Source organism: Delphinapterus leucas, chromosome 6 (genome assembly GCF_059928025.1).
Source record: "Delphinapterus leucas isolate spDelLeu-1000000601 "Yukka" chromosome 6, BTC_Dleu_Yukka2, whole genome shotgun sequence".
Lineage (NCBI taxonomy): Eukaryota > Metazoa > Chordata > Mammalia > Artiodactyla > Monodontidae > Delphinapterus > Delphinapterus leucas.
Window position 1 is genome coordinate 108,069,316 of NC_143134.1, and position 288,358 is coordinate 108,357,673.

Consider the following 288,358-nt stretch of genomic DNA (forward strand, 5'->3'; position numbering starts at 1 on the left):
ACATGAGTGTGTATCAGCTGCAAGTCAGCCCGATCAGTACAGTGCTCTTGGGGTCTGGGAACCCAAGCTGTTGTCTCTTGGTAATGAAACTTTCTCCCTCTGCCTCCAGATGGTCCCTCTATTATTTGCAGGTTCAAGCTGCAAAGCAGGCTGACGGTGCTCAAGTGTGATGAAGCAGTTTGAACCTACGGGCAAATTCTAAGTGTGAGAGGGGCAGGTGGGACTAGCCCTTGGCAATGTAATTTCAAAGGCCTTTGGGATTACTTTTATAGGGATCGCCTAGCCTCTGATGCCTGCCCACTCTGGACAAAATGCATAGCTGTCCCCAGGTTCCCCCATAAAAGAAAGAGTCTCGGGCTTCCCTGGTGGCACAGTGGTTGAGAGTCTGCCTGCCGATGCAGGGGACACGGGTTCGTGCCCCAGTCCGGGAAGATCCCACATGCCGCGGAGCGGCTGGGCCCGTGAGCCATGGCCGCTGAGCCTGCGCGTCCGGAGCCTGTGCTCCACAACGGGAGAGGCCACAACAGTGAGAGGCCCGCATACCGCAAAAAAAAAAAAAAAGAAAGAGTCTCATGGTTCTCTCCAAGAGCCACCTGAGGCAACAGAAAGCACGTGTGGTCTGAGCTGCTGCTGTTATAACTTCCACAATCTGCCGGCAGAATCATCCCTCTTCTGTCCAGGAAAGGGGGAACAGGAGCTCAGGGACCACAACGCTGCAAGCACAGTCCCCAGCCACCACCTCCCCACGGTTAGGGTGTCCAGTATCCTGTCTGGACTCAGGAAAAGCGTGTCTTCTACTTTCTTCTCACCCAGGTTTCCTCCTTTCCTACCCTTATCGGATCTAAGGGCAGCTGGGATACAGAATTAAATGAAGTGCTTGGTTTTATTCCAAATCGTACTTTGTTTTAAAACCAGCTCAGAGGAATGTGAAAAAAAATAACGTGGTCAGGTGAAAACAGGTGAGACAAAGGCATGGATTTGCCGGTGGCTAAGAGGTTCGCCAGGGCCACGCAGCCAGTGCACTCAAGAGCGGGGTGCCAAGCCCATCTGTTCACCCCCACTCCACCAGGCTGCCTTGCAAGGACTGGGTCTTGTTTCTCACGCATTCATACTCATCCTCTTTAGATTTCTCTTGTATGCTTCTCATCTAAAGTTGAGATTTCAGAAAATAAGAGTCTGCTTTTGTTATTGTTTAGATAGAGTTCTGTTTGAAAGAAAACGCAAGGGACAGGGGCATATTTAAGCCACGACGCAGTGGTAAGCCTGAGAGTGTGCAGACTCTAGAGGACTCCGTGGGGAGAGGAGGCCAGAGCCCCTCCCCCTCTCTCAGGAGTTAGTCCTCAGTATCCTCTGGATCCAGCACCATTCTGTCCCCCTGTGCTGTCTCTGTCATTCAAGAGTCAGGTCTATGCTTTGTGCGTAATAACTGGAATGTCCAGCAGCTAGAATGGCAAGCCTGAGGGTTCTCTTTAAGGAACACAAGACCTGGCAGGCCCCAATGAAATGGGCCGTCATCATGATGCCATGTAGGCCATTCTGAGCACGACAGCTATCTATACAGTAAGGGTGCTCTCTGGCCAGGAGGCTGGAGCTCTTACCTCGACTCTGCCACCCCCTTGCTGTGTGGCACAGAGAGACCCAGGACTATTCGAGCTTCAGCTTCGGTTTCCAAGGAGGTTTACCGCCATGCTCTTTAAGGGCAAAGGTTCTCCTTTCCTCACCTCTATTACAGAGTCTATCATGGCCTCTGGCACAGTGGGCCAACTCTGAGGACTGATGGTATGAATAACAATGACAGAGATGTGTACTGAATGTTTACTGTACCAGAGCCTCTACCTGTGTTACCTCATTTACGTTTCCCAATCACCCTGGAGGTAGAATACTAGTATCATGCCCCTTTGACGGGAGAGGAGTAGGTGACTTAGCCAAGGTCACAGAGCTAGTAAGCTGAGTGGTAAACTTAATTTCTGTACTGTTCCGCCTCCTGAGGGCAGAGTGTTTATCTCCATACTGTATCACCTTCCAGGTTGTGGGGGGAAGGAGGGAGAGGGAGCGGAGGGCGGAGGGAGTGGGGCGAGAAGGAAGAAAGGAAGGAAAAGAAGTCAGACAGGATTATGGGCAGTGACCTGCTTCCCCATTTTGAAGATGCTTTCCGTTCTCCATACAGAGCTTGGTGGAGGCAGCGGGCGTGGGGATGGGGGCTGGGGGGAAAGAATTTGCCTCTTTTGGCGGCTTCTTGGCTTTGCTCCTTGGTTACTCACCTGTCATCAGTGACTCTTCCTGGGTTTTCACCCCCAACCAGTGGCTACTCTTTTCTGGGTTCTGGTCATCACTACTGATGGCCTCTGCCAACACTTTGGTTTCCAGGGTTCCCAGATCTGAGGTCAATGAGATAATTTGAGGTCTGGAACTGAGAATTCTGGAGTCTAACCAATGTCTGGATTTATCCGATTGACCAAATGATTGAGGGGTTGTGTTACTCATCCAGTCAACCAGTATTTTCAGACCATCTATTAAGTGTTACCCACTGCACCGGACGCTAGTGAAACAAAGATAAGGAACACTGCCCTTGCTCTCAAAAATCTCCAAGTCTTATGAGTAAATCATGGGGATGGAATGTACATCATGGTGACTAGAGTTAATAATACCCTATTGTATATCTGGAAGTTGCCAAGAGCATAAAGTTCTCATCACAAGAAAAAAATCGTCATGATGTAAGGCCACGGATGTTAACTAGACATTGTGGGGATCATTTCTCAATATACACAAATACTGAATCATTACACTGTATACCTGAAACTAACACAACGTTATATGTTAATTACATCTCAATAAAAATAAATAAATAAATAAAAACCTCCAAGTCTAGTTAGTGTCGAAAACAGAAAGAGAAATGGATTATTATTGAACAGTGATAAATAATAAGCTCAAAGTAATCACAACCTGCTCCAGGAACTGAAGGAGACACGAAGCATTCCTCTTGGCTAGGCTGGGGAAGATTCTGGTGTGGAAAACAAATCCCACAACTTTCCTAGAAGTTTTCTGGGGAAACTTCTTCGGCGCTTGCCGTGCACTGAAGATAATGATCAAACGATCATTATCGTTGGATCCCCACAGGAAAGCTATAAGGTGGGCGGACTGGCTGCTAATCCACCCGTTTTCCACATAAACACAGTGAGGCTTAGTAAATTAGGCTTTAGAAGTCCAAATCTAAGCAAACGGGAAGATGCTTGTGTCTTACCCAAGCGGCTTTCTACACTAGACAAGAGAGGCATGATGCTCTGGCCTGACAGCATTGCTCCCAAACCACCTCACTCTCTACGGTCATCTTTCTTGCCCAACACTCACTGGACATTCTTGACACGTGAGGCACTGTGCTAGGCAGGTACCACAAGATGTGGAGATATGAAATAAATGCAGACTGTTCTTGTGCCAAGATGAGAAGTCACATGAAAAAAGATAAATAATGCTTGAGAAAGCAAAGACTGAGGAAACTGTCAGTAAACCAACAGTTCAAAGACAGAAGAGATGGTGGCGGAGAAGGGAAATGACGCAGACATTCCAGAGCTGAGCAGAGCATGGTGGCTGGCACTTAGAGCGAGACTGGCGAAGCATAGGGAGCTGGATTAGGGAGCATCTTAGGGGCCCAGGAAAGACCAAGGGCCTGAGGCCTACAAATACAGCTCTCAGGGATTCAACACATACCAGATATTAGGCCCTGCATTAGGTACTTTACACACATTTTATTTTTATATTTAATCCTTCCAAAAATCCTTCAGTGAGGAAGCTGAGACTTGGAGGATTGAATTCCCATTTTTCCAAGGTCACCCAGCAAACAAAGGAGACGAGATTTGAACCCAGGTCCAGACAACTCCAAAACCTGTACTCTCGCTTGTTTACCACTCTTTTCCCTCCCTGGGTTTCTAAATTTAACAGAAATGCCTCCTTTTTAAGAAGCCCCCAGTGTTCCTATTTGCCCGCTGAGTATCACGGAAACATGGATCTGAGAGGAAAGATCTTAGATGCGGAAGAAAAGAATGTGGAGTTCACAGCTCCAGGACTGGGCCAAGCAGTGATGATGGTTCCTCATGGCTCACAAAGAAGAGTAGTTCTAACACTGGGGCCTCAAGGCCAAACCTTTAACCCACCACCAGCATCACAAAGACAATGCGGGAAAAAAGCAGAACAGTACTTTTGTAGTATTTATCTAAAGGAAAAAAATAGCCAAATCCCTTCTATAAACCAGCTGGAGCCATAACACTTAATAAAGACAAATATAAACACATCCTGCACTTATGTCCAAATAATCAATTGTCCTCCAACAGAACAAAGGGAATGGGTCTTTGCAACAGCATACATGAAAAAGAGTGAGAGGTTTTAGTCATCAAAAAGCCAACTATGGGCCAGTAATAACTGCAAAAAAAAAACCCAAAGGTGATCTTCAAACTGCATCAACAGAAGCATAACAGCTAGCAAGAGGGAGGTGAAAATTGCTTTTTTCTCAGCACAGGAGCATTCCCACCTTGAGGAAGTGGAGCGTCTGTCAGTTCTGGTGTTACACTCCAGGACATGACAAATTACAATCTTCATCTAGAGGACAGTGATCAAAAGGGTGAAATGTCTCAAAATATGTCACATCAGAGTAGCTGAAGAAACTGGGATTGTTTATTGAGGTTGATCTCTAAAAGTTACAGGGTGCCTTTTATTTTTTTCTTTTCCTTTTGTTACATTTCCCAAGAGCTGCCTTGGAGAAGAAAAATTCAGATTCACTTTCTGACATAGAGGGCCAGGGAAACAGACTGCAACTCAGTTTAAGGAAAAACCTTCCAATAGTAGTGTCTGGAAATGATATGAGAGCTTTCCTGAGTAGTGAGAAGCCCATCAAGGGAGGTAATCAAGAGACACTGGAGAGATGTTGGACTACATAACTTCTGATGCTCCTCAAAACTCCAATTCCAAGCACACTGACACTCTCTTTTTTTCCTCCCATCAACACTGAAGAATCTGAGAAAATAAACTCTGAAAACCCAACGGAAGTTGGCCATAAATCAAAAATGACTTAGCCCAGAAGACAGTTCCTGTGTCCCCAACCGCCCAGCTCCTGCGCCTCTTCCCAGCTCCCCAAAATGCCCCCTGGAAGGTGGGATGCAAAAAGGAACACTCACCTTTCTTCTCAAAGTCCCCTTTCTCTTCCCCTGGTCGGCCCAGGCTGTCCAGGGTGTGGGTCACCTGACCGCCAAACTCATCCTCACGGGAGTCGTGGTTGGCCCGCCGGGGTGGGTCCTCATCCTCCTCGTAGTCATAGTCATCCAGGATGGGGGTCTCCCGGATGGGCACGCCGATGACGGAATTGTGGGCCTGCAGCCGGGAGGAGCGGAAGCTTTCCCGGGCCTGGGGACCCAGCAGCACGGAGGGGATGTAGTGGATCTCGTGAGTGGCTTCTGTGCTGGCGCTCTTCTGGGGGATGCGGCGACGCTTCTGCCAGCGCCGCTGGGCATACAGTGCCACAGTGAACACCAGCAGCAGCAGCAGCAGTGCAATGAGGCCACCCTGGAGCGGGAGGGAAGAAGGACAAGCAAATGGGCCACTGTTCTTTGGGCCGGAATGCCAGAGGGGGTCTTCCGTCCACCACACTCAGCCCAGATGCCTGGGTTTGGCTCTCAGAGCCTCAGAGCGATACCGTTTCCAAACCTGGCTTTCTCACCAACAAGCTGTGTGACCTTGGACAAACTGCTTCACCTCTCTGAACCTTGTTTCTCACTTGTATAAGGGTGAGTAAGAACCCCTGCCCTTCCTTCTTCAGAAGGTCGCCACGAGGAGCAAATGAGATGGATAACGGTCACGCCAGAGTGATGCAGACTGCTAAACACTGGGATGAGTCAGGGCTGTGGCTTCACACACAGAGTGTCTGAGTCCTGAATCTGCCTTCCACCAGCTGAGTGACCCCAGGACATTTGCTCACACCCTGTCAGCCTTGCTTCCTCATGTCTAGAATGAGTCCACTGAGGGCTCAAGAGACAGCAGCCTTTGTTCCATCCTGCTGGGAAGATACAATAGCGTTGTCAAGTCAAACAATTTCTGCATAATGTATATTTTTATTATCATAAACACTGATTCCCAGCAGGGGGCCTCAGACAAACGAGGCGCTTCATAAATATTTGTTGAATGAATGAATGAACAAATGCACTGTTCTAGGGCTCCCTTGATCAGAAATTTAAGGCATACTGAAGTTTATTTTTCTTTAACACACCCAACCAGTAAATATTTGGTTGAGTCTGCACACCATACATTAAATTGAAACAGGCTAAAGTGTTTACGAATGGATCTTGCATGATTCATGAGACTCATGAACTATCCTGCTCTGTGAACTCCTCAAGGGCAGGGGTATTTCCAAAGCACGTCCGTGCTCCCCACAGAACCGGTCAAGGGCTGGAGGTGGAAGGTTTGTATTCTCCTCGCCTCCCTTCTTTCACTCCGTGCCAGAAGCATCTCCAATGAACAGGTGTAGCCCCTTCAGTTATCTTGCTTCACTTCATTATACATTGTGCTTTCTGCCTGGGAGATTCGGGGCCACTTTGTTGAGTCCCTGATGTGTAATCCCTACACTTGGGGAGGATCACGCTTGTGGTTTAGGGGGAGAGAGGCGAATGAATCAAGAGACTCTAGAACTCGGATGATGCATAGCAGAGCAAGCTCTGAGCCTCACTGTGTGTGTGTGTGTTTGGTTTGGTGTTTTAGCTCTAAAGCCTGTATTCTTTCAACCACACCCATGTGGCTGATTGTTCTTCCTTAATTATAATCGCACTGAAGGCAAGGGCAATTTCTGAAAACCACTTGTATAACATCTAGCAAAGATGACAGATGTTAACTAACCCTGAATAGATTATCTTGGGTGGGGGTGGGACGGCTGTAAAGGATACCTGTTTAGGCCAAGAAGAACATTATTTACTAAAATGATTCCGCTGTCCTGCTGACTACATTAAAAAATAATGATTTTCTTTTGCAAGTCCTTCAACTCACTAAGCTAGAATTCATCACCTCCATGGGGGATGGGTAGTTGGTGGTTAAGTAGGCTAAGAGGTGACCAGGGTTGCAGGTATGGCTGACAGCCCCGTCTTGACTCTGGCTGTGAGTTACTGTGGGATCCCCAGGTTTCTCTGGATGTCAGAACTCAAAAATAAATATACTTAAAAAAAAAAAAAAGCTATAAGTATGCGTATTTATGTATATGTGTGTGTGGGGGGGGTACGATCTGTCAAGTGTATGTAAAATGTGTGTGTGTGATTGGGCTTGACATATATACATTAATATGTATAAAATGGATAACTAATAAGAACCTGCTGCATAAAAAAATAAATAAAATTCTAAAATTCAAAAAAATAATGTGTGTGTGTGTGTGTGTGTGTGTGTGTGTGTGTGTGTGCATAGTTTAGTACCTCTGGAGCACTAGAAAAACAAGCACAAACCCTTTTTTCCCTCCACAGAACATACAATAGAGATTGCTCTACGTCTAGAAATCACGTGTGATGTGGTATTACTTGTCAGTTTTTTACACCAGAGATAAGAAAGGAAAGAGACAGAGGGGGGAGTGTGGACAGAAGAGATAATAAGATAAGTGAAGAGAAAAAGGAGGCAGGAAGAACACTGTCACTCAATATAACAGTAGCAGGCCCTCTCCTTACTACTTTTACTTAATGTTATTTTATTTAATCTTTAAGGCAATCCTCTGTAATAGTTTCTGTTCCATAAATGAAATGAGGGAAAGGTGGTTCAGAGAGGTTAAGTAACTTGCTTAAAGTCACAGAGGTTTTGATCCTAGGTCCAACTGGGAATAAAAGGCCAGGAGGTGGTAAGGCAGGGATTTGAACCCAGTTCTTCACTGCATAGCCAGTGGCTATTTGACAGCGTAGTGATTCTACAGAGCAAAGGAAGGGAAAGGAAAAGTGGGAAAGATGGTGAGAGTGTACAAAGTAAAAGGGAATCCTGAGAAGGAAAAGGAAAACATTGTTTTCACATACAGGATTCAGGGGGCACATCTCGAGGCAAACTCTTCAGAGAAGCTTTTAATTTTGGTCCATGGATACCCTTCGGGAAATTGCTATCCCTGACTCAGCCCTCTATCTTCTCCCCTTTGGGTGTTTCATTCGCTGTGAGGGGCAGACCTTGCCTGGTTCCAGAGTCCTTCATCCCCGGCCCCTTCTGCCCACCCTGATTATGGGTGTTTGACCCTGTGGTCAGACCCAGGACCAAAACTGACCTGGGAAAGATGAGGCTTAACCAATCTGTCCACAGGTAACCACCACCACTCCTCTCTCCCCCCACTGTATCCTGACAAGCCTCCCTGGATTCCCATGCAGTCCTGGATCAGCTCATAAAGCACCCCCAGGGAGCTCCTGGAAGGCAGGAAGTCCCGTCCTTTGCTTCCAGAGCCCTCTAGCTATATCTGGCATAGAGGCTAAGAGCTGACCTCAGACTGACACAGTTTTAGTCCAGGTTCTACTGCTTAAGAGGCTGTGTGACCTTGACTAGGTCACTACTTTTCAGAGCCTTGGTTTCTTCATTGGTTAAATAAGGGCAGTATTCAAGGTCTTCTCAATGGATCATTGTGAGGCTAAGTGAGATGCCTGCAGAATATTTAGTGCCGTGTGGGACACATGTAACTGCTCACAGACTGTTAGCTATTGCTATTGCCAACGGCATTCAGCAAGTGGATATTTAATGCTGAATGAATAAATGAATGAATGAATGACCTTCTGCCCCTGAATGCTCATTCTGCAAAACCTGTCTTGGGTCCCTAAATCCTTCTCAGTCTGGACCAAACACTTACATGCGCTCTGTCATTTACCTTTACACCTGTGCACATAAGGCATCGTTATCCCATGTTACGTGAGGAAAGAGGCCCAGAGACAGGAGGCTGTTTACCCAGGTAGTGCTGCTGAGACTCAGACTCACTGCATCATGGCTTCACAATTTTGCTTGTGGTGGGAAGGGACAGGCGCACCCAAGGTGCAATCAGCCCCTGCCCAGCCTCACCTCTGCCTCCTCAAATTACCTCGGCAACTTCAGGCACAGATTTCCCAGCCTAGGGAGCTTCCAGAAGGAGGTGGCAGAGGAAGACCATCCACTTTGATGGAAGCTGAGCTTGGGAGTCCCTTTAGCTCAATGATCTGCTGATTCATTTGACAGGACACCAGGCCGGTGGCTCCAGCCCTCCTCTTGGGGCCCAGGCTCCCTTCCCTCACTCCTCAGCCTGCTCTGACCTCTGCTCTCACCATCTCAGCTAAGCCAATGACCACACAGCTTCCATTACAGATCAGGGTTTCACTGTGAAAACTGGGCCAAAAGAGAATTCCAGTAATCAAGGTCTCACAGTGCCACTGACCAATGGAAACAGACATCCCCAGGCTGGGCTCCTAAAGGGCTCAGGGGGCTTTACCCAAGACATAGTAGCAGCTCGGGTGATGTTTCAAGCACCATTGACCAGCCCTACCTTCAGAGGTAGGCTCAGAGCATGCAGGAAAAGGTTCTGAATTCAAGTTTACTCACTATGTGATCTCGAATTTCCCAGATGCCCTAGAGACCCTCAGTTCACTCATCTGTAAAATCAACTTGGTAATACTTGGAATAGTATAGCACATAGGGGCAAAGGCTGGGGGTCAGAAAGACGTCTTTAAAAATCTCATGCTGTCACGTAAAAATGGGGCAATCACGGACAAAGGGCTGAACCTCTCTGAATCACAATTTTTTCATTCACAAAACCGTGTAAAAAGCGTCCTCATAGAGGGAGGTTAGATGTGAGTTCCTGGACACGGAGTGTTGTGCTCAGTGCCTGGCACATGGTAAACCCGTGATGCACATGATACTCATTCACGGTATCCGCAAGGTTGTTGTGCAAATGAAATCTGAACACCGTTGTGACGGTCCTCGCAAACTGAAGGGTGCTGTGCACGAGCAAAGGAGCTCAAGAGAACCACAGAGCCGCCTCTGTCCTAGTGGAACATTTCACCCAAAGAAAGCAGACGAGTAACTCGAAATCAAGAAGAAACTATGATCTGCATCCACCTGGATCGGTCCAGGCTGCTGTGCCGCTCCACTCCTGCAGAGCTGAGCCCCCTCTTCTCTGCAGTCTTCCTTCACCAGGGCAAGCAAACAGAAAAGCAGGAACTGTCTCTGGAAAGGTGAGCAGGGCAGAGTGTCCAGCCACTGAGGCTACCCGCCAGGGGCAAACACAGACCCCAGCGGTGGAGAAAATGCTGCAGGGCAAGCAGGGAGCCCAGGAGGGAAAAGAGGATGTAAGAAGGCTGTGAATGTTTTTAGAAAGCAAGTTAAGAAGAGGCCAAGGCTCAAGGGGTGGCAAGCTGAGGCCCTGCTGGCCTCAGGGACAACCCGAAGCCCAAGCTGATGTGGACTATGTTTCCTCTAGGCAGCCCAGGACAAACAAGGCTGGAGATGTGGCCAGGAGTCGCAGAAATAAAAATCTCAGTCTGTTGGTTAGGGGTGGGTTTCTGTGAGACTGCAAGCAGCACAAGCCTCGGGTGATTAGTTTTACCTTCTTATGGGTCTGAGGATTTCACTGAGCTGTCAGGCAGGAAGCGGGAAAGAGACAGGAGATGGAATATGTGTTCCCATCCGTCCTGTAGGAACGTCTAGTAGGAACCTTCCCTACTAGAAGCCTCTCTAATAACAGAAGCTCACTCCTTCTATTACTGGTCTCAGATCCCTCAGCGGAGCCAGGCAAGGGTGAGCGTGGGCGACGTCAAGGGCAGAGTGACGTGATGGGGTAAGCAGGTATCCTGGGGGCACACAGGCCAGCATGGGAGCCCCTGTCCCTGCTTGCTGTTGGCCATGACAAGTTGGCTGCGACATTCTACCTCCTTGTGCTACAACAGACTCACCTATAAAATGTGCTGATTGGTCCCAATGTGAAGGGTTAAGCTAAGGATTAAACAAGACAATGAAAGATCTAGATAAAAGTCTGGCTCCACAAATGTCAACACCACCAGCCTCAGTCCTTCAGCCTCTCTATTCGTCCATCCCAAATCAAATCCTTTCATACCCTTCCCCCACCCTCAGAATAATGTCCAGATCCCTAGCCTGGCACCTAAGCCCCTTCATGCCTAGGTCTCTGCTTCCTTCTCATGCCTCCCCTCCCTGCAAGTCCTACCTCATACCCTGCCCTGGAGTCGCACTGTGTGATTAGCATCTTCCCAAAGTGTGATGCTCTGAGCACTTCCCCAGTGGCTTCTTCCTCAGCCCAGAGCACTCAACCATTCCCTCCCCGTAGTGGTTCGAATAATACCCACCCCCAAAATCATGTCCAACCAGAACCTCAGAAGGCGATCTTATTTGGAAATAGGGTCTTTGCAGTTGTAATCGATTAAGATGAGGTCATACTGGATTGGGTGGGCCCCAAATCCAAGGACTGGTGTCCTTAAAAGAAGAATAGAGGGGACTTCCCTGGCGGTCCAGTGGTTAAGACTCTGCGCTTCCAACGCAAGGGGCGCAGGTTCTATCCCTGGTCAGGGAACTAAGATTCCACATGTCCCACAGCGCGGCCAAGAAAATATACTAAAAACAAAACAAAACAAAAACTTAAAAAAAAAGGAATAGAGGACACACACACACACACACACACACACACACACACACACAAATTATGTGAAGACAGAGACTAGATTGATGCATTTACAAACTAAGGAAAACCAAGGATTGCCGGCAACCGTCAAAAGCTATTGGGAGGCATGCGACAGATTCTCCCTCAGAGCCTCCAAATGAGCAAACCCTGCTGACATCTTGATCTGGGGCTTCTGGCCTCGTGAACTGTGAGAGAATAAACTCCTGTTGTTTTAAGCCCCCCAGTTTGTGATAATTTGCTATGACAGCCCTAGGAAGCTAACAGCCTCCTCTTCGTCTGCTCATCTCAAGTCACCCAGCCTCTCAGCTTGGACATGGCTTCCTCAGGGGGCACCTTTGCCTCTGCACGTTGGGAGGAGGCTGTGCTCTCTTCCCTCACAAACCCCATGGTTGTCAGTTATCCGGCTACACTGCTACCACCTGATCATCTGGTTGACCATTTTCCCACTCTGGTTTCTGAGCTCTCATTTATCCAGCCTAAAACATGGTGCTTGGCCCAGGAAGGCGCTTAGTAAACATCCAGAAACCTAAAACCTTGCCCGGACTTGGCCAGAGGAATGTAAATCTGACCCCAGCATCCCAAGGGCACCTGATCAGACCCTGCAGGGCCCCTCTTTGCCGCTCTGCCTTTATCGCAATGCTCGCGCCTCCAGCTGGCTTGCTTACACACACAATATCGAACGCTGAAAAACACACAAGAGGTGGAAAACAGAAAGCACCTCCAAAACCACCACACCGAGAGAGCCTTCTGAAAAGTCAAGGTTAGAACTCCATTCAGCCTGGCTCCATTTTAATCTATTTCTCCGGTTAAAATATCCAGGCACAGGAGAAGGAGCCAGAGAAAGGAAAGAAAGGGATAATGCGAGAAATGCTTTTATGTGACAACGTGTCATTCGGAAACTGATTATTTCTGTCTTTGGCCTTTTTAATATTCCCTCACAACGGCCAAGCCACAAAAGGATTTGGGATTCTAAGAATGGATTTATAATACTCTGTTAGGCAGTGATAAGAACATGGGCCTTTAATCCTCAGAGCTGTGAACGTGCATATTCTCCCAAGTAATGTCCTTCCCTTCTCGTCACTTGTGTCTGGTCCCGACAGCCAGCCCCAGGACAGCTGAGGCCTGATGATCCACTGGGTGTTCTCCTGGCCGTTTGCTGAGTGACAGCTAGCAGGGAAAGGGGCTGGGTCTCCAAGTTCTCTGGGACATCTTCTTTCAGGCCTCAGACTATGTGTAAGCTGGAGGGATGATTAGAAAATAGTCCAAACCCTTGGTGCTACAGGTAAGGAAACAGGCACAGAGAGTGGAAGTGACTTGACCAAGATCACAGAGTATCCTGAAATGGTTTTGGAGGCAGACTATGTAGCCCACACTCCCCAAAGTTGCTGAGAAACCATGAATCCTGACACTTTGATCTACAAAATAGTTTCTTTCCCCAACCTTTCTTTCTCTCCATCCTATGTCCCAGTCACAATTACCTTTCACCATGATAATTTGAATACACTCTGAACCATCTCCCAGGCTTTATTCCATCTCCTTCACTGTTCTCAACCCATCTTCTATCATAAATAATGCACAGCAGGAAACAAAGCCCCTCCCCACTGAGTAAGTTGGAAAGTTCTGCAGTTTGACAGTTCATGTTCATCAATTGCTTAACTTATGTCTCAAAATGTATGCCTCTGAGATAATCTTCTCAAAATGTATGCTTCCACCATCCATGCCACCAACCCTACTGTGTGCCTGCGATAGGTATTCAACCACATGGGAACTCACTGTTCCTATTTAATGTCCTGAGATCTCCTCTGCCTGGAATGCTGCCCTCCTTGTTATTCCTCACCCCCCCCATCTGTAAGCTGAAATATCAGGCAAACTTCATGGCTACCTTCACTGCTATCTCCTTGGTGAACTCCTCTGGGCTCTCCCCGTCTGCAGCCTCAGCCAGAAGGATATCGCTTTATCCTCTGAATTCCCAGAATACTTCATCTCAACCCTTACTTCAGGAGCTTTAGCATTTTCTACCTTGTATTAGAGCTAGTGATGCTCAAGCTCCCCAAGTGGTTAGATGATTATACCCATTGCTCAGATGAAAAAGCGGAGGCTCGGAAGATAAACTTGCTTGAGAATACACAACACAGTGGCAAATATAGGGGATAAGACCTCCCACCTGGGGGCTATTTCCAGTAAAACTGCAGGCCCACTCTCTCACAGACTGGGAATGGCCACTGGAGCTGCACTCCTGCACTCCGTAAGATGATAGCATAGGTCAGAAACATAGTGCAAATGGCATGACTTTAGGCATTAAGGATCCGAGGCTTTTTTTTTTTAAGCAATAGAGTGGTGAGATCACATTGGATGTATGTGGTGAGGAGACTGGAAACTGGAAGGCCAGTGAGGTAGCTGTTCACAATCGTCTAGGACAGCACTTCTCGACTTGGGGGCAATTTTGCCGCGCAGGAGACATTTGGTAATGGAGACATTTTCGTTGTCACAACTAGGGAAGAGGTGTTACTGGCATTTAATGGGTAGAGGCCAGGAAATCTGTAAGCATCTTACATGTACAGGATAGCCAGGAGCAACAAACAATTATTTCTTTCAATAGTACAGAGGTTGAGGAAGCCCTGGTCTAAGAGAGAGAAGATGAGACCTGAGATTAGGGCAGTTAAAGTGGGTAGTTAGCTAGTGGGGTAGAAATAAGACACACCACGGGGTGGAAAGAACTGGTGTTTGACTGGCAAGAAGGGGAGAGAAAGAAAGTGCCAACATGACAGTGAGGTGTGGATTCTGTCACTGGATTAGAGATGAATCTATCTATGTGTTAATTTTTTTCCTAGGTAAGCTCCCAGAAGGTTATGAAAGATCCCAGCACAGAATCAAATGAAGAGATAAGTTTACACGTATGAACAATTAGGAACGGATAAATGCACAAAAAAGATGTGCATGTATATAATATATATTATATACATGTATGTATGTATTCATGTGTATAAAAATATATTCACAACTATTTATATATATATATATATATATATGGCTGACTATATTTATCTATAGTTATCTCTTTGTCACTAGACAGATGTAGGGTGACCTATTTAAGGAGGTCCCATTATAGAAAATGAAACCCTTTTTTCTTTTAAAGTAATCATCTACTTATAATGTATCTTTTAGCGACCCTCTTTTATTTCCCAAGATGATGTCAAGGGAATAAAGTAAAAATGCAGAAATTCTTTGAGACATACTCACTCCCCATCCAGCTCAAACTTTCTTTTTTTTTTTTTTTTCAAACTTTCTTAGTCATCTTTAGATCAGATGAGAATGGGCGCCACATCCCGGGCGATCATTCTGAATGCTACAGCAGTTCATCAGGAGGAAAGCTAATGCACACTGAGTCCGGCAGACGTGGATTTGAGTCATGGCTGTACTATCTTTCCTTTGGGTGTCACTGATATATATCACTTGTGCTTCTTCAGTTTTCTCATCTATAAATTCGGTCACTAACACGTAACCGAGAGGGTTTGGGGAAGATTAAATGAGATTGCATTAGAACACTGAGCATAATGGCTTGCAAGCAGTAGATCTCAGGAAATGTTAGCATCCTTGTTATTGATGCAAGGCCTTGTTTCCTGAAAAGTTAGATACAAGGTAATGGTGAAGCCACCAAACTCCCTCCATTAAAGTATGAGATATTCTCTGTACCGTCTCCCAAAACATTCCCCTGATCACCCTGCTCTCCTCCTACAGATTCCAAGCTGTGTGACCTTGACCATGGCCCTTCCCCTCTTCAGGGCGAGTAGATAAAACTGGCTGGTTTCTAACAGTCCTTCCAGCTCCAATATTCCAGATCAGAAAAGCAAAGGCAAACGTGAAAGCATTTTTGAACAGATGAAATATATATATTTTCATGACATCCCGCCTCGCATTTCAGTTGTATAAGCATGAACTAACACCACCAGCGAAACATCCTGTATCCCTCGCACCATCTCACGCAGCTGTGCTTTCGCTCATGCCACTCACTCTGCCTGAAATGTCCTTCCCCCACTTCTTTGTCTAGTCCTTTAAACCTCAGCTCTTGGGTCATGAGTTCTCAGCAAGCCTTTGTGAAACCTGCTGTCTCTGGCTGGTTAAGTTCACCTGTTAGGACCCTCAGCGACTCATGCTTCTGTCTTCCAACTACCCTCTCATCACCCTGAGTGGCCCTGGAGGGCATCCTTAATCAACTCCATGTACCCAAGACCAAGCCCAGGGTCCAATAATGAGTAGATCTCATTATGCATTGACTGTATTTCTACAGTGAGAGGCAGTGAAGGGAAGGGCAGGGTTTTATTTATTTCTGAATAAATTTGAATGGTACATGGTACATAGTAGATCCTCAATTACTTCTTGGAAGAATTAACGAATGAATCCATTATAAATGCCTCTTTGAGGGTAGGTGACTGACATATACCTACATCTGTTTGGCAATTCTCCATCTGTGTGGGAGAGAGAGCTGAAAACAATTCACAGGAGGCACTTAGCACAAATCAGTATCCTCTCCACATTCTCAGGTGGCCTCTCAAGTTCTGTCAGAAATCCCACTCTGAAGATGGATGGGGGGGGAGCATCTTTGAGAGGACTGATTTTTTTCCTATTCTTTGAGTCAAGAAGATAAACAGATGAACCCAAGTGACTATGGAGGAGCCTTGCACTCATTCACTGATTCACTCATTCACCAGATTAAGGGCATGCCTGGAACCAGGCAGGCCCAAGTTCAAGTTCTTGTTCTTTCCAGTGGTGTGACCTTCTCTCTGTGAAGCTCAGCTTTTGCAGTCCCAACATGGAATAAAACCATTCACCAAAATGGGCTGTTGTGAGGATTAGATAAGATGATGTATGTAAAATATGTCATACAGCCCTTGACCTATAAAAAAACATTCAATACATGGCCGTTACTGGCTTGACTGTTACTGCTATTACTGTCATGCCCCGTCCCTGTGCCAAACCTTCTGCCTAGATTTAGGAATACCCAGATAAGGCCTCAAGAACTTGCAGTCAGTCTGGAGAAATAGATAAGTAAGCAGATAATGACTGCAATGCCCAGTTCGATAAGCTCTATGCCAGAACGAAACATAGTAAGAAGCAAAGGTTCTGATAGCTTCTAAGTGCAAAACATAGAAGAAGTGGGAATAAAAAGGACTTCCCTGTCATTCCAATTACAGTTAAGTTCAAAGGTAGTGGAGTAGGCTGGCCCATCTTACCAAGTATACTCATACCCAAAATGTGACAGAAAGGCTGGATAACCAACTAAACAGCCTGGCTAACCATGCAGGAGGTGATGGCCCCGAGTTCCGGTACCTGAGCTATCATGTACCAGCTGTGCAGCTTTGGGTGGGTCGCTGCCCTTCTCTAAGCCTCAGTTTTCTCACTGGGAAGTTGAAGAGAGCAGTCTTCACAGAATGGGGCTATTGTGAGAATTAAACAAGTAAATGCACAAAGCATTCAAGATGATGTTTAGAACAAAGCCAGTGGTCAGTAAATGGCAGTTTAAAAAATTCTGACAGAGGAAAACTGCCTTGAGAAAGAAATCAGAAAACTTACGTCCTAGCCCTGGCCCTGCCCCCTTATAAACTGAAGAAGTTTGCAGAAAGTTCACTGGTCCTCATGCGTAATTTTTTAACGAGGTGGCCGTAGCAGCCCTGTGAGTGAAGTGTTCTTCATTTAACAGACAAGGAAAGACAGCCTCCTAGAAGTCACTTTGCCCAAGGTTGCAGAGTCAGTTAGAGGCAGGGCACACATTTGGTTCCAGAATCCAAAGTCCATGATAATCCTGAAGCTCTCAGTTTGTCCCTAGAGTCGGTGGTATCCGGACTCCGTGGCCTTTGCTCAGGGCATCATTCTCACGGAATGTGTTGCAGACACACACGGTCCATGGAGAGATCCCTAATACTGTGCCAACAACCCAGCCTTCTGAGACAGAAAAGAGAGCTCAGACTCTCAAGGAAGCTGGAGGCTACGGAGAAGCTGGTCAACACTTAATACACTCAAAATAACTTTCATACAGGCAGGGAGCTTCGCACGTGACCTGGCTTCTTGAGAAATCTTGGGTGGGGAAAGGAGGTTTGGTGGAGGTGCTGGTCTGCAAACAAGACACAGCCTCGTCAGTGAAGACCTCCTTTTGCATCCCTGGTGAATGGTGCCCCCCACTCTTGTGTCCATCACAGCATCTCTATCTCTTTTCCTTGATTTAACTGTTTTCAAAGGGAACTTACCTCTCCCTGCTGTTATATTATACATTCATGTGTTAACTTTGTTTATGGCTCTAATGGAATAGAACTTCCATGAGATAGGACCTCCATTTTGTTCATTACTTTATTGTCAGTGCTGAGAATAGCACTAGGTGCTTTGCTGGTGCTTACTAAATACCTTTTGGATGGATGGATGGATGGATAAGTGGATAAATGAGTGGGCAGATAGATGTCTCTACAAATGGCCTGGAAGTCCCAAAAGGGAAAGGGCTGAGTCTGAAGCATCCTTGAGTCCTGTCCTAGGGCTAGAAGACTGGAAGATACTTAGTAAATTCACACACACCACACACACACACACACACACACACACACACACACACACACACACACACACACACACACACACACACACACACACTGCTGTTAGTTCCCTCCTAGGGCCAGGGAAGGGGCACTGTGGGTAATTAAAAGGCAAACAGGACAACAGTCAGGCTACTTCTCCTTGCTTTGGGGGCAAAGAGGAGAAGCTGGTCTGCATTCCAAGCCTGTTTAATCATTTACTTACTTGTAAATGCTCAGGAGACAATGAACCAGAAAGCAAAGAGGTGAGGTGATGTCCGACCCAATTATTCATGCACAATCACCTTCCACAGAAAGCAAATTGATAGCTATATCTATTTGCTATTCCTAGTCCTAGACCTGGATGGAAATAATAGGACTTTAACTGAAAGGGGGCATCCATGATGCAGCATCAAGTCCTGGCTGTCACTGATCGGCCGTACAGCCCTGGGCCAGCCACTTCACCTTTCTGAGCCTCAGTTTCCCCATCTTTAAAAAGACCATGATAACAGGTACCTTTTCGTCTTTATGTAAGGACCCATCTTGAGACTCATGTTTGTAAGAGAACTTTCTCTGTTGCAAAGTGATTTACACAGAGCAATGTTTAGTAAAATAAGTGTTGAAAAAGAAAGAAGAAACCCAATACCAGCAGCAACTCGGGCAGAGAGTCACTGCAGTCACAGAAAGCAAAGATGCAAACCCAGAGGCTTTCCAGTATTTCCAATTTCCTTCATTCTACCCATCAAGTTTCTGCAAAACGTATCACAAGTCACACACTAGGGGTCTTTTGGAGGCACTGCTTTGCTGCCATTTCCCAGCACCGGTGATGGAGCTGTCAATTGTCTGGAAGGCGTGTTGTGACAGCCTGGGGGGGTCTCCCCTACTGGGTCTGATCAGGAAAACCCCGGGAAAGGTAGTTACTAAGGGCGACAAGCAATGAGAACGGAGAAGGGAGGGGACTCAAGGGGAGGCATATTTGAGCAATGACAGAGGCGGGAAGCAAAAGTCGCTCAGTGCCCTCCTTGCAACCATCACGGCTGACCTGGTATGATTCACCCTTTCCTCTTTACCTTCCTGCTCCTTGTCTCCTGAGTTTTCAAAAACACAGAATTCAGCATTTCCTGAGTCCCCCAAGTTAGCGGAGAGAACTGCCAGCCACCTACTGCCTTATCCTTAGTAACTCTTCTTACCTCGGTGATGCCCTCCACCCTGGGGAACACCTCTGGCAACCCAGGGCACAGGCTGCAGGGGGCGCTGGTATGTGATGCTTTCCTTCCTTGTTCAGGGAACATCCCAACTGAAACACGGTTAAGCCCCTACCCTCGCCATGAGTGCTAAGCACCTCAGAACGTGTTCCCTGAGGCCTTGCTGTCACAAGCTGGGCTGCTCCAAGGCAGCTCTCCAAGTTCTGCTTCCCCAATCTCTCCCTAAGATTCTGCGTCTATATCCTTCCACGGACCTCCCTCAGATCCAGCCCCAGCTGGGCTTCCAAGACTGTACATTGTCCTTAGCTCAAGTCCAGGGTGAAGTACAGGAACCCCAAACCTCAGCACTTCAAAGCCTAAAGGGGTCAGTGATAGCTCCCCCAAACCAGCCACCCAAGAAGACATATCATTCAGGGGCCACTAGAGCCTGAGGCTGGAAGGATGAGGTGTGGGAGAGCCCAGGAACTGTGTCAATTAAAGAGGAATTAGATGAGCTCAACTAAATGACCACGTCATAGAGTCACCTCCTTCCCACGTTGGTGACGGGTTGAGCTCAATCAAGGACAACTAGCTTGGGTTCCTGGCCCCTCCAGAGCCCTGTGGATTTTGAACCAACCAGAACACCCTGGAGGAACAGGTGGAGGTGGGATAGGACTGCCCCAGAGAAAGTCCCTGTTTCTGAATCTCATCTTTTTTTTTTTTTTTTTTTTTACATCTTTATTGGAGTATAATTGCTTTACAATGGTGTGCTAGTTTCTGCTTTATAACAAAGTGAATCAGTTATACATATACATATGTCCCCATATCTCTTCCCTCTTGCGTCTCCCTCCCTCCCACCCTCCCTATCCCACCCCTGTAGGTGGTCACAAAGCACCAAGCTGATCTCCCTGTGCTATGCGGCTGCTTCCCACTAGCTATCTATTTTACATTTGGTAGTGGATATATGTCCATGCCACTCTCTCGCTTTGTCACAGTCTACCCTTCCCCCTCCCCATAACCTCATCTTAATCCTGAGCCCCCAAGGAAGCTGGGGATATTCATTTCCAAGGCTGCCATAAAAGTCACCACAAACTGGGTGGCTCAATACCCACTACTTGGTCCATAGATGTTCTCAGCAAATTGTTCTGTAACTACTATCATATTCACCAACAACTGCATTGTCTCTCTTTCCTTTATAGGGAACGTTTTTTGTTTTTTTTTTTTGCATTTCTCTCTCTCTCTCTGAAAGCTTTTACATCCCCCTGCCTTTTATCCATACTGTTCTGAAATTGCACCACAATGCAACTAGGTGCGGGTTTTTCCTCCCCTTTTTGTTCTCAGTGGACACTTTCAATTTGAATATTTGTTTCTTTTTTCTGCACAGGGAGGAATTTTGACATGACTCCCTCCCTCCCATTGTCTGTGACTGGTTTCTGGGGTTCCTCCCCCTTTGCTGTCAACAAGCGAGTTTTCGAGAGGCTTAGCCAGGGTCTCCCGTTCATGAAGCCTCCCTGGATGCAGGGCTGCATGCCCTTCCAGGAGGCAGAGAGCAGGCTGGCAGTGGAACTCCTGAGGAAATCAGGGAGGGGCCGGATTCTGGAAGGATGCCCTGTCTGCAATTTCCCTCAAGCAATCGGTCCTCACTCAAAAGGAGGATATCATGGAAAATTGCTGGACCTAAATCAGTATCAGGCTCAGTGGAAGTCAGGAGTTCAGAACTTAATTCTCTTAATGAGATTTTTAGGCAAGTCACTCAAGCTTCCTTCCTCACCAGTTAAGTGGCAATGATGATTTACCTTCCCTGACTCCCAGGGTGGTTGGGAGAAGCAAATGAGAGGATGCAGGCGAAGAGGCTTTGAAATTCACTAAGTGCTATTTACACACACGTGTATGTATGTAAGCAATACACATGCATGAAATTAAAATATGCTCTCAAAACTCTCACTGCATTATAAATACTGAAACCTACATTTCTGCTCATCCTTCAAGATCCAGTTGAAATGTCTCTGTTACTATTTATTTGACTCAGCACCTGAAATAATTGGCTTGAATTTAGAACCACACTTAAAAAAAAAAGCAAGAAAGAAAAGGATATATTTAAACAAGAGAACTGCACACAGGGCACAGCAGCACCAACTGTGAGTAGTGGACACTCAGACTGACCAAGGAAGGCAGTAGTTTCGTGTTTCCCATCCCATTTTCCCTCTGGATTATAAATGCTCACTGAGTGTAGCAGAGAGAAAATGACCCAACTTCTTAAATTTCTGTCTCTGTATCTCTTGTCATAAAAAACATATATAGGTTAATTCACGCAAATTAAATGTGCATAAGATAGGACTCCACTGTTATAAAACGCTTCTTGTATCTGTCTTATGAACTGGAGATCCCTCCCTGCAAGATTCCATTTGGACCAATGACTCCCCACTAAAATGTTGATGGACTCTCGCTGTAACAGAAGGGGATCTTTGCAATGCTGTGTACAAGGGCTGGGCAGCAGGAAGGGGAGTTACAGGAGAAGTAACTGGCAGAGGGCTAGAGGCAGAGCCAGACTTCTCTCCCCAGATCAGAGAAGGCAGCAGTGGTACCCAGCTGCCCGCAACCAGGCTGCAAAGGAAGCTGTGGGCAGGGATAGATGGTGTCTGGGATGCAGAGTGGGACTAGTTAAACTCAGCAGAGACCAAACCGACGTGCCTGGGGTCCAGACCACTGCCCCATGACCCCGCTTCCTCTTTCTCTTCCCGGCCCTCCAGTGCCAGCTAAGCTCTCCTGATCAGTCCACGTGCCTCATACCATGCTCATGCCATGCTTGGCAGGGGCTGGAGAGAAACCTGGTGGGAGCAGACAGACACATTCATCTTTCTAAACTAAAAGCTCCCTTTCCGGCTGTCAGAAGAGAAAGGAACTCAGAGCTCTTCAGGCTAGCCAACACTGTTAATGATTATCAGTTTGTGAACGCTTTCCTTTTTAAAAAATCTTAATTGGGTACCAATTTCTGGAATTAAAAAAACAACATAAAAAATTTCCAGTTCAAGTGAAGACTGGGAGTCTGAAATTTCTAGGGTTCCATGGAACAGAACTAGAAAAAAAGTACTCTTTCATTTTGCCAAGGGGAATACCAAGACATTCATCGGCACTGACCAACTAATTGCGCTATAACTGAATCAATCTTCACAGGGAATCTGAGGTTGGTGCTAATATACCCATTTTGCAGGTAAGAAAACTCAAAGAAGTTATGTCATTTGCTCCAGGTCCCAAAATGAATCTGTATCGGATCCCATGATCAGAACCCAGACCTGTAAGACTCAGTAGAAAATCTGGGAGGGTTTCTTCTCCCCTCCGGAAAAATCTCCTCCCATCTAAAAGCGTATTACTGTAACTACAAGCAAACAATATAAACAACCACCACTGCAACAGAACAGCATCCTTTGCACAGCACCTAGGTTTAAAAGCCTTTCCCTGCAGCACTCCCTCATTTGAGCAGCTAGCTCTGCATTACACGGCTGGGACCAGGGAGAGGCGAGGGAGGTGCTCATCTTGCATGCAAAACGTAAAGGGATGCCAAAAACTTAGTAATCAAGATAAATAATATTTTAAAACACTACTTTAAAAAATCAAAATGAATGCATTCCTGAGTGTTCTGACAACCCTTTCAATTCCGTGCCCAAGATGAGTGAAGCATTCATTCCCCTACTCCAGCCCCAGCCCTACAGTCTGAAGATCCCTGAAATGAGGAGGAAATGTATTATTGTACTATTTTACTATGAGGAAGGTGATTAAATAACATTTCCAGGGAACTAAAGGCAGGTCCTTCTGACTCCAGGCCTTAAGCTCCTCTTAGGCCAGCTGTGGGCCTCTCAGCCCTGGGAATCTGGTGATGTCGGTGTGATGGGGCTAGGGTAGAGCTGAGTCCCATTACACATACACCGAAACCAAGGCACACAGTAGCCGAATGAGTTGTGCAAAAACCCAGGGTTACGGTGTGGCAGAGCTCAGCAATAAACTCAGTTCTGATAGGATCCCACAGTCCACACAGCCTTCCATCATTACCAAAACATGAGGATTATTCTGAATAAGATGCAGAAACGTGAAGGCTCTGAAAGAGCCTGCAGATGGCCACCATTCTGAAGCAGTGGTAACTGGGCTCTGTGCTTCCTACCATCCTGGGGAAGTGCCAAGGAGGCTGTCCTGGGCTGCAGGCAGTGAGCTGGAGACAATGGGGCAGTGGGCAAGCAGTGGAAGAAACACCAGCCTGTTGGTTGGTTGGAGACTTGTCCAAAGAACGTCATGAGCAAAGGAGAGAGTACTCAGGGCAGCATGTGGGATCCCGGGGGCTGGCTCTGACATTTGAGTCTCCCTCTGTATTGAGCTGTACGCTCTGTGAGAGCAGGGGTGTTATCTGTTCAATGCTTGGTATCTTCGGTGCCTGAAACAATGCCTAACACATAGCAGGGGCTTGATAATAGACAAGATAATGGACGAATCTCAGACTTTGAGATTCAGTTGGGTACAATGAGCCCTAGACTCTGAGTTCTTCCACTGCTCCCACGCAAGGGGCAACCTCTCTCTGCCTCAATGTCCTCACCTGTAAAATAAATACAACATACCTCATGGGTATGTTGGAAGAGAAAGGTGAGTTAATATAGGTCAAGCTCTAGGTACAGTGTCTGGCACCTCATAAGTGCTACATAAATTAGGCAAAAGAATAATAAGAGGGCTTCCCTGGTGGCGCAGTGGTTGAGAGTTCGCCTGCCGATGCAGGGAACATGGGTTCGTGCCCCGGTCCGGGAAGATCCCACATGCCCCGGAGCAGCTAGGTCCGTAAGCCATGGCCGCTGACCCTGCGTCCGCAACGGGAGAGGTCACAACAGTGAGAGGCCCGCGTACCGCAAAAAAAAAAAAGATAATAAGAAAAGTTAGCCCCCAAAAGCAAACAGAATAGAGGTAGCTGATATTTTCTTTTTGTGTCTGACACTGGTTCAGGCTCCACTGCTGGCCTCAGAGGAGAGAATGCAGAGCAAGGCCTGAACCATGGAGGGAGGGAGACAACCACTGTCTGGCACCTTCTACCCACCAGTCCCGGCCCTCCCCATTTTACCAACATTATTCTACTTAATCCTTACAAGTTTGTGAAGTAGGCTCTATTATTATCCCCTTTTCCCAGATTGAGCCTGAGAGAGAGGAGGTAATTTGTTCAAGGTTGTTAGCAGGGCTGGTCAATGAGGCCAAGCAGCTCTGAAGGTCAAGTTCCAATGGCCGCTGTGCCACACTCTGGCACACCTCACTCTTCCTCTCTGTGCACCCATCTGCAAGCAGGGAGTCAGAGAGGAGATACTGGTGCGAGGCCTCCTGCCTCCAGCACTTGGCGGATACAGGCTAGCCAGTCTCCTTGGAGACATGCAGTTGTGTTTCCCAAGGAGCCCAGGGTGAGGGCTGCCACTGGCCATGGTTTTGGGAAGGTGGCAAAGTGAAACCCCACCACCTTACAGAGCTGCAATTACCACCCCACTCCCTGGAGGGAGGAAAGAGGTGTTTAATAAAGACACTTCCACCCCCATCCAGTGCAGGAAGGAAGGGCAGAGGTGCATCCCTGGAGGCTCTGGGCAAGAGGACCCACTGGTTTGCAGGTATTCCCTCAGGTCCCTTGGCCCAGCCCTGTGTATCCATGGCCGGGGAACAGAGGCTGGGCTCCCTTTGTAGGCTCTCACTGAGGGACAGTGGGATGTCAGGGATGTAGGTGACAGAGTTCAAACCCAGACCGGCCTGACTCTGGGAGGCTGGTGAGTGATGCTGGTCAAGTCCTTGCTCCTCTCAGAGCCTCATTTATGAAAGGAGATTGTACCAGGTGGTCTGCAAGGGTCCTCCCAGCGCAGAACATCTTATAAGCGTATGCATCGATAAGGTCACAACCAGCATCTCTGGCTCTGGCCCAGCCCGTAACTGAATCTCTTCCACAACACTCTTCAGTGATGAGAGACTCGTTACTCCTTTTTTGTGTGTGTGTGGTACGCGAGCCTCTCACCGTTGTGGCCTCTCCCGTTGCGGAGCACAGGCTCCAGACGCGCAGGTTCAGCAGCCATGGCTCACGGACCCAGCCGCTCCGCGGCATGTGGGATTTCCCAGACCGGGGCGCGAACCCGTGTCCCCTGCGTCGGCAGGCGGACTCTCAACCACTGCGCCACCAGGGAAGCCCGAGACTCATTACTTCTTGGAAAGCATAGCACCCTGGAAGAAATTTTGAATGACTCTCTGATGAACTGTGTGACATAAGAGAATGAATTCTCTTCTCTGAGTCTCAGTTTAATCAGTAGAGAAACAAGGATGCGGGTGCCCACCTGGAAGGATTGCTGTAAGGATTAAATGAGCTAATGTGAGTGAAGTTCCTGGTACCCAGTAGCACTGGCTATTATTCTCCAAGTTGCCAAGCTGCCACTCTCCCAAGTAGAAACAAACAAAAAGGGGAAAAAATGGTCTATTCACATGCAGATACTAAACTTCCAGTCTTTCCCTGCTGGAAGATATTCCACAATACTCAAGGATCCATCAGGCAGGGAATGCTTCTTCCTAGAACCTGAGGTGCATCACTTTATCAATGTGAAAACTGAGGCCCAGAGGGTGTATCTGCCCTGCCCAAGGTCACACAGCAAGGCAGCAGCAGACCCAGGATTCCTGAATCCCAAAGTCATCATATACTCTACTGGGGTAACCAAGAGGCCCTGTCATCCTTGGCTAACAGCATCCCCCCAGAGACAAAAGGCAGCACTGAGTCCCCACAATCAAGTAGCCAGTGTTTCCTAAGCCAGACACTGGGCAGGACACTTGGAGTCCAGAGAGGAATGAGAAGTGGCCCCTCCTCCCAGGCGGCTACAAGTCAGGGAGGGATGGCAGAGGAGTTAGGGAAACCTGTCCACACAGTTTCCGGAATATAATCCTCCCTCACTCCTTTTTTCCTCCTCTCTCTGTAAAAGGCCCAGCGGAGCAGACAGATGTTGACAACATCTGGGCCACTGTTGTCAGGCAGCAAGTGGCTCTCAGCTCCCACTGGAGAAAAGACGCCGCTGGTGTGAGGAATGATAATCAAGAGCTCACGTTTGTGGAGTGTCCTCTCCGGTTTCAAGAGACATCCCCAATCCTTCTCACTCCCGTTCATTAGCCCCAGTGAGTGCTGCCGACAGCAGCTGTCTCAAGGCCAGGCAGGGCCATTTCCACTGCTTAGAAAGCAAAACCGAGGCTCACAGAAGTTAAGCTTCCTGCCCCAAATCACAGAGCTAATAAGGCAGCTAGGGCCCGAACACAAAGCCCCATGACTCCCGGAATAGTACTCCTTCTCTGCGCTAGGCTCAGGCATGGGCTGCAAGTGAGCACAAAAGGGAATGCAGCCCTCTCTCTATATTTAAAGAAAGTGAGCGCGTACTAGGTGCCCAGCACAGGATCATGTGGGTAGTATGCTTACTCGTTAATTCTCTCAACGTTATGAGATAAATGTTATTTTTATCCTTCCTTTTGGGATGCAGAAGTTGAGACGCAGAGAGGTCAAGTGACCTACCTGTGGTCACAGTGGCGACTAGAAGGTCTAGGGACTTGGTGGGAAGGACTGGGGACACTGGGTTCCCGGCCCTGCCATCCTGGCAAACTGTGTGACACTCTTGGCAAGAGGCAGAGCCGGACTTTGAATCCCAAAGCCAGTCGACTTTGGGTGTGACTGTGTGTGTGATAGTGGAAGGGGACTGGGAAGGTTTCAAGGAGGAGGGACTGAGTCTTGAAAAGTAGGATTCTGCCAGAATAAAGAAAAGGGCGTTACAGGCTGAAGCAACGTCTTGTGCTTGGCATGCTCCCAGAACATGAGGTTGCTACAGCTGGAGCGGAGTGAGGAGGGGGAGAGGAGATGAGGTGGGGACATACCATGAAGCCAGAGAGCAGAGGACCAAGAGACCAGTCAGTGACAATAATCCAGGGCAGTCGTCGTAAATTCGGAGCAGACGCTCGAGCTGCCCTCAGATGGTCCTTCTTACAGACTGGCCCTTCTGTAATGTTTTTCAGGTCTTTCTCCAGGATAACAATCTTTGAGAGGGTTTCTAGAACTTATCTAGTCCAATCCCAGTTTTGCAAATGGGGGCCCAAAGTCCAGAGATGGAAGGGTTTTGTACAGACTCACTTAGCACATCAGGGATGTAACTCAGGATGGAACCCAGGCTTTCTGCTTCCCGGGTAGACGCTCTCCGGCCCTCGACACCATACTCTCAGTCACATTTTCTGCATATCATGAGGCTGTAGCAGAAGGGCTCACATTCACTCCCCGACTGCCTGAGTCCTGGTTAAATTTGTCCTTACGATGCTTTTCAGAGTTGACACTGCGGCTCCTCAGAGCCTGCATGACTCACGAGTTCTCTCTAATGGATTCGTTTGGGTACATTTTCAGCTAGAAGGAACTTTGACAGCTGCACTCCTACAAGCCAGGAGTACCTTCTAAAGGATCCATCTGGTTTCATTCACACTAGAGGTCATTTTGACTTTTGTATCACTTCAAGCAGTGAGTATCTTGTGAGGAAGGGGCCTAAACACAAATACCTATACAGAACGTACATAGGGAAGGGAAGACGATACAATAAAAGAGACAACAGGGAGTGGTGGGGACAATGGCAAACTACAGCACATGTGATCTTTCCAAAGGGGTATCTGCTACTGAAATCCAGCCAATCGTTGCCATCAAGAATGTGGATCCACTGTACATAGAGCATGCAGTTTTGCACACGCACACACACATATTCTATAATTTCGTTTGAAATCTGATTTTCAAATTTTGGACAACCGATTTTGTTTTTTTTAACTGTGGACAAAATGAGACTCATCTGTGGCTTAGAGGTGCTCTTGGGCTCCCAGTTTACAAACTGTTCTACAGGGTCCAATTAGTTTCATTGAACTTGGAGCTAACTTTGACATTCGCATTACTGTAGATCCTCTTAGAGAGTGCTTCCTATGTGGACTGGTTCCCCTGGACTCAGCTGACGTCCTCCTGAGCATTCCTATAGACTGCTGGACTGAAAACGGGCAAGTTTCCACCTAGAGGCTGCAACCTATAAATATATCTCAAACCTCCATTTCTTTTACACTCTGCTGGTGGATATAATTGAGTTTCTCTCTGTACCAAATGAGCTCCGCGTTCTTAGTACTTGATGTACTTAATGGAGGAAAGTCAGGAGGAGTCTGAAAAAGCAAGAATAACGTGGAAGTGTAACAGGGATATGTGGGCTGGAGGTATCATAAAGGTTTTATCGCCTCTTGTTAGAAGAGAAAAGCATAAGTAATGTTATCATTTCACTCTCTGCGAAATCAAGGCTTTATGCTACCCTGCCCAGCTACATATACACAGGTGGCCTGGAGACACGGATGAGGGCTCGGCCGCTGCCAGGAGTTGATTCTCAGTAGGAGGCAGGTGGGCCCAAGGATGACTGGAGGTGATGTCTGGCTAGGAAACCTTCTCTCCCTGGAACATGATAAGAAGACGTCCCTAGGGGGGTTCCTCAACACATGTCATGTGGGCCCTGTTGGCGTGTGGAACCCGCCATGCAAGGCTGAGGCTGCCCAGAGCAAAACCTGGTGCCCGAATGCCACAGGGATTTTTGTGTGTCCCCTCTGTGTGGCCCTGCAGATGGAGGACACCAACTCCAAGCTTCTGGTTTGCCTGCTGACTCATTCATTCTTTCACTTATTCGTTCATTCTATAAATATTGAGTGATTCATCACCATCACTGTCACCATGATCACCAGAAACATCAATGTCATCTATTTAGAGTCTTCTATTTTTCAAGCACTTTGCATCTGCATAGATAATTCTCTTCAATTCTATAAGAAATCTGCAAGGAAATTATTGCTATTCCATTTTACTAGTAAGGAAACCAAGGGCCAGCCAGGTCATGTGATATGCCAAAGTCACATATCTATGAAGTGACAGAGATGGGTTGTGCAACTAAGTTGTCTGACCCCCCCACCCCGCTAAAATTGTGGTTTTCTCATTGCAAAACACTACCTTTGTTAATAGTATAACATTTTATAGTGTGTTGGAAAGAAATTCTTTGATTCTCATAACTGGGAGTGGATCGAATTATATTCATTTTCCAGAAATGAGAATGAGTCTCAGACAGTTTAAATGACTTGGCAGAGCCACACAGCCATTGTGTGGGTCTGAAACATACGTCTTCTCCCTCCAAGCCCAGAATTCTTTAAAACAGGATATAATACCCACCTGTATGGTGGTAATGACAATCAATTCATAACCCTGGAAGCTACCAATTATTGATGCTTCACTGTGTGCCAGAAGTCCTACTAAGCACCTGAATAGAATAGACTCATTTAATCCTCATAACCACCCTATAAAGTCAGTGTGACTATTACCATAATAAAGAAACTGGGCTCAGAAAAGTAAACAATGCTTGCCTACGCTACACAGCTAGCAAAGAGCAGAGCCAGCACGGATACCAAGGTTTTTCTGACCTGAATTCTTAACCACACCCATGATGTACAAGAAAGGCCTTGTGAGGGATATCAAAGCTGAATCAGACCCAGACACTTTGTCAAAGACTTCAAGGTGCCTGTCCAATATGTATTCTCCCTTTCTTCCTTAGTGACAGACCCTGGTTTTATTTAAATGGGTACACTTCCAGCTAACAACTGCATCTGTCAGGTGAATAAGTTCTGGTCAATGAGATATTAAATATAAGTGTTGTGAGGGATTTCCAAAAGCTCCTTAAAGGGAGCTGCTTCAGCTAGGAGGTGTGCCTCATTTTCCCTTTCTTTTTTCCCCTTCCTGCTGCTTGAGGCTCAAATATGATGGCTGACTTTCCTGCAGCCATCTTGGACCATGAGGATGTAGCTATACCTTAGGATGATGGGAAAATAAGGAAGGAAAGAGGGAAGGATGAAGGAAGAAAGGGGAGGGAGGGAGGGAGAGAGGGAGGGAGGGAGGGAGGGAGGGAGGAAAGAAGGAAAGAAGGAAGGAAGGAAGGAAGGAAGGAAGGAAGGAAGGAAGGAAGGAAGGAAGGAAGGAAGGGAGGGAGGAAGGGCCAAGTCCTTGAAGACACCACAGAGCTGCTCTGTCAGCCCTGACTATCCTGTCATCAGACTTGTTCTATATGAGAAAAAAAATAAATTTCACCTAGTTAAGGCACTATTATTATGGCTTTCTTGTTATATGTAGTCAGACCCGATGCTAATTGATACAGATCTGCCCTCAAGTAGCTCCCAGTCCTGTAGGGAAGATGGATATGCAGCAAACTGATCACCAAGATACAAGAAGGGGGCTCCAGCCCCAAACAAAGGTGAGAAAACGGTTCCATTCATCTCCCGTGGGCTCTGCTGTCATGGCCCTGATAGCAAAACCCATGGGCTAGGGCGTGCTCTGTGTAATGGCAATGGATAAGCTGTCCGTTCTGAAAGGCAAACGCATCCATTTCAATTAGACGTGCCCAGTGCTAGGACTGTAACCAATTAATCCTGCCCATCTGAAGGCTGATTAGTGGGAATATTTGGGTGAATGGATGCTAACAGGCTAATGAGCCTGCTATATGAATGCTGCCTCACGCCTTTTTCTGACATAATATTGTGGATGTGTTTGCAGCGTCTGTGACTAATCTTTGAGTGGCGGGAGGCCCAGTCTGCAGGGCAGCAGAGGGCCGGGGCTCAGGGCACCACGGTCTCAGCAGCTGGCGTTGGCTCCGGCTAGTCCTCGGCATCTGTGTTTGAACCCATGTGGCCCAGGCTCTCCCCCTAACTGCCCTTCTGCCTCCTGAAAAGCAGAGGCCGGCAAAGGCGTCCGAGGAGTCTGGACACAGGCCGGGAGGCGGGCGGTCTCTGCCATGGCTTCCAATCCTCCCTGAATCCACTGGGCCACTCAAGCAAGCCCCTTCCTCTCTATGGCTTTCAATTTACTCATCTGAATGACTCACAATCATTTTTTTAAATCAAGGTAATAACACTTAACCTGACATCTACCCTCTTAACAAACGTTTAAGTGTACAATGCAGTACTGTTAATGAGATCCGTGCAGCTGATTTCTAGAACTTATTCATCTTGCACGACTAAACATATGTACCTGTTGAATAGTAATGCCTCACTTCCCCTCCCCGCCAGCCACTGGCAACCGCCATTCTACTCTCTGCGTCTATGTGTTTGACAATTTTAGAGACTGCATATAAGTGGAATCATGCAATATTTGTCCTTCTGTGTCTGGCTTATTTCACTTATAGCATAAGGTTCTCAAGGTTCATCCATGTTGTTGCCTATGGTAGGATGTCCTTCTTTTTCAAGGCTGAATAATATTCCATCACACACACACGTATATTCCATTCTATATCTATATATCACATTTGCTTTATCCATTCATCTGTCAATGGAAATTTAGGTTGTTTTTGCATCTCGGCGACCACGATTATGAACAGGGCTGCAATAATCTTGAACCAGACTTACTTTGCCTCCTGGAATTTGCACATACTCTCCCTGCCTGGTACATCCTTTCCCACCACTGTCTGCCTAGTTAATTTCTTCCTATCCTTTAGATCACTGCTTCCTTCTGGAAAACCTTCTCCAGCCACCACTTACCTAGGGCTCTCTATATTACACAGCACCCTGTGTTCCTGGCATCCTCACAACTGCGTGTTTACTAGCTCCCTGAGGGCAGAGGCAACGTCTGATGGCCCACAATTATGTCCCTGGTGCCTGGCATAGTGCATGGCACAGAGATAAGACAAAAATGTCTGTGTTAAAGCTGTGTTCTGCCCATGTCACTAAACAGAGTAAGAGGCAAGCAAATGGAATGTAGGATTGAGGGGGAAAAAAAAACCAAAAAACACTTTGCAAACCTCCAAATTGATATACAAATGTTAAGGAATTAGGAGTAATGAAAAAGTCCTTGAAGGTACAGAAAGAAAGCATTTCAATTCTTTAAGAGCTTCACACTCGCTCAATGTGTCACCAATAATTACCCTGGCTTTTCCTTCCCTCATTCGTTGTAATTAAGACAGAGTGTCTTTGTTAGTGGAGAAACCAAGGTCCACGGCAGCAAGCGATCATGCAGGATGTAAATCCTGGCACGTGGCACAACGACTGCGTGGCCCTGGACAAGTCCTGCAGCCGCTTTGGGTCTTGCTGTCCTCTCCTGTGCGACGGAATGAAAATCTCCACCCTGGAGCTCATGGGTGGTTGTGAAAATCAAACAGTTAATCTGTGTAAAATGGCTTGTAGTCTGCAAAATGCTATGGAAGTGTCACTTTAATAGCTTCCTGCTGGTGTCTCTAGCAGGCAGTGGATATTGGAATTTGGATTTCTGATCTCTAAATCCTGGGGAAGAGGACAGAGGTAAAGGAGAGTGTGGGGTGTCTGACGCACTTCTTTACTAAGTTCTCTATGTACTGAGCATCTACTATGTGCTGAGCAAAGTGCTATTCTAGAAACTGGTGTATAAGAGGTGAGCAAAGCATGCCCTTCCCTCAAAGACCTTCCACCCTGGTGGGTGGGGGTGAGGTGTGCAGCTGGGTGAAGAAATGGTTACTATATGGCAGGTGTCTCTGCAGAGCTGTGAGCTGCAGGAACAGAGGGATGGTAGGCATTGACACTGACACAACTGTTCGGACCTGATCCTGAAGGAACTTCTGGAATAGGTGAAGGATTCTATCTTGTGAGGGATTTTGAACATGAAAATGACCAGGTCAGACTTAGCAGTCGAAAGAACATTCTGGAAATAGGCAAAGAGACAAAAGCACCAATAAAGGAAACCATGACAGGAGTCTTCTCAGAACTTCGGAGAGAAAAATGGAGAAAGAAAAACTGTAGCAGAACGGGAGGGAAAAATAAGAGAGAATCAGAAAGGAATGTTAATTGAAAATGTGAGGAGAGAATGTCTAATAAGAAACTTGTAAAGACAAAGACAGAAAAAGCAAGGGTTAATGGCTTGCCTCCTTATCTTAAGGCTTTCCGAGGCCATCCACTGCCTATGCTGTTCATCACTCAGGCTGCACTCCTGGCTATAGGACAGAAACCTACCCAAACGGACTCTCTACCACTGAAGGAGATGCAAGAGAGGGAAAAGAGAGGCACGGATTCTGATCCCAGTTCCGGCCCACCTGCGCTGACGAGTGAGGCAGGGAAGTTACTTAACCTCTCTGATCTGCAGCCCCCACATCACAAGTGATGAGAGCGTCAAAGGAAAGGATACACGAAAGACACCTAATACAGCTCCTAGAACAAAGGAGTGCTTTCATGTCCTTCCCCGTCATGCAACCTTTGCCTCGCTCCAGACCCAAGATCACCAAACAACACTGAGCACCCACTATGTACCAGGCGTGGAGGAAGACGATGCCTTGCCTGGGGTCTGCTCAAGGAATGTACCATGTCTCACTGGGCACTCAGAATTGCTGTGAAGTAGCTAGGTAAGCATCATCCTTATTGTGCAGACATAGGACCTGAAGCCAAACGAAGGGAAGAGACCATCCCTGCCCAGAGCCTGGATCTTTGAACTAACCCAAACCTTTTTTTACCCCAGTTACAGCTAGGTCCGCGCACAGTGATCAGAGGTGGATCCTACGTCTCAGAAGAGCCTCTTCCCAGTGCGAGCAGATGTAAGCAGAGCCCTACTGTGTGGCCCACTACAAGGTTCCTCTCTCTTGCCCTGTCATCTACACCTGGACAAAAACCCCAGCAATTTATGTTTATGCCTCTTTTGCAAAGAACCGTCTGTGGGAACCTAAGGAAAATGACTTCATCCTTTAAACCTTGGTTTCCTCATCTGCAAAGTGGGAAAATCCTCCCTAATCCTGCTGAATTCACAAGGGGCCACGACTAAAATCATATATGAGAATATAAGTGAAAGCATCATGTACAAACATGATACTTTTGGCGAGACTACTTTTAACCAGAAACACAAAAAAATTTTGTTCTCTTAAACAGACTTGTGGTTGCTAAGGGGGAGAGGGGGGTGAGGGAGGGAATGCACCGGGAGCTCAGGGTCAGTAGATGCAAACTATTACATACAGAATGAATAAACAACAAGGGCCTACTATATAGCACAGGGAAGTATATCCAATATCCTGGGATAAACAGTAATGGAAAAGAATATAAAAAAGAATGCATATATGTGTATAACTGAATCACTTTGCTGTACAGCAAAAATTAATACAACATTGTAAATCAACTACACTTCAATTAAAATAAAATAAATATTGTTCTCTTGACTGTCAAGGTTTTTAAGAGCATCTTAATTTTCTTTGGATCTAAAATGCCTGCTGGAGGCTGCCAGAGCTTAAGCCTCATGACAGCAGAGACTCCAACTTGAATAAGGTGCCTAATACTTAGTAGATAATCAATAAGATGTGAATGAATGAATTGAATTAAGTATGGATAGATTAACGGATGGATGGATGGATGAATGAAAAGGGACATATTTTAACTTCAAAACACTATTATATCATGAAATGAAGTGTATACAGTATATGTGTGTGGAGTCATCCCTCCATAACTGCAGGTCCCACATCTACAGATACAGAGGACCAACTATATTATACCATTTTATATAAAGAACTCAAGCATCTGGGGATTTCTGGTATTCACAGTGGTCCTGTAACCAGTCCCCCTGTGGATACCAAGGGACGACTATATACACACACCTCCCGGCTGGAAAGAATCTCAAAGAGAAGGTAAATAGACTCTATAGTTTGTAGAAAGGGCAAATGAGGTAAAGGGATGGGAAGGGACACTGGTCCGAGGGTAACAGTGAATAAGTGGCCAAGCAGTAAAACCCTTGTGGCTCAGGGAAATGCACCCTGGGCTGGAGGGTCCCAGGCACTGGTCCTTCCTCTGATCCTACATTCATGCATGCTTTTGGGAAAAACCCTTATACTCTGCCCCTCAAGTTTTTGTTTTGTTTTGTTTTCATTTATGAAAGTCTACTGGCCAAAGAGTGAGAGGATGTCTCTAATGAAACAACTTTCCCTCTCTGTAGTGCATGTTCTCCTTCCTTGAGGAGTTTTGAGTGTAGGTGAAATGGTGAGCTAGCTTCTTCTCCCTTAAACTCCCTGAATTCTTATTTCCTTTTTTAATTTAATCTTATTTTTCATTGAAGTATAGTTGATTTACAATGCTTTCCTTTTTTTAAAGCCTGTTTGGATGAAAAGGTAAATAGACAAGTTTCAAGGCATGAAAAGCAATGTGTGAGGGTCTCGGGTATGGAACAGTTTGTCCTGTCACGGTCCTGGAGCTAGTCTGGGTTTCTGATGTATGCAGAGGAAGGAAGTCAGTGGGCATACCCAGGGCAGAAGCTCCATCCTCACAGCAGAGGCAGGGCTGCAGTTACAGGCCAGCAGCTGCCCACACCTCTAAAGGACTGGCCTCAAGACCTAGCTGAGCTGCCCTTCTAGAAATAAAGTCTCATTTCTGAAGGACGAGGAGAGGTAGAAGGCTGTGTCATTCTCTTTTCCTAGATCTCTCAGCGGCCTGGCACAAGGCTCTGGGTGCAGCCGGAGATCCTGAGACACAATCCAGGTGTGTGACTGTTAAAGCGACAACTCGCTTATCCATATGAGGCATGGCTTACGAAGCCCTTTATATATATATATATATATATATATATATACACACACACACACACACAGCCTAATTATTCCTCTCACAGACCACTGTCCAATAGCCTTAGTCTCTGAATCACTCAGACAAAGAAAGTGAAATTCAAAGGGGCTCAGGTCTATTCAGGTAAACAGACACATGCAGATCTATTTACCTAACACTTAACCGGAGAACTGGATGGAGGCTCTGATCTCACACTGTCCCCTGTCCTGCAGGACTTCAGAAAGGAGGAGGGGCCCTTGACCATACTCAATAAAGTGTTACGGTCGAAGTGAGCTTAAGATGACTTGCCCACCCTTAGGACAGTTTTACAATTCAGACAGTGAGGATGAAAGCCAGGCTGGTCTCGTGGAGAAGCTGACACTTGAACTGACTTATAAACGAGGAATACTGACTCTGACTTAAGTAGAATGAAATAAAAAGAGGAGTCAGTGTCCCAGGTGGAGGGAATCGTAGGAGCAAAGGCCTTCTGGTTAAAACATCATGGAGTATTTTAGATGCTATAAGAACTTCACAATGTCTAGTCCAGACATAAATATGAGGTTGGGAGTGGCAGGGGATGCCCTAGTTGCCCTAGATACAAGGCCAGGGAGCTAGGACTTAATCCTGAAGGGAATGAGAAAAATGGAACATTGCAAGCAGGGGGGAAGATGTGTGTCCAGTGACAAGGTTGGGCCCTCGGCTATTGTCCCACGATCTCGAACATAAACGAAATAAGATCTATGTTGACTGTACCTTTCTAGAGATGGGAGCAGAGTATGTGTAGTTCCTGCATTATTACACAATCGTGTGTTTGATGAAAAAGCAGAAAGGTAGCATGTAGTAAAGAGCCCAAACCGACCCCAAAGATATAATGTCAATAATCTGCATTTAAATTCAAGGTCAGGGACTTCCCTGGTGGCACAATGGTTAAGAATCCACCTGCCAATGCAGGAGACAAGGGTTCGATCCCTGATCCAGGAAGATCCCACATGTCGCGGAGCAGCTAAGCCTGTGCGCCACAACTACTGAGCCTGTGCTCTACAGCCCGTGAGCCACAGCTACTGGGCCTACGCGCCACAACTACTGAAGCCTGCAAGCCCTAGAGCCCGTGCTCCGAAACAAGAGAAGACACCACAAGGAGAAGCCTGCGCACCACAACGAAGAGTAGCCCCCGCTCACCGCAACTGGAGAAAGCCCATGTGCAGCAAAGAAGACCCAACGAAGCCAAAAAAATAAAATTCAAATAAATAAATAAATTCAAGCTCAGCAACTCCCACAGTGCCTTTGAACAACTCTGTGTGTTGTGTCCCCGCATCAGCGACTGCACCCCTTACAGCTAGACTATCGGCTGCCCCGCTGCTGATGCTGTGACTTTGGGCAAGGTTCTTCCCTCCTCAGGTCTCCATTTCCCATCTGTGCAAGGAGCAACGGAACCAGAAGCTCACTATGGTTGCATCTACCCCAGGTATGTAATGAGTTTTACTTTCTGAGAAAATATTCTTTATTTTTTTAATTGAAATATAGTTGATTTACAATGTTGTGTTAGCTTCTGACGTATAGCAAAGTGATTCATATATATATATATATATATATGCATACATACATATATATTTTTTACATATTCTTTTCCCATTATGGTTTATTACAGGGTATTGAATATGTTTCCCTGTGCGATACAGTAGGACCTTGTTTATTTTATACAGAGTAGTTTGTTTTTGCTAATCTCAAACTCATAATTTATCCCTTCCCTAGCCCCTTTCTCCTTTCATTACCGTAAGTTTCTTTTCTATATCTGTGAGTCTCTTTCTGGTTTGTAAATTAGTTCATTTGTATCCTACTTTAGATTCCACACATAACTGATATCATATGGTATTTGTCTTTCTCTGTCTGGCTTATTTCACTTAGCATGATAATCTATATGTCCATCCATGTTGCTGCATATGGCATTACTTCAGTACTTTTTTTTGTTTTATGTAAGCACCATATATTTGTTATTTTTTAACATCTTTATTGGAGTATAATTGCTTTACCTTGCTGTGTTAGTTGCTGCTGTATAATAAAGTGAATCAGCTATACATATACACATATCCCCATATCCCTTCCCTCTTGTGTCTCCCTCCACCCTCCCTATCCCACCCCACTAGGTGGACACAAAGCACTGAGCTGATCACCCTGTGCTATGCGGCTGCTTCCCACTAGCTATCTATTTTATACTTGGTAGTGTATATATGTCCATGCCACTCTCTCACTTCATCTCAGCTTACCCTTCCCCCTCCCCATGCTCTCAAGTCCATTCTCTTAGATCTGCATCTTTATTCCTGTCCAGCCCCTAGGTTCTTCAAAACATTTTTTCTTTAAGATTCCATATATATGTGTTAGCATACAGTATTTGTTTTTCTCTTTCTGACTTACTTCTTTCTGTATGACAGACTCTAGGTAAATCCACCTCACTAAAAATACCTCAATTTTGTTTCTTTTTATGGCTGAGTAATATTCCATTGTATATATGTGCCACATCTTCTTTAGCCATTCATCTGTCAGTGGACACTTAGGTTGCTTCCGTGCCCTGGCTGTTGTAAACAGTGCTGCAATGAACATTGTGGTACATGACTCTTTTTGAATTATGGTTTTCTCAGGGTATATGTCCAGTAGTGGGATTCCTGGGTCATACGGGAGCTCTATTTTTAGTTTTTTAGGGAGCCTCCATACTGTTCTCCATAGTGCCTGTATCAATTTACATTCCCACCAAAAGTGCAAGAGGGTTCCCTTTTCTCCACACCCTGTCCAGCATTTATTGTTTGTAGATTTTTGATGATGACCATTCTGACTGGTGTGAGGTGATTATTCATTGTGGTTTTGATTTGCATTTCTCTAATGATTAGTGATGTTGAGCATCCTTTCATGTGTTTGTTGGCAGTCTGTATATCTTCCTTGGAGAAATGTCTATTTAGGTCTTCTGCCCATTTTCGGATTGGGTTGTTTGTTTTTTTGTTATTGAGCTGCATGAGCTGCTTGTATATTTTGGAGATTAATCCTTTGTCAGTTGTTTTGTTTGCAAATATTTTCTCCCATTCTGAGGGTTGTCTTTTCATCTTGTTTATGGTTTCCTTTGCTGTGCAAAAGCTTTTAAGTTTCATTAGGCCCCATTTGTTTATTTTTGTTTTTATTTCCATTTCTCTAGGAAGTGGGTCAAGAAGGATCTTGCTGTGATTATGTCATAGAGTGTTCTGCCTATGTTTTCCTCTAAGAGTTTTATAGTGTGTGGCCTTACATTTAAGTCTTTGATCCATTCCGAGTTTATTTTTGTGTATGGTGTTAGGAAGTGTTCTAATTTCATTCTTTCACATGTAGCTGTCCAGTTTTCCCAGTACCACTTATTGAAGAGACTGTCTCTTCTCCATTGTATATTCTTGCCTCCTTTAACAAAGATAAAGTGACCATATATCCGTAGGTTTATCTCTGGGCTTTCTATCCTGTTCCACTGATCTATATTTCTGTTTTTGTACACGAGCCTGATTCCTCGAGCTCTGTTTTTCTTTCTCAAGATTGCTTTGGCCACCCGGGATCTTTTGTGTTTCCATACAACTTGTGAAATTTTTTTGTTCCAGTTCTGTGGAAAATGCCATTGGTAATTTGATAGGAATTGCACTGAATCTATAGATTGCTTTGAGTAGTATAGTCATTTTCACAATGTTGATTCTTCCAATCCAAGAACATGGTATATCTCTCCATCTGCTTGTATCATCTTTAATTTCTTCCATCAGTGTCTTACAGTTTTCTGCATAGAGGTCTTTTGTCTCCTTACGTAGGTTTATTCCTAGGTATTTTATTCCTTTCATTGCAGTGTTAAATGGGAGTGTTTCCTTAATTTATCTTTCAGATTTTTCATTATTAGTGTATAGGAATGCAAGAGATTTTTGTGCATTAATTTTGTATCCTGATATTTAACCAAATTCATTGATCAGCTGTAGTAGTTTTCTGGTAGCATCTTTAGGATTCTTTATGTATAGTATCATGTCACCTGCAAACAATGACAGTTTTATTTCTTCTTTTCTGATTTGGATTCCTTTTATTTATTTATTTATTTTTCATCTCTGACTGCTGTGGCTAAAACTTCCAGAACTATGTTGAATAACAGCGGTGAGAGTGGGCAACCTTGTCTTGTTCCTGATCTTAGTGGAAATGCTTTCAGTTTTTCACCATTGAGAATGATGTTGGCTGTGGGTTTGTCATATATGGCCTTTATTATGTTGAGGTAAGTTCCCTCTATGCCTACTTTCTGGAGAGTTTTTATCACAAATGGGTGTTGAATTTTGTCAAAAGCTTTTTCTGCATCTATTGAGATTGTCATACGGTTTTTAGTAATTCTTTTTGTTAATATGGTGTATCACATTGATTGATTTGCGTATATTGAAGAATCCTTGCATTCCTGGCATAAACACCACTTGATCATGGTGTATGATCCTCTTCGTGTGCTGCTGGATTCTGTTTGCTACTATTTTGTTGAGGATTGTTGTATCCATATTCATCAGTGATAGTGGCCTGTAGTTTTCTTTTCTTGTCACATCTTTTTCTGGTTTTGGTATCAGGGTGATGGTGGCTGGGTAGAATGAGTTTGGGAGTTTTCCTCCCTCTGTTATATTTTGGAAGAATTTGAGAAGGATAGGTGTTAGCTCTTCTCTAAATGTTTGATAGAATTCACCTGTGAAGCCATCTGGTCCTGGGCTTTTGTCTGTTGGAAGCTTTTTAATCACAGTCTCAATTTCATTACTTGTGATTGGTCTGTTTATATTTTCCATTTCTTCCTGGTTCAATCTTGGAAGGTTGTGCTTTTCTAAGATTTTGTCCATTTCTTCCTGGTGTCAATTTTATTGGCATATACTTGCTTGTAGTAATCTCTCATGATCCTCTGTATTTCTACAGTGTCAGTTGTTACTTCTCCTTTTTCATTTCTAATTCTGTTAACTCTTCTTCCTTTTTTCTTGATAAGTCTGGCTAATGGTTTATCAATATTTTTTATCTTCTCAAAGCACCAGCTTTTAGTTTTATTGATCTTTACTATCATTTCCTTCATTTCTTATTCATTTATTTCTGATCTGATCTTTATGATTTCTTTCCTTCTGCTAACTTTTTTTTCTTCTGTTTTTTTTGTTCTTCTTTCTCTAATTGCTTTAGGTGCAAGGTTGGGTTGTTTACTTGAAATGTTTCTTGTTTCCTGAGGTAGGACTGTATGGCTATAAACTTCCCTCTTAGAACTGCTTTTGCTGCATCCCATAGGTTTTTGGTCATTGTGTCTTCATTGTCATTTGTTTCTAGGTATTTTCTGATTTCCTCTTTGATTTCTTCAGTGATCTCTTGGATATTTAGTAGTGTATTCTTTAGCCTCCATGTGTTTGTATTTTTTAACAGATTTTTTCCTGTAATTGATATCTAGAGTCACAGCACTGTGGTCAGAAAAGACACTTAATATGATTTCAATTCTCTTAAATTTACCATGGCTTGATTTCCGACCCAAGATATGATCTACCCTGGAAAATGTTCCATGAGCACTCGAGAAGAAAGTGTATTCTGCTGTTTTTGGATTGAATGTCCTATAAGTATCAATTAAGTCCATCTTGTTTAATGAATCATTTAAAGCTTGTGTTTCCTTATTTATTTTCATTTTGGATGATCTGTCCATTGGTGAAAGGGGGGTGTTAAAGTCCCCTACAATGATTGTGTTACTGTCAGTTTCCCCATTTATGGCTGTTAGCATTGGCCTATGTATTGAGGTGCTTCGATGTTGGGTGCATAAATATTTACAATTGTTATATCTTCTTCTTGGGTTGATCCCTTGATCATTATGTAGTGTCCTTCTTTGTCTCTTGTAATAGTCTTTATTTTAAAGTCTATTTTGTCTGGCATGAGAATTGCTCCTCCAGCTTTCTTTTGATTTCCATTTGTATGGAATATCTTTTCCATCCCCTCACTTTCAATCTGGATGTGTCCCTAAGTCTGAAGTGGGTCTCTTGTACCCAGCATATATACAGTTCTTGTTTTTGTATCCATTCTGCAAATCTATGTCTTTGGGTTGGAACATTTAATCCATTTACATTTAAGGTAATTATCCATATGCGTGTTCCTGTTACCATTTTCTTAATTGTTTTGGGTTTGTTACTGTAAGTCTTTCCCTTCTCTTGTGTTTCCTGTTTAAAGAAGTTCCTTTAGCACTTGTTGTAAAGCTGGTTTGGTGGTGCTGAATTCTCTTTGCTTTTGCTTGTCTGTAAAGGTTCTAATTTCTCTGTTGAATCTGAGTGAGATCCTTGCTGGGTAGAGTAATCTTGGTTGTAGGTCTTTCCCTTTCATCACTTTAAATATGTCCTGCCACTCCCTTCTGGCTTGCAGAGTTTTTGCTGAAAGATCAGCTGTTAACCTTATGGGGATTCCCTTGTATGTTATTTGTTGTTATTGTATGTTATTTGTTGTTTTTCCTTTGCTGATTTTAATATTTTTTCTTTGTATTTAATTTTTGATAGTTTGATTAATATGTGTCTTGGCGTTACTCTCCTTGGATTTATCCTGTATTGGACGCTGCGCTTCCTGGCCTCCACTGACTATTTCCTTTCCCACAGTAGGGAAGTTTTCAACTATAATCTCTTCAAATATTTTCTCAGTCCCTTTCTTTTTCTCTTCTTCTTCTGGGACCCCTATAATTCGAATGTTGGTGCGTTTAATGTTGTCCCAGAAGTCTCTGAGACTGTCCTCTATTCTTTTCATTCTTTTTTCTTTATTCTGCTCTGTGGTAGTTATTTCCACTATTTTATCTTCCAGGTCACTTATCCGTTCTTCTGCCTCAGTTATTCTGCTATTGATTCCCTCTAGAGAATTTTTAATTTCATTTATTGTTTTGTTCATCACTGTTTGTTTGCTCTCTAGTTCTCCTAGGTCCTTGTTAAAAGTTTCTTGTATTTGTCCATTCTATTTCCAAGATTTTGGATCATCTTTACTATCATTACTCTAAATTCTTTTTCAGGTAGACTGCCTATTTCCTCTTCATTTGTTTGGTCTGTTGGGGTTTTACCTTGCTCCTTCATCTGTTGCATATTTCTCTGTCTTCTCATTTTGCTTAACTTTATTTCAGTCCTTTTTATGGGTGAGTAATATTTCATTTTATGTATATACCACATCATCTGTCAATGGACATTTATGTTGCTTCCATGTCTTGGCTATTGTAAATAGTACTGCAATGAACATTTGGGTGCATATATGCTTTTGAGTTAGAGACAACAAACTTTTCAATGAGTACTGACAACATCCGTTCTCATGGCCAACTTCTGCAAGTCACGCTTGTAAGAGAACAAAGATAATCTGATCAAGTTGTGGCTTGATAACACACAACTGCTGAAGTCCTATCAAGTTCTTCAAGTAGCTACTTGGACAGAAAGAGAAGGGAAAAGGGCAACAAAATCGTGAGGGAAAGCAAAGGTTCATGGGAAGCCACTTCTCTCCAGTCTTAAATCACAAAGTCACAGACAATGATGGCAGCTTCTTTTCATCCCCATTTCATCCCATAGCTGACTCCCTGCAGCCTGCCCTCTTTCCTTCCTTGAAGGAGTACTTGAAATCGAAGGCTTTATTTTCCCTCTGATTCACCTTTCACAGATTGCCCGAACTGGAAAACCACTTAAGATCATTTTGGCCAGAGGTTTTCAAACTTCATTTTGTAGCAGAACACTTTGTTCAAATGAAACTTTATACTCAAAATCCCACATACAAAACCTATAAGAGGAATGTTTCCGTAAGAATGAGGGGGCATGTTGTACCTTTCCCTACTCTCCACCACTTTCCTTCTTGGCCCAGAAGCACAGCCACGAACCCCTGAAGTCCCAAGAAGCACGATTTAAAAACCACTGACCTAATCTTTACTATTATTTTTTTAAATAAAGAGACTGAGACCCAGACTAAAGAAGGCACTTGCTCAAGCTGCAACACTATGCAGTAACAGAGCTGGAGCCAGAACCCCGGTCTCTGGGCCCCCAGACCCACATGTATGCCACTGTCCTACTTGCCTTCTTTGCCCCAGCCAGTTGAGACAACAGCCACAGGGGCCCTCAAAGGGATCTTCTCTCCAGAATGCCACTGCCTCCTCACCTCCTTTTTCCCTTTCCTTGGAGAGTCAACTCACTAACCGCCCACACTCAGTGCCAACTCTGCTTTTTGGAAGCAGCTGTTATCAGCCTTCCCTGACCTGGCAGACATATTCCCAGAGCCTCGGGCTTTTCCCGTGCTTGCTGCCCATGCTGGGACTTCTGAGTCTGGGTGGGAGCAGGAGGCTTCGTAGGAAACACCACACACACACCTGCACACTCCCACAGAGCCTTTAATGCTGCAGTCCTGGGAGCTGGCAAAGAATCAGAAGACTGAGTTTGAGATCTGGTCCCATGCTTTTCAACCTGGCTGATCTTGTCTGACACAAGCTTCTTTGCCTCTTGAGGTCTTCACACTTCCCTCACTACCTCACTAGTTTGTTTGACAATCAAGTGAGATAATGAAGGTGGAAGGATTGATAAGCTGTAAAGTACCTGACACATGCAAGGAATGATTTTATTTGGTATATTTTCCATCATTTTCCTTAGGACATTTTCATCAATTTCAGTTAATATTTTACAAGTATTTCCATTTGTTCATTAATTTTTAATGGTCTCTATTTTAACATCTTTACTGGAGTATAATTGCTTTGCAATGGTGTGTTAGTTACTGCTTTATAACGAAGTGAATCAGTTACACATATACATACGTGCCTATATCTCTTCCCTCTTGCGTCTCCCTCCCTCCCACCCTCCCTATCCCACCCCTCTAGGTGGTCACAAAGCACCGAGCTGATCTCCCTGTGCTATGCGGCTGCTTCCCCCTAGCTCTCTATTTTACGCTTGGTAGTGTATATATGTCCATGCCACTCTCTCACTTTGTCACAGCTTACCCTGCCCCCTCCCCATATCCTCAAGTCCATTCTCTAGTAGGTCTGTGTCTTTTTTCCCGTCTTACCCCTAGGTTCTTTATGACCTTTTTTTTTCTTAGATTCCATATATATGTGTTAGCATATGGTATTTGTTTTTCTCTTTCTGACTTACTTCACTCTGTATGACAGGCTCTAGGTCCATCCACCTCACTACAAATAAGTCAATTTCGTTTCTTTTTATGGCTGAGTAATATTCCATTGTATATATGTGCCACGTCTTCTTTAACCATTCATCTGTCGATGGACACTTAGGTTGCTTCCATGTCCTGGCTATTGTAAATAGAGCTGCAACGAACATTGTGGTACATGACTCTTTTTGAATTACGGTTTTCTCAGGGTATATGCCCAGTAGTGGGATTGCTGGGTCGTATGGTAGTTCTATTTTTAGTTTTTTAAGGAACCTCCATACTGTTCTCCACAGTGGCTGTATCAGTTTACATTTCCACCAGCAGTGCAAGAGTGTTCCCTTTTCTCCACACCCTCTCCAGCATTTATTGTTTCTAGATTTTTTGATGATGGCCATTCTGACCGATGTGAGATGATATCTCATTGTAGTTTTGATTTGCATTTCTCTAATGATTAATGATGTTGAGCATCCTTTCATGTGTTTGTTGGCAATCTGGATATCTTCTCTGGAGAAATGTCTATTTAGGTCTTCTGCCCATTTTTGGATTGGATTGTTTGTTTTTTTGTTATTGAGCTGCATGAGCTGCTTGTAAATTTTGGAGATTAATCCTTTGAATGAACTCTGTTTTAAAAAGTCCTCTCTAGTCATTATTTGATCCAGACTTCTACCCGAACAGTTTATTAATTAATTCATTCATTCATTCAACAAACACTCAGGAGCACCTACTATGTAGCAAACACTGGCTCTGTCGGCCTTACGAAGCTCACAGTCTCATGAGGGGCACAGACACTGGTGATCCTGTGGGCAGTGGTGGAATGGAGGAAACAGGGTGATGGAAGCACTTAGGGGCACATACCCCAGCCTTGGGGTGGGAGGGTCACCAAAGGCATCCAGGAAGAAGTAATGTCTAAGCTGATATCTGAAGGTGGACTTGCAGTAATCCAGGAAAAGGGAATGGGATGAAGATGAGAGAGGGAAGCAGAGGACCACCCAGATGGAGAGAAGAGCAGGTGGAAGGAGGCTCTAGGGGTTCAGTGTGGCTGCACCAGGCAGGGACGCGTAAGGGATGAGGCTGGGTCAGGAATAAGCACAGGTCAAAGCCTGAGTGGTGCTATAAGTAAAACTAAGAAGTCAGAACTATCCCAGAGAAATTATCTTAGAGAAGAAAGTGAGAACAGAGATGAAATGATCTGTCCAAGGTCGCACACGGGAAGCAACTGGAGGTAGACTGTCAACCCAGGTCTGTCCCTCTGCCTGAAACTCTACTCCCCCAGATGCCGGAGTGGCTTGTTTACCCTCCTGCCTCATTCACAGAACCAAGCCAATGAAATCTTCTCAGAGAACTGTCTCCTGGTCACCTTACGGAAAACAGAACCACTTGTCATTGTCTAGCCCATGACCCCGCTTCATCTTTCCTCATGACACTTACTACAGTCTGATAATATAATATAAATGTATGTGTTTGTGCATTACCTTCTTCTCACAAAAATGTAAGCTCCATGAGGAAAACGACTTGTTTCTATTCATGCTATATACCTGGTAGTCATAACAGTAGCCGGCACACAGAAGGGATGCAATAAATGTTGAATGAAAGAAATTCACTCATTCATTCATTCAATTTAAAATCCTTGCTCTGATACTCAATGCTGTATTACACCCCCATGACTGATAGGGAGCCTGTGACCTTTTAGTTACTATTGGCAGGAAAAGAACACGACAGGATGTGGCTTTAGAAAGTCCATGCTGGTAGCAATGTAGAGGATGAATTCGACAGACACACTTGGGGGCCAGGAGAACAGAGAAGAGGCAGTGCACTATTGTTTGCCAGGGAAGATGATGGTCTAGACCAGGGAGTAGTAAGAGGGATGAAGAGGAAAGACCGCCCCCCAAAGGACCTGAAGCCTCAGGCAGACCATCAGCCCAAGACTTGCTGCCCGCTAATAAAAGAGGCCAGAGAAGGAAGGTCACATCTCCAGGAAGGCAGAGCAATTCCCATTTCTGGAGATTAAACATAAAAGTGGCAAGAACAGTCTCTCAGATTAAATATTTCCAGAACAGCCTCTGATAAAATTACACTGTCTATGGGTCGGAGGAGAGATGTCTTTGGAAAAGGAAAAAAAAAAAAAATCGTTCTGCCTAATAATGATGGGGATGAATGTCTAAATCGTGTGGAAGTCAAGGCCAGGCTCACCTAATAGTCAGTGAGGTAGATACCTAAGGCAGAGCCTGATACCTGAAGGGTAGCAGGCTGACCCCCTGGACAGCACTTCTAGCCTCCCTACTCTCTACATACACCTGGCCATCTGCGGCCAAGAATGGAGAGGCAGAACTAAAAGGTGGTGGTTTTCATTCCAACAAAACCTGGGAAGAAATCAAGAAGATGCTGTACACATCTAAGTCAATTGCATTCATTTACTTGTTCATTCATTCATTTAGTCAATCAACAACTAACGCTTCTGATACCCTCAAAGACACAGCACTGCCATGGAGAACAAAACAAGCAGCAGGACAGAGCCTAGTCTATGTCCACTTGGTGTGAATAGCCCAGTGTTTCCTGACTACATTCTTTGCACAAGGCCATTACAAAAATCAAATCATCGCTACCTCATTAGAGTGTTTTATATTTGTCAGGGACTAGACATGTCTTGTACCCTTTAATCAGCAACTCTGTAAGCCCATTAGCATCACTCTCATCTGTCAAACAAGGAAGCGGAAGCTCAGAGAGGTTTAGGGATGTGCCAGAGAGCAGGCAGCCTGGGATGTGGGAGCACAGATTTAAACCCATGTCAGGTTTTCGGCCAAAGCCCTTCCACGGTCCTGGGCAGCCTCATGCCTTTGCAGAAGTCGGGCTGTGAAGTCAGACAGCCCTGGAGGTGCTCAGAACAGCACCTGCCTCTCGGTGAGTGCTATATGAGGGTATCTGATGTCGATGTTATTATTACTAATAGGCAAGTTACTTCAGCTCTGAGTCACAGCGTCCTCCTCTGTGAAATGGGAACACTAATGCACCACAGAGTTTAACGAGAATTACAAACGTTTAAAGAGGCGGTGTATACTGTGTCCCCTTTGCTGCCTGGCCCATCGGGTGGTTGCCAATAGCAGACTCAGAGCCATGAAGGGGGATTCAGGGCACAATGGGGGAGCGAGTGGGTCTGTAATGCTCCCGACTCCCCCTGCCAGCCTCCTGTCCTAGAATAAGGCTGAACTCACCTCGGGGACACCTGGCCTGGAAAACCCAGCTACCTGATCCCCTCCTGTGCCTTCTGTTTGGCAGTCTCACCAGCCACATACCCAGAGGTTTTTTATCTGCACGGGTGGCCAGCTTCAGGAAGCCTTGCCAAGTCTGAACTGTTGTGGCCGGTCTACTTCACCTACCTTGAGCGGCCTCTCAAGTGCTTAGAGAGCAAGGAACTCTTGAACCTGACAGAGAGGGTGGGGTAGGGGTTCTCATGCCAGCTCTGCTTCTATTGGGATTTACCTCCTTTGGCAAATCGCTCTGTCTCTTAGAGCCTCAAATGTTTTCGTCTGTCAAATGGGGACATTAATAGCTACCTCCAAAGGATGGTGTGAGGAATACAGGACAAGAGGCATCGAAGCGCCTAGTAAGCATTAGATAAATGGTGGTAGTTGAGGAGGCGGGGCGATACTGAACATAATGCTCATTCATTGAGCATTTACTATGTGCCAGACCCTGCTCTAAACATGTGAGCAGTGACTGATATCCCTAAGTAGAACTTATTGTTATTATTGATATATTTCCTTAAATCCACTATACACTTCAGCTTCCGTGTTTTTGTAGGGGTGACTGCCACAAAGCTCAATGTTTTCTTGGCCATTTAATTTGACCAATAGATCTTGAGCTTCTATAAATGGCCAGGCCCAGGTTTAGAGGATGGGGAGACCCAGATGGGGATTAGTTACAGTTCCTGGTCAGGGAGCTTATCATTAACTTAAGCGGTAAAACAAGGGCATAGCTGACTACCAAGCCATAAAGTAGTGAATTTAACTTATTTTCCATTAAAGCTTGCAATAAGACATACATAGTTTTACATATGTGTATGTATGCATGTAACTGACCTAAAAAAAGTTTCACACACTAAAAACTACTCGCCTTTAGTATAATGGATGAATGCCAAAATGTCTGTTCTGTTCTATTCTATTCCATTCGACTCTATTCTATTCCATTCTGTTCTATTCCATTCCACTCTATCCTTTTATATTCCGGTCTGTCATTTTCTATCCTTTTCTATTCTGTTTCATTCTATTCTGATCTGTATAGTTCCTTTCCATTGCATTCTGTTCTATTATTTTGTTCCATTCTATGCTTTCATATTCTCTATATCTCTTAAAAATGTCTGTTGCAAGCCACTCAAAATTTTATGACCCATTAAATGGTTTTGACCTATCTTTCAAAGATCACTAATATAAAGAAGCTGTTTGTTCCAGTTATCTATATCTGAGATACTCTCTTGAAATTAAATCCTAGCTAATACTAACATCTTAATAATTATTAAACAAACAATTGGAGTTACTCTGGCTGAAAGGGTGAGGGCCCAGAATTAACTGACCGCTTCCACCTTTCTAGACCCCTAACAATTGGTGAGGATGACTTAGGGCTGATATTGATTATAAAGAGCCCCCTCCTAGGCTTTCAGAGAAAGGATGGGAGGGAGATGATTTAAATTGTTGGTTAATTCAGTTCATTTGTATATACTTATCAGATGTTTATGTGTGCCATGCCAAGTGCTCGAGTTGGGCTTGAATAAGATGATTCTTACCCTTATAAGGGTTTATCAAATGCCCACCAAGTACTAAAGTACTTTACACACAGCCTCACATTAAACCCCCACTGTTCCCTTGAGAGACTATTGGCGTTGGACCCATTTTACAGATGAAGAAACAGGCTCAGAAGTAGCCCATGGTCATACAGTGATACATATTAGAGCTGGGATTTAAACCCAGGTTGTTTAAATCTCAGATTCTTTAGTTCTAGCTAGAGGAATCTAAGAAAGGTTCTCAGAGGAGGTGCTTTCTGAGATGACTCTATCTTTAGAGGCAAAGGAAAGCCTTTCCTCTGCCTCTCAAAAAAAAAAAAAAAGAAAAGAATAGTGTGAGCAAAATACAGGAAGAAGGCTGGAGCTACAAAGCATTTTGGGAGAACATGGAGAAGCCAAATTTGGCTGGGGTACATACTGCATGAGAGAGAGAGGATTTCAGTGGTGCTTGGAAGCTACACAGAGCGGGGGGGGGGGGGGGGCGCGGGGAAAGGCAAGGAAGCTGGGCTGTCTGGTGGGGGCCCTCCAGGCCAAGTCCCAGGCTGAAGGGCAGGGTTGACAGGCCTCTGGCAGAGGTTAAGCTTCAGCCCTGATGTGGGAAGGGCACAGCTCATGGCAGGAACAAATTAATTCTTTAGAAGCACATGTCCAGAACTGGCCATCTCTCCACGGGAAAAAACAGACTTGGTCTGAATTAAAATTATGTAGACAAAAATAAAATTCTCCCATTTGGATCACTAAAAACCACTGCCTCATTTTCAATTTCATTTGATGCTTCCACCCAGCCTGTGAGGTCGGTAGGCAGAGATGATCGTTTTCTCTGCGTGATGATGGGGAAATGGAGACTTAGGTGTCAAGACTCAGGGCTTGGTGTAGCCTCACCTAGGACTCCTGTTATAGCTCTATGCTTCCTCTTCCCATGCTTTCCAGGGAACCCGATCTCCTTTCCTTTTGCAGAGGCTGCTGCCAAAGTGAGGCAGCACAAACACTGATTCCTGGAATCCTGAGGCATCTGCTTCTGGCACAAGCCTCAGAAACGCCACTATTTCCAGAAGGTTATTAGAGAGCAACTTCATCGCCAAGAAACCTCTTGGAGAGATTCATACACATCTCCCTTCCCTGTTAGTGGATCTGGGCTCACCCCAATCCTGGGTGAAGAGACTGACTTCAACCTATGAGAATATGAGTCTTTCTGAAGATGGGGATTTGGGAGTGGGTGGGACAGGAGAAAGCAACCTATTATTTATCGAGTTCTATGATGTGTCATGCACATTGGATAACTTGTTCAATCATGAAACCTTATCGTTTTTACAGGCTGGGATTCCCACCTTAAAGGTAAAGCAACTGAGGCTTAGAGAGGTTAGAAGACTTGTCAAGATCATACAACCGTGCAAAAGGTTGGGTTGGAGCTTGGGTCTGTGTGTTCACAAAGCCCAAGTTCATCTCACCATATCATGATGTCTCTTGATTAAAGAAACAATAATGGGAAATCCAGACTGTGCTAAACTAGCATTAAAGAGGAGAAAGCATAAAAGGAAGAGGAGGAGGGGGAAAAAAAGAAGGAATCAGAGAAATTATCACTACTCTTTCTCCCATGAGTACTACCATTCCACCACTACTATTGTAACTCAGACCCTCTCACTTTCTAAGTTAGTTTCACATTCAACTCCATACTTGATCCTCACAAAAATGATGAGAGGAAAGATGCATGGCACTTTCTCTGCATCTGAAAGATGGTGAGACTGGGGTTCAGAAAGGTTAAATAATTGTTGAAAGATAGTCAGTTACAAAGCTGGAATGATACCCAATTCAAAAAAAGTTTAGCCTAAAAAAGGGAAGACTGAGCAATATTCCTTGCAATGTTTTTATAGCACTACTCATGGTAAGAAAAAAATTTTTTCTCCAGCTTTACTGAGATATAATTGAGAAGCAATATTGTATAAATTTAAGAACCCTATACCCTGTTGGTGGGAATGAAAATTGGTACAGCCATAATGGAAAGCAGTATGGAAATTTCTCAAAAAAATTACAAACATAACTACCATAGGATCCATCAATCCCCCTTCTAAGTATACATCTGAAGGAAATGAAATCACTAAGCTGAAGAAGTACCTGCACTCCCATATTCATTGCAGCATTAGTCACAATAGCCAAGACATGGAAGAAAACATTCTTCAAGGGGACCCACTCAACATATTCACACATACACACACACACATGCAAACAACAAAATTTCAGAAACAAGACTGGTCCTTACTTTCTACAATCAATCCTGATACTCTCCATTGTATTCTATTCTATTCCATTCTATTTTGTTGCAGACAGTGATGGTCCTGACTCATTAAATGGATTGAATAGCTTACTAATGAGTCAAACACAGGAGTCTGAGAATGAACCATGGACTTTCAGAGCACGAAAGCATGAACCAGCTCAAAGGATCCAAAGGACTCCCACATGGAAGAAAAAATAGATTCACGCTTCACTGCTAGAGATGGCAGAACTATGACCAAAGAGTGGAAAATGAACACAAATTTTAGGTCAACATAAAGATGTCTTTCTAAATAGGTAACACTGTCCAGAAAAGAAAGATCACCTTGGGAAGTAGTGAGCTCCCTGGCACTAGACCATACAAGCTGAAGCCTGAAGATCACTTGGCAGGGATGCTGTAGATAGAACTGAAGGTGACCCCCAAGTTTCTTTCTAGGCTAGAAATACAATTTAATGTCTGTTTTTCTCATTTTTCTCCCTATGGCAGCAGCCATCACAGAAAATTTGGCTTTGATGTAAGAGAGGACACAGAGGAAAAACAGAGATGCTGAATTTTGGTTCCACTGGCAAAATGGGAAATGTTAACACGTACCTCTCTCCATTCTCAGAAAATAGGGGGAATGAGGAAAAAAACAGCAGTCTAGGGGGCAAGTGAAGGTATAAAAGACTACAGGAAATCAAAGAACAGGAGAGATTTATTTTACTCCCTCTTCTGTTCTTTTCTCATTGTGGGACACAGCCTCATTCTTCGCAGCTAAGCAGTGGGGATATACAGTTGAACTACATCTCCAAGGACTATTTCTGGTCTCAGGTTCTAGGTATTCCTGTTGCCTTATTCCTGGGTTCCCTGTCACCACTCATGAGGCCAGCTCAGCAGCTAAAGAAGGTGAAGGGAAGAGTAGGGTGTAGCTTAGCCTCTCCTTTGGAGGAAAGAAGTAACGGACAATTGTGGTCCATCCCCATGGCCTTGTGCTGACTTGGAGAGTCTCATCCCATCAAACGGGTGGGTCATGGAGTTCAATTCATTAATTTTGGTGGTGGAGGGAGGCTGACAGGCCTGGTGCTGACATGAATAATGATGGATCGCCAGGAGATGCAGCTTAATCAGACCCAGAGAGTCTCCCCGGGCAGTAATGTAGGCCAAGTGCTTTCCAGCCAATCAGACCCAATTTCAATTTAATGTTGCAAATTGTTACCACGCAGCTCAGGCTCTCAACAGCTCAACTCAGACTCAAACTGGGTTACTCATTTGTTCCCTTTCCCTGCTCCTTTGGAAGCACCTGCCTGGTCATGGTCTGCCCTACGGCTTGCAGCAGGGGAGGTGGCTAGACTGCAGTGGCAAGAATTCACACAGGGCCATGCCAAGCCCCAAGCCGACACCCCCGCTCCACCGCTCTGTACTCTCATTTCTGAAGTCTATGCTGTGCTCGCTTATGAAGACCTGCTTTTTCTCCACAGCCTGCAGGATAAAACTCAAGTCTCTACCATCAGACTGCTCTAGCCTGACCACCCGCCATGCTTCCCCAAGCAACCTGTACCTCAGTCACAACAAATGACTTCCGCTCCTGAAAAAGTGCCGTGCTCTCACATCTTGTAGCCTCTGTGTGTCTGCACGTGCTATGCCCTCTGCATGCAGCACGCCTTTATTTGCTCCTCTGCGTTCTCCACCTCACCTCCATCTACCTTCCTTTAATCCAGAGGACCCTGGCCACAGAAAAAGCCACACACCGAACTAACAGAGCCTTGAGGGGCAGGGACTGTCTATTTCACCCTTTGTCCAGAGTAGATGGCTCAAAAAAAGTAGAATCTATGAATGAATGAGAGAGTAGCTTTGGACAAGACATTTCAAGTTTCCAATCCTCTTGTTTTCTCAGATATAAATAAAATGACATCCTTCGCAGATATTAGCGTGACTGCTCATAAAGGATGCTTTCCTTTTCAGCCCTCCCACCTCCCCAGTGCCTTTCAGAGCTCCCCTTGGGTGAAAGTATCAACATAGGTTCTTGATCTCCAAAACCCTCCTCTTAGCTGCCCCTGTGCTTCACTTCTCTGCAGCTCAGTTTCTTCATATGTGAAGTGTATGCACTAAATTCTAGAGGGCTGGGGAGATTAAACACATTCATTCATTCACCCCTGCTTTCAGTATGTACGTCAGATGCAAATCATTGAAATGATGAACGCTAAAGAGACTTTCGTAGTACGAGGTACAGAGTGGAAGCTCAATAAAAGCTTTCTAGCTCATTGTCTCATATCCTCTTCTACTTTTATCCTTCCCTCTCTTCCTGCCTTCCTTCATTTCTTCTCTTACTAGCCCCTCACACCTTCCTTTTTTCCCGAAGTATGATTTTGGAATTCTCATGGCCTTGGGTGAAGGGGTTAGGCACAGCCCAGCGTTATCCCTGAGGACCGTGATACAATTTCAAAGCTCTCTACCCCTTCAGCGGGACACGTGAATGCAGAGCAGTGAGATGGCAGTGTTCTGCCATTGCACTGCGCTTTGAGCTCCACTGAGCAAGCTACCATGTGAACAGAGGGTGAGAGGGTTATTATTAATTAAAGGAATTGAGAATTCCTGCTATTCTACTGAGGACCCATCTTTAGATGCAAACCTCATCATTCCAGTCTACTTCCTAGTAAACAGGTGCCAAGATTGAGGGAAGATCTGAAGCAATGTGATTTCAGTTCTAAAACTTACATCTTGGTAACACACTTCATAACTTTTACACATAAATCCCCCCCCAAATCTGCTGTATATATATTATATGTGTGTATATATATATACATATATATGCACATGTATATGCATAAAAGTGTGTGTGTGTGTGTATAAATGACAGGGATCCACACCATACCTGGTGTTAGGAAAACATGAATATTTTTGAGAGAATTAAAAGGTCAGGAATCGTGATTCCTTCATGTGGTCTTTAAATTTAGTCACCACAGTGGGGGAACTGAAAGGTCTGGAGACTGACACTGTGTAAGAGGAGGTAAGGGAAATGTCACTGTTCTCCATTTACTGTATGACCTTGGGCCATTCATTTCTCTCTGAACTTTAGTTTTTTAGTCTGTAAAATTAACCTAGTTCAGTTCAACAAAAATACTGCATACCTACCATGTGCCTTCCAGACATGGAGCTAGACACAGATACAGAGGCAAATAACATATAGCTTAAATTGATTAGGAAGACTGAATTTGGAAGTATTCCATACATGATGAATTCCATACATTATAAGGTGTGCTACAGGAAGACTGTAGCTCTTTTGATTGTGTGTGTGTGTGTGCATGTACATATGTAGGTATGCATTATTCCAGTGAGTGAGTGGAAAGTGAGGACAATATGATTAGTAAATCCCTCTGACCCAAACTTAGCAAGTGTTTTGTATGAATGAGACTTGAGACCCTGCAGACAGAACAGTGAATATAATCAATTCTCTGCTTTCATAAAGCTTACATTCTAAGGATGAAAATGTCACATCTGAGGGGGAAAAGAAGAAGCCCTGGGCTTTTTCACCCAGTTATGGAGGTATAATTAGAGGTGGGGTTTTGGTCACAAATAGAAGCCAGGACAAGTTGAGGCTGTGTTCGGCAGAAATCAGACCAAGCAGTAGTTTGGACATGTGCTTATTCAGCACCCAGGACAGCACCCTATTTAGTAGCTATGCCTTGGGTATTGCTGGGGCAGCTGATCTGTTCAATCTGACTTTGGCTTAAAAGACCTTACAGATCCTCAAAGTGCATGTGTTTTTGTATGCAGGACCTGATTCCACTTCCATAGCTATGCCTGAATTGCCTATATCACTAAAGGTTTCCCCAATAAGTGCCCCAGCCAAGCTTCCTGCTTCAACACTGCAGACTCAAAAGTCAGAAAAAAATTTAATAGCACATCATTTCTCCTAAAATGACTCTCTTCTCATTCTTACCTCTGCTTTCCATATTTTCCACCATCCGTAGCCCTAAAGTGTGCATATGACTGGAAATGTATCACTCAGGGCACCTGCAGTAGAGTGAAACTGGTTAGGATTTCATGGTCCCATCCTATTTCAGCTAGCATCAGGCAAGGCGGGGAAAATGTTCAGCTATGGGCAGACCCATACTGTTTGCTTTTCTTAAGGCAAAGTTTGGAAAGAAAGGTTTCTGTTGTTGTTGTTGTCCCTTTGGAATTATTTTGCTGAAGACTTGCATGGAATCTTCTAAAATATGTCCTTAAAAATATCCTTCTCGGGTGAGGAAGACGGTGTTCTTCATTTCTTAAAAAAAAATACGTATGATACCAAAACGTTTTTGATTAGCATTATTCCAGTGGTCAAGAATCCTGCTTGACCATTTGGGACTCTAAAGTATGAAAAAAAATAATTAATACAACTCCATTTCTCCTAAAATGTCTCGCATGACTCTCTCATCTAGGAACCAGGAAATCATACAAACAAGAGAGTAAGTCTGGGCTTAGGAATCCCCAGGGCCTTATCTAGGAATAGAGAATAGAATTCTTATCCATTGAAAGAAATAAGCTATTTCCCTTTCTCTGTGGTTAAGCACAGCCATCAGATATGGTATTCAAACATCAGAATATGAAAAAAAAAACTTTGAAATCACTAATTTCATCCCCTACCTAATACCGAATATCCCACCCCACACTGTGGTTGATTTTTGTAACCCCCTTAGTATCTCTTTCCTCTTCTTTTGTAACAAGGACCTAGTTTTTCCTTGAGAGACTACATGACACCCCTTCAAAACTCTCCATCGACATGGTCTGGCTCTGGCTTACTGGAATCTAAGTCTAGGGGTGGCCACCTGACCCAGAGTTGACCAGTAGAGCATCACAGTAACTTATTTAGGGTTTGTGGTAGTCAGAATAATGTCCCCAATCGGCCTACGTCTTTATCCCTGTAACCTGTGAATATGTCAGGTTACATGGCAAGGGAGAATTAAGGTTGCAGATGGAATTAAGGCTGCCAAGCAGCTGGCTTTTTGAAGGGTAGGGTGTCCTTGATTATACAAACGGGCCCAATATGAACACAAGGGTCCTTATCAATGGAAGAGGGAAGCAACAGAGGAGGTCAGAGTGATGTGGTGCGAGAAGAACTCGACTCCATTTCGTTAGCTTTGTAGATAGAAGAAGTGGGTGCAAGTCAAAGGCTGTGTGCAGCCTCTACAAGCTGGAAGGGGCAAGGAGACAGATTCTCCCCTGGAGCCTTCAGAAGGAACATAGTCCTGCCACCAACAGCATGAAAGTAACTCAGCGAGGAGCATTTCAAATTTATGAACTGCAGAACTATAAGATAATAGAGGTGTATTTTTTAAATTATTTTTTATCGGAGTATGGTTGCTTTACAATGTTGTGTTAGCCTCCACTGCACAACAAAATGAATCAGCCACACACACACAGATATCCCCTCCCTTTTGGCCTTCCCTCCCATTCAGGTTACCACAGTGCATTAGGTAGAGTTCCCTGTGCTGTACAGCATGTTTCTATCAGTTGTCTATTTTACACATAGTATCAATAATGTATTTGTGTCAATCCCAGTCTCCCAATTCCTCCCACCCCACCCCTTTCCCCCTTGGTATCCATACATGTGTTCTCTAAAGGTGTACTGTCTTAAGCCACTAAATTTCTGGTAAGTTGTTACAGCATCAATAGAAAACTAACACAGGGATACACACATGAGCAAATGACAGTTTGTCCAGGCACTTAACTTAAAAATAAGAAGCACTTTCTTTCCTTCCTGCTGGTGCTAAGTATAAAGTAATCTTATCATGACCTGGGGAGAGTTCGCCCAAGAATGAAGCCTGCCCAAAGGAAACTAGAGTGAAGGAACAGAGACATATTCCTAAATACTCTATATGGACATTTTGATCTAACAATCCCTGCACTAAAGCTACCCTTAGATATTCAGCTCCTTGAGAAAGCAAAGACCTTATTTAGCCTTTAGTCAGTTTGAGTTGGATTTATATCACTTGCAAAAAAAATCCTAACACAGGCATGGTGGAGTGAATACCACCTCTTGAAATATCCTATTCCAATTTTGGATACTTTTGTTACTGTTTCTTTTTAAAATAGAGCTGGAATTGGCTGCCGTGTGGCTTCCCCCCCACTGCTTCTTATGTCTGAAGGCCACACAGGACAAATTTAACTCCCACCTCCCCTTGAGAGATATTTAGGATTTTAAATAGTAATCCCCACCAAGATCCCCTAGTCTTCTCTTCTCCAGGCTAAATCCTCCCGGGCATCTTCAGAACTTTGTAATATGGTTTTGAATGCTTTTCACTACCCTGTGGTTAATCTTCCTCAGACACACTCGATTCTGATTATGCTTTTTTTTTTTTTAAAGATAATACCACAACTATGCACAATATTCCAAGAAATGACTAAGCAGATCAGAATATCCCTGTTCTAGGGAAGAACTTACACTGATGAAATCTAAACTGAAAAACAAATATTTTGTTGTTGAACACTATTCCTTCCCTCAGCTTATTGTCCAATAAAACCTACCTATGTTTTTCCAAGGTGCTGCTGGGTCATTTCTCTGCCCCTCCCTCTACATTCACCCCGTTCTTATGATTAACGTTCTGAAGTACACAGAGGTCTTTAGAGTTATACCTATCGCATTTCGTCATGTAGAGAAACAGGGAATAGGTAAGATACAGGATTTCAATTAAGATGAGCCTGGATTCAAACCCTGGCTTTACCACTAACAGTTATATGACCTTGAACAACTGCATAATCTCTCCCAATCTTAGCTTCCTAAGGATAAAATAATAATAGTACCTCCCTTACAGGGCCATTGTAGAAATAAACAAGATAATGTATGGAAAGTGCTTGGCACAGTGCCTGGCATGTACTAAGCTCTTAAAAAACGGTACCTACTATTATATTCAATCAGGAAAAAATAAAAAAAGAGGTCAGCTCTTTCAAGCTCAGGATTGTTTTCTTCCACGTGCGCAAATGGAAAAGTTAGTGCAGGTAGAGGGACGGAGAGAGAGGAAGGAGGGGGAAGAGGAAATACGACTACCCTTCCCCATAGTCTGGGTTTACATCCAAAGTCAAGACAGGTACTCCTAGAAGACGGGATAGCCAAACTTCCCTACCCCTGAAAGTGTTAAAGAGTTTGTTTTGAAAATGGGACTTGGTAGGCAGGAAGCATACAAATTTCCTTAAAGCAAATTAAATAAATTCCTGGAAATCACACACATAGGGGGAAATGAAAGTGTCTGGAAGTTGAAACCTCAGAACAAAAACTTCAGGAAGGGCTTTGGCAACACCTGAGCCAATGTCTCCCCTTACAAGTAAGGGATGTAGCCTCAGAGAGTGACAGTGGTTGGCTCTATTTCAACCAGCAAATCAGTTTCAGAGTCACTGGAAGTCAAGGTCATCTTTTTGTTTTTCCTCCTCTGGGCCCAAACATCCTGGTCAAAGAGGCCACAGAGGAAGCCCACTGAAGTCTGTCTGTCTCCAGAAGAAATTCAGAAAAGGATCTGAGTGCACGTGGTTATTTGGAAAGTGATTCCAGGAAACGCTCATAGAGAAGTGGGGAAATGAGGCGGGGAACGGAAGGAGTCCAGTAAAGGATGGTTTATTAAGCCAGATACCATAGTGGACCACAGGAGGTCTATCCTGCTGGGGTGACAGGGGCGGGGGGGGTGGGGTATGTATTAACCATACTCCAGCAATCGTCAGTTAAGGGCTGCCACTGAAGAGCTGATGGCTCCCTGGCACTCCAGCCTGCCTCAAGCCTGGGCAGAGGGATACCGAGCTGCCAGAGAGCCTCTAGCCAGAGGCACATGAGCTGGCAACTGGAAGTCAAGCCAGCATGCATGGAAAGGGTTAGTGCTCAGGGGATCTGAGCTGGACACCAATAGCGTCTGCTCCAAAGTTCAAATGGTAATGAGACAGAGTCTCTGAATGAGCCTAAAGCTACCAACCAGCAGACCGAGCAACCCACTAATCAATTAAGAAACAATCATTAATACTGTGTTACTATTGCAAGATGTTAGAGAGGGAACATTCAAGTGCTTGATCACTCTTCTGATGCAAGTAGCCACATCCCTACACAACAGTCCTCAGAATCAGAGATAATTCTAGGCAAAATGAGTAGGAAGCCCCCCAGTATTTTCATGGGTAGGGAATTCCCTAAGGTCCTTAAGCTCTTGCGTGCTATTTTCTGTTTGGAATAATTCCTGCCACCCTCATCCCTTCAAGGACCATCTCAAAGGTCACGTCTTCCGTTAGCTTTGCTCCAAGGGCTAAACAAGATGATCTGACATACTTAACTCAGTGACCCGCACCAGATACACCCAATATGTGCCAGGCATGGGCAGTTTATATACATTCCTGTGCTTCCCCATCCTTGAGCTTCGAGTCAGCTGTATTTTATCATCTAGATCTTATGGAACCTCGCCAAGGATTCAAGCTGCTCTAAGTGACTGCCCAAAGCTAAGATACAGGCAAAGGAAGGATCTGTTATTCCCTTCCTCCCTAAATTCCAGGGGACCCAGTAGTAAACACACGTACAGAGAAAAAAAAGAAGCACACGTACGTACAACACACACATACACGTAAAAGCACAGAAACTGTCTAATGCTTTCTCATAATTAGACTGGGATTATAGACTTGGTGGAAGAACGCCAGAAAGACCAAGTGGCCTTCTCATCACATCATATCAGCAGGTACGTGACATCAACAGGATCTATTACTTATGATGCTAACCTTGAGCACTTATGTGAGGGGGTGTCTGCCAGGTTCCTGCTTCCTCAACCAGGTGTATTTTAAAATGAAATCTGGAGAAAGAAATACGCAAGTTAGGTGCTATTATATTGTTCCACGCTGACCTTTTCCTAACAGAGTTAAAAGAGCCTCCCTCGGCCTCAGAGTGTGATGGTTACTGACAGTGCCATGGTGATGCCAATTAGAATACTCCATGTTGAGAGGAGGTCAGCAAAGCCGGTGAGGATACCGCAGGTCCTTTCTCCATGACACCTGCCTTGACCCAGGTCTACCACCTAGGAAAGAGGCTGGCGTTAATAAGTGTGAACCCTTTTTCTTCTTCCTTTCTTGTCTCCTTTTTTTCCCCTTACATTTTTGTTTTTATTTTGCTTTAAAATTCCTTTTTTCCACTGCAGTAATAAATCACTGCAGGCAAGATCCACTGATGAATGCTAAAATTAGTGGGGGAAAAACCTCATGGAGAAACAGGATATTTGTAGAGTCTCGAAGTATCTATCCCCAATATTTATTAATTATGGCGGTGGTTTTAACAAATACCCACACATTCTTTGACACCTCTCTCTCCAGGAGGTGGCCCTTAATCCCCCTCTCCTTGTGTATGCTGGACTTTGTAAACTTGCTTCAAATAACTGAGTATGGAAAGAGAAAGATATAAACTTTACAGTGGAGAAACCTGGCAGACACCCCCTCACATAAGTGCTCAAGGTTAACATCATCAGTAATAAATCCTGTTGGTGTCACACATCTGATGATATGATGTGACGAGAAGGCCACTTGGTCTTTGTGGTATTCTTCCTCCAAGTCTGTAATCCCAGTCTAATTATGAGAAAGCACCAGGCAGACCCAAATGCAGGGACATCCTGCAAAATACCTGACCCAATACTCTTCAAAAAGGTCAAGGTTATAAGCAAGAAAGACTGAGGAGAAGGAGACTCAGGAGACAGAACAACTAAATGCAATATGGTACCCGGGATTGGGTCCTGGAACAGAACAAGGACATCAGTGGAAAAACTGGGGAAATCAAGTCTTTAGTTAACAATGTGGCATCAATGTTAACTTCTCGGTTTTGACAAATATACCATGGTCATGAAAGATGTTGACATTAGGGGAAGCTGGCTTAAAGGTATATAGGAATTATCTGTGCTTTCTTTGCAACTCTTCTGTAAATCTAAAATTATTTCAAAATAAGAAGTGAAAAAACACCACCACCACCACCACCCCCAAAAAAACCCCAAAACCAAAACCATCCCTTCTCTCAATGGTGTTGTAGAAAGCCTTGGGGTAGGATACTAGAGAGCTTGCACCTGGTGCTGGCTTGCTCATTGACTCCGGCCTTGAGTAAGTTCCCCTCTCAGGGCAGCTCCTCTGTCTATTACACGACGGGGAGTGGAGGGTGCTTTAGTCATACTCAAGTCATGTTCACATGGCACAGCCTTAGTGGTGTGTGGCTATGCCACACAAGTCCTGTCTACCCTCACCTACCACTAACTCTTCCAAATTTCCAGCCAAAACAGATCCATTTTTGTATGTTACATATTAGGTATCTACATAACATTTCATTTAGATGGAAGGTTTCTGATGTAAAATGTTGAGAAGCACTGGAATCGATCACTGATACGGTTCTTTTCTAAACTTACGTTCACCTTCCCCTGCCAAGACTTTCCTGAATGAACTAAAAAGGACTTAAAACACTCCCTTCCTTCTCTAGTCTGTGAGTTTTTCATAGGAGGAGCCATGTCTGTTTACCTAGGTTGATCAGTTCCCTGCCCTTGTCTTGGGACAGAGTAGTCAATACCACGTGAATCTGTGCTGAATAGGAAGCTAAGAGTCTAATAACCTCTGGGAAAGAGAATGAGTGAGGAACACATCCCTGACCCCAAAGTCTTGCTAATACCAGCTACTGCAAAGAGATCTTGACAAAGAGGCAGAAGTTGCCAATTACTGACTGATGTCCAAATCCATGCCGCAGTTTAAGACCTGGATGAATTTTCCCTTTCCCGAGGAAGTTTCCCTTGATCCCTCCAGCTAGAAGTTACCCTCTTCCTCCTCTGTTTTCCCACTGTCTTTGCTCTAGCCCCTGACATGGTACTACCCTGTCTTCCTTGAACACTTGACTCAACATCCCTACCCAAAGATATGAAACCTTCATCTCAGAACCCAGTGCCTTGTGCATATGAGATGCTCCATGGAAGCTGAAGAAGTGAAGGAACAAGCTCCAGGCCTCCTGGTTCAAAGGAAACTAAACAAGACTCCAGGAGATCTAGGTTTGAATTCCAGCTCTGCCAATTCCTAGAGTGTGACCTTAGAAAAGTCGCTTAATGTCCTTGGGGGCCTACAATCTCAAGTCAGCCTCTGGTTAGTGCTGTTAATAAACCCTATATATATATATATTTTTTAACATCTTTATTGGAGTATAATTGCTTTACAATGGTGTGTTAGTTTCTGCTTTATAACAAAGTGAATCAGCTATACATATACATATATCCCCATATCTCCTCCCTTTGCACCTCCCTCCCTCCCACCCTCCCTATCCCACCCCTCTAGGGGGTCACAAAGCACCGAGCTGATCTCCCTGTGCTATGTGGCTGCTTCCCACTAGCTATCGGTTTTACATTTGGTAGTGTATACATGTCCGTGCCACTCTCTCACTTTGTCCCAGCTTACCCTTCCCCCTCCCCGTATCCTAAACCCTACAGACCAGATCACACAGGCCCAGGGGTCTGACACAGTACTTGACATCCAGTGGGTGGTTGTTCAAGAAATATTAGTTGTATAAATACTAAATTGTAGCCTCTTTGAGTTTCTGTTTCTTTATCTGTAAAGTAACGATACAAATATCTACCTGGCATCTCTGTGGTGAGATTAAATAGCAGAGAATGGTCGTACATTGAGCACAACGCCTGGTGCATGGCAACTGCCCAACAAATGTTTGTTTCTCTTCTAGTCTTTTCCCATCAGGCATTCTCTCCAATGGGGGGACTCACTTAAGCACTTCTCCCAGCCATGCGCTTCATTATGGAGGCCAAATTAAGAATCCAAGGTGCTTACATTTGAGAAAAAGCAAAACATGCTAGACCATGGAGTGCAGCGTGGGGTGTAATGTATGCACAGTAGCTCTGCTAAGAAAGCATCCAGGCCCCCAGTTGAGAGACTAACGCAGCACCATTAGCATAACAGGTGCCTTTGCAAAAAGAATGACACTTTAAAGACAAATCCCTCCAATGCATTCCCCAAATGCAGGAGTGCATATTTAATTACACTTAATGCTATCTTTTTCCTCTAGCTCTGTGCATGGAGGGGACACATCGCTCCACAAATCTGGGAAGTTTTTATAGAAATGGCTAGAATCCAAAACTGCTTCCCAGCTCCAGTGTCCAAAGGAAGAATATCAACAGTGGTGCTTCAGGGAAGGAGCCATGGGCTTTCTTTGTTTGCCTGAGGAGCATGGAGCTGAGAAAGAAAATCGTGGGATGGGAAGAGCAGAACACACTGGGACCCAGGAGAGTTCAAGTGCACTGTGGGCAAAGCCCTGGGCTGATCTTTGTCATAAATTAGTTTTAACCCACACAGCAAACAAAATGGTGTAGGTATAACCACCGTTCTAATTTTTCTAAAAGAAAACCGAGGTATAGAGGATTGGAGTGATTCCAAGGTCACAGAGCTGATGACGGAGGATCTTAGAGTTGCACTCAGCCCTAACTGGTCCCCAGCCCATGTGTTTTCTTCCTCATCGACCATCCCAGAGACTCTCACTCAGTGGGCGCATGCTCTGTGGACATGCATTGTACCACCCGTTTCACATACATCATCTCACTGAATCCTTATCCTGTTTGGTAGTACTTTCTCTCTATTTTACAGAAGACAAAACTAAGGCTCAAATAAATTAACCTGCCCAAAGTCATAAGTAGAGGGGAAAGAAAGTTTGGGGTTTAAACTCAAATGTGTCCATCTTTTATCCTCGATGTCACACTAGCTTACTGTGTGAATCTGAAGAAGGGAATTTCTTTCACTGGCCGTTGGTTTACTCCCTTTTAAAAATGAAATGCTTATAAGCAGAGATTTAAAGGTTCCTTGTGCCTCTAATATGTCATAATTGTATGTGCTTCTCCAACACGAGTTCTTCCCTATTTGCCTCTACAGGGCAACCCTCACCTTCCAATTATCCCCAGGGGATGCTGAGATATTTGGTAAAAGGAGATTGGTCTTTACCATGGACTCACTGTGTGATCTTCGACAGGATGAACCCTTCTGAGCTTCAAGCAGAGCTAATAATAAGAAGAATAATAGCCACAATATCAATGTCTAAATACCTAAGGATGGTTTCTGAAGATAAAATGCAATAGTAGATGCTGTGAACATTGCCTTGAAACTGCCAAAAGCACTGTACGAATATTAGTTAGCATCAACAGTATTATGACTGCTATAGGGTAAAATGCGTTCTTTGAGGATAATTAACTTCCAAATCCAAACAGAGGTGATGCATGAAAGTGTAAATGGTCCTCATTGGCCCTCACATGAGAATCCCTGTGTTTTACAAGATCTGCTCTTCAAAATTCCTCACTCAGCTTTTTTTTTTTTGCGGTACGAGGGCCTCTCACTGTTGTGGCCTCTCCCGTTGCGGAGCACAGGTTCCGGACGCGCAGGCTCAGCGGCCATGGCTCACGGGCCCAGCCGCTCCGCGGCACGTGGGATCTTCCCGGATCGGGGCACGAACCCGTGTCCCCTGCATCGGCAGGCGGACTCTCAACCACTGCGCCACCAGGGAAGCCCTCTCACTCAGCTTTTAACAGATACTAGGATATCTGTTACAAATGGATACTCAGAGCATTTCATGGAGAAGGTGAGGAGCTTCTACTATAGCACAGCAGCTAAAGGCATCGACCTTGGACTTCTACAAGCCTGGGTTCAAGCCTGAGCTCCACCACTTCTAAGAAAAGAATCTGCTGCTCTTAGCCTCGGGTTTCTCACATGTAAAAGGCAGTAACCAAAAGCCTCCTCACTGGGCTCTCATGGAGATTAGATAAGAGTGTGGAAAGCATCTAGCAGTGTTCCTGGCACATAAAAAGACTCAGCAGGGCTTCCCCCTGGTGGCGCAGTGGTTGAGAGTCTGCCTGCCGATGCAGGGGACGCGGGTTCGTGCCCCGGTCCGGGAAGATCCCACGTGCCGCGGAGTGTCTGGGCCGTGAGCCATGGCCGTTGAACCTGTGCGTCCGGAGCCTGTGCTCCACAACGGGAGAGGCCACAACAATGAGAGGCCTGCGTACCGCAAAAAAAAAAAAAAAAAAAAAAAGACTCAGCAGACTCTGCTATTATTAATACCAAAGTGGTATCAATGCACAAACTGCAGTAGCCAAAAGAATGGCGCCATGTGCATGGCACACAGAAGTGGATTAGGAAGAGGGCTCAGGTGTTCTTTTCAATGCCTGTTTCCCGGGTGCCCCTGCTCTAATACGTACCCTTTCACCTGATGTTAAAGGGTGAAAACCGCATTTGCTTAAAATCCATCTGCTTTTTATAACTTCCAGAGACCAATATCTGCATGGGCAGCAGTTCTTCGCTTCTCCTAATTAATTCCTAAACAAAGACTGCTCCAGCAGCAACACGGTTTATGAAGCCAGTTGACCTCCTGGTGCAGAAATGATGACACAGATGTTGTTGCTGCTTCACAACCTCATTTGTCACTCTGCGCCACTTGGGCAGGCCAGCCATGTCTCCGCCTTCCAAGGAGCAGGAGGTAGTTCCCCAGGGTGGGTCCGAGACCCCAGCTGTCACCTCCCATGGCAGCGGGCCTTCCTCCATTCAGGGGCCTCCCACTAGCAACCTGGGGTGGGATAGGCCAGAAAAACATCATCTTTGTCTTTGCTTTTTCTAGGAGATTCCCAAGGTGAGGACTCCCTAATCCGCATGGGGTCTGGGAGACTACAGGTAATCACAATCAGAGTCACCATGAACTGGGCATCTTTTACGTGCGAGGCACTATCCTGGCATTCTACCTGGGTTATCTCATTTCATTCAACACAGTCTTTTAAGGTATGAGTTGCTGTTCTTGATTTAAGGTCCAGGAAACAGGATATTGGAGATAAGAAGGAAGGTTTGCACAACTTCAGAGCTGCCCGTTACAGAGCACTTCCTACCGACAAGGCACCGAGCACTTCACTGGGCTCCCTCGTTGAAGCCTTCCTCCAGCACCGTGAGGATCTCTGTCAGGTCAGACAACTTTTTCTAGGTCGCACAGGTAGTAACTGGGTAAAGAGAAACCTAACAATGTGTGGGTCTCTCCTCTGAGTGAACTGTTCTTCCAGTTTCACTGGCCTCAACGTGCCAACAGGGAGAGCATGGGCTTGAGACTGAGAGTCCAGGTCTCTGGCTGCATGTGACCTTGGGCAACCTCAGTTTACTCATCCATCAAATGGGCATAGTCTTACACATCTCATCTGTGAATAATCACTAACAGGCAGTTTTGTAAATTTTAATGAAGTAGTGTGTGAGGAAGATCATGCAAGCATATAAAAGGAACTCTCAAATAACTGTTACAATAACTAAGTGGAAGCTGTTACCATCAGCCTTTCTCCCTGCAACCTGGGAATCTGCACCCAGTATTACAATGTTGCAGAAAGTTAACTACTGTAACACATGACAGGATCCAATCATCTATCTCCCAATCCATTCAGCTAACAGTTTACTGAGCTGCTAGTATATGCCAGACACTCTAAAAACCTCTTTCCCCTCTTCTCTCCCCTTTCCATCCTGTCCCCTTTCTGCTCTGTGATCATTTCCTCCCCTCTTTCTTTTTCCCCTTTGTCCCAGGAATAAGAACCGAGGAAAAGGGAAATATGTATTCCAGCTTCTGTCATCCCTCAGCCGTTGTCGGCTAGGGAGGCACTAACCACAATTCTCTTCTGTATTAGTTTGCTCAAGCTGCCATAGCAGCACTCCACAGACAGGGTGGACTGAACAACAGAAGCGTATTGTCCTACAGCTCTGAGGCTGGAAATCGGAGATAAGGTGCTGACAGGGGTGGTTTCTGGTAAGGGTTCCTTGTAGACGGCCACCTTCTCACTGTGTCCTCACATGGTCTTTCCACTATGTTCCTGCATCCTCTCCTTATAAGGACACCAGTCCTATTAAATTAGGGCCTCACTCTTATGACTTCGTTTAACCTTAATTAGCCTCTTAAAGGCCCTATCTCCAAATACAGTCACATGGGAGGTTAGGACTTCAGCATAGGATTTTTTGGGGGGAGGAGGACACGATTCAGTTCATAACACCTGCCACTCAATCTCAAAAATGAAGGGCAGGCAGAGTATCCAGCCCAAATTTTACCATGGACCTTAAATTACCTGCTACGGGACTTCAGGCAACCATCCACCAATGGCCCCACCTACCCAGTTCTGTCAGGGATCCAGAGACTTCTTGTTCTGGTGCTGACCAACTGTGTGACCCTGAGCAAGCCCCTTCTCTGAGGCTTGGCCTGACCTGCTGTAAAAGGGTGTTAAAATGGACACCTACTTAATAGGTTGTCAAGCTTTCAGGAGATGTTAAATGACAACATGTTCTATTAACATGAACGGGTCAACAGTGTTAGAGCTTTAAGAACAGCTACAAAGTACTGGGAAACTTCTATGTATCATATACCAAGCCGGCACTTACCATGGATGCTTCCATATCTGGCAGTGTTTTTATCAGAGGAGGTACTATTGTTACACCTATTTTCCATTTGAGGAAATCAAGGTTCAGAGAGGGCAAGTAGCTAGCCCAAGACCACAAAGTCAGCAAAAGGTTGTCAGACCCAGGTCCAGCTGATCAGCTTCCCCTCTCAGCCATGCTTCTATACTTACTGTAATGGCACAGACCTGCCCTGCATGAGCTTCCTTTACCTGAGATCGTCTGCAATGAGGGCAAGGGGGTCTCGTCTCCCCCCACATCTCCTCCCGGGGGCTCTTGAACCACCTCAGTAAAGCCCCTGGCACAGACACCAACATATTTCACTCCCTATTAAGGGAGGCGGAGACAGGGCAGGCCTCTAGACGCTTCGTTAGGGGAACATCAGGACACATATGGACTTTAATAAACCAGGAGCTGAAGAGAGTGTCCATGGGGAGAGCACAGAGAGCCACTCTTGCTGGTGCCCCTGCAGAATTTGAGAGAAGGGAGGGAGGGCTGGGGACACAGAGGGTCAAGGGCAGGGGAGGGTGAGATGGGGATGCTGATTAAGAGCTTCACAGCCAGTGAGGCAGACGCAGGGTCTAGACCCCAGCTTGGCCTCTCCCTAGCTGTGTGACCTTGACCAAACCCACTTAACTTGATGTACTTCAACATCTCAATCTGTAAGATGGTGATACCAATGCCTGCATGGCGGGGTTTCGTGAGAACTAAATAATAATTTAAAAACTTAGTGGGCTGAGGCTGTGGTTTTCCCACTGCTGGTCTCAATGAGCTGCAGGTGAGTGATTCTCCACCTTTGCTATCGGCAAACATTAGGGGCAGAGCCTGCCATAGTGCAGATTCCCCAGAGCCCCACACCAGGTGTTCAGCTCTGGCAGACCTGGGGCAGGGCCCAGGAAATTGCCTTTTAAACAAACACCTGAGGTAATTCTTATGTATAGAAAAGAGATCTGGCTCCACATCTAGTGAAATACCAGAAGTAAACAGTAGAACTTAATAATATTAGGCAATTTTTAAAGATCCTAATGCACAGAGTGGTAATGCAAGGGCTTTAGAATCAAGACACTTGGTTTCCAATCTTATGTTGCTTATATTGGATGAAATGCTTATCATCTATGGATTTCAACCTCTTCCCAGGTAATAAAGACAAACTACCCTACAGAATTATTTTAAGAATTAAGTAAAATAATGCACGTAAAGCTCCCAGCACAATCCCTGGCACACAGTAAGCGCTCAGCATTATTCCTCTACAAACGCGTTTTCACCTTGAGCTTGAAAGGAACTTGCAATAACCCCATAACTGTGGAAACCCAGGGGTGGGAACAGAGGCACAAAAATTTCTTTCTACCTTAATTCCAACCTCACTTTTGTTTAATCAAGCAATTTACAGGGGGCAAAAATAATTTGTGGTTTTAAATGCTTTGATACAAGCAGCAGGCACTGCAATCATGATAAATCATCTCCGACATATGCCCAGCTCCTCCAAGTGACAGATGACAAACAAAAGCAGGACAAGGTCCTCCATCACAGGCAGAATCATTGAGTTAATGGAAGAATTATTGCCTCTGAAATCCACTCCAGTCCTATTGAGGGGAACGTACCAATTTATCAAAGCCAAATGAACATTAATTGCAGCAGTCTGGTAAGTTTTCCAGACGCTATGACCTTCATTGAATTTTAATGCAAAACAGATAAGATTTCCTTCCACACAAGAGGAAACAACACAATTAGCTCAAAATGACAGCTAGATTACAAAGCAGGCACACACAAACAATGCATACACATTCACACTCACGCACACCTCCCCCCGCCCAGTGAAAATATCGATCCTGCTTGACTTAAAATTCAGCACCAAGGAGGTGGCAGAGAAAAGGTAAATACAGGCAATCACACATCTGCATAAACCCCCTCCCTTCATTCAGGAGAGAAATTTTGGAGGCAGAAGTCAAGATGGAGAAGGTGGCAGGCAGTAATGGAGACAGAATTTCTGCTAACTGCTGTAATTAATGTTATGTCTCATCGGGGAGAGATTAGGAAAAACACAGAGAGGGAAGGAAGAAAAAACAAGTATTATTTTGCTATTAAAGACACCCTTGAGCTGGGGGACATTAGCAGCAGAAGTTTGAATCGGGTGATTGTTTGACTGTATTGATAGATTTGCAGACAGCACGATTAACCACAATGAAGTGAAATATCGTTGTGCTGAACCCATATGGTTACGGCTCCCACAGCACAGAGTGAGGGGCCATCTACTGAGTGCAGATCACAGCTGGGGGAGGTTTAGAAAGTGTGGTTCAGTGGGGGCCACACACACACACACACACACACAGAGTCATGAGATCTAGATGGGAAGGCCAGCTCTGTCATTGACCTGCCACATGACATTGACCATGTCACTCTTTGAGACCTACAGCCTTAGTTTCTGTATTTGTTTTCACTCTAAGATGAAGGAGTCGGACTAGAGGAGTTTCAAAGTAGCTGTTTTTGTTTTTTGGGGGGAATCTAAGTCAGAAATGTCTGCTCTCATCACTTCTAAAGAGGACACGCTACCTCCTTCCACAGTCCAAGGGCAGACCTGCATTAACAACACACAGAGTCAAGTATTAACTAGATGGTTATGAAGATGGGTCCCTAAAAGATCTTTACCCATCCTTGCCCCCGTAAGAGAAGAAATACCATAGAGGAGAGAGATCACTTGGAATCAGAAACGTAACTTTAATTCTGGGGTCGGGCACTGGCTGTGTGATCTTAGAAAAGAGTAGTTTTAACTGTCGAGGCCTTGGTTTTATCATTGGTGAAAGAGGAACAACGACAGGAGCAATATTAATGAAATCGATGATACAACATTTGCGTAGAGTTTACACGTGTGACCTCATTTTAATTCCAGGAGGTAGAAACTATTATTATCACATTTTACAGTGGAGGAAACTGAGGCACGAGGGAGTAACTTAACCATGTCACACTGGGAGGTCAGCCATGAGTCCAGGATCTAACCCAAACAGTCCTGCTCCAGATGCAATACTCTGTTTTTAACTCTTTTATACTGAAATAATCATAAACTCACCAGAAGTTGCAACGTTACTGCAGAGAGTTCTTGCGTTGTCTTCACTCACTCCCCCCTAAAGGTAACATTTCTCATAACAAAATGCAGCTGGTCCTCCTTATCTGCAGGTTCTGTATCCATGGGTTCAACCGATCCTCTGTTAGTTGAATCCACATGTGCAGAACCCATGGATACGGAGGACCAACTGCACTACATTATTTTATCTAAAGAACTTGAGCATCCATGAATTTTTGTCTCTGTGGGGGTCCTATAACCAATCTCCCATGGATACTGAGAGACAACCGTAGAATAATCAAAACCTGGACGTTAACAATACAATCCCATCAGCTAAACTACAGACCTATTTGGATTTCACTAGGTTTGCCACCAACGTTTTTTTTTTGGGGGGGGGGTGGGGAAGGTGGTGGCCGGGTCTAACCCAGGATCCTACGTGGCATTTAATTTTCGAGTCTCCCTTGTCTTCTCTTATTTGTGACAATTTCTCAGTCTTCCCTGTCTTTCATGATCTTAATACCTTTGAAGAACGCTGGTCAGCTATTCTGTAGCATGTCCCTCACTTTGAGTTTATCTCTAATGTTTTCTCAGGATTAGAATCAAGTTACACCATTTTTTGGCAAGAAAACCAGAGAAACGGCATTGTGCTCTTCTCACTGCATCCTATCAGGAGATTCAGGCTGTCCATATGTCTTGTTCCTGGTGAAGCTAACTTGGATCACTTGGTTAAGGTGATGTAGTGGGTTGAACGGCGGACCCCCCAAAAAGATATATCCATATCCCAGTGCCCAGAACCTGTGAATATGACCTTATTTTGCAGATGTAGGTAAGCTAGGGATCTTGCAAGGGGGAGATCATCTTGAATTATCCAGGTGCATCCTCGATCCACTGACACATGTCCTTACGAGAGACATAGAAGAAAGGACACAGAGGAGAAGGTGAGAGGCAGATGAAAGCAGAAATTGGAGTCAAGTAGCCACAAGCCAAGGAAGCATGGAGCCACCATAAACTACAAGAGGCAAGGAATGGATTATCCCCTAGAGCCCTGGAGAGCATGCAGCCCTGCCGGCCCCTTGATCTTGGACTTCTGGTCTCCAAAACTGTACAAGCATCAACATCAATTTCTGTTGTTTGAAGCCCCTCGGTGTTTGGTAATTCGTTATAGCAGCGCTAGGAAGTTAATGCAAGCGGTGTCTGCCAGACTGTCCCACTGTGAAGTCACCATTTTCTCTCTGTAATTAATACACATCCGAGGGGGTGGGTGGTGGTGTAATTTTTTGAGGCTGCAAATATCCTGCTGCTTCTTGGCGTTTCACCCATTAATTTTAGTATACATGGGTGGATCTTGTTGGTAGTAATCATTACAGTGGTGACGGTCTAACGGTGACTTTCTAGTTCCCTCTTTCCTCTACATTTATTAATTGGAATTCCACTGTAAGAAAGAGTTCTCTCTTCTACCCCATTTATTTATTAGTCAATTATTTATATCAGTACTTTAGAGTCAATATTCTTAATAACTCCTGCCCAACTTAGCTCTAAGGATGTTTTCCAAGGCCAAGCCCAACAGTGGATTAGAAAGGAATTTTTAGGAGGCAAAAGGAAAAGAAAGGGATCTTCTCTGAGCACTGTTCTAAGACATTTCATGTGTCTTTTATCATTTATTTCTCCCCTGAGCCCCATGAATGAGAGATTCACAGCCTCACTGGAAATTCAGGGGAAAGTAAGAATCAGAGAAGTTCAGGAATATATCTGAGGTCAAACAGCAATATGGGAAAGAGTACGATTTGAATGCACAGCTGTCTGTCTCCAAACACACATTACTTCCACCAAACCAAGCTGCCACCTGAAGATGGGGAGAGGGGACAAAGGGGAGTTAAGTGAAGCAGGAAGTGGAAGCCCACTAATGAACCCAAGGGAAGCCCACCTCGATCTTCACTGCAGATAGACTCAGAACACGCGGGAAGGGGAGTAAACAGTGGGAACATGGCACCCCACTTGTACACACACCCCATTCATTCATTCCCTGTTGCTAGAACACCATACGAAAGCCCTGGGTCCTTGAAGGAAGATGAAATGTGGACAAGAGGCTGGAGGAAAGCAGGTGGGGCGTGGCCATGGAGAGGACATTCTCCTTGACTTTTCTGCCAACCCATCTGGCCCCTCCCTGTGTTGCCCCTCTGTAGTCTCTGGATCCCCCCCACCCTCCAGGACTCGGCACTGCAGCTTCACCCACCTCAACCTCTCCTGCCTCTTCTCAGATCTGCTGGTCCCGAAGCCCCGCCTCAGAGCCTCCCCGTCTCTGCTGGATGTTGCCCCATCTTCCGGACTTCCTCCTCAGCCTCTGCCTTGCTCCTAGCACCCCACCCTTCACACCGTCAGTCCACCCTCCAAGGCTCTTTCTGGGGATCCCAATCTATCTGGTCCCTCTCACTCTGCTGTTTCTCTTTCCCTGTTTACTTGTCTTTGTGTGGTTTCCTCCATGTCTTTTATTCTCTGTTTCCTCTTTCCCCACCTCTGCTTCTATTGCTAAATCCTTTTCTGTCTGTTCCTGCCAATTTCCCTTTATTTTTCTACATCTCTCTCATTGTCCTTGGCTCCCTCTTTCGGTTTCCTTTGATTTCTCTCTGCCGCTGGTAGTTTCTACACATCTAGTATACAACAGTTGCTCAATAAATACTGGTGGATGTCTGTTTTCCCTGTCTCTCTCTTTGCTCGCCACCCATTATGCAGATTTTTTTCCTTATATACATTCCCATCTTGCATTTCTTTTTGACCAGAAGGCTCAAAGGAACGGCCTCCAGGCCCCCTTCCTGAGATGTATATCCAGGATGGCTTTGTCAGCCTTCTCCAGCTGGGCTTGATTGTTGGCCCAGAAGAATGGAGCAGGGATGGAGAAGGTCCATTTTCTGGCCTCATTCTTCTCCATCTGTAAAATGAGGCGTGGTCTCATCTAACTGCTATCTGCAGTCGTTCACATGCCCGTTCTCCATATAGGACTGTACACCCCTGCCACTGGCTTGGCCACACGATATGCTCTGGCCCACAGAATGTCTAAGCATTTGCTTTAAGAGCCATCCTAGATTTCTGCCTGCTGTCTTGCTCATTGCCATGAAGACCAAATGTCTCAGACTGGGGCTCCCCTTCAGCCACAGTCCCAGCATGAGAAGACAAGCGGATCTGGGCCACCGTGACTGCAGCTGCTGACGCGTAACGTGCATGAGAAGTAAAGCATTGTTTGCTCCGTCACTGAGGTTCAGAGTGATTTGTTCACAGAAAAGGCAAGCAAAAGCTGACATCTCAAGAACTGGATTCTTCAAGGTCTAAGGTGTTTTCAGCTCCAACGTTCCAACCAAACTGTAGAGTTCTACTGCTTTGGGGGAAACCTAGCCAAATGCTTTCATGTGCACTATCTCAGTTCAATGTTTTGATTCTAATTTTATTCCCATTTGGCAGATGACCAATCAAGAAGCTCAGAGAGGTGAAGGTTTGTCCAAATCTCTGCAGCTGGTACAAGGTACAGTCTTTAACGTGAAACCAGGCCTCCTGACACCACCTCAGGCTCATTCCATCAATACTTCCCTAAGCTGCATCCCTAAATGTTGTGGCAGATAAGCCATATTTCCTTTAGGACAGAAGCCATGGCTTATTCTCCTCATCTTCCCATTAGCCTAGCTAGAGACTCTGTGGGATTTTAGTTAATCCTTGTTGTTGAGGCAAGCCATGGCCAAGCTTCAAGGTACATATGATTTACATTTTTAAAAACTAAAAAAATGCATTTGTGATTTTAAAAATTTCACTTTCTGGGGAAACAAAAAAAGTAAATGGGATTCACGAGGTATGGCACACATATAAAAATGTACTTGGGATATTTGTACGTCCAAACTTCATCATGTCTTGGCAACAGATATAAGCTTGAGGATCTCAACTTACAGATGGGGATACTAAGGCTAAGAAGGGAATGTGACCTGCTCAAGGTCACAGAGCACATGAGGGGCAGGGCTGCGACAGCTGAGTCCCAGGCCAGAGATTTTTGTGCTATGTGTATCACATGATTTTCCTACCACTGCTGCCACCTTTTTAAAAATATTCCTCTTAGTCAAGATGTTTCCCCTTCTACTCTGCCTTCACTCTGAAAGGCTTTGGGTTCTCCCACCTTGGTGGCCCTGGGCATCCTTCATTAATATCACTTATAAATAACACAGCAATAGCACTTATTGTTATTTCTTGAATTGTGTCTCCCCAAAAAAGATATGTTGGACTCCAAATCCCCAGTACCTCAGAATGTGACCTTACATGGAGACTGGATCTTTACATATAGAGGTAATCAAGTCATGATGGTGTCATTACGGTGGGCCTCAATCCAATGTAAACAGTGTCCTATAAAAAGGAGAAAATTTGGACACAGAGATAGACACCCACACAGGGAGAATGCCAGGAAGAACAGGGTTATCTTGCCACAAGCTAGGGGAGGGGTCTGGAACAGATCCACATCTTGGCCTGCCCACAGCTTGATCTCAGATTTCTAGCCTACAGGACGGTGAGGGAGTAAAGTTCTGTTGTTTAAGTCACTCAGTTTATGGTACATTGTGATGGCAGCCCTAGGAAACATACACTTGTAAAAAGCAGAGTCTGAACACTTATGACGACCTGACTGTGTGTCAGGCTCTAGCAATATGTGCTTTACGTGTACCATCTTAGGTGATCCTCACAACAGCATTCTTTGGCAGGTATTTCCACCCTCACTCCATTGTAGATGAGGAAATGGAAGAAGCAGAGGGAAGGAACATGCCCAAGTCACATGGCCGGTAAGTCAGTGACGAACCTTGGGATACCAGGTCCACAGGGCTTGCATGGTAGTTACATTCTCTATGCCTACATGTTCTCAAAAGTAGAACAGGAGTAATAATGACATCTATTGATTCAGGATTATCGTAAGGATTAAATGAGTTAACAATCTGTCAATGACTGTAACACTAACTAAGCATTGTAACAGTGCTTGTGAGCATTATTTTAAGACTCTTCGCTGTCTTGATTATTTTCTCATACATTTTCCAGTTAGTTATTGTTTATCTTAACATATGATCCCCAAAAGTAAACACAATATTTCAAGTCTCACCTAGAACCTTCTAAAACTAGTTGCTCAGAAAACTCATTTTTCATGAATACAACTTAAAACGTAGGACCCCTTTTAATGATCAAATCCCACAGAGTTGGCTTGTTCTGAACCTGTGGTTGATTTTTTAGAGCCTTTTACTTTTTAATTTTTTTCTACCAGATAGGATTTTCATTGTTGGGTTTAGTGGGCAAGTAAAGCATTGCATGATTGAGTGATTAAATCAATAAACTAAGGAATACATGATATGCTGTGAATGAATAAATGCAATGACTGGGGAAATGATCTAAAGCCATTTTTCACAGAAAGCTTTAAAATGTACTATCCCCATATCACACAGACCCTTTAAACAAAGCTGCTGATTGAGAACGGTAATAATAATTTCTTAGATCTATGGGGCAGTTTATAATCCTCAAAGTGTTTTTCTATATATTATGCCATAGAATCATAGATCTTCAAGTTTGAAGGAATACAATAGTCATCTAATTTAACTATTATTCCTCTCAAAGTCCTGACAAATACGGCTTCTAGCCTTTGCTTGCATACCCCCAAAGACAAGGACCTCACTACCCTCTGACTCAGGCCCCTCCATTTCTGGAGAGCTCAAACACTTTGGAAGCTTGGTCCTCTGTAAGCCCTCCTCACTGGGGCCCACCAGTACAAATCTGTGGCATTTTCTGTGGGATGGTCCCTTTGAAAGAAACATGTCCTCAAAGGTCTTCTCTTCTCACTCATCAAATCAAACATTTCCTTTCATCCCTTTGCTCAAAACATTGTGGCAACAATATTTGGTCACTGTTGTCACTACAGCTAACATTGTAATGACAGCTACCACTTCGTGAGCACTCACTGAATTTCAGGCACTGCACCATGCAGAATCATGCCCAAGAGCAAAGATTCTTATTAATTTGTGCAGACTGGAGTTGGAATCTCAGCTTTGGTACTCATTGGTGATGTGAACTTCAGCAGGTTATAAAATCTCACTAGCTCCCAGGTTCTTCATCTGTAAATGAGGGACAGGAACAGTATCTATCTTATAGAGGAACCAGAACAATTAAATGGAATGCTGCATGTACCACACCTAGACTGTGCCTGGCATTCAGAAAGTCCTCAGTGAGGGTAGCCATTGTTTTTATTATGCGTGTGTGACCTCATTCAGTACTTAGAAACAAATCTGAGAATTAGGAAATATTATTCCTATTTACGAATGATGAGGTTGATCTGGCCAAGGTCATAAAGCCAGCAACAGAGATGCTGTTTAACCTTGGAGTTGACTCCCAAGTCATAACCCCCCTTAACACACCCATAGATTCCACATAAGGTGGGAGTCTTTGTATTCATTTGTCCATAACATTTTATAATTTAAGTCAGCAACTAATTCAGGGAGAAGAGAAATGATGGTCTGCTTTACAGATTAAGAGCAGAGGATCTGGAGTCTGCCGCTATAGAACTAAATATTGGTTTTACCATTTAACCTTGACCAACTCACACCAATAGCTATTGATATCATTAACATCTCAGGTTCCACATCTATGAAATAAACATAACAAGAGTATCCACCTTAAGATCTGTTGTAAGGATTAAATTTAATAATGCATGTAAAACAAAATTTGGAACACCAGCTGGGATGTAGTGAATACTCAGTAAATGTCAGGTATTGTGAATATTTCTCTAGATCAGATAGCAAGATAGCAGCAAAAAGAAGACTCAATCCAATGTCTCCTTACTCCTCCATTAGAGTCCTTTAAAATTGCTGCACCGGCAGTAGTAACAGCCACCTTTACTGTATCCCCACAATATGCCAGACTAGATATTAGGTACGATTTATGTATTTCTTCCACTCTTCTCAATAACCCTGTGAGACTGGTACGATCAGTTGTTTCATAGGTAAACTGAGACTCAAAGAGGTGATGGAACTCCCAAGAGTAAAACCATCAGGAAGCAGGAAGCAAGAAAGACCATGCCTTCCGAACCTCTGCTCTGTTCTCATCCACCGTGCCCCCTGCATGGCTGAGGCAGGCCTGGGACTGCTCTGAGTAGCTGAAGTCGGGGCTGCAGACTAGATGAATGACCCTCTACTTTCTTCCTCTGCCCAGGGTTTCACCGAGTACCTCTTTGTTGCCTGACTCTTGGGATATTAATAGTCAGATGATGCAACCTTCTGGGATAAAGTAGATGCTCAACTCAGGGCTTAAAAAGCCCAAAAGGGCATGCTGGTTCCACTCCAGTAGGCATGGATTGTAGCAGGTTCCGGTGACTGAGCTGGAACTGGCTGCCCTGCATGGGCGGGCAGGATATTTATGCTGAGGAAAGTGGATGGAAAACATTGACTCTGACCTCCAGGTTTCTTTGAGATTTGACTGGATGATTTGGTCTTCTCACAAAACCATCTCAGATCTTCACCGAAGATGATAACAATGCAAAGTTTGACAGAGGGAGAGTCACGGTGTCCTGAGTAGCCCCGTGACGTGAGTTTGGAATCTTGGAAAAGCCTGGGCCCAGAAGTGCTTTCTTGTTAGCCACGCAGCCTTAGGCAAGTCAGTTAAACTCACTGAATCTCAGATTTTCCATCTGTGAAATGGGAAGGCAGGTCCCAGCCACCATGAATGCCATTTTAAACGTTTGGGATTTAAAAATCTATAAGGTTCAAGATTTGTCTTAAAAATTAAAAAGATTGGTAAGGCGGGAGTGGGGAGAACCAAACCCTCTTTTTATTCTTGCTGAATTATCTGTGGCCAGAACGGCAAGGACAGAGTCTGAGCCACGGAGGGGTCTGTCCTCCTGGCCAAGCCCCACTGTCTGGCTGGGGGTCCTGGACAAGTCCTAGTCTGTATTTGGACCTCAGTTTATCCATCTGTGAAATGAATGGGTATAATATATCAGCACATCTCCATAATAAAAGTGTGCCTAATAATAAAACCTAATGCCCTTGTATGCCAAGCTCCTCTGATACAAGTGCTCTGATAAACAGTAAGTATTAGTATAATCCTCATTTTTATAGATGACAAAACATGGCATAGATGGGTTAAATACTTTACCCAACATCACCCAGAGTGCTAAGTGGCAGAGTGAAACTTTACACCCAAGCACTTGGGCTCAGGTGTCTATGCTTATAGCCATGTCGTCCTACCTCTATGTAGAGGGCAGGGTTCCCTGAGGCATGTCCCACCTCTGAGAGGCTGGGCTGCCATCAACGGATGCAAAGGGAACCAATGTTTCCTGGACAGGACTGTCTGCTGAGGGTAAGGTGAGGACAGGGAAGATCAAGATTTGGGAGCACTGAAGGGGGAAAGAATGGGTGGGACCACAAGGTGGTAGCCTTGGGCCACTCCAGCTTGCGGGCGGGGAGGGTCTAGAGACTGGCAACCTCCACACCACCTACTCCACCAGCCACATCCTGAATTACAGGGAATTGGAGCGACATCTGGGTCTTAGTGAGTTCTTCTTTCCAACCTAAACTCACTGAGCAGAAAAAAGTGAGAAACACCTTCAGTCTTTGGGGAGAGGTCTGATTTCACTAACACTAACACTGGGCATGGAAGCAGAGAAAGGCCATGCAGGACTCACTGATCATTGAGATAATACTGTCTAGGTCACTGGGTTATGGGAAGGACGTAGGTGAGTAAACGCCATGCCGAACAGAAAATGCTTAATAAATATTAGTTCAAACCGAGTCTCACTCAGACTAAAAGAAGAGCCGTCATGCCCATCGGCTGGTGCCCCGGGCCCCTTGAGGAACTCAGCAAGTACCCTGAGAGGGTGCTTACAAACTTGCAACCCAAACTTAGCATGCAGGCATCCACTTGGCTTGGCGTGTGGCTGCATCACTCGCTAAATATAAAAATGGGAAAAGTCTATCACACTCATTCCATGAATAACACAAAGGCCTTGATTTGTTCCTCCACGTGATGAGCATGAGTTAGGTCCAAATTTAACGTCGCTGTCTGGCTGGGGTATGTGTGTGTTTTTCCAAAAAGAGAACATTTCCAGGCACTTACTCAGCCCTAATGACAATGTCTAATGCACAGTGCAGGTTGAAGAGGGACCAGGAGAACAGAGACCAAAAGGCAAGATCTGCTCCATTGTAGGCCCTTGGTAAGTACTGTTGACTACTGAATGGAAGGAAAACATGAAGGGCTGGGTTATAGCCCAATTTTGCTGAGTGGCCTTAGGTCAATCACTCTACCTCTCTGATCCCTACCTTCCTCACACATAGGTTGGGAATAACTTTTCCTACCCTCTTGCATCTGGCAGAGCTGTGCTAAAGGTAAAAAGGGGAAGATAACGTAAGAACGTAATAAGCTTCAGGAGTGAAAGCACTAGAGGGATGTCAGCTGTAGCTATTATCTGATCTCTTCTTGAGCCAGTTAGACCCCCGTACATTCTGCACATTGCATTTTTTTCTATCTACTGCGCAAAGCCATTAATTACAGCTTTCCTAATACATCGTTAATGTGAATCTACATACACTTTACCATTCAGGTGATTTCTGTCCTAGCATGCTTTTCTGGGGAGGCAGCAGCCTCAGAGTGTTCCAGACCCTGGGGCCAACAGACAACAGATCTCCATGTGTCCATAACTTCATGTCTAACATGGAAGTGACATGTCTGACTTCTTGGTGAGAATGCAATGAAATCATGTCCATGAATGTGCCGGGTGCAGTGCTTCCCACATGGTGGACAGTCAAAAAATTCTTGCATTGAGAGAGAGAGCGTAGAGGACATAGTTCAGTTTTTGTAGCCAGATACACACGGGTTCAAATACCCAAGAGCAGCTCCATCTCTTCCTAGCTATGTGGCCTTGGGGAAGTTTCTCTACCCCTCTGACTCAGTATTCACAGCTATCAAGTGAGGGCAATGGAGGGGGCTTTGGTGTGTGACAGCCCCGGCTATGCCCAGTCCAGCTCCAGGGACCACCACGCACGGTCTGCGCTGCAGGGGGCGTTGTGAGAGTTAAAGCACCTGGCGCATCAAGGGCACTTGGGGAAGGGCAGCCCCGTTCCAGTTTTGTTTGTTCGGTCATTCTTGGAACGGCCGGTTGTGGAGCGCTGAATCTCAGCCCTCGGCAAAGCAGGTCAAGCACGTGACAGATGTTAAACAGCTGTTCCCAGAGATGTCGGCCAAAAGGCCAAGGAGTTGGAGACCCTTTATTTTCTCCTCTGAAGCACAATTAGTTTGTCACAGCTGACAGATGATGGACGAGAGTGCATCAGTCCAAGCGACACCGCGGGACCCATCTGACCTTCTGTTTATCATTCTAACCTCTCGCACTTGGCCAGCTCCTTCCCTCCACCTGCTGGCCATCCCCTGCCTCCTGCCACAGTCTCTCCACTCGCCCTTCCCTTTACCCACCCCCCAAAGCCCCCACTGCATTCCCACTCACTCACCATCACAGAAATGTGGAGGATGTGCATCTGCTCCTCTACAATCTCTGAGGGCTCCTGGAGGGTGGGGGCGGTGGCCCGGGCCAGCTGCCCGGAGCTGCTCATGGAGACGTGGAAGTACAAGGTGCCGTTCTCCAGCCACTGCTGTCTCCAGTGCACCAGCGAGATGTCCGCTGCCGTGCCTGACATCTCTGCAAGACAAGACCCAAGGTGCTGGGTGAGCGGCAGGTCTGGCCTCAGCGCTCCAGGGAGGAGAGGGGCCACGTGTATTCAGGAGCTCTGAAGGCACCTACCTGTACCAGGATGTCTCTCCCCACATGGAATCTCTGAGCCAGAGACCATCACTTCCATTTACAGATGAGTCAACTGTAGCCAAGGTTATCCCCAAACAACAGAGTGGCAGAGGCAGGATTTGAACCCAGGTCTGCCTGGTGCCCTTTTGATACCAGCATGCATGATAAGGTATTCATTCTACTCCAACAGTGGAGGCGAACTAAGCAAGAGGTGAACGTGCTTACGTTCTTGTGAGGCCACGGAACTATAAGAAGGTGAAGGAAAGACATCTCTGAAGAGTGGGAGTTCAGAGTGCGAACCCTTCAGAAGCTGAGTTGGAAATGCTCATGGCAGAAACGCAGAACCTCAGAGCCGGGAAGGCCCAAAAGAACATCTGGCCCAGCTGAGGTGCCTCAGGATCATCCTTTAAGGGAAAGGAGCTTGGTAAGTGGGTTGTTCTGAGTCATTTCTCCTGCTTCAGTCAGAGCCACTCCACTTTTTCCCTCATATTGTATATACTGTACTTTCAAGCCAGGAAGTACTGGCACAAAGGTTTCCATGGCTTAAAAATACTTGAAAACCCTCTTTCCTACTTCAATGTTCTCATATAACCAATGGGAAGTTAGGACTTTCTAGTCAATTGTCAGGTCACCTGACTTGAACTTCCTAACTCTTGCCTCTATGCTGTTTTTCCCTCTGAAAATGCTTTAAAAATAATAAGTACCACTTTAATAGTACTTCCAGTCAATGTAATTGTAGCAATATAGCTTCTTATTAAGAAGGGTGAGAGCATACAGTACCAAAAGCATCCTTGCAGTGGGATCATACAACCTTTTCCTAGTGCTGTCTGCTAAAGGGATGTGTCCCTGAAAATATTTTGAAGGGCAAGGCCTATCAGTGTGTCCTGTGAATGAAGGGGAAGGGCGATGGGGTTGGTGAATTATCAGATCTTTCCTCAAGTGACAGTTACTGTAGGAAAGAGGCAATCAATCCATCAATAGACAAGTGGCCTTAATAGCGTCTAACGCTTGGACCTCTGGACGGAGCTATAGAGCTGACCTAGAGACAGTATTTCTACAGTCCCCAAAGACCTCATGTACATGCACACAGACATGAGCTTGGGGAGGATTGATGAGGAAGACGAGTTAGAACTTCTTATCTAGTCAGCTCAACCCATGCCCACGGCAGCCCCCATCACACCTGGTGACACTGAATGAAAGAGTCACCTTGAGATGAGATGATGATATTTGCTCACCAAATTCTACCGAATTATTCTTATATGGTCCATTCCCAGTAGACTCTAACTCCTTCAATTTCACAATCAAAAGTCCTTAGGGTGGCTTCCCTGGTGGCGCAGTGGTTGAGAATCCGCTTGCCGATGCAGGGGACACGGGTTCGAGCCCTGGTCTGGGAGGATCCCACATGCCGCAGAGCAACTGGGCCCGTGAGCCCCAGCTACCGAGCCTGCGCGTCTGGAGCCTGTGCTCCGCAACAAGAGAGGCCGCGACAGTGAGAGGCCCGCGCACCGCGATGAAGAGTGGCCCCCGCTTGCTGCAACTAGAGAAAGCCCTCGCACAGAAACGAGGACCCAACACAGCCAAAAATAATTAATTAATTAAAAAAAAAAAAGTCCTTAGGGAAAGAGCATCTGGCCCTTAATAAGTGCTATAAAAAGTTAGCTATTAACATTTATGATCATTATTATTATTATTAATAGGGACAGGATCTAATGCACCCTTCAGACGCTCTTGAGACATTCTTGATTGCCTGCTTTCTCTCCCACTCTTCATCCAGTCCATCAGGAAATCCTTCAAAAGGCATCCGCAATGCAACCCTTCTCAGCTCCTCTACCGCAAGCCACCTGGGCCAAGACACCCACCCTCCCCTCTTGCCTGCCTTCCTGCAAGGGCTCTTCAACTTGACTCTTTTCTTCCACCCTTGCCTCTTCTGCCTATGCTCAACCAGAAGCCAGAAGAATCCTGCCACAGCATAAGTCAGCTCACGTCACCACTCTGCTCTAAACCAACAGCCTCCCACCTCATCCCAAGGCAAAGACAAAGTGGCTGGAATATAGTAAGTTATGAGTCCAAGGGAAAACCTGCTTGGGCTTCCCTTGCTGCAGTAAGAGTGGAGCAGGGCTGCAGACCATCTCAGGAGTACATCGGCTCCTAGAACTTAGGCCCCAAAGGGCCCCCAGAGCACACTGTGTGGCCCCGGGGAGGAGACTGGCTGGGAACCTAGTCTATGAAGCACGTCTCTCCCCAGCACCTCCTCTCCCCAACCTCCCAGCCTCAGCATCGGAGGACGTGGCAGAAGCTTCTCTGGCAGCCAGCCAGCTGGGCCAAGGCAACGTGAAGACGTTATGGTGAATGGCCTTGCTCAGTGCCTTTGCTCATTTTTCTCTCTGTGCATCAAAGCCAGAACCAGACGTCCAGGGAACCCAGCGCTGGGATTTGCCTCTGGAAATTGTTGTCTCTCATTAAGCGGCTCAAGAAGGAGGATCTGTGTGCTGTCAGCTGGGCAGGCACTTACTGTGCTAAGAGTCCCTGAGATGGCACCGGCAGAGAGCCCCAAGGCAGGCCACATCTGGTTGACACAGCCTGGTACAGAAGCAGGCAGAGGAAGCGGAGGAATCCTTCCTGAAATCTGCACCCCTTACTTCTGGAGCTCTCCCCACCTGTGCCTGCAACCCCACCATTAAAGGAGCTTGCCGCCATCCCCGTGTTCAGATTAGAAAACAGAGGGTCACGCAGGGTTAGTCACTTGCTTAAGGTCACTGGTGAACTGGTACCCAGCTGGACCCAGTGGATTTCCAGTCTATATACTTTCTACTATGCCAGTTGCTCTTATAACATCTCCTTTTCCTTGACTAAATTAGCCCATAAACCAATTGAGCTCTTTGTTTGCTACGGCGATGAGTGCACAGTCAGCAGACAGTAAACGCTAAATGATAATAGCAGTGTGTGAAACACAGTAAATATTGAATCACAAGAACAGCTCTGGCCTTACTCTATTACAAAGAGGGAAAAAAAAAAAAAAAAACTATTGCTGGGAGGGGAGAAGGGGCATGAAACCTCAGAGGGAAAACTGCCTCAGCGGAAGCAGAAGGCCTTGGTCATTTGTTCTCTCACTCATTCACTTATTCATGTGTTTCTTTGTTTAGACACTCAAGACACCTTACTGAGGACTTACTCAATAGCAAGTGGCTTAGTAGCTTGGAATCTGGAGTGAAATGAGACATAGCTTTGCCTTCGGGAAGCCCACAGTCCTTTAATGGCAGAAATTCTACCCCTGCCCCATGTCACTGTCCACACATGTGCTCACTTTCCATTTAACGTGACCCAGGACACCATGCGGTATCCTGATCCACCTCTCACATCATCTCTCATAGCATACCCCAGCTCTACAGGAATTACAACTACTCCTCACACAGGCCAGGCTTCCTCTTGTCTCAGCACATACAGACTTTCTGTCCAGTGTCTCTGGAACTCTCCACCCAAAGCCTGCAAGCTGGCTTCTTCTCAGCCTTTGTCTCTCAGTCCAACTAACACCTACTCAGAGAGGCCATGCCACTCTTACGTAAAGTACTCCTCTCCAAAACTATAATTCGATAAGATCCATGCACCCCTATGTTCATAGCAGCATTCTTTACAATAGCCAAGACGTGGAAGAAATCTAAATGCCCATTGATAGATGAATGGATAAAGAGGATGTGGTACATATCCACAAAGGAATATTACTCAGCCATTAAAAGAAGGAAATAATGCCATTTGCAGCAACATGGATGGACATAGCGATTATCATACTAACTGAAGTAAGGCAAAGACAACTATCATACAGCATTGCTTATATATGGAATCTAAAATTTAAAAAAGATACAAATTAACTTACTTACAAAACAGAAATAGATCCATAGATATAGAAAACAAACTGTGGTTACCAAAGGGGAAGAGGGGGAGGGATAAATTAGGAGTTTAGGATTAACATATACACACTACTATATATAAAATAGATACACAACAACGACGTACTGTATAGCACAGGGAAATATACTCAATGTTTTGTAATAACCTATAAGGGAAAAGAATCTGAAAAATATATACAAAACTGAATCACTGTGCTGTAGACGTGAAACTAACATGACATTGTAAATCAACTATACTTCAATAAAAAAAAGATTAAAAATAATAAAGTACTTCTCTCCATATACATGCACTCTCTACTGTACCACCTTTACAAACACTTTCTATGGAACTTATCACTATTCGGATTTTACTTCATGTATTTTCTAGAACGTGCATTTAATACCTGTCTCTCCAGGATGGCAGGGACCCCGTGTGTCTTATTCCTGCCACATTTCAAGTACTTCGGCACATATAAGTGATCAATTAAAAAAAAAAAACTGAATTGCTGAATGATGAATACACACACACATATACACTCGTACACACATGTGTTTATACATATCCATAATAAGACGATGAAAGCAGTGTTGAGTTTCATTAGGGAAATAAAGAAAAAGTAAAGGTCCATTGGGAACTCGAGGGTGGGACAGGACTTTCCTAGCTTTGAGACCAAGAACCACTCCCAAAACGTGGTAACATGAGTGTTGCAGAGGATGGGCATCTTGCCCATCTCTCGGAGGAGAGAAGGAGGCAGAGAGATGGGCTGGGTGGCTGGGTATCTCAGGGCAGTGAAGCCACATGCACCAGAAGGAGGGCAGTAGAATGTCAGGGCGGGAATATGGTTCAGGCACAGAGTTAAGAGCTTTGGATGTCCGGCAACAGAGTATACTTTTTTCAGCATGCAGTAGGGAATTAGCAGGTAGATTTGCTCCGAGAGCCGGTCCTGGGTCCATTAAAAACAGGTCAAAGAAATAGTAGCATAACCAAGGCTAGGTTCTTGAAATTCCCTGATGATTGATTTTCCAATTGCATTTTCCCTCTCCTCTTCCCCTAGCCCCTGCATATAAACATTTCATTGAAGTCTTCAAGTCATATTACAATCAAACTTAAAGCAAAAGGGGGACTAAATGCATTTGGTTGGCAACAAAGATGATTCCCATAAAGGCAGATTATGCTGACATGATGAATATAAAATGAAACAGCAGATATTAAAGTGGGAGAATTGGTGCACCATGCCTTCCGGCGGTAGACTGACTCCAATGCCTGCCTCCCTCCCACCCCGAAGAGCTTAGTTTTATATTGGAATCGTAAAGAAACCCAGGCATTGCCTCTTCACCTTTCACTGTTCTCCCCACGTGGGCTGCAACTCGTGAAATATTCAGCAGGCTCAAATCCCCTCCACCGCCCGCTAAAGCCAAGCAAGGGGATCAGCCTTCATCAGTGATTCTGGGAAGACCTCCACCCTGCCTCAGCAGCCACGGATGCCTTTCAGCCTCCCGGAAAAGAAATAAAAAATCCCAAAGGCGTGTTGTGGTTTTAATTGGCTTGTTCTCCCTAATCTATGGCACTCATTGTATTTTTATTTAATTCCTGAAGGTCATTATGAAAATAAGCAGCTCTTCTGTTCACCAGCCATCTTGGTAACGTCTCCCAAGTGGCTAACTAACCGGGTGTCTTCAGATTCCACAGCACCAGCTGACCCTCCTGCAGATTATTCACGTTAAGGCCAGAGAGTGCTTTTGATGAGTTTGCAAATGGTCTCTGCCTCGCCATGAGGGGGAAAGCAGACGTTCTGTGAGATGAACTCACTGCCTAGGTAAGAGGAGAGCTGGGAAAGGTAGTGACATTGACTTCACGCACCCCTGACATTAGCTGTTCCAGCCTCTACACAGTAAGTCATGAGGAGTGGGCTTGGGAAATACATCTCAAATACACACCCTTCCTTATCATCTCTACAATATCAATCTCTACATTGTTATCTCTAAGTGGTTGCCTTACTGCAAACCTTTATCATCTCTCTTGTGGACTGCTTCAAATGGCTCTGTGCCAGTCAGTGTCTCATCAGAAAAGAGAAGACACACTCAGTAAGGTGACTGAGAAGTGTTTAATAATGGGACCATTTACAAAGGCTTTGGAAGTGTCTTAGGGTTCTCAGAGACACAGAAGCGATAGAACATATATAGATATATAGAAAGAGACTTATTATGAGGGGCTCGCCCACATGATTACGGAGGCTAAGAAGTCCCACAGTCTGCCATCTTCAAGCTGCAGGCCCAGGAGAGCCAGTGGTGTGGTTCCAGTCCAAACCCAAAGGACTGAGAACCAGGGGAGCCAATGGTGTAAGTCCCAGTCTGAGCCAAAGGCCTGAGAATCGAGGACTAATTTCAGGGGGCAGGAACAGATGTGTCCTGGCTCAGGCAGAGAGCAAATCTCCCCTTCCTCCACCTTTCCATTCTATTCAGGCTCTAGAGGGACTAGATGATGCCCACCTGCACTGACAAAGGTCTTTATCCTTTACTTAGTCTACCCATTCAAATGCTAGTCTCTTCCAGAAACACCCTCACAGACAAGCTCAGAAGTAATGTTTTGCCAGCTCTCTGGAAATCCCTTAGCCCAGTCAGGTTGACATATGAAATTAATCATCACAGGCAGAGTTAAGGCCAACCAATGATGAAGCACCTCAAAGCTGGGAACAGCAAGGAGCTGTCACCATCCTAGGCCTGAAGGTGCAAAGGAAGGGAGGGTTCTATCACCCTGAAAGAGCCATAGCTGTAGGAAAGGGCTGCTAGTCAGCTGCTGTGGCTTTCAGGTAGTATTGAATTCAGGGGTGAGGCGGCTGGAAGAAGGACCTCAGTCCTTGTCTTCTTTGAAGAAAGAATTTAGCAAAGAGATCAAGACTGTGAAACAGATAAAGCATTTATTAGAAGCAGTGCGCATGTGGAAGAGCACACAGGTGAACTCAGAGGGAGTTGCCCCCAATAGGGGCAACGAGGGTCGCTTACGGGGGAGGCAGTCTTCCAGGTGGTCTCTGGCCAATCATCTTGCTTGTGCCCATATTTGGCCTGACTCAGGGTCCTTCCTGGTGGGTGTGCACATCTCCCAGCCAAGATGGATTCCAACGCGAAGGTTTCTGGGAGGTTGGCAGGACATATTAAGGGCTGGTGTCGCCTTGCTCCTTGGGCTCCCCCCTAGACTGAGGACCCTCTCTGCACATGTGTCGGGCTGGGAAATCCCCTTGACCACAAGAATGAGGAAATTGGTCTCTTTGCACCCACCCAATCAGGGCCCAGTGCACCTGCTAGTATCTTATCTCAAAGTGTCAGCAGGAGACTGGTTGCAGCTGCTCAGCCTGGGGCCCACCTATCTCCTCCCTCAGTATAATCCAGCAAAATAACCTAACTCTGACAAGGCATGACCAAGCATGGAGGTGATAGGGTAATAAATGCTTCAACCTCACCCTCTTTGTACCTGCTAATCTCTTGCAGGTGCCTAACATGGACAAACCCCAACCAAACACCCAAGGGTGCTCCAGTGAAGCAAATCATACGGGTCAGCCTTCCAAGGCACACAGCAGGGGGGAAAAGCATGGAGAGCGGATCTCAAGGGGCAAATGGAGACTACCGAGTAGCCCCAACTGTTATCCTTGCCCCCAGGATTCTTTCCTTCCAGCCATCCTTTAAAGGGCTACCACGATTACGTGTCTAACTTATAAATATGCTCATGTCACTCCTTTGCTGAAAACCTTTCAATGGCTCTTGATTTCCCTTAGGATAAAACCTAATTTCGCCAACCTGGCACCTGCACTTCTCCCCTGCCTTACCTTATTTCACTCCTTTCTTTGCACTTATATGTTAAATCTGATCAAATACTTATGTAATCTTCCATACACACTATCCTGTTTCTTACTTCAACATCTTTGAAGACATTTTCTCAGAGCCTGGTATAACCTTTCCTACCAAACCCCACCCCTCGCTCTGGAAGACTTCCTTGACCCCCGTATGACCCCCTCTTTATGCTTCCATTAAGAGGAAATACTGCCTGCTGCATAACATTATAGACTGGAGACCAACTGCTGGATTTTGAACCCCAGTTCCCCTGTGTTCAAGGTGTATGTCTTTGGACAAGCTTTTCGGCTTCTTCATGCTTCAGTTTCCCCATGTATCAAATGAGAATAATATTAACAGCACCTGTTTAGCAGGGTTGTCGTGAGAATTAAATGAGATAATACAAACAAATTAGCTTTTAACATTAATCTTGACCCTCAGTGAGCATTCCACAGTTCCATTTGTTACATATTACTTCATATACACAGGTGACAGCATCTTATTGTAACATGGTATTTATCTATGTTAAAATGGTCTGTTTATACAGCTGACTTCTCCCACTGGGCTCTAGTGCAGGGATACATCAGAGCCATTCGTGTGCCCTCATGCCTGACACGGTAGTCGAATACAGAGAAGAAGGTTCCATAAATCTTTAGTGAGTTGAACTGAGCTGTCCTCGTATCTGAATTCAGATGCGCATCCCCAGAAGACAGAGGAAGGAGATGGCAACTCAGGAGGCTAATGACGTCTTGATGCCCATATAACCACTCTACAGAAATTTATTCAACAACTGGCTCAAGTTTAAGCACCCTGAAGAATGCAAATGAAGAGAAAGACAGAACTTTAACTTTCAAGGAGGTTGCATTCTTATGGAGCAGCAGAGGAAGTTTATATAGAAAATACACGGTCCTATGATTCTGTTTAGAGATTAGTATATGCATATACAGCTGGGAAGAAAAACACTGGAACATCAAGAATGGGGGGATCAGAGGTGATTTTAATCATGTTATAATTCATTTTTCTCTACATTTTCTACACTGAATATATATTACCTCTGTAGCAGATGCAAATATGTGCTCACCTTAAAATTTACTTAGTCAACCAACCTTTTCTGAGATCTGGCATAAAGAAACTCTATCCTCAGGAGCTCAGTCCAAGGAATGGAAAAAAATCAGGCTATAAGTAGCTATAAATCAAAACAGGAAGCTTAGAGCAGAGGAGAGAACATCTGGCTGAATCTAGAAAGTATTCAGAGAGGAGTCTTAAAGGATGGACAAAATTTCAACAGGTACCCACGTAGTAAAGGATATTTCGGATGGAGGAGTGGTACAAGGACAAGAAGGCAGGAAGGTTGCACGTGAGCAGAGGAGTGAAGTGGGAGGAAGCCAGTAGAAAATATGGAAGCTCATCATTGCAGAGGAAACACAGAGAGACTGATACAGCATTCTGTAGAGAGGAAAGTAAAATGGGGGTTACCATGCTATACCTACGGACAATCTGCTAGCAGAATAAAAAGTGTTAAGTCCAACTTGGGACTCCCTCATGCAATCAGACCAAGTCCTACTTCAGGGGCTAATGAATCTCTTCAAATGCTATAAATGAAAAGGAAAGGATGGATGGATGGATGGATGGATGGATGGATGGATGGATGGATGGACTGACAGACGGATAGACAAATGGATAGACAAAGATGGATAGATGAATGGACAGATGGATGTATGGTTGGATATATGGATGGGTGGATGGGTGGGTGGGTGGATGGGTGGATGGGTGGATGGGTGGGTGGGTGGGTGGGTGGGTGGGTGGGTGGATGGATGGATGGATGGATGGATGGATGGATGGATATATTCCTATGTTTCTGATTTCATCAATCATCACACAGCCTGGGTTACTGAAAGAAACACTAAATTTGGAGTTGGAAGCATAGGTTTGTGTGATACCTCTGCACCAACTGGACAGTTTACCTGAGGACAAATCACAAAGCTTCTACGATTTTCTTTCTTTCTTTGTAAAGTGTGTGTGGCCGGTGGTGGGGGGGTGTCACGATCTGTCCTACTTACATCACATCTAATGTAGAACTGAGAGAAAATAAGGTCATACCTAGCAATGTGCTTAGAAATCTGCAAAGTTCCATGGCTAGTCCTGAAAGCAAATACAATCATGATTCCCATCATTCAACAATGTACCTTACCATAAATATTTATTGACTGTCTAAAATGTTCCAGGCACAATGTGAGGTTTTGTGGATAGACTGGAGAAAAAGATGCATTTCAATGCTGCCTTCACAGACCTTCCATTCTAGTCTGAATTTTCCTCTGTTCCCACTAAGCAACAGCAGCACCATTTCCTCTTGCTTCCATTCATTCATTCATTCATCCACTTATTCATTCATGGCAGAGAATTGTGTCTGTCTAGGTAATTGCTATCCTCAGTGCTTAGCATACAGCAGGTGTTCAATAAATACTTGTTGAATAAACATACCACTCGATACACATCTTATAAGTTTCCTGTCCTCAAGTAAATTATAATCTAGGAGAGCAGAAAAGGGAAATCAACAGAGACCACCATCTGGTGCCATGAGAGAGTATGCACAGGATGTCACGAGAACATGCAAGAGAGTTGAGTCAACGCTCCTCGTTTATCAAAGGTTTGGATGAGGCCAGCAGGCAGAGTTTATAAGCTGGGCATTTTATAGGTCAAGATCCTGATGTATGGTGAGGTTAAATGCCTGCATGATGGCATCACGGTGGTGCTAGGTTTAGGAAGCCCCCTGGGGAGGGCACGGACAGAAGGTGGAGAGATGGCAGGGGCAGTAACACAGCCAGGCCCAGCAGCAGCAACTGGAAGAGAAATTCCCAGGAGAACCTCAGACCCCCTCCTTCCCAGCCCCCATCTGTCAGCGTTCATCTCTGCCTTTGCCTCCAATCTGCCCATTCCCACCTCCTTTAGGAAATGCATCTTTTACACAAAACTGTTTTCCCCAGCCACATGATGGAGATAAATAGTATAGTTATAACTGGTTAAATAAGGGACGGGAGGAGAGAATTAAGAGATATTGGCGAGAGGGCAGACGGCAGAAGCAAGAAGAACTACAATCCTGCAGCCTGTGGAACAAAAAAGACATTCACAGAAAGACAGACAAGATGAAAAGGCAGAGGGCTATGTACCACATGAAGGAAAAAGATAAAACCCCAGAAAAACGACTAAATGAAACGGAGATAGGCAATCTTCCAGAAAGAGAATTGAGAAAAATGATAGTGAAGATGATCCAGGACTTTGGAAAAACAATAGAGGCAAAGATCGAGAAGATGCAAGAAATGTTTAACAAAGAACTAGAAGAATTAAAGAACAAACAGAGATGAACAATACAATAACTGAAATGAAAACTACACTAGAAGGAATCAATAGCAGAATAACTGAGGCAGAAGAACGGATAAGTGACCTGGGAGACAGAATGGTGGAATTCACTGCTGCGGAACAGAATAAAGAGAAAAGAATGAAAAGAAATGAAGACAGCCTAAGAGACCTCTGGGACAACATGAAATGCAACGACATTCGTGTTACAGGGGTCCCAGAAGGAGAAGAGACAGATAAATGACCCGAGAAAATATTCGAACAGATTATAGTCGAAAAATTCCCTAAGATGGGAAAGGAAATAGCCACCCAAGTCCAGGAATCACAGAGAGTCCCATACAGGATAAACCCAAGGAGAAACACGACAAGACACATAGCAATCAATATGGCAAAAATTAAAGACAAAGAAAAATTATTGAAAGCAGCAAGGGAAAAACAACAAATAACATACAAGGGAACTCCTATAAGGTTAACAGCTGATTTCTCAGCAGAAACTCTACAAGCCAGAAGGGAGTGGCACGATACACTTAAAGTGATGAAAGGGGGAACCTACAACCAAGATTACTCTACCTGGCAAGGATCTCATTCAGATTTGATGGAGAAATCAAAAGCTTTACGGACAACCAAAAGCTAAGAGAATTCAGCACCACCAAACCAGCCCTACAAAAAATGCTAAAGGAACTTCTCTAAGTGGGAAACACAAGAGAAGAAAAGGACCTACAAAAACAAACCCAAGACAATTAAGAAAATGGTCATAGGAACATACATATTGGTAATTACCTAAAACGTGAATGGATTAAGTGTTCCAACCAAAAGACACAGGCTTGCTGAATGGATACAAAAACAAGACCCATCTATATGCTGTCTACAAGAGACCCACTTCATACCTAGGCACACAAAAAGACTGAAAGTGAGGGGATGGAAAAAGATATTCCATGCAAATGGAAATCAGAAGAAAGCTGGAGTAGCAAAACTCGTATCAGATACAACAGACTTTAAAAGAAAGAATGTTACAAGAGACAAGGAAGGACACTACATAATGGTCAAGGGATCAATCCAAGAAGAGGATATAATAATTATAAATATATACACACCCAACATAGGAGCACCTCAATACATAAGGCAACTGCTAACAGCTACAAAAGAGGAAATCGACAGTAACACAATAATAGTGGGGGACATTAACACCTCACTTACACCAATGGACAGATCATCCAAACAGAAAATTGATAAGGAAACACAAGCTTTAAATGACACTATAGGCCAGATAGATTTAATTGATATTTATAGGACATTCCATCCAAAAAGAGCAGATTATACTTTCTTCTCAAGTGTGCACGGAACATTCTCCAGGATAGATCATATCATGGATCACAAAATAAACCTCAGTAAATTTAAGAAAATTGAAATCATTATCAAGCATCTTTTCTGACCACAACGCTATGAGATTAGAAATGAATTACAGGGAAAGAAATGTAAAAAACACAAACACATGGAGGCTAAATAATACGTTACTAAATAACCAAGAGATCACTGAAGAAATCAAAGAGGAAATCAAAAAATACCTACAGACAAATGACAATGAAAACACGATGATCCAAAACCTATGGGATGCAGCAAAAGCAGTTCTAAGAGGGAAGGTTACAGCTATACAAGCCTACCTCAAGAAACAAGAAAAATCTCAAATAAACAATCTAACGTTACAGCTAAAGGAACTAGAGAAAGAAGAACAAACAAAACCCAAAGTTAGCGGAAGGAAAGGAATCATCAATGTCAGAGAAGAAATAAATGAAATAGAAACAAAGAAAACAATAGCAAAGATCAATAAAACTAAAAGCTGGTTCTTTGAGAAGATAAACAAAATTGATAAAGCTTAGCCAGAATGATCAAGAAAACGAGGGAGAGGACTCAAGTCAATAAAATTAGAAAGAAAACAGGAGAAGTTACAACAGACACCACAGAAATACAAAGCATCCTAAGAAACTACTACAAGCAACTCTATGCCAATAAAATGGACAACCTGGAAGAAATGGACAAATTCTTAGAAAGGTATAACCTTCCAAGACTGAACCAGGAAGAAACAGAAAATATGAACAGATCAATCACAAGTAATGAAATTGAAACTGTGATTAAAAATCTTCCAACAAACAAAAGTCCCGGACCAGATGGCTTCACAGGCGAATTCTATCAAACATTTAGAGAAGAGCTAAAACCCATCCTTCTCAAACTCTTCCAAAAAATTGCAGAGGAAGGAAAACGCCCAAACTCACTCTATGAGGCCACCATCACTCTGATACCGAAACCAGACAAAGATACTACCAAAAACTAAAATTACACACCAATATCACTGATGAATATACATGCAAAAATCCTCCACAAAATATTAGCAAACAGAATCCAACAACACATTAAAAGCATCATACACCATGATCAAGTGGGATTTATCACAGGGATGCAAGGATTCTTCAATATATGCAAATCAATGTGATACACCATATTAACAAACTGAAGAATGAAAGACATATGATCACCTCAATAGATGCAGAAAAAGCTTTTGACAAAATTCAACATCCCTTTATGATAAAAACTCTCCAGACAGTGGGCACAAAGGGAACCTACTTCAACATAATAAAGGCCATATATGACAAACCCACAGCAAACATCATTCTCAATGGTGAAAAACTGAAAGCATTTCCTGTAAGATCAGGAATAAGACAAGGATGTCCACTCTCACCGCTATTATTCAACATAGTTTTGGGAGTCCTAGCCACGACAATCAGAGAAGAAAAAGAAATAAAAGGAATACAGATTGGAAAAGAAGAAGTAAAACTGTCACTGTTTGCAGATGACATGCTGCTACACTTGGAGAATCATAAAGACGCCACGAGAAAACGACTAGAGCTAATCAATAAATTTGGTAAAGTTTCAGGATACAAAATTAATGCACAGAAATCTCTTGCATTCCTATACACTAATGATGAAAAATCTGAAAGAGAGATTAAGGAAACTCCCATTTACCACTGCAACAAGAAGAAGAATATATCTAGGAATAAACCTACCTAGGGAGACAAAAGGCCTGTATGCAGAAAACTATAAGACAATGATGAAAGAAATTAAAGATGATACCAACAGACGGAGAGATATACCATGTTCTCAGATTGGAAGAATCAATACTGTGAAAATGACTATACTACCCAAAGCAATCTCCAGATTCAATGCAATCCCTATCAAATTACCAATGACACTAGTTTTTTACAGAACTAGAACAAAAAATCTTAAAATTTGTATGGAGACACAAAAGACCCCAAATAGCCAAAGCAGTCTTGAGGGGAAAAAACGGAGCTGAAGGAATCAGACTCCCTGACTTCAGACTATACTACAAAACTACAGTAATCAAGACAATATGGTACTGGCATAAAAACAGAAATATAGATCAATGGAGCAGGATAGAAAGCCGAGAGATAAACCCACGCACCCATGGTCAACTAATCTATGACAAAGGAGGCAAGGATATACAACGGAGAAAAGACAGTCTCTTCAATAAGTGGTGCTGGGAAAACTGGACAACTACATGTAAAAGAATGAAATTAGAACACTCCCTAATACCGTACACAAAAATAAACTCAAAATGGATTAGAGAGCTAAATGTAAGACTGGGCACTATAAAACTCTTAGAGGAAAACATAGGAAAAACACTGTTTGACATAAATCACAGCAAGGTCTTTTTTGATCCACCTCCTAGAGTAATGGAACTGAAAACAAAAATAAACAAATGGGACCTAATGAAACTTAAAAGCTGTTGCACAGCAAAGGAAACCATAAACAAGATGAAAAGACAACCCTCAGAATGGGAGAAAATATTTGCAAATTTTTTTTTATCAATGGATAAAGGATTAATCTCCAAAATATATAAACAGCTCATGCAGCTCAATATTTAAAAAACAAACAACCCAATCCAAAAATGGGCAGAAGACCTGATAGACATTTCTCCAAAGAAGACAAACAGATGGCCAAGAAGCACATGAAAAGCTGCTCAACATCACTAATTATTAGAGAAATGCAAATCAAAACTACAGTAAGTTATCACCTCACACCGGTTAGAATGGACATCATCAGAAAATCTACAAACAACAAATGCTGGAGAGGGTGTGGAGAAAAGGGAACCCTCTTGCACTGCTGGTGAGAATGTAAATTGATACAGCCACTCTGGAGAACAGTATGGAGGTTCTTTAAAAAACTAAAAAAAGAATTACCATACGACCCAGCAATCCCACTACTGGGCGTATATCCAGAGAAAACCATAATTCAAAAAGACACATGCACCCCAATGTTCACTGCAGCACTATTTTCAATAGCCAGATCATGGAAGCAACCTAAATACTCATCGACAGACGAATGGATAAAGAAGATGTGGTAAATATATACGATGGAATATTACTCAGCCATAAAAAGGAACGAAACTGGGTCATTTGTAGAGACATTGATGCATCTAAAGACTGTCATACAGAGTGAAGTAAGTCAGAAAGAGAAAAACAAATATTGTATATTAATGCATATACGTGGAACCTAGAAAATGGTACAGATGAACTTGTTTGCAGAGCAGAAATTGAGACACAGAAGTAGAGAAAAAACATATGGACACCAAGGGTGGAAAGCGGCAGGGGGACGGGAGTGGTAGTGTGATGAATTGGGTGATTGGGATTGACACGTATACAGTGATGTGTATAAAACTGATGACTAAGAAGGACGTGCTGTGTAAAAAAATAAATAAATTTTTAAAAAAGAGATATTGGCAAGAGAGAAGAACATATCATTTCAGATTAGATTTGAAAACAGATGGAGGGTTGATGGAATTGATTCTCATTACCCTTAGCTATTCTCTCCTGAACCATTTTCCTCCCTCCTTGTTGCATTTTTTTGCCTGTTTTTCTTTGTCATTTAGCTTTCGCTATGCACCCTTGGTTTCTTTGTGGGTTTGCTGTTTCTTTTCTTTTTTCCTTTTTTTAAAAAAATTACATCCAAACAGTCAATGAGTTCTTCTCTCCGCCCCTCTCCGCCATTCCACAAAGTGATGCAGAAGGAAGACAGGGTCTTTCACCAGTGCCTACTTGTGTGCCAGGCAGTAAGCTCAGAGCTTTCATTCACTGCCTTGGTAGCCCTCATGAGAAGCCCACATGGATACAGTAGGTAGAAGAATGCCCATTTTTCACCTGAGATATCTGAGGCCCCAAAGGGTGACTGGACTTTCCCAAGATCTCCCATCTAAGCAAGGGGCAGAGCATGAATTCAAGCTCTGGTTTCCTGATTCCAAATCCAGTGTTTTCTGGATTAGGGCTGAGAAAAGGAGTAAACAGACTGAGGGCTCAAGTCCACACTGCAGGTGTGATAAAAATACCCAGGCAGGCATCCACCTGGGTGAGTCAGATGCTCTGTCTATACATCCCTTCTTATAAAGTCATTTGCCAGGGTTAAGTGGTGTGCCCTTTTTTTTTTTTAAGATGCAAATCTCCCCTGGGAAAGAGAAATAGGAAGCATTCTGTCTTACAGTGAGAGAAGTTTTTTTTTTTAGGACCACTTTGCTCCTTCCTATATTTCACTGGGTGACCTTTCACAAATTAAGTTCACCTCTCTAAGCTTCACTTGCCTCACATGGGAAATGGGAATCATGAAAGCAATGCCTTGTGATCTTGTGAGAATTAAGGGAGATAAAGCGTTTGGAGGAGCCAGCGCAGCATTTAGCATATGCACATTCCCTGTAAGTTGTCTGCCTTCTCTACGCTCTTTTTCTAACTCGCCACTGGCAAGACAAGAACAATCAGGTTGTTTTGAGAGCAGTGGAGGATGACACGGTATCAAATATAGAGAAAAAGGAGGCAGAGGTCACAGAGATAAAACTTCCTGTTTCACTTGGAAAGTCTTCAAGGCCCTTCTGTCTGGTTCTCAGTGCCCTCCACGCTTTTTAAGTCACTCCTATTGGCTCTGACTTGGAATCACGGAAAATCACAACAGGAAAAGAGTGTAAAGGTATGGTGATCAATGATCTAGTCTATCACTGTACTGTCTGGGAACATGAGGACCAGAGAGAGATAGCAATTTGCCCAAGGACACACAGCTTCATAATCCAGTGCCATTCACGGATTACAGGGGTTCCAGAAACAAGGATTTACCACAGGGGTGGGGTGAGGGGGAGGAGACACGAATGTACAGGGACCAGGACAGAGGTGAGATGTGGAAACTCTCTGATGCCTAAAAGGGATTTTGCAGCAAGGGGGGAGTGTGTAGAATTCCCTCATAACTCCAGGTCTCCCTCAGCCCCTCCTGAAGATGCTACCAGGAAGGCTCCTTATGTCTGTGGCTGAGTCTGACTTGTCAACCGCCAGCACCTTCACCTCAGCCCACAGGGTTCCACGTGGGAGTGTCACATGCTTGGATGGCGACCTGACAGGTCACAAAATGTGATGAGTCAGGAGAGCATGGCACCGTGCAGTGCTGTGGGTGCTGAGAGAGGAAAAGCGACACCTTAGAACCCAGCAACGAACAGATGAAGAGAGTGAACACCTCTGCCACTGACTACCAGCTGTTTGCAGCAAGGGGTGAGGGCCTGGACCACGAGGAATGCCTTCACATGATGGATTCATTCCAGGGCCATGCTCTGGACTAAGCCCACTGTCTCTGTGCTCCAAGCCACAGCCCACAGGCCCCAAGCACAGCCGCACGTCCCAATCTTGGTTCATGCTGCCTCCTTCCTGGGACACTCTAATCTCTTCTTCTGCACACAGACATTACCTGCCCCACAAAACTCAGCTGAACCGACCCCTCTGAAGAGCCCTCCCCAAAATGCCCTCTCCCTCCTCTGAGCTCTGAACTCCTCCGCCAGGTTTCTACTCCCTCTCATGATTCACCAACCTCACCTGTCCATGATTCTCATTTCCTTTGCTAGATCATGAGATCCTTTTGAGCCAGGAATCCCTATTGTCTCCTCTGACCCCCTCATGGTAGCTCAGCATTTTTTGCAATAACAGCTGCTTGATAAATACAGGCTGATACAAGAGTAATATAGAGGTCCAAGAGGGTGAGACTCCCTGGTCCAATTCACAGATGGTTATGTTAAGGCACAGAGGGTGCCAAAGGTACTTAGAGAGATGGAGACCCAGAAGTAGAAGAAACCAGGTAAAGTCCCTTATCCTAAGAGCATAGGGGTCCACCTGTCCCCCACCCTCGCCCTCTTCACACTCTATAGCCTCTGCAGCATCTATCAAAACAGGACCAACCAGGATCCTATGGCATTTTAAGGTCAAATCATGACAGTGGCCCTCCTGTGCCTTGTCTGTGTCTCCAGTTGTGTCACTCCCTCCCCGTCTCCCTGCCTTTAGAAGCGTACCTCCATGCTCTTGTTCACACTGTTCTCTCTCCCTAGGCTGTTCTTCTCACTGTTTTTTGCTTGCCTAATCTTCAGAATTCAGCTGTAAGTAAACTAAACCATCAACGATTCTTCTCCTCCTTACCTCCACACCAGTGTAATGCGACAGTGCAGATCTCCACTCCTCCCATCAAGAGACGAGTCTGTTTCTTCTCCCTTTGAATCAGAGTCGGCTACATGACTTTCTTTGGCCCAAGGGGCAACGCCAAAAATGACACAAGCTTGAAAAGTGTTTGTGAACCAGGGTCTTGCTTTCTCTTGCTGCTCTTGAAAACTCTGAAACGTCCACGGCAAGAAGCCCAGGCTAGCCTGCTGAATGATGAGAAACATGGCCCATTTGCCCACAGCACCCCAGACGAAGCCTGCTGCTAACCACCAGACACGCCAGAGAATCCATCCAGGATCATCCAGCTCCCAGCAGAACTTCCAGCTGACCACAAGAACATGAGAGAGCCCGGAGGATATCTTCCAACACCAGCAGAAGAAGTGCCCACCTAAGCTCAGCCTAAACTCCCAGCCCACAAAATTATGAGCTTAAAAACTGCTCTAAGCACTAAGTTTCAGGGGTGTTTGTTGCACAGCAATAGCTAATCGGAAGAACAACTCAGACGTCTCCTCCTTCACGAAGCCTCTCTCCCTCCAGAGCTGCGTTGGGGCCCCTGCTCTCTGCTTCCTTTCACTGCTGTGTTTATCACATTGTATTATAATTATCAATTTAGTTATTTCACAGTTCACCTACCCCTCTGCTCCCCAAGTCTCCCAGCTTCTTTAAGAAGGCTTAGACTCCCTTAATGCCTTCTCTCTCCCTAAAACCTAGCTCAGAATAGGTTCTCAGTGGGCATGTGTAGAACAGGACAAATGGATTCTGAAAACTTCCCAGAGTTCGGGATCCTACCATATCCCCCCAGCCTCTCTTCCTCCTAATCAAGATCTCGGCGGCCCTGATTTGAAAGAGTGAGTAGGTACTGACTGGCTCTGACGGCATAGCTTCGGGAGCATGATCTGCCTCTATATTCCTTAAATAAGCCCCGTGCCTGTTCGGTGCGTTCACAGCAGCCTTGATTGTCATTCAGCCTTTACTCCGTTACTCTTATTTATAAGGCGGCAGAGCACAGAGCCCCGGGCCGTCGGCAGAATGATCACAGGATCCTTTTGACTTGCAATTCCACACCATTCAGTCCAATTTAAACCTGCTACAGATGGTGCCCTGTGGCAGGAAAGGGAGGATAAGAGGATGCCGGGCTGGGGATGGGGAAGGTGAAAGGACCCTCTTGATTTTCTGACTACGTCAGAGCAGAAGGAGAAAAAGGCTCGGGATGTCCAAAATCCTTCTGGACCAGGACAGTGAGGCCTTAATGATGGCAAATCATGCATTTTCTCCGACAGGCTCAGGCCCAAGGACTCCTGTGACCCATTGCTGGACACCTTTTTATTTAAGTTCTAGGCTCCCCGGTAAGTGGACAGAATGTGGTTCCCATATTGCAACGCTAGCAGTCAGGAAAGACAAATTCCACTCTCATCTTGCCTCTGTGACCCTAGGTGAGACCTCAGCCCCCTCACCTGTCACATGGGAGGACTGATCCCTCCCCCCGATACCTTCACTAGAAGACTGGAATAAGTAAAGGGAGAAACTCATGAGAAGATACTTTGAATAAACTGTTGTCTGTGCCAAATTCATAGTTATGATTAATACTATTCAACCTGATGGAAGATGTCTGGAAAACTGAAACCAAGAGGCTCAATGAGAAAGGCCACAATTCCTTCCCCCGTGTTAATACCCCAGCTCCCTGGCTCTGACTGCTCCTTATTTATCAGCTTCCCTAATACGGCACAGGGGCAGGGGTTGGTCTTTGAAACCAGCCACCTGGGTTCTCACCCCTGCCACTCTCTTTATTTGTTGAGTAACCTTGCAGAAGTCACCTAACTTCCCAAGGTCTCATTTTCCTCATAAACTGGGGGGAATAATGTCATAATAATCACTGGAGTGTGAGTTCCAGGAAGGCACAGACTGTACTGTCTTCTTCATCCCTGCGTCCCAGCGCCTAGAACAGCACCTGCTATAACGTAGCCACTTATCCTGAAAGACTGGAATGATTGACACTTATTAAGTGCTTATGGTGTGCTAAAGCTCTGTTCCTAGCTGTTTGCATGTTTCATCTCATTTCATCCTCCCAACATCGCTATGGCTTACAAATCATAATAAATCCACATGTGTGCAGCGTTGAGATAATGTGTCAGCACAAGACCTGGCACCAGCACTTGCTCAGTGAGGTTTGTAACAGAGTGTGCTGCTTCTCCCACCAACTCTTCTGTGCTACACAGATTCATTGTTTTTATGCCAGTTAATGTGGAGTTTGGGGATTGTGTGCTCTGAGGCTCCGGGGCTTGTCTTTGATTGTAAATTTCTGGAGAATAAGAATCACATCTGTCCAATTACCCCTTCAGGGCACTCTGGTTACCACCTGGAATATCCTTGGGGCATGGGATTAGGAACCGTGATCTCGGAAGTGTCACACCTCCCCCACCCTCACACCACCTGCCGGCTCCACATCCGGAACCACAGAAAGTACACTTAGACTGAGCCAATGCAGCCCACTCAGCCTTTGCCATGCCAGGCCCTGTGCTGGAGTTTTTAGGCATCATTTTCCTGAATCTCCACTTCTCAGTTAGAGTCAAGAAAACTGAAACTCAGAGAGGACAGGGGGTGGTCCCAGATTACCTAGTAAATCAGGGATTGGGTCGGTAAGAATCCAGCCTCTTGAACTCAAGGACAGACTCTTATATTCCATCTGCCAGATTCTAAGTGGCCTCCTGGCTCCACCAATGACCTGCTTCCCTTTCCGAACCTCACTTTTCTCACCTGTAAAATGGGAACAGCCATGCCATCTTCAGAGGCTGTTCAGAGGATTTACTAGAGAATGTCATTAGTGGGAAAGGTTCTTGGACCCTATTCTGTATCTTACTGCTACCAGAGAACATAGAGGACCATGTCTCCCACTTCATGGTCTCATGGGGACTCTCATCCATAGGCATCAGTTCTATGGCATGATAGTTACAAATGGAAACGGGGAGCAGAGGGCACCCCCAACGTGGTGTCCCATGCACTCATCCCATACACCTTCCTGACAGGCTTTTTATCTTTTCTGAATTTTGCTCTTTAATGACCACTTGGTGGTTTAACTCCTACCACCATCATCACCACCCAGGTTCTTGCCCACAGAGTGATGTGGAATACACTAGACAAAAACATGTTACCAGAATGTTCTTGTGATTGGCAGGTGTGCCCACCACAGGGGCAACCAGGCAGTGTGCTGGCACTGGAAGTGAGGACAAAGTTAGAGAAATCATCTCTAGAGAATATATAAGGGAATTAGCCCAGGGGAGTTAGAGGCAAGCAGGAAGTCAAGTTTGCACAACCTCAAAGTACCTGCAGAGATGCCCAGCAGGTGAGCATACACATTCATCTGTCTGTGCTCCCAAAGCACAAGTGTGCTCACAGACATGTGCACCTCCTCACGAATGTCTACATTACTTCCTGGAAGGCATCCACATCTCCCTGCACACACAAATACACATGTTCACACGCAGTCATTTTCTCATGCACATGCATGAATACACGGATCGAAGCATTTATGATACAGACACCAATGCTACAGAATATGTGTGGCTGCATGTAGACTCACATGTACATCTTTCAAAACTACTCCCTTCCTTACACTAGCATCGCGAGTAGCTGTGCGTGCACGCACATTCATGCATCCCCCGACACACGTAAACAGGCATCTCCATGTACATATCCACATACATATGTGCACACTGACAACAGAGCAACCACAGGCGTATGCAGGATCCTCACACATGCACACTCTCACCGTGTGTTCACCCCACTTGCACACTGCCGTGCATGCTCTATCGTGCATATCCAAACTCACATGTACGTGCACTGGTATCTTTACACGTAGGTGCAGATGGCCACATTCATGGGTAGAAATTCACAGATGTGCTCAGGCGTGCACACACCTACAGCTAGGACCACATCCAGCCTAAGGATATACCCAAGCACTCATTTATGTCCTCATATAACCAACATCAGGAAAAGCCCCTCTCTGCCATGGGAATATCTCTGGATCTGTCCTCCAAGAGGCCTGGTTTTGTACCCAAGGAGGAAGAGCAAATCCTCTCCCCCACAGTCTCTGAAAGCTGTTTCCTCTTTCCTAGCATGACTGACAGGCCATCGTGGAGCAAAGAAGAACAGAACAGTCTCTGTTCCCTGCCTGTCCATCCACTCAATGCTTTCTGATTCTGTTAAGGGGGGAAAAATTCCTACTTCAGCCCACAGGCTGATGTCCTTGAAAGAGAAAGACTCACATGAGGCAGAAAGAGAGACCCGCTGATGCCGGGCCCCCGGTGGCCCTGGTGACATTCCTGTGAGGCTCTGACTCCATGTACTGTGCAGGCAGCTTGGCTGGAAAGCCAGAGCAGCACCCTGGATGCAGGGGCTGGAGAGTCCGGAGCAGAAATAACACGCTGCTAATCCTCTGCACGCTCTTCTGACGGCCACACATGATGCTCAGCATCGTCACACAGCGAATTCAGTTGATCCTCAGAACATTCTCCAGGGAGCTATAAGCAAGCCCATTTTACAGGGAGGAGACTGGGCTTCCACGAGGTGAAGGCACTTGCTAAAGTGCTACGGCAGCTAATGAGGAGGAATGGGAACGTGGCTCCTCTTGCCCCGGAGCACTTTCTGGACTCAGGGGGATCTGGAAGCATGCTGGCCAGCCCTGGCTTACTGCCTGGCCTCTGGAATCTTCCTGACTTCAGGGGTTTCCTTCCAGAGAAGAGCACTTGGTACACTGCAGAGGTGCTTTCCCAGCCAACAGGGAACTGAATAAGAAGATGAGCAAGGAGAATACGTTTGGGGGGAAAAAGGAAGGGAAGGAGTCAGGAAGGAGAACAGGACAGTGTTGGGAAGAGAGGGAGGAAGTGAAGATGGGGACAAAGGGAAACAGCTGAAGAGGTGGTAGAGTCCATCTTTCATCTGATAATGTGCGCTGAGCCCCTTCTCGCTGTTGAGTCCCGCGAGAGGTGCCAGCGGGATTTTCCACTGGGGAACTCCCAGACTAGTGGGGCCACGGTCTGTTCCATCTTAAAGCTGGACCAGATTTTTTTTTTAACCTTTATTGCAGTATAATTGCTTTACAATTTCTCTTAGTTGCTACTGTATAACAAAGTGAATCACCTATAAGTACGCGTATATCCCCATACCCCCTCCCTCTTGTGTCTCCCTGCCACCCTCCCTATCCCACCCCTCTAGGCGGTCACAAAGCACCGAGCTGATCTCCCTGTGCTATGCGGCTGCTTCCCACTAGCTATCTATTTTACATTTGGTAGTATATATAAGTCCATGCCACTCTCTCACTTTGTCCCAGCTTACCCTTCCCCCTCCCCATGTCCACAAGTCCATTCTCTAGTAATTCTGCATCTTTATTCCTATCTTGCCCCTAGGTTCTTCATGACCATTTTCTTTTTTCTTAGATTCCATATATATGTGTTAGCATATAGTATTTGTTTTTCTCTTTCTGACTTACTTAATTCTCTATGACAGTCTCTAGGTCCATCCCCCTCACTAAAAAGAACTCAGTTTAATTTCTATTTATGGCTGAGTAATATTCCATTGTATATATGTGCCACATCTTTATCCATTCATCTGTCGATGGACACTTACGTTGCTTCCATGTCCTGGCTATTGTAAAGCTATTGTAGAGCTTCAATGAGCATTGTGGTGCATGACACTTTTTGAATTACGGTTTTCTCAGGGTATATAGCCAGTAGTGGGATTGCTGGCTCATATGGTAGTTTTTTTTTTAGTTTTTTAAGCAACCTCCATACTGTTCTCCATAGTGGCTGTATCAATTTACATTCCCACCAATACTTCAAGAGGGTTCCCTTTTCTCCACACCCTCTCCAGCATATATTGTTTGTAGATTTTTTGATGATGGCCATTCTGACTGGTGTGAGGTGATACTTCATTGTAGTTTGTGTTTTTTTTTTTTTTTTGAGGTACACGGGCCTTTCACTGTTGTGGCCTCTCCTGTTGCGGAGCACAGGCTCCAGACACACAGGCTCAGCGGCCATGGCTCACGGGCCCAGCCGCTCCGTGGCATGTGGGAACTTCCCAGACCGGGGCACAAACCCGTGTCCCCTGCATCGGCAGGCGGACTCTCAACCACTGCGCCACCAGGGAAGCCCCATTGTAGTTTTGATTTGCACTTCTCTAATGATTAGTGATGTTAAGCATCCTTTCATGTTTTTGTTGGCAATCTGGATATCTTCTTTGGAGAAATATCTACTTAGGCCTTCTGTCCATTTTTGGATTGGGTTGCTTGTTTTTTCGATATTGAGCTGCATGAGCTGCTTGTATATTTTGGAGATTAATCCGTTGTCAGCTGCTTCATTTGGAAATATTTTCTCCCATTCTGAGGGTTGACTTTTTGTCATGTTTATGGTTTCCTTTGCTGTGCAAAAGCTTTTAAGTTTCATTAGGTCCCATTTGTTCATTTTGTTTTTATTTCCATTTCTCTAGGAGGTGGGTCAAAAAAGATCTTGCTGTGATTTATGTCATAGAGTATTCTGCCTATATTTTCCTCTAAGAGTTTTACAGTATCTGGCATTACATTTAGGTCTTTAATCTATTTTGACTTTATTTTTGTGTGAGGTATTAGGGAGTGTTCTAATTTCATTCTTTTATGAGAAGCTGTCCAATTTTCCCAGCACCACTTATTGAAGAGGCTGTCTTTTCTCCATTGTATATTCTTGCCTCCTTTGTCAAAGATAAGGTAACCATATGTGTGTGGGTTTACCTCTGGGCTTTCTATCCTGTTCCACTGATCTATATTGCTGTTGTTGTGCCAGTACCATACTGTCTTGATTACTGTAGCTTTGTAGTATAGTCTGAAGTCAGGGAACCTGACTCCTCCAGCTCCATTCTTCTTTCTCAAGATTGCTTTGGCTATTTGGGGTCTTTTGTGTTTCCACACAACTAGTGAAATTTTTTGTTCTAGTTCTGTGAAAAATGCCAGTGGTAGTTTGGTAGGGATTGCATCGAATCTGTAGATAGCTTTGGGTACTATAGCCATTTTCACAATGTTGGTTCTTCCAATCCACGAACATGGTATATCTCTCCATCTGTTTGTATCATCTTTAATTTCTTTCATCAGTGTCTTATAGTTTTCTGCATACAGGTCTTTTGTCTCCCTAGGTAGGTTTATTCCTAGGTATTTTACTCTTTTTGTTGCAGTGGTAAATGGGGGTGTTTCCTTAATTTCTCCTTCAGATTTCTCATCATTAATGTATAGGAATGCAAGAGATTTCTGTGCATCAATTTTGTATCCTTCTACTTTACTATATTCATTGATTAGCTCTAGTAGTTTTCTGGTTGCATCTTTAGGGTTCTGTATGTATAGCATCATGTCATCTGCACACAGTGACAGTTTTACTTCTTCCTTTCCAATTTGTATTCCTTTTATTTCTTTTTCTTCTCTGATTGCTGTGGCTAAAACTTCCAAAACTATGTTGAATAATAGTGGGGAGATTGGACAACCTTGCCTTGTTCCTGATCTTAGTGGAAATGGTTTCAGTTTTTCAGCATTGAGAACGATGTGGGCTGTGGCTCTGTCATATATGCCCTTTATCATGTTGAGGTAAGTTCCCCCTATGCCTACTTTCTGGGGAGTTTTTTTTTTTTTTTTTTTTTAACCATAAATAGCTGTTGAATTTTGTCGAAAGCTTTTTCTGCATCTATTGAGAGGATCATATAGTTTTTTCTCCTTCAATTTGTTAACATGGTTTATCACACTGATTTGCATATACTGAAGAATCCTTGCATTGCTGGGATAAATCCCACTTGATCATGGTGTATGATCCTTTCAATGTGCTGTTGAATTCTGTTTCCTAGTATTTTGTTGAGGATTTTTGCATCTATGTTCATCAGTATACTGGCCTGTAGTTTTTGTTTTTTTTTTTTCCCTCTGGTTTTGGTATTAGGGTGATGGTGGCCTTGTAGAATGAGATTGACAGTGTTCCTCCCTCTGCTATATTTTGGAAGAGTTTGAGAAGGATAGGTGTTAGCGCTTCTCTAAATGTTTGATAGAATTTGCCTGTGAATCCATATGGTCCTGGGCTTATCTTTGTTGGAAGATTTTTAATCACAGTTTCAATTTCAGTGCTTGTGATTGCTCGGTTTATATGTTCTATTTCTTCCTGGTTCAGTTTCAGAAGGTTGTGCTTTTGTAAGAATTTGTCCATTTCTTCCAGGTTGTCCATTTCATTGGCATATAGTTGCTTGTAGTAATCTTTCATGATGCTTTGTATTTCTGCAGGGTCACCTGTTACTTCTCCTTTTTCATTTCTAATTCTGTTGATCTGAGACTTCTCCCTTTTTTTCTTGATGAGTCTGGCTAATGGTTTATGAATTTTGTTAATCTTCTCAAAGAACCAGCTTTTAGTTTTATTGATCTTTGCTACTGTTTCCTTCATTTCTTTTTCATTTATTTCTGATCTAATCTTTATGATTTCTTTCCTTATGCTAACTTTGGGGTTTCTTTATTCTTCTGTCTCTAATTGGTTTAGGTGTAAGGTTAGGTTGTTTATTTGAGATGTTTCTTATTTCTTCAGGTAGGACTGTATTGCTATAAACTTACTTCCTAGAACTGCTTTTGCTGCATTCCATAGGTTTAGGGTCATCGTGTTTTCATTGTCATTTGTTTCTAGGTATTTTTTGATTTCCTCTTTGATTTCTTCAGTGATCTCTTGGTTATTAAGTAGTATATGGTTTAGCCTCCATGTGTTTGTATTCTTTACAGTTTTTTTTCCTGTAATTGATATCTAGTCTCATAGCATTGTGGTCGGAAAAGATACTTGATACGATTTCAATGTTCTTAAATTTACCGAGGCTTGATTTGTGACACAAGACATGATCTATCCTGGAGAATGTTCCATGAGCACTTGCGAAGAAAGTGTATTCTGTTGTTTTTGGATGGAATGTCCTATAAATATCAATTAAGTCCATCTTATTTAATATATCACTTAAAGCTTGTGTTTCCTTACTTATTTTCATTTTGGATGATCTGTCCATTGGTGAAAGTGGGGTGTTAAAGTCCCCTACTATTATTGTATTACTGTTGATTTCCCCTTTTATGGCTGTTAGCATTTGCCTTATGTATTGAGGTGCTCCTATATTGGGTGCACAAATATTTACAATTGTTATATCTTCTTCTTGGATTGATCCCTTGATCATTATGTAGTGTCCTTCTTTGTCTCTTGTAACAGTCTTTATTTTAAAGTCTATTTTGTCTGTTATGAGAACTGCTACTTCAGCTTTCTTTTGATTTCCATTTGCATGGAATATCTTTTTCTATCCCTTCACTTTCAGTCTGTATGTGTCCCTAGGTCTGATGTGGGTCTCTTGTAGACAACATATATACGGGTCTTGTTTCTGTATACATTCAGCCAGTCTATGTCTTTTGGTTGGAGCATTTAATCCATTTACATTTATGGTAGTTATTGATATGTTTGTTCTTATTACCATTTTCTTAATTGCTTGGAGTTTGTTACTGTAGGTCTTTTCCTTCTCTTGTGTTTCCTGCCCAGAGAAGTTCCTTTAGAATTTGTTGTAAAGCTGGTTTGGTGGTGCTGAATTCTCTTAGCTTCTCCTTGTCTGTAAAGGTTTTAATTTCTGTGTTGAATCTGAATGAGATCCTTGCTAGGTAGAGTAATCTTGGTTGTAGGTCTTTCCCTTTCATCACTTTAAATATGTCCTGCCTCTCCCTTCTGGCTTGCAGAGCTTCTGCTGAAAGATCAGCTGTTAACCTTATGGGGATTCCCTTTTATGCTATTTGTCACTTTTCCCTTGCTGCTTTCAATATTTTTTCTTTGTATTTAATTTTTTATAGTTTGATTAATATGTTTCTTGGCATGTTTCTCCTTGTATTTATCCTATATGAGACTCTCTGTGCTTCTTGGACTTAACTCTTTCCTTTCACATATTAGGGAAGTTTTCAACTATAATCTCTTCAAATATTTTCTCAGTCCCTTTTTTTTTTTCTCTTCCTCTTCTGCGACCCCTATAATTAGAATGTTGGTGAGTTTAATGTCCCAGAGGTCTCTGAGACTCTCTTCAATTCTTTTCATTCTTTTTTCTTTATTCTGCTCTGCAGTAGTTATTTCCACTATTTTATCTTCAAGGTCACTTATCTGTTCTTCTGCCTCAGTTATTCTGCTATTGACTCCATCTAGAGTATTTTAAATTTCATTTATTGTGTTGTTGATCATTGTTTGTTTGCTCTTTAGTTCTTCTAGGTCCTTGTTAAACATTTCTTGTATTTTCTCCATTCTATTTCCAAGATTCTGGATCATCTTTACTATCATTACTCCGAATTCTTTTTCCGGCAGACTGCCTATTTCCTCTTCATTTATTTGGTCTGGTGGGTTTTTACCTTGCTCCTTCATCTGCTGTGTGTTTCTCTGTCTTCTCATTTTGCTTAACTTACTGTGTTTGGGGTCTCCTTTTCACAGGCTGTAGGTTCATACTTCCCGTTGTTTTTGGTGTCTCTGCCAGTGGGTAAGTTTGGTTCAGTGGGTCGTGTAGGCTTCCTGGTGAAGGCCCCTGGTGCCTGTATTCTGGTGTATGAGGCTGGATCTTGTCTTTCTGGTGGGCAGGACCACATCTGGTGGTGTGTTTTGGGGTGTCTGTGAACTTAGTATGATTTTAAGGAGCCTTTCTGCTAATGGGTGGGGCTGTGTTCCTGCCTTGCTAGTTTGGCACAGGCTTGCTGATCATTGAGTGGATCTGGGTCTTAGCATTGAGATGGAGATCTCTGCGAGAGCTTTCGCCATCTGATATTACGTAGGGCCAGGAGGTCTCTGGTGGACCAATGTCCTGAACTCAGCTCTCCCACCTCAGAGGCTCAGGCCTGGCACCCGGATGGAGCACCATGACCCTGTCAGCCACACAGCTCAGAAGAAAAGGGAGGAAAAAAAATAAATAAATAAATAAATAAATAAATAAAATAAAGTTATTAAAATAAATATATATATTATTAAAAATTTTTTAAGTTATTTAAAAAAAAAGAAAGAATGAAGAGAGCAACTAAACCAAAAAAATCCACCAATGATAACAAGCACTAAAACCTGTACAAAAAAAAAAACAAAGAAAAAGGACAGACAGAACCCTAGGATAAATGGTAAAAGCAAACCTATACAGAGAAAATCACACAAAGAAGCATACACATACATACTCACAAAAAGGAGAAAAAAAAAAATATATATATAAAAGGAAGAGAGCAACCAAATCACTAAACAAATCTACCAATGATAATAAGCCCTAAAACTAAACTAAGATAAACATAAAACCAGAAACAAATTAGATGTGGAAAGCAAACCCCAAGTCTACAGTTGCTTCCAAAGTCCACCCCGTCAATTCTGGGATGATTTGTTGCCTATTCAGGTATTCCAGAGATGCAGGGTACATCAAGTTGTTTGTGGAGATTTAATCTGCTGCTCCTGAGGCTGCTGCGAGAGATTTCCCTTTCTCTTCTGTTCGCACAGCTCCTGGGGTTCAGCTTTGGATTTGGCCCTGCCTCTGCATGTAGGTTGCCTGAGGGCATCTGTTCTTTGCTCAGACAGGACGTGGTTAAAGTAGCAGCCGATTTGGGGGCCCTGGCTCACTCAGGCTGCGGGAGGGAGGGGTATGGAGTGCGTGGTGAGCCTGCGGCGGCAGAGGCCAGCATGACGTTGCACCAGCCTGAGGCGCGCCATGTGTTCTCCCGGGGAAGTTGTCCCTGGATCATGGGACCCTGGCAGTGGCGGGCTGCACAGGCTCCTTGGAGGGGAGGTGTGGATAGTGACCTGTGCTCGCACACAGGCTTCTCGGTGGCGGAAGCAGCAGCTTTAGCGTCTCATGCCCGTCTCTGGGGTCCGCGCTGATAGCCGCGGCTCGCGCCCGTCTCTGGAGCTCATTTAGGCAGCGCTCTGAATCCCCTCTCCTCGCGCACCCCGAAACAATGGTCTGTTGCCTCTTAGGCAGGTCCAGACTTTTTCCCGGACTCCCTCCCGGCTAGCTGTGGCGCACTAGCCCCCTTAGGCTGTGTTCACGCCGCCAACCCCAGTCCTCCCCCTGGGATCTGGACTAGATGTTTTAAAAATATTTGCACAACTGCTTTCCAAAGCAGCAAGGAAAGAGAGACGCAAAACGACCTTAATACACCCTCCGCCCCTTGCCACAATGCGAAGCATTACCACCCACCAACCCCTTCACGCGCTTTCCCACGTAATCCTCACAACCACCTTTCAAGACAGTTGTTACAACCCATTACGTATTCATAGATATTTGTGTATGTGTGTGCATATGGATGCAGATATCTGTATATACACACACACATACATACATACACATTTGGGTCAGAGATATGACGCTAAGCAAAGATCACAGGGGATTTCAACAGCAGAGGTAGCATTCAGACCCACACAACCTAAGTCTATGGTCCTCACCGTATTCACTCCTCTTATTGTCCCTCCTGCAGCTGCATGTACTACCTGAGGTGGCTGGCTAATCTCGATAATATTGGCTATTTAGCAGAGGAAAGCACCACTGGATGATCCCTGGGAGATAATACAGAGTTAGCAACACTGAGGTTGGAAGAGGTGAAGTGTCTTGGCCAAGGTCACTGTACAATAAACGTCTGGACGGGGACTAGGGCCTGCCCTTCTGACCCCCCAGATCAATGCTCTTTTCGGAACGTGCTCTGTGGCAGGCGATGCATTTTTAAGATGAGAAATCCTGACCCTGAGGTCACTGACCCAAAAGCAGGAACAGATATGAGAGAGCTCTCCTCTCCTAGATGAGGGTGAAAGAGCTGCAGGGGAAGTAATCCCTCCATCCCAGAGGCAACAGGATTACCTTTTTTTTTTTTTTTTTAAACAAATGAGCCAACTGAGGCCCATGGAGAGGAAAGGATTTGCCTGAGAAAAAAATGGAGCAGGCTTCTCCAACAAAATCCAGGCTCCTTTCCCATAGAATCTACTCTGACCTGCACTGGAAGCCATTGAGTGTTGACGTTAAAAAGACAACGGGTGGTGACAGGCACACCAGTGGCTTCAGAGGTGTCACTTATACCCCTGAGATCCTTGACCAGAGCCAGCTCCTGGTGTATGACTTGTGAGGTCACACAGGGCTTAGTTAAGGCTTCGCTGTCACCACCTTGAAAGTATTAATAATTTGTGAACAAGGTGCCCCATGTTCTCATCTTGGATGGGCCCTGCAATTCCATCACTGGTCCTGTCTTCGACACTTCCCCTTTCTGAGCCTCAGTGTCCTCAACTCTGAGTGAGTTAGTGACGGTGCTAACTTGGCAGGGTGTGTAGCCAACACCATCTGTGCCTTACCCACATCCTCCCTGGGACACACCTACCCTGTACAGGCAATAGCAATTTCTCCTGTAGGTACCTGCACTCCACCCAGGCCCTTCCTAACCCTCGTGAAGAGGCCAGAAATGCCAAGGAGTTTTAATGTCCTCCACCTGTTTCCCCCCATCCCTCAATGTCATAGCCCTTAGCCAATGACAGATGGGAGGTGGGGAATAAATGCCCCAGCTTGGGATGGTCCATGGCATGTTCCAGACTGTCGCCCAGAGTTCCTCAGTGGGACTGAGTCCCTGATGCCCACAGGAGCCCCCTGCTCAGCTATACACCCTTCACTGGCTCCCTGCCTAGGCCTGCCTCATTTGCCCTATTGGGGCTTACTGGGACCAACTGCCAAATACATTACTTGCACTCATCTCCTTGTCCCAGGGTCTGCTTCTAGAGGAACCTAATTTAAGACAGAGCTGCTGTGAGCTTCATTACGATAATGCATGTAAAGTGCTTAATAAAGCATCAGGCATAGACATGAGCTCTCAATAAATGGTAGGCTTACCCTCCCCCCACCAAAGAAAAGCTGCTTTATGAGAAGACATGAGGAAGACTACAGAACGTTTATAATTGATTTTTAAATTTATCCTCCTAGTGAAATCATGTCCGCAGACCCTGCTCATGACCAGTCAGGACTGATTTTCAGGGCCCCACTTCCCACCAGAGGCAGATGCCAGTCATTGTGGCTCCTAGGACCCAACCCCAAGCGAAAGCTCAAGGAATCACCAGCCACTCCCTTCCTGGGTTCAGCAGCAAAGGGGAAGCACAAACCCGCCCAGAATCTCAGAGCCTCGAAACTGAACATCTTGTCTACCCTTTGTTTTACAGATTCAGAAACTGACAGACAGAAATATGCCCAAGTAGGCCAAACTAATGCATAAAGGGCAAGTTCAAAAGAAGAAATCAGGTGGCCTGCCTAATAAACATAATTTATGATTTATTATTTCTTTTTAATTGCCCTATGCGTACACACATACATACGGGAAAGTCAGCTCCACAGCTGCAAGGATTTTTGCCTGTGTTGTTCACTGCTGTGTCCCCCAGGAGCCTAGTGCAGTGCCTGGCACATATTAAGTGCTCATTAGTATGTATTAACTGAGCAAATGCTCTTCTCATGGTACCCGTAGTATATCCCTGCTGAAGCTCTTTCTGGCCTTCCTTGGCGGAAACAATTCCAAAGGGCCTCTGAGCTGTCCCCCCATTATGATCAGAATAGCATGGTAAAATGGGGACCTGGAGCCAGACGGCCAAGGTGACCCCTGGGTCCACTGTGAGTTAGCCTCTATGAGACCTTGGGCACGTTACTGACCCTCAGTCTCCCCATCTTTAAATAGGGCAGTTGACCGTATCTATCAAAGGAAGTAGAGTAGGTAAAACACGAACCCCAGAGTAAGCACTTAGTACAGATTAGCTATCATGAAGGTAACAAGAAAAGCCCTCTTGCCCCTAAGGCTTCTCTCTTGCTGCTAATATATTAGGGGAAACTTTCCAAAGTGCAGGGAGATGCACGGATGCTGGTGCAGAGGATGACTGCATGCAGTCCATTTTCATCAAATTAATGAAGAGAGAATAACAACGTGAGAAAGCTATATCCTCTCCAGTGTCTTTTGGCCCTTCCGCTAACCTCAAGGAGAAAGTATCGGTGAGGGGCTACAAGGTCCCTAACAAGCCAGAGAGAGCAGCCCTCAGGCTCAAATCCCCCTGGCTGCCAGCACCAGGGGCTAGAATGTAATAGCACTGCTTTGCTTTCATCGTACTCATTTCTATAGCGGCCTCTTCTAATTTTCGTAAGTGATGCTAGTTTTCCATTTATCATCATGATATTAAAGTTTCCATTTACAACACACATATTACTGTAAGGAAAAAAAGAAGTAAAAAAGAAAATGCAGATATGGCCAAAATGATGATGATATCCCTGAGATGATGAAGGTTTGGGAGTTCCGGTCTAGACTTGGCTCATAAGTCTCCCTAGAATAGGCACATGGGGTCCAGGGCTCCAGACCCAACCCTGCCATTCACTTATGTGCTATGACTTTGAACAGACCCATTCCCCTCCCGGAGCCTCTATCCTCCCATCCCTAAAATGAAGGGCTCAGAAGTCCAAGTCTTCTGAACATTTTTGAAATGTATTAAATCCTTTCAGGACTGCAATCAAAACTGGAACAAACCCGTGGAAAATGCATCAAAGCCATGTGGCCACCGCGCCTATCTTCATGATGTCTCACTCCCCGATGAAAGTTTACAGACTCCACAGACTGTGGCATCCCTTTGTTTACTAACGTGGTTTTCACTTTTTATGTTGCTTCCCCCCTCCCTGCCCAACTCCTGACAAAGTAAATAAAGCCAGCATTAAGACTCCTTGTTTAGAAACGTGACTCATTGCAGTCCCCCTTTGTTGACACACAGCACTGGGTGCTACTTTATCTCCTTTGCCCCTCACTGTCTGCATTGAGGTCCTCTGTGTGGGGTTTTGATGGAAAGGGTCTTGGGGAGGACACATGTGTGGTTATGGCAGACCCTTAGGACACTGCAACCCAGGGCTTTGGTTCTGACCTGGCTCTTCTGTTCGGATTATTTTGTATTTACTGAGCTCCAGCTCCAAGGAGCCTGTGAGCATGAGATGGCCAAGAGACAGGGAGGAATCAGACCAGGTCTCCTCCTGCTTCAGTGAGGCCTCACATTGGTGGGATGAGCATTCAGCTCATCAATGCACGGGAGTGAGAAACACAGCTCCGGAATCATGCGACAGAGAACTAATGCACAGGAGGCGATGATTAACTTTACCTTAAAGGGCAGCCATGGAAAGTTTCCTGGGCAGACGGTGTCCCAGCGCAGCCATGAGGAGTGGTCAAATGTTTGTTAAGTGAAGATGGGAAAAGTTTTCTAAAAGCTTTCTGTGCAAGAAAGTGCAAAACCCCATGCTGAAGATAAACAAGGCCTTGGGTGTCTCTGACTCATGACATTGGGGCCACTGCCTGCTGGGTGACCTTGCAAAGTCACCAAACCTCTCTGAGACATGAGTCTCCAGCACCAGCCAGTCCCGACAGGTGTCAGACACTGGGGATGATCTCACACGTAAGAAATGTGGTCCATCTGTGATGAGATGGCTCAGGATACAGTCACGGATGCGCACTGATAGACCAGGACCTCCGTGTCTCATGGCAATTTGGAAAAGGGTACAGAGGCTTTGAAAGCCAGACCAGACGAGACCTGTCTCAACCTTCTAAGTGTTCTCTGGAACTTTCTTTTCTTCCTTTGTGCTTTGACACTTATGTCGCTGCTTCCTAAGCGTTCCTTCCACCGCTCTCTTCCTGCAAATCCCCTTCTTCTCAGGAACAAAGCAAAAACACTATGTATCACTTCCCTAACTAACGGGCAGAGGCTTTTAACAGGTTTCTAATGCACTGCAAGACAACGCCTTAAGGCTTGAATCCCCAAAGGACACCTAGCTGAAAAGGAGAGAGAATCTGTAGTTATTGGGGCTTTGGACTTTATTGTTTTCATAAAACACTGCTAAGAACATGTCTGTTTCACTCACAGGCAGACACACACAGAGCGAGTCTGCCTACCCCCATCCTGAATGTTTAAGTGAAGTGACATATAGATTGAAGCCTAATTTCATTTAGAACAAAGAGCATCCCAGGACAACCAGGGTCTGCGTTAGCAATGAAGATACAGGGTTCAGAGAACGGGCGTCAGTGGCCAAACCTGAAGCTCACTTCCATCTCCCAAAACACCATTCAGATCTCTTTTGCCGAGATCTAAATATCGCTCCCCACTTTATCAACTCCAAGACAAGGCCCTGTGGCCCTACAGTTGTCCTCTTAGCTTCCAGGGTTTTCTGGATCATCCCCTACCCAGCTCTGACCTGAGTATGCTTATTTAAGGACAAATTCTTTCAGATCTTTACTGGTCACCAAAACCTGCCCTTGCTGTGTCCTATCCTTTCATATTTTTATAGGTGAACGCTCAGATTCTTGTGTTTCATAGTGTACCTGAGATTGTTCCCTAAGGCCACCTATGTCAGTAAAGAAAACCCTTGGGAAGTGTTTCCACATAGAAGGAACCGAGAATGATCTGAAATTGAGATACTACAGCAGGACCACAAGAGAACTGCTCAGCAGGGTACCTTTGGACTGGCTCCTTCGAAACAAATCCATGACACAAATAACAAATATTTAGTCCAATATACTCTGATGTTTTCCATCAAAATCCCCTGAATTTAGAACCTCTAGCCTTGCTAGAACCATAAGTGATCACACCTTCCTAAATGACCTAGGTACTTCACAATGTTTTATGAACTTTATGAATATTATACAGGGTAGTTTTCTCCCCTTTTATTTCAAAGAATAAGCACAGCAATATTTAAGAAGTCCTTACAGAATCCTCAGCAGTGAAAGGGTCGAGTCTGTTTTCCAGTTTTCTTTAAGAATAACAATCCAGAGACACTGTCTATGTACTCAGCTGAGTTGCTAAGACATTGAAGGTCAATTGCTTCACCAGCTTTCCCGCAATTGCCAACCTCGGCCCACAGCTGGGAGACTGACAAGCATGTGTCTCTGAAGCCAGCCTGGATTACAATCCCACCTGGACTTCTTAGCAGACATGTGAGCTTAGACAAATCCTTCTAACTCTCTAAAACTCAGATTCCTTATCTAAAAAAATAGGATCATATCACCTTCCTCACCAGGGCTTCTGTGATCCATCGAACATCTGGCAAACAGATGTTCTCTGCAAATATTTGTTCCCTCGTTTCTTTCTTCAAAACTTTGCAGTTGTTTCTTTGAACACCTGAGCAGCACTTTTCATTGTGTTAAGTTTCAGTTCCCTAAATTCAGTCCAGGATGGAGTGAGCCAGCTTTCCCTAACTCTGACCTCTTAAGGTACATCTTTGCTGGAGGATCTTAATTTGAATCTCCCACTCATTGTGGTCAGATGGTAATAATAGGTAATATCAATTGAGGGCTTGCTGTGTGCCCAGAACTTTAAGTGATCTAAATGAACTATTTCATGTCACCTTCACAACAGTATTAGGAGGTAGATATTCACACCAATCCTATCATACAGATGAACAAAACAAATGACAAACATGAAGTGCTGAAAGATTTGATCACTGATTGCAAATCACACACTCTCTGGCAATCCAGCCCATGCAATTAACCACTCCTCTGTGGTGGCTTCCCTGACTGTGGGCTTTGGAATCAGGCAGCATTGTGAAGTGTGTAGGGTCCAACACGGATTTCCTGAGTACCTCCAGGTAAGCCAGTTCCTCTCTCTGTGCTTGGGGATCTCATCCATAAACTAGGGGTAATTAAAAAGTAAACATAACTTGCCAAACAGTACTGATAATTCAATGAAGGGGGGTGGGGGAAGGAGAAGGAGAAGGAGAAGGAGAAGGAGAAGGAGAAGGAGAAGGAGAAGGAGAAGGAGAAGGAGAAGGGAGGAAGGAAGGGAGGGAGGGAGGGAGGGAGGGAGGGAGGGAGGGAGGGAGGGAGGGAGGGAGGGAGGGAGGGAAGGAGGGAAGGAGGGAAGGAGGGAAGGAGGGAAGGAGGGAGGGAGGGAGGGAGAGAAAAAGAAAGGAAGGAAGGAGGTATGGTAGGCTTTCTCTCTATAGCAGCATCTTTACTCTCTCCCTTACAAGAGCCTCTTGAGGGGCTGGAGGGAGGAGAGGTGCTGAAAGGGATGAAGCTGTAGATTCCTGGGCCATAGTACTCTGTGTGGTCAGGAAGGAGCCCAGAGCCCTAGCCTGGAGGGGTACATACAGGATGACACTCTCCCTCTGCACATGCCCTCTATCTGAGGGCATCACCCCCACGATTTGCATCCTTGCCCCCAAGAAGAGGTGGACTCGGACACTCTAAAATCTGAATACTGCTGGGCCTTCCACTTTCAGGTTTCCTAGTGGGCACTGTGGGGAGGAGAACAAACCACAGACCAGTGTGCGGCCGGCAGCTTCCTGACAGACACACAGACAGCTGGTGGGATCCTAGTGTAATGCGGACTCGAGTCTCGGGACCCTTTTGCCTCTGAGGCCGAGGGAGATGAGAAGCTATGCCAGAATCCATGAAAGACGGAGGGAAGCGGAGTGGAGCTCAGGAGGGTACACTCTGTGGGTCTATCTGGGCTCCAGGAACATAAACAGAGAACCCTCTGGCTCTGTTTATCCATCCCTCTTCTCACCTCTTCCCTTTGTTGCCTCCTCCTCTATTCGCTGTTCCTTCTGCTTTCTCCTTTTCCGTCTACTGTCCCTCCTCTATCCGTCACCACACTGTCTCTTCTCTCTCTCCTCCCCTCCTCTCTCTCTCTCATTCACACACACTCACGCACAATCTCTTCTCCCTCAGGACGCAGAAATGAAACACCTTTGGAGCCTTGCACCCCTAGATGAGGTTTCAGAGCCTCAGGAAGCATCTCCGCATCTCTGCCTCATATACGCCTCCACACCCACCCACCGTAAGTTCATAGGCCCATAGAATGCCTGGACTGAAAAGGAACGTGGGGCTGGCTTTACTCAGCTGTTATTCACTGCTGAGTTAGGAGAGCCTAAAACATGCCCAGGAAATAGCAGGCACTCAATACAGATGTTGAATGAATAAAGTAATGAAATGTAAGTTCTTGACCCCAGTTTTACAGGTGGGGAAACCAAGGCTCCAAGACAGCTGAGTCTCCTTCCCAGGATCACACTGTGAGTTAATAGCAGAACCGAGCTTTTGCCTCACATCTCATTTCTTACTCCCCAACTATTGGGATTGTCAAACCCAGGCCTTTGATTTAAGGCACTGAAGGTACCCCTGTGATTCCATCCATTGCCAGCTATTAACACCGCTGCAGAGGCCACTGCCCAGCCTTGGGAGAACTGAAGGGAGGAGTCCCCAGAGAGCTGGGTCCTGGATACAGGAGCAGCCCTCCCGGCTACAGTACTGGCAGGGCTCTGACACTCGGTGAAGGCAGGCCAAGTGCCAGGCCCTAGCTGCCCAGTCCAGAGAGGGGCCGGGAGCCAGGGCAGAGAACCAGCAGGACTGGGTGTGTGGAGGGTAGTTGAACCCCTGGTCAGAGATGCTGGCGGCTCAGCAAGGTACCAGATCCAAGGTGGCCCAGAATGTCTCTGCTTTCTTTTGGATCCCTGTTGGAGCCACAGTGGAGTGCAGGCAGAATGGAACTGTCCTGCCAAGTTACAAGATGCTCAGTAGTGAGGCTGTGTGGCCCAGGGTAAGGGCATGGTCTTGGGGGTCAGCCTGACTGAGTCCAAATCCCTCCTCTTCCACTCGCTGATGTGTAGGCCTTTCAATAGTTGCTCATGGTCTCTAGGCCTCAGTGTTCCCATCTATAAAATGGGGATATAATAATGCCTCTATTCCTGAATTTTGTAAGGATTAGATATGTTATAATGTGTGACACGCTTACAACTTTGGCAGGAAAATCTACATTTTATAAATGCTAGCTATTATTATTATCATCGTGCATCTGACTATAATGCGACCACAGCCGTCTCACAGTGTAGGTTACCCCAAAGTCCCCAGGCCCCTGCTCCAGGCTTGGTCCATCTTAGACTTTCCTTCTTCCTGGCTGAAGGAAGAAGACACTTGGGAGAATCAGCAGACATTGAAGAGCCTCTGGTATAAGGGAGGCCAGGAATCCAAGGTCAGGGCTGATTTAGTGGTGTTGTGCTCTCTGAGGGATGTGTCACCCCTTTCCTGTTGGCCCAGCTTGGAGCTCCAAGTATAAGACAGCTAACTCAAATGTGGAGCATGACTCTGGAGGGGGTTCAGAATGCACGCATGCAATGCCCTCATTTTGTGATGGAAACCCGGGGCCTCCAGTGCAAAAGGTGTGCCCACGGTCACCCAGGAGGTGCCCAAGCTGGATGATAACCCAGTCCTGCGTCTCAGCCACTGGCTGCAGGGCTGCCCTGAGAAAGGCCTGGGGTTACAGAGGGTACCAGACCTAACTGTTATAAAACACTCTGTGAACATACAGTACTCCAGAAGGACCAAACCCGACGCTGGTTCTCCCGCTCTGAGGGGAGGGGACTCAACTAGTCACTGTGAGAGGCAAATTAAGGCACATGTGTTTTATACAGGGCACCACTTAGAAAACTGTTTCTTCCAAAGGCTCCTGGGAATAATCCCTTCTCTTCCAAGGAGTGAGCCTTTTGCTCTAAAGGAACCATTTATTCTGATAAGATCAAAGTAATCGTTAAGGGCCGTGCTCTTCTCTGAACATGCTTTTTTGTTATGTATGTAGTGAGGCCCCATAATGAGTTGCTTCATGCAGATCTACAGTTGCACCCTCACGTGACAGACTAATACTCAACGCGATTCCACCTATATTTTAATCCAGTGCTTTCTCCCGACAGCACAGTGAGGCCTCCAGCCCAGCAGGGAAAAAATAAAACCTGGATTCTCCCACTTTATAACTGTAAAACCTCAGACAAGTTACTTTACTGCCCTGTAAAATGGGAATAAGAAATTCATCCAAAAATGGACTTGAGAACATAGGGAGGGGGAAGGGTAAGCTGGGACGAAGTGAGAGAGTGGCATGGACATATATACACTACCAAATGTAAAATACATAGCTAGTGGGGAGCAGCCACATAGCACAGGGAGATCAGCTCGGTGCTTTGTGACCACCTAGAGGGGTGGGATAGGGAGGGTGGGAGGGAGACGCAAGAGGGAGGGGATATGGGGATATATGTATACGTATAGCTGGTTCACTTTGTTATACAGTAGCAACTAACACACCATTGTAAAGCAATTATACTCCAATAAAGAGGTTAAAAAAAAAGAATAAGTGAGGAGTCTGAGTTCATTCCCTGTCAGTGGTTCCAATTTCACATATTAGGAAACTGAGGCCAAGAGAGCTGGACATGGAGGTAAAAATGCCCAAGACCCACAAGACACTTAGTGGGAGAGGCAGGCTGCCCAATTCCCAGCCCCACAATTTCTCTACTATGCCCTGGGTTCGAGTTCATAACATTGGAACTGACACATTGAAAGCTGATGTAAATGTAGGAACTGTTATAAATAAGCCTTTTGGTCCTCTTATCTCATCCACAAAATGAAGATAGTGAAAATATCTACTTTACCAGGCAGCAGGGAGAACCAAATAAAGCCACCAAGTGAGCTTCTTTTGCCGGCAGGGGAGAGATGCATTGATTCAAGAGATCACAAAGGTTTGTTTCCTCTGCTTATTTATCCCCAATAAGGATGACTGGGATGCTCCTTGAAATGCATATTCCCAGGGCCCACATTCACTGGACTCATACAGGAATGTGGCAGGAGCCAAGGCATATGCATTTTCATCAGCTTCTGCCTGGGACGACTTTGTGCCCAAGTTTGGGAATCATCAAACAAGGCTGTTCTGTGTGCCTTTCAGAGAAGATGGAAAGACCTTTGCATATAGGACCATATTTATTTCTTAGAATCAACCGATTAAGAAACAGGCCCAGAGAGGTTAAGTAACTTGCCCAGGGTCACAGAGCTAGGAAGTGGTAGCTCTGGACTTTGTACTCCATGAAGGTCTACATTTAAAGTCCATGTTGACCCCATATTGTCACTCTGTCCCTCCTTACTGACCAGAACCAGCACCTTCTGCTTCCTTTCAAGGCACGTGGAAGAGCAGAACCTCTGCTGTGTTCTCAGGCTCTGGACAGCTCAGTCAGGCGTACTAATCGCCACTCTCGCAGCTCTTTGCTTTCCTGACCTGGAGCCTAACCAAGAAGTCAGACAGTCCCTCCTCCACCGCAAGCTCCCCATAAGGGCCACCCACTAACGCCTCATCACGCAGCCCAAAGAACAGCAACCCATTTCCTCTTTGCTTCCCTGCCTGGGACAAACATAACAGCAAGAATCAAAGAAAGCCTCTGGAAATTAAAATGTGAAGCGTGCAGAGGTGGCCTGGGCTGATGGGCAGCCTAATTTTCCAGCTCCTCGTCCACTAGCGCACATTCCTGATGCATGAAAAGGCACATCTCCTCCACCACTCTGTCAAGCAGGGATGAGTACTACATACTACACTCCATCAAGTTTCTTCCACTTAATGTTGTCAGACACAGACCGAAACCAAAGTCCTAGCCCAGCTGGTGAGAGGGACACAGCCACTTCAATCCATGGGAAGGCGACCTGGCTGTTAAAAGGCACCTTGGATGTGAGTCCTGGTTCTGTGGCCTTTAGCAGTGGCATCCCCTCTCTGGGCCTCAGTTTCCTCATCTGTGAAATGGAGTGGTAATACCCAAACCACGAGGTCCAGCACTTCACAAGGTGTCTGGCACACAGTGGATGCTCAGTGAATACTTATAGACCAAATGGAGGAACTGATGGGTGCCTGAGAAATGATTCAGCGACACACCTAGATCAGTACTGGGCCAAGAGCAGATGACCAACGGAACAGTTGTGATGCGGGGAAAACCACTTATACCTCTCTAGCTACAGAACCCGATGTGGCTTTCCTGGCCCTCCAAGCAACCCAGTTCCAGAACTTTACAGCCCCCATACCCCCCACATCCAAAGCTGTGTTCCCTGCTAAATGACTGAATCATCTTATGAAGTGATTCAGGCTAAGGTGCAAATGGCTGCTAATGACCAATTCAGATGGATGGAATCAAGTCATAGATCCCATGTGCATTTCAGTCACTGTCGTGAATATTCAGTTCTAAGAGGGGAGTGGTCGGCACCATGACAACATTAGGGGATATTTGGGACAGGGATGGGGGATGAGTCTTTGACTAAAATCAAAGAGGCAACACCTGAGGAACCACCTTCTCTACCAGGCCAGGTTCTGATGTACCAGAGCCGGGTTTCTCCACCTTGGAACTATGAACATTTGGGGTCACATAATTCTTTGTTGTGGGGATTCTCCTGTGCCGGTTGGGATACTGGGCAGCATCTCTGGCTTCTACCTACTAAATGCCAGTAGCATCTCTGCCTCCACCAGTTGGGACAAACAAAAACGTCTTCAAACATGGCCAAATGTCCCCAACGGGGCAAAACTGCCTCCTGGTGAGAACCACTGGTCTAGAGTAAAAATAATAAAAATGCACTAACCCAGTAATACAGAACTAATCAATCCCAGGGTCTTGAATACACCATGGTATCTCTTACCACCTGCACATTCTGTTCCCTCCGTCTGGAATCTTCTCTCCCTGCCCGTCCCCACCTCACCACCTGGCAAGCCTCTACTGCTCCCCAACTCCTGGGCCATTTCCTCTGCCAAGCCTTCCAGGGCCTCCTGAAACTGGGACAGCAGAGAGATGCTTTCCACGTCTACAAGCAAGTTATGCTCGCTTAGTCACACTGTGGTTATTTCTCTGCACCCTTGAAGGAAACCTTGCATTCTTGGAGGGCAGGGTCCCTACCTTATTCGTGTTTAAATCCCAAGCTCCTAATACTGTGGCTACTGTGGCCTAGGACTGAGTAAATAAATGCAGGAATGGAACACTAACCCTTAATGATTGCCTGGGACACGTCAGGCCCACCGGGCATCTTATGTCCGCGTGTTGTCATGCCGCTGTCCATGAGCATCATGGGCTGTTATCGCCACATGTTTCTAGTGAGTAACAGACTCCCAAAGAGCAGGGAGGACTCACCAGTGTCACACAGGCAGCAAATGGCACAATGGGGCACGTACACTTAAGTCTGTGGGCTCCCGCTCTGCCAGCCTGCCCTCCTAGCTTTCCACTCATGGGCTCACCTGCCTTGCTTCCTACCATAGCCGGATGGCAGAGCCCTCTGCCTTAGGGCCCTGGGGCTCCAAGGTGACCCCACTGCTTCCTCTCACCAGGGCTCCCGACCCTGCTGGCTCTGGGCACTGGAGCAGCAGGCAGGGCAGTGTGCGTGGTGTCGATGGTGGGTCCTGCCCCCAGCACAGCGCAGGCACAGGTGGGCTCCAGCCCAGCAGTCAGACTCCTCCCCAGCTCTGCTTCCTGAGCAGAATATGCGGGCATTCTCAACACTCTCCTGTCTCTGGTGGTGTTATTACACTCCTTCAACCTACCCAGTAATGGGAACCTTCGGGGGCTAGAATAGAAACAATGATTTTTTTCCCCCTCTCTTAGAGTCAAGACCAGAATTTAATAAAGGTAAAATATATATATATATATATATATACACACACACACACACACACACTAAGGTATTCCAATTCCTCCTCTCTCTGTTTTTTGTTTCTTGTTTTTTTAAATTTAGTTTTAGTTATGATGTTAGATTGACAGTCCTGAGGGCTGAAGTTTATCCATTCCAATAACAGGTCTGGTGCAGACATAGAGTGAGCCATTTTTATGCACACACACACACACACACACACACACACGCACACAGCTTGAAAAGAACAACTTCTTTTACAAAAACAAAAAGCAGCTGCAATAAACTGATCTGGGCACAGTCTGTCTGCCCCATCTCTGATTCCTGAAGGCATGTTCTCAAATGTAAACTGACATTCCAGGCAATCAATTAAGACCTTTGTTCTGATTCACTTTGTTATAAAGCAGAAGCTAACACAGCATTGTAAAGCAATTATACTCCAATAAAGATGTAAATAAATAAATAAATAAATGTATGTATGTCAAAAGTTGTAGGTTCTTTAAAAAAAAAAAGACCTTCGCTCTGGCCAAGCACCACACATTTGATCCTACCTGCTTTCACTCAGTGTCTGTAATTGACTTCTTGGTTCTGGGCCTTCCCAGATAGAGTCCCTTCGGGGAACATGAACATTATCTTCCGAAAAGCTTTATGGCTTTGCCAACTAAAGACCTTCCAAAGTCCTGGCGAAAGGCCCCACTCAGGCCCCCATTCTGCAGAATACCATCCCACCCCCTGCTTCATCCTGAATCACCAACACTGTATTCATGAAAAGAAGTTGGGAGGGGTGGGGAAAGATTCCATGACCACAAAGAAACTTTCAGTATTGGAAGCCAACAACATGCTTTTGGGACTTCCCTGGTGGCACAGTGGTTGAGAATCCACCTGCCAATGCAGGGGACATGGGTTCAATCCCTGATCCAGGAAGATCCCACAGGCCGCGGAGCAAGTAAGTCTGTGCACCACAACTACTGAGCCGGCGGTCTAGAGCCCACAAGCCACAACTACTGAGCCCACAAGCCACAACTACTGAAGCCCACTCACCTAGAGCCCGTGCTCTGCAACAAGAGAAACCACCGCAATAAGAAGCCCGCGCACCCCAACGAAGAGTAGCCCCTGCTCACCTCAACGAGAGAAAGGCCGTGCGTGGCAATGACTACCCAACGCAGCCAAAAATAAATTATATTTTAAAAAAAAAAGTCAATATCCTTTTAATATGAACTATGTCCAGGATTGACTCTCATCCCAATATTATTTATGTCCCTCGTATGGAATCGTGTAGCAGACATTCTAACTGTTTTTCTTTCTTCCTGTACATTTTTGCTTCTCATCTTTATTGTAAGAAGATAAATATATGACATAACACACTTTGCAGATGAGGAAATAAAGGCTCAAAGTAAAACTGAGTTGAATCTAATTGTATTTAACTCAATTCATGTAATCAATCAACCAATATTTACTAACTGCCTAACTAGCAGCTGGACACCATTCTAGACTCAGGGGACACAAAGAGAAACAAGATAGACATGGCCACGTGCCCTCCTAGCTGGGAAGAAATATGTGCCAAGTAGCCATATGGTACCCACAGCCATGTGGAAAGTACTCAGTGAGTTGAGCACAGCAGGGCTATGGGAGTTGAAGGAGGAGACCCAACCCTAGCACGGTCTTATAGGCTCATGGGAGGAGGTAACATCTCCATTGAGAGCTATAGGGTCAGTTGAGTTTTCAAGGAGAACAAGGTGAACCAAAGCATTCCATCCAGAGGAAGCACATGTGAATATACAGGAAAATATGGTGAATATGGATCCTTCAAAAAACTGGAAAAAAATGCAGCCTAGCTGATATCTAGATTTGAGGAAGCAGGAACATGGCCATGGTAGGTAATGAGGCTGGAGAGACGGACTGCAGGCTGGATCATGCCAGGCCTTGCAGGCCATGCTCAGCATGTGGGATTTCCCCTGATATCCAAAAGGAGCCTCTACAGAGATTTAAGCACCTTAAAAAGAGATGAGACTGGTAGGCTGGCCCTCCTCCTACTCTACTGCAAAAGGAAGAGATCAGATCTGAAGGCAGTTGGAGGGGGTTAAGAGTGGTATTGAGGGAAACTTACTGCAGCAGGCAGGACCTGTCCTGGGTGACCTACAGCTGGAGAAGCAAGGGTGGCTTGGGCATAAGGGGAAATAAGGGGTCGAGCACACTGCATGTTGTGTTTCAGGAGCAATAAACTTGAGAGGGCGGGAGTGAGATGTTGCTGGAGTAGCTGGTTGGCGAGAGACTGTGGCATCACCCATGTAACTTATTTAATAATAAAGCAGGCAGACAAGAGACGCCATCTGAAGTGGAGATTCTTGGCCCTGGTCCCTGAGGGAGAGGCTGATGACAGGTCAGACTCTTGCAGGTCCAGCACAGACTGGCCTGCCCTTCCAGAAGGCACTAAACTGTTCCGGATTGTCCATAGGAGGGGTCTGGGTCAGAGTGCAGGGGCTCACCTCTCACCTCCTGGCCCTACAACACAGACACAGACAGCACAGCCCTCCTCCCACCTCCTCTGTCGCCGTGGGTTCTCCAGGCACCCTCTCTGATGTCTGCAAGAGCAGCCAGCCCGGCCAGTGCCGAGTCTGAGCTAGGCTGACCTAGACTGATCATATGACCAAGAGCTGGGCACGCGGGGCTGGAACCCCACTGTCCTTCCTGGATTCAGAGGCTCCTCTTCCCTTCTCCCTTTCCTACCAGACTGTTTAATGATGAAGAGTGGCTTATCAATTCCCCTCCTAATTACCTGCTGTATATCCTCATGGAGACTGATAAGGAAGTAATTAGGATGGACATGCAGGGATTACAGGAAGGCAAAATATTCCACTGTCAAGATAAGGCCACTTTCCCACCACCCCCTTTCCTGACAAATGACTGAGCAGGATTGGGGTATTTTTAGAGATGGAGAAGCTGGAAGGGGAGTCAGGGAAATGGAATGGAGGAAGGGGGTGGAAATGCACGAAAGGAGCCCTGAACTCTCATCCAATTCAGGAGTCCCAACGTCAAAGCCTTTCAGACACCAGGCTGGTAGTTAAATGAGGGGCGCAGAATGGATGGGGGAAAATCAGCAGCACATACATGATGATAAATGACAACTGACACTTGGCCTCTGATACAGGGAGTTACGGGGGGCGGGGAGAGGGACGGGGACTTCATATCCCTTTCAGAAGAATCAACACAATGGAGCCCCAGCAGCGCATTGCCATGCAGGAAGGAGGCCCAGTTTTGGCAGCTCTTCTAATTTTTCCAGAGAAGCTAGAAATCCAGCTGTTGTGTAAAATTTCTCATGTATTTTTTTTTTCATTCTAGAAACCTATCCACTTTTTTTAAAGTAAAATATTTTACGAGCCAAGAAAAATGATATCTGCATGCGAGATGTGGCCTGCGGGCAGCCAGTTTGAGATGGCTATTTTAATCCAACACCTTCTTTACAGACATGGAGACTACACAGGCATTCAGAGTCAAAGAGGGCCTTGCCCATGGTCACGGAGCAAGTTTATGGTCGGCCAAGACTCAAGCAAGCTTTCTTGATGTCCCACCCTCCCGCTTTTCACAATACTAAACACTGGAGGCTGATCACAGATCACAGGAATCAAACAGGCATGTAAATACTACTAATGAGTGCGAGCAGAGATATCCAACTGCACAAAGAAAATTCTACAGCGGGAAATGAAGAAATCACTTCCTGTGGTGGTTGTGGAGGAAGGAGGAAGGGTAGACAAAAGGCTTCATATGCAAGAGACTGAACCATGGATTGCTTCCGTATGAGAATCTCAGAGCACCCACTTCTGTATTAGCGGGTTGAGACCGGGGACATGGGCACAATCCCAACCCTTTAAGCAGCTGGTAGACTGGAGCGGGGGCAAGCAGACCCATAAATTGATAGGGGTGATAAAGTGTTGCAAGTGCCAAGAAAGAATCTTCAAAGAAACAGGGCCAAAAAAAGGGGTGTCTAATCTATGTGGAAGTGATGATGACAAGAAGATTCTCAAAAATAAAATGACACTTAAGATGGAGTTTGAAGGATAATTAGTTTACCATGGATAGGAGCAATGACTTATAGGTTAACTCTCAAGGATTGGGACATATGAAACTGAGTGGAAAGCATGGATTTCAGGCAATGGGAGCATATAAACATCGTCCTGAGATGTAAATGCAGGGGGAGTATATGTAGCTGAGAAGCAGAGGTCATTTTAGCTACAGTATTTGTTCAAGATGATAGCCTTGAGTGGCAGGGCTGAAGAGGGAAGTCAAGCCCACACCTGACAAGGCCGAGTGTGCCAAGCAAAGAAGTATGTATATCTTAGGCAGGAAATGGACAGCTGCTGAAAGTTTGTGAACAAAAACCAGAGGTGATGACACTACAGGTGCTGTGTCTGGGGAAGAGTCATGTATAGAGTGAACTGGAGAGTAAAAACCTGATGCAGAAGCCTCTTGAAAGGTTGCTAAGAACTCAAAAGTCCTCGTTCAATGACTATTTGTTGAACAACTCTCATGTTCCAGGCACTATGCTAAGAGCTGGCGATCCAGTGATGAAGAAAGCAACCATTCAATACATGTCTTGCACACCCAGCATGTATAAAGCACCCTTTGAGAAGAGGGTTTCAGCCTCATTCACTTGACAGCCAAGCACAGAGCTTGACACAGAGTAAGTGCTCAGTGATGGTTTGCTCCATCTAAGTAGACAGGTCCAAAGGATAAATCGAAGGACCAAGTTTGAGTAATTCCAGCAGAGCTCAAAGGCATGGTTGAGAGAGAAGATGCATGGTGGGAGAAAAGATCTCTGATTCTGAGATCAGGATTCTGGATTTCTCTTGAGTCTTTGTAATTGTTATACAACCCTAAACGATTCCCTTTCCCAGCCTGGGGGTCAGTTTCCACATCTACAAAATTGAGGAGCTTGGGGAAGTTCCAAGCTTCTATGTCCCAAAAGTCATATGTGAAATTGAAATCATGGTAAAATGGGGTAGACTGAGACGGAGGAAGAGAGTATAATATGTGCAAAACCTCTGAGTCTGGAAAAATAGAGTGCCGCAAAGAGGAAGGAGAGGAAAGCTAGATTCGGGAACCTTTGGGGCTACTCAGAGCTGTGGAGCTGCATATCTGCCAACTTCCAGAATCACCTCTCTACCTTGATCTGCCCCTGTAAAGATCTCAGGTTGAATGGCCAATGCTGTTTCCCATCACTTGCATTATTATAATTACTGAGTTCATTGGTCTTCTCTAGGTATTCCATACATTGAAGAAAAGCACTTTCCTTATGACTGTTAATTAATCCCTCACCACCCCTGGGCATGGTAGAGACTGCTGAGAGGCCTCATTTTTCATCCCAGGGAAATGGGCACAGAAAGGGGCTGAAGGGCCACTCAGTCAGGCTGAGGCTGAGTCGAGACTGGAACCTGGGGTCTTTCTACAGCCATTCATCACCAGCCCCAGGGTTAATGCAGCCAGAGAGGCACAAAGTGATTGAGTGAATAAGCAACGAGTCACTGCAAGAAGAAAGCGATGGCGAACCCTTCACAGAGTGGGTGATGAATAGGAGTCTCATGGAGAGAAAAAGAAGAGTGGATGCTCTTTGGAGACTGAAAGGGAAACTGAAGGCTTGGGTACCATCCCAAGGAGTCTGGGCCTATAGGAGATGTCTCCCCAGAGAAAGGTAACCTCTGGTAAGAGGATCATAGCAGGTTTACCTCTAGTTGGGAGCACCAGGGATGGGTAACCTTCTATAGGAGGGCAGGGAAGACTTACAAAAAGAAGAGGTATTTGAGTTGATTGCCCTTAAAGAACTACAGGTCAAAAAAAAAAAAAAAAAAAAAAAAAGAACAGACATGGGAAGCTACTGTCACAGCTCTGAGCAAGCCGCAGCTGCACCGCCTTCTTCAGGATAGGCAGTTAATTTGTCCAACTCGCTGCTCCCAAGTCTCTAATTTTTTAACATGCATTCAGGGTCCCTGTCCCTGATGGGTGAGGGTGAACTAGGATAGGGTTTTAAAGGAACAGAGGGGAGGAGAACCACCCAGAAAGTGGGAGAAAAAAGAAACCCTGCTCTTTTTAAGCAACTAAATGACGAAGGAGGGGAGCACGGAGTGAAGGTGAAAAGAGGGGCCACATGCACTTACTTCTCCAAGATCACTTGGCAAGAGGTGCAAGCTCTCAGGACTCCATGTAAAGCGGGCTGTGCTCGGCTGCCGCTGAGGTCATAAATGCAGGGCCCAGGAAAGCCAGGAGACTGTAATGATAATAGCTTCCACTTATTGTTTACTGTGTTCCAGGAATGGAGCTGGACACTTAAATAATAATGGACATGATGACCGTTTTTAAGCACACACTGTCCTGGGAGCCTGGACTTGGCCCTTCTTGTACACTAGCTCTTTTAATCCTTAATCTGCCCTGTGAAGTATGAACTGTTAATCACTGTTAAATCTAAGCAAAGAAACTGGGACTCAGAGGGGTTATGTAGTTTCCCTAAGGTCACCAGTGACGGCAGAGCAGGGACTCAAGCCCAGGACTTCGCAACCCCACGGCCCTTGCTCCTAACCTCTATGCACCCATTTGAGCACTTACTTGTCTGTACCTACAGCTTCTCCATTACCAGGGAAATAAGCTGATGAGGCCAGAGACCCTGAAGGAGAGATCCCCAAGGGAGCCTGGCTGCCCCCATCACACCCTCCCACTAGGTCACTCCAGCCAGTTTCCAAGAGGGAATAAAGGTGGTAAAGAACTCCTTCACCTTTTTTTTTTTTTATAGCCTCTGCCTAAGCCTGCAGGAAACCCACCTGACATGGTTAAGAATGAGTCCATCTGAGACACAGAGTAAGAAAGCTTAGCCAGATGTTGGGGACGGATGGAAACACAGAGCAGAGTTTTTCACCCTGGGCCCCTCTCCAAAGCCCCTGTAGGTTGGTTCCTGGAGGACTCCCTGGGGACCGATGCCAATGCAGAGAGCAGAAGGGAAGAGAGAAAGGCGTCACACCTTGGACTCCGGGAATGAAAGCAGCCAATGGCTCACAGCCCCCCATCTGGACTTCAACACTTCAGCTTGACCTTTGGTGCAAGATCCTGCCTCCACCCAAATAACCTTTTCTCTGCCCCCTCCTCACCACGCCCCTCCTCCGTGTCAGCCTCCAAGAACACAAGTAGGGACAGAGACCACAGCAGAGATGGTTCATGCTCCACCTCACACCCTGAAAACACAATCCTCCCCTCTCAGCAGGAAGAGAATCCCCCAAGTTTAGCTGGGCAATTTCCACCTTCCCTTGGAGCTGACTGTGACCATACATCTGAGTCCTGGCTACAGGGATGTAAATGGAAATTAGTTGAACTTGACCTAATTAGTTTAACCCTAACCCCGAAATGAAATGAAGAGGACACGCCCTTCTCCTGGACTCTTGTCCTTCACATGGCTAAATTTTGGACACAGTGGATGCTGCTGGGACAACCGTGTTGGTCTAGGAGGTGAATTTGAGAATGCAGGCCATGTGCAACAAAGCAACAAGGTAAAAGGACCCAACACAGTGTCCTACATCAGAAACACCTATGAGAGAGGCAAACATCTCTCTTGTGTAAGCCACTGGAGTGCTGGATTTCCTGTTACTTGTAGCTTAATCAATACTTACACAGAGAGAAGGGATTAGACGGTGAAGACTATGAATGTCTTGATTGCAGGAGTCACATTTCCTATGTCATGTGTTTATCCCCAAACAGTGCAGGTTAATAGAAAGAATAAAGTCTTGGGAGACAGACTAGAATTCCAATAGGTTTCTACCACTTACTAGACAGCTTAACTTACCAAGCCTCAATGTTCTCATCCATTAAATGGGGCTCTGAGGGTTAAATGAGATAAGCTATACCCCGATGGAGGAAGGCCTGTGTCTGTCTTGATCACTGGCATATCTATCCAGCAACGCTAGCAAAATGGTATTGGTACATGGTGAATGCTGGATAAAGAACTGATAAATAAATGGGCAGGGTGCACCAAGCACATGGCCCATCGTGGGTGCACTCGGAACATTGTTAATCACCAACACAGTACTAATATACCTTCCCCATCGGATCTTTTGAATATAAACCAAAAGACTATCAAACACGGGGAAAAAAAAAAAAAAGCTCGGTCTGTGAGTTAAATGTCTGAGTTTTGCTGCAAAAACACTTAGGAAGGGTCTCTTTGCCCTTTTAAAGTTGGAAAGCTGAAGGATAATTACCTTCCTCTCTCTACAACCTTCCAAGAACATTTCTCCTCAACAACTGCTCCATTTATGCTCCCTTTAATTTTCACAGATATTCTAAGATGCTAATTTTCTTTCAGACTTCACCAGGCAGGCTCCTTGGCTTCTACCTGAAAGGGACAGAACCCCCAAATCTAGAAAATATAAGGCCCACTGTGAGGGAGTGGGTCAGCTCCCTGCCACCAAGGAGCCTGTAGACTTAACACAAAAAGTAAAGACAGGAAGAAACAAACTCCTTTTTGCTTTTTGAGAACTTGCTTTGTCTCATAATAAGAGTAAACAACTACTTATCAGACATCTATGCTATGGCAGGCTCTATGCTAGATGTCTTACCATGGGTTCTCTTATAACCCTCACAACAAGCCCACACGAATGCAGGCTCAGCCTATTTAATGGATGAAAAAATGGAGAAAATGGAGGTTCAGGGAGCTTAAGCTGCTCACCCAAGGCAAGAGCTGATGCCTGCCCACACACAGAATGGTGTATGAATATTTACGATCGCATTATTCACAATGGCCAAAAGACTACCCAAATGCCCATCAACTGATGAATAATCAACTAAATATGCTACAGCCATACAATGGAATATTAGATGGTCTTAAAAAGGAATTTACTGACACATGTTACAACATGGATGAACTTTGAAAACATCATGCTAAGTGAAAGAAGCCAGTCGTAAAATACTACATATTATACCACACATTATATGATTCCATATATACGAAGTGTCCAGGGAGTACATTCGTGATTCCTTATGGAGGTATTCACTAAAGGGCATGGGGTTTCTTTTTGAAGTGATGCAATGTTCTAAGACTGACTAGTGATGGCTGCACTGGTGAATACACTAAAATCCATTGAACTGTATATGTTAAATGGGTGAAATACAGTACGTGACATAGCTCAATAAACCTTTTTTTTTTTTTTTAAGCTGATGCCTGAAACCATGTCTGGAAGGTTTCCAATTCCTGTTTATTCCACCTCATCACCTTGCCCTTGGCATGTGCCACCTCACTGAATTCTCAGGATGGTTCTGTGAGGTGTGGATGACTGTTCTCATTCCATAAATGAGGAAATTGAGAGACAGAGTGGAAAAATAATGTGTTCTCTTTCCAAAGGCAATTTTAATTTACAAAAAAGAAAACTGATTTTCTCAACATCTCCATATAGGAGGTACCCACCTGTGTTCATTATAAACAGAGAATCTAAGCCAGAACAGATCCTAAAATGATCTAATCCAGTGATTTTCAAATGGCCCCAAAGTGTCATCCCCTAAAGACGCCCATGAAGGTCTTCAGGGGGATTGCAGGGGGACTGGGAGGTTCAACAGAGCAGTTTTTAAATTCTATTTTACATGCTGGGCTTCCATATAAGATTTTTATGGAAAATACGGATAAGATAGTTTGGAAGCCACGGATCTTGTCCAATTTGCTCATTTTAAACATAAGATAATTTACACATGAGAGAAAAAAGGTCTCTTTTGAGTCACGTGGTGAGTTAATATTAGGGCTGGGCAGAGGGCTAGTTTTCCTCCCCCTCCAAATCACAGGTTCCTCGTAGCCCAGATTAATGGCCTGGAGCAAGACGACGAGGTTGGAGAACTTGGTTCCACTCACCAACTCATGTTCCAAACCAGAGGTCAGCAAACCTTTCTGTAAAGGGCCAGATGGTAAATATTTTTGGCTTTGCCTGCCCTGGTCTCTTTAGTAATTCACTTGGCCATTGTAGTAGGAAAGCAGCCACAGACAATACATAAAAAGGGGTGTGGCTGTGTTTCAATAAAACAGATAGGGGAGGAGGGCAGTTTGCTGACTCCTGCCCTGCACAGAGCCCTCACTGTCACTCATGTCTCTCCCCAGGGATAGAAGGGGCAGTATATTGAGGGAAGTGGCTCCCCTCAATGCCTTTGTTAGAACTGCCTCAGGTGGCAGTGTGGTTGGGTGGAAAGCCCTGTACCTGGAGTCAGGCAGATTTTCAGGTCCAGATATCCAGCCCCTTACCTCTGAGACAAGACTAAATCAGCCACCTCTTTGAGCCCCTTCTTTTACTTGCAACATGGCGACAACAGCGTTCGCCCTAGGGGATGTTGCAAGGATTACACGGAAGCGGTAAATCAGGGCTGCCTTTAACAGTGCGGAAAATAATGATGATCAGCAAAGCCAGCCCCACTTTCCGCCTTCATCTCTCATCGTTCTGCTTCTACCCGGCTGTCTCCCTGTACTCACGCAGCACCAGCCACAGTGCCCACCTTGCTAAGTTCCTTTTACACCCTCTGCTGCTTTACGCTCACAGGGGCCTCTCCCTGGAATGCCTTCCCCCAGACCTTCCTACAGCTCGTTCTTCTCATTTTCCTAATTTCCACTCAATTGCTACTTCGTGGCAGAGTTTTCCTGATGACACTATCTAAATCAACAACCCCCATTTTACCCTGTACCTCCAGGCACTCTATCACATCACCCTGCTTTACTTTCTTCATAGCCCTTCCCGCTACCTTAAATGCCAACACTTATGTATTTATTTACTTGTTTATTGTCTGTTTCTCTCTATGCTCCATAAAGATCTTACTGGATTCTTCTGGTTTCCTAGAATCAAAATGCTGGCTGGAACATAGTAGGCACTCAGTAAATATTTGTTGAAAGAAAAAAAAAAGGGAATAATGATTCCCCCCCCCACTGCTACAATTTTCTGAATTGACTTCTCCACCTTAAGCTCCTGTGTTTGGGGAGTACTGGGCTTGAATATAATATAAACACCTCCATGTTAGGAAGGTCAATCTAATGATATACCCCTCAGTTAGGTACAGACTTACTTGGAACTCAGGTACACTGTTTGGAATGATCTGGGTCTCTAATGACATTAATTGCCAAGAGCTGGCACTGCACCCAGATTGCAGAAAGGCCATTTCATTAATCTCCATATTAAATTAGACCTTCAAGCATCCTTGAACTCCCTCCCTACTTACATTTTGCTGATAGAGAAACTGAGGCTCAGAAAGGAGAATGGACTTTCTCACAGTCTTCCTCTTCACTGAATGAGGAACCACTTAAATCAGTCAAGTCATAAAACCGTAGTGCCATAAGGTCCTTTCAATATCACCCCATCTGATAATACAGATGGAGAACTCAGGGCAAGAGAGAAAAATGGACTCGCCCAAGATCACACAGCATGTCAGTGGCAGAATTAAGACTAGAACCCGTGGCTGTCTGTACCCAGAGTTCCACCCTCCATGCTGCTCTTTGGAGAGAAACAGAAAAGAAAGAAAAGGAAAATAAATTATTCCAGGCACACATTGAGCAATGCTCATAAATCCTGACAATATTAACAATACACGACAGCTTTGTTGAACAAATTGGCAGCCAGTGTAGGCAGCTTAAGGAGGCAAGAGGTCTGGGGAAAAAAAGAAAGAAAAAAAAAAAGACAAGAAGGCACATAGAAATCTTCCCATTCTGATCTTTTCAAAGTCTGTCTATAAGACAAGGGCTCAAACCAGAGGCACTGGGGTATGGTGAGAGTTTGAAAGAGTTGCATACATGACCTGTCTGTGTGTGTGTGTGTGTGTGTGTGTGTGTGCACGCATGCTCACACAGCTCCCAAGAGACTGCATGGGTAATAATCCATTCGTAAGATGTCACTCATCTGTTATACAAATTAACCTCCAACCCCCTCATGCCGGGATTAATTTGCTCTTTGTTTCCTTGACATTCAGCTGGGGAGATCAGAGGAGAATTAAAGAAAGTTCTTCAAGAGGTGAAAAGGGGAAGTCAGGGCTTCGGGGCCCTAGAAGCCTGGGCAATTAGCACCTGCCGCCCTGCTTCCCCACGGGGACAAGGACGAAGCTTGCCTTCGTCCTTATTTGCTCCATCCTGTCTCCAGATCCCGGTAAGTAATAACACTATCTCATATCTACTCTGTGCCTCGTGTGTGTTGACTGACTTGCGAGCACCTTACCAACTCCCACCAGCTGACTGCTATCACCGTCCAGCCAGCTCAGTCTTCTACAGTGTCCCCGACCTCACTGAGGACGTTTGATAATTCACCCTCCAGCCAACTGGCTTCCTGTAGTAAAGGACCATCCCCATCACTCCTCCCACTTCCCAAATGGTTTCTCATTCCTTTGTTCTGTACTCAGAAGTTCCAGTTCCCCGAGTGTCTGTGCCTTCACTGGGCTACATCATGTCGATTTCCCCCAACTGGAAGCCTGAGCTGCTGTGACAAGTTCTGCTATAACGGGTGAATTTAAAAAGAAATGCAAAGCTTCAAGATGGCGGAAGAGTAAGAAGTGGAGATCACCCTCCTCCCTACAAATACATCAGAAATACATCTACACGTGGAACAACTCCTACAGAACACCTACTGAACGCTGGCAGAAGACCTCAGACCTGCCAAACGGCAAGAAAGTCCCCACGTACCTGGGTAGGGCAAAAGAAAAAAGAAAACACAGAGACAAAAGAATAGGGACGGGACCTGCACCAGTGGGAGGGAGCTGTGAAGGAGGAAAGGTTTCCACACACTAGGAGCCCCTTCGCGGGCAGAGACTGCGGGTGGCGGAGTGGGGGAGCTTCAGTGCCGTGGAGGAGAGCGCAGCAACAGGGGTGCGGGGGGAAAAGCGGAGAGAATCCCGCACAGAGGGTCGGTGCCAACCAGCACTCACCAGCCCAAGAGGCTTGTCTGCTCCCCCACCGGGGCGGGCGGGGACTGGGAGCTGCGGCTCGGGCTTCGGTCGGAGCGCAGGGAGAGGACTGGGGTTGGCGGCGTGAACACAGCCTGCAGGGGGTTAGTGCGCCACAGCTAGCCGAGAGGGAGTCCGGGGAAAAGTCTGGACCTGTCGAAGAGGTAAGACACTTTTTCTTACCTCTTTGTTTCCTGGTGCGTGAGGAGAGGGGATTAAGAGCGCTGCTTAAAGGAGCTCCAGAGACGGGCGCGAGCCGCGGCTAACAGCACGGACCCCAGAGACGGGCATGAGATGCTAAGGCTGCTGCTGCCGCCACCAAGAAGCCTGTGTGCGAGCACAGGTCACTAACCATACCCCTCTTCCGGGGAGCCTGTGCAGCCCGCCACTGCCAGGGTCCCGGGATCCAGGGACAACTTCCCCAGGAGGACACACGGCGCGCCTCAGGGTGGTGCAACGTCATGCCAGCCTCTGCCGCTGCAGGCTTGCCCCGCACGCTGTGCCCCTCCCTCCCCCACGGCCTGAGTGAGCCACAGCCCCCGAATCAGCGGCTCCTTTAACCCCGTCCTGTCTGAGCAAAGAACAGACACCCTCCCGCGACCTACAAGCAGAGGCGGGTCCAAATCCAAAGCTGAACCCCAGGAACTGTGCGAACAAACAAGAGAAAGGGAAATCTCTCCCAGCAGCCTCAGGAGCAGTGGATTAAAGCTCCACAATCAACATGATGTACCCTGCATCTGTGGAATACCTGAATACACAACGAACCATCCCAAAATTGAGGAGGTGGACATTGCGAGCAACGATATATTTTTTTTTCCATTTTTCATTTTTTGTGTGTATGTGTATGCTTCTGTGTGAGATTTTGTCTGTAGAGCTTCACTTTTACCAGTTGTCCTAGGGTTCTGTCTGTCCATTTGTTTGTTTCTTTAGTATAGTTTTTAGCAATTGTTATCATTGGTGGATTTGTTTTTTGGTTTGGTTGCTCTCTTCTTTCTTTTTTTATTACTTTTTAAAATTTTTTTAATAATTATTTTTTAATTTTATTGTACTTTATTGTATTTTATTTTATCTTCTTTCTGTTTTTTTCTCCCTTTTATTCTGAGCCATGTGGATGACAGGCTCTTGGTACTCCAGCCAGGCGTCAGGGCTGTGCCTCTCAGGTGCGAGAGCCAACTTCAGGACACTGGTCCACAAGAGCCCTTTCAGCTCCACATAATATCAAACAGCGAAAATCTCCCAGAGATCTCCATTTCAACACCAACACCCAGCTCCACTCAACGACCAGCAAGCTACAGTGCTGAACACTCTATGCCAAACAACTAGCAAGACAGGAACACAACCCCACTCATTAGCAGAGAGGCTGCCTAAAATCATAATAAGGCCACAGACACCCGCAAAACACACCACCAGACATGGACCTGCCCACCAGAAAGACAAGATCCAGCCTCATCCACCAGAATACAGGCACTAGTCCTCTCCACTAGGAAGCCTACACAACCCACTGAACCAACCTTAGCCACTGGGGACAGACACCAAAAACAACGGGAACTACGAACCTGCAGCCTGCAAAACGGAGACCCCAAACACAGAAAGTTAAGCAAAATGAGATGACAGAGAAACACAGCACATGAAGGAGCAAGGAAAAAACCCACCTGACCAGACAAATGAAGAGGAAATAGGCAGTCTACCTGAAAAAGAATTCAGAGTAGTGATGGTAAAGATGATCCCAAAGCTTGGAAATAGAGTGGAGAAAATACAACAAACGTTTAACAAGGACCCAGAAGAACTAAAGAGCAAACAGTGATGAACAACACAATAAATGAAATTAAAAATTCTCTAGATGGGATCAATAGCAGAATAACTGAGGCAGAAGAACAGATAAGTGACCTGGAAGATAAAATAGTGGAAATAAATACTGCAGAACAGAATAAAGAAAAAAAAAAATGAAAAGAATTGAGGACAGTCTCAGAGACCTCTGGGACAACACTAAATGCACCAACATTCGAACTATAGGGGTCCCAGAAGAAGAAGAGAAAATTAAAGGGACTGAGAAAATATTTGAAGAGATTATAGTTGAAAACTTCCCTAATATGGGAAAGGAAATAGTTAATCAAGTCCAGGAAGCACAGAGAGCCCCATATAGGATAAATCCAAGGAGAAACACGCCAAGACACATATTAATCAAACTATCAAAAACTAAATACAAAGAAAAAACATGAAAAGCAGCAAGGGAAAAACAACAGACAAGGGAAGACAAATAAGATTAACAGCTTATCTTCCAGCAGAAACTCTGCAAGCCAGAAGGGAGTGGCAGGACATATTTAAAGTGATGAAGGTGAAAAACCTACAACCAAGATTACTCTACCCAGTAAGGATCTCATTCATTTGATGGAGAAATTAAAACTTTTACAGACAAGCAAAAGCTAAGAGAATTCAGCACCACCAAACCAGCTTTACAAGAAATGCTAAAGGAACTTCTCTAGGCAGGAAACACAAGAAAAAGAAAAGAACTACAATAACAAACCCAAAACAATTAAGAAAATGGGAATAGGAATATACATATTGATAATTACCTTAAATGTAAATGGATTAAATGCTCCAACCAAAAGACATAGACTGGATGAATGGATACAAAAATAAGACCCGTATATATGCTGGGTACAAGAGACCCACTTCAGACCTAGGGACACATACAGACTGAAAGTGAGGGGATGGAAAAAGATATTCCATGCAAATGGAAATCTAAAAAAGATGGAGTAACAATACTCTTATCAGACAAAACAGACTTTAAAACAAAGACTATTACAAGAGACAAAGAAGGACACTACATAAGGATCAAGGGATCAATCCAGGAAGAAGAAATAACAATTGTAAATATTTATGCACCCAACATAGGAGCCCCACAATACACAAGGCAAACACTAACAGCCATAAAAGGAGAAATCAACGGTAACACAATCATAGTACGGGACTTTGACACCCCACTTTCACCAATGGACAGATCATCCAAAATGAAAATAAATAAGGAAACACAAGCTTTAAATGATACATTAGACAAGGTGGACTTAATTGATGTTTTAGGACATTCCATCCAAAAACAACAGAATACACTTTCTTCTCAGGTGCTCATGGAACATTCTCCAGGACAGATCATATCTTGGGTCACAAATCAAGCCTTGGTTAATTCAAGAAAATTGCAATCGTATCAACTATCTTTCCAACCGCAACACTATAAGACTAGATATCAATTACAAGAAAAAAAATAAAAACACATGGAGGCTAAACAATACACTACTTAATATCAAAGAGATCACTTGAGAAATCAAAGAGGAAATCAAAAAATACCTAGAAACAAATGACAATGAAAACATGAAGACCCAAAACCTATGGGATGCAGCAAAGGGAGTTCTAAGAGGGAAGTTTATAGCAATACAATACTACCTTAAGAAACATCTCAAATGAACAACCGAACCTTATACCTAAAGCAATTAGAGAAAGAAGAACAAAAAAACCCCCAAAGTTAGCAGAAGGAAAGAAATCATAAAGATCATATCAGAAATAAATGAAAAAGAAATGAAGGAAATGATAGCAAAGATCACTAAAACTAAAAGCTGGTTCTTTGAGAAGATAAACTAAATGATAAACCATTAGCCAGACTCATCAAGAAAAAAAGGGAGAAGACTCAAATCAATAGAATTAGAAATGAAAAAGGAGAAGTAACTCCTGACACTGCAGAAATACAAAAGATCATGAGAAATTACTACAAGCAACTCTATGCCAATAAAATGGACAACCTGGAAGAAATGGACAAATTCTTAGAAATGCACAACCTTCCGAGACTGAACCAGGAAGAAATAGAAAATATGAACAGGCCAATCACAAGCACTGAAATTGAAACTGTGATTAAAAATCTTCCACCAAACAAAAGCCCAGGACCAGATGGCTTCACAGGCGAATTCTATCAAATATTTAGAGAAGAGTTAACACCTATCCTTCTCAAACTCTTCCAAAATATAGCAGAGGGAAGAACACTCCCAAACTCATTCTACAAGGCCACCATCACCCTGATACGAAAACCAGACAAAGATGTCACAAGGAAAGAAAACTACAGGCCAATATCACTGATGAACATAGATGCAAAAATCCTCAACAAAATACTGGCAAACAGAATCCAACAGCACATGAAAAGGATCATACACCATGATCAAGTGGGGTTTATCCCAGGAATGCAAGGATTCTTCAATATATGCAAATCAATCAATATGATACAGCATATTAATAAATTAAAGGAGAAAAACCATATGATCCTCTCAAAAGATGCAGAGAAAGCTTTCAACAAAATTCAACAGCCATTTATGATAAAACCCCTCCAGAAAGTAGGCATACAGGGAACTTACTTCAAACTAATAAAAGGCATATATGACAAATCCACAGCCAACTTCATCCTCAATGGTGAAAAACTGAAACCATTTCCACTAAGATCAGGAACAAGACAAGGTTGTCCACTCTCACCACTATTCTTCAATATAGTTTTGGAAGTTTTAGCCACAGCAATCAGAGAATAAAAAGAAATAAAAGGAATCCAAATCAGAAAAGAAGAAGTAAAGCTGTCACTGTTTGCAGATGTCATGACACTATACATAGAGAATCCTAAAGATGCTACCAGAAAACTACTAGAGCTAATCAATGAATTTGGTAACGTAGCAGGATACAAAATTAATGCCCAGAAATCTCTTGCATTCCTGTACACTAATGATGAAAAATCTGAAAGTGAAATTAAGAAAACACTCCCATTTACCATTGCAACAACAAGAATAAAATATCTAGGAATAAACCTACCTAAGGAGACAAAAGACCTGTATGCAGAAAATTATAAGACACTGATGAGAGAAATTAAAGATGATACAAACAGATGGAGAGATATACCATGTTCTTGGATTTGAGGAATCAACATTGTGAAAATGACTATACTACCCAAAGCAATCTACAGATCCAATGCAATCCCTATCAAACTACCACTGGCATTTTTCACAGAACTAGAACAAAAAATCTCACAATTTGTATGGAAACACAAAAGACCCCGAATAGCCAAAGCAATCTTGAGAACGAAAAATGTAGCTGGAGGAATCAGGCTCCCTGACTTCAGACTATACTACAAAGCTACAGTAATCAAGACAGTATGGTACTAGCAGAAAAACAGAAATATAGATCAGTGGAATAGGTTAGAAAGCCCAGAGATAAACCCATGCACATATGGTCACCTTATCTTTGATAAAGGAGGCAAGAATATACATTGGAGAAAAGACAGCCTCTTCACTAAGTGGTGCTGGGAAAACTGGACAGCTACATGTAAAAGAATGAAATTAGAACACTCCCTAACACCATACAGAAAAATAAACTCAAAATGGATTAAAGACCTAAATGTAAGGCCAGACACTATCAAACTCTTAGAGGAAAACATAGAACACTCCATGATATAAATCACAGCAAGATCCTTTTTGACCCGCCTCCTAGAGAAATGGAAATAAAAACAAACCAAAAAAAGTGGAAATAAAAACAAAATAAAAAACAAATATTTGTAAATGAAACTTAAAAGCTTTTGCACAGCAAAGGAAACCATAAACAAGACGAAAAGGCAACCCTCAGAATGGGAGAAAGTATTTGCAAATGAAGAAACTGACAGAGGATTAATCTCCAAAATTTACAAGCGGCTTATGCAGCTCAATATCAAAAAAAAACAAAAAACCCAATCCAAAAATGGGCAGGAGACCTAAACAGACATTTCTCCAAAGAAGACATACAGATGGCCAACAAACACATGAAAGAATGTTCAACATCATTAATTACTAGAGAAATGCAAATCAAAACTACAATGAGATGTCATCTCACACCGGTCAGAATGGCCATCATCAAAAAATCTAGAAACAAGAAATGCTGGAGAGGGTGTGGAGAAAAGGGAACCCTCTTGCACTGTTGGTGCCAATGTAAATTGATACAGCCACTATGTTGAACAGTATGGAGGTTCCTTAAAAAACTACAAATAGAACTACCATACGACCCAGCAATCCCACTACTAGGCATATACCCTGAGAAAACCATAATTCAAAAAGAGTCATGTACCACAATGTTCACTGCAGCTCTATTTATAATAGCCAGGACATGGAAGAAACCTAAGTGTCCATCAACAGATGAATGGATAAAGACGATGTGGCATATATATACAATGGAATATTACTCAGCCATAAAAAGAAAGGAAACTGAGTTATTTGTAGTGAGGTGGATGAACCTAGAGTCTGTCATACAGAATGAAGTAAGTCAGAAAGAGAAAAACAAATACCGTATGCTAACACATATATATGGAATCTAAGAAAAAAAAAAGGTCATGAGGAACCTAGCGGCAAGATGGGAATAAAGACGCAGACCTACTAGAGAATGGACTTGAGGATATGGGGAGGGAGAAGGGTAAGCTGGGGCCAAGTGAGAGAGTGGCATGGACATATATACACTACCAAACGTAAAATGGATAGCTAGTGGGAAGCAACTGCATAGCACAGGGTGATCAGCTCGGTGCTTTGTGACAACCTAGAGGGGTGGGATAGGGAGGATGGGAGGGAGGTAGACACAAGAGGGAAGAGACATGGCGACGTATGTATACGTTTACCTGATTCACTTTGTTATACAGCAGAAACTAACACACCATTGTAAAGCTATTATACTCCAATAAAGATGTTAAAAAAAAAAAAAAAAAGAAATGCAAAACACTAGGTCCATACTCAAAAGTGTAAACCTTCCATTTTCCCCCTTAGCTGTCTATCTGTTTTTTGCCACTATTTGTATGAATCAATAAGCCACGTAACATTATTTTTGGAAAGAAGAGCAATATAGATAAACACATACATAAGAAGAGTGCTAACGTTGAATGAATGAAGATGGATCTTAAAAATACCATATGCAAATCACACTTAATGTGAGGCTTCCAAGGAATCATACACATCCCTCCTGCACCTCTGCCCCATGCAACAAATTACCGTGAATTCCTACATGAGTTCCTATAGTACAGATGGGTCCACAGAGCGCAATGGGAGAAAAGCAGCCAGAAATTAAATGGCTTCTTCAAGGAATTAAAATTGTTTAGTTGCAGGGCAATGACCTGTGACTTCTGGGTTTCAGAGATCAAAATCCTTGCACATTTGTCCAAGCTACCAATCCTAGAGAAGTTATAACAGAGAGCAATGAAAAGAGAGGTAATTTTCATGTGTTTATTATGCACCATATGTTGCACAAGACCATGTGAACAATCACTGGCACTAGACAGAGTGGTTTGCAAGCATTACTATAGTTCTTTCCATTATCTTAAAAACACCATGAAGTAAAAGGAGTACAGTACATCCATTGTTCAGGTGAGGATATTGAGAGAGAGAAAGTGACTTTCTGGAGACAGAATAGCTTTTAAACCTAGTCAGTACCTATGTCTAACTCCAACCCTTGTCGTTTTCACTGTTGAGATTCTCTCTTAAAAGAAGCAGATATCAGGTAATGAGGCATCACAACGGGGGGAAAAGTGGAGAATTCTCCACAAATAACCAACAAGTAGCGACTCTGTTTTAAGTGAAAACGCTGTGTAGGGCACGCTGAGTAAGCTCAGAATCAAGGGGAGAAGCAGAAGCACACACAACTAACCTAATATCCAAGGAGGATCAAGGGCAATGGGCTGACCAGTGCTCATGACCTTGGGCAAGCGGATCTAGTGGAAATAGTAAGTCAGCTCATTTTCCCTCATGCAGCTGAAGTGTTGCCAAGTATCCATCTGAATCTAATTCTGTTCTTATTCATATGAAAAATAAAACAAATACAGAGCCACTGACTCACTTATCTATCTATAATTTTACAATGTGTAATACTTTCTAATCATCCTTTCATCTTCACAGACTACCCGGAGAGAACAGGAGGGTTAGGAAAGGTTCCCATTTTGCAAATAAGAAAGTGAAGCTACCAGTACTCTGTGTAATAGCTGACTTTCCTTTTATATTATTATTTTCTACTCACATTAGCCTTTAGGACATCCTAATATCCTGAGTCACATTGAACATAATCTTAACAGATGTGTCTCCCCCCCAATCTTTTAGTTCCCCAAATAAAACATGCCTACTTATTCCTTCTAGATCTACACCTAAAGACTCCCTTCTTTAAGCAGACAAGCACTCAAGCCCAAGCTCTTCTCCATTTACCTGTTCATCCATCCATCCATCCATCCAACCAGGCATCTGAAAATCTGTCCGAAGACTTTTTCAGATGGAGTACCTTGTGATGGGCACTCATAAGACAGGGTCCTTGCCCTAAAGGGCTTAGCAGCTAATTGTAAATATAGATGACATTTGTAACATACTCTGAGACATAGAAGAAAGTGATAAATGCACTAGGGTAAAAAAGACGAAGATCTGTCTCTGTGCAAATGCAGGTAAAGGAGAGGGGGAGAGCAGGACAGACCTCACCGCAGAGGGGCGCTCTCACTATGCACCCAGTATGTGTCAGGCATCACACTAGGCACATTTCATTTATCGTCTTTCTTTTAACAATAAGATAAATCAATTATATAAGATAAATATAAAGGGAGGAGTGTCTTCTCTCCCCCACCCCCATCACAACCACTAATCTCCCAAGCTTTAGCTCTTAAATGGATTGGCGAGACCTATGAAAATGTTTGGGTCACCTTCACTATCAGGCTGGGTTACTGAAATCAAACAGCACATCCCTCCCTTTTCTACCTCTCCTGACCCCACAGATGGGTGGATAAATTCATGGATAAATTCAATCACCCAGCTTTGATGGCTCTCTCTCATCAACCACGAGAGTTCATGCAGCTATCCAGAGATATTTAGACCTCACAGTCTGGACTGGCTGAGAGGTGATGATGGAGGACGTGTAGACCCCATTTTGGGCTGCTGTTAAGCTGCTGGTTTCATCCCAGCCTTCCCTCAAGCACTGCAAAGTATCCCTCCAGGTGATCTTGGATCCCTCAGGAGAAGGAGAGTTAATAGGCATGGCAGGATCCAGGTATTGCTGGGTTCCTGGCTACAATACTGCCAATCCCGTCATTTTGCTCTTAGCAACTGGTATTAGTACTTCCCATTTTGCCAATGAGGAAACCAGGGCTCCGAGTGTTCCAGGTCACAGAACTTTCAAGGAATAGGGTCAGGATAGGAATGTAAAGGAGTCTAACTTCACAATGACTGATATTTCTACCACATTGGAGCTGAGATTTGAAAGGTACAGATGATCCTTGTATATTGCAGAGGCAAGAGGAGGCATGGTAACAGACTCACAATCCCAAAGGTCCACTGAGATACACCTCTCTCTCTCTCACACACACACGCACATAAGCTGTTGCTGTCACATCTCCAATGTCATCAGACCAGCAGACAAACACCATGTTTTCTCCTGGAGAAACTTTTTTCTCTGTTAAGAAGCAAGAACCCAGCAGCTTCCCTGAGACCCATTTTTCATACAATTAATGTCAGGCCTCCCATGTTTCCTAATGAAATCTGACACTAATGGAGAAAAATGGATACATTAATATTGAGTTCATTAGTAAATAGATTACCCAAATGTTTGGGGAGAGGGCAGGAAGAGGGTGAAAGAAGAAAGGGAAAGGGGGAGAGAGACACACATACCCACTCAGCTATTCTGACAAGAACCTCTCTGAAGACCACATGCTGATCAAATATTTATGGATTTTAATGCACTGATCTGTTAAGTCTGGAAATATTCACTCTTACCAAAAAGTAATTTTTTTGAAGAAAGACAAAGAAGACTCATCTTGATGCTGAAGCACTGTTGAGATGGGAACTGAGGCTTGTTGAGGAAAAGGTAGGGCCCAAATAGAAACCTCTATTCCCTGCATGGGAAGGACAGATGTCTCTTCTCCTGAGACAGCATACCCCCTCCCTCACCCATACCCCTCCAGGCCAACAGAAAGATACATGGAAAAGAGGGAAGGTGTGACCATGTGGGGAGAGATATTAGCCTGGCAGGAAGAGAGGCTGTAAAAGAAAAATGCCTGTGTGCCCTGCTAAATACCCGCACCCAAAGAATCAGTCAGTTGCCTCATGGCTACCAGTCTCTTCCATGCTAAGCCCTTTGGGGGAGTGAAGCCCAAACAGCAGCAGAAATGTGTGGTCCCAACCCATAGAGCGGAAGAGTCTGGTTCTGCCCCTTTCTTGACTGCTACCTTGGACAGCTCTCCTCACTTCCTGCCTCTGTAAAAAGGAGATGCTAATGGCAGCCTTAGCCCATCTCATAGAATCGCTGCCTCCATGGTCAAATGAGGTTACCGACAGGGAACCCTTAATATAAACTGTAAAGTACCACAAAGGGCATGACAATGTTGTTTTTGGAAGAGATCCCCATCCCTTTATGTCTATATGATGAGTTAGAAAGTAAAAGCAAAGGGAGCCAGGCCAGCAGTCCCAGCTCTGCCAGCTATTACGTGTGACCTTGAGCAGCTATCACATGTGACTTTCATCCCTCTGGGCCTCAGCTTGGCCATCAGCAACAAAACCAGCCTGGACCACTGCTAGATAACCCCTCAGGACCTTTGCACAGCTTCGTGCCTATGACAACGCAGAGGAGACTTCAGGAGGAGGCTGGTCATGGTGCTGGCTTCTCTACAGACCCAAGACTACCCTTGGTTAAGGTTGGAGTGGAGAGAGAGGGCGGGGGGTGGTCTTTCAGAACTACTGTCGCTCTCACATTTTGTGAGGTGGGACATTTTGTGTCTCTTAAAGTCCTTGGGCAAGGAAATCTCATGTCATGCTCTGAGGAGAAAACAACTTAATGAAAGTGAGGACAGAAAGAAACAAGGAAATAGTCCAGGTAGAAATGGACCCCAGAGAGAGTATATGTTCATGAATCAAATAGTTTCTTTTCTGGTCGCTGCCTTTTGCTCTGTTACGGGCACTTTATTCGCTGAGATAGGAATGATCTGCCAAAACATTTTTACACACAAGAGACAGAGATACACAGACGGATGGTGAGAGACAGAGGCAGACACAGCCTCCAAGCTAGAGGCAGTGACTTTCCTCATCTTCGTGAGCCGGAGATAAAGAAAACAAAATGAGGAAGAAAAGGAAAGAAAAAAATGTAAAGTAGCAAACAATCATTGAAAAAGACAATGCCATGTTCAGAGCAGGGTCTCTGTATTCCAAACAGCAGTGACATTTCTTTAAACAGCAAGATGAACCCTTTTATATAGGCCTTTTTCATATGGGTCTCTTGCCACCCAATTTATTAGCACAAAGAGAAATGCACGGGAAAGAAGGCACAGAGCGTAGAGGAGGATACAACGCAGGAACCAAAAATGCATTCTGTTCCCCAAATCTCCTAATGTGACTCACTAGCTCTATTGTGACAAAGTGAGAGGTCTCTGAGGAGTTCATTTCACGTCTCATCCATCCTGAGAGTAATGGGAAAATCCCGCCTTGTGTCTGCAAAATAGCACACACTGTGCGCCACAGACACTCAATTCCATTAGACATAATGGAACAAGATTGTCCCAGAAGTTGTTTTCAATTGCTTGAGTGCATCCTTCATTTAGGGAAACAAGAATATAGGAGCTGTTTGACTCAAGTGGAAGTGTGGACCCGAGTTTGCAGTGATAGCCATGGCTATTTTCTGCTATGGTTGGCTAGGTGGACACCTGGTCAAACATCACCTCTCCCCATGGCTGAAGAGGTAATCTTTAACATCTCCATTTCACGGCATCTATTACAAAGCAGCACAGAGCTATTCATTAACTGTCGTTAACCAAACACAGAAAGATCCCTGAAAGGTCCACACCCACCAAGGCATCTCCATTCTGTGAATGGCACAATCAGATTCAGAGCGGCAAGAACGCATAAGCTAAAGTGCCAGATGGTCAGGAGTCTGAATCCCCCCCTCCTGCCACCTCTAGCTGCTTGACTGTTGGCAAGTCACTTAGTCCTCCTGAAACTCAGTATTATCAGGTGAAAACTAAAACAAAAAGATACGTGCTGGGCGAGATAATTCAACTTAACGTGGCAAGGACGGCAGAAAGTCTGTGGGAAGCATAGAGAATTTGGGAAAGGCTAGTTTGCAGTGAATTGGAGCTTCCCAAACTGAGTGCTATCTCTGGATCCCCCTCCACTATGTGGACTTAGAGTTGGATTTTCAGTGCCAGAAGAGGAGCTCGGGGACCTCCTGTTTAACTCCTTGCGCTGTCGCTGATTCACCAGGAACATTTGGTCATTTGTCTCCCCTGGTTGAGTCCCTGTTTCTTCACATATAAAATGAGGGGGGTGGACTTGACATGTAATTTAGCAATTTTCAAACTGTGTTTTTAGAACAGAATCATTTCTTCAAACACAGCTTTATACAGAAGTACAAGCAAAACATGCCTAGCAAATGAGAGTGGATATTTTCGTGGGCATGGGGGCCACGAGCCCCACTTATACCCCTGCCCCTGCCCACCTTCAGTAGCATATGACTCTGCGGTCCTAAGGACATTCTGTGAGATCACAGAGGACAGGTGCTGTGGGAATTTCAGGAGCTTGGTTTGCTGGACAGCTCTTTCCTGACCAGCTTCCAAAGCTGGCTTCTGATCAGGAGGGCTACTGGTCATGCTTGCTCTTTCACCCTCATCACCAAAAAAAAAAAAAACCAAGACAGGGAGAGCTGATAAGAGAAGCAAAGCTTTAGGAAAGAAGAGGCAGCCAAAAGGAATCCTGTCCACTGCCATTTCATTCCCACACAGGGACAGCATACTAAGAGGCCATCCCCGTGCTGGGCTGGAAACACATGCAAATATCATTATTGTTTGTATTTGTTTCCTCTGACTGCTGTAACACATTACCACAAATTTGATGGCTAAAGCCAACAGGAATTTATTGTCTCACATTTCTGGAGGCCAAAAAATCCAACATCAGTTTAACTGGGCCAAAAAAGCAAGGTGTCAGGAAGGCTGTGCACCCTCTGGAGGCTCTAGGGGAGAATCTGTTCCTCGTGTCTTCCAGCTTCTGGTGGCTGCCGGCATTCCTTGGCTTATGGCCACGTCACTCCAATCTCTGCCTTCTCCACTTCTGTCTAAAGTCAAATCTCCTCCTGCCTCCCTCTTATCAGGATGTTTGTGATTACTTTTAGGTCCCACTTGGATAATACAGTATAATCTCTCCATCTCAAGAGCACCAACTTAATCACATTCGCAAAGACCTTTCTTCCTTATAAGGTGGCATTCACAGGTTCCAGGGATTAGGATGCAATTTTTTTTTTTTTTTTTTGGTGGTGAAACTCAGGCATAGGGCTGATGCTTCAATGAATACCATCATTGCATCCTCACAAATACCCTGTGAGGTAGATCTTCTTATTTCCATCCCCATTTACAGAGATGGGAACACTGAGACTTGGAGAGGTTAAGTAACTTAACTTGCCCAAGATGGATTAACCAACCAGGGGTGGAAAGAGATTCCAGCCCCACCCACATGTATGGTTCCAGAATCACAGCTCTCAACACAATCTAGACTGTCTACTCCCTGCTCACTGCCCACCTCCCAAGCTCATTCTACCCCACATTAATTAGTTCTCTACCAACTTTCTCTTTCCTCCTAAACCGTGCCTTTCTTAAAGGCTGAGCTAGCACTTTCTGCAGATTTGTACCCTTCCTGCCACTGGCCTAATCCTTGGTGCCATGAATAAATGAATAAGGGAAAAATAAATAAAAGAAAATTAAGGAAGAAGAGATCAAGGAAGGTATGAAGAATAGGAGAAGAGAAAAGGGAAGGAAGAGGGGTGAAGGGCCAGAACTACTCAGAAAGTATCACCCGGAGAGTCTGCCACTTAGATGTTACTCCAAAAATTCCTGAAGCAGGAGAAGCCAACTCCCAAGGTGGCCCCACCATTAGTTCTAGTAGAGAGACATACGGAAAGAGGGGGAAAGGGAGGAAGAGAAGGAGGGGCAGAGAGAGAGAAAGAGAGACAGAGACAGAGACAGAGAGAGGAGACAGAGCTCCAGCATAGCACGACTGAGAAAAGAAGCCAGAGGAACTACACAACCGTCTACCCAAACACGTGGAGGGAACACCCATCCCCAAAAGCAACATTAACAAGAGAAAATTAAACCCTACACCATGGCACAGCTAATAAGGCTTCAAAGCCCTCTGCATACGGAAATGAACCCTTCAGGCAGGTTGGGAGCTAGGGCGCCATGTGCTGAGGGTGACGAAAGCAGAGGCAGAGTGGAGATGCCGAAGCCTTAATGAGCCCCGAACCCCAGAGACCCTGTCCCTCCCCAGCTTCGTTCACCCCCAGGACCCCGGGAGTCCCCAGAGGAAAAGGGCCATGTTAACTCTGAGCACCACAGACATCTGGGGAAGCTATCTGGATTCTGGAGCACAGCAGTGCCCAGGGGTGGCCATATTAATTTGTGTGTACACACACCCTAGGCTCACACACCCCGCAGAGTGACACAGACACACAGGTAACACCTCTCCCTGCTTCGAAGCCCTGTTTCCTTCTTGCAGTTCCCCCTATTTCTTGATGATTTATTTTGTTTTCATTTCTTCATCCCCCCAGCCTGAAGCTAAGGGAAGAGGAAAGAATGAACATGGGTTTCAACTCTAGACCTAAGAGTAATGAAAAGCGTGAGGCAAGAGTGGTGGGGAGGGGAACAGCCGGCGGAAGTATTGTGAGCAATACTAATGCCAGCGCTGCCCTCCCATCGCTCATTTCTCCTAAGGGCCCCAATGCATTTTTCACCCAAACATAAATAACTTTTACTTATTTATTTTTTTCTCCAGAATGTGGAAAGCAATGCTGACACATGCAGCCTGCACAAGAGTGGAGGACGTTCCCCATCACCTCCCCTCCCAGGGCACGGACAGGTTGTGGCTGAATGAAGAGACCCAGGATCCTAAGGGAGCCAGGGTGACAGGTGGGAGGATCCATCAGAATAAAAGAAGCCACCCCAATGTTCTGCCTTGGAACTGTGTTTGCCGCAGCACAAAGGAGCCCAGGCAGGGAGTGCCTGGAACCAAGCCTGTGTCTGGTGAATCCCCCAGCCTATAGGGCTTGCCCTTAATGCTCACTCTTTTATCTTTTTTTTTTCAGTTATTATTATATTTTACATTAATTTTAGTCATGCAACCAGTATATGCTGAGTACCTAATATGTGTCAGACATAGACTAGGTTCTGGGTGTTCAGTGGAGAAGAAACAGACAAAATCCTTGCCCTTATGGATGTATGTAGAACATAACCAAGTGTGAATCACAGCCACAGCTGCTTTATGAGAGCTCTCCATGCACCTCGCACAATTCTAAGTGCTTAAGACGTAGTAAATCATTTCATCCTTACAAAATCCCTGGATGGGAGATGAGGAAAATGTGACTCACAGACTATGAACTTGCCTAAGGTCGCACAGCTGGGACGTGGCAGAGCTGGGTTTTCAAACCCAAGCAGTCTGGCCTTTATCCAAAAATCACAACAAAACAAAACAAGGACCTACTGCACAACACCTGGAACTATATTCAATATCTTGTAATAATCTATAATGAAAAAGAATCTGAAAAAGTATATACATATATACGTATAACTGAATCACTTTGCTGTACACATGAAATGTTGTAAATCAACTAAACTTCAATAAAAATTTAAAAATTAAAAATAACTTTTTTAAGTGTATGGTTACAATCGGTGTTAAGTGCCAGAGTTAAATGAACAGCCTGCAACAACAGAGAATAACTGAGGCAGATACCTTTTTAGACAGGACAGTCAGGGAGGGCTTCTCAGAGGAGGTGACATTGAAACCGAAGGAGGTGACAGATGAGAAGAAACTGGCCATGAGGAAAGCAGGAAAGAAGCTGATTTCAAGAAAACACACACCCTTCCTTAGCCCATTCTCTTTTATCTCTTCTTCCTTCTCTCTTCTACCCTATCCCTGTACTCTGGCTCCTCCATTACTAACATTCTCCATTCTGTAGTTTTCTCTCTCCCCTCTAACACCTTCCTAGTCCCATTAATTAGTTCCCTGCACCCACTATGCAAGTCTTCTTGTGGCTCCCACTCTGGCCTATATTTTAATCTTCACTTCGCAGTTAGGCAATCTGATGGGCAGAGAAAGGAAAGGAGGAGAGGGCATGATGACACCAGGCATCTTCTAGATTTTATCTTGTCTAATCCCCTGTGGAGACTCAGGGGCGTTATGACATTTGCCCAAAGCTACATGGCGCGTGGGTGTCAGTCAAGACTAACCTTGTGTGCACTGATTCTCTGTCCAGTGCAGTACGCTATTCCACCAGTGTTCTGGTTACTTTTCAAAAGCATTTGCAGATATCAAATCAAGGCACAGCACAGAAAACTAGGAAACTGAGTATGACCAATATAGCATTTATTAGTTTCTCAGGTAGAGCCCAAAACTGCACATCCTACCAAGCTCTGAACTTGACCGCCTATTTACACAGCATTTGTCTACCAATCAACCCAACTAACACGTTCACCTGCACTCACCCTCTAGAATCCTATTATCTTAGTGCAGGAAGGGTTGCCCAATTCTCTCATTTTGCAGACACAGAAACTGAAACCAAGCCAAGAATAGAAGCTCAGTTTACTGATAAATCATTAAGCAGAAATAAACAATTAAACTGCCCTCATATGTTAAGGAGGAATATAAGTGCCTTAGATTTTCTCCTCCACCTCCTTCTCTTGCCAGTGATGTGAATGAATCTGCCCGAAGCCATCTCTGTATTCTCAAGGCGATGTACATACTAATCAGTATTGAAATCACACAGATTTGGGTTCAAACTCTATCACTGCCGGCTCTGACCAATTTACTTAATTTCTCTGAGCTTAACTTTCATTGTCTGTAAAATGGGGACACTCACACCTACATATTTAAGGTTGGGATGGGGAGTCATGAGAAGAACTGGACATGATGGTGACAAATAATGTGTGCTCAATACAGATGCATTCCCTTTAACATTTGGGGAAAATGAAATGCAAGGTAACTGACCAGAGTCAGAGATGCAGGTAAGTATCATCAAACTGGTCGGCGCTTACTCGTCTACCACCAACCTACAACCTGAAGGGTATCCTGCTGCTTCAGTGGTGTGTGTTACCTGAGGCAGGGTGACCTGGTATATCTGGTACCCATGGACATCCGAGGAGCAGATTTTGGAGTGGAAATTGTGGAATATTTAATGGAGGTGCTGTCAAGAAGAAAAGGCACATGCAACATGGCTCCAAAATCATTAAGGGGCTCCCAGTTAGGAAGCATTCTCTACAATGACTAACAGACTTCAGGGAGAGGTGAATTTTTTTGAGTGTGACACTTTAGAAATCACTACCTAAACACATTATACTGAGAGCTCACTTGTAAATGGCTCTCAGTAATCAGAGAGGCACTTCCTAGTTCAGTATCTCATTTGCTCTCACCACCACCCTGGGAGGTTGTCCCTGTTATCCAAGATTGTATCAATGAGAAAACCATGGTTCAGAGAGGTTAACAATTTGCTCAGAATCACACAGCTATTTAGTAAGGTCTTCTGCTTTGTGTAGTGCAATTCCCTTTTTCCACTACACTCAATGCTCTGTCCTTCATATATACATGTGTCTTTCTGGAAATAATAAAAAAATAGGTAATAAACAAAAAGTGAGAAGATGATGGCTATAACCACACAAAGACAGAAGCAGGTTCTCAAGGCCAGAGAAAGTGTGAATTGCTAAAAGGGAACAAAAAGGTGCATTTGACCTCACGCCTCTTGGGCAAAGCACTCAGCACCAGATGACAAGGGCAGAGAAGGCCCAGGGACCTGGGTGCTACATGTCCAGCTTTCTGAAAACTAAACTGTCATAGTCATTTAGATTCCAAAGCCCTGTGCGTGCTGTTTAGCTGGAATCTAGAGGAAATGAAAAAATGCTAATCAGAGAGTCTATTACCAGATCAGAAGATTACACTTAACCTACATTCTCATTATTTTTAATGTTTCTAACCAACACTGCACCAAGCTTAAAATCAGGAAGGAGCACAATCTATTTATAAGTAAGTAGGTAGGTAATTGGGGGGACCTGCTCAGCCTGGGCCTGAGAGTTCAGGTCAACCCTGCTCCCAGGATGGGGAAGATTAAACAATTTGGCCAAAGGAAAAATGAAGCAGGGATTCAAGGCAATTTTCCAGCCACTTCAATCTAAAATTTCTCACTCTGACTGAAGAAGCAACACAACTGAACACAAAAAATATTGGTGATTTGCTGTATCTCCCTTTTAACTCTACACATTCTTATTTCAATTCACCACTCTTCTGCGTCCATGTGATCCAGGAGTGCTGGGCAATGTCACTTACATTCTTGTTTCTCAAAATATGTTCTGTGGAACCCTACATTTGTTAGACATTAATAGGAAATAGAGTCTTCTATGGTCAAATAAACTTAGGAAATACTGAGACAAGCAAAGAGAAATGCATCTATTTCCTGTAAAGCTGCTCAGAGCGGACTTCCTTGATACACTGATTTGTACTATGAATCTCTAATGTGTCTGTATATGTGTGTGTTTGGGTGTAGAGAGCCATTTGCCCACACTTATCCTAGACCAGAGCTTGAAAATTCTGGTTTCAATTGTTCCAGCTGTATTCTACTGTGGAAAAAAGAGAGGCAAGGAAAAGAACTCTAAGCTTTTACGTTACAAGTGCCAGACACTTTGTGTAAAGCCAAGGGCTTCATTGCTATGATATTAGGTTGGAGTATTTCATTAATAACTGATTTCTTAATTCATGTTTTATGATCCTGTCAGCATATAGAGGCATTTGTCTCTGCCAAAAAAGAAAGTGTGTGTAGCTTCTAATCGTTTGCCTCCCCTCCCTCTGCCCCATTAACTTGGAAAAGAAGAATCAGTGGAAAAGGTGGACGAAAGTTAAAACAATTGAGTTGTCTCTTTATGGATTTATCGAGTGACAACTGGTGCCACAGAGAGCTAGGCGGGGGCAGTGAAGCACGTCGGGAAGGCCATTGATCATCAGGCGCATGGGTCAAAAAGGATTTTATCTTCTGTCCTCAAATCTAAATGGCAAGCTCAAACACAGATGCAGCAGACAGGGGCTAAGGGCACTGGCAGAGACTCCGTCCCGCCCTCGCTAGCCCCTCCCATGAAGAGGTCTCCAAGGTTACAGCAGAGTAAAAGCACCCAATTTGGGAGAAGTTAACTTGGGGTCATATTTATTGCTGAGCATCTGTCATGGACTAAATTCTGAAGAGACAGACAAATGAGACATGACCCCTGGCTTCAGCAGTCCACTGCTTAATGGAGGGTGGGGGGAGGGATGGCAGACAAGTGACTGCCAATGGATCAGAAGAAGTACTGAAAGGAAATAGCTCCCTGGTTCTTAAGGGGCTAGGAAGGCTCAAAAAAGGAGGTGGTTATGCCCCCCTACAGGAGGTAGAGGTTGATTCCCCTCTCCCTCAATGTAGACCGCACTTAATGACTTGCTTCTAAGGAACAGAATAAAGAATATGAAAAAGAGTAACTTTGCAGTGGAGAAACCTGGCGGATACCACCTTAACCAGGTGATCAGGGTAACATCAGGTTGAGATCATATACTCTCTGGTATGATACGATGACCTCTGCAGTGTGCTTCTCCATACCCACAGGACCTCTGTCTGATCATGAAAGAACATACCAAACCCAAAATGCGGGACATTCTATAAAATACGTGACCAGTTTCTTGAACAACTGTTAAGATAATTAAAAAAAAAAAAAAGAAGAAGAATGAAAGAATGGAAAGAAGGAAGGAAGGAAGGAAGGGAGGAAGGGAGGGAAAACTAAGAGACTATCACATATCAGAGGAAACCAAGGAGACACAATGATTAAAAGCAACACGGAAACATGAATTGGGTCCTGGGAGCGAAAAAAGGACATTAGTGGAAATCACGTGAAATCTGAATAATGTCTGTAAGTTTAGTTAATGGTAATGTACAACGGTTGATTTCTTAGTTTTTCTTTTTTTTCTTTTTTGAGACGTATTTTTTATTAGTTATCTATTATATACATATTAGCGTATACATGTCAATCCCAATCTCTCAATTCATCGCACCACCACCCCCCACCCCCTCTCCCCGCTTGGTGTCCATACTTTTGTTCTCTACATCTGTGTCTCTATTTCCGCCCTGCAAACCAGTTCATCTGTACCATTTTTCTAGATTCCACATGTATGTGTTAATATATGATATTTCTTTTTCTCCTTCTGACTTACTTCACTCTGTATGACAGTCCCTAGGTCCATCCACATCTCTACAAATGACCCAATTTCGTTCCTTTTTATGACTGAGTAATATTCCATTGTATATATGTACCACAACTTCTTTATCCATTCATCTGCCGATGGACACGTAGGTTGCTTCCATGTCCTGGCTATTGTAAATAGAGCTGCAGTGAACATTGTGGTACATGACTCTTTTTGAATTATGGTTTTCTCAGGGTATATGCCCAGTAGTGGGATTGTGGGTCATATGCTAATTCTACTTTTAGCTTTTTAAGGAACCTCCATACTGTTCTCCATAGTGGCTGTATAAATTTACATTCCCACCAACAGTGCAAGAGGGTTCCCTTTTCTCCACATCCTCTCAGACAATTGTTCTTTGTAGATTTTCTGATGATGCCCATTCTAACTGGTGTGAGGGGATACCTCATTGTACTTTTGATTTGCATTTCTCTAATAATTAGTGATGCTGAGCAGCTTTTCATGTGCCTCTTGCCATCTGTATGTCTTCTTTGGAGAAACATCAATTTCGGTGTTCTGTCCATTTTTGGATTGGGTTGTTTATTTTCTTAATATTGAGCTGCATGAGCTGTTTATATATTTTGGATTTTAATCCTTTGTCCGTTGATTCATTTGCAAATATTTTCTCCCATTCTGAGGGCTGCCTTTTCGTCTTACTATAGTTTCCTCTGCTGTGCAAAAGCTTTTAAGTTTCATTAGGTACCAATTTGTTTATTTTTGGTTTTATTTCCATTACTCTAGGAGGTGGGTCAAGAAAGATCTTGCTGTGATTTATGTCAAAGAGTGTTCTTCCTCTGTTTTCCTCTAAGAGTTTTATAGTGTATGGTCTTACATTTAGGGTTCAATCCATTTTGAGTTTATTTTTGTGTATTGTGTTAGGGAATGTTCTAGTTTCATACTTTACATGTAGCTGTCCAGTTTTCCCAGCACCACTTATTGAAGAGACTGGTCTTTTATCCATTGTATGTCCTTGGCTCCTTTGTCATAGATTAGTTGACCACAGGTGCATGGGTTTATCTCTGGGCTTTCTATCCTGTTCCACTGATGTATATTTCTGTTTTTGTGCCAGTACCACATTGTCTTGATTACTAGCTTTGCAGTATAGTCTGAAGTCAGGGAGTCTGATTCCTCCAGCTCCATTTTTCTTTCTCAAGATTGCCTGGGCTATTCAGGGACTTTTGTGGCTTCATACAAATTTTAAGATTTTTTATTCTAGTTCTATAAAAAATGCCATTGGTAACTTGATAGGGATTGCACTGAATCTGCAGATCGCTTTGGGTAGTATAGTCATTTTCACAATATTGATTCTGCCAATCCGAGAACATGGTATAACTCTCCACCTCTTTGTGTCATCTTTTTTTTTTTTTTGCGATACGCGAACCTCTCACTGTTGTGGCCTCTCCCGTTGCAGAGCACAGGCTCCGGACGCACAGGCTCAGCGGCCATGGCTCACGGGCCCAGCCGCTCCGCGGCATGTGGGATCTTCCCGGACCGGGGCACAAACCCGTGTCCCCTGCATCGGCAGGCGGACTCTCAACCACTGCGCCACCAGGGAAGCCCCCTTTGTGTCATCTTTGATTTCTTTCATCTTATAGTTTTCTGAGTACAGGTTTTTTACCTCCTGAGGTAGGTTTATTCTTAGGTATTTTATTCTTTTTGTTGCAATGATGAATGGGATTGTTTCCTTAATTTCTCTTTCTGATCTTTCATTGTTAGTGTACAGGAATGCAAGATATTTCTGTGCATTAATTTTGTATCCTGAAAATTTCCCAAATTCATTGATTAGTTCTAGTAGTTTTCTGGTGGCATCTTTAGGATTATCTATGTACAGTATCATGTCGTCTGCAAACAAGGACAGTTTTACTTCTTCTTTTCCAGTTTGTACTTCTTTTATTTCTTTTTCTTCTCTGATTGCAGTGGCTAGAACTTCAAAAACTATGTTGAATAATAGTGGCAAGAGTGGACATGCTTGTCTTGTTCCTCATCTTAGAGGAAATGGTTTCAGTTTTCCATCATTGGAAATGATGTTTGCTGTGGGTTTGTCATATATGGCCTTTATTATATTGAGGTATGTTCCCTCTATGCCCACTTTCTGGTGAGTTTTTATCATAAAGCGGTGTTGAATTTTGTCAAAAGCTTTTTCTCCATCTATTGAGATGATCATATGGATTTTATTCTTCCATGTTAATATGGTGTATCACATTGATTGATTTGACTATACTGAAGAAGCCTTGTATGCCTGGAATAAAACCCACTTGATCATGGTGTATGATCCTTTTAATGTGTTGTTGGATTTTGTTTGCTAGTATTTTGTGGAGGATTTTTGCATCTATATTCATCAGTGATATTGGTGTGTCATTTTCTTTTTTGGTAGTATCTTTGTCTGGTTTTGGTATCAGGGTGATGGTGGCCTCACAGAATGAGTTTGGGAGTGTTCCTTCCTCCACAATTTTTTGGAAGAGTTTGAGAAGGATGGGTGTTAGCTCTTCTCTAAATGTTTGATAGAATTCGCCTGTGAAGCCATCTGGTCCTGGACTTTTGTTTATTGGAAGATTTCTAATCACAGTTTCAATTTCATTACTTGTGATTGGTCTGTTCATATTTTCTATTTCTTCCTGGTTCAGTCTTGGAAGGTTATACCTTTCTACCAATTTGTCCATTTCTTCCAGGTTGTCCATTTTATTGGCACAGAGTTGCTTGCAGTAGTCTTTTACGATGCTTTGTATTTCTGCGGTGTCTGCTGTAACTTCTCCTTTTTCATTTCTAATTTTACTGATTTGAGTCATCTCCCTCATTTTCTTGATTAGTCTAGCTAAAGGTTTATCAATTTTTTTTATCTTCTCAAAGAACCAGCTTTTAGTTTTATTGATCTTTGCTATTGTTTTCTTTGTTTCTATTTCATTTATTTCTGCTCTATCTTTATGATTTCTTTCCTTCTACTAACTTTGGGTTTTTTGTTCTTCTTTTTCTGGTTACTTTAGGTGTAAGGTTAGGTTGTTTGTTTAAGATTTTTCTTGTTTCTTGAGGTAGGATTGTATTGCTATTAACTTCCCTTTTAGAACTGCTTTTGCTGCATCCCATAGGTTTTGGATTGTCGCGTTTTCATTGTCATTTATCTCTAGGTTTTCTTTTATTTCCCCTTTGATTTCTTCAGTGATCTCTTGGTTATTTAGTAACGTATTGTTTAGCCTCCATGTATTTGTGTTTTTTACGTTTTTTTTTTTCCCTGTAACCGATATCTGATCTCATAGCACTGTAGTTAGAAAGATGTTTGATATGATTTTAATTTTCTTAAGTCTACCAAGGCTTGACTTGTGACTCAAGATGTGATCTATTCTGGAGAATATTCCGTGTGCACTTGAGAAGATAGTGTAATCTGTTTTCAGATGGAATGTCTTATAAATATCAATTAAATCTATCTGGTCTATTGTGTCATTTAAAGCTTGTGTTTCCTTATTAACTTTCTGACTGGATGATCTGTCCATTGGTGTAAGTGAGGTGTTAAAGTTCCCCACTATTACTGTGTTACTGTCGATTTCCTCTTTCACAGCTGTTAGCATTTACCTTATGTACTGAGGTGCTCCTATGTTGGGTGCATGTATATTTATAATTGTTATATCTTCTTCTCAGATTGATCCCTTGATCATTATGTAGTGTTCTTCCTTGTCTCTTGCAACATTATTTATTTTAAAGTCTATTTTATCTGCTATGAGTAGTGAAACTCCAGCTTTCGTTTGATTTCCTTTTGCATGGAATATCTTTTTCCATCCCCTCACTTTCAGTCTGAATGTGTCCCTAGGTCTGAAGTGGGTCTCCTGTAGACAGCATACATATGGGTCTTGTTTTTGTATCCATTCAGCGAGCCTGGGTCTTTTTGGTTGTTAATCCATTCACATTTAAGGTAATTATTGATATGTATCTTACTATCACCATTTTCTTAATTGTTTTGGGTTTGTTTTTGTAGGTCGTTTTCTTCTCTTGTGTTTCGCACTTAGAGAAGTTCCTTTAGCATTTGTTGTAGAGCTGGTTTGGTGGTGCTGAACTCTCTTAGCTTTTGCTTGTCTGTAAAGCTTTTGATTTCTACCTCAAATCTGAATGAGATCCTTGCCGGGTAGAGTAATCTTGGTTACAGGTTCTTCCCTTTCATCACTTTAAATATATCATGCCACTCCCTTTTGGCTTGTAGAGTTTCTGCTGAGAAATCAGCTGTTAACCTTATGGGAGTTCCCTTGTACGTTATTTGTCGTTTCTCCCTTCTTGCTTTTAATAATTTTTCTTTGTCTTTTTGTTACTTTGATTACTATGTGTCTTGGCGTGTTTCTCCTTGGGTTTATCCTGCGCCTGGGACTCTTTGCATTTCCTGGACTTGCTTGACTATTTCCTTTCCCATATTAAGGAAGTTTTCGACTATAATCTCTTCAAATATTTTCTCAGACCCTTTCTTTTTCTCTTCTCCTTCTGGGACCCCTATAATGCGAATGTTGATGTGTTTAATGTTGTCCCAGATGTCTCTTAGGCTGTCTTCATTTCTTTTCATTCCTTTTTCTTTATTCTGTTCCCTGGCAGTGATTTCCACCATTCTGTCTTCCAGGTCACTTATCTGTTCTTCTGCCTCAGTTATTCTGCTATTGATTCTTTCTAGTGCATTTTTCATTTCAGTTATCGTATTGTTCATCTCTATTTTTTTTCTTTAATTCTTCTAGGTCTTTGTTAAACATTTCTTGCATCTTCTCGATCTTTGCCTCCATTCTTTTTCCAAGGTCCTGGATCATTTTCAGTATCATTATTCTGAATTCTATTTCTGGAAGGTTTCCTATCTCCACTTCATTTAGTTGTTTTTCTGCTGTTTCATCTTGTTCCTTCATCTGGTACATAGTCCTCTGCCTTTTCATTTTGTCTATCTTTCTGTGAATGTGGTTTTCATTCCACAGGCTGCAGGACTGTAGTTCTTTTTGCTTCTTCTGTCTGTCCTCTGGTGGATGAAGCTATCTAAGAGGCTTGTGCAAGCTTCCTGATGGGAGGAAGTGGTGGTGGGTAGAGCTGGCTGTTGCTCTGGTGGGCAGAGCTTAATAAAACTTTAGTCGCTTGTCTGCTGATGGGGCTGAGTTCCCTCTCTTTGGTTGTTTGGCCTCAGGCAACCCAGCACTGGAGCCTACAGGCTCTTCGGTGGGGCTAATGGCAGACTCCTGGAGGGCTCACGCCAGGGAGTACTTCCCACAACTTCTGCTGTCAGTGTCCTTGTCCCTGCAGTAAGCCACAGCCACCCCCCGCCTCTGCAGGAGACCCTCCAACATTATCAGGTAGGTCTGGTTCAGTCTCCCCTGGGGTCACTGCTCCTTGCCCTGGGTCCCGATGTGCACACTACTTTGTGTGTGCCCTCCAAAAGTGGAGTCTCTGTTTCCCCCAGTCCTGTCTAAGTCCTGCAATCAAATCCCACTAGCCTTCAAAGTCTGATCCTCTGGGAATTCCTCCTCCCATTGCCGGACCCCTAGGTTGGGAAGCCTGACATGGGGCTCAGAACCTCCACTCCAGTGGGTGGACTTCTGTGATATAACTGTTCTCCAGTTTGTGAGTCACCCACCCAGTGGTAATGCGACTTCATTTTATTGTGATTGCGCCCCTACCACAATCTCACTGGTAGGCGGCTTCTCCTTTGTCTTTGGATGTGGGCTATCTTTTTTGGTGAGTTCCAGTATCTTCCTGTCGATGACTGTTCAGTAGTTAGTTGTGATTCTGGTGCTCTTGCGAGAGGGAGTCTTGATCTCTTATTTTGACAAATATACCAAAGGTTGACATCTTACATTTGTACATGTACAAATGTAAGATGTCAACTTTAGGGGAAGCTGGGTAAAGGGTATGTGGAACATCTCTGTGCTGTCTGTGCCCATTTTCTATATATTTAGAAAACTATTCCAAAATTTAAAAAAATATATATATAAGAAGATAAAAAGATATGGTGCTTAAGAAGGGTTTTGAGAGATTAATTACTCCTGTAAAGCAGTCTGGGGGAGGGAGAAATAAAAACCATAGGAAGACACTGTCATCAGAGGGAAACGTGTACAGCATGATGACGTGTTCAGAGCACTTTGTGTACCTGCTATGGCAGGAGGGCTTGCTGGGCAGAGGGAAAGAGACTGAGTATCAGAGACAACAGCACAAAGAATCTACTAATTTAGGTGAAGGATGTTAGTGAGTCGATGAATGTTTTAGAGCAGAGAAAGTCTGTCAGATAGGAACAAAGTGTCTAGAAGTCAGAAGAGTTGGCAAAGACAACCAGCAAGTCCTGTTTAATATGGAAGCAGCAAAATGGGGAAAACAGCAAGTATAATAAAATCACAATGAAGCCATCCTATGTGGGCCCTGCTCTGATGTGACTTCTATGTTGAGTGGCAGATGGGAGAAAGTGAAATGTTTTTCATGCTTTTGACTTGAAAGCATAAAGACCACGAACGTGGAAGCCTGTTTGTTCTGCTTGCAACACCCATGTCTACACTGCTACTCAGAGAATTGGGGGAAGGATATGGGTAACTGGATACAACTGAGAAATGGAGTCACAAACATTAAGATAAAGTCACGATGGCAAATCTATCACTAGATAATGAAGAAGTAGTAGGCTTTGGTGAAACTGATCATGGCAAACCCAACTCAAAAACCTTAATAGCTACCTAATGTCTCCAGAGTAAAGTCCAAACACCTAAGCCTGGCATTCAACACCTATTATATTTGCAATAAACTACCTTTATATCTCACTTTCTTCCTTGTTGCTTTACTACAGATATTTCAACTCTACATCCTACAAAAATAAAAACTTAAATTTCCAATTCTTGTACGTTTGTGTAAGTTGTTCTCTCAGCCTGAGCTGCCTTGAGTCCAGATCCTAATACTTCATGCACATGTCACTGCATCCATGAAGGCTTCCCTGACCACACAGACAGTATAGACTGTTCCTCCCTTCAATTTTCTACATCCCAGCTTTCTTATGTATCTGTTTTAGGTTGTATTCCATTTACTATGGTTTTGGTTTGCTGGGAGCATGCATGTCCATACCTTATCAGTATCTATATTTCCATTGCACCTTGCACACAGGTGTTTAGGTAAACAGTGTTGGTTGGCTACCCAGTGCTCAATTCCTAGCCACGTCTTCTCTCTGTAAAGAATGAAAAAGCTCACTTTCCCAGACTTCACTGCAAATGGAGGTGGCCATGTGACTCACTTTTGGCTAATGAACCATAAGGTGAAACCTTTGAAGGCACTTCTGGAAAAGGCTTTTCTTCTAATAAAGGAAAAAGCTCGCAAGGAAAGCTGCTTTCTGCCTGCCCTACCCTCATCCCTGCTTTAGATTATATGTTAGTTCATGAATCTTGGGGCTCTAAAGCCACCTGGGAACTGGGAACCCCAAGGAGAAGGCTACGACAGAGAGATTCCAACCCTGGGTACTGCAGTCTTCAGCTGCAAAGTCACCAATCTACAAACTTTTTGTCACATGAGATGATTAAATGTCCTCACTGTCTAAGCCTCTGGGATACAGGTAAAAGTATCCTAAGTAAGACACTGACTAATATCTTTTTAATTGAACTGAATGTGAGAATTCCCTATCATTTGAGTCCCTTTAAGAGGAAAACCCGGACTTCTCAATGTACCTCCTTCAGAGAGAAACAGTCCCTTGCGACTCAGAATCTATGCCTCCAGCCCTGGAAGGAGAGAACACAGAGTATGACCCCAGAAAACAATTACTCTCTCATGTGAATTTCTAATCTGGCCCAAGATATGCTATCCAAGGCCAAGTCATAATCTCCTTATGACTTCATCTACTTTTAAATGTCAAGTGCTGATTTTCGCCACACTTCCCGAGAGGAATTATTAGTTTAATGAGGAACACAGACCGTCGTCTGCATCCTAGGAGTTGCGACACTTGAGAGGCATTATCTCCACCGACCTGGAACCTCCCACACATTAAACAGGCAGAGGTCAAATAAAAGATTCTGCTCACATTCCACAGTCCAAGAATCAGAGCTGAGCTAATGGGCCCAGAGAGAATCAAAAGCTGGCAAACAGTTGCTGAGCTTCTAACGCACAAGGATCCGGGCACCGAGAGGGTGGTTGACGGAGATGAAGGAAAAGGGGCAAGAAAATTAACACTGCCGAACAGGAAACCTCATCCCAAGTGCTGTATCTTTGGCGAGTCTTCTGATCCTCAGCATAATCCTAGGATTTAAGTATTAATATACCCACTTTATTGAAATGAAGCTCAGAAATTAAGTAGACTATTCAAAATCCCATCACTGAACCAAAAGGTGGAAACAATCCAAAGGTCCATCAGTAGATGAGTGGGTAAACAAAACATGGTATATCCATAAAATGGAATACCATTCAGCCATAAAGGTATTAAGTTCTCATACATGCTACAACTTGGATGAAGTTTACAGACATTATGCTACATTAAAGAAACCAGACATGAAAGGTCAGATATTGAATGGTTCTACTTATATTAAATGTCCAGAAGAGGCAAATTCATAGAGACAGAAAGTGGACTGAGAATAGCAGGGGTTGGGCGGGGTGGGGTGGTGGCTGAGAGAGAGAGAGAGATGGGGAGTTACTGCTTCGTGGCTGCAGAGTGTCTGTCTGGGGTGATGAAAAGATTTTGGAAACAGGTAATGGTGATGGTTGCATAACAATGTGAATGCAATTAATGCCACTTAATTAACTGTACACTGAAAAAATGGTTAAAATGGCAAATTTTATGTTATATATGTACATATACATACACTGATTTAAAAAACTGCATCACTACTAAATGTTTTGACAACTCAAAACCTATTATGATTCTGAAGTCTGTAATCTTTCCAGAAAACCATAAAGAGGTCCTCAAAGATTTAATCCATTGCTGCTTTAATCCATTTAATCCAGCACTTTCTTCCACAATGAAATGTTCTGCATCTGCACTATCTAATACGGTGCTCACTGACCACATACGGTTACTGAGTACTTGGAATGTGGCTAATGTCCTTAGCAACTAAAACCTTAATTTAATTTAATTAATTTAAATACTAGCCACTTAAGCTCCAAAGATAACCAGCACAGCCTCCAACCTGTCTCCTTGATTTTGGTTCACCTCTACCTCCAATCCATCAGGAAAAGCAGCCTTAATAATAGCAGACCCGACCATGTCATCTGCTTTCTAAACTCTGCACTAAATTGGAACCTTCAACACATATACTAAGTGAAAGAAGCCAATCTGAAAAGGCTACATACTGTATGATTCCAACTACATGACATTCTGGAAAAGGCAAAACTATGGAGACAGTAAAAAGATCAGTGGTTACCAAGGGTTCAGGGAAGGAGGGAGGGATGAATAGGTAGAACACAGAGGACTTTTAGGGCAGTAAAACTACTCTGTATGAATAATAATGGTTGATACATGTTTTGTCAAAAGCCACAGAACTTACAAGACCAAGAGTGAATCTTAATGTACACTATGGACATTGGGTGATAATGGTGTGTCAGTGCAGGTTCCTCAGTTGCAAATGTACTGCTCTCGTGGGGGGAGTTGCTAGTGGGAGATCCTGGGAGTGGGGGCAGGGGGTCAATGGAACTCTGTACTTTCTGCTCAGTTTTGCTATGAACCTAAAACTATTCTAAAAAGTAAAGTCAATTAAGAAAAAAACCACTGAAAGGTAAAATACCGTTAAAATTCACTCATCATCTGGCTCCTGCCTCTCCTCCAGTCCCTTTCTCATTGCTCTGGAGATTCACGCCACGTGCCAGTTCCCTAAACTCACCAGCGACTTCTCCTGCAGACCATGTTCGCACATGCTATTCCCTCAGAGTTGAATGTTCCTCATCTCTCTACTAGAGCTGCTTGGTAGACTCCCTCATATCTTTTAAAAACCAGAATCCCTCTCTTTGAATACCTTGCTGAGCCATGAAAACTAAGTTAACACCCCCTTCCTTTGCTAGTCATGCAATGAATAAATATCACAGTTTTTATCCTTGCTTTGTTACTGATATTCTCTTTTAACAACCTCTCAGTTGCTCCAGCATAGGTCTTATTCCTCCCCGCCAGATCTTGCATGACCTGGCCCCAGGCAATCTCTTAAGGCCCCATCACGCCTCCCTCCCTCCAGCCAAGCACTGGCCTTCTCACCATCCTAGAACACCAGAACTCCTCTGGCTGCTGGCTCTCTTCCCTCTGCTTGGAACCCACTCCCCAGCTAAACCTCAGCAAACTGACCTCAGACTCCACCTCTTGAGGAAGCCTTCCCTGATTTCCCAGCCTAAAATAAACAACCCAGTTATACATTCTCAGAATATTCAATGCTTTCTCCTTCAAGACATTTACTAAAAATGTGTCTCAATAATTACTTATAAAAATATTTGTTTAGGGCTTCCCTAGTGGCACAGTGGTTGAGAGTCTGCCTGCCGATGCAGCGGACACGGGTTCGTGCCCCGATCCGGGAAGATTCCACATACCGCGGAGCGGCTGGGCCCGTGAGCCATGGCCGCTGAGCCTGCGCGTCCGGAGCCTGTGTTCCGCAACGGGAGAGGCCCGCATACCGAAAAAAATATATATAAAAAATTTTTTTTAAATTTGTTTAATTCTTATCTCCTTCTTCAGGCTTTAAGCTTCTTACCCTGTTGTCCTTCTTTTTCTTCCCCCCACAGTTGTACCCATGGTTCCTGCCATATCAGACATTACCAGTATATATGTGAATAAATGGATTCATTTCTCTATCCTCCAGAGACCCCTCTAGGGTCCGGGTGGGTGATAATTATTATTTGTAAAATGACTCTATTTCTTTTATCTCTAGGGTCTAGGACAGTCTCTGACACAGAATGAGTGGTCAGCAAATTCAGTATTTGTTGCATGAACGAATGAATGAGAAGCTCAGAAATCCTTGCATAAATGAATTATTCCATTCCTTCATGGTAGAAACCATTCAGCACCATTCGCATTTCTGACTGAAGATGCCACTGCAAGTGTATATGCAAAAATAATGTTACGAGTATGACGACAACAGTTCTTTTCATTCACCAAATATTTTTCAAGCATGCTCTCTCACCTTATTCTTTCAGTAATGTCAGTGTTGGGTGATAGAAACCCACATCTAGAAATGGGTAATGGAGTTCACAGAGAGAACCTGACCTGCCACGTATAACGTAGTGAGTGAGGCGCCAACCAGATGCCAGGCTGCTGGCTCCCAGGGTGAGAACCCAGGCTGAGAAGCTGCCATGACAGAGAAGCAAATGAGCCCTCTTGATTCCTGGGGACCAGAGCCAGATGGGGAGAGACAGAATGGACCCTGATTACAATCTGAGGGGGATTCTTCTCTGAAAGAGAGTTGATTGGACTGTGCTGTAATGCCAGAGTCTGTGGGCAATCAAACACCCTCTGGCTACCTCTGAGCAGCTGGAATTGGAAATTTGGAGGCAGAGGCTGGCCTGCTGCTGGGGGACAGGCTGGGGGACACAGGAGCACCACAGCTTCAGGCTACAGCTAAAGTGGTGGATGACAGATTTACCCGTTCACAGCATTGCTAATAAAAAATGCTTCCCCCAAGAACCCAGAGAAGGGGAGCAGCCTGTCCTGGGGGTCAGGGGACAGAGGAGTAATGGAAACAACCCCTTACAACTGCAGAGTGTGCAACAGGTTCCAAAGTAATGTAACTTCTAGTCTCATTAGGTCGTCCCCCAAACCCTACTGAAATCAGTGTTATAATGCCCACTTTATAGATGCACACACCTAGGCTGGTAGAGGGGAAATGTCATGCTCAGAGCTATAGGGTATAAAGGTAAGGCTGAGACAAGAGTTACAAGTCTGCCCTAGTCTGTCTCCAAGTACCCTGTGATCAATCCAAATCACGAGTCTCCAACGTAAAGTCAAAATTTTTAAATACTGAGAGGGGTTGGATTTTCCCAGGAAGATGATCATGGATCTGATTCTTCTTGTATACCTACTAGGTGCCAGCAGGCACTCCATATGGGCCATCACTTACAACCTGTGCGGACGAGACTACTATTTCATATTTGATATGATGAAACTGAGTGAGGTTCTGAGAGGCGAAGCCATTTACTGCAAGGGGCAGGGCCAGCAGTTAAGACACACCAAGGTCTTTAGATTTCACTCTGAGAATATGAGGAGCAACAGCAATGCAGGAAGCCAGCTGCTTTACCTTTTCTCAAGAAACATGCCGGGACTGGCTCTACAGTACAGTGAAATGGTGGTACCATGTCTGTTCAATCTGATTTCCCATTTTTATGGGCTTCATGTAAGTATGGTTGCTCAAAAAAATAAAACAAAGTTGAAGTATGTCAAGAGTGGTTAGGAAAGGGGCATTTAGAGAAAAGATGAAAGAAGGTAAAAAAAAAAACCCTCTTCATATCATATCTCAGCAAAGATAAAGAATTGAATATGAAGCATGTCCTGGCAGGGCTGGATTATCCATCAGGCACTGTGCCTGGAGCCTACAGACCTTTTAGGAACAAACAAAAATGTTTTAACTTTTCTTGAAACCAGAAGCAAAAATAATGTTTAGTTCAAAGAAAATGTCTCCATTTGTGATATTAATATCCTCATCTTTATACAAACACAATTGTACAATTTTTAAAGTAAATGATAATAATAAGATAATTTTTTAAAATGTTATAGAAGAACAGCCCCCAAAGGCAAAAGTGCCTAGTCCCTCAAATGTCATAAAGCTGCCTGTAGGCTGACTTTGTTACTATATAACCTTGGCCATTGAATGTGGAGCCAAACTGAGCTGATGAGGATTCATGGGATTGGGGAAGAGTGTTTTCAGCTACGTTCTGATGGACACTTGCATGGAATTATCATGGGCAGAGCTGAGGTTCTAGCATTATCAAGAGAATTGGAATTGGGCTCCTAGGTTCATGTTGGCACTTCCCCTTTGGCTATGCCAAGCTGAGAAGGCTAAATTAAAGTTACCTTTGGCTTTATCATTTTCTCCATTTCAAGAATCACACTTATTATGGGTCCTTGGAACCTAATGGGATTCTGGAGGTTGAAACCAATACCCAATCAATGGCTAAGAAGGCCTTTGATGCCTAACCCAAACCCTGCCTATTCTAGCTACAGTCCTTAATTTTGCTTTTTAAGAGTGAAAATCTGCAAGTGTTGCTTTCCTGGCATTGTTGCAAGGATTTCCTTCTAATAATGTCCTTCTGGAAGCTTGAGTATATAACCTCTTGAATGGACAGAACACTTGAATGGCAGAACACTTGAATGGCAGTGAGAAGACACAGACTGTAGTAACAGTTCCGTCGTAAATGGGTGTGTGACCTGGGCAAGTCACTTCCCCTGCTGGGCCTTGGTTTCCCCTATCAGAAAAAGGAGAGTTACAGGCATATATAAATTTGAAAGACCTTTTAACACTGACCATTTAGGATATTATGGATGATCCTATCACAGATCCACTTATAGTAAAATCAGTGTTATAGTGAGGATCTATCATGTTTGGTGTTTAAGAAGCCTTCTTCTATCTAGTTTGTCCAAAAGTCAGGATATGCCTGTTAGTTTCTGCACAGACAGTATCATTTCTAAGAATTTGCAGAGAGACAGTAAAGGTCAGACAGATTAGGTAATACACATACACACATTCAAATACATACACACATGTACACACACACACACACACACACACAGAGTAAATCAGGGTCAATGCAAGGTTCAAGACCTGGGGACAGTATAGGGGTGCGGGCATGGCTATACCCCCCTGCTTGAGTTGTCATATTACAAATACCTCCAACGCAGAGTTGAAAACTCTCCTTCTGGGCATGACAGCTGAATAAGAACTTTCATTTCCTTTCCCATCATTTGAATGAGAAAGGGGCCAACATTAAACTGGGGGCAATTGTCTTTACATCACCCTGGGCACCACCTCTAATCACAAACTTGTGGACCACCAGCCTCCTGCGGCACTGACACGGAGTGCGGAAATTATCATGTAATTTACAACAGGAGGTGCCTGAAAGGGACTTTTCAGCATCTGTTCTCTAGTAGTCCCAAGAGCAGGGGAATGCAGAAAGCTCTGGGGCTGCTGGAGAAACGTAATCTCCTCCAGTTGCATCCAACACTTCAACAGCCTCCCCCCAAACTCCTCAAACGGATCTCTTTCCTCTGCTTCCCTCATCCTGTCATGCCTCTCTCTATACCTGCTGTTGAAGTTCTACCCATCCTTCAGAACTTCCCTTCATAAATCCCACTTTTCTCCAAGAACCTGCCTACCCCAACTCACCTCCCACTCCTCTGCTCCTGACAAGTCAATTTCCACTACCTGTGAACTGGGAGGGGAGTGGGGAGTTAAGCATGCTTTGAGTTCAACCCAAATACAGTTACTCTATGAGTAAACCCTGGTTGGTCCCTGAGGTCGTTCAGAGCCCTTTTTTCCACGTAACGCAAGGCACAGATTCAATGATAAACACTGGCTACTGTAAGAGGATCAATCTTATATTCTGGACCCCTTGGTTATTGTTCCAGTTCTGCCCCTTCCTAATGCTGTGCCCTTGGTCAAGCCCCTTCCTGCTACTGAGCCTCAGATTCCCCATCTGTAAAATGAGAAGAAAGTGCTTAAACCTTGATGGGTTGTTTTGAAAAGAAAGCAAAATATGATTGTAGGCAATGATAATGCAATAAAAATGCCAGGAATGATATTACTACCACTCCAAAAGGAACAACCGGTGTGTTAAAGAAAGTAACAAAGCCGATATTCCTCCCTTTTCTGTGACTCAAGAAAGGCAAACGCTGTCTTCCAGTTGTACCTATTATATGCTGAGATACGGGTTTAGTCATTCAACTATGCGTTAAAAGATAACCATTAAATACCTATACACCCATCAAAACGCCATACAAAGAATTGGCCTATATGGCTTAACACTGTTGAATCATATGGTTCTTAAAAGCTACGGGTCCCTGTCTGGAGAGCGGGAGTCTTTTGGTTAACAGCCAGCACACCGTCAGGATGTAGTCAGTGTCTGTGAAATTACTGCATGAATATTTAACAGAAACTACAGTACGGCAGTACAGATTTGGGCCAGGTTCTCTGATGAGAGCAAAATAAGTTGAAAAAGGAAGACAGGAACTTAGACCTAAACTATCAGAGGCAGGAGAGAGGAGTGAACTCAGGGATTACAGACTCAATTCTGACCTGGCCTCCCTGTCTTGATATGAGCCTGTATAAGTAACTTTACTTCTCTGAGCCTCAGTTTCCCTGAAAGTCAGGAGGGAAGGATGCAATGACTATATAAACCAAGGGCAACTTGATGAAGAACAAAATATAGAAGCAGGAGTTAGGAAGTCAATAAGGGTGGACAGCAGCTTTTCTCAGCAGGGATAAACTAGGGGAAAAGAGAAAGTGGATGCAAACCCATTGGCTCCTACTGATTGCTAAACACGAAGTAGTAGAAACTGATGAGTGTCTTTATGACTCATTGAGTCTCAGGACATGTGGGTAGTTGTCCAGCACTTGGAGATCCTTGGATTACACTCTGAGGTTAGGACCCTCTTAATTTCATCCTTCACGTATCTGTCAAACATTTATGGAGTATGTCTGGCCCTGTGCTAAGCATACCTACTGAAATGAATACGAGTAAATAATCCCTGCTCTCACAAAGCTTCTGGTCTAGTGGGTAAGAGAATTAAACAGGTAATGAAAATGAAGCATAATGTAGAAATCAGGAAAGAGTCCAGGGAATATGGGAATATACAACAGGGGGCATCTAACCTAGCCAGAAGTCAGGGAGCATTTCCCATTTGAAACACTGTGCAAGTTAGAACCGAAGGATGAATCAACGGTAGTCAGTTAAAGAAGAGTGGAAACTATACCAGAGAAAGGAAACAGCAAGCATGCTGGAGACACACAGTTAAGTAAGATGTGATTCCTGCCCTCATGGCACTGCCAGTCTAGTGGACAGAGTGTAGTCTGAGCTGCACAAACAACCGGAATCACACAAAGTTCCTTCCCACTTCATGACTCTGCATCCACGGTGGGCAGGGTATAATGCAGTGGACACTGAGACCAAGCAGCCAACCTTATTTCAAGGCTTGGCTTTATTAGTAGCCTTTGTGTGACCATGAACAAGGCACTCCCCTCTATGGCCACACTCACCCCATCTTTAAAAGAGAAGACTATTCCAGACCACCATCTATACCTTTCTACACTGAAAATTCTATGCTCCAGAATGACTTAGCGATTTTTAGGATTTGTTCTTTACTTCTCATAGAATCATAGTTGTTTTTTTTTTCTTCTTCTTCTACATTAGGCCCCTTTATGTGGAATGGGTGACATTATTTATTTCTCATATCCTCAGGACTTAAATCCCTCAATTATTCTAAATCTTGCCCTGGCCTGCCATCATAAATAAATTCTCAATCCCAGGGGCATGGAGATAAACGGGGGCTGCCACTCCTGTGACCTCCATCAGGGATCTGGCTCCTCCACGGCCCCAAGGAAAATGTTGTACCAAGTCAGGCTGGAGGCAAGCAGGACACTTAACAAAAAAAAAAAAAAAAAAGGAAAGAAAGACACGTAAAGTAGGGCATTTGCAAACAGACAAAAGAAACAGCTTCCCTCGGGATACATCTCAAAGGCCCCCAGCATATTGAGGGAACTGAATTTTGGATCTCTGTTTCTCATTCTCAAAAGGAAGGAGCCAGCAAAGCCAGGCAGAGCAGGAATTCCCAAAACCTGGGGCCATGCAGAGCTGACCTGGAGCCCTACCCCATTCAAAGCTGTGTGATTTCAGGCCAGTGATTTCATTTGCTCTGAGACTTGGTTTCCCCTGCTGGAAAGTGAAGCCACTATCATTTCCTCAAGGAATCACCGTAAGGGTAAAACGAAGCTGCACAATGAAGAGTAGCTGAAGCTAAAGCAAAGTAGGGCTCTGTGGAAAGCTGGCAGGAAGTGTCTGTGGCTCCCAGCTCTCTGGTGCCAGACACCTCACGTGCGGACTTCTCCAGCGCCCAAGGAGAGAAGGGACAGCCCAGTCCAGCGTAAAGCATACCGGCAATGGAGTTACACAGTGTTGGGTGTAAATTTTAGCTCCACCCATCTTTAAGACTCTAACCCCTCTGAGCCTCAGATTCCTCATCTGTGAAAAATAGTATCTACTTAAGATTGTGAGGATTGAAAAAGATGCCGCATGGGCTTCCCTGGTGGCACAGTGGTTGAGAGTCTGCCTGCCGATGCAGGGGACATGGGTTCGTGCCCCGGTCCGGGAAGATCCCACATGCCGCGGAGCGGCTGTGCCCGTGAGCCATGGCCGCTGAGCCTGCACGTCCGGAGCCTGTTGCTCCGCAACGGGAGAGGCCACAACAGTGAGAGGCCCGCGTACCGCAAAAAAAAAAAAAAAAAAAGATGTTGCATATCAAGTATGACACCTGGCACATGAAGTGTGCGTAGTAAATGGTGGCTAGCAAAGATTCAGAATCTCACTGGTTTCTATTTGATCCCTATCTGCTGGGTATCCTCCATGTGCTCTGCCCCATCCCCAAACCATTTTCTGTGATGCCCTTAACCCCAGGATGCTGACTGACCTCTCCAGACCATATCACCCAGGTTCTCTTGCCTTCTGCTTCCAGGTGGGTTCTGCTCAGGAGACGCACTGGCAGGAGATCGGTGAGCAGCAGGTCAGAGTATTAATCACCCTCACTCCCTCCCTGCTGAACTGTGTTCTCAACACAGTGAGTGCGGATCCCATACGGCCGGTCCCTGTAAGCGGGGTCCCTCTTCCTGGCATCACTGTTTCCTCTGCTGGCTCCTTTGGGGCGGCAGGATCTTTCCCCTTGAAAAGAGCAGTCTGGCTCCTATTTTTGATGTTTGACCACAGACAGTTTTTAAGCCTCACCTTCCCATCTCGCCTCTGTGCTTTATATCTGAACAAGCTCATAAGAACGCCTGAATGCTCCCTCCTTTTGGCACTGGCTGGAGATTCAAACTCTGCAAGCCTCTGCCCATGCATGGGATCTCTCACCCCAGCCCCACCTTGAACCACAATCAAAACTGAGGCCAGTCCCTTTTGCTGGCTTGCACGCCATTTGGACCTGTTGAGAGGCCTACCTGGCTCACCACAAGGACTTCAGTTATGTGAATGATCAACCCTTTCATACTGTGTGTGTGTGTGTGTGTGTGTGTCTGTGTGTGTGTGTGTGTGTGTGTGTGTGTGTGTGTGTGAGATCATCGGACTCAACACCTACACCAGATTTGGGTGGGAATCCCTCCTGCTTTTGCCAGGAGACCGAGGCACCCCAGATGCTAATCTAGAATGCCTCATGACCCCGGGTCAGTCCCCTTACCCGTGCCACACCCTCCATGAAACGCTCTACCCTCTTCTGAGTGTGTTCAGAAGGGAGCTGTCTGTTTCCTTCCTGGGCCCTGAATGATGTAACACCGAAGGTCCAGGGACTTCCCTGGTGGTCCAGTGGTAAAGAATCCGCCTTCCAACGCAGGGGACACGGGTTCGATCCCTGGTCGGGAAACTAAGATCCCACATGCTGCGGGGCAACTAAGCCCACGTGCCACAACTACTGAGCTTGCACACAAACTACAGAGCCCAGGTGCTCTGGCGCCTGCACGCCACAACTAGAGAGAAGCCCGCGTGCCGCAAGGAAAGATCCCGCATGCCTCAACGAAGATCCTGCATGCCGCAACTAAGACCTGATGCAGCAAAAGTAAATAAAATAAATAAATAACACTGAGGGTCCAGGAGCACGTTCATTCATCAAGCATCCGTTCATCACCTACTTGTACAAGTTACACTGGGTCTGAGGGGCAGATGGCCTTACAGCAGCCACTGTGGAAAACAGTATGGAGATTTCTCGAAAAACTAAAACTTGAGTTACCATATATATTGGTCCAGAAGTGGATCAGCGATTCCACTTCTGGGTATATATCCAAAAAAAAAACAAAAGCACTCATTTAAAAAAAAACATGCACCCCAGTGTCCACTGCAGCATTATTTATAATTGCCTAAATGACCAGCAACAGATGAATGGATAAAGGAGGTGGTATAGATATAGATATAGACAGACACACACACACAATGGAATACTACTCAGTCATAAAAAAGAATCAAATTTTGCCATTTGCAGCAACATGAATGGACTTGGAGCGCAGTATGCTAAGTGAAGTAAGTCACACAGAGAAAGACAAATACTGTATGATATCACTTACATGTGGAATCTAAAAGAATACAACAAACTAATGAATAAAACAAAAAGAAGCCAACTTCCATATATAGAGAACAAACTAGAGTTTACCAGTGAGGAGAGGGAAGGGAGGAGGGGCAATACAGGGATAAGGGAAAAAAAGGGTTATTACAGGATTATATGAAATCATGAGTGTGAAACTTCTGAAAACTGTAAAGCACTATAGAATTTAAAGACTTTCATTCAATAATATATACATATATAATTTAAAAATAAGTTAATCAATAAAAAATATATGACAACAACCATCAAAAATTCATCCCCAAGGGCTTGTGTTGCAGGCCACAGGGCACAGTTTGCTGACTCCTATCTGCTATCACACATGGGAGGTTAAACCAAGAAACAGATCAGGTGGGTCTTCCTTTCTGTGAGCAGAGGAAAACACGAGCCTTATAAACTTGTTTGAATTCTCCGACAAGTTTAATCAAGTGCGGAATAAAAGGCAGGATGATTTACTTAGTTTTTCCAAACGCTGTTGATGAGGTACCTCCTAAAAGACTACAGAAGATAAACAGCCAGGGGATGGGGTGTAAAATATGGCTGCAGAACAGGAGGCAGTGAAGCCTCAGGGAATGAAGTTCTGGCAGCTTCGAAGAAGAAAAAAAAATGCTAGTTGAAGAAGCGCAAGAAAATCACCCTAGACTAATAGACGCGGCCGGGCTCAAACTTGGATTACAAGGTGCATCAGGAACTCTGAGTCCCCACACCGCAGCATCAAGGACCCTGTGAAGAGGCTCGATAAATAAGAAAACCGGCATCACTGGACTCTCCCCACCTCTGTTACGACATTGCTCCTATACCAGTTAACACTAGCTACAGCCTGTTTCAGCCCCAAACCTATACCAGTTAACATTAGCTACAGCCTGTTTCAGCCCCAAACCTCAGGGGCTTAAAGGATCGCGGTGGATGTTCTACTCATGCTATACTATACATCCATCCCATGTCAACAGGGGACCTCCACTCACTAGTCTCTCAATGACCCAGGCGGAGCGGGCAGCCACCAGGTCAAATGTTGCCAATCTCCACGTGAGAAGGAAAGGGATCTCTGCAGGGCTTCCCCTGGCAGGTAAAATGGGCTCTGGCCCATAAGTGGCACCGATCACTTCTACTCACAATGTAGTTATTGGAGACTTGCAAAGAACAGTAAGCCAGGAGGACAGGCAAGCCTAGCAAGAACTCAGAAAGGAGAAACATCGGAAAGCCTTGACAAAACAGTACTCAGAGTCTGGCCAACAGAACCTCCCAGGAAGCCTGCCATGTCCTGATGACATGCGAGGCTGAGCAAGCCTCTGAGCTTTCTAGCAAAGGGAGAAGGCAGCTTGAATCCGTGGCGGAAGGCACCAGCCTGGGAGTTGGTAGGTATCCCCTCCCTGCTGCGCGTGTGTGATGCTCTCTGAGCTCCTTCTCAGCGCTCTCCCAGCACACAGAGTCACCTTGGCGGGATGTGACAAGTTAACACGGCATTCTGTTTGCTCTGTGCTCCTGATGCGTTACATAACTTAGCCCTGTTCTGCAGTTATCCCAGGCCTCTGCTCATTTCCCCTTGTAAACTCCTTGAGGGCAGAGGCCTTGTCTGACTCATCTTGCAAAACCTAGCATACTTCTTTGCATACTGGAGGCGCTCACCGCATGTTTGTTTAATAAACGAACAGATTAAAATTTCCAAAAAACAATGACTTCCAGGACTCAGCCCAGCCAACTCTGTGGATGTCCCAACGAATGCATACAATGATAATACTGACGATGTCAGTGATCAGCTAATAATATTAATGATAAACATTAAGAAGAAAATAACATGTATGGAGCGCTTTCCAATTTACAGATCCTTTTCACCTTTATTCTCTCTTTTGATGTTTTCATTAACCCTGTGCGGAAAGCAGAGCAGAAACTGTCATCAGCATCTTAAAGATGAGGAAACTGAGGTTCCCAAGAGGGAATGGGACTTTCCCCAAGGTCATCTAGCTCGTTAACCTAGAGCTGGGCACTCTTTGCCCATGATCTTTCCTTAAGAATTTTTCTCCTCTCCCTAACTCCTCCCATAACAAGGGAATAAGCCCTTACTGTTATAAGTGGACTCAGTCTTTCCCTGCATCGTGCAGATTAGACACCTGAGCCATCCTTATGACCTTGGCCTTGATCTTGGTGTGTGAATTCCCTGCCCCCACCACAGCCGCTGGCTTTGCCTTCCTGCTCCAGCAACCCCCGCTCTCTGGGAACACCTGCTCTGAACTACAAATAGCATCAACTACATCTTCTTCCGTGAGTTCTGTAATTAGTGGGGACATTATCAGAGCAGAATGGAGGCTCGGGCTTACACAGACTTCACTACCTCTCCATTTTGTGTGTTTCAGAGCAACAATGATAAACACAAAGCAACTACAATAAAAACAAGTCATATTACTGTACAGGCTTCTCTGGACCATCTCCTGGAAGAGTGCTTTCGATGAAGCAGGGCCACCCATTTCATCGATGAGGTTTGTAGACATTAAGCAATGGGAAAGGCGGTCTGGTGACGATTTGTGAGCCTGAGGCCTACGAGTCAGCTGGATCTGGTTCTAGATCTGGCTTTGCCACTTACGAGCCCTGTGACCTTCAGCTCCTCGCTGACACCTCTAAGTCTCAAATTCCTTCTCTGCAAAAGGAGGGGCATTTTCCCCATCCTCTTCGGGTTGCTGTAAAGATAAACGAGAGGATGCATATGAAGCTCTTGCACAGGCCCTGCTCACGATAAACAATGAGTGCGTGAATCATTTCCTCCTGTCTGCCTTCCCTCTAGATGGGAAGTTCCTAAAGTCTGAAGTCCTCTCTGCTTGTTCACAGCCGATTCCCCAGAATGTAACACAGTGCCTGGGTTATGGTCACTGCTTATCAACTCTTGAAATGATTATGGGACTTGATTGAGTGCACATAGATATTTACCTATCAAGTCACTGACACTTTTGCTTCTCAGACACATAGAACTTGGCTAGCTTTCACCTAATGTTATTTTTAGGTTCAGTTAGAATCACAGAAACCTTGAGGAAGAAAGGACTCTAAGCCAGCCCCATCCACTTGCAAAAGTCATCTCTACAAAATGCCCTGTCTTATTTCCATACGATGAACTCTGTACAGTATCCCTCTACACAGCGTGCAGTGTGTGCTCTTTTAACAAACAACTTCCACTTGTAACTCTTCAGTTTCTCACTTGTAAAACAGATAGCAACCTGACCACAAGAAAAATGAATCAAAAATGGCTTTCCTGTAGCTAACCATCTGGGAATGGACATGGCTTAAGCAGAAACTAAGGATCAGGAATTCACACAAGTAGTGTAATATTTATGTAGTAACTCTTCATTGACTTTGGAAAAGTACAAGAATTGACAAGAATAAATCTGAGAGATTTAGAATTCTTCTTAGGGGTTTGGGGAAATATACCATAAGCGTATGCACACACAAACACACGCGCATTCACAGTTATGAATATCACACCCGATACAAACTAAAGAAGGCATCCATTGAAACAAAAACAAAACAAGAGTCATAGGAGTTTTTTTTTTAACCTGCTAAAAGTAGCCAATATACTAAATAATGACCTCTTTTCAGCTGGTGGTGAGAACCGCCAAAGGAGATTCTCATACATGGTTTCCATTATGGAGCCTGAACCTCATTCCAGAGGGTTTAGACTAAACTAATGCCACGTATTTTGGAAGGGAAAGTATATGATTATACCTTCCATCTCCCTTATTAATCTTCCCAATGTATGTAACAGATAAGGTTTTCAAATGATCACTGGGTTAAGGGCATAAGTGGGTGGGAGATAGTATCCTAACCCTCTGCTGAAAAGGAAAGTAAACAGCTCTCTTTTGTCTACACTAATCCATAGAACTGTTTGGTTCCCCAGGGGCCATAATGATTGTCATGTGCTGTTTAAGAGTTCTGATCTGAAAAACTTGTACATAAAAATAACGCAAGTTTTTAACATGTTGCTTTATAAATATAAAATCCCATTATCACAAAGCCACAGTCAGCCAAGTCTCCAAGGATTACTGTGCATTTAGCACGGGGGGAAGCATACTCAGTTGTAGGCTTAAGAAATGCCCCAAACCGTGATGGCAGGTGTCGGCACAGAATAGTCCTGGCTGAATTTAGGTCAAGTAAAATGGGGCAAATCTATATAAACCATCGTTTACTTAGGGGGAAACAAAAGTGCTGCTCACGAAGACAGAAAATCTTACAACACACACAGGATAATACTTGCCAACAAAAGTAGACGCCAGCTGGGATTAATGAATTCTCTAAGTGTTCTTCCCTGCCACGTCTATTTGTTAAAACTGGAAGAGTGCTATTCAAACATAAAGCATTCTTCTTCTTGTTAATAATATTATTTTATTTTTCTAGGCACCAGTGATCCTGATTGCTCTTGGAATCCCTTGGGAAATGAGTCTCTATGTAACGTGATTATAATGATTCATTATATTTGTGTACGGTTTTGCAGCTTGGAAAGCACTTTCCCATCCATTATTAGTATTATCATTACTACTAATAATAGCTACCATTTATTGTGAGCGTTTTAGGGTCCAGGCACTGTTCAGTGAACAGTAAACACAATATCTCTAATCTTTACAATAACCCTACAAGGAGGTTGTAACACTAGTTCTATATGAGAGGAAACCAAGGCCCTTAGAGGTCAAATAACCAGCCTAAGATGACACAGCTCATAAGTGGCTGAGATGGGACTGAAACTCCAGCCTGCCTGACCCCAAGATCCAGGCCATTTTCACTCTAAATATGGCATTTCATGTGACCTGCAAGTTACTTGTTAACTATTATCTGTCATCCTTTTAGACTAGACACTCTTGGAAGGCAGGAAACGTATCTTATTCAGAGTCCTAACATCATTACCTAGCACAAAGCTTGGAACACTGTAGGCACGTGACCAATATTTGCTAAAAGAATGAATGAACACATGAGCAAATGAGTGAATTCTTACATCTCTTCTGAGGCAAGGAGATTACTTGATATGTTCTCTGTTAATAAACAGGGATGTTGAAACTCTTAAGAGGTGAAGCGACTTCCCCAAGGGCACAGAGCTGTTAAGTGCTTGGTGCCAGGACCCCACCCTCAATCCTCTGACTCTTGGTGTGATAGGCCATCCGTAGGGCCAGGCTGCCACCTGACAGCATCAAAAACATGTCTATTTGCTGTGTCCTGACACATTGGTTGACAAGCAGTAGGCAGGAGCTGCAGGCCAGCCGTAAGCCTAGGTATACTGTCCACCTCCCTCCACACCCCCATCTCTCTCTCAGCCCAGGTTGGAAGCCCACGAGCGATTGTGGGTATAAACGTGGAGGCTCCTGCTTGGGGGTGGATGAGGATGCAGAGGGTAGTAGATGGAGAGCTGACAGTTTAGGCAGCCAAATTCAATTTGAGGGAATTTGGTTCAGTGCTTTCCATTAAAAACACTCTAAGAAAAACAGAATTCCCAGGACTAAAGAAGAAAGGAGAAGGAAAAAAAAAAAACAACAACACTTTTCAGCCTGCGCAGTCAATGCAAAGCAAATCAATCACACTCTTTCTCCTGGGCCCCAGCAATGCCTCGGTGAACACCAAAGGCCCAGGGCCCCTGTCCTCAGGGTGGCAGCAGTGGGAGAGAGAAGGAACAGGATGGGAAACAGACCCACAAAGGGTTAACTGCAGGGCTTCCCTGGTGGCGCAGTGGTTGAGAGTCCGCCTGCCGATGCAGGAGACACGGGTTCGTGCCCCGGTCCGGGAGGAACTCACATGCCACGGAGCGGCTGGGCCCGTGAGCCATGGCCGCTGAGCCTGCGCGTCCGGAGCCTGTGCTCCGCAACGGGAGAGGCCACAACAGTGAGAGGCCCACGTACCGCAAAAACAAAAAAACAAAAAAAACACAAAAGGTTAACTGCAGTCCGGTCCATGTTCAACCATCCGAAGGAACCTCTACAGTTTAGAAACCATTTTAACTACATTCGGTCACTTGATTCTCACAAACACCTTTGGAAGTAGGTGCTACTAGAATTCCTACTTTATAAATAAGAAATGGAACGGGAATAATTAAGTAATGTGCTCAATATCAAACAACTACCAAGTGGCTGGGATATGAACCCAGGTCCCTTGAACCCCGCAGGCCAAACTCTTAAACTCCACATTAGCAAATGGCCCTCATGACCCAAGGGAGAGCCAAGACTAAATCCAGTTGGAAGTGCCACATGCCCAACTGGGGGTATTCTGTTTATTCCAATGCAAGCTCATCCCAGCAGAGGAACTAAAAGGGCCTATGTATATTTTAATATGGTAATGTCACCCCCTGCCTTGCCTGTCCCATCCAAGCAAAACTTGAACAAAAATAGCAATGCTTTAAGTTCCCTTAGTACCATTCCCGTAAAAGTGTCCTGTCACCTGCAGACAGGGAGGTGGGGAGCCATGTTTCCAAGGAGGATTGACTGAAAGGCAGCAAAAGGCACAGTGGTTAAAAATGCAAACTCAGTAGCCAGATGATGTGAATTCAAATCCCAGTTCACCCTGAATAGCTGTATGGCGTTGAGCAAGACCTGTGACCCCCTTGTGCCCCAGTTTCTCGATCCGGAAACCAGCATCACAGTGCACCTCACCCCACGGAGTTGTAAGGATTAATGAGATAATACCTGAAGCACTTAGCCAGTGTCTGGAAGATGGAAAGCGTTTCATAAAATTTTGTTATTATCATCGCTAGATGTCAAAGCGCTGATGCACCATAGGGTGCAAAGTCAGGGAGGCCCTTGCAGAGTCTTCTAGTCTACTTTGCTTATTCTGCAGAGGAGAAAACTGAGGTTTGGAAGAGAGGAAGCCCCTCCTCCCACCTCAGCACCAGAACACTCAGAGAACCAGTGATGGCTTCCTGTGCCCAGATGGGGGTCTTTTGCTGCAAATGCACACTTTTCTCAAAGTCTCCTATTCCCACAGGACTGCTCGCCTGCAAAGAGCTTCCCTCTCTTGCTTGTGAGAAGTGGTGGGCTGGCCTTGGCTGAGTAGAGTTTTCAGGGAATCCTTAATGCTGTTTGGCAAAGCAGCTCCTGATATTTCCAACGTCTTGTTGAACACCCTCGATCCAAGAGCTGCACGAGGCCAGACTGCAGTCCCCAGGGCCAGTGTGGGCACATTAACTTCCAGCCAATGCAATGACTCGAAGGCTGATTATGTCCTTGGTGGATTAGCCATGTGCCTGGCTTTTCCTCTCTCTTTCAGATGCCCCTTGGTCATTTCATGGCTCATTGACTCTGTCCCCCTAGGGGGTGAGGAGGGGAGGGGAGAGCTTCTGAGTGGCTGATCAAACACTGGTACTAGTTAGCAACCCTCACCAAGGCTTCCAGTGCAAAGGCTGTCACACGAACCCCATTCATATGGACATTTGAGAGTTGAGGGGTGTTTCCACAGTCGCAAACTAGGATCCTGGATTTGGAGGGTGCAAATCCTTAGTGCTGCCGCTTGTTAGCCATGAAATGTAGGCAACTCACTTTATCTCACTAAGCCTCAGTCTTTCCATCTGAAAACTGGGAAGAACAGTAGTATCTACTTCAAAAGACTGCAAGAATTACATGAGATGATAAATGCAAAACACACAGCACAATACCTGATATATAGTAGGTAATATAGTAGGTATTATTAAAAATATGTTTTAAAAATACATTCTGGCTAATGTATGCTCAAAATCCCAAGGTTTTGCAGCTCACCACCCCTTCCCTGCTATCTCCTGGCTGATGTTGGCTGTCTGGAGGAATACTTTGCAAATTCATCTGGCAGGTTCCTGTCTGCAAGCACACTGGAAGGTAGAAGCATAAAGTGAAAATTTGAATGTAGAGACAGATTTCCACTCAGTTCCCATGGTTCTAACACTTCTAAGTTGTAGCATTATGTCTGGTAAGTCACTGAATTTCTCTGAGACTCAGTTTCCTCATCTCTCTACTGGGGATGATGGCATTTCCTGATCTGCCACCATAAAATGAGTGTGGGAAAAGGTGATATACACATTTTTGTTGCTGTCACTAGCATTGTTATTATTGTTATTATTATTATTATTAGTGAAGGAGCATATTCATAATTATCGAATGCTAAGCATAAGTAATGCATTTAAAAATTTACCCGGTTTTACGTGCAAACTGGACAGTTAGTGTTAATCATTCCATTTTATAGATGCGGAAATTTACATCTTATAAAATACCTGGTTAAACTCTCACTTCTGTAGTCTTCTCTGATGTCCACTTGCTCAAACTGTCAGTCTGGCTTGCATTCCCTTAGCTGCTAATGCGATCTTTAACATTTTACTGTTTGTTATTTGAGCATGTGTTTATCTACACGAGGTGCTCAAACCAAGGACAGAGCTATCTTCACTTCTGCCTCCCTGGTATCTCACATGGTGCCTTGCATTTAATAGACATGAGTAAATTATTGTCCATTGCAGTGAAAAACCATAAGGTCAAAGGATGGGATGCAGACCAGTGAAATGTGCTGGTACAGTGTGAGAAGCATCTGCTCAGAAAGGTCTCTTTTGAAGGGGAAATGTGATTTCACAGAGGCTGAGATTATCAAGAGTTCTTAGAAGGAATCCAGGTATCAGAAAGCGAACTGGAACATATCCCTGCCTTCATAATGAGGAAGAAAGGAAATTAACGATGACTCTAAGGTGGCAAAGATCCTGAACCCGTCTTTGATAATCTGTCTTTTGCCAGAAAAAGAAAAAAAAAAAAAAAAAAAAGGAAAGAGAAGAAATGTGGACAATTAGGAAGTAATTAGGTTCTCAGAGAAACAGCTATGACAGAACGCAGTTAAGGGGATACTTAGCGATTTGGGGGAGAACACAAATCAGCAGGTTGGACAGCATGTATCTTAACGTGTTCCAGAGAAGAGCTAGTATAGTTAGTGAAGCACTTAACAATTATTTCTGAAAAGTCACTGTAGAAGAGCAACAGAACATACACTGATTTTTTTAAAAATATCAAATATCATGTTGATCTTTTAGGCAGAAGGGAAAAATACATGAAGTAGGAGCTTTAAGAACTAAGAGAAGAGGGAAATACCTCCAGCCGGTATGTGACAGGCATTGTCAGACAGAGCATCTCATTCAATCATCCACTTGCAAGCCAGGTTTGGGGTCTTCCCATCTTCCAGACCAGGAAACCAGACCTCAAAAGGCGGAAGCAAATTGCCCAAGGGCAGCCGCTTGTCCCTGCCTGAGCTGGAATTCAACCCCAGTCTCTGCCTTGCTCTGGCAGGGCCCATGTCTTACCATTTTTATTGCCCTTCTACACCAAGGATTAACAAATTGGACACAGCCCAGTTCGGAAACAAAGGAATTATGAGACTGCATAAGGCCGGGGTTATAAAAAAAACAAAAAAGCACCCATCACAGCCCATAAACATGATAGCTTTTCAACAGAATTACGAAGACAGTGGATGAAAAGATCACAAAATGACTTAATCTGGACCACAATAACTCAAAAACATTTCTCGCAAAATTAATTCAAATGGACTGGGAGAGGCTGTACAACTGCAAGACTCAAAAATTAGCTCAAAGGCAGTAAACAAAGGATAATGGTGGAGGTAATTCAAATACAAGGGAAGGCACTAAGTCAGGGGAGCTCGGAGCCCCCCACAATGTCATTCTATGAATCCTCCTGTCTGGTTAGTAATGCACAGCAGGACTGGGTGAAGGAGTCTTGTTGAACGGAGACTCATTTGAGACCTGGGGTTAATAGAAGAAGTAAGGTCCAGATAAGGATGTTTCCTTTCTCACCTTTAGCATCTACAAAAGAGGAGCTGCGGGCATGGCATAAAGGAGGAATTAGGTGGGACAGAAGCCTGAATATCTGGATGTACCAAATACCATCAACCCAGAACTGGAGGCCCATTATGTCAGGTCCTGCCTAACCACTGTGATCCCCACCCTGCCCTTTCCAGTTGACCAGCAGGATGATATTTAGAACCAATTCTTCTTGCTGATGGATCTCCCTGGGCTCTAGTCCTTACCCAGACTCATCTGTAAGGTGTGGGATTTACTCTGATCATACTAAACCAAACTCCCTCCCATCACAGTTCAGTTTATGCAACAAGAATCTCCATGAACAATTATGTGACACACACTGCATTAGATCATAGAGAGATGGACAAGGCAGGAGTCTTTGCCTCGCCTTCCAGAAGCTCAAGCTAGACAAGGATGTTTGAGCTAGGGTTTGCACAGTGTATTCACTGAACCTTGCTTGAATTTAGGTTCAGAAGATTCATTGTCCTTCATAGAGGTTTAGGCATATTGTCCAAGATCACAGAGTTGGCAAATACTAGAGCTGGCATTCAAATCTCTTTGGCACAAAAGCCCAAGTATTCTCCACTCTACCACACAGCTCACCACAATCATCTACCACCGATATCTGTACCACCAGTTCATGGCTATAAGTCAAGGAAATTAATAATCTTCATGACTGAGCATCTGTTTGGTGCCAGGCGTATTGCTTAGCACATGGTCTTATGCAAATTTCACAAATCCTAATGAAGAGTCATCACTAACCTCATACTGCACATGAGGAAAGGGAGGCTCCGAGGTGCATAAAGTCACCCACAGCTTGTAAGTACAGAAGTGAGAGATTCAAGCTGCATTTTGTCTTGTCTGCCTTATAGACTGTAAGAAGCTCACCATTTAGTGAGGATATGTATCAGTTTCCTATCACTGCTGTAACAAATTACCACAAACTTGTGACATAAAACAACACAAATTTATGATTTTACAGTTCTGGAGGTCAGAAGTCCAAAATAGGTTTCACTGGGCCAAAATCAATGTGTTGGCAGGGGTGCCTTCCTTTCTGGAGGCTCTAGGAAAAATCCCACTTCCTTGCCTTTTCCAGTTCCTACAGCTGCATACCTTGGCTCCTGGCTCCTTCCTCCCCCGTAAAAGTCTCTCTCTGCCTCTCCCTCCACATCTCCTTCTCAGACTCTCAGGCTAGTGCTTCACTCTTAAAAGGATTATATTGGGGCTCCCCTGGTGGCGCAGTGGTTGAGAGTCTGCCTGCCGATGCAGGGGACACGGGTTCGTGCCCCGGTCCGAGAAGATCCCACATGCCGCGGAGCGGCTGGGCCCGTGAGCCATGGCCGCTGAGCCTGCGCATCCGGAGCCTGTGCTCCGCAACGCGAGAGGGCACAACAGTGAGAGGCCGGTGTGCCGCAAAAAAAAAAAAAAAAAAAAGGATTATATTGGGCTCATCTTGATAATCCAGGATAATCTTCCCATCCCAAGGCTCTTGAGTTAATCAATCTAATATAAAGTCACTTTTGCCATAGGCCATACCACACTCATAGGTCAGGAGATTCAGATGTAGACATCCTGGGAGGGGGAGTTATTCAGCACACCACAGGACAGCAGACACACACATGACTATAGTAGAAACTATAAATAGTAAGTCCACTGTCCTAAAGAAGACACCGGAGTTCACAGAGGTAAAGCGAGGCTTTTGGGACGTGTGTGCAAGTGGCAAAGGTAAAGGAAGTCTGAACCCAGATCGGTCCAACTTCAAAGTCCATTCTTCCCCCCTTCCCATGACACAGCCTCCAGGAAAATGTCAAAGCTAGATAAACCATTTGGCACAGTCAAACAGAGAAGCAGCCAAATCCAAATGAATAATCATCAGGGAAGGTTTCAAGACAGACTTAGTGATTCTCTGGGTTGGCAGGAAATGGCTGTGGAAGATCTGATGCTTTGCATCTTTGGAAATACCAAGAAATACATGTTTGGGGGTTAGCTGAATGCTGATGCCTGTAGCTAAAGGTAACAAAATAAATAAAATAAAACAAACTAAAATAAATATATTTTTTTAAAGTCCTCCTCTCAGCAGTCACACACAGTGGGGGAAAAAAACCTGGGCTAGGCAGTCAGACAGCTGCAGGTTCAAGTCCCAGCTCCTGACTCCAGCTATAAGTAGGTTATGTCATGGCTCTGGGCTCAGTTTCCTCGTTTGAAAATAGGGACAACAAGGTCTTCTTGGGAAGAGCTGATGACGTGCCTCCCCAATGTTATATCGAACACAGAGTAGGAGTTGAATAACCGTGGGCATTTTAATTTTCTCTCTTTCTCTGTCCTGACTCAGGACAGGATTCAGAGTAAGAAACAAAGACAAGTGGGCTTTGTTCAAAGAAAGACCGCTAGCTGTGCAAGTAATCTTTAAAAAAACAGCCACTCCTTCCTCTTGCCTGAGCTCCAGGCGTGGATGAAGGCTTAAGAGACACAAGGCAGACAAAGGAGGAAAAGCAGGCAGGTGGAGGGAAGAATGCAGCCATCCATCTGACCAAGAGAGGATGAACACAATGCATTATTCAGGGCATTGGGTGGTGGGCCTTTGTCAGGAAGGGGTGAGGGAGCTGGAGAGGTCCTTTGAACTCCTCAGGACTTGGCCGATCTCTGAGCGAGGCCAGATGCCGCAGCCCCTATTAGTCAGCTATTTGCCAGCCCTTGGCCATCCACTGGGGCCTTCTCAGGAAACGCAGGGCTCTGAGCTGGGCAGGAGGTTAATCAAGCCACCTCCCCATTCTGGAAAGCCTTTTCTAAAACCCTGTTTGAAAGCCATGCAAGCGCTGAATTGCAGGAAACCAGACACAGAAGGCACTCGGGGCAGGACCCGCCTGACCTGTAAACGGAATCACTAATAGCTTGCAGAGGGTGTTTTGAAAGGTGATGGACAGCATCCTGGACCCACAAAGGTGCCCTTAAAATTCCACTTCGACAGTCTGACTGTGAATGGGTACAGCTATTTTGGAGGGCAATTCAGGAGTATCTATTCAAATTGAAAATGCTCATATTCTTTGACCTAGCAATACCAGTCCTAGGCATCTAACCTACAGAAATACTCACATACAGTAGAAAGCTTTCTATACAAAGAGTTCACTGTAGCATGCTTTTGATAGTGAAAGATTAGAAACAACATAAATGTCCATCAATAGGAAAACGCATTGGATAAATTATAGTATATCCATATTACCAAATGAGGTCATTAGAAATGAGGTAGATCCAAATGTTCTGATATTGAAAAATTTCCTATTATCTCTAAGTGAAAAACACACACAGGCAAGTCTCAGAAAAAAAGAGCCATAATCCTGCATATGGGTAAAATCACAAACATATACTTGAACTTACTCACATATGTGGATGTAAATAAAGAGAAAAGTAATTGGGATGGATATATACCAAACAAACGGTGATTATCTCTAGGTAGGAAGGGAGATGGGGGATGCCAAGGGCAGACTGTTACTTTTTACTCCGTTTGATTTTATTTTGTTTATATTTTTACAAAAAGAATGGCTTTATATATTATTTATGTAATTTAGAAAAGTGTAAATTTAAAAAATGAAGCCCATTTCAATAGCTGATTAGAATGGGAAGAGGCTCGACAGGTGGATTCAAGTCCTGTATTTCTTGGATGGGGAGAGCAGACAGAGACTGAGGGAGTGATCTGTCCAAGGTCACTTGGTGGGTTCAGAGAGTAGACTCAGGCCTCCTGGACCCCAATCCAGAGCTGTTCCCACCACCTTCAAGGTCTGGATTCCTTGGGTATCCGTGTTATGAAGGAACATTCCCACTAGATAGCAGAAGAACTTTAATTATTATGAGACTCCCGGGGAACGCGTGCTGTAAGTGGCCTGAATCAGGATGTTATCTCTGCCACTGACGGGGACAGAAGAGGAGAGTTATACAGGTAGTTGTAGAAGTCCCAGTAGGGGATTACAGAGAGAGAGAGAAACCAAGGAAACTTTGGGAGACCACTGTAATTTAATGATTGCTCAAGAAAGCTATTGGAGGGCTTCCCTGGTGGCGCAGTGGTTGAGAGTCCGCCTGCCGATGCGGGGGACACGGGTTCGTGCCCCGGTCCAGGAAGATCCCACAAGCCACGGAGCGGCTGGGCCTGTGAGCCATAGCCATTGGGCCTGCGCATCCGGAGCCTGTGCTCCGCAACGGGGGAGGCCACAACAGTGAGAGGCCCGCGTACCGAAAAAAAAAAAAAGTTATTAGAACATCGTGGAACGAAGAGGCCTTGCTTAACTATAAGGCCATAAATAAAAGCACGACATATGCCCCACTTCATTAGGTGAGAGAAAAATGTTACCACCCTTCTACTGATTTGAATAAGCGCTATGACAGTCCTAGTTTGACCTAATAGGATCAGACACTCTCATGCCTGATACAAAGGAGGAGCTGGTGTCCTAAGCCTGACGTCTACTGGAAGAAGGCGGTCTTTCCCCCTCCCCCACTTTCCTTTCTTTTTTTTTAACATCTTTATTGGGGTATAATTTCTTTACAATGGTGTGTTAGTTTCTTCTTTATAACAAAGTGAATCAGTTATACATATATATATGTTCCCATATCTCTTCCCTCTTGCGTCTCCCTCCCTCCCACCCTCCCTATCCCACCCCTCCAGGCGGTCACAAAGCACCGAGCTGATCTCCCTGTGCTATGCGGCTGCTTCCCACTAGCTATCTACCTTACATTTGGTAGTGTATATATGTCCATGCCTCTCTCTCGCTTTGTCACAGCTTACCCTTCCCCCTCCCCATATCCTCAAGTCCATTCTCTAGTAGGTCTGTGTTTTTATTCCTGTCTTACCACTAGGTTCTTCATGACATTTTTTTTTCTTAAATTCCATATATATGTGTTAGCATACGGTATTTGTCTTTCTCTTTCTGACTTACTTCACTCTGCTTGACAGACTCTAGGTCTATCCACCTCATTACAAATAGCTCAATTTCGTTTCTTTTTATGGCTGAGTAATATTCCATTGTATATATGTGCCACATCTTCTTTATCCATTCATCCGGTGATGGGCACTTAGGTTGCTTCCATGTCCTGGCTATTGTAAATAGAGCTGCAATGAACATTTTGGTACATGACTGTTTTTGAATTATGGTTTTCTCAGGGTATATGCCCAGTAGTGGGATTCCTGGGTCATATGGTAATTCTATTTTTAGTTTTTTAAGGAACCTCCATACTGTTCTCCACAGTGGCTGTATCAATTTACATTCCCACCAACAGTGCAAGAGGGTTCCCTTTTCTCCACACCCTCTCCAGCATTTATTGTTTCTAGATTTTTTGATGATGGAACAAGACAAGGCTGCCCACTCTCACCACTATTATCCAACATAGTTTTGGAAGTTTTAGCCACAGCAATCAGAGAAGAAAAGGAAATAAAAGGAATCCAAATCGGAAAAGGAGAAGTAAAGCTGTCACTGTTTGCAGACGACATGATACTATACATAGAGAATCCTAAAGATGCTACCAGAAAACTACTAGAGCTAATCAATGAATTTGGTAAAGTAGCAGGATACAAAATTAATGCACAGAAATCTCTGGCATTCCTATACACTAACGATAAAAAATCTGAAAGTGAAATCAAGAAAACACTCCCATTTACCATTGCAACAACAAGAATAAAATATCTAGGAATAAACCTACCTAAGGAGACAAAAGACCTGTATGCAGAAAATTATAAGACACCGATGAGAGAAATTAAAGATGATACAAATAGATGAAGAGATATACCATGTTCTTGGATTGGAAGAATCAACATTGTGAAAATGACTCTACTACCCAAAGCAATCTACAGATTCAATTCAATCCCTATCAAACTATCACTGGCATTTTTCACAGAACTAGAACAAAAAATTTCAGTTTGTATGGAAACACAAAAGACCCCGAATAGCCAAAGCAATCTTGAGAACGAAAAATGAAGCTGGAGGAATCAGGCTCCCTGACTTCAGACTATACTACAAAACTACAGTAATCAAGACAGTATGGTACTGGCACAAAAACAGAAAGACAGATCAATGGAACAGGATAGAAATCCCGGAGATAAACCCACACACATATGGTCACCTTATCTTTGATAAAGGAGGCAGGAATGTACAATAGAGAAAGGACAGCCTCTTCAATAAGTGGTGCTGGGAAAACTGGACAGCTACATGTAAAAGTATGAGATTAGATCACTCCCTAACACCATACACAAAAATAAGCTCAAAATGGATTAAAGACCTAAATATAAGGCCAGAAACTATCAAACTCTTAGAGGAAAACATAGGCAGAACACTCTATGACATAAATCACAGCAAGATCCTTTTTGACCCACCTCCTAGAGAAATGGAAATAAAAACAAAAATAAACAAATGGGACCCAATGAAACTTCAAAGCTTTTGCACAGCAAAGGAAACCATAAACAAGACCAAAGGACAACTCTCAGAATGGGAGAAAATATTTGCAAATGAAGCAGCTGACAAAGGATTAATCTCCAAAATTTATAAGCAGCTCATGCAGCTCAGTATCAAAAAACAAACAACCCAATCCAAAAATGGGCAGAAGACCTAAATAGACATTTCTCCAAAGAAGATATACAGACTGCCGACAAACACATGAACGAATGCTCAACATCATTAATCATTAGAGAAACGCAAATCAAAACTACAATGAGGTATCATCTCACGCCAGTCAGAATGGCCCCACTTTCCTTTGATTACAAAATTGTAGCCCACTTAATCCTCGAGTCAGAGCCTACTCACCTGCCCACTTACATCTCTCACAAGTGTCCTATATTAATAAATCTACTTCTTGCCTATCACTTTGCCTCTTGCTGAATCCCTTCTGCGCTGAGACAGAAAGAACCTGAGCCTCAGTAAGTCCAGACAGCAGATGAGTGATTCTAATTAAAAGACTGTCGGTTCAAGTCTCAATCTAGGTTTAAGCTGGGTTGGAGTCCCAATCTAAGGTGCACAGTTTCACCCATCCCCTCCCCTTCTTTTATCAGAGAGCTATCTCTCCTGGAAAAGGTCAGGGACAACTAGGTTGAGTGCGTCTCAAAACTCAGGGTTTGAATTTCTGCTCCACCGTAGACCCATCTGGTAGCATCTGAGAAAGTCTAAAACATTCTCCTTCTTTTTTTTTTTTTTAAAACATCTTTATTGGAGTATAATTGCTCTACAACGTTGTGTTATTTTCTGCTTTATAACGAAGTGAATCAGCTATACATATACATATATCCCCATATCTCCTCCCTCTTGCGTCTCCCTGCCACCCTCCCTATCCCACCCCTCTAGGTGGTCACAAAGCACCGAGCTGATCTCCCTGTGCTATGCGGCTGCTTCCCACTAGCTATCTATTTTACATTTGGTAGTGTATATATGTCCATGCCACTCTCACTTCGTCTCAGCTTACCCTTCCCCCTCCCCATGTCTTCAAATCCATTCTCTACGTCTGCGTGTTTACTCCTGTCCTGCCCCTAGGTTCTTCAGAACCATTGTTTTTTTTTTTGTTTTTTTTTTCTTAGATTCCATATATATGCATTAGCATACGGTATTTGTTTTTCTCTTTCTGACTTACTTCACTCTGTATGACTGACTCTAGGTCCATCCACCTCACTACAAATAACTCGGTTTCGTTTCTTTTATGGCTGAGTAATATTACATTGTATATATGCACCACATCTTCTTTATCCATTCATCTGTCGATGGACACTTAGGTTGCTTCCATGTCCTGGCTATTGTAAATAGAGCTGCAGTGAACATTGTGGTACATGACTCTTTTTGAATTATGGTTTTCTCAGGGTATATGCCCAGTAGTGGGATTGCTGGCTCGTATGGTAGTTCTATTTTTAGTTTTTTAAGGAACCTCCATACTGTTCTCCATAGGGGCTGTATCAATTTACATTCCCACCAACAGTACAAGAGGGTTCCCTTTTCTCCTGCATTAAAACATTCTCTATATGTTAGTGTGCACCTCTATCTCCACCCCCTACCCCACAATTCTCTGAATGCCTTTGGATCCTTCCTACTTATCAGGAGGAAAAAATAAATACGTCTTGGGGTCAAAATGCTGTCATCAGGAACAAAGGGTTCCATGTGCTTCTCCATCTCTGGGGTCTGGAGCCAGAGGGTCTGCACAGGAAGGGGCATGTGAGGCTAGACACCCCTTGGAGGAAAAAAAGGCACCCAGGGCTCTGCAGCTTGCAAGAAGGAGAGTCACTAACCTGACTCAGGGAGAACTAGCTTCAAGTTCATGTAAAGACGTGGCCTTGACAACATGAGGTGGTGGTGATTGGCTGGCTCCAAGAATATCTCCCCAACCAGCCTGCGTTAGATGCCTGGAATTCCATCATTAATCCTTCCAGTTAAATCTTCCAAGGGCTTTGTTAGCATGTAAATGTTTCTCTTGGGAGGAATAATAAAATTTAATCCAAGTGAACAAGCATTTACTGACACTTCCTTTAAACCAGGCACTTGTGAGGCATAGTGGGACACGCAAAGATGAATAGGATACTTTCCTGTCTTCCAGGAGCTTATAGCTCATTAGAGCAGTAAGATGTGTGCCAACCAAACTTAAAACAAGGGAGAAAACTCAAAAATAAGGTAAAGAAGAAAGAAAGTTCCATAACTGCCCTTTCTTCTGTATATTTCATCAAGAGCTCAACTATAGTACATATCACCTTGGGGGGCTTTCATCAAAATGGCTCAACATTTTGTATTTTATTTGAAATAGAATAGGTAGCCATGGATATTTTCCGAGTGGCATGATTTTTTAAAGTATTTTACGAAGATCAATCTGACAGTTCTGTGGATGATGGGTAAAAATGGCAAGCCTAGGGGCCGAAAAAAAGATGAGAAGTTAATGTGAAAGATTTTAGAAAACAAGAAACCACAGGTCATGAGAGTATACAGTAGAAGATGAAGGAATCAATTCATGGTTTTTTTCAACAGATCTTTTTGGGGGTAGGACACTTACTACATGCAAGGCAGTGTGCGGGACCCTCAAAATACAACAGATGAGTTCTACCCTCCTTGAGCTCAGTGTTGACTGTGGGGGTCACAGAATAATCCAACATCATAAAAATACATATACAATTCAAAAAGCATGATAAGGATTCTGGAGGAAAAGGTCACAGGAAGCTCTGAAAGAACAGTAAGGCCTGTTCTAGTTAGGGGTGATGCCATTGGGGGAAGTCTTTCTTAAGGGGTTGATATTTGATTTGGATATAAGGACAAGGAAGAAACAACTAGGTGAATAAAATACCACCTTCATCCCACTAGGATGGCTATAAGCAAAAAGACAAACAATAAGAAGTTTTGGGGGCTTCCTTGGTGGCGCAGTGGTTAAGAATCCGCCTGCCAACGCAGCGGACACGGGTTTGAGCCCTGGTCCGGGAAGATCCCACATGCCGCGGAGCAACTAAACCTGTGAGCCCCAACTACTGAGCCTACACTCCAGAGCCGGCGAGCCGCGACTACTGAAGCCCACACGCCTAGAGCCCGTGCTCCGCAACAAGAGAAGCCACCGCAGTGAGAAGCCCATGCACTGTAACGAAGAACAGCCCCCGCTCGCTGCAACTACAGAAAGCCCGTGCACAGCAACAAAGACCCAACTCAGCCAAAAATAAATAAATAAATTAATTAATTAATTAATTACTTTTTAAAAAGTTTTGTTAAGACTGTGGAGAACTCAGAACCCTCATGACTGCTGGTAGGATTGTAAAGTGGTGCAGCTGTTTTGAACTTTTAGAACATTTCATCACCCCAAATGATGGGAGTGATTATCATTCCCAAGAGAGGGGAGAAAATATATTGATCACCGTGGGAGGGGAGATGTGGTCCTGTGGTTCATAGGAGAACTGGTCAAGGTCAATGTGGCTGGCTGTTGGGAGCAAGGGAGAATGATGGTACCTAAGACTAGAAATGTAGACAGGGGTTGACCATGGGTGCTTTTAGGCCACTTTAAATAGCTTAGTCTTTATCCTTAGAATAATGGGCTATTGGTGGGGAGCTGTATGTGTGTCATACATTCACTTTGCCTGTATTAGGCAGCATAAATTGGAGGGAGTCACAGGGAGGGTGAAGAGGGTGACCAGTTGCACAGGTCAAAGCAAGAGAAGGTGTCAGGTCAAGAGAGGGTGATGGGGGTGGGCGTGTGTACATGGAGGGGACAGGCTATGAGTCTGATGTTTTGCGAGTGGATGACGGGGAGGATTCTGAGTTCACCAACCAGGAGGAATAGCAGGTTTGGGCAAGTAGAACAAGTCTGTTCTACAGAGACATTTAGTTAGCATCTACACGTCTACTATGTGTCAGAACTGAACAAGGCATTTTATATCTGTACTTCTTTTAATGTTTGCAAGAAACCAATGAGATTGGTTTTATTATTCTCCCATTGTTTAGGGAGGAGAGCTGAGGCTCAGAGAGGCTAAGTAAGTTGCCCAAATACAAAGAAGTGGTAAGTGGCGGCACAGGAATTCAAATCCAGTTTTGTCTGATGCCAAAGTTCTTTGTACCTTTGCTCAACACTATAATGCTCCTAGAGCAGGATGGCAAATGACCTTCAACAGATACTCAACTCTGATCTTTGCGCAGTGACTGCCTGTAGCACTGGCTTGAGATGAATTCTGATCCCAAATTCAGGCCAGCAGGAAAACAGACCATGAGTGATCAGGAATCGAAGCCATGGGCACAGAAAGAGGTGAAAGCACACCGTATTTGCCATTACCGCTCTGGGAGTTCAAAGAATAAGACACGACATTCTAGCTAAAGGAATTAGAAATAGCCACTGGTAAAGTACCCTTATACACAACAATAGATGAATCGCAAAAACAGTAACTTGAGCAAAGGTGTCAGGAAGGAGTGCATAATAGATCAAGGGGAAACTTTTTGAGTGAAGGGTCAGATAATCAACAGGTTAGGCCTTGGCCAGATAATCTGTCACAACCACTCAACCCTGCCATTGCAGCCTGAAAGCAGCTATAGACAATACACAAACCAACGGGCATGGCTGGTGCTAATAAAACTATATATGAACACCAAAATTGGAATTGTATATATTTTTTATGTATCATTAAATATAATTCTTCTTTTGATTGTCTTGCCAACTATTTAAAAATGTAAAAACCATTCTTACAGGGAACTAGATTTAATATCCTGTGGTAAACCATAATGGAAAAGAATATGAAAAAGAATGTAGTGATATATATATATATATATATATGTATAACAGAGTCACTTTGCTGTACTGCAGTAATTAACACAACATTGTAATTCAACTATACTTCAATAAAAAATAAATTTAAAAAAAAGATTAAAAAAAAAAGAAGAAATAAATTTGGACACAGATACAAAGAGAAGGAAGACGGAGGCAGAGTCCGGAGTGATGTGTCTACAAGCCAAGGAACACCAAGGATTGCCAGCAACCACCAGAAGTTGGAGAGTCACAAAACAGATTCTTCTTCAGAGCCTCCAGAAGAAATCAGCCTTGCTGACTCTTTGATTTTAACTTCTGGACTCCAGAACTGTGAGAGAATACATTTCTGTTGTTTTAAATCACCTAGTTTGTGATATTTCCTAGCATCCCTAGGAAACTATCACAGTGTAGCTCCTTCCATTTATTTGTGCTCTTGCCAAACACAAATTGCTTCCTATGACTAACTTTAATTTACATAAATTATATTGTGCTGTGGGCCAAAAAAAAAAAAAAAAAACGTTTATTATATTCCCTAAAAAAAAAAATTTCACTCATAAGTCATACAAAAAGAAGTAATCGGGCTTCCCTGGTGGCGCAGTGGCTGAGAGTCCGCCTGCCAATGCAAGGGACATGGGTTCGTGCCCTGGTCCGGGAAGATCCCACATGCCGCGGAGCGGCTGGGCCCGTGAGCCATGGATGCTGAGCCTGCGCGTCCGGAGCCTGTGCTCCGCAATGGGAGAGGCCACAGCAGTGGGAGGCCCGCGTACCGCAAAAAACAAGCAAACAAAAAAAGAAGTGATGGCTTATATTTGGCCCATAGGCCATAGTGTTCTGTTCCCTGTATTATATGTATCCATTTATAAGAGATCAAGAACAGACAAAATTAACTAATAATGATACGTATTAGCCCAGTAGCTGCCTATGGGTGGATGAAGGCTGACTGGAAGGGATCACAAGGGAACTTTCTAGAGTGATGGAAATGTTCTTTATTTTTATTTTTTTTAATTTTTATTGGAATATCATTGCTTTACAGTGTTGTGTTAGTATCTGCTGTACCACAAAGTGAATAAGCTGTACATATATATATGTCCCCTCGTTTTTGCATTTCCTTCCCATTTAGGTCACCACAAAGCATTGAGTAGAGTTCCCTGTGCTATACAGTATGTTCTCATTAGTGATCTATTTTATACATAGTAGTGTATGTATGTCAATCCCAATGGAAATGTTCTTAGTTACCTGGATGTAGACCTTTGTCACAACTCACTGAAATGTACACAGACAGCTCAGCATTTCATTGTATGTAAATTTAGCTTCAATTTAACACTATTGCTTCGAACTGAAACACTGGGGCAGGGGTGGGGGGGGTGGGGGGGACGGGTAGGAAGTGGCTGCATGGAAGAGGTGCCATTTGAATGAGGCTTGAAGAATGAATTCAGCTTCCAAGGTGGGGAAGAAACTGTTGAAGGGGAGTAGGGATAAGATTCAATCAGCGCTCAAACACTAACCAAAAAACGGGGTGAACAATTCTATTTGGCGAGAAGCAATGTGAGTATACGCCCGTCCACATGCCTTAAGCTCCAGCTCAGAAGTAACTGCCTTGCACAGTAACTGGGGGATGCGGTCTGGAAGCTGATACAAGGGGAGCTAGGTGCAATTTGGGGAGATTTGTTACGCTCAGCTCCCTTCTATCAATTCCAGCGACTCAGATGTTTCTGACCCGTTGCTTGGCATATTGTGAAAATGGCTTTTATTTACTGCACTTCCATTCAAAGATGAAATCCACAAACAGGGGCTCACAGGCCAGAAAATCACCTTTTACGTCTCCACTTACCTCCCGTTGACAGCCAAGAACCTTGTCTCCTCGGCACCTGGGACCTGGCTTCAGCTGCCAGCTTCAGGGAAGCCTGGGAATATCTGGAGAGGAGTCCACATCTGGGTAGTAAAATTGGGCCACCAGGCAGGGCTGGACTGGGTAAAAATGGTGGTCCTTGCAAGGTGAGCAGACAGCGCGGTCACACAGGACAAGGCTGGGTTGCATGAAAAGGGATGGATTGTGGAGTCTAGTTTTACCTAGAACTCAAGGTGTCTTGGGAGATCTGGGGATAGAGTGGTGTGGTTCACAAGTACTGAAGTGGACTGGTGATTCAAACACAAAAGTGAATCCCAGTATAACCTTCACCTAAGCAAATCACTGGTCCTTTCTCAGCATAACACACAACTGAGCCTAACCATGTCAAGAGATTTCTGCTCAAATGTCAGTTTTGCTGCCAGATGAATGGTACTAGTAATATGGTACCAGTCCCTTCCCACCTCTGAGCCTTGTTTTCCCCATCTGTGAGAAGGGAAGAGCAAAGTCAGCAATCTATTTCAGCTCTACAGTTCTTTCCATTCAACCTTGGTTCTCCAACTTGACAGGTGATGCTGAGCAAGTCACTTCCTCTGAACCTTGGGCACATTATACACTTAGAGGGCTGAAGGTGACAAACCTCTAAAGACCCTCCCATATTTGGAGTCTTCTGCTCTTGCCTGCTCAGAAGACTCAGGGCATTTACCTCATTGCTCTCATTAGATTGCACCTTGGATTACAGTTGAGCATACGTCATCCCTCCTACCCCAAACTCTCCTGCCCTGAAAGCTCCCTACGGATACTAATCCCATAATTCTTAGCACAGAGAATGGATGGATGGATGGTAGGTGAAGAGGCAGAAGGGTGGATGGGTAGATGGCCGATGGATTAATCAGTGGTATGATGACAAGATGGAAAAATGGATGACAGGCAATTGGGGAATATTGGAGAACAGAGAAATGGGAAGAAAGACATCCACAGACAATATCTCAGCACCTCCTTTACTACCATAGCTCAGTCCCAGTACACGGAGTACCCACTGTGATAAATCCCATTATATAAATTCTCGTAATTTCCAAAGCTTTCTGAAGCCCCCTCTTCAGGAAACAGACCATAACATTCCTTTTGTTTCACAGTAAGCACATGAGTTATAAGCACACGTGGTGCCTATTAACATGCTACCGTGAAAAGAATATAAGGGACTATGTGAGCCCTTCACCTACGGGAAAGCATAACTCAGCTCCAGAAAACCAAGTCGTGCAAAGAATAAAAGAATTAATTTTTTAAAACAAACTGTTTCTAGATTATGCGGTCCAGACGATAAGCATTAAATAAGGAGTTTTAGGCAGAGAGAAATATGTGTGAACGGGGAGTGCAGGTAACTAGATTTCCCAGGAAAGAGCGTTGGAAGATGGAAAGCAGTTGTTCAGGGGATGAGCACAGAGCAGACTGGGGAGATGCAAGGGTGAGAGGATGGGGATACTGACAACTGCTTGATCAAGACCACGGGGGCAGGAGTGTCCTGGAGTGTTGGGAGGAGCTCAGCAAGGGAAGTGCCAACCGAGAGTGCATAAATCTCTAGTCTTCTGCCTGCCCTAGGAAACACAGGGAATTCCCTGCATCCAGGAGTTTCAATCCTCGATTGAAAAAGGACGAGGATGAGGCTGAATTTCCTGCGGCAGCAGAGAATGGCCAGGCAGCTCTGGAGACAGCTCTGGTGGGGAAGGTCTGGAGTTCGCTAATGTCTGCAGGGAGCAATCGTGCCTCGCGCAGAGCGCCCAGTGCTTGGGCAAGGGGGGCACCTGGAACCCTGTCTCTTTCTCCACTGCCAGCTCTGAGTTGCTAAGGTTACCTTCTCAACAGCCTAATTAGAGAAGCTGTCACTCTTTGACAAAGATCAAGAGGGAAGGGGGGAAAAAATGAAAGCAGACATTTCATACACTTAGACAAGAAGAAGATAATACAACTAGCTCCACAATCATAGAAACTCTGCCTGCAGTCAAAGAAGACTCTGCCTTCACCAGGACCACCCTCTGTCACCAGCTTAGAGAGAGCTGGGAATGAGCAGCTATTTCCAATTAATAGGGAGCTGCTGACAGCCTCCAGCAAGGTTAAATGGGGTGTAAGAGAGGCGAGGCGAGAAGAAGGGGGATTTGTACCCATTTTGCTGCCGTGATCTGGTGAGTCTCAATGACCCAGAAACATGGTGCTCTTTTTGACCAGCAGGGCTAAAATGAACTCATGCAGCCTTTGTACCACATCAGGACCCACTGTTTTGGGGACAACACTACTGGGACCATGATGGATCATGAGCTGCTTTCAGAGTACATTTCTGGAGGAGAGAGCTGGGAAAGAGACGGGGAAGTGAGGCGGAGCAGGTAGGGACCTGGGATGCAAAGGAGAAGGCAAGCTCCATGAGGCCACAGAATGAACGTCTCTCTCTCTCTCTGACAGCAGAGGGCATGGCACTCTAAGATGCTAGCTCAATTCCTCAGCTGCCTTGGGTACCACGGGGAGCATCTGGACTGCAGAAACCCACATGTGCTGCTGCACCCTCCTTTGCTAAGCCCCTGCCCTTATTTCCTCTTTCTGCACCCACACACCTCATCCTTGTCTAGCCAAGACTACTTTCTCCCTGGGGGAAAACACTTTCGGTTGTCTGCTAAGAAGTCCATTTCCGAATTATGGTTTTCTCCAGATGTATGACCAGGAGTGGGGTTGCTGGATCATATGGTAATTCTATTTTTAGGTTTTTTTTTTTTTTCTTTTTAGTACGCGGGCCTCTCACCGTTGTGGCCTCTCCCGTTGCGGAGCACAGGCTCCGGACGTGCAGGCTCAGCGGCCATGGCTCACGGGCCCAGCCACTCCGAGGCATGTGGGATCTTTACGGACAGGGGCACGAACCCGTGTCCCTTGCATCGGCAGGCGGACTCTCAACCACTGCGCCACCAGGGAAGCCCTATTTTTAGTTTTTTAAGGAACTTCTATACTGCTCTTCACAGTGGTTGTACCAACTTTCATTCCCACCAACAGTGTGGGAAGGTTCCCTTTTCTCCACACCCTCTCCAGCATTTATTGTCTGGAGACTTTTTGATGACCATAATTCAAAAAGATACATGCACCCCAATGTTCATTGTAGCACTATTTACAATAGCCAAGACATGGAAGCAACCTAGATGTCCACTGACAGAGGTATGGATAAAGAAGATGTGGTGTATATATACAACAGAATATTACTCAGCCATAAAAATGAATTAATTAATGCCATTTTCAGCAACATGGATGGGCCTAGAGATCATACTAAGTGAAGTCAGACAAAGACAAATATCATATGATATCACTTATATGTGGAATCTAAAAAAAAATGATACAAATGAACTTATTTACAAAACAGAAACAGACTCACAGACTTTGAAAACAAACTTACGGTTACCAAAGGGGAAATATGGCGGGGAGGGATAAATTAGGCATTTGGGATTAACATACACACTACTATATATAAAATAGATAATCAACAAGGACCTCCTAAAGAGTGGATCTATGAATATGTATAACTGACTCAGTTTGCTGTACACCTGAAACTGACACAACATTGTGGATCAACTATACTCCAATAAAATTTTTTTTAAAAAGAAAAAACAAAAAAAACCCCAAAAACTAAAAGAACAAGGACCTACTGTATAGCACAGGGAACTCTACTCAATATTCTGTAATAACCTACATGGGAAAAGAACCTGAAAAAGAATGGATATATGTTTTTTTCGTTACGCGGGCCTCTCACTGTTGTGGCCTCTCCCATTGCGGAGCACAGGCGCCGGACGTGCAGGCTCAGCGGCCATGGCTCACGGGCCCAGCCGCTCCGCGGCATGTGGTATTTTCCCGGACCAGGACACGAACCCGTGTCCCCTGCAACGGCAGGCGGACTCTCAACCACTGCGCCACCAGGGAAGCCCGGATATATGTATTTGTATAACTGAATCACTTAGCTGTTTCACCTGAAACACAACATTGTAAATCAACTATACTTCAATATAAAATAAAAATTAAATTTTAAAAAGTCCATTTCCACTAATTACATTATTCTCCGTAAGAATGGGAGAAACAGAGAAGCATCAGACCAGGAGTCAGGAAGTTCAGGCTTCAATCCTGGCATAGCCACCAACTCACTGTGTGACACTGGTCGGGTCACTTGACCTCTCTGGGCCTTACAGTCTATACCTTTTGACTTCCTGGGGGTAGGCTGGGGATTAAATGAGAAACAGCAAAATTTTCCTGACCGAGAGAGTGAGCAACTCAGGGGTTGGATCTATGTCTTTATTTAGAGATCCATTCCAGTACCTATGGGAGGACCTGGTATATAGAAGGTGTTCAGTTCAGTAAATACTGAACTGAATCAACACTTTGAAAATCGTATGATGCTCTATATTTAGTTCTTCATTCCCCATACATCTTTTGGTATCTAATAAGGCTTGAATTCTGCCTTTACTGAGCTTATACTGGAAAAGATAAATATCAAAAAGAAATAAATGTATAATTAAAATCTGTGACTAAGTGCTACCAATAACAGAAGCTTATATATAAAACAGGGAGACCAGCTCTAACCTGAGAATTCAGAAGGGCTTCTCTGAAGGAGTGATATTAATTGAGGATCTGAAAAATTGGTAGGAGTCAGACAGACAAAAGAAGCAACGGAAACAGCCTGTGCAAAGGCCCAGAGGCAGAAGGGGGATTGTTACATTAGAGGAATTGAAAGAAGCCCAGCAGAGATGGAGAAACAGAGAACACAGGGAGACTGGCAAGTTGTAGACAGGGCTCGAACCAGAAGGTCCACACCCCTCCTGCCTAGCATCATTTCCCTAAGGCAAAGCCTTTCTCTCTAGAGATGCTAAGTCCTGACTCTTCTGGGCATGCTTTGGGGCATGAGTGCAGCAGGTCACATGAAGGTCATCATCTTTGTCAGGCAAATCAGAGGCTGCTCAGCCCTGTTACTACTTCCTTGAATCCCCCTCTCCTCTACACAAGTCTTTAAAGAGCCCTTGACTTAGATGCTCTGTTTCGCTGCAAAGGCCAGGGCTGAAAACGGTCCTGGAGATCATATAGTCCACTGGTACCTAACTGCAATTCATGGATCTCTAGGTTCTAAATAGATATTTCAAGGACCACTTCAGGGGAGGAGGAAGAGAAAGCCTAAAGGGCAGGGCTTTGGGCCTCCTCACCCCTACTTCAACCGAGCAATACTGCTTTCCTCTGGTGTTTACAGTGGGTTGCCCAAGGTTCTACCTGAAGGAAAGCTTCAGATGCTAAAAGAGGATTTGGAAAACCACAATCATCTTACAGATGAGAATACCGAGGTCCCTGATGAGGACATGTGCTGTTTTTTGCTACCCAGAAACCATATTGGTATCAGCCCCTAGACTCACTTGCAAAATATAGCTCTCTCTCCAACATGTGCAGCCTGGAGGGAATGTCAATCCGCATGTCCTCTTCTTCCCTAGATGAGGGGTACATACGAGGCCACTTTGAGGCAATGGATGCCAAAGTGAGAGAGGAAAGGATGGACAAACACTTGGAGCCCCCTCTGTCCTGGTGCGGATGCTCGGATGAGGCTGTGGATAGGTTACTGCTCTCAAGATCCCCAGAGCTGTCCTTTCTGAGCCTGTGTCTTCAGCTCTTCCATCCTCCTGAGTCATCCCATAAAGTCTCTATGCTTAAGTAAACAGAGCTGCTTTCCGTTGCTTGCCACCCCCCAATACAGTTGGAGGTTGTATGGATGACTTGCTCAGGGCACTCAGAGGGTTAGAAGTTTACCCAAGATTAGAAATCAGAGCTCTTCACACAGCCTGGGGCTCCCTGGGCTGGTAACTATTTGCAGCTCCCCTTTAACTGGGTCCTTAATTCCTAGTATTCTGCCTTGTCTTCCCAGCCTCTTTTCCTAAGTCTCATGAGGATAAAAAATATAGTTGCCTACCTTCCTCTCTATATCCTTCAAAAGAGCTCACAGGCTATCCTGCCCTCCGGGTCCGTCACCATAAATCTGACATCAGTCACTCCTCGTTGGCTAGAAGATAATTTGCTGAATGTGCAGGGAAACAAGTACAGATATTATGCCGGGAGCTAGAACTCAAGCCAAACAGAGACAAGAAACATCCTTAACTGCTTCCTGACTCTGCTTCTCCAATGGTATGTGTGTGTCTCTCTCCCAACTAAGCAAGGATTAAAGGAATCCTTTGCAATTATCCCTGCTTCAGAAAGTACCTGTGAATATCCTGTTTCTACATCACTCTTCCCTTTGCTCACAATCTAAAGGCAATTTAATTTCCTTATATGAAAGAAGCAGCAAAGGGGGCTGGCACTGGAAGCCCAAGGGTAGGGCTTTGGGGTTTTCTTCTTTCAGCTTGCTCACTGACTATGGAGCTGTTTCCTACAGTAGCAGAAGTCACTCCCAAGGCACCTGAAGGAGATAGGAACACACGAGCCTAACTGCATTATACTGCAGTTTGACCAAGCAATCACTAACTTTATTGCAGAGAAAGAAAACGGAAATGACAGAGACAACTTTAACTCATCCATTCCCTAACTTAAACGTGGGAGACACAGGCCATCAGCTGGAGGGCAAAAAGAGCAGAGGGGAATGCCCATGGGTGGTTAAAGAAATTATTCTGTTCTGTAGGTCCCTTCAGGAGTGGAAGGAGGGTATGTGTACATTTCATCTTACCCAGCTCCAGATATCACCGCTTTCCCTGATAGTCTCCTCTGCTTGCCATTATGGGGGCAACAAGGAGGGATCTATTAAACTTTCAGACCTAGCCATTCATCTGTTCATTTGCTCAGTAACATTTACTAAGGACTAACTATGAAACACATGTTTTGAGAAGCACAGTGCTAAACACAGCCCCTGTCCTCAAAATGTCTGCAGTCTAGAGAAGCCAACAGACAATAAACACGGACAGATAGCCAAGTACAGTTTAGATCGGGTGGGCAGGGAGGGATTCTGTGGCGTTTGGCAAGTAAGAGAGAAGCAGCATGGGTGGAGGCAGAGGTTGGCAGGGTCCCCCTGGGTCGTGGCCGTCAACCCCAGCTGTGTATTAGAACCCCTAAGTCACCTGGGAAGATAACAAACAAAATAATATTCCACTGTCTGGATATACCATAGTTTATTTATCTATCACCTATTGATGGATATCTTGGTTGCTTATAAGTTCTGGCAGTTTTGAATAAAGCTGCTATAAACATTCGCAGTCAGGGTTTTACATGGATGTAAGTTTTCAACTCATCTGAGTAAACACCAAGGAATGCAATTGCTGGGTCATATGTAAAAGCATGTTTAGTTTTGCAAGGAACTGCTGAACTGTCTAACTCCCAGTTATACTGCTTTAATTAGTCTAGGGTAGATTCCAGGCCCTGGCATTTTTAAAAGCTTCCCATGCGTTCTAACGTGCAGCTATGGTTGAAGATCACGTAGGCCTTGGTTGGGGACTATGCATTTCATTATAAGCACAATGGGAAGTCATTATGAATTTAAGCAGAGCAGAGGTGTGATCTGGTGCACACATTGACGAAGTCCTTCTGGTCGCGTCTGAGAATGGACTGGGAAGGGCTGGGAGGGGAGTAAGAAGCAGGAATGAATCTGAGAGACCGGATAGGAGTCTACTGAATTACAGGTCAGAGATGAAAGGAACTTGTACCAGGATAACGACAGAAAGAAATGGATGCGTTCAAAACAAATGTTGGGGGAAAAACTAATAAGCTGTGGTTACAGGTTAAGTACTGAAATGGGAGGAAACAAAGAGAAATGCAAGGATTGTCAAAAGATACTTCCACCCCTGCTCCAGCAGCAAATTTAAGTCTACCCTATGGATAGACACATGAGATGGCTTAGACTCTACTTTATTTTCTGTCTTCTCTCCCTCCACCTCTTCTTCCTCTTCCTGTCCTTCTTCTTCACCATTTTCTTTATTTTGTTCTTTCGTTTGCTTTGTATTTTTGGAACAAGAAATCCTGTTGACTCAGGACCAACTGCTATTTTAAAGTTAAGAAACTCTTGCAAGTTTCATAATTGAGCATATGCCCTTAAGGTCAATCTCAAAAGAGCATATGATATTTGGGGGATAAGGTAACTTGGCTCAGATGCCTTTTGTTGTTACAGCCAAGGGCTGACATTTCAGAAGAAACGATCTCTTAAGAAGGTTTATCAGGGGCTTCCCTGGTGGCGCAGTGGTTGAAAGTCCGCCTGCCGATACAGGGGACACGGGTTCGTGCCCCGGTCCGGGAAGATCCCACATGCCGCGGAGCGGCTGGGCCCGTGAGCCATGGCCGCTGAGCCTGCGCGCCCGGAGCCTGTGCTCCGCAACGGGAGAGGCCACAACAGTGAGAGGCCCGCGTATCGCAAAAAAAAAAAAAAAGAGAAGGTTTATCGTTCTTGCAACTTTTCTTCTGAAACTCTCCAGCAGATGTTTCTAATGCCTTGAGGGAAAAGAGAGCTGATGAAGATAGTGCTAGAGCAGCAGAGGGGGTTGAGAAAAAGGAGCCCACCAGAGTTGCAGAGAAAGAGCTTTGAATATTTAGCAAAACAGAAATTTTAAGACACTCAGATGCTTTGTACCAGCTGCTCTCAAAAACTCACCTCACACTGAAAATCAAGGTCACAGGCAAATGTGTCCAATATGGACCAAATGGTCATCGAGGCCTCTAAACTCATTCAGGACATTTGGAATCACATTTGACAACAGGACCAGGCAAGGAGGCAGCCCTGTGAGGAGGAGGGAGGCCCTGACACTAGAAGCAAGGTAGACCTGCACCCTGCAATACCCCCCGCACCTGTGGTCTCCTTCACTCCAAATACCATTCTGGGCCAGAGGTGAAGACCAGAGGTAGCCAGTTCTGAGCTGTGCATGGCTCCATGTTGGTCAACAAGGGGTTTGATCAGGGTAGGCAGACAGGAGCGACTTGTGCTCAGGAATTCTTACGAGAAATCAAGGCTATGGGGAGCAGACAGAAAGGTTAAGAGAGGCATGGAGATACAAGGAGGAAGACACACACACACACAGCATGGTAGGGAGAAAAAAGGAAAGAGACATTAAGAGTAGTAAAGAGAAAAAAGGAGAGAAAGACAAAGAAGAGAGAAGAGAAGAGGTTAAAGAGAGAAAGTGGACATGAAGTGAAACTTAGGAGGAAAAGAGAAGAAGGAAAAAGGATGGGGCAGGAGAAAAAAGGGGAGAGACCCTTGTATCCCATTCTCATCCCATCAGTCACAGGGCAGAGTTTTCAGGAATTCTCTCTCGAAGAAACACTCGTAAATCTTCCATGAAGCAACAATAGAAGCGCAAACCTGAGCATTCGTGTCAGACAGGTCTGTCCACACCTGTCTCCCAGGAAATGATAACTCCTGGGACTGCTCTTTCTAAGTCCCAGCTATGGGACGGACCTGCTCTGGGAAGGGAGGGAGGGGATTAAGATGGGAAGAAAAGGCACGGCTGAGAAATGACCCATCAAGGACCCGGAATTCCTACCAGTAAGTGTCATTAATGGATTAACCTAAGACATCCCAGACTATAAGATGTATCAGGCTTTGCAAAGCCTACAAAGCAATACTTTTATTAACAAACCTTGGACTTAAGTAAATTTCCGTAAATTTCTTTCTTTAAAACTGAATCTTGGGACTTCCCTGGTGGCGCAGTGGTTAAGAATCCTGCCAATGCAGGGGACACAGGTTCGAGCCCTGGTCCAGGAAGATCCCACATGCCGTGGATCAACTAAGCCCATGCGCCACAACTGCTGAACCTGCACTCTAGAGCCCCCGAGCCACAACTACTGAAGCCCGCATGACTAGAGCCCGTGCTCCGCAACAAGAGAAGCCACCGCAATGAGAAGCCCGCGCACCGCAACGAAGAGTAGTCCCTGCTCACCACAACTAGAGAAAGCCTGTGCGCAGCGATGGAGACCCAACATAGCCAATTAATTAATTAATTATTTTTAAAAACCGAATCTCTTTGGGGTCAGTGCTTACACAGTCTTGCCCGAATGTCAGTTCTACCAACATTTATTGACACTCATTCAATAACAGGCCCTGTACTAGGAACAGGGTACAGAAGAGACAAGGCTCCATGCCTGTCCTCAAAGACCTCATAAGCAGTTCTGTCCAACAGAATTTTCTGCAATGGTGGGCATGTTCTATATCTGTGCTATTCAGGAGGATAGCCACTACCCACATGTGGCTATTATCAATACTTAAGTGCAAACTAATTACCATTAAGTAAAATTTAAAATTGAGTCCTTCAGCCACATTTCAAGGCTCAATAGCCGCATGTGGCTAGTGACTTCTGTACCGTACTACACAGGCAGAGGATGAGACATGGGCATAAACGTGTCACTATAAGTGAGGTGGGTGGCCTAAGAGATGCAAAAAAACGTTTCTGAATAAAGTTATTCAATCTGAATTAGGGGAGGGAGGAAAGAATAAGGATGGAAGTTTCCATAAAGAAAGCAGTTTAAGAAGGGTAGATAGGGTTCCACCAACAGAAATGGAGGAGAAGCAGGCCATCCATGGTAGAGGACCAGCCTGAGTAAAGTCACTGAAATGCGACTTTAGTAGAGCTTGTTTTCTGAGAGCGATAAAAAAAAAAACCCAGTTTATCTGAAGTGTAGGCAGAGGAATGGTGAGAGAGAACGATAATTAAGGTGGGTTTGGTCCTTAGGTGGAGAGCTCAGATGCCAAGGAGTTTGCTGTTAATCCTGTAAACAGTAGGGAGCCACTGAGGATTCTAAGTGAGGGAGAAATGACCTTTGGGAATGAGCCTTCAGGCAGCATATGAAGTATCTACTCAAAGGAAGAAACTGAAGCAGTATTGCAAGAGACTGGGAAAGAGATGATGTGACATGAAGAAGGTGGGAAATGAGGGAGGAGTAGCTGCTACTGGATTACAAGAGAGAGGGTTGTACGGAAGCCTTATTTTGCCCCAAATAAGAATGACATCTAGGGGCTTCCCTGGTGGCGCAGTGGTTAAGAATCCGCCTGCCAATGCAGGCGACACAGGTTCAAGCCCTGCTCCGGGAAGATTCCACATGCCACGGAGCACCTAAGCCCGTGCGCCACAACTACTGAGCCTGCATTCTAGAGCCTGCGAGCCACAACTACTAAAGTCCACGTGCCACAACTCTGAAGCCTGCGCACCTAGAACCTGTGCTCAGCAACATGAGAAGCCACCCAATGAGAAGCCCGCGCACCACAACAAAGAGTAGCCCCCGCTCGCCGCAACTAGAGAAAAGCCCGTGCGCAGCAACAAAGACCCAACGCAGCCAAAAATTTTAAAAATAAATAAATTAAAAAAAAAAAAAAAAGAATGACATTCAGAAGTCTGATTATAATTCTTGAAGGCAGTTCCCTGAAGTCATGCCCTGAGCCACAGTCTTTGCAGAGGAAGAATCATTCAAGAAAGGTGAGCTTTTTCACAACGATTTGCCAGCCCATTAACCTATACTGCAGGGTCCCTTCCCCCAGTGTCATCCCCACCGTGTCCCCTCATAAGCCACTACGGGCATATCATCCAAAGAGAACTGGGTGGAAAAAAAGGAAGCAAAGAGCAAAATGAGATGGAGAAGGTCTTTTTAAAAAAACATGTGCTAGAGAAGTCAAAACAAATTTCCAGCCATTCCTGCTGGAGGAGATTTTACGGGGCAAGACATCCCCAAAATGGGTTTTTATACTGAATTATACTGTGCACCTCATAAAGCACGGAAACTCCTGGCAGCCTGCACGCACACACACTGCCCTCTCGTTACCTGACCAACCCTCCCCAGCAGGTAGACACGCTGGGAGGCCCAGGGCCATGCAGGCAGGCCAGTGGAGGTGAAGGGACTGGGGTCTGCACTCAGAAGCAGCCCCAGCCCCTTGACGTTAGTAAGGTACTGGCCTCCTCTGGCCCTGGGTCTCCCTCTGTGCAATGAGAGGGCTGGTCTGGATAGGCCTGAGGGCCCTGAGAGTTCTGAATCTGGATGGCCTGCAATGTGGGCTCAGGGATGAACAAAGATCCCCTGTAAAGCTGTGCCTTTATAGAAAGATCTGGGGTGAGGACAAAGGGACTTGAAGTGGAATCCCTGTTCTCATTCCCTCCTGAAGTGAAGGAAAGATAAGGTGTGGCCATAGGTGGAAAAAAAAATAGTTGATAAGACCTAATTATTTTAAAAGATATTGAAAAACTACCCTTGAGCACAGGGATATTTGGCATGGCATGCAGGAAGTTGGCCTGCTCTGGGAATTGAACTGCAGCTCCATCACGCTCTGCATCCCATGCTAGGTCACTTCAGTATTTGAACCACAGTTTCCTCATCTGTAAAACGGAAGTGTTGGGGTGCCTCCTTTAAGAGGCCACCCAAAAGGAAGGGGGCATCATGACAATTGCTGTGGAGTCCCGGGGGGGGGCCGTGAACTCCAAGAGTCTAATTGACCTGAGTTCCTGACACAGGTCTGGGGTTCAGTTTTCCCATCTTTAAAAAAAAAAAAAAAAAAGTTTCTAGTTTTACTGAGATACAACTGACACATAACACTGTGTAAGTTTAAGCTATACAATTTGTTGATTTGATACAACTATATATTGCAAAATGATTACCACCAAAGCACTTGCTAACGCCTTCATCTCGTCACATAATTACCATTTTGTTTTTGTGGTGAGAACATTTAAGAGCTACTCTCTTAGCAACTTTCAAGAACATAATACAGTATTGTGAACTGTGGCCACCATGCTGTACATTAGATCCCCAGAATGTATTCATCTTATAACTGGAAATTCGTACTCTTCGATCAACATCTCCCCATTTCTCCCACCCCCCAGGAACCACCATGCTGGTCTCTGTTTCTATGAGTTTGGCGTTTTTAGATTCCACATATCAGTGATATCATGTACTATCTGTCTTTTTCTGTCTGACTTATTTCACTTAGCATAATGCCCTGGAGGTCCATCCAACATTGCTGCAAATGGAAGGATTTCCTTCTTTCTTACGGCTGAATAATATTCTATTGTATGTATAAACCACATCCTCTTTATCCATTCATCCTGAGATGGACACTTAGGTTGCTTTCATATCTCAGCTATTGTAAATAACGCTGCAATCAACATAGGAGTGCATATACCTTTTCGAATTACTGTTTTTCATTTTCTTCAGATAAACAGCCAAAAGTGAAATTGCTGGATCACACAGTAGTTCTATTTTTAATTTTCTGAGGAACTTCCATGCCGTTTTCCATAGTGGCTGCAAAGATTTACATTCCCCCCAAAAGTGCAAGTGGGTCCCCTTTTCTTCTTCTTTAAATAAGGGTTTGGGGCAAAATGCTATCTAATGGCTCAACCGCTAAAATTTCTGTGACATTAATGCCTCTGTCAACCTGAAACATGTATAAATTTCAAAAGCTTTCAGTGGGCTTCCCTGGTGGCACAGCAGTTAAGAATCCGCCTGCCAGTGCAGGGGACACAGGTTTGAGCCCTGGTCCAGGAAGATCCCACATGCCGCAGAGCAGCTAAGCCCGTGCGCCACAACTACTGAGCCTGCGCTCTAGAGCCCGTGAGCCTCGACTACTGAGGCCCGCACGTCTAGGGCCCGTGCTCTGCAACAAGAGAAGCCACCACAATGAGAAGCCTGCGCACCGCAATGAAGAGTAGCCCCTGCTCGCCGCAACTAGAGAAAGCCCACACACATCAACAAAGACCGAACTCAGCCAAAAATTAATTAATTATTTATCTTTTTAAAAAAAGCTTTCAGCTAGCCTTCTCTGCACTGACCGCCAGCTGCATTTTTACAGAGCCAGTTTCCCAAACCTGTTTATGCCTGTTGTGTTTCTCATAACTCTAAAATTTAATGAAATGTTGTGCAGATTAAAAATTTATGAGCATCAAAAGAAAGTGGCTTTTAGGAGGACTGAGCTGATCTTACGATAAAAATAAAGTCACTTAAATACTGCTATTGAGTTAGGTCAGGTGTGACAACTATAAAAATTTAGAAAGGAATCATAAAACTCTAGAAGAATTACTTGGCAAACATCTTTAAGTTCTCAGTCCCCTTTAATGAGACCAACATTGGAGATCCTATTCGGAATATTACGAGCATGGCTTATACAAGAAAGATGACATGGAACTCCAATCAGTTGACCCAGACTCGAAGAAGAGGCCCTGGGCCTACATCAAATCACTGGCAAACGTATACACATTTACGAATTTTAAGTTAAAAAGGAAACGTTTAATGTGCATTATTATTTTTTTTATGATTCCTTGCTTTAATAGGCTTCTTCTATTAACTGACCAGCTGCCAATCTACATAGCTTCACAAATGAGGGCTTCTAAAGGAAACAACTCAACCTAAGCCCAGGTAACCCTCTCCTGAATAGTCTGTCTCCCCGCTCAAGTGAGAAAATAATTTGAGGAAGAAAAGAAGAACTGCTTTACCCATCATGTCAAATACTGTGCCAGAAAGAGACACCCACCCCAGGCTCGTGATAATTGTTTCCTTTCTGGCTCCTCCCCTGCTGGCTTCAGTTTTTTCTTTTAGTTCTGCAGAGAGAAGAATCATTGTCCTATTCTCTATCTCTCATATGTATCTATATGTATGTACACACATACGTGTATATATGTGTGTGTGTGTATATACATACACACATTTGTATATATACATATATAAACACACATTATATATGTGTGTGTGTGTATGTGTATATATATATACACATACACACATTCACATAGGGTCAGTCAAGAAGAGGACTCCCTGCCTGTGGTCTGGAAGGAATCTGCAAGTATGCAAGTAGATTCTGGGACCCGGAGCTGGCTTAATATTGGAGTGTCTCTTTAGCTGAAGCCCAGAGCGACTCATCCTCCCCAGATCTATCATGGAACCCAGTTTGAAAAACCAATGCCCTAACAAAAGATGGTTCCGGATGACCTCAGACAAGTCACTTCCTCTCTGTCCCATCACCAAAGGTGGTTGGTCAGGCACCTACTTACTCTACATTTCACTAGGATCCCAGCAAGCTCTTCATCATGGTCACTTCTGGGGAATGAGACTGGGCGGGGGAGAGACTTTCACTTTTTCCCCGTATAATATTCCTGAATTGTCTGAATTTGTTACTACAACAAGCTTGCATTCCTTTTGTTGAAACCTAAAATTAAGGTTAAAAGTTTACTAAGTATGTATGCACTCATTGCTGGAGTTACAGATATTAAAGAGACATGATGTTTAACTCAGGAAGCTTACAAGACTAGCAAGAGAGACAGACAATTAAACAATCACCATATTTTCATGAAAACACGGACTGCAGTGAATATACAAAGTGCTTGCGAGATAGCTGTTCTCGGGGGAGCCAGGGAAGTCACCTTGGAAGCAGCAAAGGCACATTCAAGCTGGATCTTAAAATACGGGTAGGAGTTATGAGGCAGGAAAGATATTATTTAAATGTATACGTTAAGGGAAATCTCACAATTAAGTGGGCAAAATTTAAATTTTAAATGAATATCTTTATCTCAGCAGTTGGGTTAAATCCATGTTTCCCAAACTGTGGTATGAGAGATGAGTTTAGACGGCACGTGGACACTACGCTAACTTTTACAGGCTACCTTCCATTTATAGCAAGTTATTCTGGTGTTCCATTTGTGAGAGTGATACAAAGATTCCTTTTAAAAAATAAATACAGCTAATCCCATTTACTATGTGACCTTGTGCAATTGACTTGATCTCTTTGAATGGCCACATCTTCATCCGTAATATGGAGATGCTAAAAATACCCACGAAAGGGAGGTTTTTGGTTTTTTTTTTTAATCAAAAAGTTCAAGTGTTATTATCCCAATAGTTTGAACTCCCTGCATTTCTGTGCCCCCAAGGGACTCAGCACAATGTCTCGGATGGAAGAACGACTGAATAATGACTGAAGGGGCTTAGCATCAAGCAAGGGGAACTTAAGGTGAACCACAGGTTTGGGGTGAACTGGTTGAGTCTAGGGAACATGAACAGAATTCATCACCCATGCAAACCCCAGTGATCCTAGTGACTGACGAGGCATCTGAAGCTGTGATTAAGTTGATTAGCAATGTCTGATCACACACATTTTCCACTGATTCATTCCTTCATTCAACTAATAGTTACTGAGTGCCTACTATGTGACAGGCACAGCTCTAGACACCTGCGATTCCAGCAGTGGACAGGACTGGAAGGTTCCTCCTCTCTCACGGAGTATCTTATGCAGTCCAATCTTCCCCACCTACCTGAAGGAGAGATGGCTCTGACAATATTCACTTAATCTTATCTGAGGCCCAAAAAGGAACTGTCATTTATTTGAGGCCACAGCAAGTAGATGGCAGAAACAGGACTAGAGCCCAAAGCACTTGCCTCTCAATCTAGCACAGTTTGGTATTTAGCAGGCTTGCAAAACCTGCTTGGCTTTCCAAGATCCGCAGCTGCCCCTTCTCAGCCACCAGCCTTCCCACCTGTTGTCTCTCTTGGGGGAGGGGTTGCCTTCTCTTCCCCAGCTGGGAGGTGAACTGGGGCCATTCCCTGGAGGGTTCTGCAGTTTGGAGATGGTTTACAGGCCAGGAGAATAAAGTGGAGAAAGAAAAGAAGGGAGGGAGGGAGGGAGGGACGGTAGGAGTCCTGCTATTGGCAGACAGGTAATTGGTTACTTTGGGCTGTCAGCTTCTTCCAGTCTCCCTCCCTGGGGAAGACTAGAGAGAAAGTAATTGAAGAAGGTGCCTGAACAAATTAGTGTGAGACTGGGCTTAAAAATTTGAGTTGCACCTGGGTTCAGAGCTGAGGGTTTGATCTTCAGACGCCCGAGAAAGGATGCAGAGATGGAGGAAGGAAGGGAGGGAGTCGGCTTTATCCTGCTGCAGCAGAGCTTCCAGGCTCAGAAGCTCCTAAAGGGAATCTTTCTTTCCCTCCTGGGCTCCTGCTGAGCTGCGGGGGTTGAGAAGAACCTCAAATATCACTTGTTTTAATCTCATCACATGAGAAACGGTAGGAAGCCCAGAAAGTGGAAGGGACTTGACCACAGACACCAGCAGAACTGGGACCAAACCCCAGGACCCCTGGCTCCTAGTTCCAGCCACCAGATGACCCTGCCCCCTGGCTCCATGAGGTCTTTACTCACAGGACTTCCTATGAATTGCCCTAAACATGCTCCAACTGCAAATAAAGTGGGGAGGGGATGTGTCCTAGGGATTAAAGTATAGGTCTGTTTATCTTTGTTTATTTAACAGACACCTAGATGGCATTTGCTGAGTGGTGGGCACTGGTCTACATGCTCTGCAAACTTTAGCTCTTGGAATCCTGATAGCAATCTCCCGATAAGCAACAGAACAACCCAATGAGGCCCCTACCTTGTAAGGTGGTGTTCACAAACTACCACCCCTACCGCTGCCCATGTGTCATTCATTTGGTCAGGAAACATCTACTCAGCACCTACTATGTGTTGTGTAATGCATTATATAGTTGAGAGGAGCAAAAAAAATGAACAAGACACATTCCCTACCATCAAGGAGCTGCCAGATAAAGTTTTTTGGGTTTTTTTTTTTTTTTTTTTTAAATAAACGGGATAGAAAGCTATGAGGGGGATGGTGTACCAGGGAAGGCTTTGGTCAGGGAAGACTTCTTGGAGGAGGTGACTTGAGTCCTATGAGAAAAGGAAATATGAACCCAGAGAAGAAGGCAAACTTTTTTAAAGTTTCTAGACTGTGAAAAGGAATTAAGATTTTATCTTAAGAGCAATGAGAAACATTTAAAGGCTTTAAACAAGAGAGCGGCAAGATCCAATTTGCTTTTTGAAAAAGATCACTCTGGTTACTGTATACAGCAGGGCTGGCAAACTTGTTCTGTAAAGGAACAATTAGGAAATATATTAAGCTTGGTAGGCTGGATACTCATTGTTGCTACTACTCAACTCCGCTGTTTAAAGCAAAAGCAACCACAGGCAATACATACACAAGGGTATGAGTGTGACTGTGTTCCAATAAATCTTTTTTTATTTATGGACACTGATATTTGAATTTCATATAATTGTCGCATATCACGAAATATTATTCTGTTTTTGATTTTTTCAAGTATTTAAACAAGAAAATAGACTTACAGGCCACGCAAAAGCAGGCAGCAAGCTGGATTTGGCCCGTGTGCTATATATCAAAAAATATAAAGAAAGGATAAGGAGGATGGAGAGGCAGCAGGAAGACCAGTTAGGAGACTGAGGTAACAGCCCAAGTGAGCTTGGACAAAGGTGATGGCAGTAGGACATCATGAGAAGTGAAGAATTTTGACAGTCATTTTAGAAGTAAAACCAACAAGGCTGGTTGGCTCAAAGAATGAGAGAGGCAAAGGAAGGGAGATATCAAAGATGATTCCTTTGCTTGAATAACTGGGTGAATGGTAGTCTGGTTTCCTGAGATGGAAGGGATGTGGGGAGAGCAGGTTTGGGGGACAAATCACACATTGGTAATATGATTCCTGACAGCAGAGAGAGAAACAGGGTCCCTGCAGGTTGCCAGAAAAAATACTGGCTGTCCAGCTAAATTTGCATTCCTGATAATCAGAGAGTCATTTTTAGCATAACTACATCCCAAATATTGCATGGGACATATGGGACATAGTTATACTAAGCAAGTATTCATTGTCTGAAATTCAACTGGGCATCCGGCATTTTATTTTTTGCATTTATTTTTTGTTCACAAGATATGCCAATCCTACTAGGGGGGTAGCCTTGGAGGAGAAAGGAAGGTTCCTCAGAAGAGGTAATAGCTGAGCTAAGGCTAGGAGATGGCCAGGTGAATGAGAGACCAGAAAAGCATTATCAGCAGAGAAAACAGTGTTTCTATTCAGGACTCAGGTAGGGAGAATGTGCCTGGTTCGCCCCAGAGATCTGCCAGTAATCAGTGAAGCTAGAGCCCCAAGTGCCACGGGGAATGTCAGGAGGTGAGGCCGAAGAGATACCCAGGGACCAGTGCACCCAGGGTGTCCAGGGACACACCAAGGATTTGGTACACTTCTTAAATTACAGATTCCCAGGCCCCTCCCAGGTGCTTCCACTGATCTGGAAGGGAAAACCTGGCCTCTAAGGTGATTCTGAGGAGTCGCTAACTTTGGGAAAAACCGGGCTAAATAATCTGGGACCTTTCCCAGTGATAAATCCCAGGACCCTAGGAAGTTGCTGCTGGCTGCGAAGTCTTGAAAAGAGTAACCCAGGTAATCAGAGCAAAGGTGGCAGAGGACAAGCCTGCAGCCTCCCAAGGGGACTCCTGAGAAGGGGGTTCTGTCCATTTGGATGGAAGTAGGTGGTCCAGAATGTTTGTCTAAGGATCCACCCAGCTCCCCAAGAGTCCCTAGGTATCTGGTACCTGGTTCTCATTGGAGCTCTCAGCTCCTGCAAGGACACAGACGTCTCCATGCCTCTCCTTGCCGCCCTGCCTCCTTCCCTCCTCAGCCCACAGCCACCACCGAAATGATTCCCCCAAATGCAGCTATGACTGTGACTGGAAATCTCTTTACTGCTGATTCTGCTAATGGAAATGTTCCTTCCCTTTGCGGCTGCTTGCAAAGCCATTCGTGACTTCCCCGGTGCCTGACAGCAAGGCTTTGTCAGCCGGCAGCCACCAGAAGGGAGAGCGTTCTGCCCCGATTGCCTCCCCCAAGACCCGCCTGCCTTAGACTCAGCCTCTCCGAGTTTCTCTGGCCAAACTGTCCTCAGACAACCCGGGAGCCCCCTGGGAGCCCCCCCCCCCCACCGCTTCCCCCTGCTCTTGGAGAGGGAGCAGAGATCAATGGTCAATTTCATCCTTTTTCTCCTCCTGGTGGGGAGAGAGGGAGGGAGGGCAGAGGCCAAAGCCAGCAAGCTGGAGTGGAAAGAAGGGGGAGGGAAAGGGAATTTGCATGCATTAGTTATTCATACCTCCACCTCCTTCCATAACAAGGATTCCAGGTGGCTAAGAGGCACGGAGCACAAACTGTGCCAGATGCTGTGCTAGGTGCTTTGCACACACTACCTCCGTAAGGATCATATGGTTTAGTGTAAGTAAAAATCGAGCACAGTGTTGGACACGGACTAGAGCTGAAGATGGAGGACTCTCCAAAAATAATGATCGCAGCAACCCAGAGAAGGGATTGCTGTGTTACCTTCACTTTCTTCATGGGCATACAGAGGTCTACAGTTAGGAAGTAGTGCAGCCGGGATTCTATCCCAGGGCTTTGGGTCTTCAGAGCTGGCACACCAGTCAGAGGAGCTGGGCTACAGACTGGATTTTGCCATGGCTTAGCTGTGGGACCTTGCAAATGTACTTATTTTGCTGTACGTGGGCCTCTCACTGTTGTGGCTTCTCCCGTTGCGGAGCACAGGCTCCGGACGCGCAGGCTCAGCAGCCATGGCTCACGGGCCCAGCCGCTCCGCGGCATGTGGGATCCTCCCGGACCGGGGCATGAACCCGTGCCCCCTGCATCGGCAGGCGAACTCTCAACCACTGCGCCACCAGGGAAGCCCACAAATGCACTTCTTTTTGCTAGGTAAATGAGGGAGTTGGGCTGGATCTCAAAGGCATTATTTTACCCAGCTCTAATACTCTAGGAGAACTATACACTATTTATTAGGACTTTTACAGCATTATAATATATAATGTATTATTTATTATTATATATATCCCATATGTATAGATAATGTAATATAAATTCCATTTTCAAGGTAGGAGCATAAAAACTGCACAATGCTGCTAAGAAGCACTAGGCGACAAAAGTCAACTTGGGATGAAGGGGAGGAGTGACAAGGAAGTTCACCCAATCAAACAGGGGCTGCATCTCAGACAACAGATGCTTGACAACTTCTAGAAAAGAAATGCAGAGCTTCTCTAAGTTCCTGGAAGGTCTAGGTAACAGGTTCCCTAGTACAACAGTATGCCCAGCAGAAGGTGGGAATTCCCTAAGCACTGGGAGAAGAAGGAAGTGGAAAGGGAAGAAGAAAGGGAAAGGAGGAAGGATGGAGGGAAGGAGGAAAATCAAGAAGCCACGGCAGCATGGGAATCTGCTTGTCAAGGAGTCCAGGGCTAACGAGTGACATCTAGAGCAGATGAGACAAGGCCCGGTGCTCTCCTGGCAAACGAGCAAGGAGCGACAGGGCCTGGGGAGAGGCTGAGTCAGCTCCTGGCAGCCCAGAAATGAGGTGTTGAGTCCCTCAGGCCTGTGAGGCTGTCACACCTGAAGTTCCTCTATAAGAAACGTCTGCAACTTCTTGCTAATGAGAGGAGGAAGAGATAAGAAGTACAAGAGGTTGTCAAAGAGGTGAAAACTCCAGGGCACTCCTAGTTCTGTGCGGTATGGAAGGCGGAGAGAGCACAGAGCCTGGAAGCAGGCACACCTGCGACAGGACCCAGCTCAGCTGTAGTGATCTTGGGTGTGTTTCTGAACTCCTCCGAGCTTCCGTGCTCACCTATAACATGGGATGAATCCTACCTGTCTTTCAGCACTATGGAAAGAAGGAACTGCAATAACATGTGCCAGCACCGCATCCAGGGCATAGTAAACGTTCAATGAATGGCTGCTTTTTTCATAGCCTACCCCATACCAGAAGGGGGAAGTCCAGCACACCAGCTCCCCCCACCCCCAGTGGCCTGGACTAAGGTGGGAGGAAGGTACACCAGACCAGGAGTCAAAAGGTTGGATCTGGTTCCTGCTCCACCACTGACTTGCTACGGTGACCTTGACTTCTCCATCTTTATATAAAAGGGTTTCATTTAGAAAATGTCCTAAATTCTTACCATTTATGGCAGGTGATGACCCCAACACCATGGATGGATCATCTCCCCCCAAACATTCAGTGCCTCTCTGTCTGGCACAATGCAAAGGTGCTAATCCCTTATCTGGCTTCCATGATTCTCAAGAAAAGGTCTTCCCTAAACCCAACTCTTTCTCCTCTAATCAAACTGGTCTCATTCCTCATCCTACAAACACCCCAGAATAATAAGGAGGCAGGAGAGGGTAGAGGCAGTAGCTGTGGAAGCTCAAAAGAGGGAAGGTTTCATGGAAGAAGTGGCATTCCAGCTCAGCCTTAACAGAGGAGTGGAATTGCAATACCTCTCCAGTTCTGCACAGTATGGATTCTGAGATGAGACTTGGCAAACCTGTTTCTAGTCATCTAAGATGCCCTGAACACCTAGGATGTGCCAAGCACAGGGTGAATCACTGCAGCCCCAGAGATAAAGGAGGGATGTTCTCTGCCTGTGGAGCTCTTAGGCAAGTACCACAAGACAGAGAAACACATTAAGTTCTGCTCTCACTCTGCCCCAAGTCACCATCATCTCTCACCTGCACAGACTCCCGCAGACCTTCCTCTCCCATCCTTGCTCCTCTACAGAGCAGCCTGAGTAATTCCTTTGAGACAGAAGTCAGTTACAGATACTCTTTTGCTTAACGTCCTGCCTGGCTCGCCATGGCACTCACGGTAAAAGCCTAAATCCTGTCCTGTCCTGTCCACCCCCCACTCACTCCACTCCGGCCATACTGGCCTTCTTGCTGGCCCTTGAACGATCCACGTGTGCTCTGGAGTCAGGTCTTTGCTGGAGCCGTTCTCTGCCCGGAATACTCTTCCACACATCTGCCTGGTGACGCCTTCATGGCCTTCAGGTCTTGGTCCAATCCTATAATCTCAATAAACAATCCTTTGGCCCTATTTAATATTAAAACTGATTTCCTCACCTCAATAATGTTCATTTTCTTTTTGCCCTTTTTTTTATAGAATCTATCACCTTCTCACATACCACATAATTTTCTTATCTATTACATTTATCATTTTCTCCCCAACACGCATACACATGCACACACACACGCATATATACACGTACTCCTGAACGTGAGCTCTCTGAACACAGGAATCTATGTCTTTTGTTCTCCATACATCTTAAGTGGCTGGAGCAGTGCCTAGCATGTTGTAGGCGCTCAGTAGTTCTAAGGGACCAGCCACTGTTACACCAGGCTTTATATCGCTAGTGGGTACCAAGGCCCAGAGTGTCCAACTTTAGTGCCAAGAGGTCAGGAAAGGCTTCAAAGGTAAGTTCATAGTTGAATTCAGCCTTGAAAGGTAAGAAGGAATTTTCCCAGGGCCTTTGGGGCAGAGTTACAGAACAAGAAAGAAGGGTTCTTAGCATACGACAGTCTGGGCAGAGTCTGATCATGGACCTTGTAGCTCAATAAGGAGCTTGAACTTCATACTAAGAATTATGGGGAGCCAGTGAAGTGCTTTAGGAGAGGATGGCCATGATCAGATTTGGGCTTTTAATGAACTCCCTCTGTCTGCAAGTACAGACGATGGACTAGAGAGAATAAGACTAGAGGGAGATACCAGTGAGTTGACAGCTGAAATAGTAGTCGAGAGAAGTGTTGACATCTGACCCTGCCGGGGGCCGTGACAATGGGCATGGAGAAAGGGTTCCTTCTCAGGTGAAAACCCTAATGGTTTATGACATACAACATCCTTGTCAATTTTCGACTCACAGAAGGGCTGCCTGCACGCTCCAGTATGCCAATAAGGAAGCTAGAAATCTTCCAGTCCTGAATCTTACATTGGGTAGTCACCACCCGACCCCCTTCCAAACCAAGGAAAAGTCTTCCTGGGGGCTGTTGTCCTAAAGAACTGCAGACGGCAGTGAAGAGCCAGTGAGAGGAGAGCAGAGCGAGTCCCGCCAAGCACCGCTGCCTGCCTTCTCTGGGGCCGAGAGACTGCAAGCTCTGCTGGGAGGAAAGAAAAGTCAGCTCTCTCTCGCTATAGTTAATCTTCTGTTGCCACTAGCTGGTCAGTATGAGAACTTGGGGAAGTATCAGTCCTACAAAGAAAGCATCCCCGTAATGCTGCTGCACCTCAAGGTTAAATCTGACTCTTTCTTTCTTTTTCTGGAAAAGAGCAGGCTTCTTCTCACCCTCAGGGCAGCTAGAGTGAAAAAGCAATGAGGCTCCCTCCTCCCCAGCACAAAACCCATTGGCTCAGGCTCTCAGGAGAGACTGGAGCCAACCAGCTGGATACCTTGGGCAGGAGAACAAATTCAACTTCCCCAGGGATATCTTTCTCCTTAGATTTTTGTTTCTTTGTTTGTTTGTTTTGCAGGGAGAGGAGGAGAGACTTGGTGCACCTTACGATGTTCAACCAAGTTGCAGACCTGAGACATATTGAACCCAGAGCCACGTGTTGGTAGTCAGTGTGATGGAAAGACGCGTGGAGGGGGATTCAAGGCCACTGGGTTTAAGTGTGAACAGCTGGTCCTTAGGTAGGTTACCTCCCTTGTCTGGGACCCCACGTTACCATTTAAATGGAAGGGGTAGATTCAATGTGCTCTGAGAGTCTGTGAGGCTGTAAGGCCATCAGGGTTGATGGTCATGGTCACAGCTTTTATGGCTTTACCCAAAGAAGTCACTGTCACTCTCCGTCCTTCTCTCCCCCCAGCACACGTATTCACACCATCCATGGCAGCCAACGCCTAGTTTACAGCTAAGCAAAGAGGTAAGAAGCAGGAGGCTCTGCCTGCCGGGGGCCTAGGCAAACCTACTGTTGCATTTGCTGTAAATTAGTATTATTGAATGATCTTGCAGCCTGAGGGCCCCAATCAGGATAAGGAGCAAGCTCTGGGTCACAAAAGCTCGTAGAGCTGTGCTGTCTTAATGGCTATTGTTCCTGACCCCCAGAAACAGCAACTCTGGATGGCCTTGACCCAACCTTGGCCTCTCTAACAGCTAAAACGAATCCTCCTCTCACCCTGCCCCATCACCTTCTCAGTAACATAGTATAATGGTCCCTTGGTATCTGCAGGAGATTGATTCCAGGATCCCACCCCTTTCCAAGATCCAAGGATGTGCCAGTCCCTTATATAAAATGGAATAGTGCAGTCGGCCCACGGTTGGTTGAATCTGGGGATGTAGAACCCACGGCTACGGAGGGCTAATTATACTTTCTGAGGGCAGATAATATATCTGTCTCTGCCCTAATTACTAGAGTTCATCAGACCTGAACTGGCAAAGGGTGGGGATGGAGTAAGGGAAGTGAATGAAAAGGGGGGAAAATATTTACAATATCCCAGAAACCTGGACCATCAGAGCAGGACGGGACCTTGGAGTCTGAGTGCTACTGAAATGCTTTAGTGATAAGGGACCTGGAGCCCAAATGAGGAAATAACATTTTTTAAGCTTTTTCTGAAGATATCAAATTTGCCCTCTCGCCCACCCGAGAATCTCTCCCTCTTACCCATTCTGGAAAAAACACTGGGATTGATTTTAATGAATATTCTGTGGTCAGAAATCCCTACAGAAAACCCAGCTTATACTGTTTGTATCTGTTTTTTTTCTCCCACTTAATAACTGTCATCGGCCTTCAGAATCAAGGCAGAAACCAAAAGGGGCAGATAGCCTCAATGCCTCTGGTCCTTTCTCCAAATGCCTGCCAAATAGCGGTGTGGTCCCTGCTTGAAGACTTCCTCCCATGTGGACTCTGTCATCATTAGAGGTCAGAATGCTTGGTTGTTGGACAGCTCCCAGGGACACATCCTCCTGTCATGTTGTACTCCATCCCCTTAGTATTTGCACCTTTAGGACATTCTTTAGAACCAGACAGAAAAAAAAGCACATGCCTCATTCCCTGTTGATGTTCGAAGAAAGCTTCTCCAGCCCTTGTGGACTGTCCTTAGGCTAAACTCCCTGCTTCTAGCAACCTTTCTGACCTTGTGCCTGGTCCCTCACTCCTTCTGGGGGCTCTTCTCTTTTGGTGTCCATTTTTGCCTGTATTTTAAGGAAGCTTTGCAGACTGACCAAGTGGGCATTTCAGAGCATCTTCGTCTTCCACCCAGGCCAATCAGCTTCCTGCAAACAGCATCTTTTCAGGACAGGTCTTGAGGACACTGCCAGATCTGCTCATGCAGATGCATTTAAAAACATACTACTGGATGGTTTTTCTTTCTCCACACACCCTCCCCCAAATGTAGAGCACGCTCCTCACCTGTGTGATTTGTATGACAAGGTAAATTAGTAATGGATGTTGACAACGAGTGGTTACTCAGTTTTATCTCCTTTCCCCCTTTTGCTGAATCAAGGCTCATGGTAAACAGTCCAGCCTGGCCACTATCAAGCACAGGAAGAAGGATGCCATTTCCCTAGCAGTGGGCATGAAAGCTAAATCCACAAGCAGACTCTGGAGCTGCCTGGGGCCAGATGAACACTGGGTGATGTGCGGGTTCACCTCAGAAGCCCTGCACGGACAGTTGCTCCCATTCAAATTCTTTCTTTTCCGTCAGTCCTCCCCAACACCCCCATGTTACCAGCAAAGGAAAGGAGACAGTGAGAAGCAAGAGCAGCTAGTCAGAGTTACAGAGTGGGTCAGGGCACTTCAAGTTCACAGAATCTTTGCACCAAAGGATTATTTTAGGGCTCAGCTACCCACTCATATTATAGCACAAAGAACTGAAGATCCGGGGTAAATGACTTGTTCAAGGTCAGAGCAGGCCACAGCTGAGAGTTCCAGGTCCTAAGCAACATCAAGCCCCCAAGCTGTACTGGAGCATTCAAATTCTCCTCCAGCCCATCCTCCACGACCTCACTCAGTTTTTTGTTTTTGCTTTTGTTTTTTTCCTGTCCAGGAAATGTACCCAGCTTTCTCTAAGTCTAAAGAGATATCTCCCTCCCTGATGTTACAGAATGTGTCATACCCATCACTCACTGGCACCACTACATAGGATGCCCTCTGACATCCCATGAGTCATGGAACTTTGCGTTGGCAGGGTCATTGAAGGTCATTTAACGCATGCCTCACTCTCACGCTCTCATACTTCAGCACCAATGTAGCTAAAGTTCCCCTGAGAAAGGTTCTTGCTGTGCTGATCATGTTTCCTCTCCAGGACCCTGCACCATGCCCTCCATAAACGTAACCAGCACCCCAGTGCATATTTGGCTCAAGATGGCTGTTTAGCAATTACCAAGAATGTAGGTGTCTGATGCGCTGAGATTCCAGTCCCAGGTCTGCATTTACTCAAAGTGAGACCTTGGACTAGGCACCTGACCTCTCTAAAGAATGTTTCCTTACCTGTAAAATGGGAATAAATTATAACAGTGCCCACTTCATATATTTTACGTGAGTAAATAATAAAAGGCAAGAGTAAAGCTCTGAGCAGCACAGTAAGGATTCGACAACTATTTGCTATTCCTTGATCTATTTCAAGGAAATTCACTTTATCAGGACCACTGACTTAGATTCTAAAGAAGAGGCCCAGACATAGAAACTTGGGGGGCATTTCACCTCTGAGGGAAATTGCCACCTACATAAAGCAGGCTGGAACATGAAGGGAAGATTAGAAACATGAAGAGGAAAAGACCTGAAGAAAAGTCTTTTAAGTCTGGGCACTACCAATTATAGAGCCGATAATTCAAACAAGAGAGGCAGGCACAAGGGAGGGAGGGAAGGCCAGGTATGTCGGTGACTTTGGTGAATAGGGATTGTAGACAGCGTGTGCAAAATAATTTTGAGCTTCCCCAACTGGACTTGGAGTAGAATGGGAACTCTACCTTTTATTTGTTTGTTCACCGCCCCTTAACACCAGGGACATTTTACCACCACCAACTCTAGACCCACAACCCAAAGCATAGCCTGAGGGCTTTGGTAGACACTATCACCCCCTAGTGGTGGCTCCACACACCCCGCTATTGGCAGGATTCAGCATTTATCGACTTTGCATGTGCATCTGTGGCGCACGCCATCGCCAAATCCCTTGAACTGGTGACCTAGAAGTGAAAGACTCACCCAACTCGCCAGAGACAAACACTAGGGAAGGATGTTTAGAAGGTCTGAAGATGGGATGATGGGATGGGGCTGCCTGGGGACCCTGGGGGAGATACGGCCATAAATGACTCATAGTACCCCCCCCTCCGCCCTCATTTTCAGCCAGCCTGGCCCTCCCAGAGCTCATTGTGCACTCTGTGTTTACACACAAACAGTGGAAGAACAACACAAATAAAAAGCCCACGTCTCCCTACACAGATCCTGCTATGCTCGGCCATCTGGCGACTACCTCGCTAGCCAAATCCCTGGTAGGAGTGCCTCGGGCTGCGGGGAAGGAGGAGGAGGAACCTGCTTCCCCAAAGGGCTCAGGGCTTCCAAGGAGGACGGCACCTGCCACTCCACAGCAGGCAGTCCCCAGCCGCCAAGGCTCAGCCGCCTGCGTCAGAGAAGGCGGAAGCCTCCAAGTGGAGAGCACCAGAAGACTCTGATGCTGAAGCACCGGTCTGGGGGATTTGACACTTCCAGCTCCTCACTCAGTTCCTCACTCAGCCTGCCCTGGGCTCCCAGGTACCCAGTTCCTCTTGAAAGCCAAAGTTTAAGAACGCAGAGGTTGCCAGCTCCAGGAATTCTGGAGCGACTCCTGTAGCCGGCTGGACCAGGTCCTCCACATCCTAGGGAAACTGGAACGCTCTGGGGTCCTCGCTTCCAAGTCATGCCATACCCAAGGATTTCCCCCCCTTTCCCCCTCATCTGAACAGCCATTTAGAAGGATCCCCACTCCCTCCCTCTCCGGACATCCGGGAGTAGAGAGATCTCGAGGGTGGAGGGAGAAGGTTGGGATTGAAAGTGGTGAGGGACACCCTCCGTTTCTCCGGAAGGACCCTTCCCTGCGGCGGGGGTCACAGGAGTTGGCCATGAGCCCAAGGTTGGCTCTTCGCCCTAAGGAACCCCATCTTCACCCCCATCCACTTACTTGGAAATGGGCAGCTCACAAGTGCACGTGGGAATGGCTCTTGGTGTATGTGTGTGTGTCCGCGCACGCGTGTGTATGCTTGAACGTGTGTGTGTGTGGCACACCAGACGTGCCGCCGCGGAAAGTCCCCTGGGAACCTGCAAGGCGCTCTCCTGCCTAGCACCCCACAAAGCTCAGCACGCTCAAGTTACAGCCAGCTGGGGAGAGCCCAGGGGCCAGAAACCCGAGGCACATGCTCAGACCAGGAAAGGGCCTGGCGCTCGCTCAAAGCTCCAAAGGCGGCCAGCACGAAAGGGAAGTGGCGGGCGGGCGGGAGGGGGGCGTCACAAAAATACATCAAAAATATTATGGCTCCCAGGAGAGAGGAGTCAAGTCCATTGATTACTCTTTGGGGCTTCTAGGGCGAGCAAGGAGTTAACCTCAGAGGTTCAAGCCGGGACCCCGAAGGCGCGGACATCGAAGGCCCATCACCCCCGCGGTGCCGGAGCTCAGCCGGATCCCGGGGTCTGGAGTCTGGGGCGAGCCCCCGGCGCCTTCCTGGAGCTGCTGCTGGCCAGACTCCGACAACCAATCGCACCCCGCTCCCCCAAGAGGGGAGGGGGGAGAGAGAGACCGGCGAGCGCGAGAGAGCTAAGGGCAAACAACATTTTTGTAAACGCTCTCCGAGATAATTAAGCGATCAATTACCCGGGTGGGAAATCAGCTGCGCCTCCCACAGCTACCTGGAAGGGCCGACTCCTCCGGGATTCGCGCTGGGAACCAGCTGGCAGCAAGCTGCGGGCGAACTTTCTGATTAACTTTTACGTTTGAGCCCCCACCCCCATCCTTTTCCTCTCCCTTTCCTTTTTCATGCTTTTAAGTTATTATTATTAGCCCAGTGAGTGAGCTGCGAGGACAAACCTGCTCTCCGCCGGGAGGGGGTAGGAAGGCGAATGCGACCACGGGGATGGAGGGAGAATCTGAAAGTGGAAGGAGACCTTGGGTTCCGAACGCCAGTGCTCGGGAATCACTCAATCCTCCCCAGCCCCATTTCACAGATGGCTAAAACTGAGGCTCAGAGAGGGGAAGCGACTTGGCCAAGGTCACCCAACCCATCGTGAGGCCGAATTTATGCGGACTGAGGGATTCTACATGGAGCGACTCCGCTCCGATTCTCGAGAAAATCGAACCGGAAGAGCAGAGCCGACGACTCCGAGGCGACAACGAGGGGGCGGTGACCGCGGGCGGCCAGTGGCCGTGCCCCAGGAGCAGTGGGCGGCTGGACCCAGACCTGGCTCCCGAGCGGGGGACTACCACGGCCCCCAGCTCAAGCACACTCAGGCAGTTGGGGTTTCGGCGTCAGCGACGGATCGCGGCAGAGCTCAACGTCTGCACTGAGAGACGGACGGACAGGTCCCCACCGCGGGTGGCTTGGCACGCCCCCGGTCTCCCGCCACGCGCTCGCTCAGATACTGCCCCGGACTCATTCCAACCACCTGTACGCCCTCCGGGCCTCTCAGCTGCCCTCACTCAACCCCGCTCGGGGCAGCCCGGGGCGGGAATCCCCAGGGCGCCCCCACCCGTCTGGCTTCACTTGGGGGCTCCCGGTTCCCTGGGACCCCGCGTGTGCCGCCGCCCAGCCTTACCCAGGGTGAAGAAGGGCAGCTCTGTGTTGTCCAGGTCGTCCTGCACCGCGATGCGCCCCGGCAGCTCGTTACGCACAAAGAGCAGGAGGCGCGACTCGGCGGCGGTGCCCGCGGAGCCAGCGGAGCCCGGGGACGCGGCGGCGGCTCCTGCCCCGGTCCCACTCCCGGCCCCGGCGCGGGTGCCGCTCCAGCCGATGTCGCTCTCCCGCAGGGCAGGCAGCGTGGACACGGTGACTGTCTTGAGCCGGCATGGGCTGTCGGGCTCCCGCGAGGCGGCGGCGGTGGCGCCGGCCAGAAGCGGCGGCGGCGGCAGCAGGAGCAGGAACAGCAGCAGCAGCGGCGGCGGCGCCGGGTGGAAACCGAGCCTCAGCCGCCCCCGGAGCCCCGAGCTGGGGCCGGGGCTGCGCCGGGCGCCGGCGGCGGCCATGGCGGGAGGGGCTGCGGTGCTGCGAGCGGCGGTGGCGAAGGAGGAGGAAGAGACAGTGGCGGCGGCGGCGGACGCCGAAGCGAACCAGGACGCCGGAGCTAAGGAGCCGTGGGAGCCGCTCGCTAGCAGCCCCCGGCTCCGGGCTCCGCCTCCCGCTCGGCCCTGGCCCGCCCCCCCCCGTGCCACCTCCCCGGGCCCCGCCGCCCGCCCCTTCTCTGGCTCCCCACTCAGACCCCGAGCGTCTCGGAGGCTCCGCCCAGCCTCGTGCGAATCCCAGTCGCCCCCTCTCCTTTCCCAGGATCCCCCAATCCGCCCTCACAATGTTCTTTAGCCACAGCACCCCTCTGCAAATTCCTAAGACTTAGGGACCCCGGGTGCTTCCCCTTATTCCCCTGGGCTCAACCCAGCTCGCCCAGCTTTACCCCACCCCTGGCCCAACCCAGAGGCTGCACCTGGGGGCGCGCCTTAGCCCAGCCTTGCTCCAGACCCCGCCTTCTGGGGGGTAGGGGCGCCTAAGGACGGTCAAGACAACTTCGTCTCTCCTCAAGCCCAATAGCAAGTCCTGTACCCTTTCCTAGTCCCTGAAATAATTCCTCGTGGCCTTTGAGACCCCTGCCCACCCACTTGCCCACAACTCAGGCATTCCTTCTCCCACCTCTCCCATCTCCCAGGCCTCGGAGGTTGCACCAACAGCTAATGGACAAAGGGTTGTCGAACTTCACCCTCTAAGGCCCCCACCCTCCTGCACTGACTCCAGGAGGATGCTCTGGCCCCCAGCTGCCGCCCTGCAAGCCAGCGCTTTTTTCTGGATCCTGTTCCCAACCTGGACAGCACTACTTGGCTGCTCTGCGTGTAAAATTCCTGAAAAGGGTGCGAGGTAGAGACCTACTACTCTGTCTGCTTCTGGCTCCCACGGGCTCCCACATCCTCTGCCCCCCTCCCGGAGGAGAGGTCTGTTCACCGACTCTTCAACCCCGCCCCACCCCACCCCCAAGCCCGGTCGTTTTTCTCCTGGATTCAAGCTGAGCTCTAAACCTAGGTCTTCGGACACAGGGCAGCCTTTTGGCCCTGGGTGGGTTCTCTCTGACCCACATACCTGGTATCCCCCGGCGAGCCATCACCTCTGCAGGAATCTGGACCTTGAGGGGCCCCGCCTTCTCTACTCCCCTCCTTTTCTTCCTCTTTCCTCTCTCTGTTCTCTCTTTCATCTCTCCACTCATTTCATTCTTAACCTTGTCTTGACTTTAATCTTATAAATGCTTCCTACCTATTATTTGTGAGCCATTTCCCGTCTCCCGGTATTTCTTGCCCATCTGCACACCTTTGGTGTGGTCTCCTCCGTGCATTAACTTCTCTCATCTTAGCTCTTCCCTCTTCTGCCTCTTTTCTCCTTTCTGTATTTAACCCTTCATAGGAAAGGCCTTTTTCCCGCTCCCAGCACATTTTATTTACTTTTTCATGACTTTGGATAAAGGAAGAGGACTTAAAAGAAGGAAAAATCAAAACCAGTTTTGTGAACTTGGACTTAATTATACTGTTTATTAAGCGTTCTCCAAGTGCTAGACATGTACCTGTGTTAACTTTTATACATAAACATACTCCAATGAGATGGGTATTATGATTCCCATTTTCCAGATGAAACTGAGATCAGGGGGTCAGGGAGGTAAGGGGACTTCCCAGGGTCACTCAGCTAATGAGCACAAGAGCTAAGATCTGAACTCCAAGCTCCAAAGCCTTGGCTGTTTCCACTGAAACACACTGTCCTCAGTGACCTTGGAAAAGCCCACCTATCAAAGATGTTGTGAAAGGCACATCCGCATGAGTGCATCTGGGTCTTTTTCAGCTCTGAGGTTTGTAAGGTATGCTTCTCCTGTCTCAGTTTACTAATCTGTGAACCCAAGGAGGGGGCGGGGGTGTGGAACTCTGGCTTTTCGAGTCCTCTGATTCTAAATTGTCTCCTGCCTCTCTGATGCCTGCTCCAGTTCATTTACTCCTCCAGAATATGTCGCCCTGGCTCCCTCAGTCTCTCCTTTGTACCCTGACAATCCGCCACTACCCTGTACAACGGGGCTTTCTGATTTTCTATGCCCCTTTCTTCAAATATGCTGACATAGTCCATTTATAGAAGTGCACACCAGGAAAAAAGGGCTCCCTTATGTAAGGCAGGGTCTGTGCAAGTCCTTCATGGACCCCTGGTACAAAGGCCTGTCGAATGAGACCAACACTTTCATTCATTCATTCACCACCAAATATCTAGGGCTCCTACCAGGCACTATAAGGGGATGCAGAGATGCATAAACACAACTCCTGCCCTTGGAGAGTTTATAACGATGTGGAGGGAGGTGTGGGGATGAGAGAACACAGAAATATCTCAGATACCAGGCAGGCAGGCAGGCAGGCAGACAGACAGACATGTGTTTCTTTTATGAGGTGCTCTGAAACATATGCTTGGAGAAATCAAAGGAAGCTTCCCAGAGGAGGTGGCATTGGAATTGAGCCATGTAGGACTAGTAGCATGGGGTTAAATCTGCCATTTGGCATTCCTGGCAACTGCTCAGCATCTGGATGAATCCCTTAGAGGGGGCTTTACTCTCTAAGCCACAGCCCACCTCCCATGAAGAGGCTACAATTTCCAGATACTTTCAGCCTCCACTGCATCTAGGACTTGAGCACATGACTCAGAATTCACCAATCAGATTCACCCATCCCAGATCCTGGGAAGGAAGCTGGAATTAGGCAGAATCCACTTGGGGACCAAAGTGGTAACAGGTGGGGCAGTTACATCCCGATTTCATCACTAGTAGAAATCGTTCTAACACTGCTGCTCAGAGCCCAGTGTCATTTGGTGTCAAAAGTGTGAAATGCCTTCTTGGTGCCTGGCTGCAGCTACAACAATAGCTGCGTCAGCCAGTTCTGTGATGTGATTTGGAGTGCTGCTCTCAACTTCACAGACTTTCAGCCCAGATACCGTGCCCTCCTGGATATTCTGAGTAATATCACTACTGAATTCTGTTACTGCTTAAATTATCAGAATCGGTCTCTGTTGCTTGTGACTAACACACCTGACCGAGAACAGAAAGTGGAAACAAATGGAAGGCAGCGAGGGCAAAGCTCATGAAGGGAAATGGAGGAAGTTCATTGAGAGGGAGAGGAGAGATTGGAGACAAGACAAAAAAGGCAGGCAAGGAATTTGCTGTTCATTTTGAAGGAGGACCTAAGTTATCTAGTAGGCAGTGTCGAATCGGGAACAACCACAGGAAAAGAACTCATATTTCTGAACACATACTCTGCAGCTTCAAAACTTTATGCAGAACATCAATGAATGATGATAACAATTCCTGCCTCCTGGTGGTAGTGAGGCTTCAGAAACCATTATGCAAAGTGCTTAACAAAATAGGCGCTCGATAAATTATAACTGCTGTTTTGATGTCTAATTCCAGCAACATCTGGAGGGAGGCTTGTTATCCCCATTTGATAGATGTGGCGTTTGAGGCTCAGGGAAGCTAAGAAACTTGACTTTGATCATGCAGTAACCAAGTGTTGGAACACACATCTGCCTGACTCCTAAGTCCTTGCTCTCTCTGCCACAGCACGCCACCTTTCTGCCCCAACCCTTCCCACCTACCCTCAGGATGCTAGGACTTCCCTATTCACACTCTGATACCCTGTCTTGTGGCCAGTGGTACCACTCTTCTCACCCTTCCCCTCTCCTCCTAAGTCACAGTTCATTATTGATTTAATTAGTTACAGTTCATGATTGATGTAATTTATTCTCCTAGAGGGTCCCCACATACCCCCATCTCTGACTCCACTGATCCGAAATTCCTTTTCATTCTTTCTAACCCCTTCCAGCTCCCCCGCTCCCCAGCAAATGCTTCCTCTTGCTTCATCTTGAATATTTCATATTTGCCTTTCTAGGTAGTTTTGTAACGTTTTTCTCCTTTCCTTCTTCCCCCACCTTACTCTATTCTGTTTTTTAAAAATTCCATCTATTCAGACCATGTGACTGAGACAGCCTAGTGTTTTGGAGAAGCAAGGATTGGGGAGAGACAGGCTTGGCTGAGATATCATCTCTGCTATTTACCTATTGGGTCAAATCGCTCAATAATGCCCCTATTAGACCTCATTTTCTTATTTGTGAAAGGAGGAAAAAGTAATACCCATTTCTCAGGATCATTATGGGAATTTAATGAGATCACATATGTGAAAATGCCTAGCCCATAACGGGTTCTATTAACATTATAAGTAAATCCAAACATCTTCTGGTATCTCACTCCCTGTTTTCCTCTCCAGCCCCATTTGACAAGATCTTCAGCACCATCACTCTGTTGTGGCCAGAAACACCTCTTTTTTGTTCCTGGAATGTTTCAAGCTCTTGTGTCCCCAGTGTTTTCCCAAAGGCTCTTCCTTCTGCCTGGAGGGATCTCCCTCCAGACTTCACCTTGCTACCTTTCGTTTACATGTGAGTCTTAGTGCATAAAGCACTTTCTCTAAGATGACTAAGCCCCCAGTTCAAGCTAGCTCCTCTCTGACTTCCCTGTTATTTCCTTTCACATCTCCTCATATATATTTTAATTGCACTCATTACATATTTTAATAATTGTCCGTTTATTAGTGTATTTCCTTGATGCGTCTTCCCCTCTAGACTGGGAACTCAAAGAGATCAAAGGCCATGTATGTCCTGCTTACCACCCTGTTTGTACAAGCTAGCTCTGACATAGGGTAGAGACACAAAATCAGTATTTTGTTAATGAATAATCACGCCTTTCTTGACATTTAAGTCTAAGACAGGTATTGTATTAGGCACTAGCCATAATTCTGCAGTGAAGAAAAGAGACCCATCCTTTTGGTTTTCCACAATGAGTACATTATCCTCCCTCTGTCTATCTGTCTGTCCCTCCTTCCCTCCTTTTATTCCTTCCTCCTTTCCTTCTTTCCCTCCTTCCTTCTTTTCTCCCTTCCCAGATTTCCATGATTCAAGTGATTTTTTTTTAAAGTCTTTTTTCTTTAAGCTTCAAAATGATGTCTAGAACACAAACTCCACTTCAGGAGAAGAGCTTGTTATCTCTTGCTCCATCTCTACTCTATCTAAGCTCAATCCTCCATCAGTCCTCTTTGTACCCACACCTGTCCACCGTTTGTTTTCTCTTGCTTCAATCATGGCCCTCTCTGTAATTCACCTCGTTCTTTTAATCCTGCCTTGCTCCCTGCAGCACATTGAATCCATTTATCACCCAGCATATTGTTTCCTTTTCTTCCCTTCAGCCACCTCCCCACAGACACTCTCTCCTTTTAGGTCTGCCAACCTCAGCATCTTAAACCATGCAGAGCCCAACTCCATCCGTTGGTACAGGAGCAATTATAAGATGAAGGTCAATCTTGAAGCTTTTCCTTTTACTGTTGATGTCTCCAAATTAGATCACTGTAAACATTTCTATTACTGCTGTTTCTTTGACTCAGACCTCTCTTTGACGTAAGCTCAAATTCATTTCTCGATCACTTACTAGTTGGCTAATTTTAGTGATTCACTACCTCTCTGAGCCTTAATTATCTTTCTTGTAAGTTGGGTGATGGGAAAGTTGGATGAGCCAGCAGGTATAAGTGGAAGCACTGAGTACTCTCTGGCACATAGTAGGTCCTCAGTAACGCTAGCTTGTTTCCAACCCCAAATGTCTATTTATTTGGTCCTTCTGTGACCTTTCTGTCTCTTTGCTTTCCTCCCTCCATTTCTCATCTCCCTTTCCAGAACATTTCCACTATATCTCATTTAGAGCAAACTTTTACCGTTGTCTCTAACTTCTCCTTCATGAAAAATGAAAGAGTATTTTAATCACCGTTGTCTTTCTTCATTTCTACTGGCATCCGTTTAACTGATTTCTGCTTCAACCCAGGACTTATCTGACTCTTTTCCCTTAACAGTTCTCAAATTTATTATTTTTTTTCTCCAGCTCATACCTTTCATTACCTCCCACATTCCCTGTCCCCGGTCCTCTAAATCAACCCCTTCTTGTTCCATGATTTACGCAGTCATTTCAAATCCTTCTTACACCATCTACTCAAAACCCTTGCAAAACTCCTTGAAAGGCTCTCTTTCCTCATTCATCCTGTTGCATTTTCTTTTTCAAGTTCGCTCATCTTTAATTCATCCCCATCATTCATTTGCTTGTGCCCAAATCTCTGTACCTCTTTGCCTACTTAATCATTTCACCTATTCGTGTTTCCTTCTTCCTTTGTTACTCTTGTCATCTTTCATCCTTAGCTCATAGCAATAGGTGATATTCCTCTGGATCTTTTTTCCTTCCAAATCTTACTACTGGTGTATTTTTCAGGACCCTCTCTGTCTGCGTTCCATTGGCTCTTCCTGTCTGGAATATTTTTCTCTTTGGAACCCTGCTTTAGTTAAAAAAAAAAAAAAAAAAAGCCTTGCAGTATCCTCTTTACATTTATTCAAGCTGAACTTCTAACCTGGTACATTAGAATGTATTTTACTAACGAAAAGTGTAAGCTTTCTTCTCTGCTAGCGAGTACTAGGTCGTCTTCCTTTCTGCAGCACATTATTTGTACTGTTACATTTTGAACTGGTGAAGGTGACGGCATAAAGTGACTATTTCTACAACATTTTCTGGGTGTCTACTATGAGTTCGGCACAAAACATATTTTCTTATTTAATTCTCACAACCACCTGTGAGGTTGCAATTGTTAATCTCAGCTTTACATAGAGACAATTGGGAACACATAGAAAATGTGCTGCCTGCAATATACTAGGCAATTTACATCTAATGAAGTCCTTCTAACTTCTTTGGGTTGAAATTCCAAAAGTAAGCCCTGTAGGCGGAGGGCAAGGAGAGACCAAAGAAAGAGACAGACCCCTCCAGATTGGCAGGTGGCAGTGCTAATAAGATGAAAGCAATTTACATGCAAGGCCTGTCTTGGATGCTGCAAGACAGGTAGATCTTTGCACCTGTCTGCCAGAATCCTGAAATTCTGTATGGAGGCCTTAACGGGGTTCAGTCACATACACCGTCCAGATGGTCTCAACAACACATTGCTCTCTTAAGACTGCGATCCTGACATGGTTCCAGGAACAATGGATGGAATGTACATTTCGAAGACCCAGGAGAGGGTAATGAACCCAGGTCTAGCTTGCAGGTCAACTGGCAGTCATGTCCTCTCTGTGACCTCCTCCAACAAGACAGTATAGCTTAAGGGTTAAGAGTTTCCATACTTTTGTAACAGGGATGATAATAACCACTTTGCAAGAGTGTTATTTGACATTTGTCTTCCCTGTTAAATTATAGTTAAGGGAGGGCAGAAATCCTGTCAATTTTGTTCTCTGCTGCCTGGCATGTGTTAAGTCATCAATGATAATTTGTTAAATGAATGAATGAATGAATGAATGAATGTTAAAAGAACAATCTCTTGCATAAGATGACACTGGTTTTGAATTTCAGCTCTGCCATTTAATACCCATGTGACCTTGAACACAGTAGGGAGAGAGCAGACATCTTTCAGCCTGTATCTTTAAGTTTGTTGACGCATGCTGTTGTGTGCATATAGTTTTTTTTAATTTTTAAGTAATCTTATTTAGCAACCCTTAGAGTCGGGCAAACCGGGGTTCAAATCCCAGCTCTCCCAGTTGCCATTTTTGATGCCTTGGGCAAGTTAATTATCTCTTCAAGCATCACTTCTTCATCTATTAAATGAGAATAATGCAGTCTCTCTATTATACTCAAGGACAAGTGCTAGTTTGGTTGATGATCTGGGGTGAAAACCCAAGACTGCCTGTTTTCAAGTCCCCTGCACATTTTATTACACCAGAGATCTCACTGCCCTGAACTCCCGACTCCATGGCCTCCTTTCACTATTTCTCCCACTATCTTAAGGAGCTTTATGTAAACATAACTCCAAGGGCCTCCGCTTAGATGTATCTCAGGGATACGGAGGACATCCCCGACTCCTGACCCACTTACCAAGCTATATTTGATGACTATTGTATGAGAAGCTGCAGACTCAGCAAGGCTGGGGCTCTGCAGGCTCCCTAAGTCTCCTGAAAGTCCAGCTGCATTCCATCTCATTTAGAGAGGCTTTCAGCGAAATTTATTGAAAGTCCCTCATCTCAGCTCTAGGCACTATATATAATATACATGTAATTTTTTTTTTTTTTTTTTTTTTTTACTGAGACTCTGGTCTATGGAGGGAAAAAGAAAAAATAAATTAAATTCAAAAGAGCCCTTCCTTCCTCCCTCCCTCCCTTTTTCCCTCCTCCCTCCCTCCCTTTCTTCCTCTTATCTTTCATGCATGGAGGACTATGCAATACTGTGCTCCAGGAATGTGGATACAGTGATGATCAAAACTAAAATGGTCCCTGCACTCACAGAGCTAAAGGGGAGCAGAATATGCCACTCCAAAATATGACACCTTGGCATACTGATTGCTTTGAATTAAAGTTACTTAAGAAACAGCCCGTGCAGGAACTCTGATCCTCCTCTGTACCCTGAAAATAGGAAATACATCTTCCATGTGAAAAGTACCCTCTCTGTACCAGGAGGTAGAGAGACATCCTCATCACCAGAGACAGAGAATTCAGGGCAGAGAAGGCTGTATAAACAAACTTGTTACTTCTTCACTAATTAGCTGCCCCAAGCCCAAACTCCTTTGTTTTGTCAATTCTTTAGAAATTTATTGTTTCTTTGTCTAAAAGATATAGAAGCTGCCTGCTTTGGTCACTTCTTGGAGTCTCAGGCTTTTATGAGCTTCCATACATATGAAATTATATTAGTTTTTCCTTTTTTTTTTTTTTTTGGTCTTATGTCAATTATTAGACCAGACAAACAAACTAGAAAGGAAGAAGGGAAAGGTTTTCCTCCCCTACAGAGCTTACAGTCTAGTCAAGAGACAGACAAAAACAAATAATTGAAAATGAATATATGGGAGGAGAAAATGGGGAGATGCTATTCAACAAACTGGTATACAGTTTCAGTTTTGCAAGATGATCAAGTTCTAGTGATCTGCTATATAACACTGTGCAATACTATATTGTATAGTTAACGATACTATACTGTATTCATAAACAATTATGAAGAAGGTAGATCTCATGTTAACTCTTGTTACAATAAAAAAGAGAATATATGATTTTAAATGTTCTGTGATAGAAAAGAACATAGTTCTATGAAGTGGAATGATGAGAGATGTATTGATTTATATTTGAGGACCAGGTGATGCATCTCTGAAAACATGGCAGTTAATTAGAAACAAGGAAGAATGAATAGCATTGTTATGGGAAGGGAAGTGAGGGGGGAAAGCCAGGCAGAGGGAGCAGCAGGGCCAAATGCTATGGAGAGATAACTTGGCAAATTCTAGGAGCCAAACATTTGAAGTCAGCGTGGCTAGGCAGTTGAGAGGGAAGACAAGAAAAGGATAAAATGAGTCTCAGAAAGTTAGTATGGCTTAAATTGTTCAGGTCTATGTAGGCCATGGCAAGGAGTCTGGGTTTAATTCTAATTTAAATGGAAAGCCATGGGCAATTTTACGTAAGAGGATGGCATAGTCAGATATACATTTTTTAAAATGCTTCTTTGGCTTTAGGTAGAGATGGATTTGAATAGTACAAGACAGAACAGCAGGAGTCTAGCACGGAGTCCATCACAGCTGCCCAGGTGTAAACCTGTCTAGGACGCAGACTTTTCCATTCCAATATCCCCCCACCATGAAGTCCTATAGCTTTCACACACTGATAGTGGGTACTCATTATCTCCATTGAAAACTGGTTCTATCTTTGGTTGGTTCTGACCAGTAGAATGTACTGATTCATATTTTCCTTGTTTAATCTACCACTATGGATTCAAACTGTATAAATTTGAGAAGCTATGTGGGGCAAGTTTCATAAAAATTCTCCAAGTATTTGAAGGCATCTACCTCCTTCTCCCTTTCAAGAAATGACTGTCCCTGTCAGCTACCTCCACTATTCTCTGTATGGGTATGAAAATAAAAACAAAAATTAACAATAACTTTCATTTACAGTGAATGCTTCCGTATTCATCGCCATAAGTTTGACTTCCATAACCTTGTGAGGCAGCAAGACAAGAGTTTTTAGCCTCAATTTATAAGTGGTGAGAATAAAATTCAAAGATGTGACTTACCAAGTTTGGACAAATAAGTGGAAGAATTGGGTCCTGAATCAAGGTCCTCAACTCCAAGTGCACACTTCTTTTCACCCTAGAGTGAGAGGCAGCATAGATGTAGAATAAGCTCAATTGTTCTGGTATCACATTGATTGTCTGTGTTCCAATCCTGACTCTGATACTTGCTGTGTGACCTTGGAAAATGTATTTAACCTCTCTGAACTTTGGTTTCTTTATCTGAGAACAACAAAAGTAACGACCTCATGGAGTTGGATGACATTAAATGAGCTAATAGATTAAAAGCATGAAACAATGAAAGAGTGTCTAGCCTACATTAATAATCAATAAACATAATCAATAGATGTTAGTTATTATGGTATCTTAGACCTTCTTGGTCTAAAGCAATAGTGGTAAAATAAAAGTTGCTTTGGGTTTAATATAAGGTATCTGGGTTTAGAATATTGACTCTGCCATAGTGTCATGGATAAGGTATATAATCAGTGAGCTGGTTCTTTATCTATAAAGTGGACATAAGCATACCTGACTTACAAAATTGTTGTGAAAAGTAAATTCTGTAACTAATAAGAGAAATCACCTAGCACCAAGTACTATGTACTCAATGAATGTTAATTTCCCTCATCTTTGCTTTGATTTAACATCATTCCCCCAAGGAAGGCTTCCCTGATGCCGCATGCTGAGTTAGACACCCTCCTTTCTTTGCTTCTAGCACCTTGCATCAACCTGGAGCAGAGAAGAGAATATGCTGCATTAAAAGTATCTGCTCCTCCGGCTGGGCCCATGAGCCGTGGCCGCTGAGCCTGCGCATCCGGAGCCTGTGCTCCGCAACTGGAGGGGCCACAACAGTGAGAGGCCCGCGTACCACAAAAAAAAAAAAAAAAAAAAAAAAAGTATCTGCTCCTCTGTCTCCACCTTTAACCTGGAGCTGTTTGATGTACCAGGTACTGTTCTAAGCACTTCACAAATAACAGTGTATTTAATCTTTCTATAAACCTAGGAAGGTGTACTATCATTCTCTGTGTATCAGGGAACTGAGGCAAGAGGGGGTTTGCATTACACATCCCAGTTTGCACGGCCGGCACAGATGGGGTACTCACTGCTTCCTTCTACTTGTTGAGGTCTCAGTGGAGATGTCATCCCCAGAGACAGGACTTTCACGACTCCCTACTCCACAAGTACCACCCATTCACCATCATTTCTATGTCGATATTTTCTCCACCACAGCTGATTCATGGATTGATTGATGGATTGCCTCCGTCACTCAAATATAAACTTTACTAGGAAAGGGATTTTGCCTCTCTCATCCACTGCTGTGTATCCAGCCCTTAGGAGACACGCTGACACACAGGAGGTGCTCAATAAGTATTTGATGGAAAATTAACAATTGCATGCATTTATTAATTATGGAATTTATTTTGTAACTTAAAAACAATGGCTAGGTCAATCTATACTTTTTACGTTCTTGTGAAAGTTAGTGGCATTTTAAACGAAGTTGGGGTGGGGGACAAGGAAGACTGCACAGAGATAGGACTCCCTTTGGCCCTGCACTGGGTCTTCTGGACTCTCAGTAGCATGGCTTCTGTCTGAACAGCTGGCCAATAGCTGGTTCTCACCCTCTTCTTGGAAGGCAGGAGGGGTTTCTCTTCAAGGTGACAGGATGGGAAAGCAGAGGAAGCTGCACAGGGGAGAGATATACTGCAGTCGTGGCATTAAGCCTGGGGTTTGAGATGCCCACTAAGATTCACTGGGAAAAAATAATACTTGAAAAAGTGTAATGTCTAGTATTTATCACCTCGGTCTATTGGTAGCTCATTCTCCCTGACATCTATGGAGATTCTTAGGAACTAATATATTGTCTAACACCTACCTTGACAATGAGCCATGCACTTTGTTGTTAGCTTTAATTCTCACCTGTTATTCTCTAATTAATTTTTGCTGCTCTAAGTCTTATGTAACCCATTAGCATGATATTCAAGTTCTTAAACCTTTCTGATCTACTGTCTTGCTATTTTTTCTTCCTGTAATCTCTGCCCTTATCAAAATAGATGTCCTTACTATTCCCTGCACACACTCCAAATTCCCTGTTACCTCTGTCTAGATTATTTTTCCCTCACTAGTACTCTGCATGCACAGATAGCATCCATCCTTCAGGGCCATTTCTGATTCTCATCATATCCTTTATGAGTAATAGTTTTTTCCTTTGTATGTCCTTATTCCTTGTATAACTTATTTATAACATTTAATATTTTCTATCACATATCCTATTTGCATTTAAGGCTGTGATGCTTTAGATTATTGTCCAATAAATAGTCATTCCCTTCTTCCTCTGTGAGTAGAGAGTCTTCCCCAGATCTTGTTGATGTTGACCTTGGCCATGTGACTTGCATTGGCTAGTGAGGTACTGGAAGTCATGATATGAGCCAAGGCTTTTGTAGTGATGCTGTCTCTTTGTGCTTCTGCCATTGTCTTGAGAGTAATATACCCTGTCTAGCTCACTGGTCCATGTAGGGTGACAGATATGATAGAAGATCTGTACGTAAGCCATAGTTTGGAGACAAGCCTAGCCAAGCCAACCCAAATCAGCAGACCCCCCCCAGCCAACCTTCAGATATCTGAGTGAAAATAAATTGTTGCCATTTTAAGCCACTGAGTTTTAGATTAGTTTTATTATGCAGCGTTATTGTGCCAATCACTGACTGATACAAAGTTTTAACTCCTTTCCTATACTCTGAATTGCTTGAAGCTAGGGACAGTTTGATTCGTCTTTTTTCACTCATGCAAAATTCCAAAACACAATCCTAATACATATTTTTTGAACAAATAAATGGATTAATAAATGAATGATTGAAGAACTCTAGAGAGAAATTCAAGATTCAAGAATCAGTAACACTAATGTACTCATTAGTTCAACAAGAATTAATTGAATACTTATTTTGTGTCAGGCATTGTACTAGAGGAACAGTATTCAGTGCTAAAAAAGCCAGACTTGGAGTCTTGATGCTCCTTGGTGGCTTGGGAAGGCTCGAGAATCAGGAATTCATAATGCAGTCAACGTGCAAACCCTGATTATCCTTGAATTGCATGCGAGGGCAGCAAAATAATCAGAGAAGTGATAATGGATAGAAAAGAGCAGAAGATCCCTCTCTCACTGCTGATTCCCATTATCTCAGGCTAAGAGCAAATCCCCAGGCAGATGGGAGGAATTTGCCTCCATTTGAGAAAATGAGTAGTAGAAGCTGACCCAAGGGTAAAATTGAAATCTACAGGGACAGGTACTGGTGGGTCATTTTCTGATTGCTGAATGACACCTCTATCCCTTTCCCCTATTATGGAGAGGCTTTGGGCATGCTGAGCCTAAATGCCATTATCACCTGTAAATCAAAAACCTGGATCCATGACGTCTAGATTTGACAGTGTGACCTCAATGCCCTTTTCCGAGAGCTTTTCCTGATTATTAAGCATTTCTGTCACACTTTCCTGCCTACCCCACCTACTCACCCCAAAGGTGTGGCTAAAGTAGCTTATTGCTGATGACTTCCATTTTGCAACACAAGGAACTCTAGGAATGAAGATTAGAGTGCTAAAATTCCTGAATCATGGAAGGCATCAACAGAACCAAGCGTTAAGTCCAGCTTCCTTGCCTTGGACACCAGCCACTGAGGAGCAAAATTCATCCTGCACGTGCTTTAATATCACCTAAGGCTTTTTGTTTGTGTCTATGTTTTTGACAGAGCAGGTGGCTAGTACAGATGGACTGTGAGCGAGAAAAGGCAACTTTTGCATGGCTTGGGGAATGACACACCAAAAGAAATGCATGGCTATTTCCAAAACTGGCATCTCTCAGCCTGAAAGAATAAGTTGGAATTTTTTACTACCTTCAATAAATGCCACTTTGATATGCTAGCAGACCTTAATGGGGACAGCAGCCATAAGAAAATAAATGTTTTGGTCAAGTAGACAAATATCAACAGAGATCTATTTTCTAATCACTGTGCAACTTAAATATGATAATGCACTACGACATTTAGTACACTATTTAGCGTATGACAGCAACAACAAAAATAATAATAGTATCATTGATTGAGTCCCTATAGTATACCAGGCAGTATGCTAAATGCTGTGAAGGTCTCGTCTCATCTAACCCTTCCAACAATTCTAAGAGTTAGGAAGTGTAAGCATTGCCGTCTGTCATATGAAGAAACTAAAGCTAAGAAATGTGAAATTCCTTGTCCAGAGTCACACACCTAATAAGTGATGAGGCCAGGATTTGATCTCAGGCATCTTACTCTAGAGCTCCTGGTTATAAACACTACTTCATATCCCCTTTCATCGTCAAGATCAGACATACAATGAATGGAAGCTAACATCATCATTTTATTATGATCATAATTATTAGTTACCATAACAAGAAAAGTCACTGCACGAGAGTATTTTCTGGAATGTTTCTACTGAAAGAAATGGTTGATTGAAAAGTAAGGATGCAAGTTTAAGTGTGGTCTTCAGGGCCAAACCGTAGGAGACAAGTAAAAAGGAAGGGAAAGGTTGAATCCAAAATACCTGGTTCTCACTTCACCATGTGGTAGCCTAGGCAAGGTACTCCCTGAATCATTTGAAAAACGAAATGCAGTAGATTATATCATGGTCCTAATTCTTCACCTCTCTCAGTGTCTGCAACCTTTGCCAGGTGTCTTTACTCTTACTAAAGAGCCAGAGTCTATTTCTGCACTCTTTGAATCAGGGCATGTCCATGTGACTTGTTTTGACCAATAGAATGAGGCAGAAGTGAATGGTGGGTCAGTTCCCCGCCCTGTGTGTTTTTGCTTTCTGTCTTGTGCTTCTGCAGTCGATAGAAGCACACGCCTGGGCCAGCCTACTGGTCTCAGAAGGAAGACGGCAAACACGTGGAGCAGAGATTTCCCAATTAAGGTGCCGCAACAAAGTTCAGCTTAGAGCTGAATCCCTGCTGACTCACAGATGCATTGATGAGCCTAGCCCATAGAGCCAACCTCCAACCAACCCACTGACATGTAAGCTATAATCATAAATAATGGTTTTAAGCCACTAAATTTTGGGGTGATTTATTAAGCAGTAACAGGTAACCAGTACAGAGAATGTTCATATATACTTATGCCCAGTGTCTGACACATAGCTCCTGTTGAATAAAACATATTTCCCTTTCCTACCTCTTTAATCAATCAGAAAAGTTTTAGTTCCTGCCAGTGAAAGTCCCAAAATTATGCTAAGATCCTCAGTCACACAGGTGGAGGAAGGAAACTCAAGGATACCTTGTATCAATGCTTCCACTTTGGCTCCTTGCTCAGGTTGGGAAGTGAAGCAAGAGACAGCGTGTGACCGACCCTCTTGTACCAGGAGCTTGCAGCTCCACCATCAGCACACACGATGGCCTGACAGCCTCAGAGCAAGTCTTCTAGAGTAACTATTTCCATTGCCACAATTGGTTATTTCTGTTTCAAAGTCAGTTCCCCTCTTCACTCCTGATTTTTCATTTCTGTAAAAAATGACAGCGAGTAACACACTACTGTAAAGCAATTATACTCCAATAAAGATGTTTAAAAAAAAAATGACAGTGAGTGTCTGATTTAGCTCTTGGAAGAAGACAGGGTGCTTAGGGAAGGATGGAAGCATGGAAGAAAAAGGCAAGGGAGGAAAGAAACAAAATGCCTCACCCCAAATGGGTTTTACAAATGTAAAGCGCTAATGAAATTCGAAATAACGATAAATTATGCTTCCAAGGCTGAAGCCTCACGTTTCTCACCATGAATATTCATCTCCATGTTATCTTTCGAGGGAATAAAAATTGGGTGAGCAATGCACATGTAGGGTGTTGTTGTTTTTTTTTTTTTTTTTAACTTTTCTTATTCTATTTTCGTCTGGACCAAGGCAGGCCCCTGACTTGATATTGTCTGTACTGTAATATTCTCTGTAGCTGTGATGTGTGTCTCACTGGATGTCCACATGCAGACGTCTTAAGTGGAAGATGCTTAAAATGTTAATAAAATGTTAAGTTGAGAAGAAGTGGGGGGAGAAAGCTGAAGCTACTCTCTTTGCGGCTGCTAAATGGTCACAGGTAGCATAGGATGGTGACTGTGGGCTTGGCAACCTGGAATCTGGACAAGGGAATCCAATGCATCTTTCATCAACTGGCATGGAAGAGTAGGAGGCTATTAATAACCTACCAATAGAGGGTTGCAGGCTTCCCTGGTGGCGCACTGGTTGAGAGTCCGCCTGCCGATGCAGGGGACACGGGTTCGTGCCCCGGTCCGGGAAGATCCCACATGCCGCGGAGCGGCTGGGCCTGTGAGCCATGGCCGCTGAGCCTGCGCGTCCGGAGCCTGTGCTCCGCAATGGGAGAGGCCACAACAGTGAGAGGCCTGAGTACCGCAAAAAAAAAAAAAAAAAAAAAAAATAGAGGGCTGCAACTTGCTGTCGGAAGAGGTCTGCAGTTGGCTCCCAAGCTCAGAGGAGCATCTGTACAGCAACAGGCATACAATGAACTGTACATGTAGACATAATGTTATTAGTCTGCTCAGGCTACCATAGCAAAATACCACAGGCTGGGGGGATTAAACAACAGAAATGTATTTTCTCACAGTTCTGGAGACTGGAAGTCCAAGATAAAAGAGCAGCTGGGGGCTTCCCTGGTGGCGCAGTGGTTGAGAGTCCGCCTGCCGATGCAGGGGACGCGGGTTCGTGCCCCGGTCCGGGAAGATCCCACGTGCCGCGGAGCGGCTGGGCCCGTGAGCCATGGCTGCTGAGCCTGCGCGTCCGGAGCCTGTGCTCCGCAACGGAAGAGGCCACAACAGTGAGAGGCCCGCATACCGCAAAAAAAAAAAAAAAAAAGAGCAGCTGGATTGGTGTCTGGTGAGATCTCTGTCCTTGGGTTGCAGATGGCTGCTTTCTCTGTATCCTTGATGTGTGCCTGTGGCCAGGGGTGGAGAGAGCGAGAGAGCTCTTCCTCTTCTTATAAGGCTACCAATGCTATTGAATTAGGGTCCCACACTCATGACCTCATTTAACCTTAATTATATCTTAAAGGCCTTATTTCCAAATACCATCACATTGGGGGGTAGGGCTTCAATATGTAAATTTGGGGGAGACACAATTTAGTCCATAGCATACAGTATGGTCAACCTTCTCTGTGAAGGTGGCATGGTTCCCACTGTCCCTAAGGAGGAAAAAATGGCTCATCTTATCGAGCTCTGATGTAATCATTGTCCTGTATTTCACAGCCGAGAGTCAGAATGTCAGCATCGATGACCCCAAACCTGAGGGGTTGGGGGCAGGGGAATTTGGGGCAGAGAAAGCAGAAGAGTGAGACAGGAATCACATGCTTTAGCAAATCCCAAAGGAACAAGGAGACCCAGGAGCTGTGAGCCAGAGACCTTCTTTTACCAGGGCTCTGAGAAGCAGCCAGGTTTGCCTAAGCCAGAGGGCTTCCTTTCCCAGGGCTCTGAGAAGCAGCCAGGTTTGTCTAAGTCAGTGATCTGGGATCCCTAGAGACTCCTGGAGAAGGGCCTCGGGGAATTGCTGAATACTGATGTGCCCTGGGGCCAGGAGGTACCCGGGTCAGTAGGCTGACAGGGTGGGAGTGGGAGAGAGAGCATAATAAGATGGTAAATGTTGACACATTAAGACGTCCCCCAAAATAGCTCTCCTGTCACCTACAATTTTTTTTTTTTTTTTTGCGGTACGCGGGCCTCTCACGGTTGTGGCCTCTCCCGTTGTGGAGCACAGGCTCCGGACGCGCAGGCTCAGCGGCCATGGCCCACGGGCCCAGCCGCTCCGCGGCACGTGGGTCTTCCCGGACCGGGGCACGAACCCGTGTCCCCTGAATCGGCAGGCGGACTCTCAACCACTGCACCACCAGGGAAGCCCCCTCACTCACAATTTGGCTTACAAACCTTCAGCAGCTTTTTGGTACCTTCATAATAATAGTCTTAAGTTGGCGTTTGTGGCTCTGTGTGCTGTTTTTCAACTAACTCTTCCAGCTTTTTGAGATGACTGGCAGAGAGAACATTTAGGGCTTGTTTATTTGAAATGGCTACTGTTCTGAGCCTTCTATACATATAAACTCACTAATTCTGACAACTTGAGAAGACAGGACTTACTACCCTCATTCATTTTACAGATGAAGAAACAGGGTTCATGGAAGTTTAGTGGATCGGCCAAGGTCACATAGCTAGTAAACAGCAGAGCTAGAATTCAAACCCAAGACATCTAACTCCAGAGCCCACACTCATAAATACTACACAATATGCTTGCTTCATGCACTTCATGTAACAGAATCTCTGGCCTTCTGCCAAACATGTCCTATATTTTTTCTGTTCCTGGGGTATTCAACATCATCCCATTCTCTGCAGATCCCAACTCCCATGAATATTCAAGACCAGATTCTAGGGGTGTCTCCTCCATGAAAATTTTCATGGTCCCTCCCGCTGTAAGTGGCATCTCCCAATTCATCACCCACTGAGCATTTTATCTTCTCTGTGGTGATTACCATTTGGGGACTGAAAAGAAAATTTATATGACTGTAGTGTAGCGTGGCATATAATCATCAGATATGGATACATCAAAGCTCTCCTACAGGCTGTGAGCTTCACACAAGCATGGGGTAGCCATGTCAGCATGCCTCGCAATCCCTAGAACAGTGCTCTGCACTTAATAGTTAGAGCAGCTAGGATTAGGTTCAGTGGAAAGTAACAAAAAATCAAAAACAGTGAATTTAATGATAGAAGTCTATTTATCTCTCTTACAAAACAAGTCTGGAAATAGACAGTACGGACCTGTTTTAGCATTTCTTTGGCCATAAGGTACCCAGATTGCTTCTATATATTTGCTTCTTAATTCCCAAGGTGTGGCTCTGATCTTCCTGGTCCAAAAGGGCTGCTTGAGTTCCAGCCATCACATGCATGATCTAAATAGTAGGACAAAAGTAAGAGAAGACTTCATGGAAGTGCAACACAACACTTCTGCTTATATCTCATGGACCAGATTTTGTTACACAGTTACTCCTAACTGCAAAGGAGCTGGGGATGTCTTTTTAGCCATTTAGTTGGAGTTATGACCTTCCAGGTAAAAATGAGTATTATGTCATTAAGGAAGAAGGGATAAGTAGGTGTTGGAAGCAACCAGTAACCTCATCATTATAGGTCCTCAGTAAATATTCAATTCAACTATTTCTTGAAACCTGCTCTGTGCCAGTCACTGTGTGAAACACTAAGGATACAGAATTCAAAGAGAAAGCCCACCATCAGACCCACCATATTCTAAGCATGGCTGGCCCACTTGTTATATTTTGGACAAATTACTTAACATCTCCAAAACTTAGTTTCTTCAATCTGTAAATGAAATAATATTAGTCTTTTACAGAATTTGTGGGAGAGGTGATACAGCACACAGTAGGTGCTCAACAAATGTTAGCTTTTTAAATTGAAAGCCAAAAGGATGCAACCATTACCACATTGCACACCCTCTTCCCTTCTTCCTTCTGCCTCCTGCCACCAGGAAGAGCCCTCCAGCTTTGACACAAGTCAATTTTGGATGAAGCTGAGATTGAATTTGATTCTTCTTCCCTGAGTTGACATAAAGGGGTCTGAACCTTAATTACTAGTCATTGCCCTTCACTCACAAAAAATGGTAACCTGCTCAGCCCATCAAAGCATGCCCTTTGAAATGCTGAACTAGACAGTGAACAGAAAGTATCTGACAAAAGGCATCTTTTCTTCCAGAGATAAAAGCAACTTGAAATGCATATAAGTCCTGTGCCCTTGTTAATTAATCAGGATTCGCATTAAAAGCTTAAACATCTTTGATGCAGGAAGCTCAGAGAGCCGCGACCTTTTTCCTGTTCTGTAGAGGGGAGATGGGTGGACAGGGCAGCCCAAAGAGGTGTGTGTGGGGAGGGGGCGGAAGACTAGGTGACCTGTTGCCTACCAGGACAGATGTAACAGGCAGGGAGGAGACGGGTTCCAAAGTGAGGAGACCGCCACATTTGTGCAGGTCCTACCCATTCATTAAAGAGAAACGCAGGGCTCTGAGCTACTAGTGCTTCTGACACCGCTTCCTTCCCAACGTTCATCTGTTCAGGGGTAGTTTATAGTAGGAACTTCTGTTCGCTCCCGCAGCATACGATTAGTGGGCTTCTACTATTATACCTGCCAGCTTGGGGACAGAGTTGTGCAAAAGACATAGTCTCTACCTTTGGAAGAGTCTGGCACAGTGGTTCTCCAATGAGGGTACTTTTGTTCCCAGGGGACCTTTGGGACACCCTTGGTTGTCCTAACCATGGGGGCAGAGGGTGGGGTGGGGAGAGAGCCCGGCATCTAGTTGGTAGAGGCCAGGCACGTTGCTCGGCATCCTCCCGTGCATGGAACAGCCCCACAACAGAGTTACCCGGTCCAAATGATCCAGAGCGCCAAGGCTGAGACAGTGGGAGAGCAGACATTCCAACACGCAATTTCAATAAAGCATAATAAGTGCCATGCTCTAGCAGGAACAAGTAAGCAAGTGTCAGGGAAAGCCTCCATGCGGAAGTAGTATATAAGCTGAGACTCTGGAGATGAGTACGATTGAAGGGGTTGGACGGGGCAAGCAGAGGGAACAGCATGTGTGAGAGCTCAAAGGCAGGAGAGCTCGGAGTCACTGAGAACATGAATGGTCAGTGAAACTGGAGGGGAGAGTGAGAAGGGGAAAGGCGCAGAGGTGGGGGCTGGCAGGCTAACAGGGGCTGGGACTTGTGAGCCGTGCTTAGTGATAGAGTTTTGTCTGAAGATGAATGCAGAATTGCTGAAGGCTTTTAAACCAAAAAGCGACACAATAGAAATTTGTTATAGGAAAACATATTGCTCGGCACTGTCTCACGTACTTGAGAGGAAATACAGGATCCTCTGTGCCTTGGCAGTCTAATAGGCAAAATAAAATAAAGTCAGAGAGCTGTGATACAATTACATGTAAAAGAAGACTTGAGACAGATTGGTTTCCATTTGCAAGGCCAGGGGAAATCAGTCCTGGGTTAGTCAGTGTGGGCTGCTATAACAGAATACCATAGACTGGGGGATTTAAACAACAAGACTTATTTCTCACAGTTCTGGAGGCTGGAGATCCAAGATCAGGATGCTGGAAGATTCCATGTCTGGTGAGAGCTCTCTTCTCAGTTTGCAGATGGCTGCCTTCACCAGTGTCTTCACGGGGTGTAGAGAGGTCAGCTGTGGTCTCTTATCCCCTTATAAGGGCACCAATGTCCTCACGGGGTCTCCACCCAGAAGATATTATACAAACCCAATCACGCTGGGAGGTGCTTAATAGTCTGTGGGGGAGGGATTGGAGCTGAAGTTGGTGGAGATTAACATCAGGTGTGAAGGTGCAAAATCTAAGGGGAAGCTGGAAATAAAGACATAAAGAAGTTGGCTTTTGCTTACCACTTACCTTTGTCCAGACTAAACATCTTTCAGTTTCTTAAATGCAACAAGTTCTCTCTTGTCTCCCAGATGTGCTACTTGGAATATTCTGCCTTCTCTTCCTTCCCAACTTCATCTGATTAACACTCTCTCAGCCTGCAGGTCTCAGGTTGGACGTCACCTTTTCTGGAAGTTTCTCCACGGATTCCTCAGTCTGGAGATTGGAATTGTTTGTCTATCGCTCCATTAGATGATAACCTCCATGAGGGTGAGCACATGAATTGTTGCCCATTGCTGTGTTCCATGACTTAGCACAAGCCTAGCAAATACCAGGCTCTTGCTACCTATTTATTGACTTGGCTTGAGTTGGAAGCCAGGAGCGTCCAAACAGGGTGGAATCTAATCTGAGGAATGGTTCAGGGTCAGAGTTTTAGAACCAGGGCTGCAAACCAGAGCAGGCTGCGCACCCTATTTATTTGAGCCAGTTGAATACTGTGAGGGTTGGCATGGGTGCTTGAAGTTCAGGGCTACCCCAATAAAGTGCACCAACTACACAGATCTGGGAGAAATTAATTGTTTCAGGGAGAGAGAGGAGCCCTGGGAAGCTGTGTGGATACAGTGGTATTTCTGCTTGGCCTTGAGGGACAGACAGGCTTGGTGCTACCAATGCACAGCTCTGTTCTCTCTCTGCCTTGGCACCTGTTGATCTTCCAAATTCTCTGCACGCCGCTGTCTCTGTCAGAGCACAGGTGCGGCTTAATGTGCAGAGTGTCACCTAGGTTACATCCCACGGAGGACACCTATTATGTGCTGTTATGGGCTGGGATCTCCAGGCACATGCATTCAAAGCACAAAACACCTATAGCATATTCCACAGGGCGCCCCTTATGTATTCATGATCATGAATAGTGTATGTGTATGTGGATCCATAAAAACTTGCATTTCACTCAGAGGCTTAACTTTTCAAAGAACTTCCACAACTCGAAACTTGTTTCCTTTGCACAGCAATAATGTGAGTCAGGTGAGGAAGACATGGTTGTGCTCACATTGCAGATGTTGCTCACATTGCAAATGACTTGTCCAAGGCCACACAGCAATCCTTATGCAACTAGGGATGGGACCCAAGGTGTCATAACTGCCAATTAATCAAACCCTTCCAATCCAGTGTCGGTGAGCTCTCTGCTTTGTGATAAAATATGTTCAAATATGTTAAGGACAACTGCCAGTAACTCAACCTGCTGTGCAATGTTTAATAAAGTCTTAAAATATGATCTTTTGATAGGTGAATGATTTTTAATTGTTATATCTTCCTGATTGACCAAAGAAATCAATTCTTCAATTATAAAAATTGGGTCCTTGTGCTTTACTAATAGGTGTAATGGTGAATGCTAGAAACAAATGAGTAACGAATGAGTAATTGCTAGAAACAAATGAGTAATGCTAGAAACAAATGAGTAACGTGAACTTATATTCATCTAAAGTTAAAAGCATTTGGTTACATACCTAGCTTATAATGAAATCAACTAAATTAAATCACTAAGGATCAAAATCCTTCAGGGAAACTGTTTCTTCTCTGAATTTAAACACTAGGCCAAGTAACCAGAAGGTTAATGTTTAGGTAATTAGCTAACGGCAAAGCATATATACATATGCAACTATAAGACACCAACTAATGACACTGCTATGTGGAGTCCTTATAACATTTTCAACTCAAACTTGGAGCAAATGCATTTTCTTTGCTCCCTTACCCAGAACCCTCCCACCAGGCTTTGTTTTCTGTTTCTTCTTTTCTTCCACCTATTTCCCTCTAAGACTATTTCCTCTCTGTGAAGGTTTTCATAATAAAGACAGTGATACTGCAGGCTCCTGATTCTGAAGAAGTAGTACAGCTGTGTTGAATTAGTATAGCTAAGAAGAAAGTATAGCCGTGAAATTCATTTCTGTGGTCTGATGTCTTTCTGCATCATGTGTTTTCAAGCATTCGTATAAAGAAGTGCCTTTTTAGGGCGTTCATGTTGTCTTTATCTTTCACTCTCACTGCTTCGTGCACACTCGCGCGCACACACACACGCACACACGCACATGCTTGCAGAGACAGAGGCTGTCCCTATGCAAACTTTGCCAAAAGTGTTCTCCCAAAGATAAATCACTTCCTTCCCAAGGAAGCAAATACCTGTGCCACATAGCTGGAGTGGGTGGGGGGACTCTGCATCCTGAAATACCCTGTCTGTCAACTGTCAATCGTTTAGCACCATAGTGAGGAGAGCCTCTCTGATCGCTGAGCAGTCAGGAGAGCTGCCCACACTGGACTACCAGCACCAAGGCCCTTTCCTCAAGGTGACTCCCGAGACCAGCTCCGGGATGGTCTGAAGGACCCTGTGTCAGGAGACAGCTATGATTACTGGTGGTACCCTCCAGGATTACTTCTGTGATTGGCCCAAAGAGCAAAGCCTGCATATGCTTCCCAGAGCTAATGTCAAAAATAAGTGGAAGCCTCGGGACAGATGAATTAGGGCTTGGAGATCCCATGGTGGGCATCCTCCCACCGTACTCAAGAGGAAAAGAATCCCACACAACATACTGATAGGCTGCAAATATATGAACGCTGATATTTGCTTCCCCTATTACACAAAGGAAGAAAACACATAAATGGGTTAATTAGCTCCTATGCAGCATTTAATTAGAGCATCTTTGTTCACTCTGCTTTAGCCAGAATCTCAATTATCTATCCCTATTTCCAGGATTTTTGAGCACAGACGTACATTTTCACTAGGGGCTCCCCATCTGAAGCTTGGGGTCTCAGCGATCTTCCATGTGGCAGTGGCAACCAATTTCAGCATGAAATTTTGATTACTTTCAAGCTATCCCATTATCACAGGGAACAATGGCTCCTTTCAACCCTCAAAAGGCATTTTTTCCTTTTTTTTTTTTGCGGTACGCGGGCCTCTCACTGTTGTGGCCTCTCCCGTTGTGGAGCACAGGCTCAGGACGCGCAGGCTCAGCGGCCATGGCTCACGGGCCCAGCCGCTCCACGGCATGCGGGATCCTCCCGGACCGGGGCACAAACCCATGTCCCCTGCAATGGCAGGCGGACTCTCCACCACTGCGCCACCAGGGAAGCCCCCAAAAGGCTTTTTTTTTTCACGCTGTATGTGTATAATTATAAATAGGCTTTTTGGAAGTCCAGATTGGCGTCAGGGCTGGGAACTTGGTGACTTTTCTTCCCATAGGATGAAGCAATGATAAGTGACCTTGATTATGTAAAAACTCATTCAATCCTCACAATTCTCTAAGGTAGGTATTATTATTTTTTTATCAGCATTTGTCAGATAGAGAAACTGAGTCACAGAGAGGTTAAGGGATTTGTCCAGAGACTTGATCCCAGGTGGCCTGGATCCTGGATCTAAACTCTCAGTCATCGTGCTTCTATGTTTCTCAACAATACCATAGTCTTTGCTGCATGAACACCAATATCAATTCTATTGGAATCATAAACTGACACAGATCATTCTTTTTATAAGAATGATATTAGTTAGAACTATTTTGATTCTGAATAAAAGAAATCAGACTCATACTTAACATATGCAAAAGGAGAAATTTATTATAAGGGGGGAGGGGATGTCTCTTGAGGAAGCCAAGGTCAGGAATGCAGCTGGACATCAGAAACAATGGGAACCAGGAACTGAAACAGCATTAGGACGCTCTCCTTGTCTCTTTTCCTTATTTCTTTCTATTATCACCTACACCTGCTTTCTTCTTCATTCTGTCTGTCTGCAGAGTTACATCTTAAAATCCCTGTTCCTTACAGAGGAGAAGAACATGTCCACAGATTCTGAGCTTTATTTTTGACACACTTGGACCCAAAGAGAGACTAGTCCAATATTTGCTCCTAATATGTCCATAAAGCCCAATATGAAAGTGATGATTATTATCGTTGTCACAGAGGCCCTTGTGGTGGATAACTCTATTGATTTCTGTGTCTGGTGCTTGGACCAACTCCTTTGCCTTACCTCCTCATACGCCTGAAGTAGGAGCAGCTAGCTGCCTTTAAAGCAAAAGCATTACAAAGGGTCCCCAGTCCTTACTGGGCCAGTAAGGAGCTTCCCTGGACCTTTTCAAATCTGTAACTGTCTTCCAGAATTTGATACCTGAAACAGCATCAAGAAGTAGGAAAAGTGGTTACTACTATTATTTTTCTTTTTTTTTTTTCTTTTTAACAGATGAGGGCTCAGAGGTTCAGAGAGATGACAATACTTATCCAATTTTGCATTGCTGTCAAGTGGTAAAGTCCTTTCTCAACGACTTTTTGTACAATGAAAGCAAAATTCAAAATTCAGCTTTTAGGGCTTCCCTGGTGGCGCAGTGGTTGAGAGTCCTCCTGCCGATGCAGGGGACACGGGTTCGTGCCCCGGTCCGGGAAGATCCCACATGCCGTGGAGCGGCTGGGCCCATGAGCCATGGCCGCTGAGCCTGCGCGTCCGGAGCCTGTGCTCCGCAACGGGAGAGGCCACAGCAGTGACAGGCCCGTGTACCGCAAAAAAAAAACAAATTCAGCTTTTAGTCCTGGTGCACTCTGCATTGGAGAATCCAAAGGCAGTGCACCTGATTTGAAGATTAGGAGCCAGGTCTCCCAACTTCTGGTCTTGACTCAGAATATTTCTCCACACTCATAAGGGCTTTGAAGCACATATTATTGTGACAGCCCAGGGTTCAGAATGTAATCTTTTTCCTAGAACCATTCCTTTTTTGGCACAGAGCACATACAATTTTCTTTTATTATTTTCTATTTAGCTCTTTGTTTTTTTCTGCCAACTCTGGATTCTGAGAAAGTGGCCAACGTTGCAGATGTCAAAGCTATTGACTGTTCAGATTTCCCACACGGAAGTGATGCGTTTCCTTGCCTTGTCCCCTATCTTCTTTTAAGAGCATTTAAAGAGCAGCTCCACTCAGCAGCCTATGAATCAGCGTCATCAATTAATACATATGGGCACCCACTCCTCAGAGCTTCACACTGAGCTAGGCATGGCTCTCTGCGGGGGCTCATGCAGCGCCATTTTCAAGGAAATTAGAACAGATCTCTTGGGTGAGTGGTGTCCTACAAATCATGAATATGTAGTTAACCAGCTGTACAGCATCTCTCACTCTATGGCACAAAGAGTTGGTTTTAATTCAGAATTTAAAGCAAAAAATATTCAGGTTGTAGCTAAAAGAGAGCTTCTTGGTCACCCAGGGGGAAACAACGGCATGAGCCATTCAATGAAGATACTGCATCTCTGTCCCTGGGAACCTGTTCTAGTGCTGGCTCTTGTGGTAGCCAGCATCCAAGGTGGTCCCCAGTGATTCTTACCACCTGGTATTCACGTCATTGCATGGTCTTCTCCGACCATGAATAGGGCTGACCTGTGTAACCAATAAGATACTATAGAAACGACAGTGTGCTACTTCTGAGGTTAGGTCATAAAAGACATTGCAGCTTCCTCATAGTCTTTCTTCAATTGCTTACACAGGGGAAAGACAGCTGTCATATCATGAAGAGAGTCAAGAAGCTCATGAAAAGGCCCCTATTGGAAGGAACTGAGGCCTGCTGGACAAAGCCTGCATCAACTTTCAGGCATGTGAGTGAGCCCCCTTGGATGTGCATTCTCCAGCCCTGGTCAAGCCTTCAGGTGACTGTAGCCCTAGCTGACATCTTGACTGCAACCACAAGAGGGATTTTTAGAAAAAACCTCAGCTAAGCTGCTACCAAATTCCTGACCCACAGAAACTGAGATAAAAAAATATTTACTATTATTTTAAGTCACAGAATTCTAGGGTAATTTGTTATGCAGCAATAGATGACTAATACAGGTTGAAAATTCTGCTCTGTCCATATCCCACTTTAGAGAAGCTACCTTTATATAACTCATAATGAATGAGCACAGCTGAGCTGAATCAGCTCAGTATGGTGGGTGCTGCTTTTGAAAAAGGAATACAGAGTTGGGGGTTTTGTCAGCCACCATGAGCCAGGGACAAGCAGAAAGCAGAAGATGCTATGACTGAGGAGGAAGGACAAGAAGCAAGAGAGAAGCAGAGAAGAGAAACAAAATAAAACAAAAATGAGAAAGTAGCTTCAGATCCTAGAGGCTTCTTAGTCCCTCTTCTCGGGGTACTTGAAGCCAATTCTGAATTTCCAGGTCTCCATGACGTTTCAGATCCTTTGATTTCAACCAATATAAGGTGCACTTCAAAGGGTCCTGAGGCAAAAGTGCCATCAAAAGTTATTAGAGGATCACTTTTCCAGATGTTGGGATATTTACCTAGAGGAAAGGGCTCCGGACTTGAGCTCTTAAGAGGCAGCGTTTCATGGAAGAAATAACATATTTTCCTTGTCATCTCTTTATTTTAAAGGCAAATAAATGGCTTAGAGAAAGTGATTTTCACACAGTCCTATTGTGATTTAAAGAGATAATGCAATCTCTCTAGTATCAAATAGAGATATAACTAAGAAAATGATGTCTTCTGTAGATGCCTGTTCACTCATTTCTACAAAGCCCAGGTGCAAGAACAGAAGAGATTTACACAGCACTGGAACAATGATCTCTCCCCTCTGAATCCCATGACTTGCCATGATGAATAGCTGGACAGGGAGGAGTGATGTCACACCCCTGCATTGCTTATTGTTGTGGACTCTGTTTCAGGGAAAGAACAATTCCCTGTGGGGCTCTGCATTGGCTTGGATATTAATTTGGCATTGAAACTAAGCCCACTGTGTGCAAAGGAGCTCTGGTGAGGAGCTTTTATTTTCTATAAAACAGTAAATCTTGATACCGAGATTATGGTCCAGCTTCCTCCTCTGGAGAGAACTCACAAAAAGGAATCTCAACTTGTGAAAAGTAGTAAGAGTTCCTTTTGCTTTTCATTGCAAGAGGGTTAAAAGATAGTAATATATGCACCTGAGAACATGAGGTTTGTGAGGTACTCAAAGCCAGAGGAAGTCAGATGAGAAAGGATGGGTGCCGCTGAGGAAGTCTGCATGCAGGAGATGGGGTATGAACTGTGCCTTGCACAGGTCAAGAGGTGCAAGGCGAACCTGCAGACCAGAGGCAGAAGAATGCAACTCTTGTGTTAATTTCCAAAGGGAGACTGATAATATTTCCATCATGAATGCTAAACAGCGTCTCCTGCAAGGAATGTTTCATGCTTCCATAAACAGCCCACGCCTGTGTGATATTATGGAAGAAATTCTCCATAATGGTGAGGGATTTCTACTTACAGGGAGTTTTTAAGTGAGCTGCAATGAAGACTCTTCAATAAAAGAAGAAATGAAACATCAGAGACACTTACAGAGACAGTCTTGGAATGTGTAACCATCTTTTTTTGGTCTCTCAAAAGAACATTGCCGCCTTGTTTTTTGCTTCTGCTTCTCAGCCCAGGAGATTTAAGATTTTAGGAGCTTGGCTCTGCTGACCTCTCCAACCTCAACTTTGACCATGCCCCCATCCAAATCTATTCCAGATACATTGAACTATTGCTGTTCTCCATCTCCAAGCATACGCACCTGCTATTCTGTCTGTCTTGAACACTCCCCCAGGCCTGTCTTTACCTGGCTAATTTCTTTCCTTGTTTCAGAGCTCAGCTGAGAGATCAATGCCTCTGAGAAATTGGTCATGTTCCCTTCCACATTCTATCCCTCCCACACACACACACCAACTCTCCTGTGGGGATCTGTAATGGATCCTTGTCTTGCTTTTTCTGCTACTCAGCAGCTTTGGAACACACACATGTACACACACACACCACACACACTCTGGTTTGGCAATGTCCTGCCTTATTCCAATTTGATCGGTTACAGTCCCAGCCTGACCAATTGGGCACACCCAAGTGAAACCTTGAGTAGAAAGTCAGGAACGTGAGGAAGGAGATTTGTACAAACTCTCTTTCCTGCTGAGGCTGATAGTAGAAGCATTTGGGGTTCAGGCCACAGGAAGAGGGAGTTCTGGTGTCCAGCACCCAGGGCCAGTGGGATGTGCTACCATCTTTGGTCAGGGGCTGGCAGGGTGGGGTTTGCTGGCACATTCCCACACTGTGGTTTGGGTGCTGTGTGGTGGACAAGGCTGGTTCTCTGCAGGCCACCATTAACTCATTCCTTTCCTCATTTCTTTTTCTGCTGAAAGAGTTGTTTTCAGCTGAGAACCCTGAATGAGACAGTACGCCCTCCTCTGTGCCCCTACAGCCCGTGAACTTCCCCTTCACTCCATGTTATAAGTTGTTCTAACTGGCTATCTGTCCTCCTATTTGTCCCATCCATTTCCTCAGGGTTGGGCCAGTAGACCTTCTTCAGAATGATATCCCAGTTCTTACTGTGACACCTGGTGAAATAAATATTTACTGATTAAATAAGCATACAAATGAAAAAGATTTTTTTCCAAGTGCCTTGTACCATTCTCTGACTTCGGAAGACCCCTGTCAGCTATGCTTTCACCCGGGATGCCTTATTCCCAGAGCACATGTCTGTGGACACCAGGGTATCCTGAGAGAGTGGATTAGAATCCAAATGGGAGTGGACAGTTGCCCGGAATAGCCAGAAATAAAACAGAGGTGCTTGAACCTAAAGAAACAGACAAGTTCATTACCAGGCAAACTCAGTATCAGGGGCTTCCATTGCATTCAAGAGGGGAGTGCAAGTTCATAGGGAACAGGGAAACCAGCGCTGGGAGCAGAGGGCAGAAACAGGCCTCAGAAGTGCAGTGTCAGGTGGGAGGGAGAGTGAGAGGGCTCACCTGGTGATGAGTGGGGGTGGGCAGAGGGAAAGCAGCTGTACAATGACCTTGAGGTGGAATGTCTGGGCACATGCCAGGAAAAGGAAGAAAGCTAGAGATGCTGGGGATGGGTTCAGCGGTATTGCCACGGAGAATCCATGTTGCCAGGGAAAGTCTCTTTGGCGTTTGCCTGGAAAGCCACAACTCAATCTTTACAACAACTTGAGCCTAACATCCCTGCCAGAGGAGTTTTTTGGGACCTTGGGCTTGGTTTGGATCATTTATCAGGAACTCAGAGACCCCTGCAGTTTCTATTCAAACATGTATGGCACTAGAGTATAGTTATCTGTTTATATGCTTATTTAATAATAGTAATGACAATAATAGTTACTAATTGCTAAATGCCAGGCACTTTATGTACGTTATTCATCTAATCCTTCCGACAGCTCTATAACTTAGGTACTGTTATTATCCTTAATTTTCAGATGGTATAAGTAAGGTCCAGGGAGGTAAACTGACTAGCCTAAGGTTGCACAGCCAGTAAGTGGCAGAGAGAAGATGTGACCTCAAGGTGTGAATTTCAGAGCCTCTGCCCTTAAACACTAGGTTACAGTGACTTGAGTCTACATCTCAGCTGAGTAAACAAGCATTAGTTTCCTTACCCCTTTTGCAGTTCAAGAAGTCATATGAGGATCTAGGAGCAAGGAAAGAAACTTGTCTGGAGGACACAGACACAGGCGGAGCTGGAACTAGATCCCAGATCTTGCAGCTAATCTCAGATGATACTCTTGCATTGGGAGAACAATTTAGGAAGATAAGTTTGGCCCAAGTGGATGTGGGAGGAGGAAGAGGATACCAGCGACTGACTCTCTAGATGGGCCAAATATAAGTGCTCAGAGAAAATGATTTTTGCACAGCGACTTTGCAAAGGCTGGTAGTTAATGTCTTGTGAGTCCAGACGAGATGCTGCCATCCAAAAACCAGCAAAGCCTGTACAGTCTTGCTGCTCCACTTAGCTGACATATCCAGACATTAGATGCTTCGAGGGGAAAATGCTTCTGATCTACATTGGCTCCAGTCCCAAAAGGGTGATATTTATGGGCAGGCCCATGGGGGAAGGGTTGAGACTGGCTCCAGGCCCTATTTCAGCTGTCTCTACATGGGGCCCAACCCCCTTTTCTTACTTCCCAGCCGAGAGGTAAAAAGGACACAAGAAGTATGGAATCTTGAACCTGGTCGTGTCTTCTGGGATCCCCTTAGATGAGGCCCTGGCCGGTCCTCACAATTATCTGGGGCATTGTGAAAAAACACACATTGCGAGTCTCACTTAAGACTCTAGAGGCCTGGGTTTTGCACTTTTCAAGAGCACCTTGAGAAATGCTGATGATCAGGTAGCTGGAGGCACCTTTGATCTAATTCAACAGAACGACAGTCACATTTTACAGACGGGGCAGCAGGAAGCACAGGCGGGGAGGAGGAGGGAGCAGAAGACAGAGGTTAAAGCCTGAACTCTGCCATGTGCTTGCTTTGTGGCTCAGGGAGAGTCGCTGGGCCTTCCCAAGTTCCAGTTTTTCATATTTAAAAAAACAGACACAATAAGAGACCCAACAGCACTACTGTAAGATGTAAAGTGCTTAGCTCAGTGCCTGACGAAGTCAATGTTTGCTCTTATTAATGAGCGGGGGAGCGGCCAAGTAATTATAACCTAGCAGAATAAATAATTTGGATTATTTTCATTGTTGCGGCTGTTTCTTTCCTTTTATAATTTTTTTTTGTGAGATTCAAGACTGCTCACCATTCTTTCTTTTGTGCCCTGCTAGAGGAAATCATTTCCTGGACCACAAGCTGATCCCCGGGTACATGTCTATACAGAAGAACTCCCTTGCTGTGACAACGGATCTCATTTTGTTCTCTGAGTTTTCCTCTCCCATCAGGTCAGCCTGCAGACACCTAAGCAGACCCCACGGCCTGACCTGCCACCAAAGTCCCTCTGGTGTGGAGCATCTGAGAGCACAGGCCCATCCCACGGTCCAGGGACACAGCAGCAAAGGCATGGCTAATTCCCAGTCACACTGGCTCAAGGCCTGGCCCCAGGGCATCTCCAGCTCAAACTCCCCCTGGGTCCTGCTCTGGAAAGAGACCAAATGCAGAGAGTCAGTCAGTGTGAGTGTGTGGCCCTGGATGTATCTGCATATCTGCAAACCAATGCAACTATAATGCTAGATGAGAATATAAATATTTTGGGTGCTGAAGGAGAGGAGACGGGTTCACAGTGTCCAGCATGCAGGAACTAGGATGCCAAGTGGGGACAGAATTTATACAAGCTGCTATGAGATGTTCCAGGCCATGTAAGGTGGGATTATGCCTGGGGGCTGCTGGCACAGATTTTAAGTGTTAAGGCAGTTTAGGGAAACGGGGAGCCTTTGCGAGTCACAGTCATCTGGAAAGGTTCTCCAGGTGTGAGGCATTAGGACATCCTTCAGGAATGTCTCCTCTTACCAGGAAGAAACAATAATTATGATAAAAATGATCACTACAATTTATTAAGCATTCACTCAATTCCAGGACATGTACTAAGTGCTTTACGTGCAACATCTGGTATGTTTCTCACAAAACATGGGGTCGGTGCTACGACTATTATTCCCACTTTATAGATTACAGGTGATTTGCAAGGTGAATGGCAAGGCGAAATGTGAACTCAGACCATCTGATTCCACAGCTGGCACTCTGAACGGCAACCACTCCCAGCATCTCTGAGTGTGGTTACGACCCAACTGACATGACTAATGCCACTGCCACCACCACCAGAATCATTGCAAGACCTAAAGGTGCTTTCGATAGGCTACCCTTTATGTAGACATTTCACACTTCTCCAAAATGCCTTTTCATGCCTCCTGCCCATTGCTTCTCAACACCATCCCACAAGGAAGTTGTGATGGGATTATTCCCATTTTGCAGATTAAGACAATGAAGCTCGGAATTTGTTTCTTGCCGTAAGAATACATTTAGTGACAGAGAACATACCAGGACACTTGGCTCCAAACGTAGCCCTTTCCCTTCAGTGTGATGTGGAAGTGTCCCCGGAGTGAAGTGTAATTACACCTTTAGCAAGAGGGTACACTGAAGCACAGAGCGGACCACCTGTTTGCCTGGGTTCCCTCCTTACTCCCCTCTCTGCTTTGGCCGCCCTACTCCGTATGCCTGCTGGAAGGTTCCCTGGTGTCATTTTAGACAGGAGAGCAGCCCTTGGGTAGACCAGCATATCTCAGTTCAGCACTCAGCAGAAAGAGCTCAGATGTCATTAATCACTGTTCTGTTTCCATAAATGCGTCAGCACCCTTACCAGGCAAAGGCAGATACCCCTGGGGAAGAAACTCTAGAAACAGAAGCCAGAGCATGTACCCCAGCGCCAGATGGGAAGGAAGGGGCTGAGGTTGCTGCAGTGTCAGAAGGAGAGTGAGATCTTTATCGCGCCTTTGGGGAAAGAGCTCTGCTTAGAGACCTGTCAGGCAACCAGAACCTCAGCCTCCAGCAGCAACTCACCCAGAATTAAATCCTGATGCCCTCTGTTGGTGTTTTCCAGTAATGGTAAAATTTTGGAGATCTAGAGAGGAAGCAAGAATTTGTGGGTCACAGACATAAACCCCATACTCACACATACACACAAACTCACAGGCACCATGATTTTACTCTCAGAGTCTTCAGAACAGAATCATAGACCATCAGACTTGCAGAAACGTTTTAAACATCTGAGTCTTGCCACTTATTTTTTACAAATGAAGAGACAGAGGCTGTCAGAGGGAAAGCCATTTCTCCAAGGCAAAATACGTGCCACATTCTTTACACATACCGTCATATCTAATCCTTACTGCAGTCTCACAGAGTAGGTATTATTCTCTCCCATTTAGAAGAGGGAAGGAGATAAAGGGAAGTCATAGAATGTTTCCAAAGTTAGTAAAGCTATATACTACTTGGCAGGTGTAGGATGCTAATCCAGGCAGATTTGGCTCCAGAATCCATCCACGATGCCTTTCTAGTTAGATAGAGTTTCAACTTGAACTTGGATCACCTAACCTTTAATTTTGTGACCTTTACACAAATGTGTGCAAAATATACATATTCAGTCTCTCCCCGTCCACACAGAGACACGATGAGCTAATTTTAGGCTCATGCCCTGTATATCACTATGGAACATAATGTTTGTTCCAATAAGTGACATCTTATTTTCCACCCGTGTTTAGAACCAATTGAGAGGTAGGCACAGGAACCAAGAGAAAAATCAGTCTATCACCACTGTTACTGTCGAAGCTCTTAGATGATGTGGCTTTGGGTCTGTTGCCCAGGTGGGCCTACCAACACTTTATCTCTGAATAAGTTAAGCTTACCTGCCCAGTCACTGGTACAGTGGGCAATCACAGTCCTCCATGCAGAGAGAAAACTGCTCAACTAAGCTTAGCACATGACAAAGGGCAGCTGAGCATGCACCCTCCCTACAGGCAGGCAGACCTGAAAAAAACAATACAAACAAACAAAGATGCAAATTGAGGAGCTTTACATACCCATTTTGGGGGTAGAACTCACCAATCAGATAGGCCACTTCCCTGGTGGTATAGAAAGACCAAGAATAATATGTTAATGGAAGTTCCTTTACATGGAAACAAGAGAAGCTGAGTATAAGCCATTCCACTTGATGCTATTATTTCAGGGGTCCACTAAGAGTGTATAAAATTCTTTGCGTTATCTGCAAAGTTTGCAAGTAAGTTAAAGCCTACTGATCTAGAGTCCACAGAATGATTAGACTCCTTAAGAGAACAATTTTCAAGCACTGTGTTATAACTAGCATGTTATGTGCTAGTTACCAATGAATATTTTTCTATTTCCATCAACATGTCCCCATAGGGACTTGAATTAAATTCTCAAACATGCACTTCTGGAGTTTAGACTGGCCTTCCCTTAATTAGTACAAATGACAGCCCTGGCTCTATGTAGATGAGTTACATAGTTGACTCATTGTTAGCTGCATCGTAGCAGGGAGGACAGTTTTCAATATAAGCCCAACTTTCACCTGCTTGAAATTCTCTGAAAAGCCTCCTTTTGAGTGGTAACTTGTCAGACCCATTTCTTATCCTAAGTTGGAGGAAAATCAATCCCACTATTTGAGAGTTGGACTCAATCTGAAGCAATAGGCTTGTCAAATTTAATTATTACACACTCCGCTCACCAAGCCTTGAAAGTGTCAATTTCACCTGAGGGGTAATGAGACCAGGGAAGAAAAATCTGACCAAGTGTGGGAAAACAATAAGTTATGGTTAACAACAAAAGCAACCTTTGAAAGTTAGAAAAAAAGTTCCCGCAATGAGGAACTAGAAGAGGGTTAGAAGAGAGAGATTTGCAGATTCATTTTCTCCTAATGTTTTTCATAAAAAATTAGAATTCTGGAAAACACTTTCTAAGAAAGGGTCCTTAGAAATCATCAAATCAAACTTCTTTAGTTTATGGATACAGCAACTAAGGTATCACTGACATTTAATAATAATAGTAATAACAATAACAACCACCGTTATTTATTCAGCATTGAATTTGTCAGTCACTTTTCCAAGGTCCCCAGCCAGTCAGTGGGAGAAAATAGGCCAGAGGCTAGGTTTTCCAACTGCTACTATTTTTATACTAAATTCTAAAGTGAGGACCACGTAGAAAAGCCTGATAAGTTTATATTTTATCCCCTTCAAATTCAAAGAATAGCAAAGTTTCAATGACATCTGTTTAACTCTGGCATAGACCATAGCATTGAAATCTCCCACAGAATCAGGACTGATAGATGTTTTTAAAAAAGATAAACAGAGAAAATAGAAAGGTCATTAACATGGTACAATGTCTTTGTTCCTGTAAGGCTATGAAATGAATGAAAATATATCCAAACCTTGTTATTTTCAGCAGTTGGGGTGATGGAGGAATGGGGGTTAAGATTCTTAAACTACAAGATTTAAGGTCATGGAAAATGATGATTTGTTCCAAGTTGCTAAATGCAGGGAACAAGAAAGCAAGAGTTAAAGAGAGTTTTTCTACACAAAATAAAGGCATTAATGTATGTGTCTCCATTGCAATCTGCAATTTCCCCAAGTTCATGAGTATAGAAAAGTAGAACAATCTAGTATGTAAGATATCTGATTTAGACAGATACGGCTTTGCCTCTCACCTCTGCTACCTACTCACTGTGTGACTTTGGTAAGTAACTCAACCTCTTCTTTTTAAAAATTGTAGTAACATATATATAAGATAAAATTTGCCATTTTAACCATTTTTAAAATGTACGATTCACTGGCATCGATCACATTCACAGTGTTGTGCAATCATCACCACTATTTATTTCCAAACATTATCACCCCAAACAGAAATTCTCTACCCATTAAATAATAACCCCTCATTCATTCTCCCCTCAGCCCCTGGTAACCTCTAATCTACATATTTTCTGTTTCTATGAGTTTGCCTTATTCCCTTTAAGTGATACAATACTTGTCTTTTTGTGTCCGGTTTGTGCCACTTAGTACTATGTTTTCAAGATTCATCTATCTTGTACCATGTGTCGGCATGTGCTAAAGACTGAATAATATTTCCATTGTGTAATATTCCATTGTATGAATTTGCCATATTTTGTTTATCCATTCATCTGCTGGTGGACATTTGGGTCGTTTCCACCTTTTGACTATTGACAATGATACTTGTTGGTTTGAAACCTCAGGAGTTTCCCAGGTGAATTCTGAAACTCGCCCCCATACACAGAGGGCAGGGAGAGAGCAGAGAAAGAGGCAGACCCCTCCAGGTTGGTAGGTGGCAGTGCAAGGGAACTTACATACAAGGCTTGTCTCGAGCGGCTGCAAGACAAGTAGATCTCTGCACCTGTCCACCAGACTCTTGAAAGTTTATATAGAGGTCTTAACGGGGTTCAGTCATGTATACCATACAGATGGTCTCAACATCACGTTGCTCTCTCAAGGCTGCATCCTTGAAAGCAGCACCCACTGTGGGAACTGTGTGCAGAATGCACATTCCGAGGACAGGAGGGGGTAAGGATTGCCTGGGTCCAGCTCCTGGGTCAACTGGCAGTCACATCCTCTTGATTACCTCCTCCAACAATGCTGTGATGAACACTGGTGTACAAGTATCTGTTTGAGTCGTTGTTTTAATTATTTTTGGGTATATACTTGGAAAATGGAACTCTTGGGTCATATGGTAATTCTAAGTTTAGCTTTTTTTTTTTTTTTTTTGGTGGCTGTGCCACGCAGCTTGTGGGATCTTAGTTCCCTGACCAGGGATCGAACCCGTGCCCCCTGCAGTGGAAAAATGGAGTCCTGACTACTGGACCTCCAGGGAATTCCCATAAGCTTAGCTCTTTGAGGAGCCAGCAGCTGTACTGTTTTACATTCGCATTAGCAATGTAATACAAGGTTTCCAATTTCTCCACGTCCTTGTCACCACTTGCTATTTTCTTTTTTTTTAATTAAAAATTTTAAATTACAGTCATTCTAGTAAGCTGTGAAGTGGTGTCTCATTGTGGTTTTGATTTGCATTTCCTTAATGAAGTAACTCAATCTCTTGGAAATTCAGGATCACCATTTACAAAATGTTTAAAGTGATGCTTATCTTGTAGGTCTTCTGTGTAGAATAAATAAGGTGGTGTTATTTGAAACATAGAAAAATCCAGTAGAGGGTAGATGATGGCACTGATGCTTTTGGAGGTGATGATGCCTTTTTATATCCAGATTGTTCCCTCCTTTTGGAATATCCTCTTTTATCACATTTCCAGGTTTTCAAATTATAGTCGTCCCATAATATCTGCTAAGTCCCTTACATAAAATGGCACAGTCTATGCATATAACCTATGCACATCCTCCCACGTACTTCAAATCATCTCTAGGTTACTTATAATACCTAATATAATATAAATACTACGTAAATTTTATAAACACAATGCAAATGTTATGTGAACAGTTGTCGGTGCAGCAAATTCAAGTTTTGTTTTTCTGGAATTTTCTGGAATTTTTTTCCCCAAATATTTTTAATCTGTAGTTGGTTGAACCTGTTCCATATGGGTACCACATCCTTGGGTATGCCAAGGGTCCACTGTATACCCATCCTCCTGCCTGTTCATGGGAGTAAGAAAATACACACTCAAAGTTAGAGAAGTGGCAAGGATCTAGGGGAATGTCAGCCTCAGCTAACATTCATTCTTCCTTATCTTTACTCACCAGAAATAAGAACTTTCTTTTCATCCTTTTAACACCTTTCATTTTAAATATTAATTCAATAGGGACCTTGTTGAGAAACCTTCACCTCTGTTTTTCTTAGAACATTTTACTTTGTCTCCTAGTTTATGTAGGGTCTAGGTATTTATACTTTATGTTTAATCAATTAAGGTAAGATATGAGCAAGGAGCAGATGGATACCACTTGCAGCAAGATGGTGGGCATATCCCAGAAATTCTGGTAGGTGTTTTAAATCACAAGGTGCCAAGAGTCAAAAAGAGAAGAAAACTTTCTGGACAAGACGTTTGAGTACAAACATCTCTGAATTGGAGGCAGTGGCTTCTTATGGTCTTGCTTCTCTGCCTCTTCTGAGCATTCCCTCACAGCTTAAATTAATTAATGAGAAAATCAGTTATAATATATTTGAATCATGTAGACCAGCACCTATCACAGGTTAGAAGATGAGAAGTATTAGCTCTTATTATTATGATTGTGGAGTTCACCTTGTGCTGTTATGGTGTCGGAGCTACTGAAATGAGGCAAGATTACAAAGGATGCAATGTGGAAATCATTCTTTAATATTCAATAGAGTGGGATAATATTCTGAATTACTAACATGTTTTTGCCTCACATTGCCTTACACACTGTGGCCATCCCCTGGAACCATACGTAGGGGCATTCCATTTTCACACCCTCAGGGAAGCATTGTTCCAGCAGAGTAGGCAACAAAAAAATCAATTCTTAGCCTTTGAATTTGGAATCGATAACTTTGACAATAGTTCAAAAGGAACGGATTTTGAATTTCAGGATTCTGGACATTAAAAATAAATGGCCCTGGGGCTTCCCTGGTGGTGCAGTGGTTGAGAATCCGCCTGCCAGTGCAGGAAACACCGGTTTGAGCCCTGATCCGGGAAGATCCCACATGCCGCGGAGCAACTAAGCCTGTGTGCCACAACTACTGAAGCCCGTGCACCTAGAGCCCGTGCTCCTCAACAAGAGAAGCCACCGCAACGAGGAGCCCGCACACGGCAAAAAAGAGTAGCCTCGCTCGCCGCAACTAGAGAAAGCCCACGCACAGCAACAAAGACGCAACACAGCCAAAAATAAAGAAATACATTTATTAAAAAAAAAAAGGCCCAAGATTTGCATGATGGATAAGTGCTGAATTTGTTCCTGCCATGATGCCAGAGGCCACCATTGGGTAAAGACAATCACCTACAATTCTGTAAAGACTAGCTTTGGCCAAAGGTAAAAGGTTAAATCTTTATCATGGTCACACTTTCATGGGCAACTTGTATCACCTTTTGGTTGGAGAACTTACTGATCACGTTTTTTTTTTTTTTTTTGGCTGTACTGCGAGGCTTGTGCAATCTTAGTCCCCAGCAGTTCGTTTGAACATTCCTTAGAGTACTTGATCATTTCATATATTTTACTATATTAATTTGCACACATAACTTTCCTTTCTTACTCTTTAGGACCCTGGAAAATAGGAACTGCAGCTTATAAGTGTTATTATAGTACATATAAAATGTCATGGTGCAGATGAATCACTTGGAGATTGCGGATCCCCACCTACAGAGATTCTGATTCAGTCACTCTCCCATGGCACCTGGGAATCTATCTTATAAGCAATTATCCCAGGTGATCCTATTGTTAAGTCTAAAGACCACATTTACAAAAACATTTCTCTGTTACACTGAAAACTGTGTCTTGCCCACAAAATGTATTCAGTAAATGAGTGCTAGATTAATGCAAGAGTAGACTAAGGGGTTAGCAGTTTCAAGAATTGGCATTTTTGTTGAGTTTTTATAACTGAAGAGACTCGTAGTGTGAGTGAAAAATGTTGCCTGCCATATCAATAAACAAAGGATTTACAGCCATTAAGTTACTACCGCCACCCCCTATGGAGAGAAACAGACTGCCCTTCGCCAAGCCCTCAGCCACTGAGGCCACCCGCAATGGAGCACCCTGAGGGACTCAGGATGGGAGAGCACAGGATACTGGCCCTAGACAGCTAAGATGCATATCAAAGGAATGATTTCGATAAGCCCAGGTTCTTGCATCTTCCCATACAAAGAAAAGTGCTGAGTTCATTAACTAGAGATACCTGGTTTTCTTTATTTAACAGACTACCTGGTCTTTGTTGCAAAAACCCCTATATATCCTGGTTCCTCCCTTATCTCTTTGGAGCAATCTCTCAGAGCTCGCTGAGGGGCTGTGTCCCGGGCTTAAGTCCTCAGTTTTTTCTGCCAAATAAAATATAATTCTCAAAAATATAATTCTCAACTTTTCGGTTGTGCATTTTTTTTTTCATTCGACATTAGTAATGAGTTGGAAGGGAAACTGAATGCCTCGCAATCAATCAAATTCCTTGAGGGCCAGGAACTTCTTTACCATAATCCTGCCAGGCCATCTACCCAAGAGGAAACTGAGGCTCAGAGAGTCAATCTCTTGCTCAAAGTCAAGGAGCTAGAAAGTAGCATAACCAGGCTTCACATCCTGGTTGGTATTATTTTTAAATTCATGCTCTTTTCATTCCTCCAAGCCTCCCGGGTTACAAAGCTCAGACACCAAGGTCCAGAAACAACCTCTCTCAGTGGTACTGAGAAAGGCATTTAACCTCTGTGTGCCTTAATTTACCATCAGCAAAATAAGGGCAAAGATACTTAATTAAATAGGGTGTATTATAGACTTAATCAGTGGAGGTGTGGGGTGGGAGGTGAAAATGTAAAAGCAGCATCTAATCATGCCATCATTATTATGAACAATAATAACATTATCAACGTTGGGTTCATAATTTAATCCTTGAAGCACTGACCCACCAGCTCTGATTATTATTGATAATTATAAGGGTAAGATAGGAGGTTAATGAGGGCTCTTTGTGGCTTCAAATCTTTACTGGGTAGGAAGAGAGGAAAATTAATTCTTTTCTTTATACCAAATGTAACAGAATTTGGATTTGTTGTCTATTTTTGTGTTTCTTTCTCTCTTAAAATTCCCTGAGGCCCACTTAGAATAATGGAGTAAATGAATCAGTCTATAAAAATGCATTTTAAAGCCCACAGTGGTGGTGGCTACAACACGTGGTAGCTGAGACAGTGGCTCATCAGGGAAGTGTTCAACCCCAAACTTGCCTATTCTCTGAAATTCAGAGGGAAGTGCTTGAGAGGAATATAACCCCCTATAAATGTGAGCCTAGGAGTTAGGAAAACTCAGCGAGAGCTCTGGTTTGGTGATTAACCCATGTGTGAGTTTAGCTAAATTGAAATACCTCCATGATCTGATCTACAGAACAGGGGTGACAGCCTTTGTTCAGCTTGCAAGGCTATTTCGAGGATCAAATGATGTGATGTATATGAAAGTCCTGTTGGCCATTAGCTCAGTTTGCAAAGATGTTCAGAAAGAGAAAGACTTTGAATCCTAGATACACACACAAATTGCATGCTTTATTAATAGATTCATTAGTCAGCTATAAAGTCAGAGGAATGATCTGGGTCTCATGTTTGGAACTTGCTGCTCCAAAGTGATGTCTATATTGCCTGGCCACCCAACGCAGACACCGACATCCCAGGCCGTGGTTATCTACCTGGGAAGGTGTGAGGTGCTCAGCAGATGCCCCTCCTCAGTGCAGCAGAGACTCGGGCACCTTGGTGACTTGCTTACAGAAAATTGGTGATTGAGTACATTTCTTGAATATACTTTGACCAGAGAAGTGACCCCACTTTCACCTTTTCATTAATTCTAAACTCAGCATCCATACAATATAATGCCAAACAGCATTTTGGAAAATTCGGAGAAATTGTTCCATTATTAGAAGCTCGTAGAGTAAATGCAGAACTGGCTGCAATTCTTAATCTTCCCCTATATCCATACCCTTTGCAATGCAACTTGGCTGCCTCTTCCGTCAGGTGGTAAAGTCTGGTTCCCTGTCCCTTGAATGTGGCCTTCTGACTGACGCTGGCTAAGAGAATATAATGGAAGTGACAGTGCAGTCATTCTAAATCGAGGCCTAATGAGGTGTTTTGCTCACTTTCCTTTGGAACCCAGTCATTGGGTACGTCAAGAGCCCGGGCTAACCTTTTGGGGGATCAAATTACTTATGGAGAGGGCCCAGCTGAGGCCATCTATGAGTAATTTACAGTCAGCAGAGTTGATTAACTGACACACAGCTGCTGGCAGATTCACAAGTAAGACAAGCTAAGACGAGAACCACTGTTGATACACACACTCAAGAGAAATAAAAATGTGTGTTTTAGGCCATTAAGTTTGGTTTGATTTGTTAGGCAGCAGTTAATAACTCATATAAATATTACAATGCAGACCTTCAAGTACAACATTTCTTTTCTGTAACTTTATGAAAAAAGAAAGTAAAGGGAAAGAAATATTAACCTAGTGTGAGTTTACCATTAACCAGATTTGTCCAATCTCTAATTGTAGTTTTTGAAATTTTAAAATTGGGATGAAATCTCTAACTGTAGTTTTATTGTTCATAGTAGAAAAGATCTTGACTACCTATAGAGGTGAGTGTAAGAGGTCTTGCAATGACCTCTTTATTTCATGGATTCATTTTAAAACAAAAATAAAACACTTTTATTGAGTACCTGCTCTGTGTCATAAGGGTTGTTGACATTTATGTTGTCATAAATGTCAAACATAAGGCATGTTTGACATTTCATCTTTAGCAAATTATCCTTTGGAAATCTGCTTTTAAACAGTCCCAGAAGTTAGACCATTTTAAGCTGGTCTCAGTGACAAATATAGATGGAATTCACTGTATGTTTTCAATTGACTCTTTTTCCCTCACCTATGATTAATTTTCTCATCTGAAAAGCAGAAGGTTGGGACCAAGCTCTCTTCCATCTCTCTATTAATTGACGTGAGAAACTTTCCTCATTTTCATTCCCAGTTGGTACATGACTGATACAGTTACTTAAGAGATACCAATGACTTAGCTCAAAGCCTTAGTGAAAATAATGGTGAAAATCTTGGGCATTGGATTTCAGCTCCAGCATATAAAGAGCTTGGGACTAATCACTTCAATCTTAAAAACAAGAAAAAGCTGGAAAAACGGAAAACCAAAGGCTGTTCTTGGACCCTTTAGAGAACTGATGCTGCCTTTATGAAATCTGGAGAGACAGTCCTATCCAGAAAGACACAGCTAGACTCCCTCCAAAAGCTTCTGGAGCCATACACTGGTAAGAACACTGTAACAGTAATTTTGAGAATTGCTCGTGGCTGAGTATTAAGCAAAAATGCCTGGGGACCTCAGTCTCAGTGTACTCCCCTACATTTTTTTTATGAGCTTTACCTTCAGGAACCCCACCAGATTCTCATTTTGAAGATGTGAGAAAAACCCTGTGTCTCTGCCAGGTGAATGGGAAAGGATAAGTAATATTTATGAAATACTCCCAGAACCTCTTCATGACAAATGCGTGCACTCCAAGTGAGAGCCCTATTCCAGTTGAGGAAAGAGGAAGGACATTTCTATTACTCCTTCTAGCATTCCTGTTTCACCTAAGGGAAGAAGGAAGAGGAGCACAGTCCATAGCATTTGGGATTCAATGACATTGATTGAGAATGCTTCATCCTGGGAAAGGAATAGGAAGCAGGTATAAAAAAAAGAGAAATAAAGTTATAGCATTGAGGAGACAACTGTGAAGGGCAGAGCCCAAAGACACAGCCTCAGTGAAACACTGAGTTTTTTGTTTTTGTTTTTAATTTAATTTTATTTATTTTTTATACAGCAGGTTCTTATTAGTTACCCATTTTATACATATTAGTGTATATATGTCAATCCCAATCTCCCAATTCATCACATCACCACCAACCCCCGCCACTTTCCCCCACTGGTGTCCATATGTTAGTTCTCTACCATCTGTGTCTCTATTTTTGCCCTGCAAACTGGTCCATCTGTACCATTTTCTAGACTCCACATATATGCATTAATACATAATATTTGTTTTTCTCTTTCTGTCTTACTTCACTCTGTATGACAGTCTCTAGAAACATCCACATCTCTACAAATGACCCAATTTCGTTCATCTTTTTTTTTTATTTTTTATTAGTGGTACACGGGCCTCTCACTGTTGTGGCCTCTCCCGTTGCGGAGCAAGGCTCTGGATGCACAGGCTCAGCGGCCATGGCTCATGGGCCCAGCTGCTCCACGGCATGTGGGATTTTCCCGGACCGGGGCACGAACCTGTGTCCCCTGCATCGGCAGGCGGAATCTCAAACACTGCGCCACCAGGGAAGCCCAATTTCGTTCATTTTTATGGCTAAGTAATATTCCATTGTATGTATATACTACATCTTCTTTATCCGTTTGTCTGTCAATGGGCATTTAGGTTGCTTCCATGAGCTGGCTATTGTAAATAGTGCTGCAATGAACATTGGGGTGCATGTGTCTTTTTGAATTATGGTTTTCTCTGGGGATATATCCAATAGTGGGATTCCTGGGTCATATGGTAATTCTATTTTTAGGTTTTTTTAAGGAACCTCCATACTGTTCTCCATAGTGGCTGTATCAATTTACATTCCCACCAACAGTGCAAGAGGGTTCCCTTTTCTCCACACCCTCACCAGCATTTGTTGTTTGTAGATTTTCTGATGGTGCCCATTCTAATTGGTGTGAGGTGATACCTCATTGTAGTTTTGATTTTCATTTCTCTAATAATTAGTGATCTTGACCAGCTTTTCATGTGCTTCTTGGCCATCTGTATGTCTTCTTTGGAGAAATGTTTATTTAGGTCTTCTGTCCATTTTCTGATTGAGTTGTTTGTTTTTTTTAATAGTGAGCTACATGAGCTGTTTATATATTTTGGAGATTAATCTTTGTCCATTGATTCATTTGCAAATATTTTCTCCCTTTCTGAGAGTTGTCTTTTCTTCTTGTTTGTAGTTTCCTTTTCTTTGCAAAAGCTTTTAAGTTTCATTAGTTCTCATTTGTTTATTTTTGTTTTCAGTTCCATTACTCTAGGAGATGGATCAAAAAAGATCTTGCTGTGACTTATGTCAAACAGTATTCTTCCTATGTTTTCCTCTAAGAGTTTTATAGTGTCCAGTCTTACATTTAGGTCTCTAAAACCATGTTGAGTTTATTTTTGTGTATGGTGTTAGGGAGTGATCTAATTTCATTCTTTTACATGTAGCTGTCCAGTTTTCCCAGCACCACTTATTGAAGAGACTGTCTTTTCTCCATTGTATATCCTTGCCTCCTTTGTCATAGATTAGTTGACCATGGGTGCATGGGTTTATCTCTCGGCTTTCTATCCTGCTCCATTGATCTATATTTCTGTTTTTGTGCCAGTACCATACATATTGTCCTGATTACCGTAGCTTTGTAGTATAGTCTGAAGTCAGGGAGTCTGATTCCTTCAGATCTGTTTTTTTCCTTCAAGACTGCTTTGATGATTTGGGATCCTTTGTGTCTACATAAAAATTTTAAGATTTTTTGTTCTATTTCTGTAAAAAATGCCATTGGTAATTCGATAGGGATTGCATTGAATCTGGAGATTGCTTTGGGTAGTATAGTCATTTTCACAATATTGATTCTTCCAATCCAAGAACATGGTATATCTCTCCATCTGTTTGTATTATCTTTAATTTCTTTCATCAGTGTCTTATAGTTTTCTGCATACAGGTCTTTCGTCTCCTTAGGCAGGTTTATTCCTAGATATTTTATTCTTTTTGTTGCAATGGTAAATGGGAGTGTTTCCTTAATTTCTCTTTCAGATTTTTCACTATTAGTGTATAGGAATGCAAGAGATTTCTGTGCATGAATGTTGTATCCTGCAAGTTTACCAAATTTGTTGATTAGCTCTATTAGTTTTCTCTTGGCATCTTTAGGATTCTCTATGTATAGTACCATGTCATCTGAAAACAGTGACAGTTTTACTTCTTCTTTTCCAACTTGTATTCCTTTTATTTCTTTTTCTCCTTTGACTGTCGTGGCTAGGACTTCCAAAACTATGTTGAATAATAGTGGCAAGAGTGGACATGCTTGTCTTGTTCCTGATCTTAGAGGAAATGCTTTCAGTTTTTCACCATTGAGAATGATGTTTGCTGTGGGTTTGTAGTATATGGCTTTTTTATGTTGAGGTAGGTTCCCTCTATGCCCACTTTCTGGAGAGTTTTTATCATAAATGGGTGTTGAATTTTGTCAAAAGCTTTTTCTGCGTCTATTGAGATGATCATATGGTTTTTTTTCTTCAATTTCTTAATATGGTGTTTCACATTGATTGATTTGCATATATTGAAGAATCCTTGCGTCCCTGGGATAAATCCCACTTGATCATGGTGTATGATGCTTTTAATGTGTTGTTGGATTCTGTTTGCTAGTATTTTGTTGAGGATATTTGCATCTATATTCATCAGTGATATTGGTGTGTCATTTTCTTTTTTTGTGGTATCTTTGTCTGGCTTTGGTATCAGGGTGATGGTGGTCTCATAGAATGAGTCTGGGAGTGTTCCTTCCTCTGCAATTTTTTGGAAGAGTTTGAGAAGGATGGGTGTTAGCTCTTCTCTAAATGTTTGATAGAATTCACCTGTGAAGCCATCTGGTCCTGGACTTTTGTTTATTGGGAGATTTTTAATCACAGTTTCAATTTCATTACTTGTAATTGGTCTGTTCATATTTTCTATTTCTTCCTGGCTCAGTCTTGGAAGGTTATACCTTTCTAAGAATTTGTTCATTTCTTCCAGGTTGACCATTTTATTGGCATATAGTTGCTTGTAGTAGTCTCTTAGGATGCTTTGTATTTCTGCGGTGTCTGTTGTAACTTCTCCTTTTTCATTTCTAATTTTATTGATTTGAGTCCTCTCCCTCTTGATGAGTCTGGCTAATGGTTTATCAATTTTGTTTATCTTCTCAAAGCACCAGCTTTTAGTTTTATTGATCTTTGCTATTGTTTTCTTTGTTTCTATTTCATTTATTTCTGCTCTGATCTTTATGATTTCTTTCCTTCTGCTAACATTGGGTTTTGTTTGTTCTTCTTTCTCTAGTTCCTTTAGCTGTGATGTTAGATTGTTTATTTGAGATTTTTCTTGTTTCTTGAGGTAGGATTGTATAGCTATAAACTTCCCTCTTAGAACTGCTTTTGCTGCATCCCATAGGTTTTGGATCTTCGTATTTTCATTGTCATTTGTCTGTAGGTATTTTTTGATTTCCTCTTTGATTTCTTCAGTGATCTCTTGGTTATTTAGTAATGTATTGTTTAGCCTCCATGTGTTTCTGGTTTTTACGTTTTTTTTCCCTGTAATTCATTTCTAATCTCATAGTGTTGTGGTCAGAAAAGATGCTTGATATGATTTCAATTTCCTTAAATTTACTGAGGCTTGATTTGTGACCCAAGATGTGATCTATCCTGGAAAATTTTCCATGCACACTTGAGAAGAAAGTGTAATCTGCTGTTTTTGGATGGAATATCCTATAAATATCAATTAAATCTCTCTGGTCTCTTGTGTCATTTAAAGCTTGTGTTTCCTTATTACTTTTCTGTTTGGATGATCCGTCCATTGGTTTAAGTGAGGTGTTAAAGTCCCCCACTATTATTGTGTTACTGTCTATTTCCTCTTTTAGAGCTGTTAGCAGTTGCCTTATGTATGGAGGTGCTCCTATGTTGGGTGCATATATATTTATAATTGTCATATCTTCTTCTTGGATTGATCCCTTGATATTTATGTAGTGTCCTTCCTTGTCTCTTGTAACATTTTTTATTTTTACATCTATTTTATCTGATATGAGTATTGCTACTCCAGCTTTCTTTTGATTTCCATTTGCATGGAATATCTTTTTCCATCCCCTCACTTTCAGTCTGTATGTGTCCCTAGGTCTGAAGTGGGTCTCTTGTAGACATCATATAGATGGGTCTTGATTTTGTATCCATTCAGCAAGCCTGTGTCTTGTGGCTGGAGCATTTAATCCACTCACGTTTAAGGTAATTATCGATATGTATGTTCCTATGACCATTTTCTTAATCGTTTTGGGTTTGTTTTTGTAGGTCGTTTTCTTCTCTTGTGTTTCCCACTTAGAGAAGTTCCTCTAGCATTTGTTGTAGAGCTGGTTTGGTGGTGCTGAATTCTCTTAGCTTTTGCTTGTTTGTAAAGCTTTTGATTTCTCCGTCGAATCTGAAGGAGATCCTTGCCGGGTAGAGTAATCTTGGTTGTAGGTTCTTCCCTTTCTTCACTTTAAATATATCATACCACTCCCTTCTGGCTTGTAGAATTTCTGCTGAGAAATCAGCTGTTAACCTTATGGGAGTTCCCTTGTATGTTTTTTGTCGTTTTTCCCTTGTTGCTTTCAATAATTTTTCTTTGTCCCTAATTTTTGTTCATTTGATTACTATGTGTCTCAACGTGTTTCTCCTTGGGTTTATCCTGCCTGGGACTCTCTGCACTTCCTGGACTTGGGTGGCTATTTCCTTTCCCATGTTAGGGAAGTTTTCAACTATGATCTCTTCAAATACTTTCCCGGGTCCTTTCTCTCTGTCTCTTCTCCTTCTGGGACCCCTATAATGTGAATGTTGTTGCATTTAATGTCTCAGAAGTCTCTTAGGCTGTCTTCATTTCTTTTCATTCTTTTTTCTTTATTCTGTTCCATGGCAGTGAATTCCACCATTCTGTCTTCCAGGTCACTTATCTGTTCTTCTGCTATTGATTAGTTATTATTCTGCTATTGATTCCTTCTAGTGTATTTTTCATTTTAGTTATTGTATTGATCATAAGTTTGTTTGGTCTTTAATTCTTCTAGATCTTTGTTAAACATTTCTTGCATCTTCTCTGTCTTTGCCTCCATTCTTTTTCTGAGGTCCTGGATCATCTTCTCTATCATTATTCTGAATTCTTTTTCTGGAAGGTTGCCTATCTCCACTTCATTTAGTTGTTTATCTTTTTCCTTCATCTGGTACATAGCCCTCTGCCTTTTCATCTTGTCTATCTTTCTGTGAATGTGGTTTTTGTTCCACAGGCTGCAGGATTGTAGTTCTTCTTGCTTCTGCTGTCTGCCCTCTGGTGCGAAATGCTGAATTTTAATGAGAAGATTCTAGAATACTCCTGTGATATGCTGAGTAGTGGCCCACAAACGATAGCCACATCCTAATCCCCAGAGCCTGTGAATATGTTACCTTACATGGTAAAGAGGACTTGCAGATATGATTATGTTAAATGATCTCGAGATGGGAAGGTTATCCTGGGTTATCATATCCTAATGGACCTTAAATTTAATCACAAGGGTCTTTATTGGAGGGAGGCAATAAGGTCAAAGAAGGAAGTAGGAGATGTGAAAAGAGAAGCAAGAGGTTGGAGTGCTTCAAGAAAAGGGTCACCAGCCAAGACATGCATGTGGCTGCCAGATGTTAGAAGTCAGATGTACAGATTCTCCCCTAGAGCTTCCAGAAGACACCAGCCCAGCTTCCAGAAGACACCAGATATCTGTATTTTAGCCCAGTGACACAGGTTTTAGGCTTCTGACTACAATATGTGTGTGGTTTTAAGCCACTAAGTCTGTGTTAATCCATTACAGCAACAATGGGAAACTAATCCAGCTCCCCGTTCCTATGCCTTACCAACACCACAACAGGGGTACAGAATAATGACAGTGGATTACCCATGAAACAGCTGAAACAGTACTTAGGGAAGCCTTTAGTAGTTTGAGGAATAGTACTTAGGGAAGCCTGAATTCAAGAGGGAAGACAAAAACAAGGACCTAAAGGAAGTTGACGCCTCTGGCACCTAAAGCTACACAAAATATTAAACACACCCAAATCCTAGCCAGTTTCTCATAAATCCTCACACCAAAGGACTATTTGCCACAATTCTTGTTATTTGATACAACATGTCTGCTTTTCAACAACAACAACAAAATTACAAGATATATTATGAGGTCACATGAAGCACAGTCTGAAGTGACAAAGCAAGCCTCAGAATAGATTCAGTTTATGACACAGATGCTTGAACTATCAAGGAATTTAAAATGACTATAATTAATCTGTTAAGGCTCTAATGGAAAAGATTTAAAACATACAAGAACAGATGGGTAGTATAACTAGAGAGAAGGAAACTGGAAAAGAACAATTTAAGCCTAAAGCAAGCAGAAGAAAGGGAATAATAAAAATTAGAATAGAAAATGAAATTGAAAATAGGGAAATAGATTGAAATGATCAGTAAAATTAATAAACCTCTAGCCAGGCTAACCAATTAAATATAAGAAGAGAAACAATTTTCCAATATCAGAAATGAAGGAAGGGTTATTACTACTGATCCCATGGATATGCAAAGGAGAATAAAAGAATATTATGAAAACTCTATGGCCGCAAATTTGATAATTTACTTGAAATGAACCAGTTCCTTGAGAGAGAAAAACTACTAAAACTCACACAAAGAGAAATACGTAACCTGAATATCCCTGTAAGTATTAAAGAAATTGAATCAATAATACAACCTTCCAAAAAAGAAAACACCAGGCCCAGATGGTTTCACTGGTGAACTCTACCAAGCATGGAAGAAGACCAATTCTGCACAATCTCTTTCAGTAACTAGAAGTTGGGAGTGGAATTTCCAAAGTAACTTTATGAGTCCAGCATTACATTAAAACTAAAACCAGATAAAAGAGATTACAAGAAGGGAAAACTACACACCAATATATCTCATGGTCATAGATGTAAAAATCCTCAACCAAATATCAGCAAATAAATTCCAACATTGTATAAAAATAATTATATGCTGTGACCCAATGAGATTAATTCTAGGTAGGCAAGGCTGGTTCAACATTTGAAATCAATGTATGATTTCAATGTATCAACCATATGAATGCACAAAGAAGACAAGGCATATGATCGTATCAGAAGACACCAAAAACGGATTTGAAAAAATCCAATACCCATTCATGATAAAAAAAAAAAATACCCCTCAGAACATTAGGAATAGAGGGGAATGTCCTCAGCTTGATAAAGGACAGCTTAAAAATCCTATAACAATGTCACACTTAATGGCACTCTCCTCCTAAGATCAAGAACAAGGCAAGAAAACCTTTTCTCACAACTTCAATTCAATATCATAATGGAAGTTTCATCTAAAGCAATCATAAAAGAATCATTAAAATATACAGATTGGGAAGGAAGAAATGAAACCATCATTCTCAGATGCCACGTGGAAAATCCCAAAGAGCTGATTAAAAAAACAAACAGACAAACAAGAAAAACTCCTGGAATTAATGAGTGATGACAGCAAGATTTCAGGATACAAGAATAATACAGAAAATTGATTGCTCTCCTATGTACCAGTAATGAATCTTACTACTAAAAATATCATTTATAATAGCACCCACAAAATGAAATATTAATATAAATCTAACAAAACTTTGTTGTAGTATCTATATATGTGGAAACTACAGAACACTAACGAAACAGATAAAAGCAAAACTAACTCAACTTATTTTTTACAAAAATGCAAAGGCAATTTAATGAAGAAAGAATAGTCTTTTCAACAAATGACACTGTAGCAACTGGACATCCATGTGTAAAAAACCATGAACCTCTAAGTATGGACCTCCCAAAAAAAAATCACTCAAAGTGAATCATACACCTAAGTTTAAATGTAAAAGTATAAAACTTCTCAAAGCAAAAGAAAATCCACATGACCCTGGATTTGAAGATGAGTTTTTAGATACAATAGCAAAAGAATGATCCATAGAAGAAAAAATTGGTACGTTGGATTTTATTAAGATTAAAGACTTTTTTCCGTATCAGATATTCTTAAGAGAGTTAAAAGACAAACCACAGACTGAGAGAAAATATTTGCAAAACACAGATCTGAGCTTGCAGTCAAAATATGCAAAGAACTCTCAAAAACAGAACAACAAGAAAACAAACAAACCAATTTAAAAATAGGAAAAAGATCTGGACAAGCCTCGCCAAAGAAGATACACAGATGGCAAGGAAGCATATGAAAAGATGCTCAACATAATTTGTCATTAGAGAAATGCAAATTAAAACAACTAGACACCACTATACACCTATTGGAATGGCTACAATCCAAAAAGCTGACAATAGCAATTTCTGGCAAGAATGCCAAGCGAGAAGAACACTCATTTATTGCTGGTACGAATGGAAAATGATACAATCACTTTAGCAGACATTTTGGCAGTTTCCTACAGAACTTAAGCATAGTCTTACCATACTTTCAGGTAGTGCGGGAAACCTATATTGGATTATAGCCTGAAGTATAAAATACATATCCATGAGTCCACTCTGATGTAGACAAATGACTGAGTAGATCAATAAATGGGGGAATATAGATAAATCTCCCACACAGAATTCCAAATAATTTTTCTGCCTACTCTGTCCTCAAGTGTCCCCCATTCTTTAAAAGTGGGCTTCGCATAATGACTCCCTTACAAAGATTACAGTTTGAAAGGGGAAAAAAAGAGTAAATGCATAGTGGAGAAACCTGAAAAACACTATCTTAGCCATGTGATCAAGAGGAACATTATCAGTGATAAGTCATGTTGATAAAATGTACCCTTGGTATGAGGTGATGAGAATAACGCTTCACCTCTGTGATCTCCCTCCCCAACACCCATGACCCCAGTCGTCCAATCATGAGAAAAAACATCAGACAAATCCCAATTGAGGTATTTCTATGAAATGCCTGAATAGTACTCCTTAAAAACTGTCAAGGTAATCAAAACCAAGGAAAGTCTGAGAAATATCTCAGTGAAGAGGAGCCTAAGGAGACCAGGTAATAAATGTAAGGTGGGAACCTGAAACTGAAAAAGGATATTAAGTAAAAACTAAGAAAATCTAGATATTATATACATGTTAATAAATAATAATATATTAATATTAGTTCATTAATTGTGACATGCTAATATGAGATGTTCATAGTAGGACAACCTCACTGCAGGTTATAGGGGAACTCTGTACTATTTTCATAATTTTTCTGTAAATCTAAAACTATTCTAAAATTTAACAAGTTTATGAAAAAATACTGCACACTACAGCAAGCTTGGTGAGAAGAATATTTTTTGGTAGAGGAGGAAGCCAAGGAAATCAGCATAGTGTATGGAATTGGGCATTAGCACTAGACAGACCTGGGTTCCAAGATCAACCCTGCTACTTTCTGGATGTGTGTTGCTAAGCATCTAATTTAACCTCTGTTTCCTCGTATGTTAAATGAGTGTCATCTAATGATTATCGTTGAATTATAGAAGGCATATGGCGATAGGCCATGTAGCTGTTGCCGTAGCTGGTATTGCCATCCTCTGTGTGACATGACTCTTCTCGGTCCGGCTAACCATGCTGATTATCGACACCCACTGGGTAGATGTCTATGGTGTGTTTGGATGACAACTGCATTAATGCAGTGCTTCCTTGTATTCAACTCCAATCCAGCTTGCTGTCGTTCAAACATGTCCCCTCTCGGGGAGACAGAAAGCAGACGCTCCCCTTTCCTTGAACAAAGATGCCAATTATTTAGTCAGATTTCTCTGCAGACTTAGGGTTTCTTTTCTCTTTGTGTTCATGTAAACTGGTGCTTTTATTATCATAGTTGAAGGAGAGTTGAGGCTGGAATATTTATTATTCATGTTATAAATAACCTTTCATTATTTCCTCTTATTACGAAAACAACAGATATTCAATATATAAAATTGAAAACATTCTAATAATCAAAAAGAATTAAAAACCACTCACAATGCCAATAGTCAAATGGTTTTATAACCTGCTTTTTAAAATCAACATTATATCTTGTAAACCCCTGATCATGCTTCTGTCCCTAAATATTGTCACACAAATAATTTTTAATTGCTGCATAGAATTCCCTATATAATGACTGCCCCACAGTTTATTTGCTCAAGTGCCTACTTTTGAGTGTTTGGGGAGTTCCCTCTTTTTTTTTTTTTTTTTTGATATTACAAATAGTTTGGTGTTGAACATCCTTGTAGTTAAATCTTTACATATGTTTTTAATTATGTCCTTGGGGTGGTGTGTTCTTTGTTGTAGTTGCTTGAGCTGGTTGGCCTCAGGAGGATCCTAAAGCTAGCACTGCTCTTAGGCCAGAGGAAGGGTGAGAGGAAGGAGTGGGATGTAGGGAGTCTGAAATTAATTCTTGGGTAATTCGGTGTAAAATGAAAGAAAAACAAAACTTGTATTTATGCTAGATTGGACTTTGCATCTCAGTGTCTACACTTCTGCTTCATTCCAGTTGTAAAGATTCCAACCACAATGCCCTTTGTAGCTAGATACACGGGTAAGAGTCTCAGTAACGCCACATCCTAGCGGCATGACTCATTATATTCATCTGTAAAATGGGGGTGACCTTGTGAGAACTAAAATAGATAACACATATAAAGCCCCCCCACCCCCGGTGCATAATGCAGGCTCAAGAAGCAATGGATTGCCTCCACCTGAGAGATGCTTGAATTTTTTCCACAGCCCACAGCAAGGCATTGTTCCCCTCAACTTTGGTCAATTTATAATATCTAGGCAATATTTTCCTTCTGAGAAAAGCAAAAGGACATTTTTCTGCCTCTTTTTCATTCTGCATCCTCACAGCCCCAGGCCCTTCTGAGACTCCTATGACCACTAAGTCACTTCCATTATACTCAGGACTGGAAGAATGTCTGTCCCTGACAAACAGGGTTTTAATTCATCAGTGGCCCCCTGATACCTCAGTGTCCAAAATGCTTTATCTGGCATTTGCCTCGCCAATGAATGGGGAAGAAAGAAAAGGCAAGATGCTATGCAGGGTTTAAATCTAATAAGCCTTAGACAGTTCAACTGCTGCTTCCTCCACCCCACCCCTCCCCCTCTTCTTTTGGAGCTACTCATTTTCAAACATCCTCAGTTTTCTATCGGAAGGGGAATAAAGAAAAGGACATAAGCTGGGTAGCCAGGCATATCAGGGTTCCACTCCACGGCTCTGCTATTTACTGGCTTTGTGATCTTGGGCAAGGTAATTCGTCTCGCTGAGCCTCGGTTTCCTCACATGCACAATGAGGATAAATACAGCTGGTTGGTAGTAATTTCATGATTAACGAAAAACGCATAGCATAATGCCTTCCACACAGCAGCATTTCCCCATTTATTGGTTCTATCACCCCTTGCAACTTTCCTTTACCACACCTCTACTAAAGCTACCTTGGAGAGAGAGAAACTTTTCATCAGTATACAACCCATTGTGCCTTCCAGAATGATTTGGTTAAAACTGCTGCCTAAAAACCTGCCTAATGAGACTTATTTTTACCCAACTAGACTCGTTCATTAATCCATTCACTCAGCTTGTGCCAGGAATTATGCTGGACACTGAAAATGCCTAAATGAACAAGACCTTCTCTGTCCTCAGGGAGCTCATAGCCTAGTGCAGGACACAGACAAGGAAACATAAAATTATAATTCAGCAACGAAGTGTTC

At 44.3% G+C, this 288,358-nt stretch overlaps 1 protein-coding gene across 1 annotated transcript; it reads right to left on the minus strand.

Annotated features, from left to right (window-relative positions):
- Positions 1–3,415: 3,415 nt before the first annotated feature.
- LOC111177278 (astrotactin-2) lies at positions 3,416–233,860 on the minus strand. The gene is made up of 3 exons (XM_089913667.1): positions 231,990–233,860; positions 82,076–82,263; positions 3,416–5,550 (listed from the first exon to the last, which is right to left on the minus strand). Exons 1-3 carry the CDS (start codon positions 232,414–232,416, stop codon positions 4,990–4,992), a joined length of 1,176 nt encoding a protein of 391 aa, XP_089769793.1. The 5' UTR covers positions 232,417–233,860; the 3' UTR covers positions 3,416–4,989.
- Between the last annotated feature and the right edge of the window lie 54,498 nt (positions 233,861–288,358).

Bases quoted from the DNA above. Each gene is read 5' to 3' on its own strand.
- LOC111177278 (XM_089913667.1), bottom strand. From the start codon at position 232,416: ATGGCCGCCGCCGGCGCCCGGCGCAGCCCCGGCCCCAGCTCGGGGCTC. The intron at 82,264-231,989 runs GTAAGGCTGGGC...CTTGTCTTGCAG, and splicing joins GCTGCCCTTCTTCACCCTGG to AGATGTCAGGCACGGCAGCG. The intron at 5,551-82,075 runs GTGAGTGAGTGG...CTCCCGCTCCAG, and splicing joins TCCTCCACATTTCTGTGATG to GGTGGCCTCATTGCACTGCT.